We start from the raw sequence: 278778 nt of genomic DNA on the forward strand, positions 1-278778 counted from the left end.
AAAGAGAGAGCGAGCGAGCACGTGAGCAGGAGGAGGGGCAGAGGAAGAGAGAGAATCCCAAGCAGACTCCCTGCCAAGCGCGGAGCCCAACATCCCGGGGGGGGGGTACCTCTCACAACCCTAAGATTCGGACCTGAGCCAAAGTCCAGAGTCAGAGCCTTAACCACCACCACCCACCAGGCGCCCCCAAAGCTCTTTGAAAGAAAAACTTGGTACCCTTGGTATTCTTTAATTCTCTCAAACCTTTACCAATCTGGCTTTCATTCCCATCATTACTTTCTAAGTAAACTCTACACCACACATGGGGCTTGAACTCATGCCCCTGAGATCAAGAGTCCCACACTCCACTGACTGAGCCAGCCAGGCTCCTCTCCCTCGCTCCAAGAAAGACAAGGTCTTTCTAGCCACGCCTTCCTACTCAGTGGCCAAGAACTCAAGATAGTCCTTTTTAGGTATATCTGGGATAATGGTCCACTTCCAGGTTTTGCTAGACAATAGACCCAAAAATGACTTTGCAGGGGTATTTGCATCCAGGTCTCCCAGACTCTCTGGTCTGCGAGGAGGAGCCATTCCTAGACCGGGTAAGTGTGAGGCAGGGCCCAGGAACTTAGTTGGCCTCCTCACTCCACTGTAGTAAAATTCCAGAAAGAAAACAGGACATGATTAGGATTTCACTCAAGAATGTGTATTTATTGAAGAATCTGTAAGAAAAAAGGATGGACCCTCTGTAAAAAGAGGAGATGTCGCCTCCAAACAGCAGGGAGGAACGAGACCTGGGTGGCTTCCCAGAAGTCAGTGTTCCCGGCATGACTCCCCTTTCCGGGCAAGCCTAGAGTGTGTCACACTACGACTAGCAATTCCTATCCACCCCATCAGCCTCCCCTCCCCCACCCCACAACCCTGGATTCTCTCAGCCATTCACCATTGGCATTCCGAAGGCCCAGGAATAGATGCGCAAGGCTTGCCTCTTAACGGGGTCAAAATGGGTTTTGCTTTGGAAAATCCGAACGGGAATGTAAACTGGCTGAGCTCTTTCTAGTCCGACCAAAGATGATTGCATCCAACCCCTCTGAAGGGAAAGGGAGCAAAGAGTTTCCCTCCCGAATGTGCACACTTGGGGGGTGAATGGACTGTTATCACAGCCTGCTCTTTATTAGCTGGCAAATGGAAACAGAGTTAGGAGAATATGTAACAACCGTGTTAAAGAGTCACTGAGTTCTAAGGGCAGAGGGAGCTCTGAGGCTTCTGATTCCAACAAGTGCTCCTGCTAGCGACCCTCAAGTCCTGGGGACGGTCACTCCTCTCCGGCTGGGAGATTGTCCTCAATCCGCCTGATGAACCTCATCCGGATTTCTGTCACGCCGTCTCCTTTCAGGGTGTCTTGGACAAACTTGGCCTCCACGGCCATCTGGACCTGGGGGACAGTGAGAAAATGAAGGCGCAGCTGCTAGCCACAGCCTCTGGGGAGCCACAGGGGAGGGGGCCGTAACTGACTCATCCACAGCAGTCCAGCTGAGGGGGCTGGTTTCCCACAAGGATGAGATCACCGGTTCCACTGTTCCCTTGTAGAAAGCAGTGGCCCCAACCCGTAAAGACAGACTTAGCGAAGAACACCCACAAATGAGACTGTCACCAAATGAGCCAATCTGGGAATGGGTGCTCCCAGGCTTTGGGGCTGACAGCGCCACTCTCAGGGAGCATCAGCACCGCGTAGAGACACCCAACTTGGATCCTATGCTCGGTACCATCACATCTCGGGCAGCAGAGTGCTGAGATGAGCCAAAGCCCTTTCTTCTTTCTCTCATTCATGCAAACATTTTCTGAGCCCCCATTACATCTCCAGTGTCCCGGAAGGTAAGGAGCTGCACTCACCATCTCCAAGGCTCCCCGCAACACCCCACACAAGAGGTTAGAATAAATAAGGGATGAGTGGTTATCAGGAAGCTCCACAAAGTCCACCAAGGGGTTATTTTCCAAAATGAGGGAGAATTCGTCACCAGCTGGGCTCCAATTGGTGATGCTTGGAGTGATGCCCAAGTACATCTTGAACGCCACCTGTCAGAGGAACACAACAGCACCGTGGGGAAGAGCAATGGGGGCTGCACCCCAGGGAAGGGACGGGACTGGTGAAGGAGAGGTAAGTGACTCAGGAAAAAAACTGTGGCCTCTGCAAAACACTGGGGCTTTAGGTATTCAGGGCAATAAAGGAAAAGCATCTATGCACAATTCCACACCCCCTTCCTTCAAGGCCTCATACAATCAGGCAACCTCCTGTCCGCCTACACTTCTGACACGGGTGGCTTCCCGGAACCAGCATGTGAGAGGCCGCAGCCCACTGCCCTGTCTTCTGTCTGTGCTACCTTGAACCCTTCTTCATGAAAGCAAATACGGTCACTGCAACCGAATTACTCTGAAGACATCCTTCCCTCTATCCACTCTCCTACTTCCAAACCTTCACAAAGTGCTCTTCACTGCCAGCCCTCTCTAGGATTTGGGCCAGCATGCTCTACAACACAAAGAACCAACCTTTAGGTAACAGATGCCACAAAGCTAGAGGCGTAATACCATTTATTATTAATTTTACAAGATGTAAAGCTGATACTATCAATAGCAACCATTTACCACAAGCTCACTGCGTTAAGTGCATTTACCTGAATGCTCACGTCATTACTTCATTTACTCCTTACAACCATCCTGTGAGGTAGCTCTTATTTTCTTTTAACGTTGAGGTAAGTGGTAATTAAAAAGATTAAAATTTACTTACCCTTAACTAGTAAGTACTGGAGCCAGAATCTGAAGCCAAGTCTGAGTCCAAAGCCTATCTACCTCACACCCATGCTACTCTGCCACATCTTCACAGCCGAGGAGATGTGGCCTTCGCCTCAGTGGGGCTTTCATCCACATGGATGATCCCAACCACTCTTCCCTTTTCAAAACGCACACTATTCCCCTACCACCAGGAAGGCTTCTTTGGCCCAGATAGCTGCCTAAGCTGCCAGACTTTTGGAATAGTCCGAAATAGTCTCCATCTCTCTAAGGGAGATGGAGAGAGTGGTCAACAGTGCCTCCCGGTGACATCCTTCAGCAGAGCCAGGTGGCTCAGGATAATGACCTTGGCAATGACATCTGCAGTTTCCCGAAAGTCGTGGCACCTCCCAACATTTGACCGTGCCAAGAAATCTTCAATCAGTCGGACTCCAATGTTATAGCCCCTGGGAAGAAAATGAGAGAACAGACTCCATCATGGGGTATGAGAGTCTTACGTCTGAACGTAAGGCTGCGGGTGGTAAAGGAAAAATGGGGGATAATCCCAAAGCATCCCAATAAATGAGCTCTGTGGAAACTATGCCCAAAATGTTGGTTATGAGAGAGAACCCTAAAGGCCCTAAAGGCTCTAAAGGCCCATGTAGATTGCGTACTAGAGAGCCCCATTCTTGTCTCTCCTGCAGAGGAGCTTACTCACATTTTGTCCAGCTGTTTATTCACATCTTCATCATTTTCATAGTCCTTGCACAGCTGTGTGACCAGAGCCCCATAGGTCAGGGTGAAGAGCTCAGAGCTCTAAAAGAGATTCAAAAGGCAATCAGGCCCAAGAAGCACAAAAGAAAAAGTTTAGTGAGTCTAGGTCAGCCTCAGTGCAGTGTCAGGATTCAAAGTAAGGTCGTCTGTGTCTGGTGGGAAAGAGCAACGTCCCCTGTGGGGTGGCCAAAGAGTGTGCCCCGCCCCCAGGGTCAAGGTGGCAGGGCTTTAGCCATGCCCACTACAGAACGGGCTATAAAAGGCACTTCACACATGGGGCAGTCACTCTTCCAGCACATCAAGGTGGGTTTCTGCTAACCCAGGACCCCACCACAGTTGCCAAGCCTAAGCTCAGGTCGCCAGAACTGGAGGGGGCCAGGGGAAGCAGCAGAAATCCACCGGATACTATGAAACACAGACCGGAAGAAGACATTTACATATTAGCTTCTGTGCCTTAGACGGTGAGACCCATGGCTTCTCCACATCTAAGAATGTCTGCAGTGTGGGGCGCCTGGGTGGCTCAGTGGGTTAAGCCGCTGCCTTCGGCTCAGGTCATGATCTCGGGGTCCTGGGATCGAGTCCCGCATCGGGCTCTCTGCTCAACAGGGAGCCTGCTTCCTCCTCCTTCTCTCTCTGCCTGCCTCTCTGCCTACTTGTGATCTCTCTCTGTCAAATAAATAAATAAAATCTTTAAAAAAAAAAAAAAAGAATGTCTGCAGTGTCGGGGCCTAGAGTGCAGCTGCACTCCCAGTGCCCCCACCCAGGAACAGCAAAGGACCCATGGGCCTGGTCTGTGGGGAGGAAAGGAAGTCCCAGAGTCCATTGCACTGATAAGCCCCCTCCTAAGTCACCAGCACAAGGAAAAATAATGTTCCTCTTGACACAGAGTGAAAATGTTTCCAGGAAAGGGGTAACTCTGAGAGGAATCCAATCTTTTGTGTACCTGGAACATAATACTGATCTGGACTGGTTTCTATTACAACCACAGTTAAAATCACAGAAACCCTTTCTCGGATAAAGACTCCTGGCACCTACCCACCAAGAAACAGAAGTGTGGAAGGTGACAAGGTCAGTAATGCCAAGACTACAGAATGAAAGCAGGAGGTGGGGGAAAGGCACTAACAGAGCTAAACAAAGTATGAAACATGCTAACAGAACGTCTGGACCAATGGATTCACAGAGAAGCAATCACCCAGCCACTCCCTTCTGAATGGAAGCGCGTCAAACTCGGAGCACAGCACCTTTCTGTCCTCAGGTCTTCTGGGGAACAAAGTCCACGTCATGTTAAGGCCCAGGCTCTCAGCACATCAGGGCCACTCATCTCATCCTCATGGCCTGGTGGCAAGGTCACCGTAAGAACAGTGACGTGAGTGCCTTTTGCTTATACACTGCGTTCTATTTTTTATCACATCATTTTCCATCCCACAAGAATTCCGTAAAGCAGAACGGGAAGGAATTAATCTCATTTTAGAGATGAAGAAATGGAGACTCAGAATGATTAAGTGATCTGCCCAAGGACAAACAGCTATTGACAAAAGTAATTCTGGGAAACAAAAAAACAAGAGTTTCTAAGCCAATGTTCATTCTATCCACTGATCCCCACGAGTGCAATATTAATAACTCCCCACACCCCAAAACAGTAACAAAAACTTAGCCACACTAGGAAATCAAAGACAATCAGTTTCAGAATCAGGAAGCTTTTTGAACTCAACTAAAACAGCCAGATCAGGGTGTCTCTAAGAGACCATTTACCAAATATGGCAATTAAGGGAAGCTCTTAAGGAGGACAATGTTTTTTAGTAAAGTTAAGGGTTTGGCACTAGAATGGCTTGGACATGAATGGATGGAGACAATCCAGCAGTTACCAGTCCATAGAGTTGGCACCGCTGCATTAAATCAGGAGAGCTCTCTTTCCATTATTAATGAGCCCCTGGATGGAGACTCCTAACAGCCTCACCCCACCATGATGCCAAGTAACATCCATACCATGATGCTGTCAACTGCTTCTACATGCAGCAGCCCCCAGTTTACCAATAAGAAAATCCAAGGTTCTAGACAGATCTGTCCACAGTCACAGAATCAGTAAGCCTGGGATCTGGGAATGGGATTCCTGACCCAGGCTCTCCACACTCTCTCTTAATTTGTAAGGCTGTCTCCATCTCTGATTATGAACCAAGCCTAGTTGAAACAGTGCACAATTCAAATATGCAACTTGAAGGTGTTCATACTTTAAAAATATGAATGGGGCTGTGGTATAGAAAAAGTCATTCATTCAATGTTTACTATGTCAAGGGACTATCTAATAGGAGGGAGACAGATAATAAACAGATAATACACACACACAAACACACACAGAAAGAGAAGAGAAAAGGTGAGTGAGAGATCAGTTATTTTTTTAATATTTTATTTAATTTAGTTATTTTATTTTATATTTATTCTATTTATTTATTATTTTATTTTATATTTATATTATTTTATTTAGTTATTTGACAGAGAGAGAGATCACAAGAAGGCAGAGAGGCAGGCAGAGAGAGAGAGCCAAAGGCACCTTAACAACTGAGCCACCCAGGTGCCCCAAGAGGTTACTCTTGACCTGGGTTTTCAGTCCTGTGACCCTTGTAACAAACAGTTCTATGGGACCTTAAAGGTCAGCTAATTCAACTAATCCAATTTCTTCACTAAGCACAGTAACTACCTTATCCCTCCCAGAAGAAAACTTGAATCTCTTCTGCAACATTTCTACGTTTAGGTGCTTTAATTATGATTAATAAGAATGGCCATAAACATTTATAAAACCTCCAGAACGCTTTCAGAGTTTCTCATTGATCCTAATCATAACCATGAGAGGTTAGCAAAACAAACATTATTCATTCTCACTTTACAGGTGATAGGTTAAGTAACTGAGACTCAGTCCTCTTATAGCTGAGCACCATCCTGTAAAAAGTTATGCCGTCCACACCACCACTTAGTATCTTGAGTCAGTTCTTCCCCATCTGCACGATAGTGACAATATTATCTGCCCTTGAAAGTTACTGTGAGATCCCAGTGAGATAATGTTTGTAGAGCACCTGCTGCACAGCACCTACACAAGTAGCTATTGCTGGGGATGCCCGGGTAGCTCGGGGTTGGTTAAGTGTCTGCCTTCAGCTCAGGTCATGATCCCGGAGTCCAGGGATCAAGCCCAGCATCGCACAGCATCAGGCTCCCTGCTTGGCAGGGAGTCTGCTCCTCTCCGCCCCACTCATGCTCTCTGTCTCTGTCTCTAATATACTCTCTCAAATAAATAAAGAATCTTTTTAAAAAAATAGATATTGGGGGTGCCTGGGTGGCTCAGTGGGTTAAGCCTCTGCCTTCGGCTCAGGTCATCATCTCGGGGTCCTGGGATTGAGCCCCGCATCGGACTCTCTGCTCGGTGGGGAGCCTGCTTCCTCCCATTCTGCCTGTCTGCCTACTTGTCATATTTCTCTCTGTCAAATAAATAAAATCTTTTTTAAAAAGTAGATATTGTTTTATTTATTTAATTTATTTGAAAAAGAGACAGAGAGAGAAAGAGGGAGGGGCAGATGGAGAGGATCTTAAGCAGGCTCCAGCCTAGCCTGGAGCCCAAAGCTGGGCTGGATCTCACACCCTGAGATCATTACCTGAGCTGAAATCAAGTGTCACATGTTTAACTGATGGAGCCACCCAGGGGCCCATTTTTATTTTTAAACTAGTTTTCTGGGGCACCTGGGTGGCTCAGTCGTTAACCGTCTGCCTTTGTCTCAGGTCATGATCCCGGGATCCTGGGATTGAGTCCCACATCGGGCTTCCTTCTCTGTGGGGAGCTGCTTCTCCCTCTCCCACTCCCCCTGCTTGTGTTCCCTCCCTCTGTCAAATAAATAAACAAAATCTTCAAAAAAAAGAAAAACTAGTTTTCTGTGGTGTGGTATCTGAGAGTACCCTGAACTAAATTCAAGGACGGAGATTTAGAATCAATATAAAGAACCCGGTAACAACCAATAAGGCATACAGAAAGACTGGGTTTGTAGTCAGAAGACCTGGTTCTGAGTCTGGACTGCCACTTACTCATGGTGAGATTTTAGGTCAATCACTTCACTTTGCAAATCTCAATCTCCTGACACAAAAACGGTTAACAGTAAAATCTGTCATGCTGACTACAGGACTGTTGGGAGGATCTCATGAGATAATGTACTGAAATATGCTTTGCGGATCAACAAACCACAGGAGTGGTTTCATACTGAACAGCTGATCTGATCTCCAGGTACTCCCGGCACAACCTGAGCAGAGCAAGTTAAGCCAAGGCCTAGTTCAGGTGAGCTGTGGCACTGGAGGGTTTTCAAAAGTCTTTTCAGTTAGTGTCCCAGACACATAACAAATCTCCCTAAGGGGCTGATCTTTGGAGCTACTGCTCCTAGAGTCTCATTTACTATTTTTATCAACATAAGTGATTCAGTGTGACTGCCCCCAACAGCTGGGAGTGAAGGTCAATGACAGGACGGAGTTCACCCCTCTCTCTCACCCTTTGGCCTCCCCTTAGAGACTCTGGAGTGCTGCTGTCCAAGGAGTAATTCACCCGAGCACTGGCGAGCAGAGCCGCTGGGGTTGGGTTACTAGTAACGTGACACAAAATAAGGGAAGGTTTGATTGTCCAAGGAATTCAGGAACCAAACATGATACAGACACATAAAGGCTACATCTGCCCTAACTAAGATGCTTGCCGGCTGACTTTCACTGAGCGCCAAGTGCATTAAGTACACCACCACACTGCTGCCTTTTCATGCATCACCTCAGTGAATTCTCAGAACAACCCCATGACAGATATTATTACTACACTAACTTATTTTTAATTTTAATTTTTATTCATTTTTAAGATTTTATTTATTTATTCGACAGACAGAGATCACAAGTAGGCAGAGAGAGAGCCTGATGCGGGGCTCAATCCCAGGACCCTGGGATCACGACCTGAGCTGAAGGCAACGGCTTTAACCCACCGAGCCACCCAGGCGCCCCTCTAAGTTATTTTTTAAAGATGATGAAACTGATGCTTACGACAATGAGGAAACTTGCCCAAGGTCACACGTCAAGTAAGTGGTTAAGCTGGGACTCCACACCAGACAGTATTATGCCGCTGTGTTGTATACTTCCCTGCCTCATGGAATGTGCTCCTCAAGGTTACAGAATAGGACTGCATCTCTCACAGCACCCAGCACAGAGTTTGGGCTGTGGAAGAGTCTAGGGCTCAGGAAGAGTTTGCCAGATACATCGGTTATTTCTGTTCACACGGACTGAAAGCAGTGATCTAGTTCCTTGGCATATTAATCATTTAAGTCTTGGAAGGTTTAAGTGGGAACATAGCAATTAGCAGAAGGTACAGTCAACTGGGAAAGAGGGCTGATAGAGGGGGAGACTGCCTGGGAGAAGAAGAGCAAGTCAGAACCAGATGGCCACAAAGAGGATCATGTGACAAGCCCTAAGGAGCCGCCAGCAGTAAGTGAATGAGAGGCTGCACCAAACCTTCATGTCATTCATTCACTAAATATTGATTGCCTAGTGCCAAGCATCATTCTAGAAGCTAGGAATAGAGCAGTGAACAAAACAAATCCCTGCTCTGGTGGTTAAATTCTCATGGGGGGAGCTGAAAATAAACTATGTAATTCATAATGAAATAGCGCTATGAAGAAAAATGGAGTAGAGTAAGAGGACAGAAAACTAGTCAGGTAGTCAGGGAAGGCCTCTCAGAGGAGGTGACATTTGTGTAACTGTGAATGAAGTGGGGAGTAATTAGATGAGGATTAGGGTTACTCATTGAGGAAAGGAAGGTTTTTTTCTTTCTTTCCTTTTTTTTTGTTTTGTTTTTAAGTAGGCTCCATGCCTAACGTGGGCATGAACTCAAAACCCCTGAGAGTCCCATGGACCCTGAGATTAAGAGTCATAGGCTCTGTGGATGCTATACTGACTGAGCCAGCCAGGTGTCCCTGGAGGAAGGAAGTCCTAAACAGAGACACTAGGAGTTGCAAAATCCTTGAGATGGGAGTGTGCTACTGGCCCTTCCTAAACTACCGCACTCACCAAAGCTGAGTGAACACTGGAGGTTAAGGGTGGAACCTGGGGGTTCCTGTTTAAAATATTATTAAAGATTTCAAAAAGGATTTCAGGTTTAAAAAGGGGGGGGGGTGTGCCTGGGTGGCTCAGTGGGTTAAGCCTCTGCCTTCGGCTCAGGTCATGATCTCAGGGTCCCGGGATCAAGGCCCGCATCGGGCTCTTTGCTTGGAAGGGAGCCTGCTTCCCCCTCTCCCTCTGCCTGACTCTCTGCCTATTTGTGATCTCTCTCTGTCAAATAAATAAATAAAATCTTAAAAAAAAAGAAAGAAAGAAAGGATAAACTAAACAGGAAGACCTCTCATATCTGCTCATATGAAGGAGGAGGAAGCATTTACCATGCCCCATACATTGTACCCTGCTATCTCACTTAATCCTAAGTAGGCATTATTGTCCCCAGTTTACACATAAGGAAACTGAGGATCAATCAAGACAGGACTGTTTCCTAGCAAAATATACTTTTTTCTTTGAAATTCTTGGTATTTCCTCCAAAACAGGAATTCTCTTTTAAAGATTTTATTTTTAGGGTACCTGGGTGGCTCAGTTGGTTAAGTGACTGCCTTTGGCTCGGGTCATGAGCCTGGAGTCCTGGGATCCAGTCCTGCATCAGGCTCCCTGCTCAGCAGGGAGTCTGCTTTTCCCTCTGACCCTCTCCCCTCTCATGCTCTCTCTCTCTCAAGTAAACAAAAAAGACTTAAAAAAAAAAAAAAGATTTTATTTTTAAGTAATCTCTACACCCAATGTGGGGTTCATACTCACAACTCTGAGATCAAGAACTGCAAGTTCCTCACACTGAGCCAGCCTAGGTGCCCCCAAAACAGAAATGCTTAACCTGTTATCCACGGAGGAGCTTCAGGGAGCCCACAAATCCACCCAAAAAAGTAAACGTCTGTGTATATGTCTGTCAATTTATTATTTCTAGGAAGAAGATCCATAGGCATCAGCAGCTTCTCAAAAGGGGTCTGAGAGACAAAAAGGGTAAGTACTACTCTGAAGTACAAGGGCCTCCTACAGCCCATTTTGGGTGCTGTTCCTGTTGTTAAGAGGCCACGGTGTAAGGGATGTTTAATCACACCCCTCTAGAGCTGAGTGTCGGCAAAGGGCCCCTGATTGGCTGGCCCAACCTGCAACCTTGGATATTTAATTTCTAAATCTGAAAACAAATAGCATGGGCAATTCTGGAGGAGGGAGGAACATGGCATAGAAAAGAACACTTATCAAGAAGTCGTAACTTGAAGAAAAACGTCATCTACCTTACTTCCCAGTCCCAGCTGCCACCTGCAGCCAACCTTTATGAAACTACATGGTGTCCCACTCTTCCCAGGACAAGAAAGGAGCCGCCCCCACTCACCAGAGGGGCACCACTTAACTGCCTACTCGGGCCCACCTCTCACTCCTCCAAACAGAAAGTTCTTTCTGCTAAGACCAGTATCTGAGCGTCTCTTGCAATGCCCAGCATTGCTCTCACAGCGTGAGAGACGGGGGGCGGGGGGGGGGGGCAGCAGTCTGAAGTTTCGCAGTTAGAGAGCCATGTGTTCAAATCCTAACTCTTCCAAGCCGTAAATGTGGGCAAGTTATGTAAACTTAACTAAGCTGTAAAACTAAGATAACATTATCCACCTAAGAGAGTTACTTTGCAGATTAAAGGAGCTAAGGTAACGTACAGTGCTTGGCCCAGTGCCTAACACCCCGGAAGGGAGCGAACGACGGTGGTAGTAGTTACGGCTACTACCGCCGCCGTCGCGGGTCCTGCTCACGGCGCTCTCAGGACCCGGGGGAGGGGTCTCTGAGCGGCTCCAGCGGCCCTCCAACCTGCCCCAGGCCTGCGACGCCCGCGGCGAACTTCTCCCCTGCCCACCCACCGGCAGCCCCCACCTCCTTCCTTCCCGCAGAAGCACCCTACGCTCACGCGAGGAGCCCCTTTTCCAACTGCGCCCCCGCGCCGGGCCCCTTCCCCAGAACCCCTCCATTCCGCCCGCCCGCAGAGGTCACGCGCTCCGAGTTACCATTTTCTTGCTCTCGGTGCCACGGTTCGCCTGCCTAGACATGGTGCCGGCCGCCCTACCCCGCCTCGCCACAGACCCGCTTGGCCACCCCTCCTGACACCGCTCGACCCAGCCGCGGCCCCTCAGCCTTCGGGACTGACCGGCACCGACTCACCGCGCCTGCGCGACCTGCCACGGGGCACCACGGGACTCGTGGTCCGGCCGACGAGGATAATTCCCGCCCAATAAACGTCAGACTACAACACCCAACAGCCTCACTGGAAGCACCGCTGGACTACAACTCCCAGAGTGCTTCGCGCTCAGTTGTCTCTTAGAGCCTGGCTCCCCCACACAGGGCTGCATTCTGGCCACTGGGTGGCGTCCGGAGCTTGCGATAATCCTGTATCGTCCACGCGCTTCCCTCTCTTCCCACCCCCTCACCCTCACAGATGCTCCGCAAATTCCTCTCTCAACGGGTTGGTCTTGGAAAGTCCCACTTTCGAACTGACTTCTTCCGCTGTTGCTGCAATTCAGAGCCAGAAGCTCCCAGGATGTCCCAGAAAACTAGCTGTGGCTCATACAGAAATCTGGCTTCTTACTGCAAAAATATTTAATGACAACCTATGTGCCAAGCATTTCACTCACTAGTAGTTTTCTCTTCAAATTGTCATCTGTCCCCCAGACTCCAAAAGCAGCCAGTACCTGGATCCTACCACTGTGGCCTCATGATGGAATATCGAGTCTGTTGCTAAAATTCGGGTCACTTTGTCCCCCTCCCTTCCTAAGAACAACAACACTGCCTGGTCCCTGGAAAAGAAAGATCGCCAGAGTTGGTAACAGCCAGTCCTTGATTTTAAGTTCAGCTTTGCCATTTTAGGCAACTTGCTGGATCTCTCCCAGTTGTTGTGAAGATTGGTAAGACACAACAGCAGAGCGCTTGGGCACAAAGTAAGTGCATATTCCCTTTCTTCCAGCCACTCTCTCAAAACAGACCAACAAACAGGTCCCAGAAATGCCAGGGGAATGTGCTGGCCACACCCTCAGCTCATCACCAAGGGGGAAGTCTTACAGTCCCTGACCAACAGCTCTTTGGTTTCATCTCCAGTCATCCCCTCTGGCTGGTCAGTTGTGGGAAGGCTGGCTTGGGAGTCCCTAAGCACCCTCTCCTCCCTTAAGCCTAGTAGCTGGACTCTGTAGGCAGCTGCATTCTAGCCCCTAGCCTTCACCATGACAACCAGCCTGCCCAGCCATGAGCTGGCCAGCCTGGGGAAGATTGGGGGACCCAGGCTGCTCTGGCTAAAAGCCAGTTCCCAAGACTCCCCCAGTTTCTTCCTCAGGGTGCGGGACCAATGGCTATTATATCCTTCTCCCTGCGACACAGACATTCTGGGCCTCCCTAGATGCAGTGACCTTTGACTCTCCCCTTCTCAGTCAGCTCTTTGGCTGACAGTTCTGGGAAGGAACAGGAGGATCGGCTGTGAGAGGAGGAAGTCAGGGTCAGCTAGCACCCCCCCAGCCCCCCCACCCCCACCCAGGCCAGCATGGCCAGGCAAGGACCTCCTGCATTCCCAGGAGAGAGGACAGCTGAGGTGAAAGCTGCAGTTGGCTGGCCTGTCTGTCGGTCTGGGCTCCTCCCTGCCGGCTGCCCTTGGCTGCCCACAGAAACCTGAGTCACAGTCACGGCCAGCCGCCCGACCCCACCCAGCCTGCTGTCAGGCAGGGTGGTTCTGGAGAAGCTGAGGCGGAGTCTCTCCCTGCCTATCTTAGGACCTCTGAGATTCTTCCCCTGTCTCCCTCTGATTGTTCCTTTTGGAGTCTTTTTTGTTGGGACTCCTCCTTGCGTCACGAGCTGTGAATTAAGGATGGGGATGGGCTCCATTTCAAGCTGATTTATAGGGTCTCCTCCTTGCTCAGATGGGAACCTAAACCTTCTTAGACAGCTGCTCCAAGGATTCTCAGTTCCGCTGCCGTCATTCCCAAATCCCAGTCCCTCTCCACCACTGCTCAGAGTCAGCACATTTAGGAATGCTGGGCGCCTCCTTCCCACCCCCATTTCCTTCTCCCTAGAAAAAAATACAGCAGGGACAGCTTCCCATGCTTAGCAGGGGCTCGAAACAAAGACCCTCCCAGAAATCCAAAGCGTTGAGCCTATTTGATCCTGGATCTCAGTTTCTCCCCCCTCCAATCTGTCCCTGTTCCTTATTTGCAGCTGGTGTCACCCCAGCCCTTGAGGACATTCTCCACCCTCAGCCCCAGGGAGTGAGCCTGGAGGACTCCCCAGGAGAGCCATATGGGTTAGAGACCCATTTATCGCGCAGTGCCTTGGGGGTGGGGTAGGAGTGAGAGTCCGGTGACTGGTGTCTGTTCTCTCTGTGGGGCCCCCACTATGAGGCTCCTCCCACTTCCTACTTTGTGAGTGTGGAGGCAGCCTCCAGGGCCTTGCTCCTGATTCATATCTCCTATCTCTGGGTCGATCTCGCAGTGATTTCCTTCACCCCTCCATCAGGTTCATCCTGGACCCTGCCCCACCAACCCAAGGAGTCTGTGAATGCTCTTGCTCCTGCTCTCCCCCTAGAAGGATCAGAAAGGGGACATATTTCTGATCCCCATTCAGCCACCTGACCCATAGCACCAGCCCATCCTCGTGGTGGTGAGAGGAACAGCTCATTCATGCCTGTTTCCGAGGAGGAGGGGACTGCCCTAGGTGGTGGAGGAGGCACGGAGTTCCCTGCCCCTCACCAAAAGGGCGGGGCATCCTGTAGGGGCTTTCAGTCCCTGATGTTGCAAATGCCTCATTTGCTCCTTCTCTGGGATGTCTAATATTGCGGGGGGGGAGGCATATGAGGCTCCCAGACACCATCATCCAGCCCCAAACTCAGAGAGACACACACTCCAAGCCTTCTCAGTTGCTAGGGCATGGGATCTGCCAGGGATCCTGGTCAGTCTGGGGGTAAACGGAGTGGAACGGACTCCATCTCTCCATCTGTTTGCTTTGACTTAATCACGGGACCCTGGTGCTCTCTTAGCTTCCGCTTAGCCATCCTCCCAAGACTCACTTTGGACCCCTCAGCTGTACAGGAGGCCTGGGGCTGGCCAGGAGAACAGTCCGTCAAGTTGGCTAACTCCCAGATGTCTTGTCCCCACCACTAGCATCTTGTAAAAGGTCTCCTCCCACATTCTAGGGAAGAGGTCCTTTTGTGTTGGCACTGTTGATGTTTTGGGCCTAATGGTTGCTCTGAGAATCATATGGTGTTAAATGGCATCTCTGATGTCTAAGCACTGGATGCCGGTGATACCTCCACTTGGTTCTGACAACCCAAAGTGCCCCAAAACATTGCCAGAAGTCGTCTGTAGGGCAACATTGCCTCTGGTTGAGAACCACTGACATATGCTGATACCACACACTACCCCTTTGCAATGATTCCTCAAAGTCAATCCCAGATCGTTAGACACAATAATTTCCAGTTCTAAAGCTCTGCTTACCCCTCCCCTTGCAAAAAAACCTTCCACAGCTCCCCATGATCAATGTCATATAGATCATGATGCCAACTGGCATTCAAATCTTCCATGCAGACCATCCCTCACCTATCTTCTCATCTTTAGTTACCGTTTATTGCCCCCTCCACTATTGTTGAGGTCTAGCCAATGCAGGTATCTATCTCACTGTTCCCACCCAAGGTCTTCATCCCTGAAGTCATCTCAAGTTCACCAGGGCCGGGGGAGGGGGTTGGGTGGGGAGACGAACTACCGCAGAGGGCTCTCCCTTCTGTTGGGTTCTGTTCATGAACACTGAGTCTACTCACTGTCTGGCTCAGGGTAGACCTGTGTATATCTGAAAGATACAGGCCATGAGGCCTCTGACCTCACAAAGCACAGCTCTGGATGCCATCATCCACGGGGTCCCCTCACCTTGCAGGTGGGATGGCTGACCACGAAGATGGGGGGGTCTGCTCCTCCTCTTAATCTGCTTTTATCCTTAAAGCTCCATCATCATACCTACTATCATCATATTCATTTCGTGCTTCTTACTTAGATGCCAGGCTCTGTGCTAAGCACTTCATCAGCATTGCCTTATTTAACCTTGAATGCCCCTATGACACCTCATGGTGCTATCATTTTCCTGCTTTTCTAAGTAAGCAAACTGGGTTTCAGAAAAGTTAAGATACTAGCTTAAGGTCCATTTGCAGCCTTTCCATCATCATAATTTTCTAAAGATCTGGGGCCAGAGGTGGTGGCACTGTTCCCTCCCGGGGTGGGGTGGGGGGGCCCTTCCAAGAGAGTTCAGGCCCCCCAGCTACTCACTCCTCCTAGGACTGGCTGTTCCCAGGTTGCCTGAGACCCAGACCCTTTTGTTCCCCACCCTCCCCCTTGAAATGGCTGCTTTCTGGAACTGTTCAAAGAAGACGCTAGCAGTAAAGAGGGGCTAGCATCTCACTGTGCCTAATCTCTGGACAATGGAGAACCAGAGAACTGACCTTCTAGAGGTCAGGACAAAGGGCAGGGAGCGGGTGGCAGGGCCCAGCTGTGCCTCCTCTTTCCTCCCCTGTCAGTCCCTGCAGCACCATCATCGATCCACCTTCCCAGCAAGCTCCCCCCACCCCCTGCCCAGGCTGGCCAGACTTGGCTTGAGGCCCCACCTCTGCTGGCACTAACAAGGGAAATGGGGGGGTTTCACCTCAGAGAGCTGGGAAGCAGGACTATGGGGAGGGGAGTCAGAAGGGACCCCTTCCTGGGGAGAATTGGAGGGGTCCCCATGGGGGTGGGGGAGGTTCAGGGCCAGGACCACCCAGTTTGGAGCTGGGAGGGACCCAGCAGATTAGAGACCTGGGTAAAGCATTGGTGCAGGCCTGTAATTACCCCGGGGGAGCATGGAAGACACCAGCCGTAGGATGCTGGAGGAAGGGCAGCAACAAGGGGAGAGAAAGCAGAGAGCCCTTTTAGGGCTCTCCTTGGCACCCTCCTTCAGGTCTCCCGACATCTCCCCGGGCGGATTTGGTTTGAGGTGGGATTGGGAGATAATCTGGATTTGAAGCTACCGCCAAGGTTCCGGAGCCGGAGCCCCCAAGTTCCAGGGTGGGAGTGGAGGCTCCCAGACCCGCTTCCTTCTACTCCCCCCAGTCCAAGCGGCGGGTGAGTCACCAGAGCGCTCCCTACATAGTCTGCTGGCGCTATGGCGCGTACCAACGCGCGGCCGCAGGGGGAGGCGGCGGCACGGGCGTCCTCGGGGAACCACGGCGTCCCCTCGGTCGCGGTCGGAGGAGAGGCGTCCTGAGCTCAAGGGCCCGCTCTCCGGGGCGGAGGCGGGGCGGGGCGAGCGAGGCGGGCGCGCAGCGGCTCGGATCCCAGACGCTGGGGGGAAAGGTCCTCCCCGTGTCGCACTTGGTACGCGCCAGCGGGGAGGCCAGGCCCAGCCCGGGCGGTACAATAGGGTTGGGCCGCGGCCGGGACTGGGCCGGCGCCGGGCAGGGAGCGGGATCGCGGCCGCAGCTGAAAGACACTGGGCGGCCGGCGACTCCGAGCCTCGCAGGCCACCAGCCGAGGCAGCCCAGACCTTCTCCGGAGCGCCCCCGCCTCCGAGTCTTGCCCGCCGGGCAGGGCCGGGCGTGATGCGCCGCGGGACCCCTGTCCTGGCCGCTGGCCGCGGCCGCCGCCGCCGCTGAGACCCCAAGACCCCCGGTGACGCCGCAGCCATGGAGAGTGGCCCACATGCAGAGCCAGGTGCCGGCGCACCCCCAGGTATGCCGGGAGCCGCGCAGAGGCGAGATGGGGGGAGGTCGCGGGGCCTCGGGAAGGCCGAAGAGGAGGCCAACCCGCTGGGCGGGGACCCCTCCCCCGCCGCGCCCTCTGACCACTTGGAAGTTTAAAAATAAAGGCTGCCGCGGCGGCGGCTCGGGGACACCGACGCATCCTCTGACAGCTGCCCCCTCCCCCACTCCGGGCGCTAGGACTCCCTGGGCGGCGGGATCCTCGAGGACCCCGCTCCGGAGTTGTTGGGGTGACCCTTCCGCCCCGGCCCGTTGCTACTTCGGCTTCCCAGCCTGCATCCCCTTTCTGATCCACCCCGGCCCCGATGCTCCTCTTAAATCGAACTAGGGCGTCTGTCCCCCTCTTCATCTCGAGTGAGCAAGGGTGACCCCAGTCTGACTGTGTGTGTTGGGGGGTCCAGATTCTCAGGCCTAGAGTCCTGCATAGCGAAGCCTAGGCCCTGGGCGCCCCCCACGCCCAGGCCTTGGCCCAGACCTCGCCCCCACCCCATCTCTCCAGCTGCCGCGCAAAGGGCCTGTTGCTGCTGTGGGCCGGCCGGGAGTGGAGGGGAGGGCAGGGGGAGGTCTCTAGCGGCTGCTGCCAAGTAACCCGCCGGATAAAGACGAGGGGGAGGGGGAGGCGGCATTGTTTGGGGCGAGGGCGGGAGCTGGGGAGTGGGCCGCCTCCTCTGCAGCCTGGCCTACTCCGGAGCCCACCCAGCCGGATTTGGGGAGGAAAGGGACAGAAGGAAAGCTGCGTATCCTGCCATCCTCCTTCCTAGCCCCTCTAGGCCCGAGTCTCTCTTGAGAATGGGATGAAGGCTCAAGGCGGCACTCTCGGGACCTGCCACATCATTCCTCAGCCTGAAGCTTGAGATGCCTACCCCCGCCCCCCCTACACACACTCCAGGCCCTAGAAGACCATCAAAGCTACCTCCCCTCCCCTCACCCCACCAACCACCAGTGCCCAGGACTTCTGCAAATCCCATTCGGATCTGGGAGCAGCTGATGAGGGGGTGGGGACAGGTTTCTGGTTGGGCCTGGTGTTGGAGGGAGGGATCTCTCTTTCTCTTTCTTCCTGGAAGGGGAGGGAAGAGCGTGATTACTGAGGACCCAAGTTCTGTTCCCACTGACTCAGGGGGGAGGCGGCCCCAACCTCACACCTCCATAGAGTTCTAGAGCCTAATTCCTGCCACCTCCCTGACCCCTGGGGCGTGGGCCCAGCATGAAACAGTGTCTGTGGGTGCGGAGAGCCCAAGAGAAGGCGGAGCTGCTTGGCTGTGGGTGGGCTCCTCCCCATGCCAGCGTGGGCGCTTCCAGGGGGCCCCGTGGGTGTGGGAGCTGAGGGCCGCAGGTGGTGGGGGTGGTGGGGTTAGCTATCAGACTGTTGTGGTTGGGGTGGTTTGTAGACTGTGCTGGAACAGTGGCACTTGGGTCAGTCTTCGCTCTGCTGAGCCTGAGAGGGGACACCCAGGGAGTCCTCGACTGGGTCCATTTTATCTGCTTATTGGCCCTCTGCATCTGAGGGGTGCAGGCACTGGTGCATACATGGGGGCCTGAATGGGCATGATGACGGGGCCACAGAGGGGGGCCTGAGTGAGTGTCTGGTTGAGGTGTCTGGGGGACATGCTTGGCTGTACTGAGAGGCCTGAGGGGGTCTGCATACAGGGTCCTGGGTTGGGAAGACTTTTCTGTACATGCAGGCCTGGATGGAGTTACATGAGAACCTAGATCAGGCTGGTGGCAAATCCTCACACAGAAGGTGGAGGTGACAGGGGCCCCCTCCAAGCCGAGGGCTTCCAGGGAATAAAGGTGGTGCCCCTTTATTATGTTATGTGCCCTGTCGAGTCTGAGGCATACGGCTGAGACACGGAATGCCCATGGCACGGTCCCTGCCGTCCTTGAGTTCTGTCTACCCTCCCCTCCCCTGAGCATTTCCAGGAGGCAGCATGCAGTCCAGTCTGGGACAGGTGTGGACTGGGGCAAGTGACTTGCCTCCTCCATGCCCCTGGAAGAGGAGGTGGTGTTCCCAAACCTTTTGGGGCTAATGTGAGGGTTGGAGATGATGTACCCAAGGAGCCTAGCAGCAGACGCCCGCAGTACAGTGCTATTACCATTATTGTGGTTATGCTCATCAGAACCTGTGCCAACAGGGAGGTACGAAACACGGGGGAGGTGAGGACAGGGATGGGGAGCCAGTTTGCTTAAGAACGTAGACTCTGGAATCAAATATGACCTACTACTGTGTGACCTTAGGTATGTTGCTTAACCTGAGCCTTAAATGTTCCCATCTATAAAATGAAACTAATGTAGAAATTATCTTGTGGAGAGATGGGGATCTTTAAATTAGAGGAACACATGAAACACTTAGCCTAGGCCTGGGCGCATAGTTAGTGGTCAGTAAACTCTGTTTTTTTGTCATTATTGTTTTTTAATTCCTTTAGAGGAGGAGGTGTGATTCATTAGAATTTCAGGAGGTAAATATGGGACAGAGACCCAGGGGGAGGGGAGGGGAGACACCTGTGAACCAGGGTGGATCTGGGGAACTGAGGGGCCCCCCAGTGCTTGGGCGAGGGCGTGGGGGCTGGGGCAGTAGCAGAGAGCCCCTGGAGGTGAGTGCAGCTAGCCACCCAGAGCACACACCAATGACTGCCAGGTGCTGGCTCCGTGCTGGCTGTGCGGTGGCAGAGAAGTGACTCAGACAGTGTCACTACCCGCTGAGAGCTCCTGGCCCTATGAGGGAAGCAGATGCGCCCAGTGGAGGGAAACCTGACAGGAATACTGGTGATACGATGGTCAGTGGCCTTGTGGGAGGCTTCCCAGAGGAGAAGGCGTTTCGGGTGAACCTAAAAGGGCGACTAGAAGTTGGCAAGACTGGCACAATGGGTTGTGTCTCTAAGTGTGGCAGCAAGCCTAGCTGGTGCCTCCCACTGACAGCTTTGTGCCCCCTTGGGCCTGTGGGCCCAGTAATGAGCCTCTAATGAGCCCCTAATGTGCAGTCACGCATATGCAAATAAGGAGGAAGGGGCACGGGGCCACGCTCTCCCCCTTTCCCTCAGGATGGGCATCAGCTGCGGGTGGGGGGTTGGTGGGGAGAGCAAGCTGAACGCAGGGCCCTGACCAGAGTGATGGCCCTAGAGGGTGGCCAGGCGGGTTCTCAGGTCTAACTGAGGCTGGAAGTTAGGCCACAAGCAGCAGGGAGCCATGTCCCTGGGTCCTCACTGGGCCTTGGGACAAGTCAGGGAGCCAAAGAGCCAGGCCCAGATAATGCAGCTTTGTTGGCTGTGGTAGCCACTGCCTGGCACCCTGGGGCACAGCCCTCGGCGGTCCGCCACCTCTCAGCTGCAGCTCTGCCCTGAGGGGAGCGGAGAGCATGAGGCAGGGGGTAGGGAGCATGGAGTTGCTACCACCATCAGAGCTCCAGCCCCACTTATAAGAGGAGATATGGCCCCTCACCAGGGATAAGTCCATCTTATCTTCCACTCTTATTTCTTAAGGGCCTTCTTTGTGCCAGGCATAATGCTTAGCATATCATGTGCCCAGTCTCATTTGATTCTCAAAACAATCCCTGAGGTGAGGATCAGGGAGGGAAATCATTGGCCTAAAGTCACACAGCTAGGAACTGGCAGGGGCAGGATTTGAACCCAGGTTCATCTGATGCTAAAGCCTCTGCAGCAAACCTCTAGGATGACTTACCATGGCTGAGCCAGCGGGCGAGAGAGTCTGACCTGCTTCCCTGGCATGACTGATCTATAGGCATCTTGGTCTTAGGGACCCGTGATCCATTCTCTGGCAGGCAGAGGTAGAGCCAGCAGAGCCGAGTCCCCTGTGCATCTTGTCGGGTTGGAGTCTGAGGAAGTCAGACCAGAGGGAGGCCCTGGACCCAGGCGGTGGTCACAGTCCAGCCAGCAGGCCATTCTCAAGCCTCTGCCCTGAGCTGCTAGGCCCTAGCACAGACAGCCCTGCTGGGGCCGAGGGAGGGCCCACGGTGGGGCCTGGGCTACGGGATGGGGTCATTTCCTGCCGCCTAAAATAACAGGAAGTGGGTGCTCCTGATTGGAGGCTGGGAACAATGGCCGCCAACCAGGCCAGAGAGCTCCTTCAGATCTGCAGTCTCAGTGGAGATCCCGGCTTTATCTCCCCACCAGAGGCCCATGGCCTGGCCCTAGTGCCCTGCTCCTAAGTGCCTGTGGCCCAGGTTCTAAGGACTATTGAAGCAGGCTGCCCCCTCACTCCCTCCCTCCCAGTTCTGGCTCTGCTCTACTCAGGCTGACTGTAATGCTGCCCCCTAAGGGTTCCCTCTGTCCCAGCCCCATGATTAGGCATCTCTCAGAGTTAGTTCATCCTTCTGGGACCCGCCCCTACCCCATCCTCATCCTCCCAGCTCAGAGCTCTCCAGTCGGGGAAACCCTCAAAGAGGCTGCCCTCTTTGAGTAACAGAGTGAAGGTCCAGACTGTCAACGCTGCTTCAGGCCCCAAACCCCAGCTTTGCTACTCACCAGCTGTGTGATTTAAGCATGTGTCTTAAGCTCTCTGAATCTGTTTCCTCATTTGCCAAATGGGGTAATAATGTCTACCTTGTAAGGTTGTGGTGAGAATGATAGGGACTGATGTATTTAAAGTGTTGAGCTGGGTCTGACACAGCATTAGGTATTGCTGCTGTTAACTGGACTTCCCCTGGGCCCAGGTAAGGGGGCGTCCAGAAGGGACAGGGAGGACATGACCTGGACGAGGCTGGGCAAGTACCCTGGGGACACGATGTCTGCGTGCCGGGTGCATCTCTGAGGCTTCATCTGTGCCTTGGAGTGGGTACCTGGCTCTGGGTGTGGTGTGTGTGTGTGTGTAGAGTTCTAAATCCCGCTAAGTCTGATTCCTGTGTATGTAGGAGGCGGGGGGGGGAGGTGCGAGGGAGAAAAGAACGTGTCTTGTCTCTTGCCATTGTTCAGGCTCTGTCCACGTTGTCTGGGTGTCTTTCTCCCTCTGTGGTGGGTACTCTGTCTCTCTGCATGTTTTTGACCCTCCGTTGGACTCAACTATCTTCATTTGTCTGGCCCAGCGCTGCCATCCGAGGAGCTGTTGTGAGAACTGGAGGGCTCTGACTACCGGTGTCCCTCTCTGTCCTGTTTCCTCTCTCTGCCTTGTGCCTCTGCTCCCCATGCTCCCTGCCCAGGAGTGCTGTCTGTGCACCCCCTTCTGCTGGCTGTCCCCGGTGTTCCTTTGCTCTGTCCCCGGAGGATAGCCATGCACCCCCACCCCCTGCTCAGGTGTCTCACTTCCTGCCTCCTGGTGGCCAGCCTGGGCAGGAGCCTGCCTTTCCTGCATTCCTGCCCTCTGAGCTCAGTGCCTGCCTGCCCCACCTGCACCCTTCACCATCTTGGGGGAAACCTCCCTGAGGGAACCACCAAATCACTTCCTTCTTTAGGGAACAGGCAGGAGCTTCAAGGAGGGGTGATGTGATGCCTACCAGAAACAGTGTGACATAAGGGTTTTGTCATCAGATAGCCTTGGGTTCAAATCCTACCTCTGATGCTGACATGAGCAAATCACTTAATGTGTCTGCGTAAGTTTTCTCATCTGTGAAGCAGGGGCCATCCACAGAACTTTCCTTTTAGGGCTGTCATAAGAAAGAAATGAGATGAGGAAAAGTGCCTGGCATACAGTAGGCCTTCGATGAACCCTTCCAGGGTTTAGGAGCTGGCAGGGCACACTCAGGGCTCTGAACGAGCAGGACCTTTAGGATCAGGGAGGCTCGGCTTTAGAGCAGCTCGAGGTTTGACGATGTGCTGGCCAGGTGACCCCCTGCAGTCCCCCAATCCGTCCACGCATTTATCCATCTGTGCCTTCATTAAACAGACCCAGAACTCCTGCTCTGTGCCGGCAGGTCCTAGATAAACCCTGGGCTCTAAAAATGAGCAAGACCCAGTTTCTTCTCTCCATGAGCAGTCATGCTGGCAGAGACAGGGGCAGCAGGCAAACAGAAAAGCCAGACTCAGTTATCAGTGTTGTGAGAGGAATATTTGGCCCAACAGCACTTGTTGGAATGGGAGGAGGGAGGTGCCAGAGGAAGGGAGGAGATGGGGAGCGAGCCCCCTGAGACGTGTGACCGGCCCGCTGAGAGACTGCGTCCAGATCTTTCTGTGGACCCCAGGTATAGGCCCTCGTGGGGCTCTTGAGGAGATAAGACTCACTGACCCTATGATAAGCTTCTGCCACCTCTGCCCGGTGAATGCTTTTTGTGCCAAGAAATAAATACAAACTATCTGTCTCTTATCCAGTTCTTAACAAATACTTCTGGTAGATATCAGCTTCACAAAATAAAACTAGCCGTGGCTAAAACCTCACAATTTGACACACACCAAAAAGACAAGGCAGTCACCGAAGGATTACATTAGATGAGTGAAAATAGGAATAACCAGAAGTTCGTTTAACCATGCCGTTGGTAACTCACCACGTACTTAATTTGGTTTACTATTATTTGTTCTGGGTAACACTGTCCCAGTGGCATTTCATCAGTGTTGGCATGCCTCTGAGGGAAATATTTGTATTTTGGGTCAATCGTCTACCAGGTCAAAAGAAGAATTCTGGGGCGCCCGGGTGGCTCAGTAAGTCAAAGCTTCTGCCTTCGGCTCAGGTCACGATCTCAGGGTCCTGGGATCGAGCCCCGCATCGCGGGGGAGAGCCTGCTTCCCCATCTCTCTATGCCTGCCTCTTTGCCTACTTTAAAAAAAAAAAGAAGAAGAAGAAGAAGAAGAGTTCCAAATGTCCCGTTTACGTCTCGAGAAATCTTTCTCGTTGAGCTGCTGGAGTCAAACATTTATTATGATTTTTAGCTTCCACCTGAGTGCCGTAGTCCAGGAAGCTGCCCACATTCCCTTGAGACGGAGGGGTCGATGTGCTTCCCTTCAAGCGTCTGTCCCTTTGCAATAAGTTACCACGTGCATTTACTCTTTATTAGAGCAAAACTCTTCTTCTCTGTACACGGCTGTAGGCTGGGGTAGCGCTCGAGTACAGCACTTTATTCTCATTCAACAGCATCTCGTGACCGTCTCCATGTCCTTGGCACTGCGGTAGCTGCTGGTGATGTGGTGGTGAGCAAAGCAGACACAGCCCAGCTCTTGGAGGGCTTCCCCTCGGTCTAAGGGGAGGCTGACTATAACAAGAGTAACACACAAGAAAGTAGGAAATTGTAACAGTCACAGCGCTTCAAACAAGAGGCATGCGAAGCCATGACTATGTAGAATGAAGGAATTTATCCTGATCCGAGAGGCCAGGGAAGCCTTCCCTGAGTATATGATGTCCAAGTGTAGATCTGAAGCCCGAATGGGGGTTAACTAAGAGAAACGCAGAGAGAGCATGTGCAAAGGCCCTGTGGTAGGAGCAAGTATGAATGGTTATCAGAATTCAAAAGTCAGCGTGGCCGGAGTGCAGAAAGCAAGTGGGGAGCATGGAGAAGAGATTCAAGAGGTGCAGGAGATGGGGACAGGGACATCAGACTAAGCTAGACTTGTAGTTTGGGTTCAAGAGTTTTGTTTTTATCTCTAAAGCAATGAGAAGCCACTGAGAGGTTTCAAGTGTCAAGAGTACCATGATCAGATTTGCATTTGCAAACACTTAACTCAGACTGCTCCATGGAGAGCAGAGTGAGAATGGGTGTGGGGAGAGCAGTGGGGAGACTTTGTAGTCAGCCAGGTAGGAGAGATGCTGATGGCATCAGCCAAGGTGGAGTTCACTGATTTATTCATTCAGCAGCTAGTTGTGGAGTACCTATGTGCCCGCCTTAGAGACAGAACAGCTGACAAAACACACATATGTGTCCTGGTGGAGAGTATCTTCTAGAGGCAGGAGACAATGTTAAAATAGCGTCAATACTTACAGAGTAAAAGAGAATTGGAAAGAAAGCATACAGTTGGGAAGTGGGAGGGAGACTTCCATTGCAGTTTGTAATTTTAAATAGGGTTAAGGAGGGTGTAAATGACTTTGGAGTAATACCCCAAAGGAGGTGATTAGTGCCCCAGTCTGGAGGCAGAGAGTTCTCCGGCAGAGGGAACGGCAAGTACACAGGCCTGTGGTAGGAGCATGCCTGGAACAGTGGCTGGAAGAGATGGGGGGCCGGGTGGAGGGGAGGAGGAGATCAGGCCCAAGAGGTAATGGGCTGAAGAGGGGGCATCCTGAAGGTGGTCAGAGACCATTGTAAGGCCTTTGGTTTTTCCTTCCCAAGAGATGGGGCTTCTTCAGGGGAGTGATTTGATCTAACTTATTTTTAAGCAGAATCCCTCCACTGCTGTGTTTAGAAAAGATGAAAGGGGAACAGAAAATGGCAGCAGGGAGTCTTTTTTTTTTTTTTTTTTTTTTTAATTTCATTTTTTAAGTAACCTCTCCACCCAGCTTGGGCCTTGAACTTACAAACCCGAAATCAAGAGCACACTCCACCTCCACCAACTAAGCCAGCCAGGGCACCCCAGCAGGGAGTCTTCATAAGGGACAAGAGTGGTTGAACCAAGGTGACAGAAGTGGAGATGGCAAGAAGTGATTGGATTCAGAATATACTTTGCACATTGAGCCAAAAAGATTTACTGAGAGATTAGATGTGGGGTATGAGATAAGAAAAGATTCCAAAATGACTCTTAAGATTTTTTGGCCTGAGACACTGGGAGGATGGGGCTGCCACGGACTGAGATGGGGAAAAACTGGGGGAGAAGCAGGGTTCTGGGAGGAGGATCAGGAGCTCAGTTTGTCATGTTTTAAATCTGGGGTGTCTGCAAGACACTCAGGGGTGTTGAACAGGGAGTTGCATGAGCGAAACTGGAACGCAAGGGAGAGGTCTGGGCTGGAGATGCAAGCCTGGTTGTCATCAGCAGAGCAATGGTATTTAAAGCCATGAGTCTGGATGAGATCACCAAGGGAGTTCATGCAGACGGAAAAGGGATGAGGTCCTCCCCCAAGCCTGGGGCACCTGACACTAAGAGGTGAGGCAATTCAAGAAGGATCAGCGAAGAAGACTGAGAAGTCACAGCCAGCAAGGTAGAAGGCACGCCAGGAAAGTGTGTTGTCGTCACAGCCCAGTGTGGAAGTGTTCTAGGAGCATGGAGGGATCAACCGTGTCAAACGCAGCCCCTAGGTTAGCAAGACGAGGACCGAGAAACGGGTGCTGATTTAGCAATGTTCACTGGGGCCCTTGAGAAGAGTGGTGTCATGGAGCTGTGCTGGTGAAGGCTTGACCCAAATGGGCTCTTGTAGCAGAGGTCGGGAAAAGTGGCAGATTCCTCTGGGCAGGTGCTGCTTGCTGAGCCCCTGCCAGGTGCCACAGATGCTAACCGACTCACCACTGATGCCAGCAACTCAGGGAGGAAACTGAAGCTCACACAGGCTCAGGGCTTGCCCAAGGTCCCACAGCAGAGCTGGGGTTTCCCACCCAGGCTTGTTGGACTGGGGAGCCCAGGACCTTTCTTTCTACTCCACTGCATCTGACATGGGAACACAGGTCCCTCCAGGCCTCTCCCTCCCCCTCCTCCCAAGCCACACACAGCTAGCTGGGACCTACGGGGAGATTCCCTGTCTTTCCTGGTGGGTGGGATTTACCTAGGTGTAGACAAACATCCGCCTACCAGTTTTCCTTGCAACACCCGTAGCACGTACAGGTGCTAGGAGAATGACAGTAAACAGGCCTCACCCTCAGCCTTCAAGCTTAGTACGCATATACCTAAGCTTTTTGGCCCCAGACTAGTCCTGGGGTTCAAATCCTGCCTCTGCCACCTGCTAGTTCTATGACCCTGGGCAGATCACTTTGTGGGGTAAGCTTTGAGCATCTCATCTGTATAATGGGGATAAGAATCTCTACCTCTCAGAGCTCATAGGAGGATGCAGGATAGGGCTACAAAGGCCTAGCTCAACTCCTGGCATATAGTAAATGCTCACTAAACGATTGCTGCTAGTCAGATTGCCCACTGGAGTCGGAATGGAGTTTGCAGGCGTCTGGGAGGCAGGTTACTAGGGGCCAGGCAGCCTTCTGCAGCTGGTGTGGGGAAAGTGGGGTGGGCTGTCATGGAGCCTTGGGGCTGGCCATCTTGGATGGGCCCTTAGGGAGACTGGGCCTCAGCTGGGGCTCTTGCCTGGAGCCCAGGAAGCTGCAAGGGAAGGAATGAGGGAAAAACTGTGAGCCTCAGATTTCATTGCATAACACATATTACTTCATACTGCCTTAAACAGAGGCAGGAGGCTGTAACTAGTAAGAGCATGGGCTGGGTGACAGATGCTGGGTTCAAGTCCAGGCTCCTTCACTTACCAGCTGAGTGGCCCCAAATTTTACTTCTCTCTCCTGTTAAAAAGGTATTTATAGTGCCTCCTTCATAAGTGACTGTCAGTGAGGACTAAAACAAATAAGTGTAAAATGTTTTGAATATAGGAAGCTGAGAAATGAAGAAATCTATGACTGTTAAAGGTTATTGCTTTCACTAAAATCGCAGTTTGGTGGGATAGGTACTACCCCTATCCTGCAGCAGGAGCTGTGGCACAGGGAGGGTCTGTAACCAGCTCAAGGTCACATAGTTAATGGGGAAGCCAGAATTCACTTGCAAATAGTTTGCTTTCAGAGGCCACATTCAGCCACAGGACACCTGTCTCCCTGAAAAAGGTACCCAGAGTCCCAAACGTGACTGCTTGGGAGTGTCCTCTCCCTACATACCCGTTGTCACCTCCAGGGATCGGGGTCTGCCCCCTCCCAAGAGGGCCAGATTTCCCAGAGGAGAGGACTCTGGTGGAGGCATCCAGTAAAAGTGAAAAATGCTTCCATCGATTCAGCTTCTCTCGGACCCCAGCCCTGCCCCCTCAGCTGGGGTTCGGGGTCTAGGTCCCCCTCATTCCCCTCAGGGCTCAGTAGCAGCAGATGGCAGTGTGCTCAACACGCAGAGCTTTACAAGACCCACAGGGAAAGGGCAGGAGGTGGTATTGGCTCGTACATGAGTTCTCTTCTCTAGCTCAGGCTCATTATCCCCACTTTATAGATATGAAAACTGAGACTTTAAAAAGGGGGAGTGGCTTCACGAAGGTGACCTGCTGGGGAAGCATGCCCTCCAGTCCCTTCTTGGGGTGCTAAAATCAGAGCTGGGCCTGTCTTTCAACTCTCCAGAATATACATGTGCTCACCTGTGTCCCGATACACATCCCGACAGAGTCACGTGGCTTCCTTACTTGGCACTTTGCTATCTTTTACAGGCATCTTGAACTATTGTGGGTGTTTGGGAAAGGAAAAAAGATGACAAAGTGAAAGTAGCTGGCTGCCCGCCCCACGCGGGAGTGAGCAACACAGCATCCCACTTGTGCCCAGCACTGGCCCCCTCTGTGCCCCAGTCATTACCACTCCGGCCACTAATCAGGGCTACCGACTTTTTCTCTGTTTCTCCAATACACCCTGTTCCCTTCTGCCGCTCTGCGGATGCTCTTCTTTTAGCCAGCACCCTCTCCTCCTTGCTTTGTCAACTCCAGCTCATACTCTGGCTCTCAACTTGGTGGTTCCTTCTTCAGGAAGCCCCCCAAATGTCGGTTAACCATCTCTGCTGTGTTACCCTCAGACGTCATCATTATCCTGTGCTATAACTGTCTCGCTATTTGTCTACCTGCTAGAAGGTGGGCTCCACGGAGGCAGCGGCCATGGCTGTTTTCCTACCATGGTATGATTAGTATCTGGAACAGGGCCTGGCCCACAGAAGGAACTCGATAAGCATGTTGTGTGAATGAATGAATGTGAGTTGGACAAGGGACGGAGCCCTGTGCAGATCTGACGGCATGGGTGTGCTAACTGACTCTCTCTTCTCTCTTGTGTTGTCTTCCAGCAGTGGCAGCCAGGACCCCCCCAGAGCCAAGACCTTCTCCAGAAGGTGACCCCTCCCCGCCGCCGCCACCACCACCGATGTCAGCCCTGGTCCCCGATACACCCCCAGATACCCCTCCTGCCATGAAGAATGCCACTAGTTCTAAGCAGCTCCCACTGGAACCAGAGAGCCCCCCAGGGCCGGCTGGGCCTCGATCAGCCCCCCAGCAGGAAGAGTCCCCTTTCTCAGACGTGAAGATCAGAGGACCTACCCCACCAGCCACAGGCCCACGGGATGCCAGGCCTTCTCGAAGGAGCAGCCAGCCATCCCCGACAACGGTGCCAGCCTCTGACAGCCCTCCCACCAAGCAAGGTAGATCTGATGTCCCTTGTCCTGGGCCAGACTCCTTGGCTTAGGCTCCCAGCCCTGGATGATGCCACTGAAGGGAACCTCCTGGGCCCAGGAGGAGATGGGAAAAGGGACAGGGATGAGGCCTGGGGGAGGGCCCTGGAGGCTGTCTCCCCTTTTTGGGAGGAGCCTCTGACCTAAGTCTGTTCCCATTTCCTTGACTAAGATGTAAAGAAAGCAGGAGAGAGACACAAGCTGGCAAAGGAGCGGCGAGAAGAACGGGCCAAGTACCTGGGTGAGTGTTGGGGAAACGTCCTCATTCCCCGGACCCTCACTGTCAGTCTCTGATGGGCAGCATTAACACTTCTGAATGCTTAATTACGGCGCACTGTGCTAAGAGCAGTATGTACATTATCCCGTTTAATTCTCTCCACCCATTCTGGGGATGGGGGAAGCAGAGGCTCAGAGCGATGAAATTATTTTCCTAAGCCACACACAGCCAGTGGAATCTCTGCCATCCAGACCCACAGCCTCATCTCACCCTCTGTCCCGTGCTCTTAGTCACGCAGTACGTGAAAGTCTGTCCAGCAGGCTCCAAAGTCAGACAGGGCTCTGGCCCTAAAGAACTCATGTCTCCTTTAGCACAGAGAAACCACGAGCCCAATTGGGGAGAGAGAGAGAGACCTTCCATCAGGGAAATCCTCCTTCTGAGGCCTGAGCCCGTGTTCTGGAAGCCATTCAGCATGAGGCGGGGTCTGGGAGCAGAGGCACAATCCCTCCTGCCCCCCCCCCCGCCCCCACTGCCCTTAAACAGGCAGAAGAAAGACCCACCTGGGGCCAGGGCAACAGGGAAGGCCACTTCCTTGGCTGAGACCCATCACCCCCGCCCTGGGGCTCCTTCCCCACAGCGGCCAAGAAAGCAGTGTGGCTGGAGAAGGAGGAGAAGGCCAAGGCCTTGCGGGAGAAGCAGCTCCAGGAGCGCCGGCGGCGGCTGGAGGAGCAGAGGCTTAAAGCCGAGCAACGCCGAGCGGCCCTAGAGGAGCGGCAGCGGCAGAAGCTGGAGAAGAACAAGGTGCGTTCGAGCTCATCGCCGGCGAGGGCTGCGCCGGTCTGCGGACACGTGCACGCACGCACACGTGTGGACGCTGACTCAGTGTGAACACACATCTGTGTCGGCGCCTCCGTGCCATCTGTGCCCGCGTGGCAGTATTTGTATCCGTATCTGCGATTGTGTCCCTGAGTGTGCACGGGCTGGGGATCCTGCGGCAGCAGACACGATTGGTTCTGCGCGTACCTGGTGCAGGGTGGGGGCACTGTGTGCTGTCAGTGCAAGTGTTTCTGTGTCTGTCCCAGGGGTGCGTGTTTGTATGTATGCGGAGGTGTGTCTCTGTGTGTGCTGAGCTCCAGGCCATGAGGAGGAAAGGAAGGAAAAAGTGGTCTGGCCCCTGCAGGGGTGGGGGGTGGAGGCTTAGGCTAAAAGGAAAAGGTAGCCCCAAGGTCAGGACCCTCAGGATCAGGGGGACATGGCCCCACCTGGGAGCCCCAGGCAGGGAAAGTCCCACCCTGTCCTCAGAAAAACAGCTCATACATTCAGGAAATGACTCAAGAACAGTGAAAAGCTCCCCAAGAACAAGTTGGAAGGGATTTGTTACAAACGGGCTTCAATCATAGCAGGGATTCAGTAACCTCGGTTACCCACAATGAGTCAGGGACAACTTCTTGGGTGGGGAAGGCATTGTCACAGCAGAGAGCAGGGCCTTTCTGCCAGGTATGCTGAATGATACTGAGCCCAGACCTCTCCCTTCTCCCCTTGCCCCACCAGGAGCGCTATGAAGCAGCCATCCAGCGGTCAGTGAAGAAGACGTGGGCCGAAATCCGGCAGCAGCGCTGGTCCTGGGCAGGAGCCCTGCACCACAGCTCCCCAGGACGGAAGACCAGTGAGTGGGCTGGAGGGCCTTGGGAGAGGGGCGGGGGGGCCTGATGAGTGGGGCCAGGGAGCAGCTTCGTTGCCAGCAGCAGGCCCCTCTCTGCAGCAGCAGGTATGCCTTGCTTTGTGTAACTTGTGTCTTCTGGAATGGTCTTCTAAGCCAAACTGTCCCTTCCCAAGGACTTCTGGTATCAAGTCAGAGGTGAATTCTCTTCATTTGGTTTGCTCTTCAAACCTCTATCGTTTTAGATGAGCCTTCTCTGTTTCTGTTTTTACTATTAGTTGATGATACAGAAAAGAACACTTTAATGCCCCGCAGACGCTGGGTGTTTAAGAGAACTATCGCCCCCTTGTGAAACTGTCTTGGGAGGTAGATATGCGTCTCTGAGTTTTCTTCATGTAGGGCCATCAGGATTTGGGTCTGATTCTTGGCTGGCATGTATGTACCTTCGTGTTTGGATGTCTTTATGTAATGGCCAATTTAGTATTTCCAGCTGTGTTCCTTTTGGTGTATGTGCTCATGGATCTGTGGGTTGTGTGTCTTATATGCGTTCGTTTGCCTTGGTGTATCTATGGGGCTTTGTGTACCTCAGAGAGGACTCCCAAGTCAGACAGAATTGGGTGAGGACCCCAGCTCTGGCACTTGCAATGTAACATCTAACATCTCGATGTCAGTCTCTTCATCTGTAAAATGGGGATAACCATACTACTTGCCTCCGAGGTTGTAGGTAGATGTTTGGGAGGATCAAGTGAGGTAACATGTGTGTGGTGCCCAGCACAGTGCCTGGTACGTGGTAAGCATCCAAAAAACGTCAGCTGTTACAAATATCATGATTAAGTTGCTGCGATGTGTTTGTGCCTGTGTGCATCTGGGTCTGGCGCATTATCCGTCAGTGTTTGTGTTTCTGTGTCTGTGCATGTCTGCACACACACATGCATGTGGAAGTGTGCCTTTTACTCTCTATGCCCGTGCCTGCATGTCTTTGTCTTCGTGTGTCCCTAGGGATGTGTGGATTTGTGTGACCGTGACTGTGGGTTCTTCTGTTTAGGAATGTCTCTGCATTTGTCCTAGTACGTGGGTGTTGTAGCCATAGCGCCTTGGCAGGTCCGTGCCAGCAAGTGCCAACGCTGGGTGGCTGTGGGGGAGGGGTTGCAGCGCCCAGCCCCAGGGAATGGCTTCCTGGCCAGGAAGGCTGTAGTTTTTCTAGTTCTGCTCCATCCCCTTCCTCTGTTCCTTCTCCATCAGCTCCTCCAATCCAGGTTGTTTCTGGTCCCCTATCCTCCCCCTCCTCCCAGAGCCAAGTCTGCCTCCTCCTCCCCTTCCTAGCCTGCCCACTCCCCCCCACCCCCGCCCGCGGAGCATCTTGCATGGAAGGCCTCAGTGCCCCCACTGGCTCCTGTCCGGCCCGGCCCTAATGCCGTGTCTTTTCCCCTCCAGGTGGGAGCAGGTGCTCCGTGTCGGCAGTAAACCTGCCTAAACACGTGGACTCTATAATCAACAAGCGGCTCTCAAAGTCCTCTGCCACGCTCTGGAACTCCCCCAGTAGAAGTAAGAGAAGGCCCAGCCCCTCTACCTCCAGAGCCCCTTGTAGCCCCCATCAAGCCTCCTCCAGAGCTCGGCAAGAACCCCAGGTCCCAGGACCCCTCACATACGCCAGGTCTCCATCCCCACTCTACCCCACTCAATGTGCTGCACCCCCTCAGGGGAGCTGGTGGTGGCGTATGGGTCTGGACCCTGAGGACAGAGGTGTGCCCTGCAGGGGAGAAGAACAGAGACAAAGGGCAGTGTCCCAGCAGACAGAAAGCCTGGCTGGGGCCTCAACGGCAGGTGGAGGTGGGGGCAGGGTTGGGGTTGGGGGTAAGGGGTGGAGAGTGGGAATAGGCAGGCAGCCTCATCGCCAACCACAGCCAGCTGGCCTTGGCTAGCCTTAGGCAGGTGGCCTTGCCCCCCTGAGTACCAGACTAGCCTGGGTGCTGTGTGTGCAGAGGGGGCCCCTTATTCCGGCTCTACCCTGGGGGGCCCAAGCAACCCCACACCTCTCTGCCTTCAGAGCCCTAGCCGTGTGGCCTTAGCTGGCTCCAGAGTTGTGGCCAACCAACGTGGCAGGGCCTCTGTGTTCCCACCATGCCCTGGTGCTCACATGTGAAGGGGCCATGGTAGGAGTTATTTATAAGTTTCTCCAGCTTTTATTTGGTTGTTCTGTTGCCTAGCAACCAAATCAGCTGCTGTACCAACTCCACCTGACTGAGGCTTAAAAATAACCCAGCAGCTGAGGGGACAGAGCAGGGTGGCCCAGGCCAGCCAGGCCCCCTAGCAGCCTCCGTCTGGCATGGGACACCCCTCAGTTAGGCGCACAGGGACCCTCACTGTCCCCAGTCCATGAGGTCATGCCTCCCCAGGCCAGCCCTCTGGATGGCAGGAGGAGCAGGGCTCTGCGGTGGGATGGGAGTAGGCACGGTCTTTCACTTAGGGAAAATGGTAGAGGGGGCCCTCCAGCGGTGCAGGACTTTGCCCTGGGAAGCGTCTCCTTGCTCGGGTCTGCAGTGGAGGTCAGGCCCCACCGCAGACAAATGCGGCCCCACCTGACTGGGGTAAGGGTCCGGGGGGGAAGCCTCCCTGGGCTCCGCGTGGATGATACCCAGCAGTCCCCCTGTGCTTCTGCCTGCCTGCTGCGGCCCCCAGCGGTAACACGCTCCCGGCATTCTCCTCCTAGATCGCAGCCTGCAGCTGAGCCCATGGGAGAGCAGTATCGTGGACCGCCTGATGACACCCACCCTCTCCTTCCTGGCACGGAGTCGCAGTGCGGTCACGCTGCCCCGCAACGGCCGGGACCAGGGTAGGGGCAGCGGCCCTGGGAGAGCCTCCACGAGGGGCGGGACAGGGGCCAGCCCCGCTCGAGGGCCGCACCCCGACCGCACTCATCCCTCCGCAGCCGTGCCCGTGTGCCCGCGCTCGGCCTCTGCCAGCCCCCTGACGCCGCCGAGCAGCGCCCCCCGAAGCGCGCACCGCTGCGCCCCAGCTGGGGAGCGCGGGGAGCGCCGCAAGCCCAGCGCTGGGGGCAGCCCCGCCCAGGTCCGCCGCCGGCCAGAGGCCTCCCCGGTGAGTGGGCGCGCAGATGGGACAAGGAGCCTCGGCGCAGAAGCGCGGCGCCTGCAACCCCTGTTTCCCCTCTCCTTCCTCTTCCCCCGCAGGTGCAGAAAAAGGAGAAGAAGGACAAGGAGCGGGAAAATGAGAAGGAGAAGAGTGCCCTGGCCCGGGAGCGCAGCCTCAAGAAGCGCCAGTCACTGCCTGCCTCTCCGCGCCCGCGCCTGGCTTCAGGCCACGCCGAGCTCAGGTGGGTGTGCGCCGGCGGCTGGGGGGGGGGGCTGCGCACCGGGTCAGCCGGCTGTTAGCTCGCTCGTTCATCCATCCGTTCACAAATAGGCACCCATCCCTAGCATGAAAATGAAAGCTCCTTGAGGGCAGACTTTTGTTTGTTTTGCTTTGATGGCTCAAGTACCCTAGCACCTAGAACAGTGCCTGGGGTCTGGTAAGTACTCAGCAGGCACCTGCTGAATGAATGAACCAGACCTGCCAGGTACTGTTCTGGGCCCTGAGAACACCCCGGGGAGCCGAGCCAGGCCAAGGTTCTTGCTCTTATTTGCTCTACTGGTGAGCTGGACATTAATCAAAGACTCACACGTGAATATGTGATTACCAACTGGGCTATATGCTCTGAAAGGAAATCATCTGGTTGTGTGAGAGCCTGTAAGGGGGGAGTGCTGAGTTACCTGGGCCTGGGTGGAGAGGATGCTTCCCTGAGGGAATGACATGCTCAGACGGTTTGTATGGACACTGCACTCAAAGCCTAACTTTTCCTTTTCTCTCAGCCCCAAAGCCAAGGCCCGGCCATCCTCTCCCTCCACAACCTGGCCCAGGCCTGCCTCTCCCTGCCCCAGCCCAGGGCCAGGCCACGCTCTACCCCCAAAACCACCATCCCCTCGGGGCACTACTGCATCACCCAAGGGGCGGGTTCGGAGGAAGGATGAGGCAAAGGAGAGCCTCAGTGCGACAGGACCTGTGGACAAGAACCAGAGCAAGAGCAAGACCCGTGAGGAGAAGGAGCCAACAGCCCCAGCCTCACCAGCACCCTCGCCTGTGCCCTCCCCCACCCCAGCTCAGCCCCAGAAGGCGCAGCCCACAGCTGAGATGCCTGCAGGTGGGCAGGGCAAGAGAAATGACTTTGCCTGTGTGGGAGAGGTGGTCAGAGATATGAGCCTAGGGATGCCTGGGGAGACAGGAAGAAGAGGCTCCTACCCTCAGTAGGTCCAGGCGGGAAGCCCTTCGGGAGATGAGGACCACACAGCAGTCAGAGTCCCTGGCAGAAGTTGGGGGAGGAGGATCGCCCTGAGGTCCGGGAAGCTCGAGGTGCATGCAGCGGTGATGGATGTGTGTGCTGACTCCTGATCCCGGATCCCACCCCAGATGCTGCTGTCCTGACCCCACCCCCAGCTCCTGCTCCACCAACGACCCCTAGCAAACCCATGGCAGGCACCACAGACCGAGAAGAGGCCACCCGGCTCCTGGCTGAGAAGCGGCGCCAAGCACGGGAGCAGAGGGAGCGCGAGGAACAGGAGCGGAGGCTGCAAGCAGAAAGGGACAAGTGAGTGCACCCTTGGCAACTGAGGGGGCCTTTACGGAGGCTTCGGGAGAAGCGCAGGTTGGAGCCCGAGTTTCCTCTGTCCCCCAGGCGCATGCGAGAGGAGCAGCTGGCGCGGGAGGCCGAGGCTCGGGCCGAGAGGGAGGCGGAGGCTCGGAGGCGGGAGGAGCAGGAGGCCCGAGAGAAGGCGCAGGCGGAGCAGGAGGAGCAGGAGCGGCTGCAGAAGCAGGTGCACCTCCTCCCGTCGTCCCCCTCCGGGGGGGGCAGTGCGGGGCTGGGTGCAGGCGCCTCCTAGTGGCGAGCTGGGGACTGGCCCGGAGGGAAGGGGGGGAATCCAGCTGCTTAGAGCTCACGGGGGTCTTTGGTAGAAAGAAGAGGCCGAAGCTCGGTCCCGGGAAGAAGCGGAGAGGCAGCGTCTGGAGCGGGAAAAGCACTTCCAGCGGGAGGAGCAAGAGCGGCAAGAGCGCAAAAAGGTGTGCAGAGCAGGGCGGGGCTCATGTGGGCGGGGCCGTGCGGGCGTGCCGCGTACTGGGTGCTGGGTGTCCGCTGCAGTTATGGGGCTGGTGGAAGCTGCGGGAGCAGGCCCTGCCTTGGGCTTGTAAAGGTCGGGTCAAGAAGGAGTTGGGGTGAGTTCCAGGCCTGGAGAGGACTGGTAGGAGCTCGAAGGGCTGTGACATTCAGTACGGGGGTTGGCTGGTGGGAAGTTTAGAAGTAGGGCAGGACTTGGGCGTAACTGCTGTGCGGTCTCCAAACAGCGCCTGGAGGAGATCATGAAGAGGACTCGGAAGTCAGAAGCTGCTGAAACCAAGGTCAGGATTCCCCAAAGGCCCTGTTGGTAGTGGGGGTGCTGGGAGGGTGGGAGGGGGCGCTCAGGGTCTGGTTTGGGAGAGAGGAAGTCAGCGCTAGAACCGGGTGGGGCCAACTATCCCTTGAGTCTGACTGTTCTTCCAATTCAAAGCAGAAGCCGGACAGGAAGGAGGCACAAGCCAACAATTTCAGCCCAGGTAAAGGCCCTGTTCCCCCCATCTCTGTCCCCTTAGCCACCCCTCCTCAAACCTCCTCCTCTCTCCAGCCCCTGACTGATGGGCCTCCCTCTCCTATGACAGAGTCTGTGAAAGCCGGGGAGGCCAGGCCCTCAGGGCTGCAGAAGGAGGCAGTGCAGAAAGAGGAGCTGGCCCCCCAGGAGCCTCAGTGGAGGTACCAGCTACCAGTCCCAGGGGTGCTGGGGGGGGGTGCCTGGGTGGTCCTGGGGTGGAGTGCTGAGTGTTGGCCCTGCACCCACAGCCTGCCAAACAAGGAGTCGCCCGGGTCCCTGGTGAATGGCCTACAGCCTCTCCCTGCACACCAGGAGAATGGCTTCTCCCCTAAGGGACCCTCTGGGGACAAGAGTCTGGGCCGAACGCCAGAGGCACTCCTGCCCTTCGCAGAGGCAGAAGCCTTCCTCAAGAAAGCTGTGGTACAGCCCCCGCAGGTCACAGGTAGGGATCCCTGATTTCTGGACCCCCAACCTTCCCTCCCAGCAGCCTTCCCTAGACTCCCCAGCCCTGCCCTTTCTTCCAGCTCTGCCACAGGCCCCTGGCACACTCCACCCTGAAGACCCCCAGACATCTGGGTTTGGAGGTGTGGTTTTGCCTTGACTGTTTCCCCTCCTGCTTTTTTCCCCAGAAGTCCTTTAGGAGGTTGCCTTGGATCCAGGCGCAACTATGAGGGCTCCTTCACACATCCTCCAGGAGGTCTAGAAGAGAGAGAGACAGAACAAAGCCGGAAGTGGCCTGGGCCCCTGGGGGTGGGTCTCCTGTTATTTTTAATCTGCACCTTATAGACTGATGTCTCTTTGGCCAGATCCTGCCCCTCAGTGCATTCGTGTGCTCACACGCGCGGCCGCCCCCCTCCTGTACACACACATACACTCACAGCCTCTCTGGCCTCCTCCCTCGGGGAAGGGCTGCCTGTAGTATTTGCCTTGGTTCGGTGGGGTACAGTGGATGTGAATACTGTAAATACTTGTGCTCAGACTCCTCTGCGTGGAGGGGCGGGTGCAGGAGGCAGACCCTCCCAGGACTCCCCGGGGTGGTCTTCCTCTCTCTATTTAACTGTAACTGAGGGGGAACCCAGGTGAGTGGGTAGGGGGGCACCTTGGGCCACAGGATACTGTTTGCTTTAGGGGTACCCATGCCCCCTGCCCTCGCCTGGAATCAGTGTTATTGCATCTGATCAAACTTCTCCAGAAATAAAGTGAGAATAATTCTGCCAGTCCTGTCTATCCTTGGGGCTGGCGGAGGGTGGGAGCACGTGGCCTCCCGCAGTCTAAGAACTGAAGGAGCCAGGACCTCGCGCTATCTACCCCCACCCAGGACTAGTCCTAGATCTCCCGCCTGTGGTCTCCATCTTGTCATGAATGCATTCATTGAACAAATGTGGTAGCAGGCAGGGGGCTGCGTGCTAGGGATGCAGTAGTAGGAAAAGATGTAGCCTCCATTTTCACAGGGTCTACAGTCTAGCAGGTGAGTGTCCTAGACACTCAGTTGCTTACTCAACATCCATTCCCATTTACCCAAACGAATGATTTTGTTCAGGTGGCCGTCTTCCTCCTGGATCCCCTCCTACCCCCCACCTCTGTGCTTCAGCGGAGGTAGAGCCTAAGCCCAGGGGTGAATCATGATTGTAATGAGGCAAAAATGATGGTCCCCAACCCCTCATGAGTGACTGGTTCAGGTCCAGACGTGTGACCCAACTGGGGCCAGCAGATATAAAGAAAAGTCTCCTGGGCTTCTAGGAGAGGCATCCTCACTTTTGAAAAACAACAAAACAAAACAACAACAACAAAACGAGGCCCTCCCAGTGTCCCCCACCTCCTTGAGTTCGTACCCTGGGTAGTCCCTTTCCATATTGTACCAGGGTGGGGTTGAGTGACCACTAGAATACAGAAGAAGTGACGGTGTGTCACACAAGAGGTTAGGTCACAAAAGACACTGCAGCTTCTGTTTCTGTCACTCTCTCACTCTTGGACCTTATGTGGGGGAAGCAGCGGCTACATAGCAAATAGCCTGAGGGGCCTGCATGCTGAGGGACTGAAGCCCCCTGCCACCCCATGAATATGCTTGGGAACAGCTTCTGCAGCCTGGTATGGCCTTCAGATACCTTTAGCCCTGGCCAACCTGCTTGACAGTAGCCTCACGAGAGCTTCTCTGCCGGAACCAACTAGCTAAGCCACTCCTGGGTTACCAGCCCTCTGAAACTGTGAGATAATAAATATTGTTGTAGACAGCTAAGTTTCGTGACGATTCGTTAAGACAGCAATAGTTAACTAAGACCCATAACAAGGGGGAAAACTCTGCATGTGTGATAGGACGTCGACTGTGATGGCTGGAGCTGCTGCATCCATCCTGCTAACCAACCTGAGGATAAGGCCAATGTCAAGGGTGGCAGAGCAGGGAGATGGGGAGAACCTAGGTCCTTGAGAAGACCACTGAGTTAAACAAGCCTGAATCCAATCCTGCCACCAGACAACTTACTGTTTAAGCCAGTAGAGCTGGATTTTCTGTTTGATGTAACCAAAAGCTAACTCATGCAGGCACACAGACAATAAACAGATATGTACATGCATGTCTGATTCAAAGAAGGAAATGAACTGGATGAAAGGATGAGCGATACCAGGGAAACCTCCTCAGAGAAGGCGTGTTCTAAAGAGGCAGCATGTAAAGTAGACCCGAGGGCTGAGGAGGAGCCAGCCATGTGAGAAGGAACAGGGAGACAAGGTGCAGGTGGAGGGGTTGGTGTGTGGAAAGCCCTTGTGGAGTAGGAGCAGGAGCAGGGTCGCTGGGGAGGGCTGGGTGGCGTGGGAGAGATGAGCGGGGCCAAGTTTCAGGTGTTGCGACCAGGAGCCCCAAGGAGGAACTAATAGCTTCTTGGCCCTCTCCTTGGTGACATCTCCTTTTCATACCACCCCGAGCCCTCCGCTCAGGCCCCAGCTCCTATTCCCACCGAGGCAGAGATACCCAACATTTCCCTGGCAGCAATACCCTCTGAATATTCCTGCAAGCGAATCCTTTACTCATTCCTTTATCCATTCAGTATAGTGTGGAGCACCAGCAAAGCACCAGAGTGATACGATGGTAAGCAAGCAAGCAGACATGGCAGCTGCTGGTGGGGAAGGTGGGTATTAACTAAATCACCACGCAAATAAATACAAATGCAGGAAATGCAGTAACTGCTATGAAGAGCGAATATAGAGCATTAAAAACATCTAACAGAGGAACCTAAGTTAGGGGTATCCCTCAATAAATGGTGTTTCATCTGAGATCTGGCTGGTGAGCAGGTATTGACTGGGCAAAGTCAGGGATGTGGAGGAAGGAGAGAAAGGCACTTTCCAGATAAGGGGAAAAGCATGCGCAAAGGCCCTGCAGAGAAAGGAAGGCTCTGGAAGATTGTCAGCAGATCTGAAGGAATCTGTTCTTACTCACCACTACATACTCAGGCCTGGGACAATAGGCACTCAATATTTATTGAACTAAGGAAGGTCCGTTGAGGAGGTGGGGCTTGGCTTGAGGTGCGCCAGACAGTGCAAGTCCTTGTAAGGCTGTGTCAGGAGTTTGGATTTTATGCCAAGGGCCATGGGAAGCCGCTGAAGGCTGTGAAATGGGGTGGAAACGGTGACATGGTCAGACTGGCATTTTTATTAGACCACTCTTGCTCTTGGCTGGGAAACCGGTAGAGGCTTGATTGTAAACTGGAGACCAGGGAAGGAGTGATTGCTGGGGTCCAGATAGGAGATAGGCTTAGCCTCTGGAAATAGAGATGGGGAGAAAAGTGCAACATTCATTTGCTTATTTTTTCAAGAAACGTTGAGCCCCTAGTATGTGCGAGATACACGGGTGCTGGAGACTTCCAGTGAATAAGAAGTGACATGGTCCTTATCCCCATGGAACTTACAGTCTGGTAGAAAAAACAGGCATTATTTAAATAATACTGCAAATAGATCAACAATTGCAGCTATGACAAATATGTGAAGGAGAAGTATGTAGTGCTAGGAGTCAGTCATAAGAGATCTGACCTGGTCGGGGAGGTCCTGGAGGGTGTCCCTGAGAAAGCAATGCTGGAGCCTCAGTCTGAAGGAGTAGCAGTTAACAAGGCAGAAGGGCAGCATTCCAGGCAGAGGAAGAAACAGCATGTGCAAAGGCCCTGTGACAAACACGGCCCATGTAGTTGGAACAAAGACAGTGATAAAGCAGGTAGTGCCAGAGTTGTAGGAAGGACCAGGCCATGCGGCCCCTGTGGGCCATGCTAAGAGTTTAGTCTGTAGTGCAAGAGCACTAGGAAGCATGAGAAAGATTTCAGCAGGTGGGCAACATGATCAGATTAATTATTTGAGATTAGCAAGGCTACCACCTGGAGAAGGGATTGAGAGGAGAGGGGAAGAGACAGTAGGGAGTCGAGACAAGAACACCAACTCTGATGAGACAGGATGGGCAACTGGCCAGTGAGAGGTGGAAACCGGGACAGGAGAGGTGAAAAAATGGATTGGCCATGGGGAATAAAAAAGAAAAGTGTCAAGGATGATTCTAAGCTTTCCAGGTTAATAAGCAGATGGATACTGGTCTCTTCATTGAGAGAGGGAACTCAGGAAGAAAGCCACGTTTAGGGGGACAGATCACGAATTTGACCTGGCAGTGGGTGGATAACAATTTCGTTCTTTTTTTTTTTTTTTTTTTTAATTTTATTTATTTATTTGACAGAGAGAGAGAGATCACAAGTAGGCAGAGAGGCAGGCATGGTGGGCCGGGGAAGCAGGCTCTCTGCTGGGCAGAGACCCCCTATGCGGGGCTTGATCCCAGGACCCTGAGATCATGACCTGACCCGAAGGCAGAGGCTTCACCCACTGAGTCACCCAGGCACCCCTGGATAACCATTTCTTGTACAGGTCCACCTCTCAAGGAGATGGATCTGATCCCACCGGCTCGGTGGGAGGAGCTAGGAGGGCGGGAAGGAAGAGTGTTGGGGAAGTTCCCACGGGGAGCAGTGTACACCAGCCTGGGGTCTGGTCCTCTGACACCTCAGGGCTTTTCCTGGAAGTCCTGGGCCAGGGCGGAACCGACCCAGGCTGCTGGGAGGCTGGCCTCCTGGTCTTTTTCCTGGTTTCCTGGTTTAGGAGACTTAGGAATGTCCGGTCAGCTCTGGGCCCTGCGGGAGCCTGAGAATGAGGGGGCGGGGGCAGCGGCCCTCCGCCCTGGAGAGCCCTCCCTTTCTCCAACAGGGCCATAGAAGGCAGGGCCTGAAGGAGGCAACCAGTGCCCTTTCCTCCGCATCCCTCCCAGGAACCGCCAACGCTGCTGAACCCCGGCTCTCGCACAAAACTGCCCCCAACACACACCATTTCTTTCCCAGGGCTTCCCAGCTCCACGGCTCCGGTCCGGGAGGGCCTCCTTCAAAGGAGCAATCCTTTCACCCCCAGGCCCGGCCCTGGCCTCCCCAGGAACGGACATCGGGCGCCCCCTACCGGTGAAACGAGCACACGGGCAAGCTCGGTGAGGTCAGAGCTTCCCGGACAGGACTGGACGCAGGGCTGTGGGGGTGGGGGTGAGGGTCCTGGCGGAGAGGTCGGAAAGGGTGTGTGTCCAGGCCTGGCCAGTGAGTCCCTCTGTAGCCCTGAGCAATACCCCCAAGCTCTGGAAGCTCCAATTCCTCTCCTGCTCATTAGGGCTAGTGACATGGGTGAGACATTCCTTGCGGTGACAGGTGGAAAAAAAAGAGTTTTGTTAGCTGCAAGACCTCCTCTCCACCTTGAGGGCCCTTGACACCCTGGAGCAGCTCTACCTCACCTCCTGGGTGCTCCCAGCCCCCTCCTGAAAGCACTTAACTTCGAGACAGCCATGTTAGAGATATCTGATGCAGCCAGAATGCTGGGCACTCATGCATCCATGGGTTCCTGTCCTTACCTCCACCGGGCTCAGCCTAGAATTGGTGGCATGTAAGAGGTCAGGGACAGAATCAGGCACAGGGTCCTATGGGAATATAAAGGAGAAGTACTTGATCCAGACTCAAAGGGGGAGAGAATGTCAGGAGAAGCTTCTTGGGAAGGTCCTTTAAATTAAGGGTTGAGAAATTAAATGACTCCAAAGGGCGGCTCCTGGCATTCTGCTGTAGTCCACAGTTACCGGGAGGGAAATGGATGTCCGTATTGCTGGGAGTGGCCTACCAAGTGTGGGATGATGGTAGAGGCGTCTGCCCTACTCAGAAATGGGTAACGAAGATGCATTGCCTGTAGAGAATTTGAGAATCATAATAAAAACAGGGGTGCTTGGGTGGCTCAGTTGGTTAAGTATCTGACTCTTGGTTTCATCTCAGGTTATGATCTCAGAGTTGTGAGATCAAGCCCCTTGTGGAGCTCTGGGCTGGGCATGGGACCTGCTAAAGAGTCTCTGTCTCAAAACAACAACAACAACAACAACAAGCCTAAAACTTGGAGAGCTTTTTATTATTACCATCCACCAGCAATTTTATTTTTTTGTTTTTAAAGATTTTATTTCTTTATTTGACAGAGAGAGAGAGAGAGAGACAGCAAAAGAGAGAATACAAGCAGGGGGAGCAGGAGAGGCAGAAGCAGGCTTCCCGCCGAGCAGAGAGCCTGATGTGGGGCTCCATCCCAGGACCCTGAGACCATGACCTGAGCTGAAGACAGTCACTTAATGACTGAGCCACCCAGGCACCCCACCCATCGGCAATTTTAAACAATATCAGTTTAAAAACACTTCTTCTCCCCCGAAAAGGCTTCTCCCCCCCATAATATTTTATTAGCCTAAGTTCTAAATAGTTGCTACAGGGCGCCTAGCTGCCTCAGTAGGTAGAGCGTGCAACTCTTGATCTTGGGGTTGTGAGTTTGAGCCCCATGCTGGGTGTGGAGATTACTAAAAAAATAAAAATCTTTAGATAGTTGCTGTAGACACCATTGAGTTTTAGTAATATTTATATTAGCTTCCAATTACCACAAATTATTACTTACCTTTGAATAAACCTTGTGTTCTACATGGAAGTTAATTAGGAGAAATCTCACTTAAATAGTCGCCTCTTGACACACAGACGCACATATGTACATTCACTTTGAAATCACTCAAGCTTGCTTTGGGCTTGATTGGTGTTTCCAACTCTGTGACACTACATGTTCTGAGCTTACTAATTTTTTTAAAAAGATATTATTTATTTATTTGATAGAGAGAGAGAGAGAGAGAGAGAGAGAGCACAAGCAAGGGCAGCGGCAGAGGGAGAGGGAGAAGCAGGCTGAGCAGGGAGTCTGCTGTGGGGCTCAATCCCAAAACTTTGGGATCATGACCCGAGCTGAAGGAAGATGTTTAATGGCTGAGCCACCAGGGTGCCCCTATTTCTGAGTTTAAACAGTAGTTTCAGAATGAATGATGATAGTCATTGGAAGGGCAAAGAAACAGAACCTGTTACTTCAATTCTGTCATTCTATGTGATCACTTGTGCTAATAATTTATATTATTTAATTTATATATTAAAAGTTTAAAACAGTTTTTTAAGTAGGTTCCACACCCAACATGGGGCTTGAACTCAAAACCTTGAGATTTAAAGTTGTGTGCCGGGGTGCCTAGGTGGCTCAGTGGGTTAAGCCTCTAGCTTTGGCTCAGGTCATGATCTCAGGGGCCTTGGGATCGAGCCCCACATCAGGCTCTCTGCTTGGCAAGGAGCTTGCTTCCTTCCACCTCTCTCTGCCTGCCTCTCTGTCTACTTGTAATCCTTCTTTCTCCGTCAAATAAATAAATAAAATCTTAAAAAAAAAGAATGATTCTTTCTTTCTTTTTAAAAAAATATTTATTTATTTATTTATTTGAGAGCAAAAGAGACAGAGACACAGAGAGAGTACAAGCAGGGGGAGAGACAGAGGCAGAGGGAGAGGGAGAAGCAGACTCCCCTCTGAGCTGGGAGCTGGACATGGCACTTGATCCCAGGAACTGGAGATCATGACCTCAGCCGAAGGCAGATGCTTAACCATCTGAGCCACCCAGGTGCCCCCCAAATTTTATTGTTAAGTAATCTCTACACCCAACATGGGGCTTGAATTTACCACCCTGATATTAAGAGTTGCACGCTCCACTGACTGAACCAGCCAGGTGCCTCTAAACTTGTACATATATTATTAAAACTCAACAATAAATAGACTTTTGTGTTTAACAGTGGAAACTGTAAGGTATAATATTTTTGTTTGGAAAGTGCAAATTTAGGGGCACCTGGGCGGCTCAGTCAGTTAAGTGTCTGCCTTCAGCTCAGGTCATGATCTCCAGGTCATGGGATCCAACCCCACATGGGGCTCCCTGCTCTGGGGAGTCTGCTTCTTCTTCTCCCTCTGCCCCTCTCCCCATTCATGTTCTCACTCACTCTCTTTCAAATAAATAAAATCTTTTTTGAAAAGTACAGATTTATTCAAACATAAAATTTTTTGTCAAATTTAAATAATATTGGGTGCCTGGGTGGCTCAGTGGGTTAAGCCGCTGCCTTCGGCTCAGGTCATGATCTCAGAGTCCTGGGATCGAGTCCCGCATCGGGCTCTCTGCTCAGCAGGGAGCCTGCTTCCCTCTCTCTCTCTGCCTGCCTCTCTGTCTACTTGTGATTTCTCTCTGTCAAATAAATAAATAAAATCTTTTAAAAATTTTAAATAATATTGTAAAAGAGTTACCTTCTTTATTAATTTTTTTCAATCTTTAAAATGATTTTGGGGCGCCTGGGTGGCTCAGTGGGTTAAAGCCTCTGCCTTCGGCTCAGGTCATTATCCCGGGGTTCTGGGATTGAGCCCCGCGTCGGGCTCTCTGCTCCGCAGGGAACCTGCTTTCTCCCCTCTCTCTCTCTGCCTGCCTCTCTGCCTACTTGTGATTTCTCTCTCTCTGTCAAATAAATAAAATCTTAAAGTGATTTTATTTATTTATTTGAGAGAGAGAGTAGGAGCTTGTTGGAGGGGCAGAGGGAGAGGGGGAGAAGCAGATCCTTGAGCGGGGAGCCCCACATGGGACTGGATCCCAGGATCTGGAGATTATGAACTGAGCAGAAGGCAGACACTTAACTGACTGAGCCACCCAGGCCCCCCTCAGTTTTTTCATTGTAGTAAAGTTTACATAACAGAATGAACCATTTTTGTAAGTGCGGAGTTTTGTGGCATTCAATATGTTCCCATCACTGTGCAACCACCACTATTCATCTCTGGAATTGTTCATCTTCCTCAATGGAAATTTGATCTCACCCGCTTCCAGGGCTCAAGCTCCTGTTTCAGTGAGGGGCTGTATAGTGTGGTGAAGAGCATGGATCCTGGCTAGACTGCTGGGGGTCGGCCCCCCGCTCAGTCACTCAGTAGTTGTGTAACCTTGGTTATGGTAACTAACTCCTCTCCCGTGGTCTGTAAAATGGCGAGAGCAAAGACGCGTAGCTCACAGGGGTGCTGGGAGGAATCAATAAGGTAGTATATGTAGAGAGCTTAGAAAAATGTCTGATGCTTGGTCAGTGCTCAGTAAAGTCTCAATAAAGATGGAGTTTTTATTGCCATCTTTATGCCGATGGCTCCCAAATGTGGTCCTCCAGTCCAGACCTCTTTCCCTAGCTTGACAGCCGACGTATCTGTCTGCTGGACATCCTGGCTTGGATGCTCTGCAAGTACCACCGATTCAACGAGTTCCCAAGTGAACTCAGTCGGTTGCCTGGGTGGCTCAGTAGATTAAACATCTGACTGTGGATCTCAGCTCAGGTCTTGATTTCAGGGTCATGAGTTCAAGCCCTGTGTGGGGCTCCATGCTGGGCGTGGTACCTAATTAAAAAAAAAATAACAAAGTCGGAAACACCATCCTAGTGGGGCACCTGGGTGGCTCAGTCGTTAATTGTCTGCCTTCCGCTCAGGTCATGATCCCAGGCTCGGGGGATTGAGCCCCGCATCGGGCTCCCTGCTCTGTGGGAAGCCTGCTTCTCCCTCTCCCGCTCCCACTGCTTCTGTTCCCTCTCTCGCTGTGTGTCTATCTCTGTCAAATAAATAAATAGAATCTTAAAAAAAAAAAAAAAGAAGAAGAAGAAGAAAAAAGAAACACCATCCTAGAGAACATCGCCGGAATCTGATAGTCTTTGAAGCCAGAAGTTACCTCAGAAGTCACTCCTCACACTGCCTCACCTCTGCAATATCTCTGACTCTGTCCCCAATGCCCTCACATGAGCCCAGGCCATCCTGGAAAGAATAGCAAGGCTGTTCTTCCAATCTAGTCTCTGCCCAGCAGCCGCAAATTCACCCACACACTTCCCTCCTTAAATGCCTCCCAGGCCTCATCGCCCTCAGGATAAAATGCACACTGCGGCAGAGTGACTTCCTGGGGTGGCCATGTGGCCCTCCTGTTCTTTCCTCTCTCTGTTCCCATTACCTTGCATTTGTGATTCTTCTGAGTGTTTCAGAGCCTTTTTCCAAACCATTGCTTTGGATTGGGACACTCTCCCCTGCCCGGCCCTAGGGGCCCCCCTATCAAGGTTAGCGGGCGGCTATTCAACTCTTGAACACCATCTTTCCCAGATGGCCTCCTTTGACCCCAGAGGTCCGTACCTACCCTAGCACAAGAGAGGCTTTCTTTTAACTATTTGTCTATTAGAGGCTCTTCTGCCAGAACTTGAGTCACAGGAATATTTCAGTTCTGTCCTTCCTAGTCCCCAGTGCCTGGCACACAGTTGATGCTGTCTGTGTGCCGTGAATGTCCAACAGAGAGAAACATGAGCAAGAGCATGGAAGCCAGAACAGTCGGGGGAGTGAGAAATGGAGACTAATAGGCAGGTCATGTTTCTCTGGTGCAGTGTGAGACAGGCAGGAAGCTTGCCAAGAGTCCCGGAAGCTGGACAGGAATCAAGCACGGAGCGCCGTGTATCCTGACTGGCTAGGAAGTTTGTTCTTTCTCCTACAGCAGGGAAAAGCACGGAAGGGTTCTAAGTCCGAGGATAGCATGACTGGAGGTAACACACCAGCCACCCACAGGATGGAAGCAGGTGGACAAGACTGGAGGCAGGAAGACAGTTATGAGTCTGTGGCAGCAAGATGTCTCCAGAAGGAAACTGAGGAAGGGAACCAGATGGTCAAGGGACAGGGCTGGAAAAGATAGTTCACTGCATGTTCTTTGTACCTATGGAAAATTTGAAGCATGGGACTACACCAGTTGGTCAAAATATCATTTTACTTATTTTTTATTTTTTTTAATTAAAATATTTTATTTATTCATTTAAGACAGAGAGAGAGACAGCATGAGCAGGAAGAAAGGCAGAGGGAGAGGCAGGCTCCCCATTGAGCAGGGAGGCCCATGCAGGACTCAATCCCAGGACTCTGGGATCATGACCTGGGCTGAAGGCAGATGCTTAACCAACGGAGTCACCCAGGGGTCTCTTATTTTATTTTTTGAAAGATTTTATGTATTTATTTGAGAGGGAGAGAGACAGAGGCAGAGAAAGCACATATGTGAGCAGTGAGCGGGGGGAGGGAGAAGCAGACTCTCGGCCGAACAGGGATCCCAAATGTGGGTCTCGATCCCAGGACCCTGGGATCATGACCTGAGCTGAAGGCAGATGTTTAACCAAGTGAGCCACCCAGGTGCCCCAAAAATATCATTTTAAAGAGTGAACAAAATGAGTATGTTATAATAATCTAGGCAAATGGCACCTGGGTGGCTCAGTTGGTTAAGCATCTGACTCTTGATTTCAGTCCAGGTCATGAGTTCAAGCCCTGCACTGGTCTCTGTGCTGGGCCTGGTGCCTACTTAAAAAAAAAAAAAAAGAAGAAGAAGAAGAGGGAGAAAGAAAGAATCTAGGCAAGATATGATATCTCTAAGGTTTGATTTCTTTTGTATTGTAAACCAATGCTAATTCTTTAAAGAAAATGAGATGATATATAAAAGTAAAAATAATAAAAAATAGAATCCCCTGTAGTTTCTTCTATCGAAAAGTGAGCAGTGATAGAAACACTCCCTTTTTCCCCACCTAAAGTTGCTGGAAGATAATCTGGATGAAGGCTGGGGAGAGGCCCATCCCCTGGTGGGCTTGCTGAATTGAATAAATCAAAATACAGGATCCCTGTTAAAGTAGAATTTCAGATAAACAATGAATAATATTTCAGTATAAAAGTATGTTCTAGGGGTGCCTGGGTGGCTCAGTGGGTTAAAGCCTCTGCCTTCAGCTCAGGTCATGATCCCAGGCTACTGTGATCAAGCCCCGCATGGCATCAGGTTCTCTGCTTAGCAGGGAGCCTGCTTTCCCCTCTCTCTGCCTGCCTCTCTGCCTACTTGTGATCCCTTCTGTCAAATAAATAAATAAAAATCTTAAAAAAAATATATGTTCTAAATATGGCAAGAACATATATTTAAAAAGTCTTTGTGGTTTCTTGAAATTTAAATTTCACTAGGCATCCTGGATTTTGTGTGGCAACCTTAGACCCTGGTCTTTCTCCTCCCTCGGCCCATACTGCTGGTCCTTTCCCCAGTTTTTATTTATTTATTTATTTTTAAAAATTTTTATTATTTATTTTTTTTAAAGATTTTATTTATTTATTTGACAGAGAGAGATCACAAGTAGGCAGAGAGAGAGAGAGGAGGAAGCAGGCTCCCCGCTGAGCAGAGAGCCCGATGTGGGACTCGATCCCAGGACCCTGAGATCATGACCTGAGCGGAAGGCAGCGGCTTAACCCACTGAGCCACCCAGGTGCCCCACCCCCAGTTTTTATTTTAAATCCTCATTTGGATGATTTTTACTTAAAAGGCATTCAAATTTGTTTTTAAAATTGCCTCCAGACTTTTCTGCAGGGTCCCTGGCCTCACACAGTACCGACCCTTCAGGTCCACTGGCCCAGCACACAGTGGACTGGGCCCATGGGGTCACCAGGTGAAGTGAATGAAAGAACCAGCGCAAAGGTATGGAACCAGATGCCAGGCAGCTCTGGCCAGGCAGCAAGGGTTGGGTCCTGGGTCCTGGGTCCTGGTGATGGGCACTGGTAACTGAGACTGGATGCTGAGCACTGGGTTATAAGCACAGGGTATCATGTCTTGGCTCTGAGTGCTGGGTTCTGGGTCCTGAAAACTAGGACCAAGGAGGCGGCTAGGCAGGAATTCTTGGTCACTGAACAAAAGCTATCAGGCTCAGCAGCAGGCATGAGTCTGGTATCTCTCTCTGCTTAGGGTGGGGCTGGGGATGAGGAGCTGCCCAGCACCCAGCTGTTTTGTAACAGCTGTGGGACTAGGCTAGAGGGGAAGTTTAAGGAGCTGGGGGTGGGGTGGGAAGAAAAGGGGTTAGTGGACACAGTAAGGCCACTTGGGTAGTCTGACTTAGGTTCCAGGCTCTAGGGGTGAGAGCAAGCTGGTGCTCAAGGTATCTCAGAGACAGACAGTGAGACCCTAGGGGCAAGGGCAGAATGGGGGGTGGTGAGAGCGAGAACCTTCAGGCTCCCCATCTTTCTACACTCCCCCTTTGCCAGCCTCCTGGCCCAGCTCCCAGGCCAAGGCAGCTGGAGTGATTAGTGTGGGCCAAGGGAGTAGGAATGCCAGAGGCTTGTCTCATGTCTCGGAACACGAGGATCTGGCTGGAGCAGATGGCACAAGTGAGATGAGGAAGAGGGGCCATGAGATAAGTAGAGATAAACGGGGTGGACAGCAGAGACAGACCAGAGAAGCAGGCAAGATGGAGAGCGAGAGACTGAATGCCACATAGCGAAATGGATGGTGGTGGAGGGAGGCATCGGCAGTCTCCCAGCAAGCAGACCTTCTCCTTATCTCTTCCTAGACTCAGCCAGGTCTGAGTGTCTCCCCACTGGGGCCCCTAGCCCAAGGTTTCTTAGCCTCAGCCCTATTGATGTTTGGGGTGGGGTGATTCTTTGACGGGTCTTGGCAGGGGGGTGCTGTCCTGTGTCTTGTAGGATATTTACATGCTGCTAAACCCCTCTGCCTGCCAGAGGCCACTATACCCTTTCCCCTCAAGTCATGACAACAAAAAATATCTCTAGAGATTGCCAAATGTTCCCTGAGGAAGAGTTGAATCATTATATTGTAGACCTGAAACTAATATTACACTGTATGTTAACTAACTATAATTTGAGTAAAAACTGGGTAGCTCAGTTGTTTAAGTTCTGCCTTCAGCTCAGGTCATGATCCCAGGGTCCTGGGATCAAGCCCCGCATCAGGCTCCCTGCTCTGTGGGGAGCCTGCTTCTCTCTCTCCCACACCCTCTACTGTGTTCCCTCTCTTGCTGTGTCTCTTTCTGTCAAATAAATAAATAAAATCTTAAAAAAAAAACTTAGGAAAAAAAACAACAAAACAGGGCTGCTGGCTGGCTCAGTTGTTTAAGCAACGGACTCTTGATTTTAACTCAGTTTCTTATCTCAGTGAGTTCAAGCCCCGCGTTGGGCTCTATGCTGGGTGAACCTACTTAGAAGTTAAAAAATAATGTTTCCTGGGGAGGAATTGCCCTAACTGACAGTTTCCCTGCTCCCAAGTAGATCTCTGTATGCTTGCAACTATTGGTTTCCGGCTAATTCTGCCATCAGCCCTTGTGTCCCCTCCGGCCCCCAGCATGGCTTCAATTGCCTGCCTCAGGAGCCAGGGAAACTGGGAGGGTTGCTGAGACTAAAACAGCCTTGAAAAAAGTCCCTGCCCTCATGGCATTCCTGGTCCTTTCCCATCTGGAAGGCACCGCGGGTGTGCTTTAGGGTGCTGAGTGGGTGTGTGCTCTGTTTCTACAGGAGGAGTGAGAGATGAGCCCCCAGCTACATCGGACTAGGTATTTGTAGCAAGTACGCATGTCATCCACAATGCTCACATGTAAGACATGTCACATTTATTTATTTCTCTGTATCACACTGTCTGCTCCAAATCCCATCCCCACCCTTGTGGCAGGTAGGCTGGCTGGAATTTCGATCATAGGGGCGCCCTAGGTGGCTCAGTGGGTTAAAACCTCTGCTTTCAGCTCAGGTCATGATCCCAGAAGTCCTGAAATCGAGCCCTGCATCGGGCTCTCTGCTCAGCGAGGAGCCTGCTTCCTCCTCTCTCTCTGCCTCTCTCTCTGCCTACTTGTGATCTCCGTCTGTCAAATAAATAAATAAAATCTTAAAAAAAAAGAAATTCGATTATAGTCATATTTGGGGAATCCTCTACCCAGTGATGTGCTGGGAAATGTTTACAAAGGGTTGAGGGTGGGTGGTGCTAGGAAGAGACCTAATTTATAGCATTTGCCAATTGCGGTGGTATAAATCTTGCCCCACCTCCCACCCCCGCCACAGCCCACTGCAAACAGCCAGCGTGATGTCACTGGAGATGCTGCTGTGAAGACGTGCAGCTGTGCAGCATGAGGCCACGTTTCCATCATACAGATGGGAATAACCCCAGGGCACAGATGATAGCAGAACACGCTGAAGTGATTAGGAAGTGATGCGCTTCGAATGTTATTACCTTTTAATACAGTTTATTTAACTGCAAGTTTATATAATTTAATTTTTTATGATGTTCCCCACCCCTCCTAAGCACTATGTATGATTCCTGAGTGTGTGTCCGGTCCAGACCATTCAGGGGAGGACTCTAATTAGCAATTAACTTCGCTCTACCCTCATGAATCTGTCTGGCTTGGCCACAGTGGTCTTTTGCTGTGATTCCCAAGCCACCACACTCAGCTACATGCACACCCATCCCTTCCCCAGAGATGGGGCTCTGCAGGCCCATCGGAGGTCCTGGGAGACCTGAGTGGGAGTGTCACAAAGTTGCTATTACTCAAGGAAAGACAGCCGCGTCAGCAAAGACGCCCAGACCCTGCCTGGTTCCCTCTCTCAGGCTTGGGAAACCTCCTTCCACCTTCTCTAATGGGCCACTTCTGCCCCTCCCCAGCCTGGGAGCCCAGTGCTTGGGATAACCCAGATCCTGGCTCCTAGACCCTGGGCTTTGGTAAACAAAAGCCCTGGCTGAGGGATGTCTTATGGTGCTTGGCAACCTCTGCTTTAGGCCTGGCAACCCCAAAGCCTTTAACAGCCTGGGTCCCTACCCCCAGGCCAACAGGAGGAAACCTCTCCACAGCAAGGAGACCAAAATGCAAATGACAACCTCCACTGTGCTGGCAACAACCAGCTGAGGCCCCCAGCTAATCAAAGGGAGAGAATCCAGTTAGATTTCAAGAAAGACCTCTGAACCTGCCTAGGAGATTAAACACAGACACTGTGGGGGTAAGCAGTGTCCTCTCCAGGCTGCTCCAGCAACCACTCAAAGCTGACCTCGTCTTCCATGCTCATATAACATCCTCAGATAGCTCCCTATCAACTTAGGATGAAGTCATGTTAATAGCTGAGTGCCTGGACCCTGTAAAGTAGGAGTTGTCCTATTTGCAGATGAGAACACTGAGGCTCAGAGAGGTTGAGTCACTTACCTGAAGGCACACAGCTAAATGAGTAGTTGAGGCTGGAATATGAACTCAAGTCTGACTCCAAAGCCTGTGTTCTTTGCACTGTGTAACCCCCATCTCTCACCCGATCTGACCCTAATATACCTCTACAGTATCCCCCCGACCACAACTTCCACCATCTCCCCACACAGGGGCTGGGGAAGAGAACAAGCTTGAATTTATTGATAAATTGCCAAACAAAAATCTTGTGTTAGTTACTGGGGGCCAGACTGTAGAATATTTAATTAATTAATTTTAAAATGTTATTTATGTATTATTTGAGAAAGAGAGAGAGAAGGTGGTCAGGGGCAGAGGGAGAGACAGAATCTCAAGCAGACTCCTCAGTGAGTGTGGAGCCCGATGCTGGGCTCGATCTTACAACCCTGAGACCATGAGCTGAGCTGAAACCAAGAGTCAGATGCTCAACAGACTGAGCCTTTGAAGTGCTCCTATTTATTTATTTACTTATTCTTAACATTTTTATTTATTTTTATTTTTAATTTTTAAAAAAGATTTTATTTATTTATTTGACAGAGATCACAAATTGGCAGAGAGGCAGGCAGAGAGAAAGGAAGGGAAGCAGGCTTCCCACCAAGCAGAGAGCCCGATGTGGGGCTTGATCCCAGAACCCTGGGATCATGACCTGAGTCTAAGGCAGAGGCTTTAACCCACTAAGCCACCCAGGCGCCCCTATTTATTTATTTTTAAAGATTTTATTTATTTATTTGTCAGAGAAAGAGAGCACAAGCAGCAGAAGCAGCAGGCAGAGGGAGAAGCGGGCTCCCTGACGTGGGGCTCAATCCCAGGACCCTGGGTTCATGACTAGACCCAAAGGCAGACGTTTAATGGACTGAGCCACCCAGGCATCCCTAAAAATATTTATTTATTTATCTAAATAATCTCTACACCCAAAGTGGGGCTCAAGCTCACGACCCTGAGATCAAGAGCCGTGTGTTTGTCTGATTGTGCCCGTCAGGTCCCCAAAAACTATAGAATATTTTTGTTTTTTTTTTAATATTTTATTTATTTATTTGACAGAGATCACAAATAGGCAGAGAGGCTGGCAGAGAGAGAGGGGGAGAGAAGCAGGCTCCCTGCCGAGCAGAGAGCCTGATGTGGGTCTCGATCCCAGGACCCTGGAATCATGACCTGAGCCTAAGGCAGAAGCTTTAACCCACTGAGCCACCCAGTGCCCCAACCATAGAATGTTTTAAGGGTTAGTGTCACTGAATTTTTTCTAAGCAAGAATAAGATTTTCTCAACTTCGGCCCAGGATTATTCTTTGTTGTGAGGGGCTGTCCTGTCGGCAATAAGGTTCAGCAGCATCCCTGACATCTTCCTACGAGAGGTCTGTAGCACAAACCCCCACCCCCACCCTGGGTTGTGACAACAAAAAAGGTCTCCAGACATTGCTAGATGTTCTCTGGGGGAGAAAAATAGCTCCTAGGTGAGAACCACGGGGCTAGACAAAGATTAAAGCAGTTGTCTCAAAGAAGCAGGTCTTAGTAGTAAATAAAATGAGCCAGTGGGAATAAATTCCCCTTCCCCGCTCCATTCCCCCTGTTCTGAAGTAGCTCAGTGTTAATAGATCTGTGAGGTCGAGGCCTCAGGCCTGGGCTTGGGATGTAAGAGTAGGCAGGGGAAGTGGCTTCTGAGGCCTGAATTCCTGTCTGGAGCAAGGCCTGCAGTGATTCTCTGAGGAGGACTGACTCTGACTTTCCTGGGAATAACTGGCTTTGCCAGGATCCAGAGCCATCAAATCAGAGTCCAAGAGGGGTCAGTGCTGTTGCCTTTACTGCCACCCCAAAGGGGGATGCCCCAACTGCGAGAGAAACTTGCTTGGAGCCAAGGGTGGGAAAAGAGGGATGACTAATGGCTGGTGCCACATCCTACTTTTCCGCAGGACCTATTCTATGAGCCTCTTTTCCTTCTGTCAGCATCTGGTTTTGAGTACTCAGGCTCAACTGATCTGCCCACATGAGCGGACTGAGGAGAACTGAAGTGAAGCCCTGCCCTCTGGTTTTCCCAGAGGGGTGTGTGTAGATGTGAGGGGGTGTCCCCCAGAACAGTTCTTCCAAGACCCCTTGAGGGGGGCAGGGGGGAGGCGGGGAGCCCAAGTTTTTATTAGCCCGTTGGAACTTCTCTCAGTTTTAGCCATCCCATAAAATATTCCTTCTCCTCAGAAGCGATTGAGAAGGGGAATGGTGAGGAGGTAGAGATAGGAGTTCTCTGCGGTCTCTCCTAGGAGGGAGATTCGCAAAAGCTCTTCCCTTGAATGAACTTTCATGTCCGCATCTTCATACTTCTCTTGCAATGCCCCAGTTATCCTTCAAGAACCAGCTCAAGTGTCTCCTCTTTGCGAAGCTTTTCCTGCCCCTCTGAGGCTGTTGGTGAAACTGGAGACCCCTGGGGCAAGTATTTTACTGTGTCTCATCTGTATATTTTGTATCCTTTCCTATCTCATAAATGCGACAAGAATTCAATCAAGACCTGAGTCTATTTTATTTATATGGAGAAATTCTGCGGCAGTCTCTGTGCTAGGGGAGTACAGAGGAAACAGGACCCAATACACAGTTCAGATCAATGAGAAGAACGAGTGAATGGAAGCTGGTACCAAGGCTAGTGTCGGGTTTGAGAGTGATACTTATAAACCCTCCACCCTGTTCAGACTAATGGAGATGTGTTTACATAGGCCAGTTGAGGCAGTAGGATGGAGGGCCAAATCCGCTTTATTGCCAGTTGCTCATATTTGAACACAGCTCAAAAACTTCCCCTTCCATCTCTGGACCGTGGGAAGAACCTCCGAAGGGAGACTCCGGGTCAGCAGAACAGACCTACCTACCCAGTTCTTGGGCCAGCCATGAGAGTGGGATCAGAGAGGTGGATCTCCAGACCTGGCTCCAGAAATCTGACTTGAGTCCTGGCCCGTGTTCACCACATAAAGGAGAGAAGTAGCAGGGTCTGAAAAGGGAGGGGAGCTCAGGTTTTATTGTCCGTTGAAGCTCCTCTCCGTTTCAACCATCCCATAAAACATTGCTTTTCCTCAGAGGAAGAGCAAGCAATTGAGAAGGGGGATGGTGAGGGGGTAGAGTTAGGAGTTCCCTGTGGTCTCTCTTACAGGGGAGATTCGGGAAGACTCTACCATCTTGACCTAATCACCTCCCAAAGACCTCACTTCCAGATACTAGCACACTGGGTTTCAGCTCATGAATGGGCAGGCACATTCTCTCTGTAGCAGCGGGTCTGAAGGCTCCCACACCCAAATAGCGGAATCAGAACCTCTGGGAGGTGGGGCCTAGATTTGGAAATTAAAAACAGCAACAACAAAACAAAACAAAAGCCTTAGGTGGTTTAATGTCAAGTAGGTGTTGAATCTCTGCTTTATAGAAGTGTAAGCCTTGGAAACAGGGGGAATTCTCTGTTAGTGGTTCTCAAACTTATCTGCATGTTGGAATCAGATGTGGAAACTTCAAACTCATGATCCCTGTGTCTCACCTCCAAAGACTATGTTTACTTGTTCTGGGATGTGGTCTGGTTGTTGGAATTTTTAAAATATCCCGAGATGATTCCAATGTGCAGACAAGTTTGGGAACCACCAGACTAGATTATTCCCTGATGGTAGATGCTAGCCAATTGGCTTAAGACTAACCATCTGCTGAAGCTCGGCCACGAAGAGCTTCCTTTTGCTCTGTTAACAAGCAACTGTTACCCTGACCACCAAGTTTGGTTCAATTCTGCAAAGCAGAGATGGAGGGAAGGCACTTTGGTCGGTCTAAACAATAGCAAAGGTAACTGCTCCTCTGTTCCACAAGTGACAGTTCAAGCTTAGAGGGACACACACACTGGTGCTGGCCTCTTCTGCTTTACCCTCCCACCTTCCTTCCTGCTCTGAAAGCCTCTTGTGTACAAAAGATAGCTCCAGTAGCTCCTCTCGGCTAGTTGCGACTCCAACTTAGAACCCGACTCAAATAAATTCACTTAGTGGCTCAGGCATGGAAAAGTCTAGAGGTGCTAACTTCAGGCATGGCTGAATTCAAGGACTCAGCTGGTCCAGTCAGTTCCAACTGGAATATGTCTTTCTCAGCTCACGGCTCTGCTTTCCAACTGTGTTGGCTTCCTTTTCTCCAAAGAGTGGAGAAGATGACCATTCACCAGTCTGGCTGCTCCCTTCCTGGTCAGGCAATCCCAGAAAAAAGAGGGCTTTTTTCTCAGTGTTCCATCATAGGTCTCAGGCCGATGTTAATTTCCTCTGTGAGCCTGGTCTGAGCCACCTGCCAATCATTGTGGCCAAGGTAATGAAATGTGCTGATCAGCCAGAGTCGCCTGCTCATCCTGGAGCCAGAGTGGGGGTGGGAAGGCTTCTCAAAGGATTATCACAGTGCTATTCCCAGAGGAGGAGGAATGGAAGGATGCTGGACAGGTGTAGCAACAGATGGTCACTCTATTTGCTCCCGGGTTAGTGGAGGAATGAGGTGTATGGAAATCACAACAATGGAAGACAGAATCTGACAAATGCAGAGTAGGTGTTTGTATATTCCTGATGGCAGGGGACTCAGAACTGATGAGACAGGCTTTTGATAGCTGGGGCCATTGAGGAAGAAGGGCATGAACTGGTACAAGGAGGCCGGAAGCCCAGAGAATGGTCAAGACAAGCACACATGACTAGTACATTGTGTATGAAAGGTGAGGCCAGTGAGGACTTGGAGGCCAGGTGGTGGAAGACCTTGAGCTTGCCCTCCATCCCAATGGCAGTGGAGAGCCTTTGAAGGTAAAGGTAAAGCTGGAGAGACAGTAGGAGGTTAGAACACGTGGGGCCTTGTAGACCACCTCAAACATTTAGGGTTTGATCTTGAGAGCACTGAAGCCAGGGAACAGTATGACCAGAGCTGGGCTTCAGAGACACCAGAGCTGGGCTTGAGAGATAGCACTCTGACTGCCTTTTAGAGCAGGGCCTGGATGGAAAGAGCCAGGAGACAGGGAGGCTGAGGTAGAGCTCTTAATGATAACCAATACTTACTCTGGCCCAGGCACTGTTTTTGTTTTTAAGATTTATTTATTTATTTCAGAGGGGTGGGGGAGGGACAGAAAGAGAATCTCAAGCAGACTCCCTGCTCACAGCAAAGCCCAACGTGGGGCTTGATCCCATGTGCCTGAGATCATGATCTGAGCCAAAATCAGGAGTTGGATGTTCAACTCACTGAGCTACCCAGGTGAGTCGAGGCACTGTTCTAATCACTTCACAAATGTTAGGACGTGTCAAGGCCTGGAAATGGGTGATAGGAGATTCGAATGACGTTTTGGGGGCAGAATACACTGGACTTTGCTGCCATACAGAGAATGAGGTAGAAAGAGAAAGCCAGGATTCCTCTAAGATTTTTAACCTGAGTGATTGGAAGGATAGAGAAGCCCCTATAAGAAACAGAGAAATAGGGGCACCTGGGTGGCTCAGTGGGTTAAAGCCGCTGCCTTCGGCTCAGATCATGATCCCAGGGTCCTGGGATGGAGCCCCACATCGGGCTCTCTGTTCAGCAGGGAGCCTGCTTCTTCCTCTCTGCCTGCCTCTCTGCCTACTTGTGATCTCTGCCTGTCAAAGAAATAAATAAAATCTTTAAAAAAAAAAAAAGAAACAGAGAAATAAGTACTAATAAAAGTCCACAGACAGGGTGCCTGGTGGCTTAGTTGGTTAAGAGTCTGCCTTTAGATCCAGTCACGATCCCGGGGCCCTGTGGTTGAATCCTGTGTCCAGCTCCCTGCTCAGCGGGGAGCCTGCTTCTCCCTCCCTCTGCTCATGCTCTCTTCCCTCTCTCTCTCTCTCTCTCAAATAAATCTTGTTTTTTAAGATTTAAAAAAAAATTATTTATTTGACAGATAGAGATCACAAGCAGGCAGAGAGGCAGGCGGGGGCGGGGGGGAAGCAGGCTCTCCGCTGAGCAGAGAGCCCGACGTGGGGCTCGATCCCAAGACCCTGGGATCATGACCTGAGCCAAAGGCAGAGGCTTTAACCCACTGAGCCACCCAGGCGCCCCTCAAATAAATCTTTTTAAATTTTTATTAATTTATTTGTTTTTAAAGATTTTATTTATTTATTTGACAGAGATCACAAGTAGGCAGAGAAGCAGGCAGAAAGAAAGAGAGGGGGAACAAGGCTCCCAGCAGAAATCCCGAAGTGGAGCTGGATCCCAGGACCCTGAGATCATGACCCGAGCCAAAGGCAGAAGCTTTAACCCACTGAGCTACCCAGGCACCCCAAATAAATCTTTTTTCTTTTCTTTTAAAGATTTTATTTGTTTATTTGACAGACAGAGATCACAAATAGGCAGAAAGGCAGGCAGAGAGAGAGGAGGAAGCAGGCCTCCGGCTGAGCAGAGAGCCCGATGCGGGGCTCGATCCCAGGACCTGGGATCATGACCTGAGCCGAAGGCAGAGGCTTTAACCCACTGAGCCACCCAGGCGCCCCAAATCTTTTTTCAAATAAAGATTTTATCTATTTATTTGGCAGAGAGAGAGCACAAGCAGGGCAAGCCTCAGGCAGAGGGAGAAGCAGATTTCCTGCTGAGCAGGGAGTCCAATGAGGGTCTCAAGCCCAGGACCCTGGGATCCTGACCTGAGCTGAAGGCAGACGCTTAACCAACTGAACCACCAGGGGTCCCTAAATAAAATCTTAAAAAAAGAAAAAGAAAAGAAGAAGAAAAAGTCCACAGACATATACTGCTGCCAGTTCTTTGCCTAGACTGCGGCTGGGCTCTAGGAAGACAAAGAACAAGCTCATGGTTGCCTTCCAGGAGATGGTTCTCTGCAGGAGACCAGGCATGTAATGGATTCCAATATATTGTCACGAGTGTGGGCAGCCTTGTACAAGCAGAGTGGGAGGGAGTCAATAATAGTGCTTCCATCCACACAGCTGCTCAAGCTGGAACCTAAGGCTGGACTCCTCCCCCCCACCCCCCTCATCCAGTCAGTCATCAAGATCAGTAGATTTGCTCTCCTAAATCTCTTTTTTTTTTTTTTAAGATTTTATTTATTTATTTGAGAGAGAGACAGTGAGAAAGAGCATGAGCGAGGAGAAGGTCAGAGAGTGAAGCAGACTCCCCATGGAGCTGGGAGCCTGATGTGGGACTTGATCCCGGGACTCCAGGATCACGCCCTGAGCCGAAGGCAGTCGTCCAACCAACTGAGCCACCCAGGCGTCCCTCTCCTAAATCTCTTTTGAGCATCTTCTGCAGCTCTTGCTTTTTCTTCATCCCCACTGAAAACACATTAGATCAAGATATCGTGTCTTCTCGGGACGCCTGGGTGGCTCAGTTGGTTGGACGACTGCCTTCGGCTCAGGGCGTGATCCTGGAGTCCCGGGATCAAGTCCCACATCAGGCTCCCAGCTCCATGGGGAGTCTGCTTCGCTCTCTGGCCTTCTCCTCGCTCATGCTCTCTCTCACTGTCTCTCTCTCTCAAATAAATAAATAAAATATTAAAAAAAAAAAAAAGATATCGTGTCTTCTCATTGGAACTGCAGTATAACTTCCTAATTGGTCGCTCTACTCCATTCTGGTTTGCCCTAATCCATTCTCACACTGTGCCAGAATAATCCTTTACAAAAGGAAATAATTCCTCCCCTGCTTATAAATCTTTCAATGGCTTCCCATGGCTCTCAGAGTAAAATCCAATAACCTCCACCTGGACTATCAGACCCAGCAGATCTGGTTGGTTAGGACCTCATCAGGCTCACTGTGTTTTAGGAACTAAAGAGTCAATGGCAGGCCTAACATTATTTAGGATGTGCCAAGTTTCTTCAGGCCACAAGGCTTTCCCATGTGTTGTTCCTTCCGCCTGGAGTACATTTCCCTAGTTCTTGGCCTGGTTGACAATGAATTTATGCATCACTTCCTCAGTGAAGCCTCCTAGGTCAGAATCTTCAGATTCCATGTCAAGAGTGAACAAACTTTTTCAATAAAGGACAGATAGTAAATATTTTAGGTTTTGCAGATCACAAAATGTCACGGCTACTCAATTCTTTTTTTTAACGATTAGTTTATTTATTTACTTAATTTATTTGGGAGAGAGAGCCCGAGCTAGTGCATGAGTGTGTGTGGGGGCAAGAGACCCAAGGACAAGTAGACCACCTGCTGCTCAGGGAGCCCAATGAGGGGCTCCATCCCAGAACCCCCATATCAAAGCCTGAGCAGAAGTCAGATGCTCACCAACTGAGCTACCCATGTGCCCCACTTATTTATTTTAGAGAGAGAGAGAGAGCAAGAACACGCAGAGGCATAGCCACACATACATGCGTGCATGAGCCAGGGGAAGGGCAGAGGCAAAGGCAGCACACTCCCTGGCAAGCCCTATCTCACAACCTTCAGATCGTGACCTGAGCAAAAACCGCGAGTTGGGGCGGGGGTGGTGCCTGGGTGGCTCAGTCCATTGAGCATCCGCCTTCTGCTCAGGTCACCATCCCAGGGTCCTGGGATCAAGCCCTGTGTCAGGCTCCCTGCTCAGCAGGAGCCTGCTTCTTTCTCTCCTCCCTGCTTGTGCTCTCTCTTGCTATCTCTGTCACTATCTGTCTCTCTCTCCCAAATAAGTAAATAAAAATAAAATCTCAAAAAAAAAGAAAGAAAGAAAGAAACCACGAGTGGTACTCCTAACTGACTGAGCCACCCAGGCACCCAACCCACAGCTACTTAATTCTGTGTCATAGCAGCCCTAGAATGCTAAACTTTGAATTTCATATATAATTTTCACATGTCATGAAACAGTCTTCTTTTGATTTTTTCCCAACCATTTAAAAATATAAAAACAGTTCCTAGCTTCTGGCCATACAAAGCCAAGGAGGGCTAGGACTGGCTTGTAGGTTATAGTTTGCCAACTTCTGTTATCATAGCATCATAGCATGTAACACATATTTTCCTGTGTTGCAGTTACCACACTGGTAACTAATCATATATGTAATAGGGTTATTATTTTTTGTAATAGACTTAAAATTTTTTTTTTAAGATTTTATTTATTTATTTGACAGAGAGAGACACAGGGAGAGAAGGAACACAAGCAGGGGGAGTGGGAGAGGAAGAAGCAGGCTTCCCATTGAGCAGGGAGCTCCACACAGTGCTCGGTCCCAGGACCCTGGGATCATGACCTGAGTGGAAGGCAGACGCTTAACGCCTGAGCCACCCAGGTGCCCCCTCAGCAATAGATTTCTTAATGTTGTCTCTCCAGTGAGAAGTAAGCTCTGTGAAGGCATAGACCACATTTGTTTTGCTTATCATTTTCCTCCTGAGGTTCTAGCACAAGGCCTGGCCTTTAGTAAGTGCTCAATAAATCAATGTAGTGATAAGATTTTCTTGAGAGGAGCTCAAAGCTTAGTAGAGAATGCAGACATATAAACAATTAACTACAGAAGTAGGCAATGTTGTATTGGAGGTAAAAAGAGCTCAGATTTCTGCAGGATTAGTTTCAGATACCAGTGGAAAATCAGGGGATGGCAAATTCTAACCATCTGGAACGATCTGAGTTGATGTCAGGATGTTATTAAGGGAGTAAAATACACAGAAGAGATGGAGAAACTACCTGAGTATGCCGGATCACTCAAGGAGCGAGGTCATTCAAGGACAGAGGTCACTCAGGGATAGAGACTGAATGAGAGAGAGGGAGGAGGGTGCAACTGGGAGGAAGGTTTTGGGGCAGGCCAAGGGTGGAGGTGGGAAAGAGGTAATAAGAGATCCATCATAGAGTATTCCAGAAACCAGGAGGAATGACTATGTATTTTTGTTTCCCTGTAGTTTACTCCTGTGTTCCAAGTATTTTGCACTGGGCATGGCATATAGCACTCAGAAAATCTGTGAAAGGAAAATCAAGTTGAGAGGCAACCGCGGGAATCAGTTGGTTAAATGTCTCACTCTGGATCTCGGCTCAGCTCTTGATCTTAGGGTCATGAATTCAAGGCCCATGTTGTGGAGCCTATTAAAAAAAAAAAAGTTGAATCAGAACCTTTCAAGAAGCACATGCTGCTGAGGTCGGTAAGGGTGAGCGCTGATGTGACAGGGTCTGAGACTTGAGTTGAGACTTTTCTGGCAGAAGAGCAGATTTCTTCATTTCCTGACAAGTATTATTTCATACTCATTTTTTTCACTTTGCCCTGGGAATGCAGAAATCCACCAAAACCAATCTCTGTTCTCAAAGAGCTGGCAGTCTGGTGGGGAAGACAAACATATTTATAGAATAAGGTGCAAAGATACAGTGGGAGTGGATATAGGGGGAGCTAGTAAACTTGGAAGGCTTCATAGGAAACATTCGAGCTCTGTTGGAAGCTGGAGGTTCATTAGTGCACTAATTCCCGCGGAAAGCAGCTTGTGCAAAACCTTGATAAATGCAGTGGTTCTCGTACTTGCAGATGCGTAAGAATCACTGGAGAAGTGTTCATAATGCAGATTCCAAGCCTGTACTTCCTAGGAAACTTCTGGCTTAAGAGGTGAGTGGCATCCATTTTAACAAGCTCCACAGGACTATTAGAAAATCTTTTTTCTGTGCTCCTATCGTCCTGGGCGGGGGAAGCGGGGAGGTGGCGGGAGATGAGGCCGGTCAGAGCTTGACCCATCCGGCTTCTGGGTCTCCGAAAGAGGACACGCTATCACAATAAAAATAACTCCATTTTGAGTTGCGCTTTTAATTCGCTTTCATGTGATTTACTTTGTCGGACTCTCTCAATAACTCTATGGGATAGAAATTACCAGAGTCATACCACAGGGGAGGAAACCGAGACTCACAGAGGGGAGACGTTTTGCTCAAGGTCACAAAACGAGAGGTGGCAGGGCAGACACTGAAAGCCAGGGGCCCGGATTCTCAGCTCAGAGACCTTGCGACAACAGAAGAAGGCCGCCAGTGGGTGGGGCTCAGGCCCTCCCTCCAGGCTGGTTCCAAAATGGTGGGGGTAGTGGCGTCAGCAACGCCCCCGCCCCTTCCGTCCACCTCCCTCCTTCTTCCCCAGGCCACCCAGGCGGGGGGAGGGGATGGAACGGAGTAACCCACGTGACTGCCGACAACCTGGCGCGTGACGCAAAGCGGCGGGCCCAACGCTCGCCTTGCCTTGTGGAAAACGTAGTTTAGTCGACCATCAAGTGGGCAAGGAGAGACAGGCCTAGCACTACATTTCCCAGGAGTCAGCGGGCGACGCCGCCGCTGCCGCCGTCGGAGAGCGGGGACGCGGGGCGCGCTGTCGGGCGGGGGCGAGGTTCGGGCCGGTTGTGCCGTTGCGAGGTGCAGCTGCGATCGCCGCGGTGGGCCCAGGTGAGTGAGGGCCTCTAATGGGGATTAGGGCAGTTCCACCGGCTCTAGTTGTTTTGTCTTTTATTTTTCCTCCGCGGCGGCTGGGTCAGGGTCCCCGGCAGGTCCGGCACGGAGCCGCTCCCCCGCGCCTACCCCCAGGCCTTCTCTGAGCGGGCCCCGCTCTCTCCGGCTCCTCCCCCTCCCCGCCCTTCAGGGCTTCCCCTCGCTCCGGCCTAGCTTCCGACGCCCTGGGCCGCCTTTTTTCCCGAGCAGCTCCTACCCTTTTTTCCCCCCTTCCTGCATGCTTCGAGGAAGAGGCCTCCACCTTTCCCACTTCTCTTTTTAGTCGTAGGAACCCCATTATTTGGATTTCTCCCTTTCCCGGAACTCTTTTTGAGTGCTAACTCCCCCTCCCCCCGCCCCGTTCTCCATTGGCCTGGTTCTGTCCTCGTAGGGCGCATGTGGCTGGCACTCAGTAAATGTTAGTCCGTCTTTTCTGCCTTGCGGCCAGAGGAGGCATAGTCCAAATTTATCTGCTCCGGGAACATTTGTGCGCCCACTTTTATTTCAGTCTCGGGTTGGAGGTGAGGCCGACTTGCATTCCAGTGGTGATCGGCGTGTGTTCTGGTTGTAGGGGGCAGTTTCTTTTTGTTGTTGTTTTTTTGTTTGTTTTGTTTTTTGCTCCCCTTAGCACCTCAGCAACTTTTATCAGCTATTATTGTCTTTCAAAATCTTAAGGGTGGAGCATGGCGGCAGAAGCTGGGGAGTAGTGCTGGTGCCGAGAAGTTCGGAGCCATCAGTGGTCGTAGGGTGTTTACGGGGAGGTTGTTAATTGCATTGAAGGAGAAACCTCAGAATGTGGTAGAGCCTGGCGGCCGAGAGCCAGTGAAGAAGCTTCAGGTGGCAACATAAGAGATTCATCCTGGAGCCAGCCTGCCTAGGTTCAAATTTTGGCCCTGTTAGCTTTTGATTTTAGGTCCAGGGCCGTCGCTTCCAGGTTCCTCAGTTTCCTTATCTGCAAAATAGCGGTAAGTAACAGTGATAGACTGATTGTGAAGATTAAATGAGATTAAGTTGAATACCGCTTAGCTCATTTCCTGACAAGTATTAAACGACATCGTTATTACCATCATTACCATTATAGGATTTCTGGATGGTGGGCCCAGGGTGGAAAGGCAGGTGTCAACACCAGCGTTTTCCTTTCCTTTCTGATGGTCCTCCTTTTTTTTTTTTGTTTGTGGAAATATTGTGTGTTCGGTTATCTGAACAGCTTGATGTGTGTATCATTAAGTAGAAGCCTGTTGGCAACTGTTCCTGCCTTGAGCAACTTGTGGAGCAACTCGGGCTTAGTTTGCTCTTTGCTGGGAATTCCATTTTGTGAACTAGGGCACACACTTTAGCAGTATCAAAAAACAGGCTTACTCTGCATCCATTTAGGTTTGATTGTATCTTGTGAAAAGTGAATTGAAGTTTTCAGAAGAAGTTGTTTATCTATAAAACTTTTCTGTCGAATACAGGCTTATCACTTTGTTCTTTTAACTGTTTTGGCATCAGTGACGGGTCTTCGGTTTTGGAGACTGACATTTTTAGTCTGCAGATGTACCCATTTTAGTGGTGGTGGTGATAGTAATAATCGTAGTGACGGTAGGTCACATACAGGCACTTCTTGAATTTGGTTTAGGCAGTGAAACTGCAGGTTACAAAAAGCGTGTCCTGTTTCGTCCTGAGAAATTGGAAGGAGGAAGCTTGGAACACTGTTGAGATGAACCCCAGGTGGGGAGAGATGAGGCTGACCGAGAGAGCAGACCTACAGCTATTAGCTGTTTATTTAGAATGGATAGTCTCAACCACTGAGATTGTTGAGATGCTAGCCTGTTTATCTTGGGCACAATGACATCCTGAATTGAAGGCAATGTGGTTAATGCTGTTCTCTCAAATAATGAGATTTTAATAGATTGCTTCACATAGTTACTCTGTAAACATGGAAGATTGAGTCGTTCAGTATTTGGCTGATTGATTCAACACATAGTCCTTGAGAACATACCATCTACTGGCTCCCATGCCAAGCTCTGGGAGTACAGGGGGGTGTGAGACAGAAGGGGTTTTGCTGTTGGAGAGGTTCCAATGGAGTGGGGTAGGATAAAACTGGTAAGCAAATGACAGATTGAGAGAAGTGATGTGGGGATAGCAAGCAGGGACTCTAGTAGACACAAGGGAGATCTAAGTGTGGTTAGAGAAATTCTTTCGGGCACAAGTGAGGATACAGTTTTGTAGGAGAGAGCATTCCATGTGGAGGGAACAGCAAGCATCAAAACTTGAAGATGGGGAGAGTTCAGTGCTTTCAGCCGGAAAAGAGGCCCAAAGTAGCTGACACAGTGAGAAGAGTGGTTACAGAACAGATAGACAGGTAAGGTTGTTTGGGGAAGCGGTCAGAGTCTTCTGATTGATATTTTAAAATCACTTGTGCAGAGGTATGGAAGATCGGGGGGGATATAATTTAAGAGGCTGCTGTACTGGTTTAGGCCAGGCATGGTAGTTGCCTAAAGTAGAAGGTTGGAATGGAGATGTATTGGTGGGAAGAAGTGGGGGGTTTGGAGATAACATAGATTTAATATTCTTCAGAGCAGGCCATTCTTAATCTTTGGTCCATGGACTGTAGGGGCCCATGAGTCGTAAAAATTTTTGTGAGGGAGTGCATTTTCTCAAAGGTTTGATACCTTCCATCTTATTCATTAGTCTCAAAATTTAAGAACACTGCTCTAGAGCCTGTAATGCAGGTTTATAACCCATAAAAAAGTAGTTGCCCACAGCTTCTCAGCAGAGTTGAGTCTTGGGTATCCTTCTAAAAGATTGCTTTTCTTTGTCCTTTTCTCTTTCTTTCGTAACCTCTACACCCCACATAGGTCTCAAACTCGCAACCCCCAAATCAACAGTTTCCCTGAGAACTGAGCCTGCTAGGCACCCTTTCTTAGTCTTTGATGGGAACTTTTCTTTTTAATCGAGGTTAAATGCTGTGCCATTGGTCATCTTTTAGTTTCCTTTTGTCTGCAAGTTACGGGCTAATGCACATGCTGAGGAAGCTAAACATTTGTGAACTCAGTTTCATGAAAATACATTTCCTAATGTTTTCTTCCACTGGAAGAAAGTTCCTACAAATGGAGCACTTTAGTGTATGAAGAGCAAGAGCATTTCCTTTTTGCTTTCCTTCAGCAGTTAGGGATTTCAGATGTATATTCCTATTTTTGAGTATATTTTTACACAACAGTGTGTTATTGGAAACATAGGGTGTACGTTGTACCCCAGAGTTAGAAATGTACCACTGAAAGAACCATGTATTTTTCTTTTTACGGCAGAGGTTGAAAACTGAAGGCTTATGGACTAAACTCAATCTCTAGGTGTGTTTTGATTGGCTCACTCACACAGTCTTGTAAATTTGAATTTGTTTTCAACATTAAAAAATGAGGTTTTATGTAAAAATTTGAATTCAGGCTGCCTTTGAAAAATCAGTTATGGCAGCCTTGGACCTTCATAGCAGCCATCTTTGTAGTTGGGCATGTCCTCTCCAGTTTGTCAGAGACCTCCCTGCAGCCTGATATTTATCCCTGACATGCGGTGAAGTGTCACTTGATACTATTTTACACCTTATATTACTTGTCTCTCTGTAGGCACTTGAGTTTAGTCTCCCTGTTCTAGATACATGATACAGGTCTCTGATACTGCCACTTAAGTCTTTTTTTTTTTTTTTCTTAATGTTAATATCGCAGTTAAAAATTGTTTTATGTCTTGTTGCCTTAGTTTTTGCAGGCCAATGAGGGAGATAAGTCCAAAACATTGAATTACTTTGTTTCCAAACTCAGGAAACCCAAGGGCTTTTAGAAAGCCTGAAGGCATTGATCTGACCCCAACCCATGCCTTTTAGGTGGCATGGGTGTCCTCATTTTTGTTCTGCCTGATTTGGTTTTTATTTATTTTTATTTTTTAAAAGATTTTATTTATTTATTTGACGGAAAGATCACAAGCAGGCAGAGAGGCAGGCAGAGAGAGAGGAGGAAGCAGGCTCCCTGCTGAGCAGAGAGCCCGATGCTGGGCAGGCTCCATCCCAGGACCATGAGATCATGACCTGAGCTGAAGGCAGAGGATCTAACCCACTGCGCCACCCAGGCGCCCCTGATTTGGTTTTTAGCATTTGGAATGTGGTAACTGCATAGCTGGGCTTGTTTCAGAACATAGAAGGCCAAGCAAAGAGAAGTTGCTGAATGTCTAATTAGAAGACTTTTGGCACTTGTCTTTAGGCATGAGGACCATGTGTTTGTTTAATAGGCTTATATGAAGTCCATTGCTTTGCTTTCACTAATGCTGTAGCTTTTTTGTTTTTTGAGGGATAATAACTCTTTTTTTTTTTTTTTTTTGAGATTTTATGTATTTATTTGAGAGAAAGAGAGCAAGAGAGAGCACAGCAGGGAGGAGTGGGAGAAGCAGACTCCTGAGTAGGGAGCCTGATGAGGGGCCTCATCCCAGGACCCTGGGATCAGGACCTGAGTGGAAGGCAGACACTGAACAGACTGAACCACCCAGGCGCCCCAGTAACTCAGTTTTTTCCTTCTATTTTGATAATAAGGGCATTATAAATAAAGAATTGGTAGAGGACATCAAAAGAGACTGCTTTCTAACGTTAATCAGATTTCTTCACTACAGGGCTCCATTACATCCAGGCTTCCCAGAAGATGGTCCCAATGTGTCTAAAAGATGTGTCCCTACAGTCTTGATTAATAGCTTTGGCTAGCAGACTGTGGGCTATCAGAAAAACACGTTAAAAATGGAGGAGATTGAGGAAGTTGGTCAGATGCCAGAGGGGGGTTGCCCATTAGAAAAAATTGGGTGAATTTTTGAAGATAAATTCTTGTTTCACGGGCACCTGGGTGGCTCACTGGGTTAAGCCTCTGCCTTCAGCTCAGGTCATGATTGCAGGGTCCTGGGATGGAGCCCCACGTTGGGCTCTCTTCTCAGCAGGGAGCCTGCTTCCCCCTCCCTCTCTGCCTTCTGCTCTGCCTACTTGTGATGTGTCTCTGTCTAGTAAATGAATAAAATCTTTTTTTTTTTTAAGATTTTATTTATTTATTTGACAGAGAGAGATCACAAGTAGGCAGAGAGAGAGAGAGAGAGAGGAGGAAGCAGGTTCCCTGTTGAGCAGAGAGCCCGATGTGGGACTTGATCCCAGGACCCTGAGATATGACCTGAGCGGAAGGCAGCGGCTTAACCCACTGAGCCACCCAGGCGCCCTAAATGAATAAAATCTTTAAAAAAAAAAAAAAAAGAATAAATTCTTGTTTCAGATAAAATGAAGTGGTACTTTGTGTAGTCTTAAATTTTTTTTTTTTAAGATTCTATTTAATTGAGATCACGAGTGGGGGGAAGGGTGGAGGGAGAGGGAGAGGCAGACTCCCTGCTGAGCAGGGAGCCCAGCATGGGGCTCAGTCCCAGGGACCTGAGCCAAAGGCAGATGCCCAGCTGACTGAGCCACCCAGGCGCCTGTTGAACGAGGCCTTTCTTGACCACTCTATAGGGTATTCCTTTCATCACCTCGCCACCCCCCAGCACATTATTACTGTGGGACATTATTTTATTTTTAAGATTTTATTTATTTATTTATTAGGGCGAGAGTGCGTGCATGTGCTCCCAGAGGGAGGAGGAAAAGAAGGGGGACAAGCAGACTCTGCTGAGTGCAAAGTCTGACATGGGGCTCAACCTCACACATGACCCTGAGATCATGACCTGAGCTGAAATAAGAGTCAGAGGCTCAACTGACTGAGCCACCCAGGGGACCCCTGTGGGATGTTACTTTAATCCACTATGTCTTCACCTCTGTAGAGAGTAAAGCAGGGATTTGTTTGATTCACTGCTGAGTTCCCACAGCTAGAATGTTCTCTGTCACCTAGAAGGGGCTTATTAAATACTGAAAGAAGGGTCAATTAATATAGGAATACATATGCTGAATAAGGTTGGCTGTCTCTGGAAGTTCTCCCACTATCACATCCTGATTTACTCAGATTCTGTTAAGCTACCAGTTGAAAATGATTCGTATTGTGGTAGGTGAGGAGATTGCAAAGGGGCAGGCAGGAAGGTACTTTCTGGAATAATAGAAATATTCTATATATATATATTTTAAAGCCCAACCTGGGGCTTGAACTCAACGACCCTGGGATCAAGACCTGAGCTGAGATCAAGAGTCAAGACGCTTAACTGACTGAGCCACCCAGGTGCCATGAAATACTCCATATTTTGGTTGGAGTAGTGTTTCACAGTATATTTTGTCGAAACTGACCAAACTGTTCTAACAATGTGTACATCTTTTGTAAGTGAATTACTAAATTGATTTATAAAAATTGGTTTTCAAAACCCATTCTCTAAAGGCTGTTCTGTAAAACTGAAGTGACTGTCTAAGTAATTTGTGATGATGATTGGTTTTTCTAGAATTTTTACTAAGTTTAACCAAATATGGATTGGACAGGAGATTTTAAAATACTATTTTGGAGTGAAGAGGGTGCGTAAGGAGCTATTGAGGGAAGAGATTGAGCTGGCAGGACTCTGAGCAGCCCTCCCATTTCAGTCAGAGCAGTTCTGCATTGATAATTTTTTACTTAGGGGTTCTGCTTAACATTTCATTTTTATTTATTTAAAGGTTTATTTCTTTTCTTTTCTTTTTTTTTTTTTGATTTTATTTATTTATTTGACAGAGATCACAAATAGGCAGAGAGGCAGGCAGAGAGAGAGGAGAGAGGAGGAAGCAGGCTCCCTGCTGAGCAGAGGGCCCGAGGCGGGGCTAGATCCCAGGACTCTGGGATCATGACCTGAGCCGAAAGCAGAGGCTTTAACCCACTGAGCCACCCAGGCGCCCCTAAAGGTTTATTTCTTTAAAGAAATTCACGTATTTTTTTTTTAAGATTTTTTAAAAAATTATTTATTTATTTGACAGAGAGGGATCACAAGTAGGCAGAGAGGCAGGCAGAGAGAGAGGGGGAAGCAGGCTCCCTGCCGAGCAGAGAGCCTAGTATGGGGCTCGATCCCAGGACCCCGAGATCATGACCTGAGCTGAAGGCAGAGGCTTAACCCACTGAGTGACCCAGGTGCCCCTCACGTATTTTATTTTTAAGATTTTATTTATTTGTCAGAGACAGAGTGCACACGTGCTTGCACAAGCAGGGAGAGTGGGAGGCAGAGGAAGAAGTAGGCTCCTTGCCAAGCAGGGAACATGATATAGGACTCATCCCAGGACCCTGGGATCATGACCTGAATTGAAGGCAGTTGTTTAACTGCCTGAGCCACCTAGGTGTCCTGTTTTGTTTGTCTGTTTTTAAGATTTTATTAATTAGAGACATGAAGAGCACAGAGGGGGAATGAGAGTGAGAAGCAGACTCCCCAGCGAGCGGAGAGCCCGATGGGGGCCCTGTCCCAGGACCCTTGAGATCATGACCTGAGCCTTCCAGGTGCCCTCTCCCCTGTCATTTTATTTTAAGTAGGCTACATACGCATTGTGGGGCTTGAACTCCAGACCCTAAGATTAACAGTTGCTTGTTCAGCTGAGCTAGCCGGGCACCCTGAAATTTATTTTTAAAGTAATCTCTAGGGGCTCCTTGGTAGCTCATTTGGTTAAGCAACTGCATTTGGCTCAGGTCATGATCCCAGGGTTCTGGAATCAAGCCCTGCATCAGACTCTGCTCAACGGGGAGTCTGCTTCCCCCTCTGCCTCTGCCTGCTGCTCCCCCTGCTTGAGCTCTCTGTGTCTGTCAAATAAAAATCTTTTGGGGCGCCTGGGTGTCTCAGTGGGCTAAGCCTCTGCCTTTGGCTCTGGTCAGGATCTCAGAGTACAGAGATTGAGCCCTGCATTGGGTTCTCTGCTCAGTGGGGAGCCTGCTCCCCCCCCCCAACGCCCCCGCCTGCCTCTCTAAGATTTTTATTTATTTATTTATTTGGGGAGAAAGGACAGAAGGAGAGGAAGAGAGTCTCATGCAGACTCTGCACTGAGCATGGAGCCCATTGTGGGGGTCGATCTCATAACCCTGAGATCACAACCTGAGCTGAAACCCAATGGTCAGATGCCTAACTGAGCCAACCAGGTACCCCCAAAATAAAATCTTTTTTAAAAAAAGAGGTAATCTCTACACCAATGTGGGGCTCAAACTAACGAATGCAAGATCAAGAGTTAGATGCTCTACTGACTGAGCCAGCCAGGCACCCTAACATTTCTTTTTTCTTTTCTTTTCTTTTTTTTTTTAAGACTTTATTTGTCAGAGAGAGAACAAGCAGGGGGAGCAGCAGGCAGAGGGAGAAGCAAGCTCCCAGGTGACCAAGGAACCGGACGCATGACTTGATCCCAGAACTCTGGGATCATGACCTGAGCTGAAGGCAGATGCCCAACTGACTGAGCCATCCTGAATATCTTTTCTTGTAGAGAAGGAAGCTTAATTTTTTAAGACTTATCTATTTGAGAGGAAGAGAGCGCCTGCACACAGAGGGATAGAGGGAGAGAGAATCTTCAGCAGACTCCCCGGTGAGCATGGAACCTGAGGTGGGACTTGATCTCATGAGCCTAGCTAGTTAGCATCATGACCTGACTTGAAATCAAGAGTCAGAGACTTAACCACCTGAGCCACCCGGGCACCCCTACAGTTTTTTTAATGGAAAAATTTTTGATAGGGTTCATCCAGAGTGCCAACTTCCTGATAAAACCTGATAACCACTCTAATCATTACTGAGTTGTGTATTTGCATACATAAACCATGAATGTGAGTGAAAGATAACACTTGAGTTTCAAAGTTGTCAACTGAATTATTGCTGTGGTTATTTAGAAATTAAGATTTTATGTGATAGTCAAAAGTATACATAAACTGTAACAATGTGTTACTGCAGCTAGAATTTTGACCTTGCCCTTCTCAGCTCATCTTACTCTGGTAACTAATCTGAGACCTGCCAACAAGAAACAGGTTACTTTCTGAGGAGAGGATTTTAGGTTTCGTGTTGGGTATTAATTTTCACAGCAAAACTATAGGGATACAGGCTTTGTCTCCTAGGTTACTCATCCTTTATTCCTTTTGGTGAATAAGAACCCATCATTGTTCAAATATATAAATCCTGGATACCCCCCCTTTTTTTTTCTCCCTAAAAATCTTATTTATTTATTTGACAGAGGATAAGCAAGGGGAGCAGCAGGCAGAGGGAGGAGAATCAGGCTCCCCACTGAGCAGGGAGCCCAATGCAGGACTCAGTCCCAGGGCCCGGGGATCCTGACCTGAGCTGAAGGCAGGTGCTTAACCAGCTGAGCTACCCAGGCGCCCTGGTATACATATTGTCTCCTGTCATAAAGCAGTATGTGTGCAAAACTTAGCTTTTCCTGTAGTAACTCTTGAGTAATCTAGTATCCTGTTGAAAATACTACCTTTTCCTGTTGAGAGCACCTTACTCACTTAGGTGTTTGGGTGGTTCAGTTGGTTAAGTATCCCACTCTTTTTTTTTTTTTTTTTTTAAGATTTTATTTATTTATTGGACAGACAGAGATCACAAGTAGGCAGAGAGGCAGGCAGAGAGAGAAGGGGGGAAACAGGCTCCCTGCTGAGCAAAGAGCCTGATGAGGGGCTTGATCCCAGGACCCTGAGATCATGACCTGGGCCGAAGGCAGAGGCTTAACCCACTGAGCCACCCAGGAGCCCCAAGTGTCCCACTCCTAATTTGGCTCAGGTCATGATTTCATGATGATGGGATCCAGCCATGCATTGGGCTCCCCATGCACTGTGTGTGGAACCTACTTGGGGTTCTCTCTGTCTCCGTCTGCCCCCCCCCCCATGTGCTTTCTCTCGTGCTCATTCTCTTGTGCGCTCTCTCTGTCTCAGAAACAAACAAAAACATACTTTTTCTTGGGGTGCCTGGCTGGTTAGTCCGTAGAGCATGCAGCTCCTAATCTTGGGGTTGTGAGTTTGAACCCCATGTCAGGTGTGGAGATTACTTAAAATAAATAAAATCTTTTAAAAAACTGCACAACCTTTTTTTGACTACATTTCTTGTTATGTTAGATAGTATTTAGTGTTTTTTTTTTTCTTCTCATTGAGCAGTCAGCACCTGAACTGGATTTAATACAGAATAAGGCAAAATCCTAGGGATTTAGCCTGATCTCTGCTTTCCATTGTATAGATATTTGTGTATCAACTTAGTTTTTTGAAGATGATTCTGGAAACAGAATTACCTTTAAGGATTTGATTTTCTTTGTTGCTTGATGATTATGTAAGTACATTGCTGAGGGAAAGAGCCTCTCCCTTCCAACTTCGTGGATTTTTTTTTTTCTTTCCAAACTGCAACCTTTTAGAATATAATGTGCTTTGTGGTTTACATATATCAGTTCATTTACTTCTCCCTAATAGATTATAAGATTAGTGTAGCTACTTTTTAGAGATGGGCAAATCGGTCAAGGTTATGCTCAAGCCTGCACAAAACTGGAGTCAGGACGCTCATCCGGGTTAGTCTTGTGTTTGCAAGGCCCTTGCTCCTTACCACTCTGCCGGTGTTCAGCAGATAACATGGGCTTATCCTTCGATGTGGAGTTGTTTCTTTGATTTGACCCTAAGAACGTTGCTTTATGAGTCCTATTTCACTCTTTAAAAGTGTTCGCAAAAATCTAAATGTGTTTGACCAAGAAGTTTGTGAGGCACGCGGGAATGCTAGTACTCTTCTGTTGTCACTATCCTAGAGGATCTCTTTTCTCTGGAGACTGAGAAAGGGACTCTAAAGGGAGCACCACCACAACGTTCAGCATTGTATAAACCTTTTTTTCATGCTTGAAAAAACATGGAATATGAAGACATCAAAAAATACAAAGAATAGTACAAGTGGTAGTGATATATTTAAGAAATCAATTTAATAAATTTATGAACTAGAACTCCACTTCTACAGTTCTCTCTTCTAGGATTCTCTCAACCATGTGTTTGTTTTTAGTGTTTAACATACTTATGGTGTGGTGCCTGGGTGGCTCAGATGTCTGGCTCAGATGCCTTTGGCTCAGGTCAAGGTCCTGGGGTCCTGGGATGGAACCCTGTATGGGGCTCCCTGCTTGCTCAGTGGGGGACCTCCTCCTCCCTCTCCTCCTGCTCCCCCTGCTGTGCAAGATCTCTCACTCTGTCTGTTAAATGGATAAATTAAAAAAAAAAAACAGTTTGTAAAGGAACACGTGAATAAAATAACAAGGTACGGGTTTTTCTAGACTTCTCTTAACTATATATGCTTTCTGAGGCACCTGGGTGGCTCAGTGGGTTAATAAGCCTCTGCCTTTGGCTCAGGTCATGATCTCATAGTCCTGGGATCAAGCCCCACCTTGGGCTCTCTGCCCCCCACCCCCACCCCTGCTGGCTGCTCTGCCTACTTGTGATCTCTCTGTCAAATAAATAAATAAAATCTTAAGAAAAAAAATACATGCTTTCCTGTACAAAATGTGGTATCATTCTTTTGTGGTTTTAAGCTTCATATGTTTAGTATTGATTTATTTTGGTAACTTTCTGCACAGGCTTGTGTGTAGAATTCATTTATATGTGTTTTTCATTTTCATTGCTGTACAGTTTTTTTTTTTTTTAAGATTTTATTTATTTGACAGACAGAGATCACAAGCAGGCAGAGAGAGAGAGAGAGAAGGGGAAGCAGGCTCCCCACTGTGCAGAGAGCCGGATGCGGGGCTCAATCCCAGAACCCTGGGATCATGACCTGAGCCAAAGGCAGAGGCTTTAACCCACTGAGCCACCCAGGCGCCCCTGCTGTACAGTATTCACTGTATGAACATAACAATTTATCTGTTTTTCTGTTGCTTGGTGCCACCAAAAAAAAATTTTTTTTAAAGATTTTATTTATTTAAGAGTGGGAGAGAGAGCATGAGAGTGGGGAGGGTTAGAGGGAGAAGCAGATTTGCCTCTGAGCACGGAGTCCACTGTGGGACTCAATCCAAGAGGGGATTGCAACCTTAGCTGAAGGCAGAAGCTTAAGCTACTGAGCCACCCAGATGCCCCACTTTTAAAAAAAGATTTATTTGAGAGAGTACATGTACACCCCGTATGGGGTAGGGGCAGAGGGAGAGAATCTTTTAAGCAGACTCCCCGGTGAGTGTGGAGCCCCAGGTGAGGTTCCATCTCACGACCCATGAGATCATGACCTGAGCAGAAACCAAGAATTGAATGCTTAGCCAACTGAGCCACCCAAGTACTCTCAGAAATATTCTTGGTTTTATTTTCTGCTGACTTGTGAGAGTTTCTCTAGGGTTTTTGCCTAAAACTGCAATTGCTGGGTCATAGGATGTGTATCTGTCGCTCTTCTTTTGTTCTGTCTTCTTTCTTTCTCTCTTTTCTCCTCCCTCCCTCCCTTCCTTACTTCCTTTCTTCCTTCCTGTTTCTTTTCTGTTTCTTAAGTAGGCTCTACTCCCAGTGTGGGGCTTGATCCAGAGTCTCATGCTGACTCAGCCAGCCAGGTGCCCCAGGATATGCATATCTTTATTAAGACACTAGCACAGTATTTTCCCGAGAGATTATACCAGTTTATAGTCTCTCACAAACATTTCTGTCACTTAATGACATGATACTATTAGACTTGACAATTTTTGTCATTTTCTTTAAAAATTTTGAAATTTTAAATTTTTAAATTTTTTTAAAATTTTAAAGATTTTATTTATTTATTCATGAGAGACAGAGGGGCAGAGGGAGAAGTAGGCTCCCTGTGTGGGACGTGATCCCAGGACCCTTGGACCACGACCTGGGCCAAAGGCAGATGCTTAAACAACTGAGCAACACAGGCGCTCACAAGTTTTTTCATTCTTAGGAGTATGAAATATTTTATTGTAGTTTTAGATGGCATTTCTCTGATGGTGAAGATTAATCTTTTTTCTTTTTTAAATTTTAATTTTTTAATTTATTTTAAAGAGTTTATTTATTTTTTGCTGGGGGCTGGGGGAGAGGGAGCACAAGCAAGGGAGAGTGCCTGTCAGAGAGAGAAGCAGACTCCCTGTGGGTCTCAATCCCAGGGACCTGGGATCATGACCTGAGCCATAGGCAGATGCTTAACTGACTGAACGACCCAGGCACCCCTCATTTTGATTTTCTAAAACATATAGATATTTATCAATGTCTACTTTTATGGCTTATAACCAGAATATTTTGTTTGTAGTCCTTTTTCATAAGTTCATATAGATTCCTATATTTTCTTCTGTTTTAAAAGTTTCAGAGCTTCCGCATTGGGCTCTCTGTTCAGCGTGTGGGCAGTGGCCTTTATAATCCTTTGCCAGGGCTTAAATCTTCTAAACTTTATGCATGAGAAATTGGAAAAATATTTATGTATCTAAAACCTAATTTCCAAGAAATTAAAAGCAGGATTGCTAAATCAGGATGACATGAGTCATAAAACTCCATGTAAAAGGAGCAGTTTGATAGGGGCACCTGGGTGGCTCAGTTGGTTAAGTGTCCAGCTTAATTTTGGCTCAGGTCATGATGTCAGGATTGTGAAATCAAGCTCCGCCTCATACGTTGGGTTCGCCACTCAGTTGAGAATTTCCTTGAGATTCTCCCTCTTATGCCCCTCCCTTGCGTGCTGTCTCTCCAATAAAGTTTTTTTTAAAAAGTCAGCTTGACAGGGCGCCTGGGTGGCTCAGTTAAAACCTCTGCCTTCGGCTCAGGTCATGGCCCCAGGGTCCTGGGATTGAGTCCCGCATCGGGCTGTCTGCTTGGTGGGGAGCCTGCTTCCTTTTCTCTCTCTCTCTCTCTGTCTGCCTCTCTGCAAACTTGTAATCCTTGTCTGTCAAATAAATAAATAAAATCTTAAAAAAAAATCAGCTTGACAGATAATACAGTTCTCTTAGTGATTATACCATTGTTATAGTAATCTGTTTTCCTAGTTAAACTTAAGAATATAGGACTGATTCTGGTGAGCTGTTATATTACCTATAAATGCGATAGAATGAGATGCATTTTGTGAGGAACGTTCTGCTTAGGGGAATGGCTCAGTGCTCTTGGGAATTGGTATTTTGTGGGAAGAGGAGGCTTGTTGAGCTTCCCTAAATCGTGTTTACAAATTGCTGTTGGGTTAATATTGGCTACAAATTTATTTTCTAGAATTAGAACCAGAGAATATGGACATTTTGGGATAGATTTCCAAAATTGTTGATGGGATTCTTTCTAATATCAAGTTTAGTTGAAAATAAGTTAGTTTGGTGGTATTCTGAGAAGTAGTTATTGACTTTCATGTCAAACCTAGTTACTACTCCTGATTTGTAATTTAAAAAAGGAAAAACAAAAATCTCCAAAGGTGATTGTTTTTATGGAGTTTCCAGCATATGATCATATCCTCTTGTTTTTGATATTCTGTCATGAAGTTTGGTCTCTTTTCTGAAAATGAAAGCAGATGTGATTCATCTAAAAAGTTGGTTGTCTTGGTCTAATGCCCTGGTGTAAATGAGTTGTTAATTAAATTCTGTTTTGGATGAAATTTTTTTAATAAAGCTAAGCAGTTGCGGAAGATAGACTCTGAATGTACTATCTTCTTTTCCAACTCTTAAATTAATAGTTTTTTGTTTACTGAAATTTTCTTTCAAATAAACCTTTAGTGAATTAGATTTATTCTTATTCAGCATCCCCTATGGCTTCCAGTAGAGCACATTTTAGGATGGTTTAGGAATGTTTAAGACTGATTTCATCAGGCATATTAAAGAACTTTTTTCCTAGATGGCAAGTAATGGAAGAAAGGTGAGGAATCAGAGCCATCTGGATGAAGTGCCTTAAGGTTCTTTAAAAGGTAAACGATTAGCATGATGACATGAAAGAATTGGGACACTGATGGCCAAGGGCCTTTAAGGCTCTAGTTTTAGGTCACCTTTTGGGTAAAACCCTACTTTTTCTGTGCTCAGTTTCCCTTCTGTAAACCTATGGTTGTGCTAGATATGATCTCTAGGAATGCTTCCAGTTCTTGCTGCTGTGTGACTCTTACTTCCAGTACTGTTTGTCCAAAATGGATACTCTTCTGATAGTGTTTTTGCCTGTAAATTAGAGTGGATTGTGGGTTCTTTTTTTTTTTTCTTTAAAGATTATTTATTTATTTATTTGACAGAGATCACAAGTAGGCAGAGAGAGAGGAGGAAGCAGGCTCCCTGCTGAGCACAGAACCCCATGTGGGGCTCGATCCCAGGACCCTGGGACCATGACCTGAATCAGAGGGATCCCAGGACCCTGGGACCATGACCTGAATCAGAGGCAGAGGCTTTAACCCACTGAGCCGCCCAGGTTCCCCGGATTGTGGGTTCTCAGTCGCAGGGCTCTCTGCTCTTCCACAAAGTCTGCTGTTGACTGCCTTGAGGCTTACACACCCTGTACAGGGTCTCGTGGTAGCAAATTTTGTCTTTATTCTAGCACTTCAAGTCACAGTTATTTTTTCAAATAGTTTACTGAGATTTAGAAATAGATCCATAAATATGTAAGTGTGGGCCATCTGGAAGTTGTATTAATAACCAGGTTCTCAGCGTAATGATAAAAGAATAATGAGATAAACCCCTGTGTTGTATTGTAGCGATTTGGAAGGATACAGAGTTTCTGATTCATCTTTGTGCTTTCCATGGTGCCCAGGGAAGGAAATTAAGAATGATTTATTTATTGGTTTATTTATTTAAAATTGTTATTTTTAAGTAGTCTCTATACATTGTGAAGCTTGAACTCATAACCCTGAGATCAAGAGTTGCACCTTCCACCAACTAAGCCAGCCAGGTGGCCCAAGAATTATTTATTACTATTATTTGAATGCTTGCTATATTACTAGGAACTGTACTAAAATTTAGATTTTTCCTCATTTAAATATTATAGCAGCTTATGAGGTAGTGTTACTCCTCTAATTTATAGATCAGGAAACTGAGGCTTAAAAGGGGATGTTTTAAACTAATTTTTACATGACTCCAGGGCCTATAATATTTCTTGCTTCAGTATGCCGCCTAACAAAGACGTCATTCATAGTGTGCTCAGTGAGTGTTAACTGGGTGAAATACTTGTGAAATGTTTAAAAAAAAAAGTTTAAGTTCATTGTTTTTGATCTTTATGATAGTATTTTTTTTTTTAAGATTTTTATTTATTTATTTGACAGAGAGAGAGAGATCACAAGTAGGCAAGGAGGCAGGCAGAGAGAGGAGGAAGCAGGCTTTCTGTGGAGCAGAGAGCCTGATGTGGGGCTCGATCCCAGGACCCTGGGATCATGACCTGAGCCGAAGGCACAGACTTTAACCCACTGAGCCACCCAGGCGCCCCTATGATAGTATTTTTAGAAGAGACGGATTAGCTACGCCTGATAGGCCAACTGAATGTCTTAATAATAGGACATCCTCAAGGCCAGGTAACATGTGCTTGGGGGTTATGTTCCAAAATTTAAAAGTTAAATAAGGGAAGGGGACTGGAAGTTGGGTATAAGGAGGGTAGAAATTAGGAAGAGGACCGCTTTTCATTGTCACTCTTGTACCATTTGACATTTTTACTATGTATGTGCTCAAAAGAAAACTAGGTAAGCAGAATTAAACACTTTGCTCAGGCAAATAAAAGCTTAGGTAATATTTCAAGTTCCATGATTCTATGCATGTTTTTCCCTTTTATAAAACTATACATGTGCAACAACATGGATGAACATTGAAGACATGCTCGCTGATAGAGACTCTCTGTAAAAGACAAATCTTGTATTCCCCTTACATGAGATACCTAGAGCAGTTAAATTCATAGAGTAGAATGGTGGTTGTGGGTGGGGAGTTAATGTTTTATGGGTACACAGTTTTAGTGTGGGAAGGTGAAAAAGTTCTGGATGTGGATGGTGGTGATGATGGTAGAACAGTGTAACAGAACAGAACTGTACACGAAAAAATGGTTAAAAGAGTCCGTTTTGTTTATTTTTCTGTAGTAAATATATAGCCGATATTCATTTGTTTGGTTTGTTTGTCACTCAGCAGACATGTACCTAGACACTGGGGATACAAAAAGGAATTTGGTACTTGTCCTGGAAAAGCCATTTAATCTAGTAACATTACACTAACATGACACTACTATTAGTTTTCAAGGAGATAGAGCTTTAAGTTTTTAGGAAATCGTAGCTTGTAAAAGTTTTGCAATATGATAAAAAGATGAATTCTGGGAAAGCAACTGTTAGGATTTCCTGGCAGTCTTAACCACTGGTTGATCCAGAGGATTCTGATGTGAATGTTATTTTGCCCCAAGGTACTTGAGCATAGCCTGAAAGCACGATTTTTTTTTTTAAAGATTTTATTTATTTATTTGACAGAGAGAGATCACAAGCAGGCAGAGAGGCAGGCAGAGAGAGAGAGGAGGAAGCAGGCTCCCCGCTGAGCAGAGAGCCTGATGCGGGCCTCGATCCCAGGACTCTGAGATCATGACCGAGCCGAAGGCAGCGGCCCAACCCACTGAGCCACGCTAAAAAACTACCAATCTGGGTGGAAACTGTCAGGTGCACGGATGGCATATTGATCCTTCTCTGTCTCTTGTGAATTGAGAACCTAGGCACAGACTAGTGGTGTAATTTAAGTGGCAGACTCATCATCCTGGAATCAAGTTTAGGCTTGGGTTTATTGCCAGAGTGTAGGGCTTCTTTAAAGGGTTCTGAAGCTATACCAGTGTCTACCTCATATTCTGAGTCTACCATAGAGACAAATTCTGAATTCTCAGGAGAAAGATAGTCATTGTTTAATGACCGTGTGATTACCCATACTAGCTGGTGGAAGTCTTGTTTTTTAACTCTGATTTTTGACATTGGCCTGTACCAGTAAGTATTGTGTGAGGTACTTCACATACATATAACTCATTGTTTTAATAACAGCTCCTAGGTAGTGGGAATCAGTTCTACAGATGAGGAGACAGATAGTTGGATTTAATAAAGTAACTTACCACATGTTTCAGAAGTACTAGTTGGTGGTGCTGGGAATCAAAGGTAGTCCACCTTTAGAGCATATGTGGTTTTGTATTATATATTGGGCCAGTGCTTTGAAACTTGCTTTTGGGATGATTGATTACTAATTTTATTTGTCTAACTATCATTTGTTGGGTATAAGGATTAAAAAGTGACAGTTTCTACCATTTGAGATCCCCGCAGTTTTGAGAATTACTGCGCATTGAGGGTATATTCTTAAATGGCCATTTGCACTAAATGCCTTTGTTAAGCAAATAGCGTAGAACCAGCGTTTGCAGACTTTTTCTCTCTAGAGAAAGAAAACAAATATATAAATTTTTTAAATTTTTATCTTTTTAAATAATCTCTACACCCAATGTGGGGCTTGAACTCACTACCCTGAGAGTCATATATGGTCTACTGACTGAGGCGGCCAGGCTCCCCAAGAAAACAAGTATTTTATTGACAGAATTCAAAATGTAATAGTCGAATACAATTTTTGTAAGGCAGGTGTGTTACAGGAGTAGAATTCACTTTGGGAGATAACATTTCACATGGCTTTATCTATCAAAATGGATGGCAGATGTTTATCTGTTAATGCTGAAATCTTTAGTGAGGTTGCACATATGTCATCTTTGAAAATGTCTTTACACAGACAGGTATTGCCAAATAATCCATGAGCATATGATTTTTTTTGAGCATATGGTTTATTTGAGCACATTCATCACTTGGAAGGCATTTATAGAATTCTGTTAGATTCATTTCTTGATATTTGCCTTTTTGGGTACCATTACACTGCAGAGTAATCCTTTCCAATGGACGATTAGATGGAAGTTTTGTGGGGTTTTTTTTGTTTTGTTTTGTTTTTTTAAGATTTTAAGTAATCTCTACACCCAAAGCGGGGCTCAAACTCACAACTTCAAGATCAAGAGCCACACACTCACCTGACTGAGCCAGCCAGGAACTCCTAGATGAAAGCTTTTCACTTGCACATCTAGATGATTTTGAAAGATGGATATTTACTTTGCACTTTCATGAAGATTGGAAATAATGCTGGAACTGTAGTTTGAATGAAAAAGATAGGTCTTTCAAGGTTTTTTTTTTTTTTTTTAAGATTTTATTTATTTATTTGACGGAGATCACAAGTAGGCAGAGAGGCAGGCGGGGCGGGGGGAAGCAGGCTCTCTGCCGAGCAGAGAGCCCAATGCGGGGCTTGGGGCTCGATCCCAGGATTCTGAGATCATGACGTGAGCCGAAGGCAGAGACTTAACCCACTGAGCCACCCAGGCACCCCGGTCTTTCGAGGTTTTGTGTGAACAGAGATATTGTGTTAACTTTGATAGTACAGGAAGAGTGAATAAGGTAACTTTACATTACCTGAGGTTCAAACAGTGTTACTGTTGAAGTTAATTTGCTGTTATAATGTATTTCCCATAAAAATGCTATTTTTTTGCCTTATAATTTTTTACTGAATTCATTAAGAAACATTATCAAGTCTGCAACAAAAGCTATTTCCAAAGCCTTTCAGTATTCAATAATAATGTTTAAGGGTGGTTCTTCAGAAAAATTTTAGGTTAAAAAAAATCTCATCAATAAAATTTTGCTGCGAAGCCATTGAACTGCTGTTTGGTAATGCAAATCAGGATCCACCTTCTATTTCTGACAAAAAAAAAAAATCACAGAACTGACGATGGTTCATTCAGTCTACAAAAGTGAATTGACAGTGAATGCAGGTGACTTTTGACAGTACTGGCTCAGCCTGTGATTAGAAGTTTTGTGGAGTACCTGCTGATGAATGTACAGGGAATAACCATGTGCTTGAAACACCTTAACATTTTCACAAGCCCTGTAAATTTGTCCAGTTAAGCCCTTTCTTCTTTACATATTTTTTTACCACCATCATTGGTGCCACATCTTAGCAGATTCAAGTTCAGGTTGTATTAGTGTTCTCTCAGGTGTCTTTGAAGATTATCACCTGAAGTTGTTCTGTGTAGACTGTTCAGAAAGGCTAGTTCTTCAGTCATTTCAAACCCAGCATTGATTTCTGCAGTTAAACAGCTATGCAGTGTCTATAATATCTGTTGAACCAAGAGGCAAGGAACACCACGGAAAATCATTCTTCTCCCCTTTTAACAGATGTCCGGTTGTTGAGCAGTTTTAGATTTACAGAACATCTGAGAAAATAGTACAGAATGTTCATATGTATACCTCATGCCCATTTCCCTTGTTAACAAATTAGTATGGTATGTTGTTTGTAGCTAATGAGCCATTGTTGATGCATTGTTAACCAAAGTCCTTACTTTATGCACATTTTCTTAAATTTTTACCTGATAACCCCTTTTCTGTTCCAGGAGCCTATCTAGGATATCCTGGTATATTCTTTTGTAGTTATGTCTCCTTAGACTCCTCTTGGCTGTGACACCTTTTTAGACTTTTATTTTGGGTGACTTTGACAGTTTTGAGCAGTGTAGGTTAGACAGTTTGTAGAACGTCCCTCAGTTGGGATTTTTCTCATGGTTAGACTGGTGTTATGGATTTTAGTGAGAAAGACCACAGAAGTAAGGTATCATTTCCATCACATCATACCAAGGAATATGTGTTACCAACATGATTTATTGTTGATGTTAACTTTGATCACCTGGCTAGGTTTCTCTGCTGTAAATTATTTCCTCCCTTCCATACTTTACTTTTTGGAAGGAAATCACTAGGCTCATTCCATTCCACTTATGGAATGGAGAGCTGTGTTCCGCCTTCTGGAGGGTGGAATATATACATAAATTACTTGGAATTCTTTGGCATGGACATTTGGTCTCTTCTCATCCATTTATACAGTTATATCAGTATAGTCTCAGGGATATTTTATACTTTGAATTATCCATTACTTCATTTTGTATTTTGTTCAGGTTTTTTTTTTTTTTAAAGTTTGGCTCTTGAACACTCTTAGTTGGATAGGAGTGTTCTTTTGACATAATCCCTTCATTGTGGTGGCTTTTGTATGTTTGTTTGTTTGTTTGTTGCACTTTCTTCCTTTCTGGCATTACAAGATACTCCAGGCTTATCCAGTGTCTTGCTGGCGTCAGCCCTAGAGTTAGTCATTTCTCCAAGGAGCTTTGGTTTCTTTTATTGGAGAATATTATTAGAAATCCAGGTGTGGGTGCTAGATGTGCTTATTGGTACTGGAATGTTACTGCTTATAGGTCTTCTCATGTGACAAAGCAAGGAAATACGTGTGTGTACATATAGGAGCTATGTGTATAACAACATTTTATATATATGTAGAAATACTTGTAAATATTTCTGACGTATCTGTGTGTGTCCATTCGTATAAGTGAAACAGGAGCTTATACTGGTATCTCCACTTCTAATCCAGTACCACCTGGGTCATTCTAGCCTTTCCATCTGTCTTTGTGGCCTCCTACTCCCAACAGTGAGAAGTTTGCTTCTCACCATCTGCCATCCATTTATTTATAATTCCATACTTATTAATTCCAGTATACATATATAATGGTTTCAGAGTTGTTAACCCATACCCCCATGGGAAACAACTTTAACGTCTAGAATATATTGATGATGTGCAGTTCCTTTTGCTGTTTACCTTGTTCCACTCTTTTCCATAGTTACTTAGGTCAGCTCCTTTCCCCTCCACCTGCCTTTTTAAAATTTTTTAAAATTTTAAAAAAAAAGATTTTATTTATTTATTTGACAGACAGAGATCACAAGCAGGCAGAGAGGCAGGCAGAGAGAGAGAGAGGAGGAAGCAGGCTCCCTGCTGGGATCGTGACCTGAACCGAAGGCAGAGGCTTTAACCCACTGAGCCATCCAGGCGACCCTGCCTTTTTCTTTTTTTAAAGATCTGTTTATTTGAGAGAGAGCACCAGTGCATAAGAGGGAGGGGCAAAGGGAGAAGGAGGGAGAATCTCAAGCAGACTCCCTGCAGGGCTCAGATTCCTGATGCTGAAACCAAGAGACTGATGCATGTGCTTACCCGACTATGCCATTCAGGCTTCCCTGCTTTATTTTTTAATTGACTGCTGCTTTTGCTCCCATTCACATCAGCATTTCCAGTCAAAAGGCTAATAGGCTTGAACAGAATGATTTTCTCTGGACACATTTCTTGGCTGCTGCAAACATGATTTAATCAACTCACTGTAAATAAATGGCTTTCCCTGTTAAGCTAACAAATGAACCACTCAGAAACTTACTTTGGTTGTAGCTTCATTTTTACTTTTTTGTTTTTGTGAAGATCTTCTGTTGCAATGAGATACTCTGTTTTACATTTTCTTTTTCTAACGGAATGCTGTTAGATATGAATATTGTGATGAGTGCTTAATTTGGTGATGTCGACACACATCATATTCTTGGCAAAGTTATGGTGTTTTTTCTTCTTCTTCTTCTTCTTTTTTTTTTTTTAATTTTATTTTTAAGTAATCCCCACACTCAACATGGGTCTTGAACTCACAACCCAGAGATGAAGAGCCACATGCTCCACTGACTGAGCCAGCCAGGTGCTCCTTCTTCCCATTTTTTTTTTTTTTTTAAAGATTCTATTTATTTATTTGACTCAGAGAGAGAGAGATCACAAGTAGGCAAAGAGGCAGGCAGAGAGAGAGGGAGAAGCAGGCTCCCCACCAAGCAGAGAGCTTGATGCGGGGCTTGATCCCAGGACCCTGAGACCATGACCTGAGCCAAAGGCAGAGGCTTTAACCCACTGAACCACCCAGGTACTCCTGGTGTTTTTTCATAACAGAATTTTGCCATATAAATTATTAACAAAATAATCCACACTCTACACTGCCCCTTAAATGGGTAATGTTCAAAGTCCCCTTTTCTCTTGTTTTAACATATGGAGGCATACTGGTAATTTAAAACTAGTAATAAAATGGCAGAATGCATGGTACTTGAATGACTGAACTGTACCTGCATCCCCACAGTCTTTGGCAGCACAAGGTGGTGAGACCTTGTAGTCTCGTTTGCAGGTACTCCACTCTGCTGTTGTGTGAAAGCAGCTAGCTGTAAACCAAGGAACATGGCTGTATTCTAGTAAAAGTATTCATAGATGTTGAAGTTTGAATTTCATAGAATTCTCACACATCTTGAAATACTCTTGATTTTTTTCAACCATTTAAAAATGTAGAAACAATTCTTAGCTCCTGGGTGGTTAGAAAAAAAAAAAAAGGAAAAAATAGGCTGGGCTTGATTTGGCCTTTGTGCATCATTTGATGAGCCCTTGATGTAGAAGGCCCTATATTCGCCACCCATATGGGAAGTATCTTTTTCTCCAAAACCACTTGTAGTATTTTCACCAGACTTGGATTCTGTTTCGGTTCCTGCTGATGCCATGGAAGGGGCTTAGAACAAACTTTGCATGGTTTTCTGTGGTAAAACACTAAAAGTTTATTTGCCCAGCTGTCATAATCTCCTCAATCCCTAGTATTTTCCCCCCCCAGACAGGAAGTAGCTAAGGTTAAATTTTGTTCTTTTTTACTTTATTTTTTTAAGGTTTTATTTATTTATTAGAGACAGATCACAAGTAGGCAGAGAGGCAGGCAGAGAGAGAGAGAGGAGGAAGCAGGCTCCCTGCTGAGCAGACAGCCCAATGTGGGGCTCCATCCCAGGACTCTGAGACTCTGAGATCATGACCTGAGCTGAAGGCAGAGGCTTAACCCACTGAGCTACCCAGGCACCCTCAAATTTTGTTCTTTTTTAAAGATACCATTCAAGAGAGAAAAGAGAGAGTATGTGTGCTGGAAGAGGAGCAGAGGGAGAGGGGCAATCAGAATCCGTGCTGAGTGGAACCTGAGGCGGACTTGATCTCAGGACCCCTAAGATCATGACCTGAGCCCAAACAAAGAGTTGGATACTTAATGGACCGTGTCACCCAGGCACTCCTAAATTTTGTTCTGTGGCTATTTTGGTTTACTTAATTAGAAGATACTGCTCTTTTGTTCACTTTTATTGGTATCTTGCTATTAATGCTAGAGGAAATTAGTCTTACACAAGCAAGTTATGCTTGGTGGTTTTAGAGGACTAGCTTTAAACTTAGGTTCATAGGAATAGGCAGGGTCATCCTTGTGTTTTCTTCATGTTCTTTATCTCAGTAACTAAGATTACTGGGTGCCTGAGGTAAGATGAGGAAAAAATAATTCAAGTCTTTAACTTAAGGGGTACAAATATTATGGTCCTAGAATATTAGTATTTACCCTCTGTTTGGATTTAGGAACTAGGTTGTTAACTTAAGGTCTGGTAGTGTTTGGAACGTGGGAGTATTCTGAGGTGCATTCTGGTCTAAGCCACTCCTGTCCTTCACCTGGATTATTAGAGGCAATATCTATTAATTTCTTCTGACCTTGTCCCATTGAAACCTGTTCTGTACTCAGCAGCCAAAATGATCCTTTTAAAACATAATTCTGGTCGTATTACTCTTCTACTGAAAACTCTCCATTGGCTGCCCACATTACCCAGAAGAAAACCAAAGTCCTAAAATGGCTTGCAGGACCTGTATGTTCACCCATATCTCTGTACCCCCAACTTTTCCCTAGAATATAAGCTCTGGGGATGAAGAGATACTTAAATTGTCGACCTACCATTGCCTAGAATAGTGCCTGGCAAAGTGGTAAATACTTGATAATTTTTTTATTGAATAAGTGGACAATTAGGGAAATTGTGTAAAAGGGGAAAAGGTCTATTGTTGGCAGTGCCATGGTGTCCTTGTTAATAATCTGGCATTTGACCAAGGGAAAAGTAGCCTGTGAATGTCCAGGTGACACAGGCAGGACAACCTGGGGAGGGTGCATAAAGACGTGGCAGGGATGACTCAAGGCATTAGGTGTCTCCTTACTGTTACGGAGTAAATAAGGGCTAGATTCTCAGATTTGCTTCTTCACCCATTGCAACAGTGGAAGATTGAAGATTTGTTGGGGTGATAAAATTCTTGCTGATGTCTAAGAGGAGGTTAATTAATAGGAAAGAAACATGGTGGGGTAGTAAAATGGAAGGGTGTGTGTGTGTGTGTGTGTGTGTTTGCTAGCTATCTGGTTAGAATCTTAAGGGTGGGTGTACTAATAGAATAGCCCATTTTCTTTAATTCAGTGCATTGTAGAGTAAGCGGTTCTCAGTCCAGGAACAGTCACTTCGACTTCCCTCCAGCTGATTGCTGTGAGCCCCTGTTCCTCTGCAGTTAGAAACAAGGAAAAGCTTTGGCTGATGTAACCTAGGATATATTCTAAGAATAAGCATCATGAATATATGGAAAAGTATTTTGCAGGAAAGTTTTTGAAAGTGCTGTGTTACTATGAACTCCGTAAATGTAAACACTGTCCTTACTTTGGTGAAAGGGCTGATCGAATACTAATGTTATCTGAATAAAGTAGTCTTCGCCTGTTAGTTTTAAGAGTAAGTTTTTATTGCCTCTAACTAATATTAATTACCTGATTCCCTTTGGTATAGGTCAAGATTTTATTGCTTGGGTTTTCAGTTTACTCAGCAAACACATACCAGTGTTAGGTATATGTAGATTGTAGTCCTTTGAGGGAAACCGACATTAATGGATGTAATGAGATGAGTGTAAGGTGAGACATGTCCAGGATAACACGGAAAAGCAGTACAGAACTCAGCCTATGTGCACCAGGGACAGCTTGCTGGGGAACGAGACCCCTGTAAGAATGAGTAGGGGTTTGGTTGGTGGGAGGGGAGGAGGCGTTCTAGGCTCAGGGTTCACATGTAACAAGAGACCATAGCTTAAGCAAATACATTCCTTTCTTTTCCTGGCTAGGTAGGCAGAGTTCAGCTATGTGCAAACCACAGATTTTAGAGAAAGCTAGGGTGGTTGTCTTTAATTGAGTGAATGGTGAGTAAGTGGGGAAAAAAGTGATTAAGACTGCATCTTCAGATTATTTGAATCTTGGGTGTCTTCCTACTCTGTAACAATATGAATGAACAATAAAGCTTTAACAAGCTAGGAGGAGTAAGGACATTCATACTTGCTCATCTTGGAACTTTGTTTTCCCATTTGTTTTGGATAATACTATATATATAGCTTTGATGTATGGTCATGTTAGTAATGTTTAGAACTGAGAGTATTTAAGTAACTGGATCAGAAGGGTTATTTTGTGTTTTAAGGGATGAGGATGCGAAGTTGTTTTAACTTGCAGTGTGTTAAATTCAGTTCGGCATACCTCAGTTACATTTTTTTTATTTCAGATATCTTAATTCTTCTGAAGTAATTGTCCAGGTTAAATTACGGAGTTTGTGAATTAGTCTTGCATAATGCAGACCATAGCACCTGAAATATTGCCAGTGAGAGTATCAGGTTATAAGGGGAAGGTTTTAGCTTTCCGTTCTGCAGCCTTACTGTAGGTAGGGGGTTGGATGGATAAAAACCTGAGTGGGACCGAAGACCCTCAGACCAGTATGCTTTGAGAGAGAGAAGGTCCATTTGGAGTGAAGTTGAGGGTTAAAGTAGAGTTTTTGCTTAGAGATTTGAAGCATCTGTATTTCATGATACAGTCTGCAAGGGTTGGGAAGTTGTCTCATCACTGCTTGTTTCCTCTTGTTCCAGAATTGTATCCTGACTTTGTAAACTGGAGAAGCCAGTGACACTGCCAGTGTTGTTCTGTGGTAGTGTCTGTTCGGGATCCGGTGCAAGTTGAATCATTGTTCAGATAAGGTAAATGTATGGCGCTAAAAGGAACTAGTAATAACATTGGCGTATTAAACCAGCTTTATGTATTAAAGAGTTGTTCAGAAGATTCCTTAAGGGATGTTCTGCGTTGTTAAGCAGTGTTTATTTTTCAGCTTAATAAACTGAAACAGGATGATTAAAGTAGCTCTGCTCTCCTCTCTGATTCTAAGTTGTAGAATCAGCAGTTTCTATTTTACCTGAATAATACATGTTTATTCATTAGGAAGTATTAAAAAGATTATCCATAAACTATACATGTATAATCATTGTTAATATTTTGATGAATATTTATTTTCATATGTGTGTTACTTGGATATGTGTGTGTTTAAGCAAAATCGGGGTTGGATTTCCCTGTCTCACCTGGTTCTTGTTAGCATTCCCCGTTTGCATTTTTAAATGACTCGTGGCATTTAGTCATGGATGTGCCATGTAATTTCAAATTATCTAACTAGTTCCTTTTTGGTAGACATTTAGGCTCTTCTGCATTTTCCTTTGTCTGATAACTATGTGATAGACATGAATACATTTATGTATACATTTGATTTTCTCTCACAGTACATTTTCTTAAAAGCATCTTATATATTTATCGAATTTAATTTTACTTATTAATACACGTATAAAAAACCTTCTTGGTCCCTAGAAGCTGTTGTTTCTGCTTCTACTGTTATTTTTGCTATTGCTTCTACACAATAAGCTTATTTTGTTACTTACTGATTTTTCTGATTTTTTTTCTTTTTGTATTATCTGTAATTTCCCACCTTGGATGGTGGTGGTTTCTGGTAGAATTCCCTGACCACTTCACACATTCACATTTATTTTCACTCTGGTAATAATATAATTTTGCTTAGAGCACTATTCACTGTTGGAGGTGTATGACTGTATATAACTTACAGCAGAATCATTTCACATGCCATGGGTAATTTTCCTGTTTGCATAGCTTTTTATTTTCTCTGTTGTATTCTTTTTTTTTTTTTTTTTTTTTGCTCTGTTTTGCTTAATTTCTGCTTCTCATCAGTAATTAATCTTTAAAGTCTACCCAGAAATGTAAATATTCCTCAGTATTTTAAATATTTTAGCGATATTACAAGTTTTACCTTCCTGGAGATACCTTTCTTACCTGCTCCATTTTGGATGTTATCTAGGCAGCTGTCATGCTTGCTCTGTCAACATCATCATCCTCCTGACTTTTCCTGTATCTTTTGTGCTGGATCCTGTTAACTTTTTCCCATATCCTTTCCTTAATTCAGTCTCATTTTGGAAGAGCACCTTTTTCCATCAGCTTCCTGAGAAAAGGGTACACAAGAGGTGAATTGTTTAGATATGTATGTATTTACTGATAGTTTGGTTGGGTATAGAAGTCTAATTTTTTTAAAAAAAGATTTTGCTTGTTTATTTGACAGAGATCACAAGTAGGCAGAGAGACAGGCAGAGAGAGAGGGGGAAGCAGGCTCCCCGCTGAGCGGAGAACCCAATCGGGGCTCAATCCCAGGATCCTGGAATCATGCTTGAGCTGAAAGCAGAGGCTTTAAGCCACTGAGCCACCTAGGTGCCCCTAGAAGTCTAATTTGGACATAACTTTCCTTAGAAAATTTTGCAGATACTGCTCTATTGCTCTTTACCTTTCACTGTTTATGAGATACCAGTTATCTTTGACCTCTGCAACTTTAGAACTTCTCTTTCCCAGCATTCTGAAATTTTATTAAGATGTTCTTTATGTGGCTCTTTTCATCTAATGTCCTGGTCACTTAACTGAAATGAAACTTAATGTCCCTCAGTTCTGGGAAATTTTCTGGAATTATGTCCTTAATTTTTCTCTCCTTTATTGTCTCTACTCTTTTTTGTGGAATTGTTAATTGGATGTTGGATCTTTTGAACTGATCCTATAAATTTATCCTTTTTCTGCTCTTTCCATCTCTATTACTTTGTGGGAAATTTCTGTGATTGCATTTTGTAGCCTTTGTTGTTTTTTTCCACTTATGTTCATTTCATTTCATATTTATCAACTCTTTCTTTCCTTCTCCATTTATTCATTCATTAATTTTATTTTATTTATTGGGCACCTGGGTGGCTAACGGTTAAGTGTCTGCCTTCAGCTCAGGTCATGATCCCAGGGTCCTGGGATGGAGTCCCGCATTGGTTCTTTGCTCAGCGGGAGCCTGCTTCTCCCTGTGCCTGCTCTTCCCCAGCGCACATACACTGTCTCTCAAACAAATAAGTAAAGTCTTTTTAAAAAAAAAAAAAGAAAAGAAAAGATTTATTATTTGAGAGAGAAGAGAATACAGAGGGAAAGTGAGAGGGAGAAGCACACTCCCTAATGGACAGAGAGCCTGATGTGGGACTCACTTCCAGGACCCTGAGATCATGACCTGAGCCAAAAGCAGATGCCTAACCAACTGAGCCACCTAGGAGCCCCGTCAGCTTTTTCTTTTAAGTAATCTGCACTTAGCATGAGGCTTGAACTCGACTCCCAAGATCAAGAGCCCCATGCTCTACTAAACGAGCCAGTCAGGCAACCCCATCTTCATCAACATCTTTATTTGCTCCATTCTTCTTCTTCATACAACTCTAAATAGTCACAGTCCCTACAAGAATATAGTTACGCTTTTTTTTTTTTTTAAAGATTTTATTTATTTATTTAAAAGACAGAGATCACAAGTATGCAGAGAGGCAGGCAGAGAGAGAGGAAGGGGAGCAGGTTCCCTGCTGAGCAGAGTGCGGGGCTCTATCCCAGGACCCTGGGATCACGACCTGAGCTGAAGGCAGAGGCTTAACCCACTGAGCCACCCAGGCGCCCCATATAGTTACGCTTTTTATATGTATGCAGAATCTTGTGCCTTCTGTGGCTGCCAGGACAGGCTGGCAGTTGGTCTTAAATTTTCCTATGCGAGTCAGGGATTCCAGTTGCAGTAAATTACAAACTTCTTCCTTCCCACCTCTCATGAAGGCTTTTCAGTTTATTGACATGGATGATAAGATTTATTTATTTATGTTACTGTGATAAGAGCATTTAAGTTGATATCTGTCTTAACAAATTTTTTAGTGGATATTGTTGACTATAGTTAGAGCATTGTACAGCAGATCTCTAAAGCTTATCAGTCTTAGTTAACTGAAACTTGTTGCACTTGATTAGCAAATTCCCGTTTCCCCTTACTCCCAGCCCTATGGCAACCACCATTCACTCCTGATTCTATGAGATTGTTTATTTGAGATGCTTCATGTAAGTGGAATCATGCATTATTTTCCGTTTTGTGACTGGCTTATTTCACTTACTATCATGTCTCCCAGGTTCATTTAAAAAAAAAAAAGAAATCTTTTTTTTTTCTTTTAAGGCTGAATAGTAGTCTGTTGTGTGTGTACACCACATTTTCTTTATCCATTCTGTTGGTGGACATTTAGGTTCTTTCCACATATTGGCTTTTGTTAGCAGTGCTGAAGTGAGCATGGGAGTGCTAGTATCTCTTTGAGATCCAGATTTCACTCATTTTGGATAAATACCCAGAAGTGGAATTGCTGGATATGCATTCTATTTTTTTCAGGAGCTCCCTTTTGTTCTCTGAAGCAGAGAGATGAAATAGTATTATAGTATTTAAGATTGTGATAGTTTCCTCATGTGTAAAATGAGAGTAATAATAAATAGTATGTACCTCATAGCAGTGTTGTAACTTAAGCAAATGAATGTATGCAAAGCATTTGGGAGAAGTGCCTGCTATTACTTTATTATTATTACTTTCCTGTCCTTTTATGGTGGATGCAGTATCTTTTAACTCTGAGAAAACTGGTAAATAGGCTTACCTGGGCCTATCAGGTAAATACTAATATTTTCTTTTTCAGTGGCTTTTTCATATTTCTTTAATAAAGCAGGAATTTTATTTTTGTTTATGGTAAGAAGGAGGAATCTAACTTTTTGGGCCAGGTTGTACAGACTACTGATTCATCCTTTTATCTGGTGATTTGAAAAACCACCTTTGGGGGTGCCTAAGTGGCTTAGTTGGTTAAGTGTCTGACTCTTGGTTTCAGCTCAGGTGTCATGATCTCATTGGTTGTCAGGCTCCAGGCTCAGCAGGGCGCCTGCTTGAAGATTCTCTCTGCCCCTCCCCTCCAACATTCTCTTTCTCAAAGATTTTATTTATTTGAAAGAGAGAGAGGGACAGAGAGAGCACACAACCAGGGAAAGGGAAAGGCAGAGGAAGAAGCAGGGTCCCTGCTGAGCAGGGAGCCCAATGCGGGGCTTGATCCCAGGACCCCGATATCATGACCTGAGCCAAAGGCAGCTGTTTAACTGACTGAGCCACTAGGTATACCTTAAATAAAGAAATCTTTTTTTTTTTAATTTATTTGACAGACTGAGAGAAACAGAGCACACAAGCAGGGGGAGTAGCAGAGGGAGAGGGAAGCAGGCTCTCCACTGAGCAGGGAACGCCGTGTAGACCTCTATCCCAGGATCCTGGGATCATGATCTGAGCTGAAGGCAGAGGCTTAACTGACTGAGCCACCCAGGCGTCCCTAAATAAATAAATCTTGAAAAGAAAGAAAAGAAAAGCTACCTTGGTAAAGTGTGTCTTACAGGGTATGCTTTTTGGGGGGGGGGCGAGGTAATACTTCTTTTTTTTAAGATTTTATTTATTTGTTGGTCAAAGAGAAGGTGCGAGAGCAGGTATGTGTACGAACACAAGCAGAGGGAGGAGTGTGATTGGGACTTGATCCCAGATGTTTAACTGACTGAGGCATCCAGGTATCCCCGGGGTGGTGGGAGTGTATTCCTAAACTTTGTATTTTGTTCCATTTATTTCTCTAAGCTTGTACTAATACTCAGTGGTTTTAACTGTAGCCTTATTTCATCTTTTACTTAGTAATGCAAGCCTTTTTTCCTCTCCACCCTCAGTAAACTAAATATAATTACATCCATACTCCATATTTTCATCCATGGAGAAAGATTTCAGTTCTTCAGGAGACTTAAGTATTGGTAATTAGAAAATAAAAGACTAGAAGCATATGTACATAGGAAACCAGTTGCATAATTTTTTAAATAAGCATACTGGATTTTAACCACTTAAGATTCTTACCTTTGTCTTTTAAGGCTGCTTTTGATTTTTTTTGATATATTCAGTCAGTAGATGCTTGAGTCCTTGTTACTGTGCCTGCTCTATGTGCTTGGGTTACCAGCAGTGAGAAGACAGACAGGACTCGTGTCCTTGCGGAGCTTACTTTTCTAGTTTGGGGAGGCAGATAAGATAATTTCAGATTTTCCTAAGTGTTAGGAATGAAACAGGACTACCAGATAACTGAGGGCTGGGGGTGCAGTGAGGTTTCATTGGATAACACGTTATGGGAAGGCCTTTTCAAGTAGCTGAGAGTAGCAGGATGGGAAAGGATCTGGCCACGCCTGAGACTGCAGAAGAGTATATTTGGAGACAGTGCCAAGTGGAAAGGTGCTGAGACTCTAAATCCCCGCCTTCTTCTAGGAACAGAAAGAAGACCATTGTGGCTCCGAGAGAGTGGTTTGAGATCGTGTTGGACAAGTAGGTGAGGGCCACATCACTTCATATTTTGAAACTGTGGCAAGCCAGATCTTTCCTATATAAACCTGATGAGTTCAGTTTTGTTCCTTTATTAAGGAATACATATAAGATGTTCTAGGAGATAAATAGATCTGTTTCTTTTTATTTTATTTTATTAAATTAAAAAAAAAGATATTTTTATTTGTCAGAGAGATGGAGAGAAAGCACCCAAGCACTAGGAGTGGCAGGCAGAGGGAGAAGCAGGCTCTGCTCTGAGCAAGGAGCCTGATAGGGGACTCGATCCCAAGATCCTGGCATTATGACCCAAGCCTAAGGCAGACGCTTAACTGATTGAGCCACTCAGGTATCGCAGTAGATCTATTTCTCTAGGTGGTTTATATGCAGTTCCTGAGGAAAGCCCAGAGAGAGGAGCAGCATTGCTCACATATATCTGAACTAAGTTCTGGTTGGGTGTTTGGATCTAACTGGAGTTGGAGTAGTTGTGTTGTCTTTAAATGTAGGTAGCTTTGAATAGTGCCTTAATTTATTTTTTTAATAAATACTTTATTTGAGAGAGTGTGGGGGAAGAGGCAGTGGGTGAAGCAGACTCACTGCAGAGCAGGGAGCCTGATGCAGGACTCTATTCGAGGACCCCGGGATCATGACCTGAGCGGAAGGGAGTCACTTAAGTGACTAAGCCACCAAGGCGCTCCCTTAATACTTTTTAAATGGAAGCAGTGGGTTGGGCTCTTGGTTTCTTTTGTAGACTCAGGATAAAATCCAAAGTGATAGCAGATCTTGAAATCATTTTTGGTTTCTTATGTAGAGTTGTGTGTTTATTTAAGACATTTCTCTTTTTTTTCTCCCTCAGTATATCTGGTGAAGTGCAGATATAAATGGAAAGCCATCAGGTGGTTATATCAACAGGAAAATCTTAGTGGATAGAAACTATAAACTGTAAAAATAACAGATGAATTTAAAAGTGAGTAAGTAGAGGCGCCTGGCTGGCTCAAGTCAGTTGAGCATGCCGCTCTTGATCTCAGGGTTGTGAGTTTCAGTACCATGTTGGATGTAGAGATTACCTAAAAAAATTAATAAATAGGGGCACCTGGGTGGCTCAGTGGATTAAAGCCTCTGCCTTCGGCTCGGGTCGTGATCCCAGGGTCCTGGGATCGAGCCCCACATCAGGCTCTCTGCTCAGCGGGGAGCCTGCTTCCTCCTCTCTCTCTCTCTGCCTGCCTCTCTGCTTACTTGTGATCTCTGCCTGTCAAATAAATAAAATCTTTAAAAAAAATTAATAAATAAAATGTGCCTAGGGTGGCTCAGTGGGTTAAAGCCTTTGCCTTTGGCTCACGTCATGATCCCAGGGTCCTGGGATCGAGCCCCATGTCGGGCTCTCTGCTCAGTGGGGAGCCTGCTTCCCTTCCTCTCTCTCTGACTGCTTGTGATCTCTCTCTGTCAAATAAATAAATAAAATCTTAAAAAGGGGGGGGCAAATCATAATACTGGATCAGATTTAAAACTTGAGCATTCAAAAAGATGTAATCATTGTTGTCCTCTAGGACAGCACTGTGCAAGAGAAGTCCAGTCTGAACTGTACATAATTTTGGATTTTCTAGCAGCCACATTACAAAAGAAATCAAATGAAATTAATTTTAATGATATTTTTATGTAATATATCAAAAACATTCTCATTGCAACATGTAATTAATATAAAAAATAGTGAGTTTACATTTTGATTTTTGTAGTAAGTCTTTGAAATTCTTTATTTTTTATGTGTGGCTCATCTTGGTACAGACTAGTAACATTTCAGGTGCTTGGTAGCCATATGTTTATTGGACAGTGCAGTGTGAGGGCTTATGCATCTGAAGGAACAGAAAAATTAATAATTCAGTTATTGAGTGATACATTCCTATCTTCTAAATATAAAGCCTTGAAAGAATAACTTATAATGAAATAAACTTAAACACACACTTTTTCCTTCTAAACCTCTGTGTGATAGACTTGTTTAGAGAAGATGATTTGATCCTAGAAAGATCAATGTCTGTAAAAGATGTCAAACAACTTATTTCTCTTAATAGAGTTATAAAGTAGAATTCTGTGTAAACAGTGGTGTCTGTGAGTCAGGGGTTGGATGATAACTTCATGAAGAGAGACCACAGTCCTACTCCTTGGAATCCGCAAACAGTGTTCCGTGTTCCGAAGGCACAGAACCCTTCCAGGTTTCCTCAGTAAGAATCTTTGATAAATGGACTTCTTTGAAAGCTCTAAAGGTGATAGCAGTATGCACCACTGGTTCAGCCCAAGGTATTTGTAATAGTAATTTCATTTTAAAATGAGACAGTTAAGTGTCCGAGATGGCTGTTTAGTTTTTAAAGAGGTTTAGTACCATAATGAAAGCCGGAAGGAGGCCATAGATCATTAGTTTTGTGTGCGTGGGGGGGGGTTTAGACTGTTTATTTATTTAATTTATTTATTAGAGAGAGAGAGATCACAAATAGGCGGGGGGGGCAGTCTCCCCGCTGAGCAGAGAGACTGATGCAGGGCTCAATCCCTGGACACTGAGACCATGATCTGAGCTGAACACAGAGGTCTAACCCACTGAGCCACCCTGGTGCCCCAAGAGGCCATAGGTCATTAGTTAACATAGGCTGTACTGTCTTTAAGTTAGAAGAGCTGAGAGTTCCTCTAAAAAATAAAAAGATACTCCCTAGCGGTAACACATACTTTAAAACTGGCATTAAAATTGCTGTTACCCACCCTAGGGATAGAGGAGAACAGCCTCTGGGGTGAAGTGAAGATTATTGAAGCTGCTGACTGTGCTGTTCACTCTGTTTCTCTAATGATGAGATTGATTGCATAGATGATCTGTTAGCTTAGTAGACCCCCACTGAGTAAACTCTCAAGAGAAGATGCCACAAGTTGCCTACATTGGGGATACTGTGATGAACAAGTTCCAAATGAATGGCCTCTCAACTTGCTGTTGATGTTCCCTGCTAACACCTAGCAGCAAAGGGATTTGTTCTCCGAAGTGTGTGACTGTAGAATATGATCTTTTCGGATGCCTGGGCGGCTCAGTTGGCTGAGCGACTGCCTTCAGCTCAGGTCACGATCCCGGAGTCCTGGGATCGAGTCTTGAATAGGGCTCCCAGCTCCACAGGGAGTCTGCTTCTCCCTCGGACCTTCTCCCCTCTCATGCTCGCTCTCTCTCTCTTTCAAATAAATAAATACAATCTTTAAAAAAAGAATATGACCTTTTTTTGCTTCTGTATACCTCTCAGTGCAACACATGCTTTAGCTAATACAAGGTATAAAACACTGTATTCTGTGATTACTTACTACTAATAGCAAGAAAATAGAATTCAGTGAACTTTTGTTTGCTCTTAGAGAGGTTCCCTAGCATCTCCTTTTCACCATTCTGAGTTTGTAGCTAAACATAGCTTGTGGCAGGAACTTACCTGCTATATGCCAGGCAGTTTTTGTGCACTTTCTTTGTTCCCACAGTAGTTCTGTAACTGGTATGTCACTCTTGGAGGATTGGGAAAATAACTTACCCAGCTCATGAGTGCAAGAGCCAAGAACCTAGTTCTTTTTCAGTGCCAAAGCCCCTACTCACGGCAGAACCTGGTCCAGTATTATAAAGTGACTCTCAGGGGCCCCTGGTGGCTCAGTCAGTTAGGCGGTCCGCCTTCTGCTTGGGTCATGATCCTGGAGTCCCAGGATTGAGCTCTGCATGGGGCTTCCTGCACAGTGGGGAGTCTGCTTCTCCCTCTGCCCTTACCCCACTCGTGTTCTCTCTCTCTCTCTGAAACGAATAAGTAAAATCTTAAAAAAAAAAAAGATAAAAAGAAAAAGTGACTCTCGGGTGCTGTCCGCTTGAGACAGGGCATTTTATTTATTTATTTTTAAAGACCCCTTCCCCCCTTTCTTTTCATTTTTAAGCTCTACAACCAGTGTGGGGCTGAAACTCACCACCCTGAGGTGAAGAGTTGCATGTTCCACTGACTGAGCCAGCCAGGCACCCGGAGATGGGGCATTTTAGATTGATAATTCAGCATATTCCCTCACTTACAACCACCTTCATGCTCATCTTGAAGTAACCTTAGATTGTGGAGAACACTGAATGAAACCTGGATTCCAGTCCTAGCTTGGTTGCTGTGTGTCGCGGTTATTATGGCTCCCCTTGCCACTGAGCAGGACTTCCCAGCCGCCTGTCTTTTTTGGGCTTTATGACTGTGAAACATGGACACCACATCCCTCTGGCTTTTTGTTTGCTTATAATAAACTTATTCGTTGGAGACCTGGTTGACATACCACTGCAGGGATGGTCCTACATCCCCGTATTAGTTTGCTAGGGCTGCTGAGAGTACAGACTGGGTGCCTTCAGCAAGAGCAGTTTCTTGTCATACACATCTGGAGACTTGGAGTTAAAAAATCCACGTGTTGACGGGGTTGGTTCCTTGGCATATAGGTTGGTCTCTTCATACTGTCTTTCTTCCACATATCCCCATGTCCTCTCTTCATAAGGCTAACCTACATCTCTGTAGAGATCCTGTCTCCAAATGAGGTCACATTCTGCAGTACTTGGGGTTAGGACTTCAACATACAAATTTGGGAGTGAGGGGGAAAAAGTTCAACCCATAATAGTTCCTCTGTTCCCCAGGCCCAGTTTCCCGTTATCCACACCGTACATCAGTATGTGTACAGAATTAATGAACCAGTACTGATACGTTGTTGTTAACTAAAGCCTTATCTCTTGTTTCAGCACAGGAGAAAACTTCAAAGAGAGACTAGGAAAAGATCCCAAAGTAGTGACCTCCTTTCTGACTTGACTCTAGTGCATGTGCAAGAAAACTCCCAAAGTCACATTATGAACCTGAAGAGATAATGAAAGATACTTTTCTCTGTGTAATTACAACAGGACAGGGACCTTGTCTTTCTTGTTTGCTGCATCTAGCATAATTGTGCAGCATGGGAGATAGTGTTGAGTAAATCCGCATGGAATGAACAGGAGTACACCCCTGGTTCTTGCTGGACCATGGTATTTTTGGAGAATAGACTCCTACCACTCTTCCTAAAGGAACTGTAGGCATACCTACCTTTTATTGTACTTCACTCTGTTGAGCTTTGTAGGTACTGTGTTTTTTGGTTTTGTTTTGTTTTTACAAATGGAATGCTGTGGCATCCCTGCATCCCGCAAGTCTGTCGGTACGGTGCATGTTCACAGCCGTTTTGTCACTTCATGTCTCTGTGTCACAGTTTGGTGATTCTTGTAGTATTTAAAAATTGTTAAATTATATTTGTTATAGTGATCTATGATTAGGGATTACAACCTGCTGAAAGCTTAAATGATGGGTAGCACTTTTTAGCAATAAAATATTTTTTCATTAAAATAATGTATTTTTTTTAAGACATAGTGGTATTGCACACCTGATAGACTACAGTATAGTGTAAATGTAAGTTTTAAACCAAAAAATTCATTTGACTTACTTTATTGCTGTGGTTTGGAATCAAACCTGCAGTATTTCCAATGTGCGCGTCTATGTAGAGATTGTGAAACTTGCTTTAATGAGAGAGCAAAACTTTTTAAAACAGAAATGATTGTATATTTACTTTTCCATTAAGCATCTGTAATGCGCAGTGTCCTGTTTGTTTGTAAAGCCTGACTTACTGCCTATCCTGAAACCTTAGAAGTTGTATGTCCAGTATTACCCACATTTAACAAAAGAATAAACAAACCTGCAGAGATTATTACTTTTTTTTAAAGATTTTATTTATTCATTTGACAGACAGAAATCACAAGTAGTCAGAGAGGCAGGCAGAGAGAGGGGGAAGCAGGCTCCCTGCTGAGCAGAGAGCCCGATGCGGGGCTCGATCCCAGTACTCTGGGATCATGACCTGAGCCGAAGGCAGAGGCTTTAACCCACTGAGCCACCCAGGTGCCCTGAGGGAAAAATAGTTTGATTAAAAGAGTGAATAAAGGTGTTCCCCAGCAAAGATTTGTCATTGGGATCCTAATATTTTCTCTGATGTCAAAGCAGGCAAGTAAGCAAGCTTTATGGAACTCTGATTGCTGTGTGGAAATCAGCCTTGAAATAACTAGTGCCTTTCTGCCTCCTGTACTCTGTGTTTACTGAAAATACATACCACTGAATTTTTCCTACTTTTTCTAAGTATTCAGAAGTAGTATGGTTCTGGGGTGCCTGGCTGGCTCAGTTGATGGAGTATGTGACTCTTGATATCGGGGTGGTGAGTTCAGGCCCCACGTTGGGTGTGGAGCCTACTTTAAACATTTTCTTTTTTAATTTTTAAATGTTTTATTTTTATTTATTTGACAGAAACCTAGCAAGAGAAGGGAACACAAGCAGGGGGAGTGAGAGAGGGAGCAGGCTTCCTGCTGAACAGGGGTCCCGATGTGGGGCTCCATCCCAGAACCCTGGGATCATGACCTGAGCCACGCAGGCACCCCTCTTTTTAATTAAAACAAAAACAAAAACAAAACAAAAAAACCCAAAAAACGGAATTGTAATATGGTCCTATTCTTTTAAAAAGTGAAAGATGGAAGGAGTGGAGTTTGCCGTATCATTGGGACAAGAAATTAATTAAGTAATTGAAGAGCAAGAAGGAAATGTGACTTCTTGCTGACTCTGTGATGGAAGAAGCTAGAAGCAGTGTCCCAAATCCTGACAGGGGTCTGTAGCAGAGCCCTGACTTGTTCTGGGAATTCATCTTTACCAAGTGAGGTGCTTGCCTGAATTTGGTATGGGTGGCTTGTCCCAGATGCAAGTTGATATGGTTTGTTGTTTGAAGAGAGCACAAGAGTGAGGGGGATGGATAGAGGCAGAGGGAGAGAGAGATTCAGAAGCAGACTCCCCCACTGAGTGCAGAGCTCCATATTACAGTCATGATCTGCACTGAAATCAAGAGTCAGGTGCTGAACCGCCTGAGCCACCCTGGTGGCCCAAATGCTAAATTTTTAGTTATAGTCAGAAGGAAAGTGGCCAAGTCCCTGGTCAGCTAATAATGTATTTTCAGGCAGATTGGCTAGTTTTTTATAAAGGAATAGAATGTGATGAATGTGAAATGATTACTTCTAAGTAAGTTTCAGTACTGATTGGCTGGAGATGGAAGGATGATTATTTTCTTACAAGATTTTTATTTGAGGGGTGCATGGGTGACTCAGTTAAGCATCAGCCTTCAGCTCAGGTCATGATCCCAGAGTCCTGGGATTAAGTCCAGCATCGGGCTCCCTGCCCAGTGGGGAGTCTGCTTCCCTCTGCCCCTCTCATTGCTTGTGCTCTCTCTCAAATAAAATTTTTTGGGGGGGGTTTTTGTTTCTGGTTTTTGTTTTGTTTTGTTTTAGATTTTATTATTTTTTTATTTGACGGAGAGAAGCGAGAGGGAACATAAGCAGGGGGAGAGGGAGAGAGAGAAGCAGGCTTCCTGTTGAGCAGGGAGCCCAATGCATTCTCAATCCCACAGGATACTGGGATCATGACCTGGGCAGAAGGCAGATGCTTAATGACTGAGCCATCCAGGCACCACTCAAATAAAAAATATTTTTAAAAAAGGATTTTATTTGAGAGAGAGAGAGCAAGAGCTCGAGGGAGCATGAGTGGGGTGGAGGGGGGGGATGGGAAGGGTAGAGGGAGAGAGAGCTGAGCAGGGAGGCCCACATAGGGCTCAATCCCAGGACCCTGAGATCATAGCAGAAGGCATGAGAAGGCATGCCTTCCCTGAGAAGGCAGCTGCTTAACCAACTGAGCCACCCAGGAGCTCCAGGATGATTTTTTTTTTTAAACCAAAAGATTAAGCTGTTCTATTTAATTCCAGTTTTAGGACATGTCTGAAGTAAGGATGAGGAATGTCCTGCTAAGTTTGTGTAAATTTTTCAAGTTTTTTGGCAATGGTGGGCTGTTCAGATCCTCACTTTATTGATTAAAAAATGGCCACAAAGAGATAAAAACAATTGCCTTATATATAAGAGTTTCTGGGTTTATCCAGAGCAATTGGTTTTGGTAAATTTCTCTCATTTCTCTCACTTAAGATGCTTGCATATTTGCTTGGTGCCAGCTATTTATTTATTTATTTATTTGCAGCTTTTCATTGCTCCCAGTGTCCAAAAAAAAAAAGGATTAGGGCGCCTGGGTGGCTCAGTTGGTTAGGTAACTGCTTGGGTCATGGTCCTGGAATCCTAGGATCAAGTTCCTCATCAGGCTCCCAGTTCCACGGAGAGTCTACTTTTCTCTCTGACCGTCTCCCCTCTCATGCTCTCTCTCAGTGTCTCTTTCTCAAATAAATAAATAAAATCTTAAAAAAAAAAAAAAGAAAAGAAAAAGTTCCCTCCCTCTCCTGGGCATCTTGATATTTTGGGGGCAAGGAGGGAAGAAAACAGTTTGCAAATGGTCAAACAGGAGACTAGAGTTACAGTCCGTTGTTTATTAGCCGATGGCTGGTGCTTGGGCTTGAAAGGAGGGATGTCAAGAAGCTCTCCTGAGGTCGGCTGTGTTCCCTGCTGGATACACCGGTGGACTCTGTAACAGGTTATCAGGCGACTTTGGGAAATGAGCTTTGTTGGACTGAGCCCAAAGTGTCCAGAGTAAGTAATAATGCAATTAATTAGGAAAGGATTACCCCTTACCCTGGAATTTCCCTCAAGTTTGAAGTGACAGTAGAAAATCCCCCCTCTTTTCTTCTATTTTTGCTACACAGTTTGGTACGGATTTCCTGAGAGAATTTGGAGTTCCTGTTTGCCATCCAAAGAAATACTAGTGCTAGAAAAGAGAGACAGAGATGGACTTTTTGGAGGACTTGGAATTGAACTTTTGTTAAAAGCTGGCTTACTATTATTTCCCACATAGGCAATGTTCTTGATCTGGGGAGAAAAAAAGGTTGTATTACTACAAATAATCCACACATAATCCAGGCTTGCCATTCCTCAGTTGCTCTTCTTTTAAACTGCTATAGAGCTCACCCTCAGGGAAACTCCTTACTAAGAAAAATTATCCATGTGTCTGTGGAGAAATAATGAGTAATTTTTTTTTATGTAGTGAAAACAATACATGGATTTGGGTCTTTGTTTCTGCACTTAACCCTGAGACACACAGACTAAGGGCCAGATACTGTTTCAGGCCACAGAGAGGTCCCTGTGCTGCACTGTTCCTGTGAAGATTGCCAAGCTGGTTCCTCAGAATTCTCTTTCCAGCTCAACAACTGTTAGGAAGGACAGTTGGGAATTTGTTTTTTGTAAACAGGTCCGTTGTTAACATAAGTGAACTAAAGTATATGCTTTCATTAATAAAATTGTTACTTTGAGGGAAGTTGATAGTAAGGCTAACAAAAAGCACATTGGAGGGATGCCTAGGTGCATCCCTAGGTCAGCTGAGTGTCAGACTCTTGATTCTGGCTCAGGTCCTGATCTCAGGGTTGTGAGGTCTGGCTCTGTACTCAGCGGGGAGTCTACTTGAGATTCTCTTTTCCTTTGTCCCCACTGTCCCCTCACCACAGCTCAAATCAATAAGTAAATCAATTTTAAAAGATTTATTTATTTGAGACCGAGAGAGAGCAGCCCAAGCAGGGCAGAGAGGCGGAGGCAGAGGGAGAAGCAGGCTCCCCACTGAGCATGGAGCCAGATGCGGGGCTCAATCCCAGGACCCAGACCTGAGCTGAAGCCAGACATGGACTGAGTCACCCAGCGGCCCCAAAAAAACCACACCGGGGAACAAGTGACCATGTCATGTATTTCCCTAAATGCCAAACAGTTGACGTGAGCTCAAAATTTTTACAGAGGATTTTGGACTCTGTATTAGAAGGCTTTTAGCTTTTTGGGGTTGCTAATCAAATGTGTATTTGTTAATACGTATTTTATGCTCTCTCAAAGTGATTTTCTCAGCTGTTACAAGTTATTTACACTTCTAAAAACAGGTCGATGAAACAGCCCACCATGGGAATGGTATTTTAGACTTCTCATGTCCGGTAATTAGGAGGTAGTTTAGGGTTGCACTTTGGAATTGGCTTTAAATGTGTCTGAACTTAAGTCAGAGGGATTGTTATTTGCTGATAAATGATCTTCCTTGTGGACTTCTTTGCAGAGGATACATGGAGAAGCATGTGGAGGTGAGCAAATTGGGTCTCTTCATTACTTTTTTTTTTTTAAGTGATCTCTGTATCCATCATGGGGCTTGAACTCCTAGGCACCTCCCTTCCCCGAGATCAAGAGTGGCATGCTGTACTGACTGAGCCAGCCAGGTGCCCCTGGGTATATTTTTTAAAATTGAGATATAATTGACATACTAGATTCAGGTGTACAGTACAGTGATTTGGTATTTTTTGGGGGGGTTCTTAATACAGGGAATCTCTGGTTGTTGTATTTTATTATTGTTGTTGTTGTTGTTGTTTTTTATTTTAAGGGAAAAGATACAGGAAAATAGCTGCAGAGACTGGCTATATCCGCCCATACTAGTTAGGATTTTGACTATAAATAGAGCCAACCTGCAGAGGGTAGTTTTTGAAGCTGGGTGATGGGCACACTTGGGTTCTTTCAACTGTTTTTTTCTAGTTTTGTGTATGAATCAACACTTTCATAATAAATACATTTTAAAGTAATAGAACCCAGTTGGCTATAAGGCTGGCCTTGCTTAACCCTCTTTAAAGACATAAAAGAATAAAACAGTCCTGCTGTAATAAGGTTTCCCCAGATGGACTTTGAGTAATTATAATGCAGCTTTATTTATCTAGGATCATGGAAATGACTGTTATGGATATTTGAAGATATCTCAGAAGGAGATGGATAGATGTTTGATTCCACATTAAAGATAAGAGTCAACCCATTAACTCTGGAATGTCAACAACTTTGATTTTTTAGAATATGGGGGGAAGTCATCTGTAAAATGACCAGCTGAGAGAATTATATGTAAAGTAAGAAGCTGTCATCCTGTCTACCTCATTTCGTGTCTCTCTTTCTCCTGCCCTCTGCCTCTTCATACTTCCCTTCTTGCTCTGCAGAGGTCACCGCTGTTAACAGTTTGCTGCATGTGCTGATAGGTATGTCTTATGTGTACATCTGTACCTATGTATTACACATTTGTGAAGCACTTCTGCCAGAGTCCATAGAATTCGATATTTAAACTTTTAAGAATTTTAGTACTAAACTTCGGAATAGTTTTTGTTTTGTTTTGTTTTAAATTAAGCTCTTTGCCCAGTGTGGAGCTTGAACTCATGACCTCAAGATCAAGAGTTTTGTCCTCTACTGCCTGAACCAGCCAGGTACCCCCAGAATAATTTTGATTTTATAACCTAAGCAAGGCCAGGCCTTTTATTGTATCTTTAAATTATTCAAGCAGTAATTGCCATTCTCCCCACAGGCCCTTTCCCACTTTTAGGAAGGTGTTTAATGCACATTGTGATTATTCTCTATAAATTTTAGGGCCTCAGAATTGAAATTAGTATTGTACTTACTGATTTACTTAATTATTTAAGAGAGCCACATATTAGAGGGAATTATTAAATAAACCCATAAGTATACTAATTTCGGTTCTGAATTGAAATCAGAGACCACTTCATTGTCTTCCCCCACCCCACCCCCCCACCTTATTTCAGTTCCTTCGGGGATACAGGTGGGGTGTGAAGCCTCGACGAAGTGTTACCCTAGAGATACCCCCAGCTGCTCTTGATTCTGTTTCCCTCTTTCACTCAGGAGAGGGATAATCTCTAGAGGAAAGCATAAAATAGTAAACATGTTTAATATTTCACCTGAGCTCTTTTCTCCTACCCTGAACTTTCCAGAGGCACACAGCACAGATCAGGCCATTGCTTTGTCCACTATCTTTTTATGAATGCCGAATTTCTCTCTTGGTATTTCTGCTTCTGTCTTTTCTCTATCTTGGTCATTTTGTGTCTTGTTCACCAAGAATTTTCTGCTTCTTATCCTAGCTACTGCTGAAAGGATGGCTGCATTGACTGACTTGATGGTAGTGGAGTTTTACTCTAACATGTCACTAATAAGTGAAGTGTGAGTGTCTCTCCCTAACACTTGAGGTCTGTTTGGTCTTCTCTGTGTTGGTGTAAGACGTAGAATGGATAAGAGTGATCTCAACTTCCAGTTTAGCAGGCATGATTAGGGCTGTGGTATGGACTGAATTCTATTCTGGATTGTATTGTTAATATTTGATCAACTGGTCTTTTGTTACTCCTGCTGGTGTGGGTGGGGAGCTTGGAGAATGAAGAGCAAGTTTGAAAGGATCAGTTCATTTAGCAAATGTGAAGTGTTCGCTCTGTGGCTACGCACCGTGCAGAGTGCTGAAGATGCAGTGGATACCAGGATCTCTGGCCACTTCATTTTGTAGCCTCCTGGCTTGGGTTCAACTAATTCGGTTAGCGCTCTTAGGTTACCTTATGGTCATTGGGTGTAGTGCCATCTGATCTGGAAAAGTGTGCTGCTCTCTTGGCAGAGCAGAGACTTAGTTGTGGGCAAGGGACAGCCAGTGCAGGCCCATATGGAATCAGGTCTCAGGAGCTTTTCCGGTTTTTTCAGAGTTATGGTAGAGACCCATAAGCAGCTGAGGATAATTTTAAGATCTGTTTTAAAAGCAGGTGTTCTCTAGTAGCAGTTGAAAACCAGTTAATGGAATAAACCGTATAAATAGAATAAAGAACATGATCTCAGTGACACAATAAAAAACATTTGGAAAAAAAAAATCCCAACACACTTTCATAATTAAAATGTTCAACACACTAGGGATAGAAAGAGACCTCCTCAGTCTTATAGACCTCTGTGGAAAACCTGTAGCTTATCATCATACTTAAAGATGGATGGAAGCTCTACAGCAGAGAATCTTCCCAGAAGAGGGCTGGTGTTGAGCTGCCCCTTTCCAAGCAAGGACCATTTAAAAAATTCTAGGTGGTTATATTTGAGTTTCTTGTTAGTAGTCTCTTATTACATGAAGCCCTTTGTTCTCTACACCAGGCTGTAGTTTTCCTGTTCAGGCTCTCTCAAATGATCTATATATAACAGAAACATTGGTATTGTCTTTGGTAAAAGATCTCTTTTTGTACTGGAAGTTCTGAGGCCGGTTTCAAGCAGAATATGTTTCCATTTTTTGGAATGTTACAAGTTAGAGACGGGTGGGAGAAGAGAGCTAGTTGCTTTTGTTGAGCATTTCTGCTTTGCTGGTGGAAGAACCAAATTCTCAGAGATCATTATGCTTCAGAGATTTTTTTTTTTTTTTAACTAAACAGCTTCACAAGAGACTGATGGCTGAAATATGAAAATAGAATAGCTAACCTAGAAGGTGATGGTGAGTCACAATGTTGGAAAAGCGCGTGATTGAATTTTGGACCTATTTAGCTTTGGAACTTCGGGAGGCAAGTTACCTAACTCAGGTCCTTGTTTTCTCTTCTGTAAAACTGGTTCAGAACATAGTAGTTAAAGAGGTTTGGGTTTATAAAAATGAGGTAATTAAGGTTTGTAGCTCCTTATCTAGCGTATCTTGGTAAACTTGAGCAGTTGTTACTGGTAATCAAAGTGCCAGGGAATCATTTTTCTCTTCCTTTTTTAAAGATTTATATGTCAGATTGAGAGGGGGAGAGCACAAATATGGGGGAGGGGCAGAGAGAGAGGGAGAAGCATCCTTCCTGCCGAGCAGGGAGCGGGATGGGGGACTCCTTCCCAGTACCCTGGGATTATGGTTTGAGCAGAGGGCAGATGTTGAATCTGTTTTCAATAGGTAACATCCAGCAAGAAAGCCATTTTTTGCCTAAGGTGGTCTTCTCTGGTGGGCTGGTCCATTCAGAGAGTAAGTTAGACTGAGTTAGAAGGATGTTCTATGAATGTATTCTAGATAATGGAGTAGGCGGAGCTAGCTGCTCTCGCTGCCCCCTGCCCTCAGTAGGTCTACACCCAATGTAGGGCTTTAATTTAGAACCCTGACGGAAATCAAGACTCAACCATGGTCTGCTGACTTTGAGCCAGCCAGGTGCCCCAGGAACTGAATGTTCTTGAGTAGTGAGCCCTTCATATGAGTGTAGCTGAATGGCCCTTGTTGAGGAAATGATACATCCTAGCCCTTCAGAGGATAGTCCCAGTTTAAAATCCTTTTCGTCATTGTCAACCTAAATATCCTGTAAACTTCACCTTCCTAGAGACCAACATATTTTCATCCCAGCTTGTCTTAGCCAGAAGCAAAGCAGAAACTTTATTTCTTTCGGTGGGTTTAGTACAAAACTTCCAAAGAGAGAGGGGCCCCGAGAGGGTTGCCCAAGGCAGAAACTTTCACTGGGCTATTTGCTAACTTTCAGCTTTGAACTCTGGTCTCATACTTTAAGGTTTCTTACAGATGACTGTTAATGGGTCATAAAATCATAGCTTTCTCTTTCTTTGAACTTCAAGAAGATGGAAATTGTTGTGCTTCAGTTTCCTGTTTTCAATATTTATTCATGACTAAAACTTGTATATTTATAAGTGTATGTCATAGGTGTTCTATGCATTTCAGTATTCAGGGTATAATATGGTATTTACATTTTATTTTATCAAAGATTTTTTTTAAATATATATATATTTTTTAAGATTTTATTTTTTTATTTGACAGACAGAGATCACAAGTAGGCAGAGAGAGGAGGAAGCAGGCTCCCCGCTGAGCAGAGAGCCCGATGCGGGGCTCGATTCAGGACTTTGGGATCATGACCTGAGCCGAAGGCAGAGGCTTTAACCCACTGAGCCACCCAGGCGCCCCTTATCAAAGATTTTAATTTATTTTATTTGACAGAGGAGTTGGGGAAGAGAAGCAGGCTCCCCACAGGGAGACCTGTTATGGGCTTGATCCCAGAACCTTGGGATTATGACCTAAACTAAAGGCAGACCCCCAACTGACTGAGCCACCCAGATGCCCGGTATTTACATTTTAAACTAGGGACTTACCTAGAAGAATTTTAATAAGCCTTATGCTAATAAGATTCTTTTTTTTTTTTTTTTTAAGATTTTATTTATTCATTTGAGAGAGAGACAGTGAGAGAGCATGAGAGGCGAGAAGGTCAGAGGGAGAAGCAGACTCCCCATGGAGCTGGGAGCCTGATGCGGGACTCTGTCCCGGGACTCCGGTACCGTGACCTGAGCTGAAGGCAGCTGCTTAACCAACTGAGCCACCCAGGCGCCCTGCTCATAAGATTCTTGTACTTCCTTTTGGAGGACTGATTTTGGGGAAGATTTCTATTGGTGATTATTCTTACCTGTTTTTACCATTAGTTTTCTCTTACTTTGCACTTAGAGGGTGATATTTACTGATCCTGACCTGAAATTGTCTAGGTTTGGAGCTTACTTGGGTCCTCTAACCCAAATTAAACATTAAAATGAGTGTTCTTCCGGGGTGCCTGGGTGGCTCAGTGGATTGGGCCTCTGCCTTTGGCTCGGGTCATGATCTCAGGGTGCTGGGATTGAGCCCCACATCGGGCTCTCTGCTCAGAGAGCCTGCCTACTTGTGACCCCCGCCTACTTGTTATCTCTCTCTCTCTGTCAAATAAATAAATAAAAAAAAAAAAAAAAAAAAGAGTGCTCTTCCTTTGTAACACTCTTGCTTTCTTGAATTAAAACTTGGGTTTCCTGTCATGAGTGCTTGGAGGAAGAATAATGAAATGTATTCTAGTAATGAAAGCTTCATGATGTTAATACAGTTTAGTAACCTAGGAAAATAACACAGGCACCTCTGTATGCTTCACTGCTGCAAGGAAGCTGCTGGCGCTAGAAAAAGAGGCTGCTGTTGATCAGAATAGCAGCTCGTACTTTGGTCTCAAATTGGTTGTAATGTGTACGTTGAAATGAGAGTTCAACACGGTGTAAAATGTTGTCAATCTGCTCTCTTGGAGAAATAGAATATTCTGCGAGATAGTAAATTTGATACGGGAATGAGAAGAGAAAAAAAGTGTAGTCTGTTCAAGCAAAGCCCTCTCTGGACACGAAATTACAGTGGGGGAGCCCTTCAAGCAGTGTAGATGCAGATAGCCAGAGATCAGACTTCATCACAGGCGTGCGTTAGTCCCTCGGCCAACTCCATTTACCTGTCTGTCCGTGGGTTTTGAAAGTTTAAAGGGGGGCGCCTGGGAGGCTCAGTGGGTTAAGCCACTGCCTTCTGCTCAGGTCATGATCTCAGAGTCCTGGGATCGAGCCCCGCATCGGGCTCCCTGCTCAGCAGGGAGCCTGCTTCCTCCTCTCTCTCTGCCTACCTCTCTGCCTGCTTGTGATCTCCGTCTGTCAAATAAATAAATAAAATCTTTAAAAAAAAATAAAAAAAAAAGCTTTAAAGGACTTACTAGGAAGGCTTTGGGTCTGCTTGATGTTACCATTTTGTTTCAAGTCGTAGTATATTTGCCTTTAGTTTTTGTTTACTTAACTAGTAAGTCTTTTTTCTGTAAAGGTAAAGACTAAGAAGACTTTTAAAATATGAACCAAGTATTTATGGATTGAAGGGTAGTTGTGTGGTATATATATAGCTTGGTCATTTGGTGCTGCTAAGGTTGGAACCCCAACCTTAGTGTTTTGAGGTTATATTTGGCACTACTTAGTTTTAGGAACCCAAAGTCCTGACAAGTGTGACCTCTCAGGCTACCTGCAGGGTTCTGGCGATGGGATAAATACTCCCATAATGTTTATTCTGGTGAATTCAGCAGATACCTAACAATTACCAAGATAATGCTGGCATAATTACTAGGGACAATGAAAACAAAATCTGGGGTGAGAAGGGAAAAGGAATAATTTAATTCTTTCTTATTGTTGAGAGGTGTTTTTTTTTTTTTTAAAGATTTTATTTATTTATTTGACAGAGATCACAAGTAGGCAGAGAGGCAGGCAGAGAGGCAGGCAGAGAGAGGAAGGGAAGCAGGCTCCCCGCTGAGCAGAGAGCCTGATGCGGGGCTTGATCCCAGGACCCTGAGATCATGACCCGAGCCAAAGGCAGAGGCCTTAACCCACTGAGCCACCTAGGTGCCCCTCGTTGAGAGTTTTTGATTTAGAGAAGTTTGCTTTGGCTTTGTCTGCCAATATTCTTGTTTTGGGGTTGAAAAGTAAGATATATTTTAATGATATAAAAGCCATAATTATGTCTCTTAAGATCTTCATTTTAAATAAAATGCATCTGTTCTTCCAAGGCCCATTGATCTGCTTGGTAATTAGAGAAATGGTTCTGGTGGAGAAGGCTTGGGCTTTGAAAGAGCTGATGGCTCTGGGACCTGTGCTCTCAGGTGGCTCTGCAGGAACAGCTTAAAGGGAACCTTAACTCCAAGTGACAGGTTCGTATCTGAAGTGATTTCAAAAGGGTGTTTGAAATTCTTCTCTTGGGTTTTAAAGGAAAGGTTGGAGGAGAAAAGAATGAAAACAATAGTGTAAATACATACAGGGTATAGGAGGGGTCTTGCAGAAGGGTGTATGAGAAAAGACATCTGGGTTTAGTGACTTGAGACTCAGGCCAGTGTGTGCTTGGTATGGCTTTCCAGAAAGAAATTTTCAGGTGCAGTAATAGTCTATATTAGGCCACCTTTGTAGACTTAATCTTAAGCTCTGAGTATCCCAGTGAAGGAAGGCACAACGAGTTGACATTAGTAATGGGGATATGATACCACATTGTCTGAAGAGTGTTGGAGAGTTTGAGACTCGATCATACCAGGCCCCTGACTATAGGAGGTGAGGAATCAGGTCCTATATTTCTGCACCCTTAACATGCTGGGCACTTAATCATAACTGTTGATTGCTACTTGTTCAGTTGGTGGATTCTTTTATAATCTGGTGTAGGAGCATGACTACCTTACCTTAAGTGTGAGAAGGTTTTACCCAAATTGTGTTTGAGGGGACATGTTTTCCCCTGAGCCTGTGTTACACCATAGTCCTTCTGTAGGGACCTGACTTGTTTTATAATATTCTAAATGAAACAGCCTCTCTAGGAATGGGGGGCTTTGATGAAGAAGCAAAACTTCTTTTTGGGGAAATTCTGGTCTGAACAGAAATCAAATGCTTGGTACCCATAACGTGTGAAAAGGTGCCACATTGATTTGCACGGAGGTGTTTGTTTTTCTCACTTCCCAATATATTTGTAGGACGTGGACATGAAAGAAATGATAGAGGAAAAGGTATGTGTAATCACGGTGACATCTAAAAGTCTTCAAAAGAGAATTGAGAGTTGTTTTGAATGGATTTTACTTACTTGATCAAATGGCTTTACTTACGATTGTCCCCATCTTATACTAAGAAGTATATGTATGCTGGGGCGCCTACGTGGCTCAGCAGGTTAAAGCCTCTGCCTTCAGTTCGGGTCATGATCCCGGGATCCTGGGTTCGAGCTCCGCGTCGGGCTCTCTGCTCAGCGGGGAGCGTGTATCCCCCCTCTCTCTCTCTGCCTGTCTCTCTGCCTACTTGTGATCTCTGTCAAATAAATAAATAAAATCTTTGGGAAAAAAAAAAGTATATGTATGTATATCAAGAGAAAAAATTGGGGGCGCCTGGGTGGCTCAGTCGTTAGGCTTCTGCCTTTGGCTCAGGTTTTGATCCCAAGGTCCTGGGATCGAGCCCCACATCAGGCTCTCTGCTCAGCAGGAAGCCTGCTTCTCCCTCTTCCACACCCCCTGCTTGTGTTCCCTTTCTCACTGTGTCTGTCTCTGTCAAATAAATAAATAAGATCTTTAAAAAGAGAGAGGAAAAAACTTACTGTCTTTTGGACACTTCCTTTCCCTTTCTCTTCATGTAACTTGATCTTTGTTCATCTTTAGGTGACAGCTTAAATACCTCTTGACCATCTTATCTAAATAAGTCACAACTGTACTGTATACATTTAACATTATATCATCTTTGTCTTGTAGTACCTACCAGAATTTGTAATTACATTTTTGGTTGGTTGCATATTTGTTGTCTCTCAGCACCTCTAGACTATAAGCTCCATGAAGGCAAGGATCAAATCTGGTTTACATTTTTTTTTTTTTGAGCTTTTATATTTGAGTTTATTCTTCATTTAACTTTTAAAACACTACTGTAGTTGAATATTAAAACGAAAACAATAGCAAGTAGTGAGCTATGATTATAGTCCTTCACTCATTCACTACTGCACATAAAATGCCAGCAGTGTTATTCACTGGCCCCATTAAGAGGTCTGACACTGAACACCACCCCTGGGATGATGTTCATCATCCTCATATGCTTCCCCATTGTAATGGCACCGTCTTTCCTGATTTGGATCAAAGTCCACCAGTTCTACCTGGTCCATTTCATCAGTCTCTTCTACTTCCTTCCTCTCAGGTAGGAGTTTTTCCAGCAAAGAGAGTTTATCAGGAGACAGAAAGCCATTCTCAGGAAAATTTACCTTAAATTCAATGATGAGGCGACCCTTCTCATATGGCCTACGATAAATTGGCATGCCTTCATTTAGCACACACTTGATATCTCCATCTTGACAATTTGACCTGGATGAGAGGTGATGACAATGGTTCGGTTGTCAAGAGTAGATACTGGCTTTTGAAAACTGCACAGTGCTTCAACCAGCTGTATGTCCATACACATGAAAAGGTCTTCTCCTCGCCGAGTAAAAACAGCATGGTCCTTCTGATCTAAAACAATGATAATATCTCCTGGTTCCAGTGCTGGTTCTTGGTCTCCCTTACCATGGAATGTTATCTTCTGGCCATCTTTCATGCCTTTGTCAATATGAACTTCTAGAATCTTCTTCTCTTGAACTATCTTCCTTCCATTACAGCTTTTACATCTATCTTTAGGACTGATCCGTTCCCCATGGCCCTGGCACTCCATGCACACAGACTGAATTTGCTGAGCCATTCCAGGTCCTATCTGATGAATTCTTATTTGCATTCCAGTACCTCGGCAATTGGGACAACACTCAACTGCTTCTTTCTTACCACCTCGGCCTTCACATTTATCGCAAATCACATTCTTTTGCAGAGCTAGTTTTCTTGCACCATTATATAAATCTTCTAAGGTTACTGAGAGCTGATGTACATTTTTACCTCTCCTTTCTCTCTGCATTCTTCCTCCTCCTCCAAAAAACATATCAAAGATGTCCATGGGGGAGCCAAAACCACCACCAGCTCCACCTTCTTTAATTGCCTGTTCACCTCCTTTGTCATATAATTCCCTTTTCTTTGCATCAGAGAGTACTTCATAAGCTTGAGAAATCTGTTTAAACTTCTCTCCTTCATTTGGATTCTTATCAGGGTGGTACTTCAAAGCCAGTTTCCTGTAGGCCTTTTTCAGTTCTTCTTGGGTGGCATTGGGTTTGACCCCCAAAACATCATAATAAGTGGTTTCTTTCACCATTTTCTACAGCCGGTGAGAGGGCCGAGGCCGATGTGGGGGAGCGGGAAGGAGCGCGTTGCTGGGTGCAGCTTGGGTAGCCGCCGCTCCTCCGCGGCTCACCAAGCGTTCTGGAAAGTTCCCGTTTACATTTTTTTTTAAGGAGGGGTGAGGCAGAGGGAGAGACAGACTCTCAAGCAGGCTCCACACCCAGTCATGTCAGTCTCACAGTTCTGAGACCATGACCTGAGCTGAGTGACACTTAACTGACTCAGCCACCCAGGCACCCCAGATCCGCTTTAATTTTAATTTAAGTGTTTATCCACTAGCTAGCATCCTCTTGAATGAGTTAAATGATTCATTGATTTATTTCCAGCTGTGTTTTTGTATCATCCAAAGTTATTCCACTTCTCATGGTATAATGATGTTTTTAAAATTAGTTTCAGTTCACATTTAAAAAGTTCCAGGAGTGGGAGTGAAGGTGTATCACAGTACTGTGACTCTTAAGCATACTTATCAATTCTAATAAGTTTAATACATGTAGAAATGTTAAGTTTGGCTCTGCCTGTATTTAGGTAACAACATTTTCTTCTTAATGAAAGTTAGCTTGCTTGCTTTTATTTACTTACTTACTTACTTATTTATTTATTAAAAAGGGTTTTATTCATTTGAGGGGTACCTGGGTTCAGGTCAGGTCATGATTCTGGTGTTCTGGGATCGAGCCCCTCCCCTGCTCTCTGCTTGTGATCTCTCTCTCTCAAGTATAAATCAATAAAAATCTTTTTTAAAAAGATTATAGTTATTCATTTGAGAGAGCACAGACTTCCCACTGAGCAGGGAGCCCAATGCAGGGCTCGATCCCAGGACCTGGAGACCATGACCTGAGGTGAAGGCTGATGCTTAACTATCTGAGCTACCCAGGTGCCCTTGAAAATTAGCTTCTTAATTTTCTGATTTCTGGGGGTTGAAATGAGCATTTCCTTTGACACTAACTTGCCACTTCTTTCCCTGAACTTTTTCTTTTTAAAGTCTGTTATTGTCTACCTGTTGTGTGAATAATCCAAAAGGATTTTCATTTCTTGCCAAACTTAAAGATTGGGCAGAGATGGGGCGCCTGGGTGGCTCAGTGGGTTAAGCCGCTGCCTTCGGCTCAGGTCATGATCTCGGGGTCCTGGTATCGAGTCCCTCATCGGGCTCTCTGCTCAGCAGGGAGCCTGCTTCCTCCTCTCTCTCTCTGCCTGCCTCTCTGCCTACTTGTGATCCCTCTCTCTGTCAAATAAATAAATAAATTCTTTAAAAAAAAAAAAAAAGATTGGGCAGAAATGTTATGAGGCAAAGATAGCCCTAACCTTGTGACAGAAAAAAGACATTCAGCAGGACTGAACCCCAAAAAACCCAAAACATCCTGAAGGCCGACCAGAAAAACAAAATGCATTTTCTGTACTTAATTTCTGTAAATTGCTTGGTTACACCTCCACCTCCTATCCCTGAATAACTTAATCCTCTACCCTGGCTTTGCATAATGATGCCACTGCCAAAAAACAGCATCAGGTGGAAAGCCCTTTGACCTGTGAAGCACACAGCAGTTCAGTCCCTTTGGCAGGGTTTAGACTCTAGGTCTGGCAATGTCTTACTCACTACCCTTTGTCTCTGGCTTCCTAGCAGTTTCTCTGTCATTCTCTAAATCAGGTCTCTTTTTCATGGTTATGGTTATTTCCCCTATAACCTGGAGCACCCTAGAGAAGGACTGGGTGGCTACTTTTGATTGTGTGGCTAGGCAAACCTCTGAGGAGATGGCTTTTGAGCTGAGATCTGAATAACAAAATCCAAGAGGTAAGGGAGGGTGAAATGTTTGCTGATAATCATTTTCCCTTCCCAAGCCAGGACGTTGTCGTAAGAGACTCTTAAGCAAAGCAGTGAGGCAGGGATGTGTGATAGAATAAGCTCTGGAATTTTGGCCTGGTTTGGCTGTTAACTAGCTTTGTGGGTTTTGACAGAGCCCTTGTTCTTCCTGGTCTTTGATAGACACGTGCTGTAGCACTTCAACTTCTTGCTCCTTGGAAGATGCCCAGAGTTGTGGTAGGGTATACAGGAGGGTATGTGAATTGGCTTGATGTAGCGTACCTCGCAGACCAAACCTAGCAAACTTGTCAGGGCAGCTCTGAGGCTCGCTATTCATTCCTGCGGAGGAGGTAAAAAAAGAAAAAGGCAATTTTGTTTTTTCATAGGAAACCTGAAAGAAGGTTGATCCTTGGTGCTAAAGAAGAGGTAAAGGAAAGTGACAGCTCTTCACTTGATAAATTACCTTAGTACTGTGTTTATGGATTGATACTCTGTATTTTACAGGATGTAGTCCATGCCACTGTGGTATTAGAGTATTTGATGATACGTTTTGTTTAGAGATTTATTTATTTATTTATTTATTTGGAGAGAAGGGGGTGGGGGAGGGGCAGAGGGAAAGGGAGTCTCAAGCAGACTGTCCACTGAGCGCGGAGCCCAAGACCCTGAGATCATGACCTGAGCCGAAATCAAGAGTGGGATGCTTAACCCACTGAGCCATCCGGGTGCCTCATCCACATCGTTTTAGCCATGTGTTGATGGACACTTGGGTTATTTCCATATGTTAGCTGTTTTAAATTATACTTCAATAAACATAGAGGTGCCCAGGTCTTTTTGAATTAGTGTGTTCATATTCTTAGGGTAAATACCCAGTAGTGGAATTACTCAATCATATGCTAAGTTTATTTTTAATTTTTTTGAGCAACCTCCGTACTGTTTTCCACAGTGACTGCACCAGCTTGCATTCCCACCACAGCACACAAGGGCTCCTTTTTCTCCATATCCTCACCAACCCTTGTTGTTTCTAGCGTTTTTTATTTTACCCATTCTAACAGGTGTGAGGTGATAACTTACTGTGGTTTTTGATATGCATTTCCTGATGGTGAGTGATGTTGGGCATCTTTTCCTTTGTCTCTTGGCCATCTGTCTGTCTTTGGAGAAATATGTTCTGTTTTCTGCCCCCCCCCTTTTTTTTTTAAGATTTTATTTATTGATTTGACAGATCACAGGTAGGCAGACAGGCAGGCAGAGAGAAAGGAGGAAGCAGGCTCCCTGCTGAGCAGAGAGCCTGATGCGGGGCTCGATCCCAGGACCCTGGGATCATGACCCAAGCCAAAGGCAGAGGTTTTAACCCACTGAGCCCCCCAAGAGCCCCTCTTCTGCCCATTTTTTGATGGTTGTGTATGTTTGTGTGTGTGTGTGTGTGTGTTGTATGAGTTCTTTGTATATTTTGGATACTACTTATCACATATATTATTTGCAGATCTCATCTCCTATTCAGTAGGTTGTCTTTTTGTTTTATTAATTGTTTGCTTCACTGTGGAGAAGCTACTTATTTTGATGGAGTCCCAATAGCTTATTTTTGCTTTTGTTTCCCTCATTTCAGGAGGCCCATCTAGAACAACGTTGCTATAGCCAGTGTCAGAGAAATTACTACCTGTGCTCTTTTAGGATTTTTAGGGTTTGAGGTCTCACATTTAGGTCCTTTTAATCCATTTTGAGTTTATTTTTGTGTGTGGTATAAGAAGAAAGTCATCCAGTTTGATTCTTTTGCATGTAGCTATCAGTTTTCCCCAGTCCCATTTGTTGTTCGGTGACATTTTCTTCATCTTTTTCTTGGAATTAAATATTATGGATTTGTGTCATGACTTTAAGTCCCAGGGAGTAGAAAATGGTCAGATGTTGCCATATACTTAGTAACCAAGATCCCATTGCATAGGGTTTTCTTTCTTAAAATTGGGAAACCTGCCTCAGGTTTCAGTACTTTTAACAGTTGACTTAGTCTGAAAAATTTGTCTGCTTATTGACAAAAGACTGTATTTACCAAATCATTGGTAGCTCTCCTCACTGTTGTCATTGTTTCATTTTGTTCCCAAATCAGGGCTACAGGTCAGATTTTCCATTTGCTGCCGTGGCTTGGACTGTTTGGGACTGTACTGCTTAGAAATCCCTCCTTTAAAAAGAAAAATTGTTTTTTAAAGTAGGCTCCAGGCCCAACACGGTACTCAAACTCACAAACCCTGAGATCAAGTGTTGGGTGCTCTACCAACTGAGTCAGCCAGGTGCCCCTAAAAAAGTTTTCTTTTTAATTGACGTACAGTTAACATAGAAATCCCTCTTGGTAAAAGGGCAAAGTGTTTTTAATCAGTTGTTTTGTGTGTGTGTGTGTGTGTTTAATTGTTTCTAAGTGTCCAGAGAAGGTCAAGTTTGCAAAGGTCTTCCCTCATTTGTTTGAATCTGTTTTCTTATTTTAGGTGTAACTGAAAAGTTACCTCCTCTTCAGAGATGTCAAAAACAAACAAATCCAAGTCTGGATCTCGCTCTTCTCGCTCAAGATCTGCATCAAGATCTCGTTCTCGTTCATTTTCCAAGTCTCGGTCCCGAAGTCGATCTGTCTCTCGTTCAAGGAAACGCAGGCTGAGGTAAGGGGGATGTGATTGTGTATCAGGATAACCATTGCATCGATCATTGTGGGTGTCTGAAGAGCTTTTGCTGGATTCTTTCTGTGAGTTTCAGTTGGAGTGGGTTGGCTTAAGGCAGAGGGATAATGGGCTGTAAGATACTACAGGTTTCTTGAAACGCTGTGAATCCAAATCACCGTTGAGTGCCATGCTGTTTGCCTAATTCCTTTTCTCCTCTGCCAGCATGTACTATTTTTCATCTACTTTGGAAGAAAGAGCATTTTGTTTTTATCTGAGCTGCTTGCTTCAAATCTCTACACCTGATTTTTTTTTCCTGGAGGCTTTGGACCAAAGTTTATATGCATCATCGGCAAAGAAAAGATAGCTAAGAGGATTAATAGTATGACCGACATTGTGAGGAAAGCAACCTTATTAACTCTAACATAATTAAACCTTAAAACCTTAATGGGAATCGTTTGCATATACCCGATGTGCCAGTTACTAATAAGCAGTCTGTCTGGTAAACCACAACAAAGCTATCCAAAAGTCACTCTTGTAGACATCACTGTGCCTAAGTGTACAAAGAATTCTTTGTAATTTGTTGCCAGTATTCTTTAATTTAGCCAGTATTGACATCTTTAGGTGGATTTCCCTATTGCAGTTATGTCTTAGAATAGGATGCGAACCCTCCAACACCTTTCCTCTTTTCATGTGTTGGGAGTTGGGTTTTTTAGTCTTTAAAACTGTTTTAATTTTCTTTTATGAGTAGACAAGAACCTTTTAGTATATACAAGTTTCTACATGTGAATGTTGCTGTATTTAACTACCAAAGGGGGATAATGTGCACAGTTTTTGTTATTTTTATCAGAATTGCACCAGGCAGGGAGATAATTTCTTAGTCTCACCACCTGGGGGCCCCCCCACCCCTGCCATTCTTTATTTTGCGAGTATCTAGAGTTCTTTTGTTAAATGAACTGATTATGAAATTTAAAATAAACCATAGGAATAGTAGTTATTAAGCTGCATTCTTTATTCCTGTAATCATGTAGTATTCCTAAATATGTTTTAAAGAGATGGTTGGTGGGATTCTTTTTTTTTTCTTTCCTCCCAACAAGAACAAGTTAATTCTTCACTTGATCCTAGCCAAAAGTCCAAGAAGTGATGAGAACAAGTTGATTCTTAAACGGAATCTGTAAGAGACCTCCCTGAAAATTAATTTCAGACCAGAGGGTGAATAAAAAGTTGGCGGCCATAAATATTAATGATTCTGATAAGAAGGTAGAATATAATGAGTCTCTCCCTCAAACAAAAGAAACACTAGATTTTTTATTTTTAAAGATAACATTACACCTTGAGGGTAATGAGTCCTAGCCTTTCCTCTCCTCTTTGGTTTTTGGGCATACATTTTTATACCAAACTTAGTTCAAGCGTAGGCTAAATAGAGGTTGTTGCCCATTTGTGTGAGAACCCATATAAGTAAAATTCTATCCCACCTTTCACCTCTCCGGAAAAAGAAGAGGGAGCCCACTAAATACATTTATATCTACCTTAGGAAGTTGTTATCAAGATGGGGGATTGAGCAGTGGCTTTTCGTAACTCCTGCCTTGCACTTAGAGTCTTTAGATTTGGGCCATTTAAATTTCAGTTTATCTCAGTTGGTTCTGAAAGGTAACACTTTAAAACTTAATCGAGTGAATGGAAATCAAGTAACTGGCTCAAAAACAAGAGGCTAATACAACCAAAGCTGAGTGACAAAATTGAACTGACACAAACCAGCGTGAAAAATGCTAACAAGCTCTGAAGTATCTGTGATAACTGGGATTCTGGGCAGGTCTGTCTAGACAGATCTCTTCTTCCTCTACAGATTATTTGGCATGGTCATTGACTTGGCAAATGAGGGGAAAATATCTTGGGCAGTATGTGCGGGGGTAGGCCTAGAGCCACTTCATGTGCTGTCTTTTATACTGAGAAGATTGTTATCTTGAAGGAATTTCTCCACTAAAAAACATGTTTTTATACTCGATTCTAGTCTGACATCTCTGTTTTTTAGAAACAGATAAAATTGCCACTGGATGTTCAATTTTTATTTCTGGCGTATTTGTTCCATGATTTTTTTTTCTTTTATTTTCCCTCTCCTATAAGGAAAGTATACTATCCAGAGAGTTTGAGAAACCATGCCTTTAAATTAACTTAACTGCTGAGTTCTACAGAATTGGAGAAAATTGATTGTTTCCTTGTATTTCACAGACCGTATCCTTTTAAGTGACTTCTCGTAAATAACTTCATTTGCAATCTGCAGAGACTCATGTTCCTGCATCAGTGCAGTGACTGCGGGTTTTGGATGCAGTATGCCACAGGGCCCTCTAGTAGTTGGTGACAGAAGCAGCAGTAGCCTCTGAGGATGGGAACATGAATTAAACCCTCCTTAGTGCTGGTGGTGCATCACCTCTCTCGAGTATAGCCATTTAATCGGGTCATGTTCAGTTTCATAGCCTGCATCTGCCTCTTCCTTCTTTTCTTATATTGTTACTGTTTTCGAATGAAAAGTATGGAAGGTAAGTTTTTGCTTTTGTTTTTTAATTGTACTTTAATAGCAACCGTTGACAACCAATAATAGGATGCATTTTTGCCAGTCACTGTTGTTCTTGGGGTAGGTAAAGAACCTGAACACCATGGGTAATAAGGAGTGGAAGACCAATTCTACTTTATCTTCTTTAGATTAAATTAAATGTAAGTTTCTTTTTAAAAACACCATTGTTTAGTTAAGACCTGTCACATTTGCTAAATGGAGTTATTTATAAAACAGGCAAACAGAATGTATCTGTTCCTAGTTAGGTCTAATATGGAAAGTGCTGTTGATTAACCAAAGGGTTTTTATCCTACTATGTATGAAGAAAATATTTTTGGAAAGACTTCTCTAATAATTTTACATATTTTTATCTAACTGTTCAGGAGTAGTGGTTAGTATGAATGATCTGTGTCTCAGTTGACAAGGCACATCGGGTATACAAGGACCCCAGTGGATTTTTACACACAACAGATAACAGCTTTTGGCTTTTTGGTGGAAACGAAGTTCCCTAGCATTCGAAGCTCCCTAACATGCTCCCTAGCATTGACAAGCCTAGCATTCATAAGCATGAAATTTTTACAAAGTTAGGTCACTGTTGAATCCCCGTGGTTCTGGAAATGTGCCTTTGCTCTATTAGGGTTCCATACTGTTGAATGAAGAAGAACACAACACTAGGCTTTAGGTTGGCCCGAAAGAAATGTGGGTGGTGATGCGGGAAGAGGGCTGATTTTATAGTTTTCTTAGGTTAACTTGTGTGCTTGGGTGTCTTGTGATCAGATGGTGCCCTCTTGTGGCACCCAGGTAGGATCTTGTATTCAGCAACAGAAACTCAGACCTGAGTAGTGAGACCATATCCAGGTTCTCAGTTTAAAAAAAAAAAAAAAAAAAAAAACCCAAACCATTATTTATTTATTTTTTTTTGCTGATCTGATTTCAGTGAATTCTTTTAAGCTTTGGAAGTTGCATTCTCCAAGTTCCTATTTAAGTGTTCTTTGCTTGGGACTACATATTTACAATCCCAGATCCTAGTGGACTCCTAAGAAAATAACCCTGCACAGACAGAGAGGGCTGAATGGGATGAGGAGTAGAAGGTTGTACCAGTGGAGGGGCTGAAGGACCTGCACAGCCTGCCCCAGTCTGCAGACCCGAGCTTGTGTTCTTCCTGACTTCCGGCGATTTAGGGGACCTGTTAGAGCCACTGTGAAACTCAAAGCAACTTGTATACTTTAATTAAAATGGCTTTGTTTAGCTTACTACATTAAGAACATTTGATATCTATTTAAAATGTGCTATAGTAAAAAAAAAAGAAAAAATGAAACGTGCTGCGGTAGTAATGAAGCGGTCTCAGTGGATCATTGGTGAAAATGATTTTTATCTATATGTTTGCACTTAATGTGGATCAGCAGTGGAATTAAATATTTGTTTCTTTGAGAACAAAACTGAAAATAAAATACCTAAGAACAAGGTTTGAAACTGTACCTCTTTGTTGGCAGGTATTTCTTAAATAAAAGGGCTTGTGTCAAAAATTCAAATATTTCCCCCATCCCCCTTTTCAGTTCTAGGTCTCGTTCCAGATCATATTCTCCAGCTCATAACAGAGAGAGAAATCACCCAAGAGTGTATCAGAATCGGGATTTCCGAGGTCACAACAGAGGCTATAGAAGGCCCTATTATTTCCGTGGGCGCAACAGAGGCTTTTATCCGTGGGGCCAGTATAATCGAGGTGGCTATGGAAACTACCGCTCCAATTGGCAGAATTACCGGCAAGCATATAGTCCTCGTCGGGGCCGTTCCCGATCCCGGTCCCCAAAGAGAAGGTCCCCTTCACCAAGATCCAGGAGCCATTCTAGAAACTCCGATAAGTCTTCCTCTGACAGGTCAAGGCGCTCCTCATCCTCTCGTTCTTCCTCCAACCACAGCCGAGTGGAATCTTCCAAGCGCAAGTCCGCAAAGGAGAAAAAGTCCTCTTCCAAGGATAGCCGGCCATCTCAGGCTGCCGGGGATAACCAAGGAGACGAGGCCAAGGAACAGACGTTCTCTGGAGGCACCTCTCAAGATACAAAAGCATCTGACAGTTCGAAAGCATGGCCAGATGCCACCACATACAGTGCTGGTTCTGCATCACGGGCCTCTGCCGTTTCTGAGTTGAGCCCCCGGGAACGAAGCCCTGCTCTTAAAAGCCCACTCCAGTCGGTGGTGGTGAGGCGGCGCTCACCCCGTCCAAGCCCTGTGCCAAAACCCAGCCCTCCGCTTTCCAACACGTCCCAGATGGGCTCAACTCTGCAGAGTGGTGCTGGGTACCAGGCTGGGACACACCAAGGTCAATTCGATCATGGCTCTGGGTCCTTGAGTCCATCCAAAAAGAGCCCTGTGGGTAAGAGTCCACCGGCCACTGGCTCCACGTATGGCTCGTCTCAGAAGGAGGAGGCATCTGCTCCAGGAGGAGCAGCCTACACAAAGAGGCAAGTGTCTTGTTTCCCCTCCCCGGTGGTGTTCCTGCCTCCCCAGCTGGCAGCTTAATTGTAATGTGATCTCAGTTAGAGCTCTGATGAATGGTAATAAGGTAATCCCTGTTTCCTAAAACTTCGCTTTAGCAAACTTGAAAACACCACCCAAGGAAACCTTTAGCTTAACTCTAGCTTTCCTACCTTCCTGAATTTGTATTGCAGCATAAAGTTGTTTTAGACTGCTCTGCAATGATGTTTTCACATATAAAATTTGCCTTGGATTCTACCAATATAAGCCAGAGAACAGTAGAGATTTGTGGGTCAGCTATCAAAAAAAAAAAAAAAAAAAAAAACACAGTCTTTGCCAAAATGAATGCCCACTGGAGCTGTTAGACCCTGTAGGACCCACCATCTACTGTGATCGATGTGCATCAGCCCATCATGGTGAAGAGCTACACCTCGTACCCTCACACTCTCCAGTTGAGGAGACTGGGCAGAATGGGAAAGCCCAAGGCTTAGTCCAGGAAGCCCTTGTTTTAAAATCACAAGGTGGGTGTGTGTCCCAGTAGAAGCCGACCAGGCTGCGTGTTAGGAGAGGACGTGACCGTGCTTCTGTCTTTCTGCTCTGGGGGACATGGTGAGTTGGAACCTGAATCTTTGTTTGTGTGGTTGGATGGATTGGGATGGCAGAGACGTAACAGGGAAGTTGTATGGGGACTAGGTTGTCAAGAGGGACTTACTGGGCAGGTGGTTCCAACCCCTCCCCATTTCCTTATTAGCATATTCTTTGATGTCCTGCTGTCCTTTGATTCTTCTTTGCCATAGCAGTGCCACTATAACTTGATTAGACTTCCGTCGTTAATGGTACAGATGAGATGTTCAGCCCGTGTACTTTTCCAATCTTCAGTGACTCTGCTTTAAAGTGTAGGTGTGGTTCCCTGCCAGAACTGGGAGTCTCATTAGGAGACTCGGGCATGAGCTCTGCTTTTCCATAAGAACGAGTAGGATGGTTTCTTTCCCCTTCCCCCAATTAACTTGTATTTTGTTTTTATTTGTGTTCACAGTATATTTCATATTTAGATCTTCTAGGTGACTTGAAGCAAACATGAAGTCTCTTTTTGAGACTTGTATTTCCAAATGTGAGTTGTATAAAAGCAAAATCAGTCCAAGGTTGAACATTCTATGTTAACTTTGCTGAAAGCAGATTTTAAGTGACTGAGTGAAGGTTGGATAAGACCTTAATTTTTTTTTTCCTAGACCACTTACAGGTAAGTAGGTTTTTGTTTTTTAGTATCCTAAAAATTACTTTTGCTGTTTTCTTTTGGGTTGCTCTTGTAACACAACTCTATGGACTGTGTATTTTTCTCTTAAATGGCATCCAAGTTCATAGATCTGTGAAAGGCTGCTTTTCAGAAATTACTAGAAAGTAATCAAGTAGAAAGTCCTTTTGTAACACTGGAATCCACAAGACATGTTTGTTCAAAGAATCAAAAACACAAGACCAGATGGTGCTGTTTTAGATCAAGTTGCTTAAAGGGCCTCTTTTGTGTCTCCCTTGTGTTTTTATAAATAGGTACCTAGATGAGCAGAAGACAGAGAATGGAAAAGATAAGGAACAGAAACAAACAAATACCGATAAAGAGAAAATGAAAGAGAAAGGGAGCTTCTCTGACACGGGCTTGGGTGATGCGAAAATGAAATCTGATCCATTTGCTCCCAAAACTGATACCGACAAGTCTTTTCGGGGTAGCCAGTCTCCCAAAAGGTATAAGCTTCGAGATGACTTTGAGAAGAAGATGGCAGACTTCCATAAGGAAGACATGGATGATCAAGATAAGGACAAAGCTAAGGGAAGGAAGGAATCGGAGTTTGATGATGAACCCAAATTTATGTCGAAAGCCCTAGCAGGGGCAAACAAAAACCAGGAGGAGGAGAAGTCAGGCAAATGGGAGGGCCTGGTATATGCACCTCCAGGGAAGGAAAAGCAGAGGAAAACAGAGGAGCTGGAGGAGGAGTCTTTCTCAGAGAGATCCAAGAAGGAGGATCGGGGAGGGCCCAAGAGAACCGAAAGTGGGCACAGGGGGTTTGTGCCTGAAAAGAATTTCCGAGTGACCGCTTACAAAGCAGTCCAGGAGAAAAGCTCATCACCTCCCCCGAGAAAGACCTCTGAGAGCCGAGAGAAGCTAGGAGCCAAAGGAGACTTTTCCACAGGGAAGTCTTCCTTTTCCATTACTCGAGAGGCCCAGGTCAATGTCCGGATGGACTCTTTTGATGAGGACCTTGCAAGGTGAGATGTAGTCCTTGAACCTCAGGGCTTTAGTGGGCTAAGGGGCATCTCCTAACCCCTCTTCCTGAGGATGTTCTGGAACCAGGACAGGCCCCTCTTGTATTTCTCCTGCTGTCCAAGTTTCAGTGCTGATAATGTTCACCTGTTTCTGGAATTAACGTGTCACTGAGCGGTTGTGTGTTAGGGACCTTATCACAGGGGTGATAAAGCATCTTTTAGTGACTGGCTTTCTGGGTGTTGGGTCCCCCACCTCTTGACCTCTATCCATTACTCTACTTGCCATCATCCCATTTTTTTCCTTAAATGTGTTTAAGATGATTTTGCCTTGTGGAGCTGTCCAGAATCCATTTTTCCATTCCTAGCTAGGTTACTGAAGTCTGTTATTACACACCTCCATCACATAATGTAGCAGTTTTAAAGTTGGGGCAGGGGTGGGGGAGGGTTGCCTGGCCCAGCTTGAGCAGAGTAAGGAGGCCCAGGCTGACTGTGTTTTGTACCTGGGGCAAAAGCTGTACCCACCAGTGGGAAGTACACCTGAGCAGCATTCTGGCCCCATCCCACTTCACTGAGTGGTCCTGGCTGGCCAAGCTAGTTGATCTTTTAAAATACTCTTCTGTTTGTTGTGTGTGTTAAAAGCTCAGTGACTCCGAAAACAAGACTCACTGAGGTTCAGTACATCCCCCTGCCCATTTGTTCCTGTTAAGAGGACTCCCACTGAGAAAAGGGGAGAGAGATTTTGGATGCCCTTAACCTTCCTTTCCCTTCGTTATGGTCCCCTAAGGTTACTTTGAACTTTGGTGGGAAGCAAAAGGCAACTTTGTGGGTAAATTTTAAACTCTCGGGGAGAAAAGCATTGCTTTTCTAGGGTTTAAATGTTTGGACTTTCTGTATATCTTGTTACACTGGGCCTCCCTATGTTTCTTTCCAGACCCAGTGGCTTATTGGCTCAGGAACGCAAGCTTTGTCGGGATCTAGTCCATAGCAACAAAAAGGAACAGGAATTTCGTTCCATTTTCCAGCACATACAGTCAGCTCAGTCTCAGCGGAGCCCCTCTGAACTGTTTGCCCAGCACATAGTGACCATCGTTCACCATGTGAAAGGTGAGTGCACACTCCCAGCCTGCTGCGAGCGCCCTTTCTGCGGGCTTCATTTCCTCTGCTCCAAGCACAATGATGACCGGGTACGTAAGGGAGCCTTTCAGGCCTCTTTATCTCATCAAAAGCGCCTTTGAAGCTAGGGACTGGCTTGAAGGAAATTCCTTCCAAGGAGGAGTTTCCATTTTTTAATTACAGTGTTGAAGATTACGAAATGCTAGTAACCTGTGATTGTGAGAATAGGTAAAATCCTTCACATAAGGCTTGAAGAAGGGAGTGTGGCTTTTCCAGCACCTCTCTTTTTTCCTGTCTGTCAGATGGAAGCCTCTAGAGGTCTCTCAGAGACCTAGTGGTGTGAATTTCTTCTCTGCGTTATTCTGCCATGTCCTGGGCAAATTGAGGTGGGCAGGTTGGGGAGTGGTAAAGAGAAGTGATACAGCAGCTGGGGTGGGCCAGTTACAGGTTCTACCTGAAAATTTAACTCCGGGGGAGTTGGTGCCATGATTCATAGAGAAGTGAGCTCTGGGTTTCCTCATATCCACATCCTAAGACAGGGAGTGATAGTGGACATTCAGTAGCCAACATTGTATGGTGTGTGACCTGGGCATCTTTCCTTCCCCTTTTCAGTGTGTCTGTTACATGGATTTGACTACTTGAATCACATCTCTGTGGCTTCGGGTTCATTCAGAAGAGTTGAATATTTGGTCCGCCTTTGAGAGTGTAATGTGTTTTTCTTTGAATTCCCACAGAACATCACTTTGGGTCCTCAGGAATGACATTGCATGAGCGCTTTACTAAATACCTAAAGAGGGGAACTGAGCAGGAGGCAGCTAAAAACAAGAAAAGCCCAGAGATACACAGGTGAGGACTTAGGCCTTAAGCTGGAGGTGGCCATAAAAGCTTGCTCATCGAATGATAAACTCATCTTGTTCTTGTCAATGTTAGGTGGGTGCCTTAGCAGCGGAGTTTAGGGTGAACATTCTCCGGATGCTAGGTTAGCAGTGGGTGTTTGTAGTTTGAGTGGAAAGGGGATGCCTTGATGACTGCAGTTTTCCACTTTGGGCCTGAGGAAGGACTGGCCTTTTGATAGAGATGAATCCTTGTATTCTTGGGAACTGGCAGATGATAACCTGAGACCATGGTGAACTTGCTGCAGGTGGAGTAAATGTTAAGCTTTTTTTCCAGGACTGATATATGGAACACATTACATGGAACACATGTGTTCCATGTAGCAGTTCTTCTTTTAGAAGAATTTCCAGTGCATGGGAGAGCTTGGAGGATTATGTCAAAGGGTTTAAAAGCCCAGCAGGTTTGAAGACCATCACATTCAGTTGTGGGAGCATATTCAGCACATAGGGGCTTTGTCTAGAAGCAAACTTGGCTGTAGCTTTAATTTCTTACTAATCATCTCGGTTGTAGTAGGGAGGAGAACCATGTTTCTACAACAGTCCGGGGTCTTCGGGATGTGTGTATGTACCAGGCAGTTTTCTCACCTAGACTTTATCTCATAGGTAAATAATGGTCCATTATATTCTTATTCCCAAGACAAAAACTGCTCTTTGAGGTTAGCAGGGCATGGATAGTCTTGATGTGAACTTGAGATTATAGGCGTGGGTGTAGGTGAGTCTTTCTTCCTGGCTGTAACAGTACTAGGAGGGAATAAGAAGTTTCTTCAGTTTGAGTTTGACTGAGAAGTTGGTCTGTGTGTGTGTGTTTGTGTGTGTACGCGTGCGCTCATGTGCCTGTACACAGACACACCTATGGGACAGGATAAATATATAAGCAAAGAATATTAGTAATATATATTTGTAAGTTATGAGACATAATTTAAAGGAATGCCTAGGATTCTCTTGACCAACTGAGGAACTAAAATACTACCAATAATACATTCACATTATGGGAATTATTAAGCAGTTTTCCTATTTTCAATTTTTAGGAGGATAGACATTTCTCCCAGTACATTCAGAAAACATGGTTTGGCTCATGATGAAATGAAAAGTCCACGGGAACCTGGCTATAAGGTGAACTGTGCTTTGATCGTAATTCCAACAAAATGAGTGCGTTGGGCATGAACTTGACAGAAATGTGTTTGTTTAAATTACTCTCTACTTAAGTTTGTGTTTTTCTTTTAAGGATGGGCATAATTCTAAAAATGAACTACAAAGGGTTAATTTTTATTAAATGTATCAACAACCTTTGTGAAGTGGTTAGAATATGGTAAATGACCCCAAAGTCTATTGAGGTGAGCTTGAGAAAAAAAAGAGAGGAGTTTTGGAACAAGTGCCCATGATGAGAGAAGAAACTTTTTGTGATATTTTTCTGCTTGTAAGTATTATCAAATCAACTATATTACATGCACTATTTCCAACCATGATTTCAAAAAGACATGCATGTCAGAGGAGAGTGAAATATTCATATCTTAACATGGTAGTCTGTTTTAAACAGCTAGTCCAGTTTTTTTTTTTTTCCTAACATTGTACCATATTTATCATCTGTTGGTTACTATTACTTTAAAGCTAAACATTATTTTAGCCCAGCTACATTTGCAGTGATGTGCACGCAGAGTTAATGAAGAGGTTAAGGCTTGTATGCGATCTTTTACTATGAAATAATAGATTTGGGTTTTTTTTTTAAAGTCTCTTAGTATTTATTGACCTTCATTCACATATACAGTTGAAATTTAAAATTAAAGATGGCTCTTCCAGTGCTGCTGAAACCTTTTCCTAAAGATGCTCATCTTCAGGTCTTCCAAATGAATTTGTCTCGGTAGTCAAATGTGACGAGAGGCCCTCTGCACAGTCTCTCTTCTCTCCCCGCTCCCCCTCCTTTCTTTTTCTTCATGTTCTCACCAGCTTGGCACTGACCCTGTGAAATGCAAGGCTTTGAGACAGCAGAAGAGTGCTCGCCCTCTGGGCCTGCTCCATAGAGGTGCTGTGGGTATACAGCCTCAGGGAGCAGCATCTGCCCCTTTTCTGGGTCTTTGGAGGGCACAGAGGCCCCATTACCTCTAAAAAACGAACAGGATAGAAATAAACCTTCTTGAACTTCATTTCAACAAAAAGCTTAGTACTTCGTATGAGATATTTATATGGAGTGAACTGCCCATTCCTTCCTCTTAGAGAGGTTTTACTTCCCATGAGCCAAGTTCTAGTGCTTCATGTCCCTGAATCCGCCTGGCCCTCTGTGCTCTGAGTGTCCCAAGCTGTTGAACGCCCTGCCCTGGTTTGGGGCACGGAGCACTGCCACCACCGCTGAATCCACAGCACACATGCCCTGGGGAATTCGACTTAATAAAAGGAAGTCAGCAAAAAAAAAAAAAAAAAAAAAAAGGTACCTTCCTTTTTTGCTGCTGCCTTTTCCCTTTTAAAAATAAAATTGGACCTGGTATTGCCACTTTGTGGATTCTCCATTGTGGTTTTGCTATTCCCTCTCTAAAACAATTTCTCACTGTAACTGGGCATTTTGAAAGGCTGCTGAAGTGTCCCACAGTCTCTTGTTGGGCTCCATACTGAGAGCTAATTGCAAGGAGAGGGTAAACCCATGGTGGCTGCCACAGTGTAGGTAGGGAAGGATGACACGACACCAGCATTTACACTCTTGGTGGTGACTAGGCTGAGCCAGCCTAACCGGCCACCTTGTGAAGCTGATTTGGGCCTACTCAGTGTGTAGGCTAGCCAGAGTCATTACTGGGCCACAGAGAAAACAAACAAGGCAAGATCAATGTCTGGCATTTTCAGAAGGCAGTCGTCATCATTTTAGAGAACAGTTCGGGTTCTGTGAGGGACCCTCAGAAAGGGACTTCTGTGGGACATCCTATATGCCCTCCAAACTTGGGTGAGGAGCCTCACACTCCCAGTGCTTCCTCTGCACCACTTCATTGGAGTAGAAACCACAGTTTGTGGGGTGGTTGAGTTGTCAGCCCTGATTCCCAAAAACCTTAATTTTGATTTCTCTTACGGCAGGCTGAGGGAAAATACAAAGATGATCCTGTTGATCTCCGCCTTGATATTGAACGTCGTAAAAAACATAAGGAGAGAGATCTTAAACGAGGTAAATCAAGAGAATCAGTAGATTCCAGAGACTCAAGCCACTCAAGGGAAAGATCAGCTGAGAAAACAGAGAAAACTCATAAAGGATCAAAGAAGCAGAAGTACGTAAGCCCCTGTTCCTTCCTTCAGACTCTTGAGTGTGGGGTCTCTTGTCTGCTCCTTTTGGGCTGTATACCAGACCTTCTAGGCCAAAGAAGTTCAGGGTTAGGAATGATAGCAGTTCTTGTATATCATGGAACTGTGAAGTAAGGTCCCTGGCTGAAAACAGAATTTCTGCATTAAAGTAGGTGTGATCCTTGTCCAAAGAAGGCCTCCTGGGAGATGGACATTTAATTTGACTGTATGGACGGAGCAGAAAATGACTTGGGAATTCCTTCTGGGTTGTGTTAGGCATTTTCTTTGATATGTTCTTTTTCATCACAAATCTTCGTGGAGATGTACATTTTTGAAACAGTTCAAAGTTGTCAGCTGGTTTTGTCAAAGAAATAGAGTTAAACTAGATAGGACAAGATTGTTGATCTTAAATGCCTTTTCAGAACTAGTTTCGCAGACACCTCCAAGTGAGGTATTCCAAATACTCTTTAAACAAAGGTAGCATTGTTGAACGTCCTAGGGCAGCATCCATGCCAAGGTCCTGTCGTTTCTGTTTACATCTGTGAAAGTTCCATGCCTTTTCAATCATGTCTCATTAAACATGGAGGAGTTGAAGCCCTGCACTTTCCCATATGAAGCAACACCACTTTTGCTGTCTGTGAACATCGGCCGGCAAGCATTTTCATACCAATTGCTGATAACAATCCTTTGAAATAAGTTGGACACTTGGTGTGGTACCCGTTTTGCCCATTTTGAAAGATAAGCCAGGCTCATAATGATTGGTCTAAGAGGACAGATGCTTTGTCTAAGATGATCAGCTGGCATCAAAACCCAAGTGTTCTGTTCCACTTTGTCTCCCTCTCCGCTGTGTTACTTCTGCCCGGGGAGCCCTGGCAGCCTTTGGGGCTGCCTGTTGACGAGGGACTCAATCATCCTCGCGGAGAGTGGAGGTGGCTGTACAGCAGTCCTCAGCGCCGCTGCTGGTGGAGAAGCAGCAGGACCCCTCCAGCATTTCAGGGTTGGGTTTGGATTATTGATCCTGATTGCTTTCCCTGGAACACGTGTCTCTTCCTCTGACTTGCCTTGCAGTCTTTGAAACCCTAGTATTCTCTGAATGGGGCAAGAAGAAAGATGCTTACCCTCACGCTTACTCTCACTCTAAGTCACGCCTCATTTGACAAAACTGTTTGTCATAGGGTGAAGGACAGCTCACCCAAGGTCACACAAGTATGGAAGGTGGTGCTGGGACTCAAATCTGGGGCCTTTTGGAGTCTTATTTTTTAAAATCTCTTAAAATAGCCCTGACTTACAGGAGTCAAGACTTACACATCCTGTGACAATAACTTAGGCTTCTTATGAGTAAATGCTTGAAAGAGCAACTAGGGTTTAAATATTTAAGTTGTTGAGCTTCTTAAATGTTAGGGAGTGTGGTGGGAGAGGCAGAAGGATACTTTGCATAATGGAGGACAACAAGAGGTTCCTGGCATTTGGCCGGCTTCTCCCCTAAGTCGTCCTATAGTCTGGGTGGCTGGCCTTTCTGCCGCCTTACAGGCAGCCAGTGGGCTCCATCAGCACATGGCAGGGCTGGCACCGACCTCTGGTACATAGACAATGACTCACTGTAGTAAGCTCATTTGCCCTAGTCTATAATTGCTCTCTGATGAAGGGAAGGGCGGGAAGTCACTCTGGGAAGAGTTTTGCCAGATCCTGTGCTTACTAACTCACCCTGTTTGAGCTCAGTGAGAGGTGGCATGTGGAGTCGTCGTCTAATTAGAGCTAGCTTTGAGTCCACCTTCTGCTCAGCTTGGTCACCCTGAATCTCCGCTGCCTATAAAATGGGGAAATGCTCCTGAAGGGTCACGGTTGCCGTTGGCAGTCTGCCTGCTCGACCCTGTGTTGAAGCATGTGATTTGTTCAGTCTTAAGAACAGGCCCGTGAGGCAGCTTGCGTTTTTCCTGTGAGAAATGAAGGTAACATAAGGTGCGCAGTACATCAGGGCTCCTATGCAGTGTTGGCTTCCTTCTGCCTTCCTCATTCACGCATATGTATCACAGCGGGCCGTGTTCTCTTCCTCTTAACTGTGCATGTCCCATGCTCTTCACTGGCTAAGACACAGACACGTGACTCAGAATTGAGAGGAAACTCTAGGTGCCCTGGGTGGGTAGCTGGGGGCGAGTCTTGAGGTTATGCGTCTTCGGTGTCTTCATCACAGACATGTTTGTGATTCTCTGGTGAGGCCCCAGCTGAGGGCTGTCCCCCAGCGCCGACTGATTTAAATCCCCGGCTCTTCTGTTCTCATAGGAAGCACCGGAGAGCACGAGACCGGTCCAGGTCCTCCTCCTCTTCGTCCCAGTCATCCCATTCCTACAAAGCGGAGGAGTACACTGAAGAGACGGAGGAGAGGGAAGAGAGCACCACAGGCTTTGACAAGTCAAGACTAGGGACCAAAGACTTCGTGGGTCCAAGTGAAAGAGGCGGCAGAGCTCGAGGGACCTTCGTAAGATCCTTTCCCCTCTCCCTGCTCCCGCAGGTTCTGGTTATGTGATTATCAGGTTACTAGTTTTGTTACCCTTGCTACAGAACCCCAAGCTCTATGTCCCAGAATCTGTGGTGCCCCCCTCCCCACGCTTTTTGCTTCTAGTTATTTTTCTGTTCATAATCGTGCTTACCTAGAAAGCCTCTCAGGGCTTCTGGCCTCCAGATTTCCACATTTACCTTGACTGATACAGCATCAGTAGGGAGGAGGGCCTTGTGCCATCCAGTTCTCTACCTGGACTACAGACCTGAGCACAACGGCAGTGGCTAGAAGCCAGTTGATTGGCTGATTGACTAGAGGACCCCTGTCTGTCCTGTGCCAGAGAGGTATTTGAGCAGAAGGCAGGGAATGGTTTTTCTCCACTCCTGACGCAGCTCTTTGTTCCTTTTCTCCGTTTATGCCACAGCAGTTTCGAGCCAGAGGGAGAGGCTGGGGGAGAGGCACCTACTCCGGTAGCAACAACAGCAGCAGCAGCAACGATTTTCAAAAGAGAAACCGGGAGGAGGAGTGGGACCCCGAGTACACGCCCAAAAGCAAGAAGTATTACCTGGTATGTGTCTGGGATGACCAGGAAGGGCTGGGGGCCTCTGGCACACAGCATGGCTGACCCCGAGGCTTCATCGGTCTGTCCAGAGCATGATGAAAGGCATGTGCAGGAGTTCTTTGTACTTGGGGGATAGTGCACTGCTGGCTAGAGGCGTGTTCTCCCGCGAGGCGGGATCCGGGCCTCATCTGGGAGGCGTGTGGATTTCAGGATAAGCAAGAAGGGTGGCTCTGGGCTTTTGAGTTGTGAGCTGGTCTGATTGCTAGCCCACCCTCGGCCGTCCTCCAGCCTTTATCTAGGGACGGAGTCCGTACTCTTCCCCCAAGTCCGCAGTTCACGCTGTCCTTCCCGAGTACAAGATAGAAAAGACAGCTCAGGATCTCTTCGAGGAGAGGATCTGTCTCCAGAATGAGATGTCACTGGGGCGTCTCTCATCTGAGCTGTTGGTCATTCGTAGGCAGCAGGCACTTTGTGGGTCTCCCTCCATCCCTCCCTCACTTTGGGGCTCGTCTAGGCTGGATTACCTGGCCAGGGAGTAGGTTCTGTCAGCCCTGCTGTTTGAACAGCAGGCTCAGGTCCAAGCAGATGGGACTCGGGAGTGTTGTAACCAAGGTAAGCCTGCAGCTGAAGCTGCCTCGCCACAAGCAGGACCAGTGCAGGGCTGTACCAGCAGTGGCACAGGTTTACAGCCACCTTCCCTGTTCTGGGGAGGCCGGAAGCTGCCTGGAGACTTCTCAGGGACCCTTGGGCCTGCATCTAGGGGAACGTTGACTGGGCCAACTCCACAGGTGCTGGAGTGGCACTGCTCCAGGGGGAAAGTGAAAGCCATCTGAGTCCTTCTCCCTGTCCCCATTTGCTGCCTGAAGCAGCATTGTTGGCCTCCTGTGTTTAGGCTGTTGAACCAGCAGCCCTGGCGGGAAGCAGCTGACCCTCTCGCTGAGTTGATCCCTGGAGCCTAAGGGATGGTTTAGAGGTTTTGAAGCCACGGGGCTGATGAAACCAACAACTTGTAGTTTTCAGAGTGCTTTCTCCCTCATTCTGTCATTGGAGCCCTTCTCTCTCAGGTGATTATTAGGGGAGGATCGAGATGCAGGCTGGGGTTTTCCTGCTCTGCCACACAGTCTCTCTGCGTGAAATTACAGAGGCGAGAGAGAGATGGGAGGCTGGGTTCTGGGTCCTACCTTTGCCACTCACAGGTCTGAGACCATGACTGGGTCATTTTGCCCTTGGTCTCCCTGCCTGTTCTTGGCTGGGGTGGGCAAGAACTTGCGTGCCATCGAGCTCCCTGACATCCCAGACCAGACAGAATCTCATGTTTTGGTGTTTGCTTGGCTTTCTCAGACCTGTCCTTTGAGACCTGGAATATTAAAGAACATAAAGTCACCTTAAGTTCCTGGCAGAGTGGAGGGTGATGGTGATGGTAGGGAAGATGTGAGGGTTAAAGGAGATAATGCAGGTGAAGGTCTGTTGGGGCTCAGTGAAGATTTTTTCATCATCGTTGTAATGCCCAGTTACTGCCTCAGAATGCCTCAGACCTTGGTGGAGTATTCTCTTGGACCTGAATCAGCATTTTTGGAGTAGGGGAAGGGGAGGAGGACAGAAAAGCAACAAAAGGTGGGGTGAGGTAAAAGACTGGTATGAGAAAGTCACATTTGGGGGAGAAGAGGGTTCTGGCTACTCTTGTTTGCTCCGGGATTGATGGCAGTTTTCTTTTCTCTCAGCATGATGACCGTGAAGGTGAAGGCAGTGAGAAGTGGGTGAGCCGGGGCCGGGGCCGAGGAGCCTTCCCTCGGGGTCGAGGCCGGTTCATGTTCCGGAAGTCCAGCACCAGCCCCAAATGGGCCCACGACAAGTTTAGTGGGGAGGAAGGGGAGATTGAAGACGACGAGAGTGGGACAGAGAACCGAGAAGAGAAGGACAATTTACAGCCCACAACTGAGTAGGGGCCACTCTGTTGGGAGCCCCTGCCCAGGGGAGAGAGGGCGCTGGGAAGATGGCTGGTGAGGAGCAAAACAGAGGAGCCTGAAGATTGCAAAAATCCCACCCCTACCCCCCCACCAGCCAGCCACGCAGAATCCTACTACAGCCGAAAGCATCCCTGGCGCTGCGTCCCACTGGACAGAGGCGGCCGGCCGAGGAGCCTGGGGTCAGGCCCGGCTCTTGAGCAGAGCAGAACACAACACGTTGGGCTTTAGCTGTGTTTCTCATTTGTTGTTGGTGTGCGGGGTGGGGGCTGGGGTAGGGAGGGGAGAGCGATACTTGGATTTTGGTTTGTTCCCTATTAGAAACCGACAGTTTTGTTCTTACTTTCATTTGGAGCTAAGAGGACTAATTTGATGATTTTCAATCTCTTCTTTCTTATCCTGATTTTAAAAGCCCTTCTTCATCCCTTTTTTCTTTTTCTTTCCTTTTTTAGGCATATGTAGTAATAATAGCAGAAAGATTTAATTTGGGCAACTTTGATTCTTCAAAGAGAAAACAAAGCATGTGAATAAACATTGAAGTGTTCACCTCAGTTTGGGACCAAACTGCTTGGATCTTTGTAAAAATCGGTTTTGTATGTCGAGGAGGAGTTCAAGGCCTTTCTGACCACCTTGTGTTCCGCTTTTCTGCACAGCCATGTATTCCATGGTTGTTAACCACACCCCACGTGTCCCCCCACCCCAATATTTTCTGATTTTTTCTGGGCTGGGCATCCCATTCTCCACCAGCAGCTCCAGTATCCCAAACTTTGTAGTCCTGCTGATCCTCTCAGCAACAGGGGTGGAAACTGGTCGGCAGTTTCTGGTCTGTTTTCTAAGAAACTTCTGAATTCTATTATCTTTACAAATATAAGATGAGAAAATAATTTTTTCAATATTTTTTATTAATCTTTTTATAAAATGAAAAGAAACTCCTATGGTCGATTAAGGAAGGTGGTTATGGCTGGGTGGTTTGTGGGGGTTTTTTTCTTTTCCTTTTTTTTTTTTTAACCTTAAGCTTTAAGTTGAAACATTCTTGGATGTTTGGGGGGAAAAACATCCTCTTTAAATGGGTCCTTGTGCTTGCCTTCTGGGGAGGCGGTCCTGAGCAGGTGAATCATACGGCATTTATGCATATGTTATATGCGGACTGCACCCACCTCTTCTCCCCCCGCCCCCAACCTTTGCCTCTTGGGTTGTTGTGCTTCTTTCCCCCTTACTTTGCTACATTTCTATAGTTAAGTTGGTTTTACTTGAATGATTCATGTTTAGGGGAAAAAAATGAAAACACCCTTAAAATTTGTTTCAACTCCTCCTGCAAATAAAAAAATAAATGAAGAAGGCAGATGTAAATGGACTCTGGTCATTGTCACCCTTAGAGAGAGAGAGAGAGAGAGAGAGAGAGAGTGTGTGTGTGTGTGTGTGTGTGTGTGGTGGGGTGGGGGATATCTGCTGTAGCAGCTGCAGGGAACCTGAAAGAGCAACTCTCATGGCTGTCTCTGAGGCTGTTGCTCAGTTCCTTCATCAGTGCCATGCTCAGTCAGGGAGGAGACTGCCACCCTTTGCTGGCTAATAACTCATTGCCACCCTGGTGGTTTTTCATCCTGTACCTTGTACACCCTAAGAGAACCAGATTCTTGCACTGTGGTGTAATGGGCAAGGACTTTGGCTTCCAGAGTGGTGGGGCAGGGATCAAGGGTCGTGATTAACAGCCTCAGCCTTCTGAGCAGAAAGATGACCAGAAAGCCCAGTCAGGATGGGACTGGCACCAGATGGGCCCTCAACTTCAGGCCTTGCTGGCTCTGGCCTTGGCTATGAGCAGGAGCCTTGAAAGCTCCTAAACTTCCTTTTTTCTTGTCTTTTCCCAAGGAGAGTCTGGGTGTGTTTTATGAAAGCGAACAGCCTGGTCACACTCTGGGGTGGGGTTATGGGGAGAACATGCTTTCCAGGGAAAGCAGATATTTGGAATAGAACTCGGTGGTAGCTCTGTGCACACCAGAGCAGCTACCCAGTCCGCCCAGGGCCTGCCTCGGAGCCGCTGCCGCCTGCTGGGGGCCCCACCCTGGTATGTGCCTCTCCCACCTCTTCCCGTGCAGCTCACAGCTTGCCTGCGGGGAGAAGGTAGGCCAGAAAAGGCTTGGTGCCAACGGTGGGTGGGAGCCTCAGGGCCTACGGTTGCGAGAGGGAGGAGAGGCGGCTAGACTGGAATTGAAGTGACTGGGCCTGGAAGAGCAGGTGGGGGAGCTGCGGCCCCAGCACTGGCCAGAGACCCTGGAGTCTCCGTTCCAGGGTTGGGGGCCGAACCTGCTGAGCCAGGCCACCTCCTCTTCCACACCCACTCCAGCACCTGAGGCCGACCTATCCGACCTATCCGCTAGCGTCTCCGCCTCCTTCGCCTCACATCCTTGCAGCTCGTCCCACCTACCCTGGCCCAGTACTCGGCAGCCCACGGGACAGCACTGTACTCCCAGCCCGGCTCTGGAGCAAGTCCCGGAAGCTATGGGTATGTGCAGAGGGTTTGGGGGGGCGGAAAAGGCAAGAGAAGTCCACACCACCACCCCGCTCTCCCGCTGTCCTTTATGGGGAGTCCGGGACTCGCGCCTAAGCCCGGGTGCCCAGACACGTCCCTTCTGAGCTGAGCCCCTACCCCGTCTTTTGCCCCCAGAGGTGCTGGTCCTGGCCGGATACCGCGCGCAGAAAGAGGACGAACTGAGTCTGGCGCCTGGGGACGTGGTCCGGCAGGTGTCTGAGGGGCCCTCACGGGGCTGGCTGCGCGGAGAGCTGGGGGGTCGTTGTGGTCTCTTTCCCGAGCGCTTGGTGCAGGTGAGGCCAGGCCGCAGGTCGGGTGGATGAGGGTCTCAGTGCGTGCCCAGCCCCGGAGCTGAGAGCCGCCGCCCCACCCCGGTGTTCTTGCGTGCGTTTCCAGGCGATCCCGGAGTATCTGCGCGCCGCGGGGGAGGCGCCGAGCCCGCGCTGTGCACGCCGCCGAGGTGAGCTGAGCGCCAGGCCCAGTGGGCGGGCGGGCGGAACCTGCGCAGCTCAGGCAGCCCCAGCGGCGGCTCTGGGCGCGGCTCTGGGCGGGGCCGCTGGGGCACTCCGCGGTCTGTGATTGGTTCTTGGGTACAATGCTCCACCTTGGGGCGGGGCAGGGCGCTCATGCTCGGGTGCCCCCGGCCCGCCCCTCTCGCAGCTCAGGGGACTGGGGAGCGCGGCTCCAGCGGCCTCTCTTTCTCTCTCGTCTGACCCCAGGTCGCCCTGCCAAATCTCGGGGCCCCCAAAGATGGTGCAAGGTGAACTTCAACTACATCCCAGAGCAGGCAGACGAGCTGAAGCTGCAAGCTGGGGAGACTGTGGAAGTGATAAAGGAGGTGAGGGGACGAAGTGATGAGAGGCTTTGGGCGGAGTCCCTGGGTGAGAGATGTGTGAAGAGAGGGTGTGGGCGTTGGGGCTGCTGAGGGACACAGAAATGGGAAAGTGAGGGAGCAAGGGAGGAGGGAGCTTTGGGCAGAATCGGGGCAGAAACAAGGGTGGAAGAATTCTCGAGAGACCCTTGGGGCAGAACTAGATGGCCCTGCGTCCTCCTCCTCCCCAGATTGAGGACGGCTGGTGGCTGGGGAAGAAGAACGGGCAGCTGGGAGCCTTCCCATCCAACTTTGTGGAGTTGCTGGACAGTGGGCCCCCAAGTGAGACCTGCACACTGTGACCCCGTGAACCCTTGTGACCAGACTCTGCAGTCTCCATTGACCCTTCCAGTGGCCTGAGCCTGTGATCCACGCATCCTGACCCTGTGACCCCTTTGACTTCTCCCATGTTCTAAACTGAATTAGCACACCCCTCTAACCTCACTGTCCCCACCAGGCCTCGGGAACCCAGACATGCCTTCAGTCAGCCCTGGTACCCAGCGGCCTCCCAAGGTAAACAGGGTGTAGTGGGCACAGACGTCGCGAGTTCTTCTTAGAGGGGTGGAGGCTCAGCTTGTTCCTCGCTCCCCTTGCCCCCACTAGCTGAGCAGTCTGACCTATGACAGCCCTCCAGACTACCTGCGGACAGGTGAGCACCCAGCCCAAGGGTTCCTCCAAACCCTCTCCAAGCCTAGCTGACTTGGGGAAGGGGGAACCCAACCGAGCTGATGGGGGAGGGAGTGCCTGAATGATCTGGAGAGAGCAGTTGGCTTTAGTGGACTGACCACCCCCCTACAGTCTCCCGCCCTGAGATCTACAGGGTCCTATTCGATTACCAGCCTGAGGCCCCAGATGAGTTGGCGCTGCGGAGGGGGGACGAGGTGAAAGTACTGAGGAAGGTAGGAAAACACAGGGCAGGGGAGGTGGCCAGGAAGGGCACATTGAGAAGCCGTGGGACCTGGGAAGGCAGGAACTTGGGTTCCTGGCTCACCTCCCCATGGTATCTTGTTCTCCCAGACCACAGAGGATAAGGGCTGGTGGGAAGGAGAGTCTCAAGGCCGAAGAGGAGTTTTCCCTGACAACTTTGTGCTCCCCCCACCCCCAGTGAGTATGGGGGCAGGCATTCAAGTTGGGGTTCAGGAGGGCGGGCAGGCTGCCCTGGACAAAGTTGGGGGTGGTGGTGCTCAGTGGGCATTCAGGCTACCCCTAAATGACAGTGAATCTAGAAATGTGGGAACTCATCAGATTCTGATAACTTGGTTCTTCACAGGTTAAGAAGCTGACTCCACGGAAAATGGTGTCTCGGGAATCAGGTGGGTGCCCAGGAAGCCTGGGATTTGAGGGGGGAGGTGGTGGGATTTTGCTCTCTGGGACCCCACCAGTTTAGTTGCCCATAAACACCCACAGCTTCCCAGTGGTGCTGTATCATAGTCCCTTAGGAGCTACCTCTATGGGTTAAAGATCTGATAGGTATTTGTGTAGGAATGTGTCAGTTTGTGTGTGTGTGTATTTCTTTGTGTGTTTTGAGAATGTGGCTATCAACATGTTTAGATTTGTTTCACTTTATAAGGAAATAAGGTGATCAATGAGTCTGTGTTTTTGAGACTGTGTTGTGTGTTTGCACATCACATGAATGTGTCAGTTAATAGTTCTGTGGGGATGTTTTACTTCTCTTTTAATGGAATACTTCACACATGCAAAAAATGCACATAATGTGCTTTGAAACAATAATGGGGAAACAAAAAAAACCAATAATGAACACCCGTGAACATTCATGAGCTGTCATCAAACCCAAGAACTAGATTATTGTTAGTGGTTTGTGTGCTCCTTTTCCTTCCCATTCTACTCCCTACCCTCCCCGCAAAAGATAACCACGATTCTGAATTTTGTTTTTATAATTCCCTTGAATTTTTATTTTTTTATTTTATTATTTTTTTAAAAGATTTTATTTATTTATTTTTTGACAGAGAGAGATCACAAGTAGGCAGAGAGGCAGGCAGAGAGGGGGGGGGAAAGCAGGCTCCCTGCTGAGCAGAGAGCTTGATGTGGGGCTCGATCCCATGTCGCTGGGATCATGACCCGAGCCGAAAGCAGAGGCCTTAACCCACTGAGCCACCCAGGCGCCCCTAATTCCCTTGAATTTTTAAATTTACTTACCTATGTATGTGCCTAAATAATGCATCAATTAATTTTTGCTTATTTTTGAGCTTGATAAGAATGGTGTCATGTTTATAGTCTTCTGGGACTTGCTCTTTCCGATCAACATTATATTTCTAAGATCAATCCATGTCATATCTAGATGTAAGTTCATTAAAATTTTCACTGCTGTATAATATTCCTTGCAGGGAATTTACCACAGTTTATGTATGTTTCTGGTCTCCTCCTGATGTTAGGCATTTTCATTGTTTCTAGTTTTTGTCACAACAAGTACTGCTGCCATGAACAATTCTGTACCTGTGTTCTGGTGTGGAGGTACAATCATTTCTCTAGGATACAATACTAGGGATGCCATTTGAGATCGTAGGATTTGTGAATATTCAACTTGTATGAGATAAAGTCAGTTTGGCTTTCAGAGTGATTGTATACTTTAACGTTACACCATCAGTATATGAGAGCCTGTTATTCCAAATCCTCTTCAACACTTGGTTTTACCAGATTTTATTTCTTTTGTGTGTGAATCTAGGAGGTACAGAATAGCATCTCATTGTGACTCCATTTGCATTTCCCTGGTTATAATTGGTTGGGGTTCTTTATATATACTGAATACCAATCCTTTGCAGGTTACATGCCTTACAGATATTTTCTTTCATTGTGGCTTGTCATCTCTTTTTGTATCATGGTGTTCTGTGATGAATGGGAGTTCTTAATTTTAATGTAGACATATCAGTCTTTCATGGTTAGCAGGTTTTTTCTTGTCTAAGAAATTCTTCCTGCTCCAAGTTCAGAAAAGTCATTTACATTTTCTTTAAAACTTTTAAAGTGTTTCCTTTTGTTTTTAAGTGCCTTTATCTTTGTGGAATTGATTTTTTTTAAGATTTTATTTATTTATTTGACAGACAGAGATCACAAGTAGGCAGAGAGGCAGCCAGAGAGAGAAGGGAGGAAGCAGGCTCCCTGCTGAGCAGAGAGCCTGATGTGGGGCTCAATCCCAGGACCCTGAGATCATGACCTGAGCCGAAGGCAGAGGCTTTAACCCACTGAGCCACCCAGGCACCCCATGGAATTGAATTTTAATGAGTAACCCAGTTCTACTTTTTTCGATATGGGCGATAAATTGTTCCAGCACCCTGTATTACACTCTGCTTATAAATTTTACACAGCTTTCATAAGATTTATTTCTAGATGCCTCAGACTTTTTTGTTATGTCTGTTAAAAAATTAGATAAGGGCCCCTGGCTGGCTCCATTGGTGGAGCGTGCCACTCTTGATCTTAGGGTTTTGAGTTTGAGCCCCATGTTGGGTGTAAATATTACTTAAAAATAAAATCTTGGTGCGCCTGAGTGGCTCAGTTAAGCATCTGCCTTTGGCTCAGGTCATGATCCCCACATCCTGGAATAGAGCCCCAACCCCACATCTGGCTCTCTGCTCAGCGGGAAGCCTGCTTCTCCCTCTCACTCACCCTGCTTGTGTTCCCTCACCCACTGTGTCTCTCTGTGTCAAATAAATAAATAAAAATCTTTAAAAAAGTAAAATCTTAGGAGCACCTGGGCAGCAACGTCGGTTGAATGTCTGCCTTTGGCTCAGGTAATGATCTCAGGGTCCTTGGATCAAGCCCCACACAAGGCTCTGTGCTCTGCAGAGAGTCTCCTTTTCCCTCTCCCTCACCCCCACTCACGCTCTCTCTCAAATAGATAAATAAAATCCTTAAAATCTTAAAAAATATATAAATAAATAAATTATTAAACTTTATTTTAAAATATCCTTCTGTTTATTTCAAGAATATAGAAATGTATTGATTTTTGTATATTGATTTCATAGCCGGTCATGGTACTAAAAACTGATTATTTCTAATAATTTATCTGTACTTTAAAAAAAATTGTTTATTTAAGAGAAAGAGAGTAAGCAAGAGAGAACATGAATGGGGTGAGGGCCAGAGGGAGAAGCAGACTTCCCGCTGAGCAGGGAGACCAAGGTGGAGCGTGATCCCAGGACTCTGAGACCATGACCTGAGCCTAAGGAAGATGCTTAACCAACTAAGCCACCCAGGCAACTCCTCCCCTGTCTTTTTTTTAAGATTTATTTATTTATTTCATAGAGAGAGCACAAGTAGGAGGGGCAGAGGGAGAGGGAGAGAGAATCTCAAGCAGACTCCGTGCTGAGTGTGGAACCCATTGTGGGGCTCGATGTCAAGACCTGAGCTGAAATCAAGAGTCAGATTCAGATGCTTAACCAACTGCACCACCCAGGTGCCCCTATCTTGAGCTTCTTCTTCTTCTTTTTTTTTTTTTTAAAGCTTTTGTTTGTTTGTTTATTTATTTATTTGACAGAGAGAGAGACATAGTGAGAGAGAGAACACAAGCAGTGGGAGTGGGAGAGGGAAAAGCTGTCTTCCTGCTCAGCAGAGAGCAAGATGCAGGGCTGGGGCTCTATTCCAGGATGCTGGGATCATGACCTGAGCCAAAGGCAGATGTGTAACAACTGAGCCACCCAGGTCCCCCCTATCTCTAGCTTCTTAGTAAGTTTTCTATGAAGATAGTCATGTCATCTGTGACTAATGACAATTTTGCTCTGTCTTTTCCACTCCTTATGTCTTTTCATTTTATTTTCTCATTCTACTATAGTGGCTAGGGACTCAACACATGGATAGAAGTTGTCGTGTTAAACATCATTATCACGTTCCTGATTTTAAGTGGAATATTTCCAGCTTTTCTCCTTTAACAGTGAGACTTACTTAGAACCTTTTTTTTTCTTTTTATTTATTTATTTAAAGACTTTATTTATTTTTTTTGCCAGAGAGAGAAAGAGAGCATTCAAGTAGGAGGGAGCAGCAGGCAGAGGGAGAGGGAGAAGCAGACTCCCTGCTGAGTGGGGAGCCCAATGTGGGGCTCAATCCCAGGACCCCAGGATCATGACCTGAACTGAAGGCAGACCCTTAACTGACTGAGTCACCCAGGTGTCCCTAGATCTTTTCTTAGATACTTTTTTTTGTCAGATTAAGAAAGGGCCTTTCTATTTCTAGTTTATTTATGATTTTTATGAGTGTGTGCTGAATTTTTCCAAATTGTTTATGTGAATCTTTTGAAATGATTTCTCTGAGTTTTCTCCTTTAATCTGTCAATGTGATAAAAGACATTTGTAGAATTTTCTAATGTTAAGCCACCCTTGTATTCTTAGGATCAATTAAATTGGTTATGGTTTTATTATTTTTTCATATACTATTATCATATACTGTTATCTTTTCATAAACCTGTTTCTTAAGGTTTTGGCATTTATTTTTACTGCCCTCCTCTGATTATAAATATTATACTGGCCCCATAAATGAGTTAAGGGGTACACTTTTTTTTTTTAATTATCTGGTAGATCTTAAAAAGATGGGAATCATTACGGGGGCAGATGGCTTGTTCAGTCTGCCCCTGTAATGAACGAGTCTGCTTGTTCAGTACGGCTCTTGATCTCAGATTTGTGAGCTTGAGCCCCACACTAGGGATACAGTTTACTTGGGGGAAAACAAAAAAAAGATGGCATCATCATTCCTAGAGAGTTGATAAAACTTGCCTATAAATCCATCTGGTCCTTTCTTTTCGTTTTGTTTTGTTTTGTTTTGTTTTCCATTATGGGAAGATTTTAAACTACTTCCATTTCCTTTTTCTTTCTTTTTTTTTAAAATTTCTTTAATAGTTACAGGAAAGTTTGGCTGAAATTCTTTCTTTTTCTTCTTCTTTGTTTTGTTTTTTGTTTTGTTTGGCTTAAATCAACAGAAATTTAATCTCTCATCTTTCTGGGGGCTAGAAATCCAAAATCAAGATGTTGGCATAGCCATGCTTTCTATGAAGAGTCTAGGGGAAGCATCTCTCCTCGTCTCTCAGCTACTGGGAGTCGCTGGCTATCCTTGCCTTATAGGTCTATCTACCACTCTTCTCTGCCTGTCTTCACATTGTTGTCTTTACTGTGTGGGCGTGCAAATTTTCCTCTTCCAATAAGATCACCAGTCATTGGTTTAAGGCCCTGATAGAGTGTGTGACCTCCTCTTTTTTTTTTTTAATTGTTTATTTATTTGACAGAGAGACAGCAAGAGAACACAAGCAGGGGGACTGGGAGAGGGGGAAGCAGGCTTCCTGCGGAGTGGGGAGCCTGATATGGGGTTCCATCCCAGGATCCTGGAATTATGACCTGAGCCAAAGGCAGATGCTTAATGACTGAGCCACCCAGGCACTCCTCAGCTGTTGCAAAGACCCCTTTACAACTGCTGTTCAAACGGCTTTACCTTGGAACTCAGATGGGAGGGAATCTTGCATTTTAGGAGGCTTGCAGTGTTCTTTCTGTTTCCTGGTCCCTGGGTAACCATGGCTGACCAGAAATCTAGCTAAAAATTCTCAAATCAGTTTTATTTTCATTTTTGTTATTTTTAATTATTTTTTTATTTTTTATTTATTTTTAAAGATTTTATTTATTTATTTGACAGAGATCACAAGTAGGCAGAGAGGCAGGCAGAGAGAGGGGGAAGCAGGCTCCCAACGTAGACCTCAGACTCACCACCCCCAGATCTAGAGTCTCATGCTCCACTGATGACCCCCCCCCAGGCGCCCCGTGAAAACCCTTTCCTATTGCACCTTTTGTTTTCAAGCTTCATCTTGTTCTAGTATGTGTTGTACTTCATTCCCTTTCGTTGCCCAATAATATTCCGTTATGTGAATGTCTGAGATTTTACCCATCTGTTTGCCGGTGGACGTTGTGTCGTTTTTACTTGTGGGGGTAGGAACATTTGTGTACGAGTATTTGTGTTGGCTGTTTCCATTTCCCTTGGGTATATGCCTAAGAAAGGGATCTCTGGCTGCTAGGATAGCTCTGTGTCTAGCTTTGAGAAGAACTGTCACAGTTTTCCAAAATGCTTGTCCTGTTTTATATTCCCACCAGCAATGCATGACAGTTCTGCTTTTTCCACATCTTCACCAACATTTGTTACTCTCTCTTTTGTTCTAATCATCCTAGTCAGTGCGGGGTGGTATCTCGTTGTGGATCTGCTCTACCTTTCTCTGCCTGCTTCCATGTTGAACATCTTTTCCATAGGTTTATTCCCAATTTGTATATCTTTTGGAGAAATGTGTATTTGGGTCCTTTGCCTCTTTTTTCATCAGGTTCGTTGACTTTTGACTGTTGACTTCTAGAGTTTTTTAAATGTCTTGAGAAGTCCCTTATCGGGCATTGACTTTGCAAAGATTTTCCCCCATCCTGTTGTCTTTTCACTTTCTTACTGGTGTCCTTTAATGCACAAAGTTTTACATCTGAAGGAAGTCTTATGTCTGTATTTTCTCTTTGGTTGCTTGTGGTTTTGGTGACCTGTCTATGAAACCAGTTCCAAGTCCAAGGCTGCACCCTAAATCGAGTGACCTCCCTCCACCGTGGCAGCAAAGCTGCCAATGCTTGCAACCAGCCCCTTGCTGCAGAGCAGTGTCTACACAGACCAGGCTGGCGGGGGCGCGGCAGGGATAGGGGCAGGCGCCGGCAAGGGCGCCATCAAGCATAAAACGCTTCTCAGGTTATCATATGCCTTTGGTCCATTTCCAAAGCCTGGCAGTGGTGGCTTTGTCCAGCTTTCTAGTTGCCTTGCGAGGTGAGGATTTGTCTACCACATCATGCAGCAGTAGCCAAACCCCCTTTCATTAGGCATTCTTTCCACCACTGCTTTCAAATGTTCTGCTCCTTCTATCACTATGCTTCCAGCTTACTAATTCTCTCCCTGGCTTTTTGGCTGTTTTACCTGCTCTTTAGCCTATATTTGATTTATTTCAAGAATGCTGTTTTTCAGGACGCCTGGGTGGCTCAGTGGGTTAAACCTCTGCCTTTGGCTCAGATCAGGATCTTGAGGTCCTGGGATCAAGCCCCACATTGGGTTCTCTGCTCAGTGGGGAGCCTGCTTCCCCCTCTCTCTCTACCTGCCTCTGCCTACTTGTGATCTCTCTCTGTCAAATAAATAAATAAAATCTTTTTTAAAAAAGATTTAAAAAAAAAATGCTGTTTTTCATCACTAGTTGCTCAGTTTTCCTTCCCCGCCCCCAGACTTGCCTGTTTATTCCCGATGGTCCCTTTGTTGCCTGCCCTGTAGCACAGCTGTGCTCTCTGACAATTCTAGCATCTGCTGTGTGTCGTGTCTGCTGACTCCTATTGTCAGTGGCCTGCCTTTTCGTGTGTTTTGTGATCTTGGTGTGTGAGCTTAGGACTTGTTCGCAACCTAAGGGAGTTCCCGCCTGAGGGGGAAGCTTTCAACCTGAGGAGAAGCCTTCTTCCAGAGAGGTCTTGCTTCTACTTCTGCTGGGAGCCAAAGGGTACCAGTCACCAGAGACCAGAGATAACCAGAGCCCTCTGGAAGAAAGGGGAGGCACTGCAATGTCGCTACCAAGCTTGGGGCCTGTGGCGGGGGCTCAGGAGGTGCCCCCCACTCCCGGGTATCGGTTCCTCATTACAGGCCCAGGCTGTGGAGGCATAGTAGCGTGGCCCTCCTCCTACCTTTCTGGCCTCAGTTTCTCCCTTTTTGTGGACCTCCCCTGCTTCTTTGAGGTCCACCAGTGCCTCAAAAGTATATCCTCCAGGGGACAGAATTGCTTTCTAGTGGGAGGACCCTCCCAAGCTCCTCATCCACCAACGCATGAGAAACTGAAGTCAGAGTGAACGTTCACATGAGCTTTGACTCCATGCCCCATACTCTTCTAAGCAGCTCGCACGAGTGGGGTCCCTCCAACCTCACAGTAGCCCCCACCACCAGGTGGATACTGTCATTATCCACGTTGTACAGACGAGGATACCAGGGCCCCGATACCAGGGCACAGGGCGGCTAAGTGACACAGCTGGTCCTTGGACAGCTGGCGCAGAGTGGAGCGGGACGTCAGAGCCTGGTGTCCAGCTCTGGGGTCTACACTAGCACACTGTGCATCCCGTCAGGATTCGTGTGCATGTCTGCGTGTGAGACCGTATGTGTGACTAAACGTCAGCAGGTGTGCGTGCCTAGGCCGGAGCGGCTCCTTGGTGCCCACAGATGTGAAGGTCACCGCGTGTGACTGTTCACTCTGACCTTACCTTCTCAGCGCGGCCATCTCTGACCACCCCATTTAGAACTGACATTCCCCTGCTTGTTCTTCCTCAGTAACAGCCAGTAACTCTCTCACACACAATACTTTTGCTTATGTCTGCTCCCCCCGTGGAAGCCGAGCCCACTCTGACTGCTGTGGGAACACGCTTTAGGCAGGGGGAGTGCAGCCAGGGCCCATGTCAGAGGCTGCTGCCCTAGTCCAGGCCAAGGGGGTGATGCCTTGGGCTAGAGTGCTTAGTGGCACTCCGAGGGTTTAATTCAGGACCTATTTTGAATGTGGAGCGATCAGGATTTACTAGTGGTTTGGATGGTACAGCATAAGGGAGTGAGAGAGGTCAAGGGTGACTCATTTTGTTATCCGGGCGAACGGGTGAGTGTGGGAGGTGGGGAACAGTGGAAAAGAGTCAGATTTGGGGGTTGGGAAGTGAGAGCTCAGCTTTGGGTCTGTTAAGTGTGTGATGCCAGTTAGCTTCCCTGAGTGGGAAGGGAGAGGACACTGGGATAGGAATCGAGTTCAGAGGCTGTGGATGAAAATGTGGGAGTCATTGGCTTCCCGATGCTAATTAACTCCATAAAACTGGGTAGCTCTCTTAGGGAGTGAGTGAGATAGAGAAGACCAAGAAGTTCTAGGGTGGGAGGGTTGGATTGGGAAAGGCTATTGCTGTGGGCTAAGGAAAAGATAAAGTCTGTACCAGGGAGGCAGCCGTGGGCAGTGAGCAGGGAGCAGGTCATCGAAATGTATGGATAGAAGCGCCTGGCTGGCTCCGTCTGTAGAGTGTGCGACTCTTGATCTCGGAGTTGTGAGTTTGAGACACATGTTGGGCACAGAGATTACTTTAAAAAAAAAAAAAAGTATGGATAAAAAACTTGGCAGGATATGAAGCCATGTCCTCTCCACAGCCTTCCCTGACAACTGTCTTCTGCTAGGTGCCCCTTCGGGTTGCTCCCATGGTTCCTTATGTCCACGTGGCATGAGGGTGGTCGGCTTCCCCCGAGTTCTGAAAAGGCAGAATCAAATGTTCATCTCTTGTCCCTCGTCCCCTATGCAGAGGACAGGGCCAGCAACTGTTAGATGGATGGATAAGGGAGTGAATGAGTGCCACACCCCCTTCTCCTCTCCCAGCTCCTATAAAGGAACCAAAAAAGGTGACGCCCAAATCAGCCCTCCCTACAGTCAGGAAGCTGGTGACAGCCCCCCCTGGGCCCAGCAAAGCCAAGTAAGGAGCAGGGTTGGGGGGGTGCGGAAGGAGGAGAGTACAAAGGAAATGCTGCTCCCTTTGCCCACCTCCTGGTCTGGTGGGGATATGTTCCAGGCCTTCTTGGACACCCAGTGGAGACAGTCAGAAGCGTCCCTCCCGAGACTTGGGTAGGTCTCCTTGCCTCCCTCTGGTGGGAAGGAATAGGGGACTGGGTAGGCTGTGCTGAAGGACAGAGATGGGGAGAGACTTGGGGGTCAGAGGAGCCTGGACCCCTGAGGTTCTGCTCTCATAGGCTCCGGTGGCAGCTTCCTCAGCGGGGGTTCAGGCCACCCTGGTAGAAAGGGACCAAAAACCCAGGCTTCCCGGCAGCGCTCTGCAACCAGTCAGGTAAGAGGTCCTGAGACACCGGGACCACTGACAGAGTTCGGTTCCCATATCCCTGGGATATGTGAAGGGGGAAGGATCCCAGGCCAAGGGGAACCTGACTCAAACTGTAAAGGTACCCATCCCTCAACTGAGCCCTCACCCCCATCACCACAGGAGGAAGAGCAGAGCAGCCTAGCGAAGGCCTCTACTGTGAATAAAACCCCCACTCTGGACAAGACCCCCAGCCCAGAGAAGACTCTGTCTCCAGATAAGGCCCCCACTCCAGAGGAATCCCTGACTCCAGATAAGGTCCCCATCTCAGAGGGGTCCCTGACTCTAGAGTTCAAGGCCCCAGCCCTAGGGAACCCCACCCCACAGGAGGGCCTGACTCTAGACAAGGCCCCCAGCCCAGACAGCCTCATTTCTGTGGATGTGGCCCCTGCCCCAGAAGTCCCACCGGAGGATGAACTCCTTGGCCCAAAGATGGTCCCCCCTGGGGATGAGGTGTCCACCTTGGAAAAGGTCTTGACTCCTGAGCAGGTGCTCTCTGAAGAGGCCTCCACTAGAGACAACATTCAATTCCACCACTTCTCTCCGGAGCAAGCTCTGCCGAAGCTCACGTCTCCTGTGGCCAATGAGGCTCGATGCCAAGAGGTCCACATGCCAGAGAAGGCTGATCTCTGCATGATGACACACCCTCTTGATCAGAGCAACAGCTCCCCATTCCAGTCTAAGTCCAAGCCAGGGTCCATGCCTGCCCTTGAGAAGGCTACAACCCTCCTCCAGGAGGCACCTGGGAAGCATGAGGGTACCCCGGAAGAGGCAGCACTCCCCAAAGAGGAGGTGGTCCCCAAAGAGGTAGACCCTGCTCTAAAGAATCCTCATTCTATCAAGTCGACTCCAGACCCCCAAGAGACTCCCACCCCACTTTCCCTGGTTCCGCAAAATCTCACGGACAGCAAAAGTGACAGAGGCGATATAATGAGGCTACAGGACGAGATGGAATCTTTAAGGAGGTCGCTGGAGCGGATGGGGGTGCAGCTGGAGTAAGTGGGGAGGAGGAAGGAGCGGGGGCAGGGAGGGGGGCCCGTGGCTCTAAGCCTGCCCAGCCCACCCCTCCCCCTCGACCTCCTGTCCGCAGGAGGAAGCTGACGGACATCTGGGAGGAGCTGAAGAACGAGAAGGAGAAGCGCCGGCTGCTGGAGGTGGGTGGGTGCGGGTCGTAGGGGGCTGGAGGCTGGCCCTCCCCTGAAGGCCTGTCCTGACGCCCTCTCCCGACTAGGTGCAGATGAAGCAGGGGACTCGGGAGTCCCGGACCCTGGGCTCCATCCACGCGCAGACGCAGACGCACTGAGGGTGGGCCCGGCAGGGACCGCGGCGGGACCTGGGAGCAAGTCAGGCTCCGGCCACCCACGTCCTTGCACACGACTTTGAGAAACGCAAGAAAGTAAACCGCAGTGTACCCGCTCGCCGCGCCTGCCTGGTCCGTGCGGGGGCGGGGCCTGCCGGGCGCTCCCGGCCCACTGCATTCCTGACGGTCTCTCCCGGGCACATCTGGCCAACATGTGGCTCCCATTACCGATCCCAAGGCCTCCGCGCGGCTATTTTTATCCACCGGATGGCGGGGGCGGGTGGGGGGTGTCTCCTTCGGACGTCTACCCGGTGCTGGAGAAATGGCCGGCAGGAGGGGCCCAGGCGGGGTCGGGCTCTGCCCGCGGGCCCGGATTCTGGAATCCAGCTGTGCGCCAGAGGAGGTGGGCGGGCCTGCTCTCGAGCCGAGACCCCTCCCAGTTGGGCCCATAGTTCGCTCGGAAGAACTCGCTGGAACACATCTCTGCTCGGAGCCCCGCTCAGGCACACACGGTTAACACGGGCTAATAGTGCTTCAGCATCAAGGGCAGGGTCCCGGGGCCTGTGTGTGTGTGTGTGTGTGTGTGTGTGTTGTGATGCAGGATCCCAGGGGCAAAGTGCGCCCAGGCCTTTGCCCGGGAAGGAATGCATTTGTGAGGAAGGAATGCGAGTGATAACTTGTTCTGTGCGTGAGGCTGTGAGGTGGTGGAGGGAGTGTTTTTTTCAGTCTGTGAACTGAATGCAAGCATGTATGCTCAGGTGTTGGGTGGGTTGATGGAGGTGGTCAGCCTGATTAAAAGAGTCGAGTAGTGTCTCAGTCTGGGTCCCCCTGCATGGCAGCAGCCTGGAGGAGGTTGGGGACAGAAGTAAGAGAGGGAGACTGAGTCACTGAGAATGCCGATTTCATTGGTCACTTATCTCTTAACCGATCGCAGGAGAAGGGCTGGGGACCCTGTGCCCTGTCCTCCCCCGCGGGCTTTCTGGCAGGACTGGGGATCTCAGAAGGTAGGGATCCAGGTCCAATGGCACTGGGGGAGCCGTGTGGGCGGGGCCTCCCTAGCACCGTGGGCAGGGGCAGTCCCAATGTCCTGGGGCAGCTGTGAGTTCCTGCGCATGTCCAGTACGCAGAGCTCCTTGCAACGGGAATGGGGCCGGTCAGTAATAGTGCATGCGACCCAGAGTGCCTGTGGCCGTGGGGCTGGGCCCCAGCGTGCCAGTGCCCAGCAGGTCCGGCTGCCCAGTGCGCCAAATCTCCCTTAGGATCCGTTCCCGCTCCTCCAAGCGCTGCGCCCGCTCCAGCTCCTCTGCCGACGTGAAGACGTTTACGCTCAGCGGCCCGTCTGGCTCAGCCGTCAGCTCTGGGCCCTGCAGCGTGTCGTCGGGGCCCAGCCGCGTCACCGTGTCCTCCTCCTCGTCCTCGTCGTCCTCGGGTTCGAGGGTGCTGCTGCGGGGGTCCCGGCGCGGAGCAGGGGCCCGGGGCCGCGGGCGAGGAGCGCAGGAGATACTGATGACTAGTAGGCACAGCGTTAGCAGCAGGCCAAAGCAGACTCCCAGCACGAAGTAGAGGCCAAAGCTCTCGGGGTTAGCTGGGGGTCAGAAGGCAGAAGTCATGGAGGAGCCCTGCCTCCCTGGCGGGTGGGAGTTATTCCACTGCGGAAGGACTCCAGTTTCCGAAGTTTGGGGGTCAAGGGCCGTCCTCCTTATTTGAAAGACATTAGGTAGCCGCCATCGGTCAGTGAGGGATGGGGAGGATGGGGCTGGGAGGTGGGGAGGGAAGGGGAGTGGGGCCTCAGAGGGGCAGGGATGGGCCCATGCCCCCCGGGGCCCGCCCTCACCGCGGATGTGCGCGTAGGCCGCCAGGCTGTTGCTCAGCAACTCCATGTCCCTCCGTGGGGCATCCATGCTGCTCTGGGGGCGGAGGGGCAAGCCCCCCGTCAGCCTGCGGGGTCAGCAAGGTCAGATCCCAATCCCCAGACGGGAGCTGGTCCTGACCCCGCCTCCTCCGGGTAGCTCCCCTCGCTGGAAGAGCAGCCCCGGGGTCCAAACCGGAGACAGCAGCTCTCTAACTTTGTTACAGACCTGGGCCCTGCCTGGGAGATCCTTTCCCTGGACGCAGACGCCCCTCCAACTTGAGGGGTCAGGGAAGTGGGCCGCAGGAAGCTCCGCCCCCTTGTGGGGTCCCCAGATGACGCCCGGTTCCGCCGTCCCGGTAGTGGGATGGAGGAGCGAGACGCGAGTGCCTTTTCCACTCCCAGGGCGGGCTCCGGAGGCGAAGCCGCCTCCCTCTCCCCTCCAGCCCGCCCCGCCGGGACCCACCGGCCCAAAGGCCGGGGCTCACTCACCGTCAGCGCCCCGCTTCCCCGCTGCCGGCCCCGGCGCGTCCGGCGGCCGCATACACCCGAGACCCGGCCGCTCCCGCCCCGTCCGGTCCCAGCTTCCCCGCCTGCCCGGCTCGGCTCCCAGGCCGCGGCAGCGCGGGCCGGACACGGGCCGATGGACCAGCCGGCCGAAAGTTTCCTCCGAGGAAAGAGGAGGGGCGGGGCGGGGCGGGGCGGGGGGAGGCGGGGAGGAAAAGGGCCGGGAGAGGAAGGGGAGAGGAGCGAGCGACTGGGAGGAGGGGGAGCGAGGCCGGCGGGGCCGTCTGCTCTCCCACAGGAAACCGCTGGGGAGGCTGGTGGCAGGGTCCCGCCCCCAAGCTACTAATAACAAAAATAATGAAGTTTTGCCTATGTCTCTGTGTGTGTGTATGTATGTGCCCTTTGTAATATTCTTTCATTTAATTCTAACAATCCTATAAAGTGAGTATCATTGTCGCCACTTGGCAGGTAAGTAAACCAAGTCATGGAGATTGAATAACTTTACTAAAGGGTCAGTATTTGAACGGAGAGCTCTTGGCCCCTAGAGCCTGGGGCTCTTAACCTCTTCTCTACACCTTGCTCTTCCTCCCAGAAGGCCCTCCCGCCCAGGAAGACTGCCCCTCTTCTGCAGTCCTCCCCCAGATCGTGAGTTCACAACAGAGGGGGCTCCGGCTGGGAGAGCATGTCCAGCTGGCAGAGCTTCTGTCACACGGGGTTAATGAATGTTGGGCTGGTGCTTGGAGCTGGGAACAGGTCAGCCTTGCCCAACCCGCCTGGAGGTTCTGCTGGCTCTGTGCTCTTCTGCACCAGAGCCTGCCCAGGAGATGTATTTTGTCCTGGCTCAACTTGCGCCTGCCCTCGCTTGCGTTTCCACCTGGGCTCCGCTTGTGCGCGCCATGTGTTGTGTGATCCATGTGTGCGGCCTGGGTCTTCTTCCTGCTCAGACTCTCAGCACCCCCCCCCTTCTGGGCCCCCCTTCCTGTGCTGGGGCTTGGGTGAGGGGGAGGCCTGCTTGGCGGGAGCCTCAGAGAGGAGGAGGGAAGGAAGGGGGAGAGGAAATTGCAGACATAGCTGAAGGCGTGGCCTGAGGCCTGTGGGCTGGTGACCCCCCTGTCTGTCCAGGCTGGAGACCCCCCATCCCCAGTCCTGAGACTGGGTTCAAGCAGGGGGCAGATCTAGATGGAGAAAGGACATACCCGCTCCCACGGAGATGGGAAAGGACTCCTGGGTGTCTTTGTGACTTTTGAGTCTGTTTTGTGAGCGTGTGTGCAGGCATTTCTGCCTTTATTTGTATATTTGTGTGTGTCTTTCCTGTTTATCTGCTTGCGCAGTGGGGGGAGGCGGGTACCGCTGCGTGCAAACCCCTGCAGCTGCTGGAGAGCAAATGCTCCCTCCCGGGAATGGGGAGGACCTCCTGGGAATGGGGGTTCAGCGGGGAAACAGGACAGACACAAACCCCTGCCCTCATGGAGCTGGCTCCCGAGACAACCATTCCATGAAGAAGGTAGCCTCGGTGCTGCTGAGGCTTGGGGCGATGGAGCGCACCTGCAGGCTGCTCTTCCGGGCCGTGGGAGGGGACACCCGACTCCTGCCGCGTGGGGCTCAGGGCGAGAGCGGCGGCAGGAGTCACCAGGCCTCGAAGCCAGAGGGCCTTGGGTCGCCTCTCTCCCGGGTGCAGCGGAGGGGGCGTGGGGACCCCTCCGCGGGGGACCTCGGACGTTACTGTCCATGTGGCGGGGAACCTGAGAGTCTGGGGGGTTGGGAGTAGTGTAGCGTCACGGTTCCTGACAGAATTTAGAGAGACCCCGGTGCGGTCCCGGGGCAGCACAGGCAGCCGCGGGGCGGGCATGGGAGCCCGGAGAGCGGCTAGGGCTGCAGCTGCGCGGGCAGGCGGCGCCCAGGGCTGGGTCCCCGAAGTGCCGCTGTCCAGGTGAGGCAGGGTCACCTTTCGAGGCGGTGTCAACAATTCCCGCCTTGCCTGAGGCTGTGAGGGAAAGAGGACGTAGGACCACTGCTTGACGCTGGGCCGGAGCACCCGAGGGAAGCGTGTATGGGGGGTGGTCAGAGTTGGCTTGGAGATCAATTCGAGATGTGCCTGTGCGTTAGATACCGGGGGGAGGTGTCAGGCAGGGGACTCGGGGAGGAGTCCGGGCTGGACATGAGTTTGGGAGCCCTCGGCACAGAAGATGGATGGAACTCCCCGGGAGTGGGTGAGATCATCTGTGGGGCCGGGAGGGAGGAGAAGCCGCTGAAGCCCTAGCTCCGCTTGCGCAACCTTGAGGGTTCTCCTGGGGGAGGAGTCAGGAGATCGCGGGGGCGGGGTCAGGGTGGAGAAGGTGTGGGGAGACACCCTTGAGGTGGGAGGAAGAGCCGGCTGGGCAGCACACTGCGCAGACAGGTGGACTTGCGGCCAGAATCTAACCACTGGCCGTGGTATCAGTGGGTTTCCAAGGGCACATGGGTTCACTGGAGGCCTTCCGTCCATGGGAACGTTGGTGTGTGCTGCAGCTGTCCTTGGACTGACCTTGTGTCTTGAGAATGTTGGTCTGAGTCCCTAGGGTGCCCACCTGCGTCTTCCCGAGGGGCCAGGTGCACGCCTCTCTGCATTCATGAGAGCATACCAGGTTTTGGATCCGTTCGTGTTCAGCTATTGCCGTGCTATGTGGACCTCTGGGTATGGCTGAGCCGCTGACACAGGTGTCTGTGCCTTGGTGTGTGACTCAGCCCTGGTGAAGCCGGTGGCCATGCTGAGCAGAGTGGAGGTTGAGATGCTTCCTGGTCCCTTCAGGGACTGGGATGTACAGGGTACCCAGAGTGTTGCCTTCCTCTAGGGAGATGCATGGGGCCAAGCTAGGCTGGGTGGAAGGAATAGCAGCCTTGCCCTGGAGGGTTCTGAAGAAGCTGAGGGCTACTCCTGGAGGCCCTGGGGAATGTGTCTTTGGCCCAGGTGGGCCGTACCCACAGCCCTCATGCCCTCCTGACCACTTGCCTGTCTGCTTTTCTGCCTGCCTTGCTCTGCCCCGCCTGCCCTCCCTGCCTGCCAGCCAGTCTGTAGGTGTTCCCAGCCACCTGCTTTCCGGTTGTGCTGGCTGGCATCTCTGCACATCTGCCACTCGCTTGCCTGGCTTGCATCCCATCTCTCTACCTGCTGATTTCCTCCCTGTCTGCCAGCCTTTGACCTGCTGCCCATCCACCTGCCCACTGGCTGGCTGCCTCTCTGCTCTCCTGTCAGCCTGTGAGACTAGAGATTTGTCACTTCGGGAGGCACAGAGAGTGATCCTAGGATGAAACTCAGGAAAGACAGATCTTTTTTATTTTTAAAATTTTAAAAAATATATTTATTTATTTGACACAGAGAGAGAGAACACAAGCAGGGGAAGCAGCAGAGGGAGAGGGAGAAGGAGGCTCTCCGAGGAGCAGGGAGCCCAATGCAGGGCTTAATCCTAGGACCCTGGGATCACGACCTGAGCCGAAGGCAGAAGCTTAACCCATTGAGCCACCCAGGTGCCCCAAGACAGGTCTTTTTTAATGAAACAAGTTAAGACAGGTCTTTGATGGGAGTTCAGGGGGCTGAGGGATCCAGGGCCTCTGGGAGGGCTCTCAGTGGGGCTGGCATATTCAGGCCTAATGCAAAACCCTACTCAGCTCCCTTCCTCAGTGGTCAAGCTGGGGGTCTGTTCCTGACACTAGGGCCTCCCCACTGAGGGGTTCAGGGGCTGACTAGGTCTTAGATGGAGGGAAGAAGGCAACCCATTCATGGCCTCCTTGGACCTGCCCAGTCCTCTGAATACTCCTCAGCCCGGGGGACAGCTGCTGGGAAGAAGCCACAGTGAAATTTATAGAACAAACAATAAATGGATATTGAGTGCCCTCCTGGCACCTGGTACTTGGTTGGCTACGTGCTACATGCGCTTCACCTTCAGATCCTCCTAGTGACCCTGTGCAGTTTGTAACGGGACTAGGACTCCATCTAAGGCGGAGGGCAGCAAGGCTCCGGTGAAGCCTGAATGTGTGGTCACGTGGCTTTAAGGGGTGGGGCCTAGATTTGAACTTTAGAGCGTCTGCTCCCAACCAATCTTCCACTGGGCGGTTCTAGGTCATGGTTCCCCACCCAGTCAGACCCAAAGCTGCCTTTTCATGATGCTCTGTATGGATCCTCTAATGCTCCTGAAGTGAAATTAATGCTAATATACCCACCTCCACGTCTAATTAAAAATATAAAGAAAAGGTAATAGATACGGTCGAAGTGGTCACTCGCTTGGAACGTGACAGCTCCGAGTGCAGACTGGTGTTGGGACATTGCGGTCATGACCGTTTTGGAAATGGCGAGGAGCTCTTGGTAAAGTTCTGAAAGACACAGAGTACAGATTCCCTCCACTTCACACGGTGGTTGCATTTCCTGAAGGTTCCATGTACATTATGTGTCCACCAGCCCTTTGTGTTTATGTATAAAAGGGAGTTAGATTCTTGGCTCTGGTCACTGTAAACATGTTTTCACTCACCACGTCATGCAGGATGTAGAATCTGCCTTCCTTGTGGGGCTGTCTCTGGCTCCCACCCTCTGCCAGCGGCACCCTTATCATTCTGACGAACTCCCACATGGACATGCACAAAAGAAGCCTGCCCTCATCTGAGTAGGGAAGGCAGATAGAATCAATAATCAGACATATGGTAATCCTACAAGGCTGTGGTAAGCACAATGAAGAAACATAAAGTGGAAACCTTAAGGGGTTAGAGAACGCCAGGTGTTCACGGACAGCCTCTCTGAGGTGACATTTTGAGCAGAGGGAATTCAGGGAGGCAGCCATGCAAATAGCGAGGGGAAGAGCCTTCCAGAAGTAATAGCCCAGGCAATGGCCTTGAGGTGGAAGCCTGCTCAGCTCCCTTAGGATCAGCAAGGAGCCCAGTGGGCCTGGCACAGGAAGTGAGGAGGGGTGAGGGGCCCACAAGCTAGAGAGGAGGCCAGGTGCAGAGCCTGGTTTGTGGACCTTTCCAAGCCACAGACCGACCTCTGGAAGTTATCCCGCATGGGACAGAAGCCATCAGAGGTGTGTAAGCAGGAGAGGGACAAAGCCCGCCTTGTAACAGGCTCATTCTGGCTGCCCATGTGGCCCCTGGGCGTTTGTAGGGGAAGGTGGGAGTAGGGAGGCCAGGAAGCAAGAGTGGAGCGCTCAGGGTGGTCGCAGGGAGCTGTGGGAATTGTCAGATGCTGCCTGGCCGGGGACAGGGTCAGCAGTGGGTTGGACATGGGGCGGGAGGGAGCCGGGGGTGGGCAAGAAATCAGGACAAGCTTGGCTCTGAAGCCTGAATGACTGGGCCGAGACTCCATTTCCTCCCTTCCCCACTTGAGAGAGCTGGGCAGCTCCAGTGCGGCTTCTCTGAAACGGCTCTCCCTGGGGCCACTGGAGGCAGCTAAAACTGGCAGAAACGTCTCTGTTCCTGTTTGACTTCTCAGGAGCACGGGAGGCTGTTGATCCCCAAACCCCCCACCCCCACCTTTCTACTTTCCCCTCTGTAGCTTCTGGGGCTCAGGATAAAAACTGAAGAGCGATCTGACCCATTGAGGTCAAGAGACCAAGGGTTCTGGTGTGTGCCGCGTGCACAGCCCGTCCTAGGCGTAGACACGTGAGAAGGCCCGGCCGGGCCCCTGCCCTCGGATGGCAGCTTTCGTGTGGGTGACCGGTAAGGCTGACCCATGCATGTGCCCTGGAGTGGGCACAGAAGGGAGGCCGATCGGGTGGGAGGACTGGGAGGAGGCAGGCGTGGCGATGAGTCCCAGGCCCAGCAGCGGGTAGAGCCAGAGCGCTGGGAGCAAGGGCACCCAGGACAGCTCCGCAGATGACATATGGGTCAAAGTGTGTGTAGACATGGGAGTGACCAGGGAGGTGGGGGCCGCTCGGCCACTGGGTTGGGGTGGTGTGAAGGTCAGGGCAAGGCGCAGGGGTGGCGCTGAAAGCCGCAGAGCCCCAGGGCCACCTCACTCTTGCCGTGTGCACACTTGCCTGCTTAGGGGCTCCCGTGCATGGAGCTCTCTACTCCTTCTGTGACCTGCGGCCGTGTGTGGGCTCCCACTCCCATGAGTGGGTCTGTCAGGGTAGCGTGGGGTGCTGAGGGAGGGGCCGGCCTACCTTCATCTTCACTGCTCCAGCCAAAATGTCTAAATTTAGACAAAGGAAGGAAGGAAAGAAGAAAGGAAGGAAGGAAGCCCTTTGGCTTCCTATGGAGGGGAGTGAGGGTGGTGACCAGTGCAGGAAAAGGCCTGCCTGGCCCTTCTTACCCCAGCTGCCCTGAATGGGCGTGGGGCCACAGGGGCAGTCTCTGTCCGGCCAGGATCTTTGACCCCCAGAAGGGGGTTTGGCAGGGAGAGAAGACTGATGCTCCGCTGGCCAGCTGCAGCCGCTCTCGGACACCTCCTGCCTGCCCCTGGGGCACTCAGGGGGGCGGGGTGCACTAATGGGTCTTCAGGAGAATGACGGGTGGCTCTGTCCGCCCCCCACCCCCACCAAGGCAGTGGTGCTGGTTGGGCTGTGGGGTGGGGGGCTGCCAGAGGAGGTGGAGCCGAGAGCTGCAGGGAAACCTGCCCTGGCTGGCAGGGGCAGGAGAGACAGAGACACGGAGACACACAGAACAGCAGGCCACACTGGCTCCAGGTCAGGAAGTTTTATTGCTGACATGCAGGAAGAGTCCCCATGTAGTACAAAAATATGTCTTTATACAAACTTTTTTGTGACTTTTTCTGTTTTGTTTCTTTACAACAGGACCTCTCAGTGTGTGACACCCAGTGAGGCAGGCCCAACCTCCTCTCATCTGCTTTGCCACGAACGTAATCAGACTCAGGGGCTGACCTTGGAGGGCCCAGCCTGTCTGAAAAGGCTCTGCAGACCCCCGAGGGTATTGCTTTGAAAAGGAGGAGAAAGCCCACCCGTGGCAAGCAAGCCCAGAGGGTCCTGGCAGGCTGCTGGACAGGTACGCAGCCGAGACCCTCACGGGAGGACAGTCACAGGGGCTGGGAGCCCTAGGCCAGACTGCATTTCTACTCCCTTGGGAGACTTCTTTTTGAAATAAATATAGAAAAGAGGACATCCCCTGCCTCCACAGCACGGAACCCTGGCTCTTGGTGAATGGCCACCAACAGAGACAGAGTCTGGTGCTCAAGGGGACTAAGTGCTGGGCTCAGGCGGGCTCCCACAGACCCACTGAGGCAGAGGCATGAGGCGCCCAAGTGCTGGGATGGGGGCATGGGGAGGAGGGGGCATGGGCGGCCCTGCTACTGCTGGCAAGAGGTGGCCCCATTTTTTCCAGATGGGGAAACTGAGGCACAAGGAGGTTTGGGAACTTGCCCAAGTCACTCACAGTGAGTCAGCTTTTGGGGAGGGGGCAGCTCACACTCTGGGAAACAAGGTCACACAGGCCTCGGTCACCTCCCCACTGGGGAGCAAAAACAGGAAGGGCCTGAGGGCCCAGGGCTGCCTGGAGGGGAACACTCAGCCTTTCCAGGGGGGTCAGGGGGGAGAGGCCAGAGGAAGGGTCTTTGCTTGGCACCGGGCAAGGCCAAGTCCAGTGAGGGAGAGTGGGAGGGAAGGGCATTCTGGTGAGAACAGTGTTTCTGGCAAGACGGGCATCCACTTCAAAATCTCGGCTCAAAAAGGGCAGCAGGGCTGTTCTCAAGCCAGACAGGCCCCCCCAGTCCCTACAGCTCTCCCCACAAGCCCCACAGTCCCGATGAAGGGCTCTGGCCAGGGTCTGCTGGAGAGACCCACATCCAGTATGAGGCAAGAACAGGAGGGGAGATGCCCCCACCACTCTGTGAACACAGAGGGGTGTGGGGAGCAACAGGGCATGTGAGCAGGGCCCACCTGTGCACAGTTGGCCCAGCGTCCCCTCCTCACCCGACCACCAGGCACCCCTTCTGCGTCTGTGTCAGCATCACCTCGGTACCACGGTGTGGGGCGCAGAAAGAAACCAGGCTTAATGCGAGGGAACACAGCACCTCAGAGAAGCTACAGAGTGGGAGAAGGAGAACCAAGTCTAGAGAGGCCTCCCCATCACCAGAAACAGGAGGGACTGGTGGGCTGGAGATGGAGGGGCCGGCAAGAAGGGGCTTCTGAGCCTGGGGGCCAGGAGGGGGCCCATCTGTGGGCAGTGGACTCCCTGCCGTCCAGCCAGGTCGGTGGGGGCAGGGGTGGGGAGCGGCCACTGGCCGAGCCACCTAGAGATGGGAGAGAAGTGGGTTTCAGTACAAAAATAAATATATCTGAATTCTGCTTAAGATGAGGTGAAGTTTTCCAAAGCTTGGACTGAGGGGCCTGGGGTCAGAAGGGGAGGGACGGACACAGACTGGGAGGGGGACTGGGAGGGGTCCGGGGAGGGCCATGGGGGGTGGTGGGCGTTCATTCTGGGAGCCAGCAGCCGAGCTGGAGTTCAGCTTATCTGTCCTTGGGGGGTGGGGGGCAGCTGCCCTGGGCCAGTTGGCTGGGCTCCCTCCTCCTCCCTCTCACTCAGTCCGGAGACAGCATGGTTAAAGAGCCAGAGGTAGATTAAAACGTCATGATTAAAAGCAGATTAGTTATCTAGGCTTCTCAGATTAAAAAAACCAAACAAGCGATCATTCCCAAGGTAGCTTTGTGGTACGTCTGCTGAGCCCATGTGTGACCTGCGCTGTCCCTGCCCCATCCCCATCGCAGCCGGTGGGGGGAGAGTCCGGGCCGCGGGCTGGGGACCGGGAAGAGAGGGTGGGGGGGCGGTGCCCTGGCCAGGGGGCTACTTGCGCAGGTAGCGCTGTGCCAGGATGGCCGCGTCCAGGGGGTTCATGGGCTGCGCGTCGTGGCCCAGCCGCCGCACGGGGGGCACGCTGCCGAACTGCCGCTTGGGCCCCCAGCTCCGGGCCTCGTGTATGGAGCTCTTCTCCTCGGCCAGCAGCAGCTGCTGCCGCATGTAGTTCTCAAACTCGTACTGGGAGCACTCCTCTGTCACCTTCGCCTTGGGAGAGACAGACCCGAGGAGGCGGGGGCGGGAGGAGAGGGGAAGAGAGAGCGAGAGAGGGGGTGGGGTTGGAGAAGAGAGCAGGGAACCTGTGTCAGGTGACCTGGCTCCAGAGGCTGCCCTGGGTGTGGGGCAGCCCTCCTGCCAGCCTGGACCTTGCCTGCTGCCTGGCCTGGGGCGGCTCTAGCTGAAGCACAGGCCTGGGATCTGAGTGGATCCCACCCCACTGACCTTGGGGGAGGTTGCATGACCTTGGAAGCCTTGGCTTCCTGAACTGTGAAGAGGGGCAGTCATCTCCCCTCAGAGCTGCTCTCGACAGCCCTGGGGGTGGTGCAGCCCAGGCAGAGAGCAGCGCCCTGGAGTGGCAGGTCCCCGAGCTCATCATCACAGGGCGGATCAGGGCTCTGCACTCAGACTTAGGGTCTGAGCTGTGTGACTGGGAAAATCACACCTCTCTGAACCTCAGTCTCCTTTTGTGAACAGAGGAGAACACGGCCACACAGGCCTGTGGTGCAGAGGAACAGATGCACAGTGGGTGGCACCTAGGAAAGGGAGGTCTCAAGGGCGTGGAGGCTCTGACGAGGTCCCGAGGCGCCCCCTCCTGCTCCCACCTGCCCAATACTGGCTGTGGAACTCTGGGGCCAGGGGATGAGGGGCAGGGCCAGGGAGGGAAGGTCTCCTGGCACCAGACCCATGGCTCTGCTCTGTTCACCTAGCCTTGCCCTCCAGGGGGCACCCTAAGATCACCTGCCAGCTGCTGCCTGGGGCCCAAGTCAGCCCCCACCCCAGGCCCAGCACTTTCTCCAGTGTAGCGAGCAGGAAATGAGAGAAAACTGGGAGAAAATGAATCATCTGGAAAAGGAAGAGCAGAGAGGCTGAGAGAGACCCAGTGAGTCAGAGGTAGAGCAGTATGGCTGTGTAAAGGGCCAGGCCAGGGCAGAGGCCAGGGCAGGGCCAGGGCTCAGGCAGAAAGAGGAAGCTGAGAGAAGGCCAGGCTGGGCCCCTGCTTCCATGGCCCCACAGCCTAGGAGGCAAGGCACACCCCAGGCAGCTCTGACCTAGGGGGCCCTGCAGCCTGCTGGGAGCTGTCACCTCTGTTCCCCCCCACCTCTGCCGTCCCTAGACACTGGTCCCTTGGGACCAGGTGACGGCGGGTCTGACCACCTCAACTCACCTCCTGGGAGCTGTCTGCGTTGCTCATCTGGTCATCGATGTCAGGAACCACTTGCAAAGGCCCACTCAGCGACGACAGGGACTGCCTGCAGGAAGGCAGACGAGTTGGGCTGCCTCCCCAGGTCTGGCCCACGGGAGCCCCACAGCTTGGCTGGACTCAACAGACGGAGCTGGGTCCCAGCTCAACCCCCTCTTGACATGAATGACTCTGTCTCCCAAGCCTTGGCTTTCTTATCTGATCATGGGGACATTTCTACCTCACAGGCTGTGGTGGAAAATCAGTGACGTAATTAATGTCAATCCCAGAGGTGGCATCACCCCCGCACTCAGGGGATGCTCCACCCTGAGCTCTGGGAGCGCCCTGCCCCTCTCGCCCACGGGACAATCTGGAAATCAGACTCTGGCTGGCAAAGAAACGGGCCCACCCTCAGGCTGCTTGTCTGGGTGGGAGGGGCAGGGCCTCAGCCGGGCTCCTGCCCACTTACCACGATGCGATGATGGCACTGAGGGCCTCCAGGACGTCTACGGCAGCAAGGCGCTGCTGGGGGTCGAGGACCAGCAGCTTCCGGATGAGACACACGGTGTTCTCGGACACGCGCCCATCCCTGATGCAGGACAAGGAGAGGGCTCCGGTGGCGCAGGCTGGGCGGGCTCGCTCCAACCCACCGCTCCAGCCCAGGGAGTGCCACTTACTCAGGGATGGTGTACTCCGCGGCCTTGATCTTGCGGAAGAGCTCCTGGGGGATGCTGTCGTAGAAGGGGAACTGACCATACAGCATGGTGAAGAGCACCACGCCCAGGGCCCACATGTCGCTCGGCTTGCCCCGGTACGGCCGGCCTGTGGGGCACACAGACACAGGCACACTCAGCCCAGGCCCGGGGAAGGGCTAGGCCCTGGGCTTCCCTTGGCTTCCCAGCCACGTGCCTGACCCTACCCACAGGGCCCACCCCCGACCCCCACACTTTCAGGAGGACGCCCCATCTCGGAGTGACACCGAGGTGAAGGGACTATACTTGGCCTTGTGTAGGCCATGCCCCTGATTACCAGCCCTGCTCTGCCAGACAGCAAATTTGTGGGGGCTGGGCCTGGGACTACAGCCCCGGCAAGCAGCTCACGGAGCAGGTGGCCAGGAACGCGTGTGTCGAACACTGAGCTAACCGGCTCTGGGCCCGTTGAACACTCCTGCCCCAATCCCTAGCCCCTCACCCCAGAGCACTTGGCCCCGTCTGCGAGGATCCCCTCCCCTGTTTATTTCCTATCTTCCCCACGAGGAGCTAAGCTCTAATGCAGGCACCCCCCTGCCTGGCGCAGGGCCGAGCCCCAGGGCCCAGCACGGACTCCAGTATTTGCTAGAGGAGTGAGTATCTGTGATTGTGAACTCTCTGCGCTGTTTCCCTCCCTGCAGAACAGAAGGGAGGGAGCATTTAAGCAAGCGCCGAACACCACGCTGTGACAGCCCTGGAAGAGATACTTTCATTTCATTATGTCTCCACCAAACTCCAGGAATTAGGTATCTTCTCTTTTTCCAAAATGAGGCACAGGGATGTCACCTGTCCCACACCACATGGTTGACGGGGAAGCCCCGCTCCTCCCACTCTCCTCCCACTCTGACGGGCAGGCCGCCACCCACCATCTGTGCTTGAGATCCTCTGGTATGCCGGCCACGGCCTGGCCTCTTCCCGAAAACACAGGACAGCACGTCAAGCCTTTCGAAATCCCCCGCCTGCCCTGTCCCTGGGACGCAGGCTCAACAGAGCCCAGATCCCAGAATGGGACTCAGTGCCCCATGCACGTGGGAGAGCAGCTGCTGGGCACCAGGCAGTGCCTGGACAACTGGGACCCCTCCTATGGGTCCTGAAGCGTGGGTGGCGACAGATGCCTTTGGGGTAAGGGATCCTGGTTCTGGAGGGCTCTCCAGGCCCACTGAAAGTCAAGCAGCATAACCAGGTGCATGGAGATATCCTTATAGACCTCGGCCTGTGCCTCCAGAAGGCACCATGGGCCTCCCTAGCCTGTGAAATTTTACTTCGTCTGTGAAATGGGGCCGGGACGCTGACCTCACATGGCTGCTTGGGGAGTGAGCTGCTTTTTGCCCTGGCTGCTGCAGTAGGCGATTTTGTGGAGATGAGCCTCTGCTAAGCTTTCTCCAAGGCTGCGTCACCCTGGCTCTTTTCCAACCCCCAGTGCCAAAGAGCAGCGTGGGTGACTTTGTGCAGCTGACCCCAGGGTGACCCTGTTGCCCCGGACCCTGCCCTGCCACGTGGGGTCATCACCAGCGTCTGCTGGGCCACGACTCTTCGTGGCGGCAACTGTGGGCGGTTCCTGCCGAGATGCCCAGGACAGAACCAGGGGCCAAGGCGGCCTGGGCTCCCTCAGCTTGAGCCTCAGGACTTCTGCCCTGACCCGGATGGGAGCTGGAGAGGCTCTTCCAGCAGACAAGCCACCCCAGGAGCTCTGCCCGGGTAGACCTTTCCCTGAGCTTTGGCTTCTGAGGGGACAGAACTTCAAGGCTTCTTTTCCATAACGATAACCCAGCTAACGTTTACTATCCAGCCAGCAGGTTCAAGGCCTTCTTTAGCCCCACAGGACCTCAGGAAGCAGGGACTGCTATTACCTCTGCTTTATAGATGTGAAACTCGGGGCCCAGAGAAGTCAGTAACTTTTTCAGGGGGACACAGTTATTAACCAGACTATAAACTCTACGCGGGCAAGGTCAGGTTTGTCTTTCCACAGCTCCAGGCCGGATGCCCGAGGCTGTGCTTGGAGCACAGAGTGAACCAAGGGGCAGACCTCACCTCGAGCCTGCATGGCGGGACCTGTCATTATCATCCTGCGGCAACCTCTTCACCTTGTGGGGGAGGCGGGCAGCAGTGCATCCCGCTTGTAACCTGGGGGGGCAACTGGGGCTCAGAGAAGGGGGATGAAGGCCAGAATGAGACTTGCATTTCTACTCTACAGATCTAGGACTCTCTTGGAAGCAGTGGGTTCGCCTGTTTCATCCTCTAAGGCCGGCCTGAAGCTGGAGGAGCCAGAGCGGGGCCCACCTGGGGGCGCGCACAGCCACGGGTCTCACCTCGTGGGCCTGCACCGAGGCAGGAGCCTGGTGCAACGTCCTGGCTCTGTCACACAGAGGGATGCTTTGGGGAATCTCATGGAGGCTGTCGGGGCTGGGCCAGTCCCTGGGAAGTGGGGGGTGCAGCCCTGGTTCCTGGCTCCCTCTAGTAGAGGCCACGGGGACTCCAACCCAAACTTCAAGGTCCTGGGAGGTGGCAGCATGGCTGGGGAGAGACCCGGCCCTGGCGCAGAAGCATCCGCCAGGGGAGACCTCCAAGGTGTGGTCACACTCCCCCCAGTTACGGCAGCCTGTTCCTCGCATGCACGTGCTGCCTGGGAGAGGCGGGTCTGTCGCTGTGCAGAGGGGTGCAGGAGTGTGTGCCGGGGATGGTGGCCCCGAGGGCACCCTGAAACCTCCATGTGGAAGAGGTGGGAGCAGACGTGAAGCCCTCGATTCCTGAAGGATCAGGACAGAGAGACCCAATTTGGCAAAGGACATCGGGAAAGAAGAGAAAGAGTCCCAGGGAACATGGGCTTGGGCAGAAGGCTGGCCGGGGCACAAGCCTCAGTTCTCCCGTCTACTGTTCGCACGATAGAGGGACTTCGAAACTTTACCTCGCAGGGTAGCTGTGCAGTCTGGAGCAGGTGACGTGGTCATGCACTCCACACAGGGCTCGGCACTGAGCCATAGGATCAGTGGGTAATCAGGGTGTAACTGGCTTTTTTATTTCGTGTGCTGGCTGTTTCGGCCCCACTAGAAAGTCAGCTCAGTGTTCCTGGAAGCGGGGATGTCTGCGTGCCTGTTCACGGCTGTATCGGAAGTGTCTAAACAGGGCCTCCTACCTGGTAGGCCTGTGGTAAATTCAGGCCAGTGGGAGGGAGGGAGCGCTAGGCAAAGGAAGGAAGGAGGAAGGAAGGAGCTTATGAAGGAACAGCAGGAGGGAAGAAGTGTCCTTGTCAAGGTGGCAAAGCCAGTGAAGACCTGCTCAGGGCTTCCTCTCGCACTTGAAACAAGTGATGACGTTCTCCCCGGGGCTTCCCTCAGGCCTTGCTGGTCTGGCCGCTGCCCACCTCTCCGGCCTCACCTTGAACCAGGCTCCCGGTCTGAGCAGCAGCCACAGCTGGCTGTGCGGCCTTGGCCCAGTCACTCCCCATCCAGTCCTTATCTGTCTGGGCAATCACAGCTCAAAGGTCACTTCCTCAGGCAAGTCCTTCAAATGCCCATCGTTCACACTCACAAAAATAATCTCAGAGTCATTAACCCAGCACTGGGGTGAGGATCCCCATCTTCCTCTCCACATGACCCCATATTCTGTACACAGACGGACAGTCCTGGTCCGGACCACCGCCACAGCCCCAGCACCGAGGCCAGTGCTCCCCCTACCCCAGGACACGCTCTGCTGAAGGAAGGAGCCTCTGTGAAGCCCGGCGGGGCATCGACCTTGGGGCCCGCTGACTGGCACCACGCACATACCGCTGAGCACGTCTGGGCTGATGTAGGCAGGGCTCCCTCTCTGGTCCTTCAGCAGGTCTCCCTCGCTCACGAGATGCTTCCCAAGGCAGAAGTTGGTGATGGTTATCCGATGCGTCCTGGGAGCAGGGGGCAGAGAATGAACAATCGTTGTCTGTACCCATAGGCACCCAGCTACCCCCGCTCCTGCCCAGGGAGCAAAGGAATCATACCCACATCCTTTTTTGCTCCCCGGGCTCCGCTGCCTTCCCCCGTGGCTGCATGAACAGTGCCATCAAGGCGCTGACGCTGGCCATGCCCCCTTGCTTGCCACCTGCTCCGCTGTCCCCTCAGCACCTGGGCTCCGAGAACTGAGTGACTCTGACCCAGGGAGTGCTCCAGAGGGGCTCCCCAGCAACTGCCATCCGGGCTGAGCCTCGGGGCCAAGGCTTAGGACTCAGGATGACAAACAACCTCATAGAACATCAACATCTGGAATGACGAGATCTGGTTTGGCTCCCTCATTTACACAGAGTGAAAAGGAAGTTCAGCAGGGCTCTGAAGTCCATCTATGGGGGCCACTTTTGTCCCCCTCAGCCGATCCATATGGTCATCACCGTGGTCACTGTCAATCAGCATCCCAAATAGTACAAAAAACTGAATGCTCACAGAGACTTAACAGGTGCAGCCCGTGGCTTACGGGTCTGATGTGGACTGTTCACAGTCGCCCCTCACAAAAGCCTGGGAGAGAGGCTTCCTCCCTGCCCCAGTTTCCCAGGTGATGCAGTGAAGGTACAGAGAAACGAAGGAACTCACTCAGGGTCCTGCAGCTAGTGACCAGGACCAAAGTCAGGGTCTACCTGACCCCAGAGCCTGCGCTCTGGACGGACACCAACCGGTACTGTCAGGGGCACTGGCAGTGCCCAGCCCCCGAATTTCTCTTCAGTTCCAGCAAAGCTAACTCAGCCCTTGTCTTGTGTTTCAGACTCTCCTCTGACCTGGAAAACCACAGCCTCCCTCATCTGAGAGTCATGGGTGAGAGTGGCTTAGGGTTTGGATCCTTTAAGGAAGCTCACAGAGGCCCATGGAGGACCCGTTACTCCACACCTGGGCGGTGGGGGTGGGCAGGCCCCTCCAAGAGGCCCCGTCGGGGAGAGCCAGTGAGGCAGGGTGCCTCTCTACGCACAGAGGGCAGGGGTCACCCGCCCTGCTGCTTGTCAGCTGGCTGGGCAGAGAAGCAGGGGGATGGCAGGAAGGGCAGCCTGGTGAGCGGCCTCCCGCTGCCTCTCACTGGCTGAGCCTCCAGGGTGAAGAGGGGGTCGGTTCTCTGAGGTACAGGGTGTATGGGGCTGAGCGTGGAATTCCCCAGGAGCTGTGACCGACAGGCTCTGTGAGCCCTTAGCTCTCTCGGGGAATTCTGCTGGCAAAGGGCTTGGTACAAAACAAAGGTTAGTTTGTCCTCTGCATTCCAAATGGAAACCTCAACTCTCTCTCTGCATACAGGCCTGCCCTGTCAGATGCCACAGAAATCTGCCTGGTGGCCCCCAGGGCAGCTAGGGTCTGACGGTGCAGGCAGAGGGTCAGGCCAAGGAAACCATGTCAGAAGTGGATCGCTCCAGCTCTGAGCTGCCACGCCACAGCCCTGAATGTGGGACTGTGCATCCCCAAGGTCCACGGTCCATCCCCCACCTCAAATGGCTGCCATGGCTGGCGGTGTGTCTTGCACGGGTGCCCTGAGGCACGAGACACTGGGAGAGGACCGCTCAGGGCAGGGTCTGGGGGGGCTCAGGAGTTGGATTTCCAGGTCCCAGGCCCAGCTCCGCCATTCCCTGGCTGTGTGACCCGGAATTTGTTTTGTACCAAGCCCTATGCCAGCAGAATTCCCGGAGATAGCCAAGGGCTCGCAGAGGCTGTCGGTCACAGCTCCTGCGGAATTCCACAGCCTCATTTAATCTCTTATTAAATCTGTTTCCTCATCTGTCAAACGGAGTATATTAGCACCTAATTCCCAGGACTGTAAGGATGTGACAAGAAGACAACCCCGGGGAAGGCACCGAGCCGGGGGCCTGGCAACTAGGAACTAACTGCTAACGGGTTAGCCTTTCCTCCTCAGATGGTGGACACAGCTGGCTGGGCTGGTAATGGGAGAGCCCAGGAAAGACCCCATCTGAGGCAGCATGCGAGGGGAGCCATGCTGTGGCCATGGGCCCCGGAGCAAGCAGGCCAGCTGGACCCGAGCTGGGCTGGGGGGCTCTAGGACAGTGTGTGTGGCTGGGCGGCGGGCGGCAGGGTTGAGCTGGCCCACACTGCCGAGGATGCTGGAGGCTATCCCACAGGAAACCACATGGTCAGCCCCGAGACCTCCCGAAGCTTGGCCGTGCGCCCCTGCCCTGCCACTACCACCCAAGTTGGTGGGTGGTACCCAGCTCCCTGGGAGCCCCAGACCCCCCCCCCGGCTTATTCCGGCAGCAAGGGCAATGGGGTGAATGGAGGCAGTTCTGTGTCAGCAGGATCCGCTGGGCCTGAGTCACTCTTCAGTTATGGCCCTTTGGGCTGCCTGCGTTTTTCTCCTTTTCTAGGAACTTGGTGTGCAACTTGCTTACCCAAAAAGAAAGGAGGAAGGAGAAAGAACCCACGGCAGACCTCATATAACCCCAAAAGGGTATTTCAGGTTTCAACCCTTGCCTTTTCTCCCAAGCGGGGTGAACTCATGACAGCCGCCCCGCAAACACTTCTCCCTGCTTCCTCCCCTGGGGCCACTCAGTTCTGCGAGGGACAGAGGCGGCCTCCTGAGGACTCTGCAGCTGGAGTCAGGGCCCAGCCCAGCAGCCAGGCGGGGGCTGGATCTCCTCCAGGTCAGCCTTCTGACTCTGCCCAGGTGCGAGTGGGAAGGGAGGGGTGTGCCTGTAGACACCACGATGCAGGGTGTGGTGTTCGTACTTGGCCCCTTGGTGCTGGGCACCGCGGTACACTGCCCCCTCCCGGAGCACCATGAGTCAAGCGAGAGAGGTGGCCAGAATCGCCATCGGTCCCAAAACCCCAAAAAGGGCATCATCAGATGAGAGGCAACGCAGCCAAGACAAAGGGTCCGAGGAAGGCCCTGGGGCTCCTCAGTCTAAGGAAAACATACAGGGGCGCACACGCACATACAGACAAACAGACACACACACGGAGGAGCTGGTATAGCCCCATGACCTGTACTCAAGAGAGGCTGGGCTTCCCAACTACATTCCTGTGACATAAGTGGCTTGGTAAAGTTGGGGGGAGCAGAAGCTGGGAGCAGACCCTCCAAGGATGCACAGAGGCCTGGAACACTTCTGTGGCCGGCAGTGCAGGAGCCCACATGTGTGCTCCCATGGGCACCCCTGGGCCACAGAGAGCCAGTGCAGAGCTGCAGGGAAGGCCGCAGAGGACACGGGCTCTGCAGCCAGATGCACTTAGGTGGTCCAAAGATATGCCCCTCTGTGTGCGCAGCGAGCCTGCCGTCCAGAGCAGGATGGTACTAGGCCAGCGTCCCACAGAAGACCAGGACAGCGAGGCTGCGGAAGACCACATGCTCTCCAGGCTGGGGCCAGGGCCCCCCTGCACTCACCACGGGCACCCTCAGCAGCCACTCAACCCCCAGCAGGCCTCATCTCCTGGGGAAGGGAGCCACGGCCTGTCGAGTATGGGGTGCACTTATGCTGGGCCCAGTCCCGGGAGACAGTTCCACGCCTCAGGCCTGTCTCTGCAGGGAGGCTTAACCACCTGCACTTCCACAGGTGAGGAATCGGAAGCTCGGAGAACTGCCTGTTACCACAGCAGCCTCTCACTACACGGATCAGTCAACCAACCAAAACATGATCAAAAGAACTTCCATCGTCTCGCGGGGAATGCAGAGGCAGTGCTGGGCTGTGACCCAGGTGACCCCCAAGCTTCTCCAGCCCTGACTCGGCCCATCAGAGGTTCCAGCAGCCCTGGAACTTTGGCTCCCTTCCCTCCTCCCTGAGGAGCATGACAGGGTCAGGTTTTCATGGCTTCACTTTCTCTAGCTGGCCAATCTTTACTCATCCTTTAGGGAACTGACTCAGACGGCCAGAGTCTCTGCCCTCCCGGGGCCCCCAGCCAGTGCTCTCGGGTTGGTGGCCCATTGCACGGTGATGCCAGGAGACTGTGTGTCTGTGGCATCAAGGCTGGGTGGTGGCGGCAGAAGGGCGGTGACCTCCCCATGGCATTGGGGGTGGGGGAGATCTGGTCCACCCATGCCCTTCCCCGGGGGCCTATCTCCCTGCAGCTTTTCCTCCTGTGGCTGCTGTGGCTCCGGCCACTTCCCAGGGACAGCAGGCCCCCTCCTGAGTGGGTGACCAGGTGCTTGCCATTTGTGAGCCCCCTGATCCACTTCAATACCTGGAGGTGAGGGGGTGGCAAGGGTGAGAGGTTGAGCGAGGGCAGGAGAGGCAGCAGACCTGTCCCAGCCCTGTACTTCCACAATTGTGGTGGTGCCTGCCGGCAGTCCTGGATCCCTATGAGGCTGGATCCTCTCACCTGGACAGGAGGGTGACAGCTTGTGGCCCGGGCCTTGAGTGATCTCTTCCTGCCACTGATGGACCAAGGGTGCTAGTGTGAGCCGCCCAGACTCCTTCTAAGATCGAGGCACCTTTTCCCTGCTGCAGAGAGTGATGGCTTCTGACCGTTCGTAGCTGCATCCTTTTCCAGAAAGCCCCTGAGCCAAAGGAAGCTGCCCCAGCTATGGCTAGCCCACCTTGTCCTGGGCACAGGCTGTATTCTGAGGCTGGTCGCAGTGGGCATCCAGGGCCATGCGCCCCCCTGCCTCGGTTGGGACATCTGAAGGGCCTCCTGGCTCTCGAGTTTTCCAGGCTGAGGCCCCGCCGTGACTGTACCACAGCTCGACTTCTCCCTCTGTCCAATCCTGCCCTTTGCCCTGAGAGCTCTTCCTAGGAAACCTTCTGCCCACACACCTCAGAGTCTATTTCCTGGGAATCCGACCTACAACGAGGCCTCTTTTTGCTCATCTGTCATTCCTTCACTCGTTTCTCCATTTTTTACAGTCATTTACTGAGCACCCGCTAGACCCAACAAATGAATGGCCCAAGGAGGATCCCTGGAATCCTTCCCCGAGCTCCCTTTTTGTGGCTGGTGGCCTTTAAGACTCCCCTTCTTGGGGCGCCTGGGTGGTTCAGTGGGTTAAAGCCTCTGACTTCAGCTCAGGTCGTGATCCCGGGGTCCTGGGATCGAGCCCCGCATGGGACTCTCTGTTCAGGAGGGATCCTGTTTCCCCCTCCCTCTCTGCCTGCTTCTCTGCCTACTTACGATTTCTGTCAAATAATAAATAAAATCTTAAAAAAAACAAAATTTAGGGAAAAAAAAAACTCCCTTTCTTTTTTTCCTTTTTCTTTCTCTTTTTCTAAGTAGGCTCCATGCCCAGTGAGGAGCCGAATGTGCAACTTGAACTCACGACCCTGAGATCAAAACCTGAGCCGAGATTGAGTTGGACGCTCAACCGACAGAGCCACCCAGGTGCCCCTAAGGCTCCTTCCTTCGAAGCAAGCACCATATCCCCATGTGGCAAGAGGCAGAAGCGGGCATCCCATCCCATAGTCCCTGGGATTCCTGGGGGAAGTGGGCTGTTGTGGGTCAGAGACTGGGGGGCACTGGAGGGCACGGGTAGCTGCAGCATGTAGCCTGTGCCAGCCGCAAGGTCACATCCTGACGGAGAAGGATCTTACCTCTTATTGAGCACCATGTTCCCAAGCTTCAGGTCTCTGTGCACAATGTTTTTCTGGAAAAGCAACAGGCATGTGGCTTGGACCATGAAGGACGGAGGCAGGGTTGGGCCTGGCCTATAAGATGTGGGCTCTCCAGGAGTTTGAGGGGGGCAGGAAAAAGACCTAGGACACCTTTCTTTAGGCTCATGCCTTGATTTGTCAGCCAAGGACAGATCAGCACCGTTCTAAGGCCCCATCAACCCTGGGCAGGGATGGGGTAATACGTGAACCCAGGCAGTCTCTCTCCTGCTGGGGGCGGTTTCCCTGGCTTTCTCTGGGCAGCAGCCAAGGGGAAAACCACTCCTCACCACCTCCAGTAAACATCCTGCTGAGAAAAACGCTAACATCTGCCTGCACCTGTGGTCAGGGGGTGATCCCTCACAGCTCTGGGGACCGAGTAGCACAGGCAGAAGGTGTGTGCCTGGAAGAGGCCCAGGTTCTCCTCACTGTACCTTGGGGTACCTGACACCCCATCTCTAGGGAAAGCTCAGAGACAGATTATGGCTGCCCCAGGGGATCTCACTGTCGTCTCCTCTGCCAGGAGACTACAGGCTAGCCTCTCGACAGACACTGGGCTCTGCTGGGCTGCTGGGCAGTGCCTCCCCAGGTACACGGGCTGAGGCCTGCAGCCACGTACCTCACTGGCCACACAGGTCCTCTAGCCACCTTCCCTCCGGACATTCCAGCTGCAGAGCACGCCTGGGGGCTGGGGGTCGGGGAGGGGGGACGACCCAGAGCTGCTTCCACAGAGCAGAAGCAAGAAGGGTGGCCTTCTGTGGCAGTGGGGCCAGGAGGCTTCTCAGCTGCCCGGAACACAGGCCATGCCGGCTAGAGGAAGAGGCACCAGCGGTGGGGCGGGGGTGCGGGATTTGGGAGTGGTGGGGGTGCAGGGGCAGAGCCTCACCTGGTGCAGGGCTTCCACGACACGCACCACATCGTAAAAGATGACCACGGTCTCCCGCTCGCTGAGCCTCTTCTCCTTGATGACGTAGTGCTGCAGGTTGATGAGGTCGGCGGTCTTGTCGCTGAAGTCGTGTGCACAGAGGCAATCCAGGACGAGGCAGATGCGCTTCCTCATCTTCTTCACCACCCGGCTGGATTCCGTGTCCTCGACGACTTCACAGGTGCGGTCCTGGGAGGCAAGGGGGCAGACCAGGGCTTGGCTGTGGGCCCACAGGTCAAGGGCTGGGGCTCAGGGACCCTCCTCTGGAGCCAGAGACAGACACCAACGTGGGAGCCTGCACAAGTGGCACCCTGAGGCCTGGGTGGCCAGAACCGGGGCTGCCATTAAAGGCTCCATGCTCCGATCCCAGTGTAAGGGGTTCAGATCAGGGCTTAGCCTGTAGTGCCAAAGGGACCTCCAGGTCCAGGGTATAGGCAGCGGACCTGGGGCCCCAGGACATCCCCTCTGTGGCACTCCCAGAGGCTCCAGCTGTGACCAAGGTCAGAGACGGTGGAAGTGAGGTATTCCATGTGTCTGACACAACTGATTTCACGCGGAAGCCGGACTCCAGGCAGCCAAGGAATAGTGGGTAAGGTGGGGTTCAGGCCCCAGCTCCCGCTCCCTCCGGCTGTGGGCCAATCGGCAGTTTACCTCACTTCTCCAAGTCTTTGGTCAAAGGGAGCTGGCACCCTCCCTCACAGGTTGCTCAGGGAATCCGGCAGCCCGCACCAGTGCTCAGGAGGTGGGTCTGTACTGGTGCGTGGTGGTAAGTGCCAGGCCCATTTTCCTTGCCAAAAAGATGGTTTCTTTCCTTTTCTCTTTTCTTTTCCTTCCAAGCATTCTCTACAGCCAGCGTGGGGCTTGAGCTTGGAACCCTGAAACCGAGAGCTACACACTCTACCGATGAGCCAGCTTGGGGAAATGCTCCGTGTCAGCCTCGAAGACCGAAGCTGGCCTCTGGGGACCCCTGGGGACTGAGCAGCTCTGTCCCTCCTTCCGAGCGTGACCATGCCTCTCGTTCCCTCTTCCCCAGGGGCCCGCCGTGGCTGGCACACAGGTGACTCCGGACATGCTTCCCACCACCAGGTGTTATCATCCCAGAGGACACAAAGCAGGGCCAAGCTCTGGCAGCTGTCAGAGATGAAGCCCTGAAGACTCACGATCCCCCTCAGTTTGGTTTCACGTGGATGGGAAACAGGGATTTTCAGAGTTGCCTCTAACTGCACATGTAAGAATGAAGACTTTGGTAGGGTGCACGGGGCAGAGCGGCCCCTTCCCTTTATTTTATCCAAGAAGTCAAGCAGACGAGGAAGGAACCGCGGTGAGTGTGTACAGGGACAGCTTGGGCTGCATACACGCCTGCTCATCCTCCTGACCGCCTCACGAGGCAAGTGTCCATCACCACCTCCATTTTACAGATGAGGAACCCGAGGTGTAGGGACTGGAAGTGAGTTGCCCAAAGGTCAAACAACCAGATTCCAGGGCTGCAGGCCAAACCCTCCATGCCTCCCTGGCACTTCTCATGGAGAAGTGGTACATCACTTCTCGAGTACCAGGTCCATCTGGCCAGAGTGGCTCTGGCCAGCGCGTCCAGCCGAGGGCCCTGCAGCAGCTCTGCTGGGGGCCTGAGCAGGAGGCCTCCCAGGCATTCTGAAACTGGCCTTCTCATTTCTGGAGACACGATTTCGATTTGGCCCTGAGGAGAGCTCTTTCCAGGGTACAAGCTACTCACGAGTACCTTCCCTAAGGGACCCGGAACATCTGAGCACAGGCGCTCAGGGACACTCGCTCAACTAAGCTGCGATGCCTGGGCAGGCGAAAGGACTGAGTACCACAGCCAGCTGCGGGGTCCACAGGTGGCCCACAAGGCTCGGTCCTCCTCGTGCCCTGCCTTCCACCCCCAGCCTAGAAAATTCCTGGCACGGCACAATAGGAAAGAGCCCGTGTGTCTTTAAATGACTTCATGCTTTCCTCCCTTCTCGGAGAAGTGGCGCTCCAAAGAAAGGGGCATTCCCACTGGGCGCGAGCCTCACAGCAGGGGTGCAGGCCAGAGCCTGACCTCCAGCCCACCCCACCCGGGAAGTTCTGGCGCTCCCGGCACGCAGGGGTCCCAGGCGGTCATGTGGGCAAGCTGCTCCATGTACAGATGTGGCCCCAGCAGGGGGCAGCCCCAGAAGCCAGCCAGGGGTGGGAGGGGGGAGGGGGGACAGGCAGCCCCTCTGTCACTCACCTGGAAGAGCCCGTGGTGGTGAACCACGCCGTCCTGCGTGTGGAGGAGGGAAAGCAGAGAGTACTCGGTGTGCAACAGCATCTTGCCTTGCCTTTCCTCTTGGCTTTCTATTCCTTGGTCCCCCCTCTCCTCAAGGGTAAGGATCTTTAGGAAGGCACACACACAAAAAGACCAAAAACCCAAAAACAAACCTTACTTTACAAAGCAGAGTGACCGAGCAGGCGGCGCAGGGGGCTCACTGTTGGGCCCGCGGCACCTGCACGCGCGCTCCCACAGGCACGCACGATGTGCGAGGGCTTTCTCAGTGGGATGGTAGCGGGAGTCCTGCTCTGAGCGCGCTCCTGCCATCAGGCCTGCTCCGAGTGAGACGGCACGAGCCGGACCGCGTCCCGGGAAGAAACAGTGCTACTCTTGTTCACCAGTGGTGCGGGTGTGAAGGTGGGGAAGAGGGGGAGAGCCGGCTGGCAGGGCAGCCCCTGGGGCCCCAGCCTCCCCTGCCCCGGGCGCCTCACTCACCTTCAGCTGATAGAAGTCATCTGTGCCGTCTTTCCTCGCCAAACACTGCACAATGCTTGGCACTGGGGAGTTGCCCAGACGGGGACCTACGGCACAGAGAGCCTCTGGCTTACTCTTCAGAAGCCCTGTCTCTTGTGGCACCATGTGGCCTTTCTGCAGTTCACGGCCACTGAGCAACTGCCACCCTCCCCCAGCCCCCTGCCACCAGTCTCCTGGTGGAGAGTTCTCAGACTCCCCCAACAATGGAGCACGTGCGCATGTGCCTGAGGTACACCTGGCTTTTACAGGCCTGGCTCGCAAAAGGAGGGGTTCTCAACTGTGGGGGTGTGCAAGAACCTCCGAAGAGTGGGTGTTAAAAGCAGAGACCCCAGCAGCCACCCGGAGCCTCTGAATCAGCATCTCCAGGCTGAGGAACTACCACTTCGGAGAGTTTCCCAGGTCGTCTGGGGTGGCTGCCTGGCCCCTGTTGGAGCCCAGGTATGGGGCACTTCTGTACTCCTGCAGACACTGCTCACCGTCCCTTGCCGGCATCCTGACTGATACCTTTTTTTTTTTAAGATTTTATTTATTTAATAGAGATGGACACAGAGGGTGGGGAACACAAACGGGGGAGTGGGAGAGGAGAAGCAGGCTTCCCACTGATTAGAGAGCCAGATGTGGGGCTTGATCTGAGGACCCTGGGATCGTGACCTGAGCCGAAGGCAGACACTTAGGGACTGAGCCACCTAGGCGACCCACAGTGTCACTGCTCTAATATACAGTCGAAACTTCTCCCCGGGAGAGAACCCAAATATCACTTCCTCCTATGGAACCTTCCCTGTATACATTCCCTGTAACCCGTCCCACTCTTGCATTGTTTACTTACTTCAAGGCACTTACAAACTTACCTGTTTGTAATCTTGTGCATTGTTTACTCTGTTTCTTTTTCCAACTAGAATGTTAAGCTCTGTGAGGGCAGGAACCCACCTGCCCTGTTCACTGCTGCACCCCAGCACCCAGCCCAGGCCCAGCCCACGGCAGGTTCCAGAAACTAGTGCCCAGTGACTGGGGCTGGAACTGTCCTGCGCCCACAGCCTGAGACACCACCCCAAAGCAAAACCCACACCTAGTCTCTGGTGTCCTCAAGAGCCCACTTCACCCCTGCAACCCCGAGCACTGCAACTCCAATTTGTTGGGCCTCCAACATCATGCAGAAAGGCCCTGGTGCTCTTCTGGACCACTGGGCACACCCAATTCTGCAGGACTCTGTACAAATTTTACCAGAAACCTGGAGGACTATACCAGACACCTTGTGGAATGAACTGTGCCCTCCAAGAATGGTCGAGGAAGTGCCCTGGATGATGGGCCTTGGGTTCTGATGCAGCTTGTGTGGCTCCTGTGTGCGGCATGGGGTAGGGGGGTGAATGGGGTGCTCTGGGGGAAGAGACAGTCTAGCTCTCAGCTGGAGCTAATGGAAGGCTGGTGAGGCTACAACAAAAATGACAACCTGGGTACAGCTTGACCTGAGGCTCTATCCGATCTTCCACTGCACAAAGGGGCTGCGCTTAGAGCCGCAAGGCTAGGGCCCTGCACGTGCCCTGTGGTGGGTGTGGCACTCTGCCCTGCACAGCCCAGGGTGGGATTGCGTCTGTGCCTGCCCCCCCTCCCGCACCCCTGCCCCCGCACCCATACCCCTGGCCCACCCCATGGTCAGAGGCTTACCCAGGATGAACGGTCCAGCTCTCTTTGCATTATTTCCAGAAATGCCACCTCCAAGAGCCTTCGCCCTGGCTGACGTTTCCCCAGCTCCTCTGTCCGATGCTCTCCGCTTCATTCTCAGCTCTAGACAAGACAGAGAAGAGCCCTTCTCACTGAGCAAGTCAGCGAGTTTCCTCACGCGAACCCAGCCTGCGAGTCTCCGAGTTGAGGATGCGTCACACAGCTGCTGCTGCTGTTCCCGCTGCTGCCGCTGCCACCTCCTCCCCCTCCTGGAGGAGCATCGAAGGTTCCCGGTGACAAAGAACCACAGCTCCTTCCCTTGGCATTGATCAGGGGCTCAAGGTGGTTATCATTCCAGGCAGCAAAAACTGGCTATGGAGGCTGCCTCAAGGGGGCTGGTCAAATGCAGAGAGGAGGGCACTGGCTTTGTGCAGATGCCAACTGGGGTCCCCGAGAGACCACCCCAGAGACAAAGAGGAGAGATGGACCAGAAACAGCTGTTCCCAAAGTGAGGCCTTCCCCCCAAATTCCTGGAGCCAAGTGGCCTGAGGTGCTGAATCCTGGGTCCCCCCTATACCCCTTCTGGTCTGACCTCTGGGCATGGTGGGGAGGGGGTCTGGGGGACTCTCATGCCCACCACGTGTGAGGATGGTTGCCCTGGGGATCTCCTCTCTCAAACTCCCCTGACTCTCAGGTCCTCTCTGATGAAAAACACCCAAAACTGGGGCGCCTGGGTGGCTCAGTGGGTTAAAGTCTCTGCCTTTGGCTCAGGTCATGATCTCAGGGTCCTGGGATCAAGCCCCACATTGGGCTCTCTGCTCAGCAGGAAGCCTGCTTCCTCCTCTCTCTCTGTCTGCCTCTCTGCCTACTTGTGATCTCTGTCAAATAAATAAAATATTTAAAAAAAAAAAAAAAAAAAAACCACCCGAAGTTGTCAATGGCAGGGATCTACTTACTCTTTTTTGTCCTATTTTCAATTTTTTTTTTTTTTAAATTACTTTTAAGGAAAACATATATTGTGCATTTAAGGGCCAAGTGAAAGGATGCTGGTGGAGGTCATGATCTACCTGGAAATCCCTGTCTCCTCCAGGGTTAAGATGAAAGACGGACCCAGGAACCAGACTCTAGAGTACGACCTCTGGATGTGGATTAAATAAGACAAGAGAGTTAGTTGCTCCTTTCAGCTGCTGACAGTTAACAGTTCAGCGAGGCACTGTCCTGGACACGGGGCGAGGAGAGAGGGTAGAGAGGGCAGAGGCCACAGGGATGCCCAGGAGGGCCAGTTGCCCAGCCCTGAGGAGGGGCTCTTGGCCCTCAGGCAGCTCAGGGAAAACTTGCCTGCTCATACTGGATGAGCCGGGCAAACGGCAAGGTCATTCTACGCAGAGGGACCTGAGTGAGCAAACCCACATGGGTAAGAAATGGCACAGAAGCAACAAGCTCCAAGGACTTTGTGTTGCCACAGTACAGAGCATGAAGCAAGGGGTGAGAGGTGACCCAGAGGGAGGGACAAGGGCCAGATCTGGGGCACCTAATGGCCAAGTTAGGAGTGCAGCCTTTATCCTTCCGTGAAAGGCTTGGGGACACTGCACCCTAAACTTCCATAATTTTTTCTTCATACAGGATTTGCATTCCCTGCAGAAACATTAGAAAACACAGATATGCAAAAATAAGAAAACAAGGTACCCATAAGCTCAGCGTCCAGATGTAGTCACTGCTAACACTCGAGTGGACTTCCCTGTCTGCTCACGTGAGCACGCTTCTAGTTTCATTATTACCAACATTTGGACCACATTGTGGTACCACTTTGTAAGCTTCCTTTTCTCCCACCTAAAATACATGATGAAGGTGAATCTTACAGTAGGTGAAATATATCTCAGGAAAGCTGTAAAAAAAAAAAAATCGGTAACATCCCTACATGACAGTATCCTGCGGCATCACTTGAAATATCTACACAGTCTCTCTGGTAAGAACAGGGGCGCCTGGTTGGCTCAGTCAGTTAAGCGTCTGCCTTCAGCTCAGGTCATGATCCTGGGGTCCTGGGAGTCTGCTTTTCCCTCTGCTTGCTGCTCCCCCTGCTTGTGCCTGCACATGCACTCTCGCTCTCTCTCTCTCTCTCTGACAAATAAATAAATAAATAAATAAAATCTTTTTAAAAAAAAAGTTTAAATGCTTATGTAGGCTGTTATTCCTGGAAGGCCACCCCCTTTCTATTCTGAGACAGGTGCACAGTCGCTAGTTAGCTTAAGTCTTCATGTGCTGCCTTTCTTGCCCTTATTCTAGACCCCAGGAGACGGGACTCCGGCAAGGAAGTGGAAAGCAGGGGAGAGGGCCTGGCATACCTCTAGTCCAATCTACCAGGCCTGCCTCTCATCAAGCCCCAATTTGTTTGCAGAGCTGTGTCACTGAGGCACAGACCCACAATTTCACACTGAGAGTAAGCAGGATCATGTAACTCAGTAGGTCTTGACAGGCCCCAGATGGAGCAGAAGCCACAGTCAGGCTCGGCCATGTCTTCTGCCAAAGAGGCTTATGGCGGAAACAGATTCAAAGTCATTCACACAAAAGCAGGGAAGAATGAAACTGCTTCTAGAAAAGTCTTAAAAAGCTGGGCAATAATGTGTCTGGAGCAGCATTTCCACTTTTTGCCTAACTTCTATACACCCTTCTCAATTTAAGTATCACTTCCTCAGAGGGGCGTCTGGGTGGCTCAGTCATTAGGCTTCTGCCTTCAGCTCAGGTCATGATCCCAGCGTCCTGGGATCAAACCTCGCATGGGTTCCCTGCTCAGTGGGAAGCGGGCTTCTCCCTCTCCCTCTGCTTGTGTTCTCTCTCTCCCTGTGCTTCTCTCTGTCAAACAAACAAACAAACAAACCACCTCCTCAGAGAAGCCTTCGCTGGTATCTCCCCCATCACTGGGTCCCAGTTACTCTATCACGGAATTTCCATTCATAGCACTTTCCATCTCTTGTGATTAAGCATGTATTTGTGTGTTTATTTTTTTAAAGATTTTATTTATTTGTCAGAGAGAGAGAGAGCGAGAGCACGCACGTGCAGGAGAGCGAGCACAAGCAGGGAGAACAAGAGGCAGAAGCAGGATCCCTACTGGGCAAGGCACCTGATGTAGGGCTCGATCCCAGGACCCTGGGATCATGACCTGAGCCAAAGGCAGATGCTTAACCACTGCCAGGCATCCTTATGTGTGTGTTTATACGCTTACTGTCTTTCCCCACCACTAGACTAAAAATTCCACAAGGAAAAAAAAACTACGTGTGTGTATGAAACCACTGCACCCCCAACTCCTGGTCCCACAGATTCTCTGGGAATGGCTGGACGCCTCCCCCCTAGTTGGTGGTGATGGTTGTCACGGGGTCAGCAGCCCTGTGCGGGAGCTGCTCCTGCCCCAGGAATAAGCTGGCCTTGCTTCCATGCTACCCTCAGTCGCCATCTTCCCTGCAGCACGAAGCCCCCCTCTCTGGCTGGTTCCCTGGAGAGCACCACGGAGGCGCCACCGTATCTGCATCTGCGTAGACGCTGCCGGGACGCCTCCGCGCAGGCACGGTCTAGACAACAGTTTGTCGGGAGCAGCTGCCGCACAGACAATGAGGGGGCTCAGCCTGACCCCACCCACCCCACTCAGATTCAGCTCAAGCACATGGCTTGGGAACTGCTCCAAAATGCAGGCTGACAGAAGGATGGGAGCAGACGGGCAGGGAGAGGGAAAAGATGCTGGCAGGGGAAGCGAGAGCAAGGCTGTTTCCCTTCCTGAACATCCATTTCTGCCACCCAGGGCTGGCGGAGCAAAGGAAGCGGTATGAAGAGGAGGCCCAGAAAATAGGAAGCTGCCTCAGGCTCACTAGAGGGGTCAGCAAAGACAAACCTCCGAGTACGGACCCTCCTGTCTCCCATCCCCCTGCGGAGGTACAGGGAGGATGCGCCCCCCCCCAATCATCCTGATGGGTTCCCTTCCAGAGACACACCTGCAAATGGCCACTGATGGTCCCATGGGAGATGCTGCTTTAAGGGATCCCAGCTTCACAGTGAGATCTCTGAGGTAGAAGGTGTGGCTACCTTTGTCTAGAAGGACTTGGGGCCAGGCCCCTCCAGAGACACTGGTCTTTAGGCTGGAGTGAAGGGCCCGGGCCCAGTCTGGCTAAGGGACAGCCATTTGCCTGGGTGTTTCCTGGGCCTGCTGCTCAGCTCCCCAGGAACTCAGCTGTCCTGGCTTAGAAGTCTCTAGAGCTTTAAATCTGTCAACTTTAAAAGTGCTACCCTCCTAAGTTAGCACCAGTTCCCCCAGAACCTGCCCTCACTGGGAAGCAAAGTGAGGCAACAGTGCGGGGAGGGAGGAAGCCAGGAGACAGGCACTGAAAGAGAATCAGCCTGGCTTCCCCCATCTGCCACCTGTGTGCCTCAATCCTAAAAGATGAGGGCTCACTTGCTTGGCCCCGACTGGGGAGTGAGTCAAGGGCCTCAGTGCTGGAGGGCCAAAGCTCTATGACAGCCACCATGCCATGTCCAGAGGAGGAGGATGCCTGCTGTATCCTGTCAATTTGGGGTTAAGGTCACTGTACTCCAAAGGGGCTGGGTGATGGGAGCCCAACTCTCCCACAAGGCAATGAAGGCTGGGCCATTAGCGATACATAAGGTTTTAAGTCCGTGATGCAAAATCCAGGGATGCAGTGTGACAGTGTCCAGGACAGCCAGGCAGGGTAGGGCCAGGCTGGACCCTCTATGGCAGGATGTGGTTCAACGGGGTGGACATCCCATCAACCACAAAAGGAGGTGGGTTGCAAAGAGATCGTGCTGAGGGCCCCCCAGCTCAGCCTTTCTTCACTTCTACCCACTACAAAGCCACTGAAGCCCGGCCAGACCAAGGAGGGGACCATCACTCACACCCAGAAGTATCCCCTCCCACAATGAAGGTTCACAGACGCCCCAGGCAGCGACACGCACATGTGCACAGAGACGGAGCGAGCCCCCCGTCCCCCACAAGTATGAGGGCAGCGATGGAGCCCGCCCACTGCATGGAAAGTTCTGCACTCAACACTGCCTGGGCTTCCTGCTGCAACCTCTGGGTTCCTGGAGAGATGGGTGACCCTGCACACCAAACCAGTGAAGGCAGAGGGCAAGGTCAGTCTCTGCAAGGAGCGGGCAGCAGACCCTGGCCCAGTGCGTCATTTGCCATGGGTCTGGATGTATGATGACAATGGCAGCTGGTAGCCATAACATGTCAGGAGCCTCCCATGCCTGCCAGGAGCCAAAGGGCTGTGTCTACACTGCAGGGTCAGGCTGAGAGGACGATGTCAAGATCCAAGCAGTCCCTGCCAGCAGCCCCACCCCCACCCCCACGTCTTCTGGCTCTGCCAGAACAAACCAAACCAAACCAAACAAAAAGTCCTTGAGCTGTGCAGACCTCTCTCTTCTGGACTTCACCTCTGGCACTGTCTACTGAAGGCAGGGACCCTGCAGCTTTGTTTGGCTCACACAGTGCATAAAAGGGGGCACAGAGCTCCCACCCATCCTGGCCTCAATCCCATCGGCCGCACACGCGTTAAAGGTCTGGGTGTCTAGACCCACACCCCACCCCAGGAGGGAGGGAGCAGAGAGGACACTAAGGGAGCACAGTAACATGGTGAGAGCAATGGGTCTTGGGCTTCTTCACAGCACAACACGGACAGAACCATGTCTATGACATTCTGGGGTAAAAGAACACAGGACCCCCGCCGTCTTGTGCCTGGCCCAGTCACCCGCAGGCTGAAGGGATCCCATCTCCATCCACATAACCCACAGCGGCTGGGAACCTCTGAGTCAGAGCTAGCTTTCTGGGGTGAGTCAATCCTGGTTCAAACCCTAGCACCATCACTTAGCAGTGGTAAGATCTTGGACCAGTTACTTAGTTAGCATCTACAAAACACAGAGTACACCACCTACCCAAGGAGGTTGAGCTAAGGATTCAGTAAGACAACCCATGCAAAAGGTTCAGCAGAGGGGCACCTGGGCAGCTGTGGGTTAAGCCTCTGCCTTTGGCTCAGGTCATGATCTCAGGGTCCTGGGATGGAGCCCAGCATCAGACTCTCTGCTTAGCGGGGAGCCTGCTTCCCCCTCTCTCTCTGCCTGCCTCTCTGCCTACTTGTGATCTCTGTCAAATAAATAAATAAAATCTTAAAAAAGAAAAAGAGGTTCAGCATAGTATCTGCCTCTATACTGCAGCATTCAGTAGCATGCGCTGTCATTAGTTTAAACACCTAGCTCTGTATTTCTCCTGCCCAGAAGAGAAAGGGGTTGTTACTTAATAGGCACTGACTAGGGGGAGGGGATGGGTAGAGGCAGAAGAAAGAGGGTATCCAGAGGCAAGGCTTAAGAGACCCTGAACCTGCCACTGGGCTGCTGGCCGGGGGAAGTGGCGGTAGGGGCACTAGCCGAGCTCCGGAGGAGGGGAAGAGGTGCCGGGCAGAAGTGGGAGTGCAGAGGCCCACAGCAGCTCGTGCTCTTGCTCTGGGCAGTCATCAACCCAGGGCACAGTAAGGGACTGTCCTGGGGTCTGAATTAAGACCTAGTGCCTCTAGTCCAGGATGCGCATTTGTCAAAACGACTGAACTAGATAATTAAAGGATCTGTGAAACTGTGTGTATATATACCTCAATTTTTTAAACAAAGCAAGCTGTGACTCTTAACCAAGGGATCAAAGTTAGTATCACTAATAACAGAACTGACATCGTATTACTCCTGATACAACGTCAACTTACGGCTGTTATTTTGCCCCAAATGTATAGCCTGAATGTGATCACGAGATGAACCCAAACTGAGGGACATTCAACAAAAACATGCCGATAGGCTTCAAAAACACAATGACCGGGGCACCTGGGTGGCTCAGTGGGTTGAGCCTCTGCCTTCAGCTCAGGTCATGATCCCGGGGTCCTGGAATAGAGAGCCCCTTGTTGAGAGCTCCTGGTCGGTCTCCCTGCTCAGAGGGGGGGGGGTCTGCTTATCCCTCTACCCCTCCCCCTGCTCGTGCTCACAGACACACACACACACTCTCTCTCTCTCTCAAATAAATAAAATCCTCCCCCCCCCTTTTTTTTTTGGTGGGCAGTAAAGCAAGGTTTATTAGGTACAGCAAAGTGATAGTACAAAGCTTCCAAGGAGGGAGGAGACCCAAGGGAGTTGCCCTCTAATAAATAAAATCTTAAAAATAAATAAATAAAACAAAACACTGACTGTGGAGCCAGTCTAGCTTAACGGAGCCTAAAGACATAAGACAAGTAAATGCAGTGAGTGATCCGGGGGGGTGGGGGGCAGGCATAAAGGATATGGCTGGGCAACTGACAAAATCGAAATACGGACTGTGTGGATGTTAAGTTCCCTGAATTTGAAAAGTGCACTGTGGTTACATGGGAGAACGTCCTTCTTGGGTGAGAGTCGCTGAAGAGTTTGGGGGTGAAGGTCACGAGGCCTGCTACTGACTCTGAGGTCAGAGACAGGAGAAAGAGCGAGCTGCTGAAGCTGCTGAAGCTCCCAAAGCCCCGCAGGAATGTGCTGTCCAATTCACAGATTCAAAGGGACTCCTTGTGCGGACACAGTCCACAGTGGCAGGATGGGGGATCTCATCCTTGTTGGGCAGAGGCGGGCTGGCAGGAACCAGAGCTGCCGAGCTGCGTCTCAAATGCCCCCCGCCCACCTTCAGCCCCTGCAAACATGGTGTTACAAGGGAAGAAAGAGACCTTTGTGCCATCTCCAGGTCTGCCACCTGGTGGCATCTTTCTGCAGCACATCTTCAAAGGGTTCCTCCCAGCCTCAGGTGCAAGGCAAGCGGGACGCTGCTCTAGGTGGCCCATCAGGAAGGATGCAGGAAAGACTCCATAGAAGACCCACCTCAGCTACCTTTGTAACGGGGGCCTTGAGTAACAGATTCAAGCACCTTGCACTTTCTCCTCTGCTCTGGGACCTGGGCCTGCAGTGTTTCTGTCCATCTCCGCCGAGGGGGTCCTCTGATACCCTTCTGGTCTTCAGGAGGAAACCCCAACTCCTCAGTGAGCCTGGCCAGGGCCTGGCCAGAGGCTACCTGTCCAGCCTCACTGCCTTGGGAGGCCCCCTAAATCCAGCCACACCTAATGACTCACAATTCCCTGAGTGTGCTGTGTACACCCTTGCCCTGCCCTCCTCTCCCGGGTTGGCTCATCCTTTTCCCTCGGTCCTCACTGCAGCAAGTCCTTTCCTCCTCCAGCTGCCAGCACATCTGAGCATACCTCTGTCCCCTCCCACTGTCCTGTAACCACTGATTTATCTGACTCCCCCCACCACTGAGGGAGCAACTCCCATTCATTGCTGCTTCCCTGCACACTGTCCAGGGCCTGGCACACTGCTGAATGAGAAAACGGAGTGTAGATCTGTTTGTTATGAACCCAGAATGCATAAGAAGCCACAATGGGGAAGGGGACAGAGACCACCCAGCTGGAGGCTAGGGCTAGAGTGGGGCCCAGCAGTACGGACGGTTGGTCCACCCGCTCATGGCAGGAGACAGAATACAGGATCAGATCACAGCTAGAGGGAACTGGGCTGCAAGGGTGCCGGGAACCATCTGTCCAGGCAAAGTCCTATGTCAGAAATGCCTGGATGCCTGGGGCAGGGAGGGTGCCAGGCTGGCTGCTGGCCAGGTGGTGTGCTTAGCCGGTGTCTGTTGCCAGAGAGTGGCCCCCACTGAGGAGTGAATTCATTCATAGCATGCCTGAGGCTTGGGCCCAACCTCTCACTGGCAAAGGGACACACTAGCCCCCTTTCGGCTGAAGCCAGCAAAAAGATCTGCTCTCCCGCAGCGAGATGTGGGCGCACGTGAATGATGGCGTGGGCTGCCCCTAACACCAGTGATCGGTCCTCTGGGTCACTCTAGGCTCGCAGTGCAAAAGTCCTTCTACGGATCAGAAAGATTCCCAGCACTCTTGCTACCCCCAGAGAAGAGAACCTGGGGCTCAAGTCTGCATTTTATCTGACTACACCTGGAAAGAAACACCAAGGCTTGAGGTGAGCAGTGTGAAATCTGAGCAGATGACCCGACTAAGACATGTGGCTCTGCTTGGTAGACCAGACCCCTCCACACTCGAGGTCTGACAATTCCCTCGAAACTTCCCCAGGCTCCTTCCTGGATGGTGAATTTCAGACTCAGAGCCCACGTGGGAGGCCCACAGCCTCAATGAACTCTCAACAACAACTAACTTTTGCACACAGCTCTGTAGTTTACAAAGCACCTTCCAATACATGACTGTAACTGACTCATGCTCCCGCCCCGCACCACTACCACCAAACCCAGCATTGTCTAGAAAAAGAAATGGAGACTCAGAGATCCCGAGACCTGCCTAAAGTTACCGGACTGCTTGCTCAAAGAGGAGAGATGTGGACACAGGTTTTCCAGCTCTGAATCCCATATTCTTTCTTCCTCCACTGGTCCTTTCCCACCTGATGATGGCTGCGGGCCTAGGAGTGGCAAGCACAGAGAGGACAGTGCCCTCTGGGCTTCCTTATTAGCAACTGTTCTCCTGGAATTGGGGAGCTGCCAGCCAGAAAGCTGCAGGCAAGCAGGGAGAGAGGGGCTGAGCTTGTCCCTGGAGAAGGAGGTGTTTTGGGCCCCCAAGCAGGTCTCTCTGGAGAGAGGGACCAAGCTGAGCGTTACTGAGATATCCTTCTACCAGCCAACAAGTATGTGTCCCCCACCCCTTCACGACCCAACCACTCTGGGAGCCACCCCCACCGCATCCCAAAACTCACATGTAGATGTTTCTACCAATGCTCCCAACTTCTAACCTGCTCTCCAACCACAAAGTCAACTCAAGGAACCAAGAGGAATTCTTTGTGTTTCAAATTGTAGACCAGGGACCCAAATGCTAGTTGGGAGAGCAAGATGGATTTTGAGGTTAGGTAGATCTGGATTCAAATTCCAGCTTCTGTCACTCACTTGCTTTGTTTTCCTGAACTAATCACCTACCCTCTGTGAGAGAGGAGCCTAGAGACCCTGGCCAGTTTACCAGGCCCACAGGAGGCTGCCTGAGGCCTGATCTCTTCGCCTCCTGCTAGGTGGAGGGAAGGGGGGGGGCTCTGTTTGTCAGCTTTTCCTTTGAGTTTTAATGACAGCCACCCCGAAGTAGGCACGAACCCTCTCCCTGGGAGCCTGAAGGCTATAAGGAACCTCTCCAGGAACCCACTGGAAGCCATTTGCTTCCGAGCTCAGGATGGAGCTGGGGGGGATGGGAGGTGGATTAGTAATCCCTTGGCTTCAGCCAGGACTCCCTGATGACAAAGATTCATGCATGTGCTGTCATCTTCACTGTTCCAAAACAGTGTGATGATTTTGCTCATTTTTAAAATGCAGGCTATGTATAGCCCCAATTTGTCAAGAATCCGTAACATCACATCATTCCCTAACCGTTGTGCTTTAATGCCTCGGGGGTACCCAGTGAACTGGCTGCTTCTAAGGCAAGCCCGGCTCCCTCTCAGCTCCCTCTCGTGGCCCAGGGTGAACCCCACCCCCCTGCTCTCCAGCATGTGGGAGAGTACCTGCAGCGGCCAGAGAGGAAGTGACTCAGCCCAGTGGGAAGTGGGAGGGGCGGCCAGAGCGAGGGCCCTGTGCCCAGCCTGCTCCCCCTCAGCACATCCGCACCAGACCCATCCTCTGTGGCCACCTTTCCCCGGCAGGACTCCAGTGTGGCCAGCACAGGCAAGGGCCCAAAGACCCCCTGCTCACAGCAGGCCTAGTGTCCGCAGTTCGGCTCCCATGTCCTTTAGGAGGCCAGAGTCACATACATGGAGATTACATAATCAGAGATGTCCCTCTTGGTCCCACTGCCTCAAGGAAGTCCCCATTGGGCTCCTCTGTGGCCTCCATGGGGGCCGGGGGCAGAGAGTCTGGAGGCAAAAGGCTCCTGGGCAGAAGGATATGTTCCCGAGTGACTCTGGGAGAAAGGGCTCCAAGTCTGTGTACCCAGAGGTGGACCCGTGGGCCCCTTGGGCCCCTTGGGGGAAAAGACATAAGGAGGGGAGACCAGTCCCTGCAGACGGGGCAGAGGGCCTCACCGGCAGCCACTCTGAGAGCAGCTGTGCCAGTCCTGCCACCAGCTCGTCCCTCCCAAGGGCCTCCGGAAGCAGCTGATGTGACAACAAATAATCCGTCACTGTGTGTGGGTGTCGGAGGAGGAAGGGACAGACTTAGTAGCTCTTTCTGGGGCTGTGCTGCTCTGGTATCGCCCATCCAGAGAAGCCAGGCCTGGGAGACGTTCCTGGGGGCCCCCTGGTTCTGTAGGGGGGTCTTCTGCCTTGGGCAGTGAGGCCAGACCAGGTCACTGACAGCCCTCCCCTCTCCTGCCAGCCTGCCCTGCTACTAAGGGGACCCATTCGCAGCTCAAGCCATCAGTGACTGCCTTGTGCGGTGACTCAGCCAGGGAACCAGGCCTGCCACAGAGTCCCATGTGGAGTTTGGGTTCTTGCCGCCCACAATGGCCCAGATCACGCAAGGAGAAAAGAGCAAGTGACTGAAGAAAGGCTGGCTGAGTCTGCGAGCCACCTTCGTGTCCGCGGTGCAAGCTGAATCCGCTTCTCAGCCCGCCCCTGGCTCACCTAGAGGAGAGGGATGGTGCCTCCCCTGCACAGGGTTCCCTGAGGACTGTGTGGGGGAGGTGCCAGACAAATGTTCCGTTTCCTTCCTTCCACCCCAGATTTCCAGAGCAACAGACGGGGAAAGCCTGGGCCAGGCCCAGGTACAAGTGATTTTCAGTCTTTATACTGTTGTTGTTGCTGCTTTTGGTGGGGGTGGGGGGGGAGGTGGTGTGTGGGGCAGGAGAGGGCAGAATGTTAAGCAGGCTCCATGCCCAGCACAGAGCCAACCCAGGGCTCCATCTCATGACCCTGAGATCACACCCTGAGCCAAACTCAAGAGCTGGATGTTCAACTGACTGAGCCACCTGAGTGCCCCTCTCTTTATACTGTTTTTAACAGCAAAAATCACTATGCCATCATCCTGTAAGAGAGGCAATTTGGACTGGGGTCAGCAAACTGCCTTAACTGCTTCCATCAAAAATTAAATCCAATTAAATTTCACAACTTTCACAATGAATAATACAGTTCATGAATGCTGCTGGCTGTGGCAGCTCAGAGGGGCAGGATGGCCACAGGCTCCGGCAGGAGGGGCCATCGGAGTGCCCCTCAGTGAGCCATTCAGACGGCGGGCCTCTGTGAGATTCTCACCTGTTCTGAGTCACCGAGAGGCTAGCCAGGGCCAGTGCTGAGGTCCACGAGCTACCACTGACACTCCATGGTTCTCACAATGTGTTCTCACTCATTGTGTTCTCACAATGGCGAGAACATGCTCATTGCCTGTTTGTCTCTTGGGAGGGGGAGCTCCTATGAGCAAGGCCCACGCCTTGGCCACCTCAGAATCCCCTGCCCAGGCTTGGGAGGTGCGCAGAAAGTATGTGTTGAAACCACAGGCAACAAAGTAAAAAACAACAACAATAACAACAACAACAACAACAAAAAAGCACACCTCAGGCCCAGCCTTTCAGTTCTAGGGATTTATCCTATACATATACCCATGCAAGTTCACAAAGATAAATGTGCCCAATGAAGGTTCCTGTAGAACCATGTGTAGCTGCAAAAAAACACAAAAGATGAAACCACAAAAACCAAAATACGCATGCACACGGATATCCAGACAGGAAGCATTCTACACGTCCACCAAGAAAGGAATGGTTCAATACATTCCATTCCATTCTATGGAACCTATATGCAGCCTATAAGACTAAGTCCACACCTGCAGATAAAGATACCTATGGTATATTATGTTTTAAAAAAAAAAAAAACCCAGACAACAAACCAGTACTATTTGTATATGATATGATCCCATTTGCGTAAAGAAAAAAAGATTATACACACACTTGAATACGCACAGGAAATTTCTAGAAGAAACACAAAGTGGGTACCTCCAGGCAGGACGAGGGGCCCAAGGAGGGGAGAGAGAGTTTTATTTTATATTCTTCCATACTGCTTAACTATGTTACCATACACTATTATAACAATACATTTTTATAATCTAAAATTTTTTTAACCCATTAGAATTGTTAAGAGGAGTAACGGGCTCAAGGCAGGCCGGACCTCGGGGAAGGCACACTTGAGGGAGGACAGCATGAGCCACGGGTGGAAGCAGGAGTGTCCAGAATGCACCAGCCTGGGCGCCACTGCGAGGCCGCATCAGGAGGGTCGGGTGGAAGGGACAAAAGCACTCCTGGTACACTGAAGCTCCCTCAGGCAGCTTGCACACATGCACATAAGGTACTTCCCGCTTGCCAGCTAGTATCCATCCAGGCTGGGAGGACCACCAAAATGTTCAGACTGGAGACCCGGGAGCTGCCTCAGGACACCTCTTTTGGACCACTCCCAGACCCGCTAGCAAAGAGCTGACCCGGATCTCACCGGAGCTGGCCCTGCATCCTGGCTGCAGGCCAGGCACTAGGCTGAACCTGTGACAGACAGTAGCAGCTCGCGCGTAACCCTCATTACTACCTTAGGAGCAAGGAGCAAAGTGTCCATTTTACAGAGGAGGAGATGAGGCTGAAGACAGGCAGTGACTTGCTCAAGGTCACTCAAATGGTGAGTGGCAGAACTGGGTTTTGAAGCCAGGTCTGATCTGAGCCCAGGCCTTTAACTTGTAGGTGATACGGCGGCGAGTCTCCTTACCCACTCCCCACAGGCCAGGAGAGGAAGGGACCTACCTGCAGGAAGGAGCAGTTCCAATCTTCTGGCAAAGAAGGGACTGCTTCAACTTTGTCAAAGACCCTTCCTACAACTCCCTGATTCCAAGATTCCGTGTGGGCCGGACTCCCTGGGGCCAGGCTGAATGGCCTAGCGTGGGACCTAGAGTCACCCAAGTGTAGGCTGGAAGTCTGGCTCTGCTCCTACCAGCTGTGAAACAGTAGACCAGTTACTTAGCCCTTCTGGGCCTGGGGTTCTCCTCTATAAAACAGAGGCACCCCTCCTTCCTTAGATTCTGAGAAATATTTACTATGTACTGAGGAGTACTTAGCAAAGTGGTGGTAATCTCCCTTTTCTGGCTAGTTTCCTTCCTCTTCCTTCAGAAGGGACCGCGCTGGGAGAGCAGTCCGAAGAGAATGCATCCTGGGGAACTCCCGCCAAATGCAGCACCTCCAGGAACCCAAGCCGACTGCAGAAAGGAGCAGAATCGTTGTTCTCTAGAGCTGGCAGAAGCCAGAAACGGGGTTCCAAAAGCTCCACGGAATTTGGGGCTAGCCAGTCCTAAGGTCTCCCAAGGAAGCAAGCTTCTCTCTAGAAGTACCTGTTGTCCCCTCATCAAGCCTCAGACTAGCTCTGGCCCAAACCTAAAGACAAACGACAGGCACGCCAGCCCTCTTCTCGCCAGTTCCCACTACAGAGTCTGTGCCCCTTTGTCTTCCTCCCGGATGCTTGGGTCACAGACTCTTTAAAAGTTAAACATTTTCTGTCTCTTTTGCCAAGTAGGTGACAGTCTGTAAACATATTCAGAGGGGACAGCTTTGTTATGAATAACAAGAGCCCTTCTCAGTTTTCTCTGGGGCTTTCCAACAACTAGAGTTTCTTTTAAATCGTCAGGCCTGTGTATTACTGCGCTGTGTAAGCTCTGGGGAGCCTGAACTCACTCCCCAGGTAGACCGCCATGAATCAGAAGAGGATGACCACCATGTGGCTGTAGTCTCTTCAGGGGGAGGAGTCCTCAGTGCCCCCACAGGAAGGGGCACCTCAACTCCAAAGAATACCTTTGCTTGCTGGACCCAAATCAGGCTGCTCCAGTTTATGAAAAGGGAGCTTAGAAATTCTTTAAAAAATAATAATAATAATAAAAGGTACTGTTTGAAGCAGCAACCTCTCTTCTAGAATCCTGCAGATTCTGGCAGATCCCTAAGGTGTGCAAAATCATCTGATGGTCACTACAGCTCTGTCTGGAGAGCAAACGACAGAGAGAATCACCTAAGGTTATCAGCACAGAGCCTGCTGAATAAGTTAGACACACTCATAATGAAAACTGACCCAAGCACCCATGAGCCAGAATGGAACCACTGCTAAGGCAGTAAGTAACCTGGAGCAGGCATGGCCATCCCAGATCTTGATGACAGAGCCTGAGAGGATGTGCAACATGGCTGTGGGCCCTGGGTCACCTGCAAGTCCCCAGTCTCATCTGAGCAGGTGGAGGAGGAAGACGTGCTCTGATTTCAGGCCACTTTCTCTTCTACCTTCTTGACCCCACAAACCCAAGGACAAATCCTGTGAAAATCTCCCCAATACCAAAGGGCTTGTCTGAAACCCTGTCCCTTCCGCGCACCCTCGCCAATCACAATCAGATTCTGGTCTAGCTCTGCACTCCTGTTGAGCTCAGGGGAACAAGGGCATGGGGCAACTCCTTCTCACCTCTCTGGTGCTCTGAGTCCCAGTGGCCTCTGGCAGACCTCTCCTTCTAGAGAAGAGGGACGGAAGTCTGCTAATCCAGCCTAGGAAGTAAATCCAATTGCAAATTCTCTTTCCGGAGAAGATCTCCAGGGAGTACTGGGAAAGCCATCTCTCCCCTGAGGGTGCTGTCCAGGACCCCATCAGCTCAAGCAGCATGGAGAAGAGCTGCTCTGCGGGGCCATCCAAAGGCTGGAGAAATCACAGGAGTTCTGCACACTCAGCCAGCTGAGTTTCTGAAACGCTGTACAAGGTCACCTCCCTGGGCAAATCTGGGCAGAGGAAAGGTGAAGGGAGGGAAGCTGCCTTTCTCCCAGGCGCTGACTCAGGAACAACCAGAAGGAAGCTTGGCCTGAACTGGAAAGGGTGCCACAGACTTTGTAACTGATCCTCGCTGGTGAGATGCTCTCAGGTCTTACTGAATGGAGCTGGTGGGTTTCACCCGCCACTGTCTGTCAAGCCTCCCTATCTCTGTGCTATCATTCACTCTGTCACCCAAACCAGGAACCTTCTCATCACCTGCCACTGCTGCTCCTCCCTCAACCATCACTTCCAAACATTTCCAGAGTCTGACCAACTTCTCCCCAAAGGGCACCCGCCCTCTCCAACCCAACCACCTTGGCCTGATCCATGCCCTCACGAGCCCTTGCTCTGAGCCTTGGAGCAGACTCCTACAGGACTCCAGACTCGCTCTCTCCCCAGTCCACTCTCCCCCTGCAGCTAGACGGCTCTGGCTGGGGAAGATGTGGGTCTAACGGTGCTTCCCCACTTAAAACAAAGCATCCCACTGCAAGAGAATAAGAAGTTCAAGCATCTTGGACTGGTGCTGACCTCTCCCAACACATCCCAGAGCCCTGTGCCAGAGCCTCTGTGGTTTCTAAAGTCGCACCCACACCAGCACGCATCCCAGCCCGTGCCACGCTGCTCCCTTGCCCGGGGTGCCCTGTGAGCCCTCGGAAAACTCTCCTCACCCTTTGGGAGCCAGTTAAGTTCTAAGGGCTCTCCGACGTTCTCCCCAATCTCCTCCTTCTCCCCCAGTGGAACTGCTCCTTCCTCTTGGTTCCCACCACACGCCGCACAGACTGCTGTGAGACTTGCCAAACCATGCAACTGTTAATTGGTTAGGAGCCTGCCTCATCCCTGCTGGACCGAAAGTTCCTCCAGGCCAGGGACTGCCTCTCCATCCACCTTTCACCACATACGGGGGCTCACGCGTGTGCAACTGGGGCTCTGTATTTTAAGCCCCTCCACACATCAATGTGTGTGATGCTTCTTATGGAAACTAACTCAGATACCAGACCAGGGTCACTAAGAGGGACACACACAGAAGAAACTCTAGATACCTTTTTTCTCGCAAGTACTTTAAAACATGGTATTTTTTTTTTCCCTCAGCACTCCTTCTATTTTAAAAAAATTGGTTCTTTCAAAGAGCTGAGCTGAATCATCTGCAGGGCTCCCATACAGACTGGGTAAACTCCCCACAGATTTTCTTTTCAGAAGAATACAATAAAATCCTGTGATCTTGTGATCCCTCAGGACACTTCTGACAGCACCATGAGGCGCAGTTCAACTCTTTCTTGGAAGTTCTTTCCTCTGGTCTGTAATAACACTTACCAAGTGTTTCTCACTCCATGTGTGCTAAATGCTCAACCCACAACATCTTAATCCTCACAACAGCCCTCCTAGGGAGGGGCCTCGCTGTCCCCACTTTAAGGATGACAAAGCTGGGCATGGAGAGAAAAAGTTACCTCTAGTGACCAGCAGGGCTGGGACTGGAACTGGAACTCAGATCTGTCTTACTGCAGAGCCAAACAGGCTCCTTTTTTTTTTTTAAGATTTTATTTATTTAGGGGCGCCTGGGTGGCTCAGTGGGTTGAAGCCTCTGCCTTCGGCTTAGGTCATGATCTCAGGGTCCTGGGATCGAGCCCTGCATGGGGCTCTCTGCTCAGCAGGGAACCTGCTTCCCCTTCTCTCTCTGTCTGTCAAATAAATAAATAAAATCTTTGAAAAAAAAAAGATTTTATTTCTTTATTTGACAGAGAAAATGTATTTATTTGACACAGAGGAAGAGGGAACACAAGCAGCAGGAGAGGAAGAGGGAGAAGCAGGCTTCCCGCCCAGCAGAGAGCCCGATGCGGGACTCGATCCCAGGACCCCATGCTTCACGACCAAGCCACCCAGATGCCCCCTAAACAGGCTCTCAGTGACAACACTGTGCTGCCTTCCCAGGGCTAATGTAAAAGACACAGGGGAGCAAGGGCAGCACCCCCTATGACAGGCCTTCTGAGAGGGCAGCCTTACCTCCCCAGCTGCTCAAGTGACCTCCAACCCCAGGAAGAGAGGGGCATATGCACCAGGCACTTCTTTGCTGGGCGAAGCTCAGACCAAGGCAGGGAGCTTGACACCTGCCACCCGGTGTCTACAGTGCTTTCTCGGCAGAGAACCTCCATCCTGGCACCAACTCTCCCTAGTCAGGGGCCTGTAGTGGCCTCTTGAGAGGAATCTAGTCCTTTAGGCTCTCCCCTCCTCTGCTGGGAGGGGACTGCCTGACTCCAGGCAGATCATTCTAAAACACAGATCCAATCATGTCACTCCTCCACTTGAAAACCTTTTCACTGCCCTTGGCATAAAGTCCTAACCTGTTAACGTGGCATTTCCTTGTCAACCTACACTGCCTTACCTTGCACCATGCTGACTTTCATACCACCACATGGCACAATCTGAGGTTTCTGGAATAAACTATGCATATACTCAGGGACGCCTGGCTAGCTCCGTCAATGGAATGTATGACCCTTGATCTAGGGGTTCTGAGTTCCAGCCCCATACTGGGTGTAGAGATTACTTAAATGAATAAATTAATTAAAACTTTCAATTTAGGGGTGCCTGGGTGGGTCAGTTGTTAAGTGTCTGCCTTCCGCTAAGGTCATGGTCCTAGGGTTGGGCTCCCTGCTGGGCCGGAAGCCTGCTTCTCCTTCTCCCGCTCCCTCTGTTTGTGTTCCCTCTCTTGCTGTCTCTCTGTCAAATAAATAAAATCTTAAAAAAAAAAAAGACAAAATACCTTTCAATTTAAAACACAAACTATGTATGTACTTATCTCTAGGGAGAACACCTTATCCTTTCATGCTCACTGGCTAAGCCTTCCCATCCTTCTAGACACAACCCCACTGTCATCACTTCAGCCAAGGCTTCCCAGGACCCGCTCCCCCACCCAGGCTGGGCTCCCACAACCCTCTCTGCCTGCTGCTACTAGCCTTTTTACACCTTATTTCAACTATTTGTTTACAGGTTAACCTCCCTTAACCAGACCACCAGCTTCTTGAAATAAGTTATGAAGTATCATGTAACAGACATGGTTCTGTGTGTTTTACATGAGTTAACTTTTTTTTTTAAGATTTTATTTTTAAGTGATCTCTACACCCAATGTAGGGCTCGAACTTACAACTCTTGAGATCAAGAGTCACAAGCTCAGGGAACCTGGATGGCTCAGTCGACTAAGCATCTGCTTTTGGCTCAGGCCATGACCTCAGGGTTCTGCGATCAAGCCCCCCAATGGGGCTCCTGGATCAATGGGGAGTCTGCTTCTCCATCTCCCTCTCCCTGGACTGGGGTGCACGCCGGTTCTCTCTCTCTCTCTCTCAAATAAATAAATACAATCTTAAACAAACAAACAAACAAAAAAAGAGTTGAAAGCTCCACTGACTGAGCCGGCCAGGTGCCCCTACATGTGTTAACTTTTTAATCTTTACAACAACTCTATGTTTTCACCCCTGTTTTTAAAGATGAGGACAATGAGGCACAGAGAGGTTATACCACTCGCCTGCTGTCACACAGCTAGAAAGCTGCAGAGCCAGAATCTGAACTCAGGGAGTCTGACTCCAAAGCCCACTCTTCACCATTATACCAGAGGGTCCTTGCTTCTCCAGGCAAAGACACTGTTGTCATGTGGGGAATGAATGAATAAATGAGGGCTACCTCGGCAAACCACTGTCACAGCAGGCCCACAAGGAGTCCTGAAGCACCTCACAAGCACAGTTTCTCTGGCCATACAACTGCATATTCTGCTCTTCCTTATCTCATGCAAAGCTAAACCAAGAGGAAAATGTGCCCAGCCCAGGGTGACTACCTTCTTCCCCACTGCTCTCAAAACCAACCAAAGCCAACCGGTTTCTCCCGTGACTTAAAACAGAGCAAAGTCTATCCTGCCACCAAAGGCAGCTGTCATCTCTTCCTTCCGCCAACAAACGGGCATCAAACCTAGGGAGCGGGGGTTGGCAGAGAACGCAGCGTCGGAAATCCCAAAGCCCTTACCCACAGCCCGGAAGGTGTGGCCGAGTGGTGTGGGAATGGGCGGGCCTGACCTGGCACTGCAGGTGACACTGACCACAGCGGCGTGCTATCTCCCAGCAAAAGGCCGGCCAAACGCAGCCCTGGCAACCAGGTAACTCTGACCCGCACCTGAACGCCTCCTGCGATGCCCAAATTTCCTCAACTGCGACGGATGAGAACTCCTGGAGGAAGCCGTGGCTGGCCCGCCCTGGGGACTCCTTCTAACTTTCAAGTCCCTCTCGGGATCGGGGGGAAAGCATGGAGAGGCAGAGGGTGCCTCCTGGGGCTAGCTAAGTTCAAACGCCGGTGCCCTCACTACTGGCCGAATGACTCCGAGAAAGGCTGGCAGTGCCCACCTCCCGGAGCTCTGGCCGAACCGAGGCTCCCCGCTGCCGGCCGGTACCCCGCTCACAGCAGCCCCCGCCCCCGCCGCTCGGGAAGGGCAGACCCCAGCAGAGGAGGGGGCGTTCGCTGTTGCCATTTCTGTCGCACCCGAACGGCCTCGGGGTGTCACCCGGGTCCCACCGCCACGGCCGCTGAGGCCCGCCCCGCCAACCCGCACCGCCCCCGCCTGGCTCCCCGCTCCGGGACCCCCGCCCTCACCTTCCCCCGGTGCTCAGCGCTGCTCGCCCATAGTCCGTAGCCCGGAGCCGGGACTGCTCGGCGCTCCGTCCCGGGGGGCCGGGGCCGGGCCGGGAGCGTGGGAGCCGCTCACCGCCGCCTCCCAGCGCAGCCACCCGAGCCGCCACCGCCGCCGCCGCCTCCCTCCATGGCTGCGGCGCCGCCACCTGACAACGGAAGTGACGCACCGCCCCCTCCTCTCGGGCCAGAGCCGCAGACCCACCCCGAACCCCGAACCCCGCCCCTCTCCTGTGTCTGCAGCCCCGCGGCCTCGGGATTGGGGCGCCATCTTGAGGATGGGCGGAAGCCTTCAGGAGGGAGGCTGAAATCCGATAGAGGATTGGCTCAGGATGGGGTCTGGGCCGAAACCTGTAACAGGATTGGAGACTGCCTCACTACAGGGGCGGTACTTACCGCTTATCTACGTCTGCGGTGAGGCTGGGACGCGCACACCGCCCGCGTCCCGACTCGGCAGGACCTCGCGTGCACTACACTCGCCCTGCCAGGTTGGGAGAAGTCTCCCGCAGTTGGAAGATCGGCCAGTTGCACTGTATTTGTCAGAAAAATGGCTCTTCCTTGATCCCCATTTCTCGGTTTCTGTAGCTCTGTGCGCGGAGCTGCTGCAGTTGGACTCAATGAAATCACAAGAATTCCTGTCTCAGCCCTCACAGTTTATTTCATTCAGCGCCCCTCTCCTTTGAAACCCCGCTCCAACCTGAAGATCCCTGGAGCCTTGATCAGGGACGTTTACAGTGAAGAGGTCCTGTTAACAATTCCAACCATCTAACCTCTCAGTCCCTCCTGCTGCAGTTTCGGTCCCTTTCTCCTCCTCCTCCAGCAACCACGCCCTCCATGAATCAGCTTCTTGCACCAGCAGATGAGCCCTTTAAAGGGATTGCATCAGGCGGGTGACTCACGGAGGCCCTCTGAGAGCCTGGCTTCCCTCCTCTGGCATCCAGAAGCAGCTAGAAGGGCTCAGTAGCAGTGGCACCAACGACCGTGGCCCCAATCCTTTGTCTCGGAGGTGTGAGCCAGTGTGCTGGCCACATGTGACTGTCTAACTCCCGGGTGTCTTTCTGGCGGTTTCCTGCGTCACTCTGTATCCATGTGTGGGCATACATCTCCAAGCCTATGTGTGCTGCTGGGTTTTCCTAGAGGCGTGTGGCCAGGTGCTTCCCTGTATGTGTATTTGTGTCATCTCCACACAAGCAGTACCAGGACATGAGAGTCGGTGTGAGTCTGGCCTCCTCTGTGTCCATCTCTTTGTCTCTCGGAACACCTGGTGCCCACTGGGCTGACAGGACTAAGTGACAACAGTAATCAAAACAGCTCCCTGCTGTTGTGTCACATGCTGTGTTAAGCACTTTAGAGGCATCAGTGTTGGGAGTCTGTTTACAGAAGAAGCAGCAGCTAGAGCTCTGAGAGGGGGAGTAACCTCTCCCAAGACATACAGCTAATAACGACAGGGTTGTGATTTGAACCAAGTCTGGCAGATTCCAGAAAGACTAGATTTGAATCCTTGCTGCGTCTCTCACAAGCTGAGTGGCTCTGTGTGGGTTCCTTGACCTTACCATTCTGTTAGAGTAGGGATCACACTTCATGGGATCACTGAGAGGACTGGGTGAGGATGGAAACAGCTTCTCGCAGGACCTGGCCAGTAAAAGTGCTCAGGCTCACTTCAGTAAAGGTGGGGACTGAAAGTCAGACACAAAGGAGCCAGGCCACAGCCCCCAGCTTCTGTCTCTGACAAAGGGAAAAGCCTAGGAATTCCGGAAGCCCTGACTCTGCCAGGAATGAGTTTTGGGTTTTCCAGAGCTCTAATTATCAGCTAGATGAGTCACTTGGAGCTGACACCACCATCCCCAACCCCCAGAGACTTTCCGTTGCCTCACAATATAGCATTTTAACAAAAAAGAGGAGGAGGAAGAAAAAAGAAGGGAGAAGAGGTAATGAATAAAAATGAAAGGTGCCAGCCAGAGGAAATGAGAAATTGTCGTCAGGACACCAACATGAGGAGACTGGCTGCACCACTCACGCACTCACACACACACACTCACACACACACTCACTCACACACGCTCCTGCTGCCTGCTGGCTCTCCAACTTTGGGCACACCAGCAGACGGTACTGCCATAACAAAGTGACGCCTGTCACAACAGCGAAGATGCTTGCTTGATGAGGTATAGGCAGATCTGCCTGTCACAGAAGGAGAGGAAGAAACCTTCACCCCTGAGGAGCTTCCTCAGGCTTCTGTGACCCAGCACACCCTGCGTACTGCTGGCTTCTGGCTTCTTCTTATGGCCAAGACCCAAGCCCTGGGTATGGCAGAGTTTCCAGTGCCAGCCCCACACCCCAGTGGGGGCCACCACGGAGGTGAGCAGACACACGGCTTCTTTTTGCCATCGGTGTGATGTCAGGAGTGCTGGGAAGCAGAACGGTGCAGTAGTTAAGATCATGGAGCTGGAGTCCTACAGACTTGAGTTCAAATCCTCACTATGTTATTCCCTGGCTCTTTGATTGTGAGATCCTGAGCAAGTCACTTAACCTCTCTGGGCCTGGTGGCGCATGGGTAACATGAGGCTATTAAGATATACTTCCCGGTTGTTGTTGTGATGAAAGGAGATGATTTTTCCATCCCGTGAAGATTTATGGTGCGCCTGCTATGTACAGAGCACTGAGATGCTGGGGACCCTGGGAGACCAAAAAGACTATGGATCTGCCCTCCCACTGCCCCTGGCACAGGTCTGGGCCTGCAGTTGGAGTCAGCAAATTGTAGCTGTTTGTGACAACTATCTTGGCATTCAGCCATTAACTTCACCATGGGGCCTGGGCAGAGCCCTCCTCCTTCCCTTTCACTCTGAAGAACTGGGCCTCAGTTTCCTCAGCTATAAAATGACAGAGTTGGAATGGATCAGTGGTTCCTGATCCTCTTGCTGTCAAAGCTTCTGTCAGAATTTTCCCTCCACACAAGCCTCATATTCAGTAAGATTTTGTCTCTCGGGGTGCCTGGGTGGCTCAGTGGGTTAAAGCCTCTGCCTTCGGCTCAGGTCCTGATCCCAGGGTCCTGGGATCGAGCCCCGCATCGGGCTCTCTGCTCAGCAGGGAGCTTGCTTCCTCCTCTCTCTCTGCCTGCCTCTCTGCCTACTTGTGATCTCTGTCAAATAAATAAATAAATCATCTTTAAAAAAAGAAAAGATTTTGTCTCCCATACAACCTACATAAAGTCATTTCTTCCCTTTTATTGATTATAAGCCTCACTTTACAGATGCTGGGGCATGTGATTGGGGGAGCAAGCCAGGGTGCCCACACTCTATCTGTTTAATTTCAGCCCAAAACAGAGAGCACACCAGCTTGGTCACCCTTCACATACTATGTGCTGTTTCTCTGGGTCCTTTCTGGAACGTTGACAGGAGCTCAAGGGACCCCCTTTGCTCTGTGGCGGGGGGCCCTTCAGCTGGGGATGCCAGATTGGAACTCGGTGCTAGATGTTCTCCTTCACATCCCATCCAGCTGAGATCCAGGGGGTTGGGGGGGCAAGGGGCTCCATCACTTGGGTGGCCCCCAGGGAGATGTGAACTTCCGGCTGTATGTCCAGCCTGGCAGTCCCCTCCTCCAAATGACAGAGACCCCCTGCACTCTTCTCTCCAGGAGGGCAGGGCAAGATGGGGACCCACCAGGCCACCTGGGCAATCAGAATTTCTGGGGGCTCAGTCATCAACTGGGCCTCCCCATGTTGGTGTATACTCAGGCTTGAACAAAGGCCACAGCAGTGAGCAGCAAAACACCAAATCCAATAGGGCGATAACACTTGGAAAGATGTTTTTCATCTTTTCCTTGCTGTCCCTTCCTTCCCCTCTGCAGAGAGTTAGGTTACTCTGCCTTCGTGACTTCGGGAAACAAATGATACAACAGAATGCAGAGCTCATTTTTAGCTTCTGAATTCCAAAAGCTTAGCCTTCGGGGGGAGGAATGGAAAGAATTTCTGTGCACGTACAAATTTAGAAAACTGTGTAGCAAGGGGGATCTGGGAGACTGAGACTTGGTGGGGGTAGTGGGTTGGTCCCTGAGACTAGACCAGCTTCTCCTTAGCCTGGGGGCTGGAGGGTCAGCCGGGTGTCCAGGCCTGGGAAGCACCAAGATCCGAGCTCTTTTCCTGGGCGAGTGAGTGCCAGGCAGTAACAAAACCCTCCAAAGAAACAGCTGTGCGCTGCATTCGGGCAAACAGGGCCTAAATAAGCCAAGAGCCTAAGAATTTCCTGGGCCTAATATGGCCTGGGAAAAGTAGAATAAAAATCTGAATGCCAAGAGAGGTGTATGGGTTACTCCTGAAAGGGTCTGTGTGTCACGGAGGAGTGACTGGGTGGCAGCCTGAGTGGGCTGATCACAAAAGGCCAGAAGGAAATGAGGACATCTCAGCGATGCTAGTGTGATGGGATGAGCACCAGACCAGACCGCCTTTCCCACGATGGCCATCTTCAAGGGAAATGTGCTAGAATTCAACCCGTTCCAAGGAAAGGGAGAACTATGAACCAGCGGCATTGCGTTTCTGCTACTCTGGCTGAATGGGGTGAAGTAGGAGTTCTGCTGAGTTAGGAAAAATTCAAGTTCACTGGCACTGGAACCAGCTACACTCCTCACGCACAAGGCCTGGTATCATTTGCCCCAGTCCTGTCCCCTTCTCTAGCCTCACTTGTCTCTCTCCCCTCTGATGGTCACAGTGGTCCCTGTTACTGCCCCCCACCTCCTGGGTTCCCACAGCAGGATCTTTGCACTGGCAGTTTTTTCTGCCTTCCCTTGGTCTTTAAACAGCAGACTCCTTGGTTTACATTTCACTTCTTCAGGCTATACTTTCCAAAATAAAACCACCTCTGGGTTCTCTCTCAAGTACCTCGTTTATTTCCTTCATGACATCTGTAAGAATTTTTACTTTTTTAATTGTCAGTCTTCCCCTCTGAAATGTCAGCTTTCCAGGGGAAGGACCCTGTCCATCCTGACGTTCCTTCAGTAGCTGGCATTGTAAGCAGAGATAGCTTAGTGGAATGAATGATGGGTAGCCATTGGGGAAATCTGGCTCATTATGGCCTGATGAGCACTAGGCTCTCCTGGCCCCCAATACTTCTGGGGTCCCTGACAGCTTTTCCCAGTAATCCAGGACCAGATGCCAATCTATCCCTGGGGTTTGAAGACTTAGCTGTGGCTCTACCCCAAGGGTTCAGCAGGAATGTGTCTCAGCAGGTCTGTCTCCCCTCCTGCCCTATCCTTCCAGTGCCTCACATGGGGACGACAGTGGGCCTGCGGGGTCTGGCGCATGATGCTTCTGGAAGGAGGATGCGTGCTTCAGTCTCAGCAGTCTGAGCTAGCCTGCTAGCTTCCCTCCCCGGCCTGGAGGCTCTCCCTTGCTCTGCGGAGGCTGCGGAAGTCGCTGGCACACCATTTAATAGAACTGGACCTCTTGTTCATCTCCAGGCCAAATTCCCAGCATAAGTCCTCTTCACGTTTGGAAACGTCTGCAACGAAGGCTGCTCTGGGACTCCCCCCGCATTCGTCACTCCAGACGGGGTGGCCCTCCTCGCTTACTTCAAGCGCAGGGACATCTCTACAGTGAGGACCTCCCTTCTGTGCTTGCCTTCTGGTTTCTCAGAGCAGTGGTGTCGCTCCCCTTAACTGGGGCTGTCAGAGGGGCCCAAAACTTCTCAGAATCAGAGCCTGATTTCTTCCTGTTGGATAAGCTCCCACACTCGAGGGGAGGGCCCAGGATTACCTCAACCTCTCTACCTCAGGAAAGAGCAAGGAGACGAACAGCCTCTTCAACAGAAAATCTGACCAGAAAAGCCGCTTTTCATCAGGTCAAACTGAAGCACTCACCTACAATTCTCAAACTTTGCTGCTTAGTAGTATTGCCTGATAATTTTTTTTTTTTTAAGATTTTTATCTAAGACAGAGAGAGAAAGAGGGAGGAAAAGGAGGGAGCAGCAGAGGGAGAGGGAGAAGCAGATTCCCCTCTGAACAGGGAGCCTGATGAGGGACTTGATCCTAGGATCTTGGGATCATGACCTGAGCTGAAGGCAGAGGCTTAAAGACTGGACCACTCAGGTGCCTCTCACCTGAGAAACTTAAAAAGAATCCCAGTGTCCAGGCTACACCCCCACACCAATTAAATCTGAATAGCTAATGTGGTTCGAGGGATCCCAATGTGTTCCCAAGTTTAAGCCCACTGTCTACCACGTTGGACCCACACTGAGCCCAGCACACGTCAAGGAAAGCACGAGGCATGGACTTGTTTATATCCAAGTTTTATGAGAAAGCAAACACAACTGTGAGAAACCTGAACACTCAGGGTGGCTGAGTCTGAGTACGCTCCAAAACCTGCACCGGGAGAGGGCCAACGACGACTTGACAGATGCCCGCAATCCGTACATCAGATCCCGATGTAAATGATCAAGGCCACGGAGAGATAAGCGGAATCCCAGCGTGAGTCTGAAAGGCGGCTGTGACGGGGGTGTCTGTCCGAGCTACCCCGGTCTCTGGGTCGGCTCTGCTCTCTTTCTGGGCTCTAGGCAGGGAGGGGAGCAGGCGGGGTTGGCTCAGTAGAACTCTGGAGGAACCTGAATGGGGACAGGGGCTGGCCGAAGAGAAGGCTCATTTGTACTTTTTGGAGGGGAACTCCCGGCGGCCTTGGCCCTTGCTGCCGAAGTTGCGCACCCGGTGGATGACCTGCAGCTGCTGCTCGATGGTGGCCGTGATGTTCACGTCGTCAGGGATGTGGACGTAGCGGACGTTGCGGCCGGTCACGAAGAGGTCATCCAGCTCGACCTGATGTCCCCAGCGGTCTGTGTAGGTGACGTTGGCTAGGCGGATGTTCATGAAAGCATCGACATTGTCTATGCGGCCGCGGGCCACGCTCTCATCCCGCAGGTCCACGGTGGTCACCTGGCCCTGGAGGCCCTGCAGCAGGATGATGAGGCTGTTCTCGGAGATGGTCCGCTCCTTCACCGAGTGGCTCACCGCCATGCTTCCATGCCCAGAGCTGCTGGCTGTGGGAGCAGGAGCACACAGACGGGAGCTGTGGCAGGCTTGGGGGCTACAACTGTGAGCTCCCCTCCACCAGGCTCTGGCACAGATCTCTCCAAGTCAGCCTGGCCAGGCTCCCATCTCTGTGTCTGCGGAACACCCTTTGGGCCAGGTGATTGCACACGTCTCACACTTGCACACGTCTCACAGAACCCTTCCACTACCAGGCAAGCCAACAATTACTTCTACTCATCTTGTAAATAAAGAAAATATGAGCAAGAGATGGGACGTGACTTGCCCAAGGTCACACAGCTGATGCCTGGAGGTGCTGGGATTCAAATCTATCACTGCCTGACTCCTGATCCCACATTGCTGCACGTTCAATCACCTGGTGGTTTTTCCTGGCTGCCACCGCCCAAAAGGTCTGATTCATTCAGTCAGAGGTGGGGCCTAGGTATCCTGTTTTTAAAAAGTTCTACAAGTAATTCTGATGAGCGTCCAAGTTTGAGAAGAGCTGCTCTAAGGTGTAGTTTACAACCTTGCTACTCAAAGTGTGATCTGTGGACCAGCACTAGCAGCATCAACTAGGAGCTTGCTATGAATGCAGAATCCTGGGGGGCCTAGGCAGCTCAGCTGCTTAAGCGCTGCCATTGTCTCAGGTCAGGACCCAGGGTCTTGGGATCAAGTCTCACATCGGGCTCCTTGCTCAGAGCGGAGTCTGCTTCTTCCTCTCCCTCTGCCCCTCCTCTTGCTTGTGCTCTCTCGCTCTCTTTCTCTTAAATAAAAAATAATTAAAATCTTTAAAAAAAAAAAAGGAATGCAAAATCCCTGATCTCTCCCCAGACTGACTGAAAGAATCTGAACTTTACCATGATCCCTACATCAATCACTTGTAGTTCTCACATGTTGGTGTGTCTCGGAATCACCTGAGGACTCGTTAAACTGCAGAATGTTGGGCTCCCCTTTCAAACTTAGTAGGTCCAAGGTGGTGCCGAATAATGGTAATTTCTAACGTGTTCTCAGTTAACACTGATGTTGCTGGAACGGGGCCCATGCTCCCAGAATGACTGGTATACACCATGCAGCCACCATGGAAGTAGAAATTTTGGTAAAGTGGAAAACAACAACAACAAAAAACCCCCGATATGGCAGCATATAAAGCACACAGGTTTTGAAGGCAGAGAAAAGTAGGTTGGAATCCTCACTCCACCCACAAACCCTGTAAACCTAGGACAGTTAGTTACTTAATGTCTCTGAATCTGTTTCCACATCTATTAAACCAGAGGCTAAACGAGGCTAACCGAATCTCCCCACACGGAATGTCCTTTGCTTTCATCACGTCCTGATGCTGTATGAATGTAACTCTGTCTTATCTAGTCCCTCCTTTCAGACTCTCAGTGTAAGGTGGTGGAACTTTCCTCCCTGAGACCTCAACTCAACCCCGACCCCAGGCTGTGCAGAGCTGGCGTTAAGTGTGGCAACCCAGACCGCACTACCGACGGGGGCGTCCAGCCGGAGGAGTGTAAAGACCCCACCCAGGTTTCACCAGAATGCCACTCCGGCGACAGTAAGGACTGCCCGGGGTGGGGGTAAGGGTGGGGTTGGTGGTTGCCCGGCGGGGATGGGGGGGACGCCAAAGGGGCAGTCCCGGGCTCTAGGACGGGCTCTGCCACTTCCCAGGTGAGCGACCTCGGGCAAGCCGCTTAGCTTCTTCAAGCCTGTCAGCCCAGGGGGGAAATGGGGATGGTGACGACCCTTTACTCACGGAGCAGTGGGGGTGGGCGTGGGGAGATGGGCTCTATTCGGCAAATCGGGAAGGAAGCGCTACCCCGGCTCGCCGCCGCTCTCCGGAGTTCCGGGCGCCCCCGAGCTCCGCCCCAGGCTCCGGGACCCACAGCACCGGACTTCTTCCGCTTCCCGGCCCGCCTCGTCGCCCAAACTAGCGGGCGCCTCGCGTGGCCGCTTCCCTCCCGCGGCGGGACCGAGAAGCCACGGCAACAGCCGGGCCGCTCTGTCCACCCGGTGCATAGAGAGCTCGGCCGACGTATGCTTGCGCCACGGCGGACGCGCCCGGAACTACAACCCCCAGAATGCCTCGCGAGCGCGCTCGGGGCTCGGGCGTCTCTGGGCCTGCGTCTTGGGATGTCTTCGTCTCTGGAGCCATTCATTCATTCTTTTTTTTTTTAAAGATTTTATTTATTTATCAGAGAGAGAGAGAGAGAGAGAGCGAGCACAGGCAGACAGAATGGCAGGCAGAGGCAGAGGGAGAAGCAGGCTCCCTGCTGAGCAAGGAGTCCGATGTGGGACTCGATTCCACGACGCTGGGATCATGACCTGAGCCGAAGGCAGCTGCTTAACCAACTGAGCCACCCAGGCGTCCCAGCCATTCATTCTTTAAACAAATACTCATTGAGCCTGCTCCGTGCGTCAGGCCGCCTCCCAGGCTCTGGAACACACAGCGGTGATCAAGGAGATGATCAGCTCCCTGACCTGGCTATCCATAACTCTGCTTGGGGCGGGCTTCCGTACGAAAGCAAACAAGAAAATGATAAAAGTCCTTCAGAGAATTAAAATAGGGTGATGTGATAGTGACCGGGTGGCTTTTTATTGGATGATCAGGGATGTCCTGAGACGGTGACATCTGAGCTGAGATCAGTGACATAAAGCCAGTTTGTGAAAACTAGGAGAGGAGCACCACGATTAGAAGGAACTGTTTTTGCAAAGGACCTGGTGGAAATGTGCTGGCCAGTTTGGGAGAACTGAGAAGCCAGTAAGACAGGACAGTGGTATGCCAAGAGGTGGGAGAGGAAGCAAGAGCCAGAGCACTTATGGCTTTGTAAGCCAAGGTAAGGGCTTTGGATTTCTGGTTAGGAGTGCAGGCTCTGGAGGCAGTGCCTAGCTTCAAATCTGCTCCCTGCTAACTGACTGTCCACAAGTGAATCATCCTCTTTGTGCCCAGGTTTCCTCAGGTATTACTAGAAATGCAATGATAGGCTATGGGGAGGGGAGGCAGGGGGTGACGTGATCTGATTTACATTTTTCAAAGGTCCCTCTATAGCCATGGTAAGAGCTTCAATTTCCCTGTCAGAAAACAAACAAACAAACAAGGTAGTGTCTATCTCAGAGAATGGAACTTCATTCATACGTGAAAGCACCTGGCTCCATAGGAGTTAGGCTTGTTTCATTCCTTCACTCTCTTTGATTTCCAGCTCCCCCAGGAGGCTTCCCCTTTCCCCAAAGATCACAGTTCCTCTCTTCTCATTCTAAAAATAGAATCTGCCTTTGTCCTCCATACAAGCTACTCTTGTTTTCCCACCTTTTACACTTGAACTTCTTGAGGAGGCCTCTATACCTGTGGTTCTCCAAGTGTAGTCCTTTTCCCAACTTTGCAACCATTCTCCTCAGTTTTTTTTTTTTCTTCCCTCGCCCCCGCCCCGGGGCATTGTATCATTTGGTTTGTTTCTTCTCCATCTCTCTCCTTTTTTAAACCTCATTCTCGGGCACCTGGGTGGCTCAGTAGGTTGGGCCGCTGCCTTCGGCTCGGGTCATGATCTCAGGGTCCTGGGATCGAGTCCCGCATCGGGCTCTCTGCTCAGCAGGGAGCCTGCTTCCCTCTCTCTCTCTGCCTGCCTCTCTATCTACTTGTGATTTCTCTCTGTCAAATAAATAAATAAAATCTTTAAAAAACAAACAAAAAAAGGCCCACCTTATTCTCCTGCTGCCTAATATATGTGCTTTCTCTGGGGCTGTATTCCCAGCCTCCCTCTCTAATTGGTCACGTCTATACATGCTGCCTACTACTATGTCCTGAGTCTCTTGTCTAGCACACCAGCCCAGACTGCTCTGCAGAACTCCGTTTTCCAACTGTCTGACCGTTATTCCTACATGTCTTAGTAGTACTTGAAAGTCAGCATGTCTACAAGACGGATTTATGTCCTTCCCAAATTGGTTGTTGCCCTGAATTTTTCTACTTCTGTGGTTGCTACCACCATTTTTCAGCTACTCAAATTGGGCACCTAGAATAAGGAGGATAAGTTTGATCATTTCTTGATTCCCTGCCCCTATCAGTCACTGAGCCCTGCAAATTCTTGGAAGAAGGGTCTCCCACACTTTACTTGCCTTTTCATTTTGACTGCTGCCAACCCAGATGAGGCCTTCTTTCTCTCATTTGATTCATGATAAAAACCATCTTACTGGTCCACTCATGAATGGATTCAAAATACAGTTATGATCTCATAATTTACCTGCTAAGAAAACTTTTGATTCACAAGCAGAAAAGATTCCAGGGCTGACACTGATCTGATTCCAACTCATGTTCCAGCTGGATCTCTTTCAGGTTCTCTACTCAAGCCCTCCAAGCAGTGTTTCTTAAAGTGTGGTATGGGAGGGCTCCTGGGTGGCTCAGTGGGTTAAAGCCTCTGCCTTCGGCTCAGGTCATGATCCCAGCGTCCTGGGATCGAGCCCCGCATCGGGCTCTCTGCTCTGTGGGGAGCCTGCTTCCTCCTCTCTCTCTGCCTGCCTCTCTTCCTACTTGTGATCTCTGTCTGTCAAATAAATAAAATCTTAAAAAAAAAAAAGTGTGGTATGGGAACAAGTTGGTTTCATGGAAGGCTTTGTTTCACAGAATCAGAAGCGGAGCTCGGAAATCTTCACATCCAATAATGTGCACTAAAATTTGAGATCCGATGTCCTTCTCTCTAGGTAGACCTAGCCACTCAGCAACTCAGACAAGCCCTCCACTCCTGCCTCTGCCTTTGTTATCCTGCTGCATCTGCCTTAGATCCTCTCTTGTTTATCCTTGGCTGTTAAGTCCAATCTCTCCTTCAGAGCCTGGCTTAGTTGCTGTACCTTTCTGAAGCGATTACCCACCTTATAGTGATTACCCACTTTGGGAGCGATGTCTCTCCCCTAACCCCTGTAACATGTTGCTTGCTCTATGTATGTTTCTCATATGCAGATTCACCATATTTATTTATGTGAATCTTATTTTCTCCCCGGCTAGTCTCCTGGGTGCTGAGACAGAGAAGGCCTTAGGAGGCCCAAATGCTTCACACTACAAACCAGTTACAGGAGGAACACTGGTTATGAATGTGGTGAGGTGACAGGGATCTGAATAAAGATGGTGGCATGGGAGTGGAAAGAAGGGCTGAATGTTCAAGACTGAAACAAGTTAATCCGAGTCTTTGAAGGCTGATTAGATCTGGAGTGTAGGTGGGAAGAGGAGGAACCAATGACTAACAGAGTCCTTTTTTTTTAAGATTTATTTATTGGGGTGCCTGGGTTACTCGGTTAAGTGTCTTGCCTTCAGCTCAGGTCACGATCTCTGGGGTTCTGGGATCAAGCACCATGTCAGCCTCCCTGCTCAGCAGGGAGTCTGCTTCTCCTTCTGCCCCTTCCCTCTGCTTGTGCTTTCTCTTTCTCTCAAAGAAATGGATAAAAGATTTATTTATTTGAGGGACAGAGAGAGAGAGTGGACGTGTCTGGGGGAGGAGCAGAGGGAGAGGGAGAGAGAGAGAATCTCAAGCAGACTCCCTGTTGAGCATGGAGCCCAAGGCAGGGCTTGATCTCAGGACCCTGAGATCATGACCTGAGCCAAAATCAAGAGTTGGATGCTTAACTGACTGAGCCACCCACGCGCCCCTAAAGAAATTTTTTTTAAGTTTATTTATTTTTTTGGTAATCTCTATACCCAGTTTGGGGCTTGAACTCACAACCCCCAGGTCAAGAGTTGCATGCTCTTCTGACTGAGCCAGCCAGGAGTCCCTCAGTGATTTAAACTGTAACTCTGGTTATCTTGAGAGATGGTGGGATGACCCTGTAGGGGCTATCTCATTTTTTGGCTACTCAGCCAATTAAATTCCTTTCCTCACATTTGGAGGAAACTGACATTCTATGCATTTCTGTGGGAAGTGGGGTTCTGCTTCCTACTACAGATAATTTAAGGGCCAGAAATTGTCTCTGATCCTTGTTGGCTATGGCATGGGCTTGCGACCTAAGCCAGCAGGGACTGTTCAGGTTCTGTGTCCGTGCCTGTACCATCGTAGGCCTGTTGCTAAAGCTGCTGCTGGCACTGGAGTCCCCTGCCCTTCCTTGGCTCCTGGCCGTTCTCTCATGCTTCTCTGGTCTTCCTGAGAACTGTGAGTTGCCTAAAGCCCTTTAAATAGATTCCTTGTCTAGTTAAGCAGCCAGAATTGGTTTCAGTTTTTTGCAGCCAAACACCTAGCCTAGTGCTGGGTCCACTTGAATTGCCTTCATTTCAGGAGACTTGAATGTCTCTATTCCCTTTAGATGAACTGTTATGGTTTAGTTTCTTTTTCTTTTTCTTTTTTTTAAGATTATTTATTTATTTATTTATTTATTTATTTGACAGCCAGAGATCGCAAGTAGGCAGACAGGCAGGCAGAGAGACAGAGGAGGAAGCAGCTCCCTGCTGAGCAGAGAGCCTGATGTGGGGCACCATCCCAGGACCCTGGGATCATGACCTGAGCCGAAGGCAGAGGCTTTAACCCACTGAGCCACCCAGGCACCCCTCTGGTTTAGTTTCTAATTGTCAGAGGATCACAGAATCCCGAGAGGGCAATACCCAGGTCCCCTGCTCCAAGTCAGCACCTGGTGCCAAACCCCTCAACAGTCCCTTGCTCCCAGGCGTCTGATCCAGTGTTAGGATTTTTGGTAACTTCTACATTGTTTCTAGTTCCTTTCTATGGAAAACTATCCTATTCTGTATTACATTTAAAGATTTATTTATAGGGGTGCCTGGGTGGCTCAGTGGGTTAAAGCCTCTGCCTTCTGCTCAGGTCATGACCTCAGGGTCCTGGGATTGAGCCCCGCAAAGGCTCAGGGAGCCTGCTCCACTGCCCACCCACCCCGGCCCCGCCTCCCTCTCTGCCTGCTTGTGATCTCTACCTGTCAAATAAGTAAAATCTTCAAAAAAAAAATTATTAAAAAAATATAGATTTATTTATTTTAGAGAGAGACCGAGAGCACACGCTGGAGCTGGGGTAGGGGCAGAGGGAGAGAGGAAGCAGACTCCCTGCTGAGCATGGAGCCCCACTCAGGGCTCTCAGTGTCATGACCCTGAGATCCTGACCTGAGCCAAAACCAGGAGTCAGGCGCTCAACTGACTAAGCCACCCAGGCACCCCTCTATTATATTTAATTTTAGAAGTTTCTTCAGCCTTTTGAAAGCAAGGTAAATGTACCAAATAAGTAAAAATGACATCAGTGTTGGACACTGCGTTATGAAGTGGTGTAGAAGGTCTCAGGGAAAGTGAGCCTGCTGTGCAGGCCAGGAGGGGAGTCACAGAGATGTCCGGGTTAATAGTTGAAAATAACAGCCTTTTGGAAAGAAAGTGATGTCAACACTTTCGGGTGCTGCAGGGCACAGGAGAGCCTGTGGTCTGGGGGGCAGGGTGAGGGGGGAGAGGAGAGGAGAGTGAGGACTGGGGAGAGAAACAGGGAGTGAAATAGGGGCCATCTGGCAGTTGACAGAGCCATTTTTTTTTTTTAAGATTTTATTTATTTGAGAGAGAGAGAGAGAGAAAGCCAGGGGGGCAGGAGTGGAGGGAGAGGGAACAGCAACACCCTGCTGAGAGCGCAGATCACCCCAAGGGCTCAGTCCCAGGACCCCTGAATCAGGACTGGAGCTGAAGGCAGATGCTGAACCGACTGGGCCACCGACATGCTCCTGACCTGGCCATTTTGACAGACTTTTAAAAATGGCTACAGCAACATCTGTACCATGCAGAGCAATCTTCAGTCAGAAGGCACTGAGGGAGAAAGGGGAAGTGTGGTCCGAAAGTAGGATGTGAGCCACTGTGGCCAAAGGGCAGAGAGTTTTAGGAAGAAAATGGGAGTTTAGAAGGGCCACAAAGAGACTTCCAGAGGTCCAGGGGAGTGGGGAAGAGAGCAGGCCATTGCATCAGGCAGAGTCGGGGAAGTCAGGGCTGGAGGAGAAGGGAGAAGGATCTGTGTGGTGACAGGAGCTGGAGGAGGGGGCAGGGGAGGCAGCTGGGAAGCCCGAGTGCTGCTGAGTGAACAGCGGAACAAGGACCGCCAGGGAGAAGCCGAGGCCCAAGGGGTGGGTGGGAGCAGCTTGGCTGGGAGTTCAACCTCAGCAGCCCTTCAGATGCTGTCTGACGTGCAGAAAGAAGGCTGGGTGTGACTGAGGGAAGGAAGGGTACAGATAAAAGATATGCTGAAGTGGGGAGGAGAGATGAAGGAAAGCACAGGAAGAAGTTGTAACTGAAGCTGGGAGGCCTTTAGGACATCCAGAAACCCGTGTCAAAGGTCCTTGGCTGACACCATGACTTCCCCTTGAAAATGCCCAATAAGGCCCCAACATTTCAAAAGGAAGTGAGAGATTTTTATAAAGACAGAGGAGGGCAGTTGATCTGAGCAGATGGGCAGATGTGCGCATCTGGGGTTAGGTGTCCCGGGCCTGCCCCCAGCTCAGTGGAGCGGCTTCACCATGACCAGTGCAACGGGGGGTTTCATGTAGTTTGGAAACTGACAGAGAGGGTAATGTTATTTTTGTCAGCAGAGTCACCACTGGCCAAAAACAAGTAGTGTGTGTGTGTGTGTGTGTGTGTGTGTGTGTGTGTCTAGTGGGGGAAGTGTTAAATAATTCGGAGGAATTTCTGTTGACCCTTGGAGTGCATTTTGACATTCTCATTTGAAAAGGGTGAGTTGAAAAGGCTGAGAATTTACTTCACACTAAGTCACAAAGTTCTGAGGGGAAGATCCAACTGGGATGGGGTTTCCTTAATCCAACCCCTGGTAAACACTTCCCTTAACTCCCTCTCCTGCCAGCTGTCCAGGAATTTGGCAGCTGAAGAGGAGTTACCCAGGGCATAATACAAAGGGAGTGAAGGTCAAGTAAAGGTTGTATTAGTTTTCAGATTTTAATTTGGGTCTTTATGATTAGATACTCTGGTAAATAAATTTTTTAAAGTTTGCATTTCTCTTTTTGTGGTTTCCCACAGCTTAAGTTGGCTTCTGTCCTGGATACAAATCCGTGATTCAGGTGCAAGCGGACAAAGGACTGTGACCCTGTTTACACCTGAGGATCTCTGGGATCTGGTAGCCATGCTGGGTGGAAGAAGTGGGTTCACCTTTAAGAATGGCTAGAGGGGTGCCTGGGTGGCTCAGTGGGTTAAGCCGCTGTCTTCGGCGCAGGTCATGATCCCAGGGTCCTGGGATCGAGCCCCGCATCCGGCTCTCTGCTCAGCAGGGAGCCTTCTTCCTCCTCTCTCTCTGCCTGCCTCTCTGCCTACTTGTGATCCATCTGTCAAATAAATAAATAAAAATCTTTAAAAAAAAATGGCTAGCTACATGGGGTGCCTGGGTGGCTCAGTCAGTTGGGCGTCTGCCTTCCGCTCAGGTCATGATCCTAGAGTCCTGGGTTTAAGCCCCATATTGGACTCCCTGCTCAGCGAGGAGCCTCTTTCTCCCTCTCCCGCTTCCCCTGCTTCTGCTCTTTCTCTCTGTCAAGTAAATAAATAGAATCTTTAAAAAAAAATAAAGGAATTGCTAGATACATATGTGGACTAGATGGGGGGGCTTTAGTCTTCAAACTGAGAGCTAAATACACCCTTCCCCCTTTTCTTTCTCCCCTTCACTCTCACTTTTTACACCTTTCTTCCAGGAACCATCAAAGAACTTTCATTCAGAAGACTTTTCTAGGGGCACCTGGGTGGCTCAATGGGTTAAGGCCTCTGCCTTCTGCTCGGGTCATGATCTCAGGGTCCTGGGATGGAGCCCTGAGTTGGGCTCTCTGCTCAGCGGGGAGCCTGCTTCCCTTCCTCTCTCTCTGCCTGACTCTCTGCCTATTTGTGATCTCTGTCAAATTAATAAAATCTTTAAAAAAAAAAAAAGACTTTTCTAGAACATTGCCGTCCATAATCTAGGGCATGCCAACACTATATGTACAGGAATGGAAGAGTATGAAACTCAGCTGAGAAGAGGGTAGTCCCAGGAGAGCTCAGAGAGAGCAGACCTGCCCCCAGTGGAGTTGGGTAGAAGTCCCAGTTCTCAGCTCCCACCTGGGGCAGGGCCTAGCGATCTGTGCACTCAACACTGTATCTGGGCAAGCCAGCTTTATGCCAGTAAACGAGTTCTCGGTTCTAAGGGAACCGAGGCTTAGTGAGAATGACTGCCCAAGAGGCCATGGTGAATTTGGGGCAGGGCTGGGGCCAGAGCCCAGTGTCCTGACTCTGACGATGGCACACCTTCCCCCGAAGTGCACTGGGCACTGTGGTGGGACACCCTTGTACCCAGGGGCTAGTTTCAAACGAACACTGATGCGGTTAGTACCCAGTCAGTACCCAGTTCACGTTTGTGCCAGAGCAATCCCTGGCTTCCATTTTCTTTGCGTCCTCCTGCCTCCTTTCTTTGATTGCCCTCAATCACCATGCAGGTAAACTTGTTTTTCTCAATATCTATGCAAGTCTAGAGACATGAAAGCCAGAGGTTGCCTCATCACAAGGCTGCCCTACCAGAGATCTGTATCTTGTTTATTTACTGAGGGAACAGACACGTTTGAAATCATCCGCATGGCTCTGGGAGAGGTAAAGGGAGGAGGCTGCTTCTCGGCAGCTGGTGGCCCACCTCCAAGGACCTAGGACAGGCTCAGAGCAGGCGGTGGTCTGGGTTTGTAGCTCAGAACAGGATAGACCCTTTCCCTTCCTCTGTCACCATTTCAGGCCATGCCAACTGGTGGCCAGATTGCTTAAAAGAGACTAAGACAGGGGCGCCTGGGTGGCTCAGTGGGTTAAAGCCTCTGCCTTCGGCTCGGGTCATGATCCCGGGATCCTGGGATGGAGCCCCACATCAGGCTCTCTGCTCAGCAGGGAGTCTGCTTCCCCGTCTCTCTCTGCCTGCCTCTCTGCCTACTTGTGGTCTGTCAAATAAATAAATAAAAATCTTAAAAAAAAAAAAAAAGAGACTAAGACAGAGGGTACTTTGTAAACTGTAACAAGCAGCTTACACCGCGATCTGCTTCTCCTCCCCAGACCACCTTCCGTGGTCTTCTGCAGGTAAGAAGTGAAGCTTGCCATCCGGAGGAAGCAACACAAGTTCATTTGGTGATTTTTCTTTCTGTATGCAATTGCTATGCCTTAGGCACGCTAAGGGCAGCTTCCCTGGCCCTCTTGTTCCAGAACTATGTCTGCCTCCACTCTTGCCACAGTGTCAGCAGTCCGAGTGGTCCTGGTGGTTGGCTCCATCTCCAGCAGTGACCAGCTCAGCTCCGTTTCTCTCTTGCCTTCTGCCATTCTGGATATTCCCTCCCTGGGACTCAGTGGACCTTGACCTCTAGATGTTGGCTGGCCCTGAGTCTGCCAGTTACTCAGTCCAGGATGAACATACGGTGGAGGGCTAATGCTTCTTCCTGAAGCAATTAGGGCAGCCCTGGCCTGAGAGATTTTACATGGATCTTAATTAGACTTGGCCTCCTGCCAGGGGAAGTAACTCATCTGGTCTTGGGAAGGGAAAGTGGCACAGCATGCGTGCCTCCCACATATCCTATCCACTTAAGGCTCTGCCCCGCCACTGAGGGCGAAGTGGAGATGGATGTCATGGTGCGTCATGCTGGGGGGAGGCCGGTTCTTTAGAAGACAAGAACACTTGAGTGGCAGAGTAAGACTCTGGGGGGGAAAGGGTACACATCAAGCAAACCGTTTCCTTGGGATGCACTGCCACATGGGATAAGCCCACAGCACACAAAGGTAGCAAGAGAACAACAGATACCCGCCTGCTCCACATGGGGCCCAGCTGCGTGTCCCCTGTTGTGGCCTGGCTTACTGGGCCTCTGAGGTTACAATTTCCAGGGTGCCGGGCAGAGGAGGACTGGCTAAACTGGGCCTCAACTGCCTTTCCCACCTGTTGCCAACTCCCAAGGCCGAGTGCATCCCGGGAAGCTCTGAAGTTTCGAGAGGGCTCGCAGATGGGCATCTGTGGGCTGTGGGTGTCCACTGCAAAGCTACGATGGAAAGCAGCAATAGGCGTGCCCCTTCAGTGACTCTGGCGCCTGAACCTATGGCCTAGGATGCTTTGGACAGTTGCCATAAGGCAGAAGAAAATGGAAAACGTCCAGTTTAAAAGGCAGAATCTATTTTGTTGAAAACATGTGTATGTGTGTGCCTTGCAGACACAGTACTCCTTGAGGGAGGCTTGTATAGTTCGTTACAACACAGACAGGGATGGGAGGTAACTGCGTACTTGGTCGAAAACGAGCAGCATCATTCTGCTCCCTGGGGCCTCCGCGGGGTGCCACAGGGGGCGGGGTGGGGGTGCCAGGCCAGCGCAGCTAGAACCCGTCCATCATGGCCAGCAGATCGTCCCCCTTGCTGGCACTCTGCTTCGGCTGCTCCGTGACCTCAAACTCCCCCATGATGCGAGCCAGCTCCTTGTTCCTTTGCTGGTCCTGTTGGAGAAGTGAGAGGGCAAGGCCGAGAAGGGGGTGCGTCAGCACGGCTGCTTCTCTGAGCAGATGGTGTTGAAATTTGCCCCGCCATTGTGATGTGTGTCAGGATAGGGACTCTGGGTACATGCTGCTGGGGGACGGAGGGAGGGCCTGGGATATTCAAGGTTAGCCGGAGATGAGGATGGGACTGACCCCTGGCTTGTGTAATCACTGGCACCCACCTGAGTAGCTTGTATATTGATAACCTCGTAGGATAACTCTTCTGGCCTGGTGAGCGCAGCTTGTCTGCAGGAGGTGGTAGAGAAGTGGGTCAAAGGTTAGAGTTTTCTCCTTGCCAGCGTGGCACACTGGCATCTGATCATTTGGCAGCCTGTTTTTTTTTTTTTTTTTTTTTGCCTCACCTTCTGCCGCTTCCCTTCAGCTTTCTGCCCTTTCCCCAGCAGTGCAGCCTATGCTCCAGAAAGTCAGGTCCTTATCTGTCTCTGTGCCTTTGCATGTACTGATCTGGGCTGAGAATGTTTTTCCCCCTTCCTCTGCTTGGCAAACTCCAAGACCAAGCCCGAATGCCAGCTCCCTCCATCTGCCCGTGCAGAGTCAATCACTGTGTCCTCCATTAGCACATTTATGATACGACACTGAACTAACTCATGTCTGGTACATTCTCTTCCTACCCTGTGAGCTTCTGAGGACAGGCTCTAGGTCTTACGCTCCCTTCTTTGTGTCCCTGGCACTTAACCATAGTACCTGTCACACGGAAATGTACAAAAGTTAGTTCAATGGGTACGGAACTAGAATCGCCCGGTTCTATATTGGGGTATGAGGAGGATCACGTGAGATAATGGTGCAAAAGTGTTCTATAAACTGTAAATCTCTGTGTAAATATGGGTGGGTTACTATCCTTATTGGTTTTGGGGGAGACTACCTTATCCCAAAGATATCATGCTCTGACTCTCCTCTGGTTTCTTAACAGATTTTTCTTACTATGATTATCTTCACTTCCAATATTTCTTGTTCAGCTACGCTTTATTAAGTAAAACCTTAGAACTATTTCTTGAAAAAATCCAGAAGGTTCAGACTATTTAATACTGGTGGATTCTTCTTTAAGTAGGTGATTGAATTTGCTGGGTTTTCATCTGTGACCTTTACATCTATGTTTATAAGTAATACTGGTTTATAATAGCCATTTTTTGGTTCTTATCACACTCAGGATTTTTAGATATGCCTTGGAAGAAACAGGTTTAAAACATACTCCTCCTCTTCATCCGTGGTGAAGAGATTCAACCGGAATCCTGGCTCAGGGCCACTGGGTTTCTTAATCTCCATCCCTCCCATCAGCCTGGCCAAGAAATTCAGCTCTTCTTTAGCAAGAGGGTTTGGAGCAATGATTTCCTGCAGAAACAATTTATGATTTTTAGCCACATGAAGGTGATCACATTTCCTGCTGAGACCCAGATACCCACGGCAGTATTACAGAACCAGGCAAAACAGTAACTGTTTCAATTGTCCTGGGAAGAACTGTGTCCAAATAAATTATAGAAAACAGGCTTAACCCAAACAAACAATCCACATCAGAAGCAGAAGGACTTTCAGCAAGGCAGCAAACCAGAGATTCTCACACTTTCAAGATGAGTGGAGGGCCCCAGGCATCCCCGTTCTCCTCAGACGACCTTCCTAGGAGAAGAACATTGCTTCCTCTTCCGTCAGTCTAGTTCCCTGGGCATTTACCAGGAGCCTCAGCCAATGCCCCGGGGCCAAGGGCACTCCTTTCATAGGAGCTACCACACTGCCCTCAGGTGGTCACTATGGTGAACACACACCCCGGACCCATTCCCTCCTGCTGTCTGGCCCTGCTCAACCCTCACCCCTCCTTCCAAGCCTGCTCTGCTCCTCTAACCCAGCTGCTCCCTGCTCTGCCTCCTCTGCTGTCCTTTTTTTTTTTTTTTGGTCACTCTGCCGCCATTTATCCAAAGTAGAGTTCTCTCCGTTCTTCCTCACTGGAGATAAACCCCTCTGCATCTTGCCTAAATGGCAAAGTCCAAATTGCTTAAGCCTCTTTCCAGTCGGGCCCCAGGGTCCTGGTCTAGGTGAGTCTCTGGCCACCTCCCTCAGTTGCATCTAGCCAAGCTGGAGAGATGCTGCTTCCCCGCTTCCCCCAAATACCGCTCTGCTCTTTTGTCCCTTGGTGCCTGACACCTTGGTCTGCCTGCCCATTTCTCCTTCTAAGTCACCTTTGCATCCCCGGGTTCCCAGCCCACAGAAGTTGTTCAATAAATGTTTGCCAAAGAGCTGGGTATTTCCTGACCTGTCCTAGAGTTAGCTAGTAGCTACTTCTGCGAGATTTTATAAAGATGGAATTCAGAGAATCCAAAATCCCACTTGAACTTCGCTGCCGCGGCATTATATAGGGTAGCCCTGCATTATGGAGGCTTGCTGCGATGATCAGGAGACGTGGGAGCACGGACTCAGCATCCGCAGACCCAGGGGCTTGGGTACAAATGCTATTTCACCCGGCCTGGTGTGTGGTTCTTGCTTAATTATGGTGGCTGAGCCGAGCCTAAAATTACCTAATTAGTCAGATCACTGGAAGTCTTCATGAGAAACTACAATTAAAAACCTTTGTACTTGTAAGGCCAAACTGAGAAGATTGCAAACAATGAGAGTGAAGGAAATGCTGGCTAGCTTTGAAGTCTAGCGTTTCCACTCTTCTCCCCGTCCAGATTTTTATGTCGAGAAATAAGCTCTGAAGTGAAGAAGGAAGGCAGCAGCTCACCTGTGTCCGGGAAGCTAAGTTTTTGGATGCTCCAGACATGTGGGTTTCCACGGGCCGGTTCATACTGTACCTGGTATCAACAGAAAACTGTGAAAACATCGTCCAGCCCTTTCACACCCACTTCCTTCTAACTCATAAATGTAGTACGTAACTTTCATTTTGAGACATTAAAGGCATCCAGAGGGGCGTCTGGGTGGCTCGGTTGTTAGGTATCTGCCTTCGGATCAGGTATGATCCCAAGGTCCTAGGATCGAGCCCCGCATCGAGCTCCCTGCTCTGCAGGAAGCCTGCTTCTCCCTCTCCTACTCCCCCTGCTTATGTTCCCTCTCTCCCTGTGTCTCTCTGTCAAATGAATGGATAAAATCTTAAAAAAAAAGGGGGGGGTGGGAGGTTGGGGTACCAGGTGGTGGGTATTATAGAGGGCACGGCTTGCATGGAGCACTGGGTGTGGTGAAAAAATAATGAATACTGTTTTTCTGAAAATAAATAAATTGGAAAAAAAAAAAGTATCCGGAAATGTGCTGGGAGTACAGAATATAACGAAGTGGGTGTCAGCCACTCAGATTTCACACTTTCCCAAAGAAAAATACCCGCGAAGCTGCGTGGAAATGGCTCTTCTGGGAAAGGGATGTATACTACTGCAGAGCACGGGAACACTATGTGACGGTCTCGCCTTTCTGACCTCCCCTGGGACACGGGTTTGGGTTAGTTCTCTTCCATGGCCATTTACTATCATTTATCTCTTCAGCCTCATGAGCTGCCTTATGTTTGGAAATGTCAGGCGCTCTTTGAAAATGTCAGTGCTCTGCATGCATTGTATCTGAGGGGAAACGATTTGTCAGTAGGGATTTTCATAGCGGAAGTCAAGTTGCTTTTTTAAGTGAAGTGACCTCCCTTGGACATGAACTCATTCAGGGAGGGAGAACTTGCTTACATATTAGTTCCCAGTTTCAGGACGCGGTCTCCATAAAGTTCAAAAGAACCTTCTTTTGGTGCGGTGACATAGTGTCCACCATGCTTGAATTCTACCTTCTTTGCTTCTTTGCCTTTGTCGGTGAATATTCTACAATACAAATATGACATGATGGAATGTTCTCCAAGCTTGGGGAGTCCTGGAGGCTTCTTTATTCTTGGTACTATGGGACAAAAAGGAATTCATGCACTCCTTCAAGATAAAGATGTTGGCTGAAGCAATAACAGTGGTAATACAGTAATAATAATATTTACCAAGCGCACGTTATGTGCTGGGTGCTGTGTGAGCACTTCAGAGCATTACTATCTTATCCACACTCACAGCAACCATTTAACAGATGAGGAAGTGAATCCTGAAGAACTGGGTGGTTGGCCTCAAGTGTCCGCTGGGCGGCACAGCGGGGCATGAGAACCTGACCTTCTAACTGCCACGCTTTACTGAAGGAAGCGGGGGACGGAGCAGGGCAGCACTCTCTGTGGCGGCCCACATGTTGGTTTCCTGGCACCCCATACATTGGTCTGACAATTACAGTTGAGAATTCACCTGATGAGTCCAGGAACTTCAGTTCCCCAGGGAACAGGTCCAGACACCGGCAACACAAAGCGACCATTAGAATTCTGCACTTTGTCCTTTAGAAATATGGATACCTGGGGAAACAAATACACTTGTCATTTTTCTTGGTATGTTTTCCTAGACACAAGAACTCTGAGGAAGGGAAGTATATAATGGCTTGGGGATGTTACCTAGGGAGTTTATAACAATGAGAGGGAAAGTGGGGTGCCTGGGTGGCTAGGTGGGTTGAGTCTCTGCCTTTGGCTCAGGTCATGATCTCAGGGTCCTGGGATCGAGCCCTGCATCAGGCTCTCTGCTCGGCAGGGAGGCTGCTTCCCCCCACATCTCTGTCTGCCTCTCTGCCTACTTGTGATCTCTCTGTCAAGTGAATGAATAAAATCTTAAAAACAAAACAACAACAATGAGAGGGAAAGACTCAGCATAATCAGCCCTGAAGAGTTACGGTGTTGTACAAACAGATCTTTTGAAGTGTGTAGCAAGGCTTCCAGGTGTCCTGTATTACCCCATTTTAGAGATGAGGAAGCTGAGGCTCCCCGAGTGAGGGGACTTGCCCAAAGAGAACAGTAAGAGGGCTACGATTCAAAACGAAATCCAGGGGCGCCTGGGTGGCTCAGTGGGTTAAGCTGCTGCCTTCGGCTCAGGTCATGATCTCAGGGTCCTGGGATCGAGTCCCGCATCGGGCTCTCTGCTCAGCAGGGAGCCTGCCTCCCTCTCTCTCTCTGCCTGCCTCTCCATCTACTTGTGATCTCTCTCTGCCAAATAAATAAATAAAATCTTAAAAAAAACAAAACAAAACAAAGTCCACACCCATTCCTCAGTTCCCTCCTGAACTTCCCATACAGCTCTGAGGCAGGAGCCATCAGAACCTCCATTTTAGGGATGTGGAATTGGCAGCTCAGACAGAGGTTGACACACTTCCTCGAGGATCCCCCAGCTCATAAGGGGCAGAGCTGAGGATTCAACCCTGGTGTTTCTGACTCTGGAACCCAATCTTCTGGCCAAGTGCTGGACTGGTGGGGCTGGAGCACGTGGGTCCGGTTGGCATTAGTGCCTGAAGGTTTTCTGTGTGACTGAAAACACCACATTATACTAATTTCTACTTCCTGGTATGTGTGCCTTTTTAAATTTTTTTAAGTAATCGCTATATCTATATCCAACATGGGTCTTCAAGCTCAAAACCTGGAGATCAAGAGTCGCATGCTCTACCGACTGAGCCAGCCGGGTGCACCCTGGTTTGCACACTTTGTGTTGACGTCAGGGTCACATAAAATCCCACAAAGGCTGTAGTAGTTAATCAGTTTATTGGATCTTAGCTTCCTCATCTGTAAAAGGAGATAAATTTGAAGACCCCTTCAAACTCTAAAATGCTACAAGATTATATTCAAAATATCCTCAAAAGTAAGCATCTGTTGCATGCGAACAAGTAATGTGAAGTGGCTGGCTCTGGGTTTTGGGTAGGTTACACAACCTCTCTGTGCATTGGTTTTCTCTTTGCTATATTAGGGGTCATAATTCTATTATTTTTCAATAATTATAATTCTATTATTATTCAATTATTATAATTCAAATATTATTCAGTTCTATTCAATGGGCAAGTGCTACCAGCTAAATCAGATAATGAAAAGGCAGTTATCACAGAGTCTGATGTACAGTAGGTGCTCCAAGCATGGTAGCTAATATGCTCAGTATTACAGTCTAATTGGACATAGGACCCGAGCATAAAATGGGGAAAAGGGAGAGAATAAAGCAGGAGATGCTGGGTAGCATATGCTTACTTAAGTAGCCCACTAAGGAGAATGACCACAGGCATGGGGGTGGGTAGGCTGACTGTGGGTTTGGAAGTGGGCCTAGAGGAAGGTGGGTGTGAAGACATTTTAGAAGCAGAGATGGGAGGGCACAGGGCATGTTTTTTGGGGGGGAATGTGTAAACTGGTTTGATTGGAGGGTTTGGCTGGATGACTGTTGAGGAATTTTTAAACCTTGAGATTCTGTGACCAAGGGATGTGAATACGAGCATGGAGAAAGAAATTTTGGAGGAGTGGGAATGTATAAGTATGTGCTAGACTTTCTGTGAACCTGACTGCAGCAATGTTGACTATGTCACAGCAGGTCTGAAATGTACACGCTTCCGTCCAGTGTGTAGCTGTGTTCGACCCAACAACCTGCCCTTGGCTGGATGGGACTGATGGGTCTGTCCGCTTGCCCAGCCCCTCTGCTGGCCCAGTGTAACTGTCCCCTGTCCTCCTCCGCTCACTCTACGCTTTTGTCCCCCAGCTGATCCCATCTATTCCCAGTGCTCACCTCTGTGCTGATGGCTCCCAGATCTTGAGCTGCCACTTAGCTTTCTTCTCTGGGCACTGGATGCCTCTATCTCATTGCCCATTACATGTGCCCACCTACAGCTTCCATGGGATGCACCTCAAATTCACCCTGCTCGGAACAGGATCATCAATTGTTTTCCCAAACCTGATCCTCCTCTGGTGTTCCCAATCGACGTGGATGACACCGCCTGGGCACCACACCAGCAATCTGCACTCCCCTGCCCCCGCCTTCCCATGTCTATTTGGTCATCAAGCCGTGCCTCTCCAGTGATCACACCTTGTATCTGGGCCCTCTCCTCCACCCTGTCTCTAAGGCAGACCTTTGTCACCTCTGGCTTGGCTGTTGCAGATGCCTCCTACCTAGCTGGGCTCCCTGCCTCCCCCTCACCTGGCTGGGATCCCTCTCCAATCGGCTGCTGAAGAGACTCTTCTAAACTTCTATCTGACCTTGTCCCTCTCCTGCTTCAGTGGCCCTCTACTGCCTGCCAGATAATGTCCCATTGGCCCTTGTTCTTCTCTGTAGCCACGTTCTTCCTTGAATCCTATGTTCCAGCCACACCCAAACGCCTGCAGCCTTCTGCTCCCCCACCACCCCCCACCCCCTGCACCACCAAATACGCCAGGCCGATCTGAGCCTCATGCCTGTATTGAGATGATGTCCTCCACCAAGGGTGTCCAGTTAACCCCTCCCTGTATTTCCCATGGGCCTGTGAAAATATCTTTTAAAAAAAAAAGATATGTATTTTTAAAAAAAGATATTTTTAAAAAAAGATACCAGATCCTCTATGAAGACTTTTCATTTTCTTTTTTAAAAAATTTATTTAAGTAATCTCTGTACCGAATGTGGGGCTTGAACTCACAATGCAGAGATCAAGAGTCACACACTCCACCGACTGAGCCAGCCAGGCGCCCTGACTTTTGATTCTCTTTAGTAGAACTTACCACCCTCTCCTTTGTGATCTCTCTCTTTATATTCTTCTGTTTTAAAATCAAACATCTGGGGGCACCTGGGTGGCTCAGTCAGTTAAGCGGCTGCCTTCAGCTCAGGTCATGATCCCGGGGTCCTGGGATCGAGCTCTGTATTGGGCTGCCTGCTCAGCGGGGAGCCTGCTTCCCCTTCTCTCCATGCCTGCTGCTCTGCCTACTTGTGTTCTCTCTCTCTGTGTATCAAATAAATAAATAAAAATAAATAAATAAAATAAAATGTCTGTAAGGTGCTTGTCCCTTTTCCCCTTCTCTAATGAGTTCCTGAGGGTAGGAAGCACATGTTTCCTACCGAAAGAGGAAACGCAGGTTGCAGAGCTGTGGGGCCTGAGTGCTGGCTGAGGCGTGTCCCTGAGTGTTCGCGTTCCCCAGGGTGGCGGCAGGGCTCTGGTGGCCAGGAGGATGGTGAGCCAGGGATGTGAATGCTCCGGGAATGCGGGGGAGCAGCTTGGCAACTTCAGCAGTGAGTGAAGAGTGCGGGGCTTTGCACGGTGTTGGGGTTGCTGGTCTGGCCTCCCTAGAGGAGGGCCGCACTGCTGAGGGCAGGAGAACCATGGTGGGAAAGTGGGGGTGGGGGGGAGAGGTGGCAGAATGCGACCCTGCTTCTCACACCCTACCTACCCATGGATGAGGGAGAAGGAGCAGCCTCCACAAGGGGCCAGAAGATTTCAAAGGCCATCTCTGTGCTGTAGGCTGATAATCCCTCCTCTGGGCTCTCCATCTGCATATTCAGTTGCTCACTTGACATTGCTACTCGGATGCCTAATCGGTAAATCAAACTTAGATAGAATTAATTAATTTGTCTACTCAAATATGCTTTCCTCAGTCCTTCCCTCTCTTGGTGGCATGAGGCAGCAGCAGCTGCTCAAGCCAGAAACATGGCAGTCATCCTTCATTCTTCTTTTCCTTCCTCCCCACGTTCAACTTCTCAGTAAGTCTCACTGCTCTTGCCTGGAAGGGATACCCCAGAGGTGCCTGAAATGTTTTCTCTACTCTTAGAACAGACGCCTCCCTAGGGCATAAAGCCAAGCCAGTCTGGTTATGGCTGATGTCTGGTCCGATTAGTTAGGGCCCCTCTGCGCACTACACCTGTGATGGCACACCCCTCCTTGCCTAGACGGGTTTCACTCACGCTGGTTTCCTCTCTAAGGAACATATCATGCTTTTTCCATCTCAGGGCCTTTGAACGTGCTGTCCCTTCCATTTAGATGTGCTTCCCTGAGATTTTTGTTGTTACATTCTCAACTAAAATGTCTGTCCTAAGAAAGGCTGCCCTTGGCTAACTTTGACTCGCTCATCTAAGGATGCACGGTCACTTAACAGGAGCTACTAGTCAAGTATGGCTATTAAAATTAAGATAATGAGGGACACCTGGGTGGCTCAGATGGTTGAGCATCTGCCTTCAGCTCAGGTCATGATTGCAGGGTCCTGGAATTGAGTCCTGAAGTGGGTTCCCTGCTCAGCGGGGAATCTGCTTCTCCCTCTGCCCCTCCGCCCGCTTGTGTGGGCCCGGTCTCTGACAAATAAATAAATAAAAGCTTTAAAGAAATTAGGCTAAATAAAAAATTTATTTTCTCAGTCACACTAGCCATATCGCAAGTGCTCGATAGCCGCATGAGGCTGGTGGCTGTCATACTGGACAGCACAGATCTAGAACCTCCATCGTGACAGACGTGCTATTGGATAGCACTGGTCTCACGCGACATCACACCCTGTTGCCCTTTATAACTTTCCCTTATCTTGCCATCTTCCTAAGGTTATCAGAACAAGAACCTGACTTCCTTATCCTGCCTGCCTCTTCCTACTAGCGCAGAACCCCGTTAGGCAGGGCCTCGGTCCTGTTCATTTTCGTTCTCTAACACTGAAAACAGTGCGCTCCATAAACATGCGTTAGGCCGACGAGTGTTACAGGGTGAGCTATTTCCGAGGGGAGTGGATCACGGAGGGGAGGGATAGGGAACATTCTATGAAGAGGCGAAGACGGAATGCTGTTTTCTAATGACTGAAACCACGGGGAGCACCCGAGGGAAGGAAGCATGAGTGGGAATGAGAGGACAGGAGAGAGTGGCTGAGCTGAGGAGGCTGCCCTTTTGGAGGCAACTCCGGAAGAGCTCTGGAGGGCCGAGGGGGTCGGGGATGGGGATGGTTGTAAAGAACGGCTCAGGAGTCCACGCGGAAGTGGACTGCGGTTCCACAGGAAGTGGCACTGGCCAGCCCCGAGCGCAGGTCAGGCCCTCGAGCACAGTCAGACTACTTCTCGTTGTTTCTCCATACCACAGAAAGCTCTGGATTTCAGGATGAGGCGTTTTGTATTCGCTTTGGTTAAACAGTGAGCAAGGGGGTATTAGATCAGACCTGTGTTTTCTTAATTTAGTCAGTAAGTTTCACAAACAAATCTAAAGACTATCAGGGCTGTTTTGAAAACAGAAAATCCTCACCGGCAATCACAAATTGTGGCTGAACAGAAATACCATGCAAGACCAGACTCGGAAGGCCGGCCGAGCGTCACGGAGCAGTGGCTGAATACTGTCAGGAGACGTGATTCCTGTTTTTCTTCATGAACATTCTGATGTTTCATTGCTTGCCTATTTAGCAAATAAAGCTTAATGTATTTTGTAGTTTCATATACTTTACTGATTTTGTTATAAGCTTATTATTAGGAGTGTCTTTTTATTATAATGAGTTTTTTTCTTGTCAAAACTGCAAAATCAATTAGCAATAATCGCGCCTCGGATAAACCTCATTGGCTACGATACTGCCACTGCGCAAAGCTAAAACTGCAAAATCAATACGGCTCACTTCACCATAATCCATAAAACAATGTCCAAATAGGGCCCGTTTAGATAAGAATCTGATGCAAAGCTTTCAATATCTTAAAGTAATACAAGACGTAATGTTATTTGTACTTTCATATTTTTTATTTTAATCAATGACTATTAGAGATCTTAATTTATATTGGTGTTATTATTCCTCGAGCCATAGCAAATAAAATTATTCATGAGGGTTAAACATAAAATTGGCCTCCGAGTTGGAACCTATTTGTCTTCCCTGGTCCATGGAAGGGAAATAGTGATCAGGCACTAAGGACATCCTATTGCTTCTCTTTTTTTGAATTTTATTGTGTGAATACGTTACACCTACACAAGTACAAGATTCCAAAGGTTCAAAGGGTATACAGTGGAACATAAGTCTCTGTCCTATTCCCACCCTCCATGCAGTTCTCCACAACCAGGAGGTAACCACTGGGACCAGTTTCTGGAAGGAAGCACTCTGTACTGTACACATATGAGCAAATACACACGTATTACACACACTGCTTCAGCTGTGTGCTTGCAGTCAGGCATCATCAGATGAAGAAGGTAACACTCAAGAGAGGTGATCTGCCCAAGGTCACGGAGCTGTGTTGGAGCTGGGATTTAGACGCAAGGATGCCTGACTCCAGAGCCTCGGCTCCTTTTGCCTTATTACCCATCCTTCCCTCAGCCGTGTGTTAAGTTACGGAGAGGATCAAAGTCCTATCCAAGAGAGACAGGCCCCACATTCAAAAGCTCCACAATGTGTTTTTAAAAGGTGTAGAGCTGTCCTGAGTAGGCCTGACAGGGTCAGGAGGCAGGGTCAGAAGGCAGCGTCAGTTGGGAGGAACAGCCAACAAGCAGAGGGGGCCCTGAGCCAGGCTGGGGGCAGCAGGAAGGGAAAGGAGGATGTATAACCTGAAAAGGCAGCCTTGGGAGGCCTTTAGAGGAGGGTCAGAGAAGGGGAATCAAAGGCGATGCTCTGCTTTAGAGCTGACTGAGTGAAGAAGTGGTGGGGCCCTCAACAGAAACTGGGAAGTTGGAAGTGGGGCAGGACTGGAATTTTGGAGACGAGTTTTGCTGCAGACCTTGTGCTGTAGTGGGTGGAGACGTGGGTCTAGGTGGCAGAGCTGGAGCAAGGGGAAGGTGTAGGTGAGACTCCAAAGTCTTAGGTGAAGGTGAAGGAAAGGGAGGAAGAAGGAGTAAGGGGCATAGAGCCGGGAGGGGAAAGGCAAGGCCAGGACGGTCTGGTGTCAGGAGAGTCCTGGTAAGGTGGGTTTCATGGGGTGGGACAGCAGCCTCCTGACAGCATTAGATACTGGAGAGGTTAAGGATGCGAATGGTTTGAGAAAAGGCTTTATTATTAAGATCGGACTGGTAGCCTTGAAAACACATTTCCTCCGGAGAAGAGAATAAATCATATTTTCAAGGAACTGGGAAGGAATGGCAGTATCACTGCCTTCCTTGGTGGACTGAAAAACTGCTGAGATTTCTTATCAGGAAGTTTGTCATTATGGAGCCAAACACAGAGGAATCACTAATGGGCAACCTCAGCCCTCTTCCGCCTGATCACTCGGCACCCTGTCTCCCTCGGGTGGCGGTAGCACGGGGTTCCCGGGTCGCCCAGTCACTCACCCGGATGTGCAGGTCCTGGAAGAAGATGAGGAGCGTCTGCCGAATCAGCTGGAACTCCCCGTCTGAGAGTCCTCCGTATCTCTGCCGGAGGCAAAGCAGAGAGACACTTCACTTCCAGAAGTGAGATGAGAAGTACAGACAGGCAGCGCTAGGCAGGCACTTGGGGGCGGGGGCAAGAGAAGCTGGCAGGGGGCTCGGCTGCTGGGGTGAGCATGGTAGACCAAGAGTCCACGAGGCTGACCCCATCAGGCATCGCCTGTGCAGGGGGGAATTTCACCTTTCCTGTTCCCCAAAGATCTGGAGGGACCCTTCCCCAACATTTAGCAGAATGTCCACGGCCAACAGCCTTTTAGAAAAGTCAGGAGGACATGGCCATGCTCTGTGTCGTTGCTTTCCCGACGTGGAAGGAGACAGAGAGAGGCCTCAGATGGGAGTGCCTATTATGTGACCCAAATGGATACGTGCAGAATTTTGGAATTTTTCGGGAGAGTGGCAGGCTTTGCCACCCCTCATCCTGTTCTGTCTGTCATAGAATCTGGCTGTTTTTTAACAAGGGAAAGAGAACAAGAACGGGGCTGAGATGAGGAACAGGCGACCCGCTTACGTCAGTCAGCTGCTGGAATGTCTCCTCCACCTGCTGCAGGATGGCTGGGGAGTCTTGGATGAAACCCTTGATGGCGTCTAAATGATTGAAAGTGACCAGCAACACATCCTTGGGGCGGGGACACAGCAGTACTTGGTATTTGAAAGCCATAGTCATCAGGTCATAGAGCTGAACAAAACACACAGAAATAGACATCAGCTCTGTCACACACGCGTTCAGGCAGCATTTACGGAAAACCCGTTCTGGGCGTCTCCTGGGGCTCAGGCGACCACGTCGGTGATCATTCAGACGGAGAGTGGAAAGGGGATGGTGAATTATGAAGCCAGGATGACAGGTATAAACCAGGGCACTCTCGGGAAAAACGGGATTTCTGGTCAGCTTATGCGTGCCACTGATGGAACACGTTAGGAACAGCATCGGCAGCCGCGGGGCCCTGGACTGCGTCCTGGCCTCAGAGAGAGTAAGTTAAAAACCCAGGCCTCTGCTGCCACAGCTGATGTGCTGTGGATGGCCCTGGCCTCGTCCCTTTGCTTCTCTAAGCCTGACTTTTCTCTTCTGTAAAAAAATATTCCCCCGGGCGCCTGGGTGTCTCAGTCGGTTAAGCAGCCAACTCTTGATTTCACCTCAGGTCATGATCTCACGGTTGTGAAATCGACACCCACATTGGGCTCCACGCTCAGTGTGGAGTCTGCTGGAGACTTCTCTCTCTCCTTCTCCCTCCCCTACTTCGAGCTTGCTCTCTTTCTCTCTCTCAACTAAGTAAATATGTAAGTAAATACAATCTTAAAAAATACTCCCTAATTTCCTGTTGTTGTTAAATAGCTGAGAGGAGTCAAGGACAGAGTAGGTGCGCAAGTGGCAAGTGTGAAGTCTGACAACCGTGTAAGAGCAACTGTAAGTGATGAACAACACCTAATGAGATATCAACAAGCTCCACGTGTGGTCTGACCGTCCACTGATGATCAGAGGTGAGACACTGGTGAGGACCAATGTAGTCAAGATAGGTTTTGTGGAAGCAGAAGGCTGAGTCATAGGCTCACACTGACTGAGGGAGGGGAGAGGCATTCCTGGCGAGGGGAACAGTGTGCAGGGGGGCCTAGAGGCAGCAACAAATGTGCCATTTTCCTGGGAGAAACAGCGAGGAGAACAGCCTGATTAGAGAGGGCAGTTCATGTTGGGGTCAGTAGGAAACACAGTTGGATAAGTATGGTAAGGTTAGAATACTAAAGGTTTTAGAAAGACAGGCAAAATAATTTAGACTAGACATGGTGGGGATTAGGGGAGCTACTGAAGTTCTCCGAGCTGTCACGATGGAAGTGGTAATTAAGCTAGATTAGGGGGTCCGGCAATGATGAGACGGGATGGAAGGGAGACTGGAGGTGGGGAGATTAGCTAGTAGCTGGCTCCTGATAGGTGTGTAATAACATCTAGGGACTATAAGAATGAAAAAAACTTTGCTGGAATAATCCAGACATAAGGCCTAGAATAAAGATGGCGGGCATGGAAAAAACCATGATTCTTCGAAGGAACTGGCTAAGTAGGTTTGGGGCGGAAAAGGACGGCTGTCCGAAACAATCACAGTGTTTTCTACCTGGTGCCTGGGAGAAGGCTGACGCGGACAGTGGCAGGGCAGTCTGGGGGTTGGGGGGGGGGAGGAACCAGTCTGGGAGAGAAGCTATGAGCACGACCAATGCAGGAGAGAGACTAATTACACCCACGGAGTGTAGTGCTGGGCACACCCACATACATCACCTTGTTTCGTCCCATTCACTCTTCACATGGGACTCTATGACGAAGATGTTAGCCCCAGTTTAAAAATGGAGAGACTTGCTTGATTTCACATAGCTGGTAATAAGTGGCAGGGTGAGCTTTGAACTCAGGACGTTCAGATCCTAGCGCTTGCTAGAATTTTCTACATGATCTCATTTCTCCAACATGCAGCTAAACATTTAATTTAGAAAGCTGAATAGCCGGGAATACCCTGGGGCGTGTGTGGCGGGAATGTAGAATACTGAAGATACAGACATTCTGTTGTCATTATCACACGTTAAGCCCCTGTGGTGGATAGGATACCATGGGAGGAATAAAGGATAAAACAAGGTAGAAGATAAAGAAATGAAAATTCAGAGTTATTCAGTAAATTGAGTCTACAGCTAGCAACTGGTAAGGCTAAGACTTGAATCCAGGTTTTTGATTCCAAATTCTGTGTCCTTTCTCCATGGAAACCTAAACCTTCTTAAAGGCAGAAGGAGAAGAGCAAGCAGTGCAGGGATGATTAACATTGACTGAACATCTATTATGTGCCAGGCCTACGTGTGTTATGTTTTCTCACTTACCCCTCCTGAAACTGATGAAAAAGCCATTATTATCCCCGTTTTATAGATGAGAAAATGGAGGCTCAAGGAGATAAAGTAACTTTCCAGAAGTAAGTGAGAGGAGGTAAGGGCACAGTTAAAGGGAGATGACTCTCTGAGGTTAGCTTGGCAGGAAGTTTTATATAAAGCTTGAAACTCACTCAGTCCTCAGGATTTACATAAATTCACATAATGGAGGAGTTAAAAAATGAATTCTTTAAAAATTGTTATTATTGGGGCGCCTGGGTGGCTCAGTGGGTTGAGCCGCTGCCTTCGGCTCAGGTCATGATCTCAGGGTCCTGGGATCGAGTCCCTCATCGGGCTCTCTGCTCAGCAGGGAGCCTGCTTCCTCCTCTCTCTCTGCTTGCCTCTCTGCCTACTTGTGACCTCTCTCTGTCAAATAAATAAAATCTTAAAAAAAAAAAAAAAGAAAAAAAATTGTTATTATTGGGCGTCAGGGTGGCTCAGTGGGTTAAGCCTCTGCCTATAGCTCAGGTTATGGTCTCAGGGTCCTGGGATCGAGTCCTGCATTGGGCTCTCTGCTCAGCGGGAAGCCTGCTTCCCACCCCCTGCCTGCCTCTCTGTCTACTTGTGATTTCTCTGCCAAATGAATAAATAAAATCTTTAAAAAATAGTTATTATTATTGTTACTATTAAAAGTAACTGAAGTTCATATTTGATTCAGATTTCATTAGTTTTCCCCTAATGTCCTATTTCTGTTCCAGGACTCCAGTTACATTTAGTCATCAGGTCTCCTTAAGCCTTTCTTGGTTGTGACACTTTCTCTAACTGTTTTTGCTTTTGGTGGCCTTGAGAGTTTTAAGTACTGGCCAGGTACTTATAACATGAACTCCAAATGTTATCTGTTTGATTTTATTTATTTGACAGAGATAGAGAGAGAGAGAGTGCACGCACAAGCAGGGGTAGCAGCAGAGGAAGAGGGAGAAGTAGGCTTGCCGCTGAGCACGACACCCCATGCAGGGCTCAATCCCAGGACCCTGGGATCGTGACCTGAGCTCAAGGCAGCTGCTTAATGGACTGAGCCACCCAGGCACCCCACCTGTCTGATGTTTTTCTCACAATCAGAATGGAGTGTAGGTTTTTGGGAGGAAGAACATAGAGGTAGAGTGCTATCCTCATCACACTGCATCAGGGTACACAAGACCAACATCACTTATCACCATTGACCTTGTTGTGTTTGTCATTTTCCTACTGTAAGTCAGCTATTCTCTGCCCTTTCCATACTGCCCCTTTGGAAGGAAGTCATTGAGTATAGCCCCCATACAGGGAGGGGGGATATCTATATTCTGAATTTTTGAATATTTTTGAATAGAAGATTTGTCTATTCTCTGCCATTATTTATTTGGAATTATTATTTAAAAAAAAATCAGAGCGGGACGCCTGGGTGGCGCAGTTGGTTAAACGACTGCCTCCGGCTCAGGGCGTGATCCTGGAGTCCCGGGATCGAGTCCCACATCAGGCTCCCAGCTCCATGGGGAGTCTGCTTCGCTCTCTGACCTTCTCCTCGCTCGTGCTCTCTCTCACTGTCTCTCTCTCTCTCAAATAAATTTAAAAAAAAAAAAATCTTAAAAAAAAAAAAAAAATCAGAGTGCCCCAATAATTTGTTTCCCAAAGAAACAAATATGTTCAGGGGCACCTGGATGGCTCAGTCAGTTGAGCATCTGCCTTTGGCTTGGGTCATGATCCTGGGGTCCTGGGACTGAGCCCTGCATCGGGCTCCTTGCTCAGTGAGGAGCCTGTTTCTCCCTCTCCCTCTGCCTGTCACTCCCCTTGCTAGTGCTCACTCTCTGTCAAATAAATGAAAGAAATTTTTAAAAAAAATTTATTTATTTGACACAGAGAGAGAGAGATCACAAGCAGGCAGAGAGGCAGACAGAGAGAGAGGAAGGGAAGCAGGCTCCCTGCTGAGCAGAGAGCCCGATGCAGGGCTCAATCCCAGGACCCCGGGATCATGACCTGAGCTGAAGGCAGAGGCTTAACCCACTGAGGCACCCAGGCACCCCTAAATGAAAGAAATCTTAAAAAAAGAAACAGATATGTTCATGTTCCTTTTTTTTTTTTAAAAGATTTTATCCATTCTGGGGCGCCTGGGTGGCTCAGTGGGTTAAAGCCTCTGCCTTCGGCTCAGTCATGATCCCAGAGTCCTGGGATCGAGCCCCACATCAGGCTCTCTGCTCGGCGGTGAGCCTGCTTCCTCCTCTCTCTCTCTGCCTACTTGTGGTCTCTGTCTGTCAAATAAATAAATTAAAAAAAAAAAAGGTTTTATCCATTCATTTGAGAGAGAGAGTGTGAGAGAGCACGAGCCCCTCGTGGGAGGGAGAAGCAGACTCCCTGCAGAGCAGGAAGCCTGACACGAGGCTTGATCCCAGGACCCCAGGATCATGACCCAAGCCAAAGGCTGGACACCCAACCAACTGAGCCACCCAGGCGCCCCAATATGCTCACGTGCTAAGTAAAGATTAAGCAGTTTTGATTTGGCTTTACAAATGCCTCGTTTCCTCATCACAGAGCTGACGTTTATTAAGAATGAAGCAGAATTAAAGTTTTTAGGGATAGGCACTTGCATTGTGTTGAGGAGTGTGTTCTTAAATATGGGTCTGAACGCCAGCTCCCTCTTTGGGTGGGTGGAATGACACGATCATCAGAGGGGTTGGGATGGATGACTTGAGGTCCTTTCTAACTCTGGAACTCAATACCAACAACTGATATTTACACATAGCTTTTCTTGGCAAGGCACCACAGCTTATCTCCTCTCATTAGACCCAGTCTGTGCTCATGCACCAAAGACACAAGAAATGCAACCAACAGGACAGAGGCAGCGGTCTGCTCACCTTATCCATGCTGGCCTGGTTCAGTCTCATAATGGAGGCATGAGCCAGGCGGTCATAGACAGTCCTCAGGGCCTTCTTGGAGTAGAGCTCTTGGGGTTTGAATAACTCTTCCATAAACTTCCGATTGAACATGGTTGAGATGATGTCATTCAGAACTGTAGAGACAAGAGAGAAAACAGCTGAGCAAGGTACCAGAGGCAGATTTATTCAGGAAATGCTGTCTGTGTATGAATGGAATGCAGGAGCTGGGTCTATGCAGAGTAGGGATGCTGATGTGCTGGTGAGATCTGCTCCCTCGGGAGAAACCATCAAGGCGTCCCAGTAGAAAGCAGGGTCCAGAGTGCTTTATGAGACTGTCTCCGAGCAAACAGAAATGTGACAACGTACGAATGTGTTGTGCTTCAGTGGTTACAAACCACTGTTATACGTATGTTTTCTCACTTGATGATAAGGGAGATGTTTCTTTAAAAAGGAGTCCTATGAACATTTTAGATTAGATCTCCTCCTTAAAATGAGAAACAGCAGTGCTCTTTTTTCAGTTTGTTTAGCTAATCTATAACTTTTTTTAAAAAAAGATTTTATTTATTTACTTGACAGAGACAGTGAGAGAAGGAACACAAGCAGGGGGAGTGGGAGAGGAGAAGCAGGCTTCCGGTTGAGCAGGAAGCCTGACACAGGGCTTGATCCCAGGACCCTGGGATCATGACCAGAGCCCAAGGCAGACGTTTAATGACTGAGCCACCCAGGCGCCCCACTAATTTATAATGTTTTTACTTAAAATTAAATTTTAATTAAAATTAAATTAAATTAAAATTTAATTAAAATTAAATTTTAATTAAAATGGGACCAATAATGGTAATTGACACTTTTTAAAGAACAAGCATTTTATGAAAATAGACGAATCTACCCACTGGTTAGAGATGAAAACATTTCTAATGCTTCTACAAAACATATACTTAGATTAGCACCATTTTAGAACACCTTAATTTCTACATTTAGTCTATAATATTGATATTACACTGTGGTGATGTGTCTTATATTGTTGTTCAAATGGAAAATTTCCATCTGGTGATAATAAAATCCTAAGGGATGTGCAAACCAAAGTGTCTATAATTCTAGTTTTTCATTCACTCATTCATTTCAATATTTTGTGCTACTCAAATATTATTAGCTGAAGGCCAGGAAAACCCTCTGGTATAAGAAATAGGAACAGGTATGCATGAACACAGATCTTTTTTTTTTTTTTTAAGATTTTATTTATTTGACAGAGAGAGACACAGCAAGAGAGGGAACACAAGCAGAGGGAGTGGGAAAGGGAGAAGCAGGATTCCCAGCTGAGTTGGGAGCCTGATGAGGGGCTGGATCCCAAGACCTAGGATCATGACCTGAGCCGAAGGCAGACGCTTAACAGCTGAGCCACCCAGGTGCCCCTGAACACAGATTATTCTTTTTTTTTTTTTTAAGATTTAATTTATTTATTTGGCAGATGGAGATCAGAAGTAGGCAGAGAGACAGGCAGAGAGAGGAGGGGAAGCAGGTTCCCTGCTGAGCAGAGAGCCCCATGAGGCGCTCAATTCCAGGATCCTGAGATCATGATCTGAGCCGAAGGCAGGGGCTTTAACCCACTGAGCCACCCAGGCACCCTGGAACACAGATTATTCATTAATTAAGCCAGATATATCCTGACCTCAGGGAGACAGTATATGGATGCTGAATACTGTGAATATACATTCATAGTAATTAAAACTTGAAAGAAAACTGATGACTTACAATAATTTTACAAAATCAATTATTAAACATGAGTGATTATCACTGAAGGATACAAATGCCCCTTTCTCTTGCCAAATGTTGTACCAGGTGATTGGTTGTGACCATGTATTTTAGAGACAGGGGCAAGGTAGCTCATTCAGGTCATGGTTTCAGGCACCCTTTCCAGCTTTAAGTAACTGACAGAAGTACCCTGGGGGCCATGCCAGCATCGGGGAGCCTGGCTAGCCCAGTTTGTAGACCATGCGACTCTTGATCATGGGGTTGTGTTTGAGCCCCATTTTGGGTGTAGAGATTACTTTAAAAAAAATCGTGGGGTGCCTGGGTGGCTCAGTTGGTTAAACATTTGACTCTTGATCTCAGCTCAGGTTTTGATCTCAGGGTAGTGAGTTCAATTTCCATGTTGGGCTCCTCGCTGGGTATGGAGCCTACTTACAAAAAAAAAAAAAATCCAGCTTTAAAAAAGGGATCGTAAAGAGCAATTTGCGGGGAAGGGGGAGCTGAGGGCTGGTTGCATTTAACTCTTACATGGAAGGGCTAGAGAGAGGAGGGAAGGGATCTCCCATATTTTGACAAAAAAGAACTAAATGACCGACTCCTTTCAGATGTGTTGAACTCACACTTGACCTTGAACTTTACTTGAGGCTCTACCCTCTTTGTGAGGAAGAACCAAATCCAATACCAACACAGGGTATCTCTCACATCTGACAATGTGAACCCGTCGCAGCTTGCCCTTAATGTGCACTAACATTTCCTCAGTGTGGACAGCTTGGAGACTTAGGAACTTTTCTGGGTTTCTTCATGAATAGTCTTTCGGCTTAGAACTAAGCAAGCAGGGACCTGCAAGAAACTGGGTTTTCTAGCTTTCTCTTAGCATAGCCTGTATCAAGAGCAGAATTTAGAAGCAAATAGGTACACATGAAAAGCCACATGTGAGGCCTTGAGAGACAGAATTTGAAGAACTTTCCATGGATTTATGTAGGGCAAACAGGTGTGCCCAAGAGGAAGAATTCCAACTGAAGGATCACATCAGCTGATTCTGTCGATGCTTTCAGTTGCTGCCATTTGCCTGGGTGCTGAGCCATTTCTCTAGGATCTTTGAGTTCCTAGCAGCATCTGTGAAAATAGCTAAGACCCAACTATATCAGTTCTAAAAGAAAGAAAATTGCGGGGGGATTGTTAGTCACTCTGGCAAAGTAAAAAGCAAAAGGATGAGAATCGGCTATACATCATTATGGCTCCTTGCACACTAGCAACCAGAAAGTCTTCCTGTTTTTCAGAGTATAGCACACGCTGTCCCTGGGGGCCGAGCAGTGGATACAAATGACCCCACAGAGGACATGGCAGTTTGATGATAGGACCCTGGTACCCAGAACTCCCACCTCCAGAATTTAAGTCTTTGGAAAGAATATGGGGGCACAAATCGGCAAGTTTATACCTCACACTCTGCTTTCCCTAGCACTTGGTTGACGTGGGCCTAAATCCGTACCAGACATGAGATAAACACCAGCACCCAAAGTGGAACTGGCCGCTATCCCTGCCCTAGAGAAGCAGCCCACGTTGTATTTAAGTTAAACCTGAGAAATGGGTTTAAGCAGACCTGTCAGTCAGTCTTGGTGATAGTTTTTGGCACTTGCATGAGCTTTGCATAAGTTCATGAGGCAGGAATGCACTAGAAGCCAGGTTTTGGGGTGGGGGGAGACTAAGGGCAGGGAAGGAAGTAATTTTTCACAGGTGCATCAAAAGTGTTAGCAACTGAGTTCTTAACAGATCAGGTTGCTTGTCCCAGGTTCTGATTAGGAAGTCTTTTTCTGCTCATTATTTTGCAATGCCTAAGTTAAAATAAATTCCAATGATTCAATCATGTACACTAACGGCCTTCCTAATCCACACCTCTTGCTTGAAATTCCACCCTGTGTCAAGAGGTGGGCCAAAAATTACTCATAGGAAATGGTAAGACAATAAAAGTATATCAAGCACTTCAGTTAGGTTTTTCTTTGACCCTGGCCTGTTGAAATAATTCTCTTGATGAAAGCAACCGAGTTCTTACCAACCACCTGTGCTATACATTTGTTTATTAGGAACATGCAATTTGGAACCGAGGGTAAAAGGGAGAAGCTACTACTTCTGGATGGTTACCATTTTTGAATCCTTACTATGTTCCAGGCACAGGGCTTAGAACTTTCCATGCATTCTCTCTTTTAAGCCCCAAGACAACTCTGAATTATTCTCCTTACTCTATCAAGGAGGAACATTGAATCTTCGAGAGGTTCAAGTCCAAGGTCACACAGCTGGTGGTGGAAGTGAAACTGGGATGGCGTGTTTGGTTTTAATGCTCATTCTCTTAGATACTACATGCGCCATCTCCTCAACATACTTGGTATGCTGAGAGCACTGAGACTCAACAGGACGATGGCTGATGACATGCATCAGCTGCACCCAGATGTCTAGTGATGGAAGGTCCCTGCGACATTTAAGGCGGAGAAAGGCTAAGGTTTTATTCTGAGGAACCGGCAAGTTTTTCTGGTTTGCCGCTAGTCGTGGCCGAAGGGGAAACTGAAGATTTGACACAAGGCCATAGCGCATGCGCGTCCGGCAGCCGCGCAGCCACCTGCTTCCATTTTCCTCCGTCTCCTCTGTGCGGAGGAGAACAGCTCAGGGAGGAGCCCTGGCGTCGAAGCATAGTTCTTTAGCTGTGCGATACTGTCACAGAATTGTTTTAAGGACTACCAAGTAGGACAGCCGACCCGGAAGTGTAGCTGATGGCCTGCAGAACTTGGAACAGATGAGACAAATACCTCCGGTGCCATATGGTCCTTTGGCCAAGTTGTGCTTGGTTTTCATTCTACATGCTATGCTGTATTTATTTAAGTGAGAGATTCCAATGTACAACCAGTCTCTTGGCTAAAGAGAAACTCATGCCTGTGTTTTTCCTTAGACATATTTAGAGTGGTCGCCCAGTCAGCCCAGTGATGAAGGACCCAGTGAGCCTGTGGATGCAGACTGAACGCATGCAGCCCAGAGATAGCATACCTCGTTTTCTGTCCACCTCTGTCCATTCATCTACATGAAGCATATAAAAAGAAAACACCGTTCATGAAGCAAGAACATTCTTTTCAAGGAGGCTTTAAAAATACCAATTCCAATGATCTGGTCAATGAAACTTCATTTTGCATGTTTGCATTAATGTCTAATGTAAATACTCTCTGCCTTCCAGTTGAAACTTTGAAAAGGTTGATGGGTAAGTTAACAAGTTCCAAAAAAGCCCCGGAGAGGGGCCTCGTGGGAGAGGAAACCCAGCACTAGCTCCCCTGGGGTTTATCTTGAAAGGCGAGAAGTCATTTTCTCTAATGCTATGAGAATACACATCATTCAAAACAAGGCTTTGCAAAGGCGCCTGGGTGGCACAGTCAGTGGAGCATCTGAGGCAGGAGAACCGGGGCGGTGGTGCCTCAAGGGGTTCACAACTCTAAGGGACCTTGGCTCCCTGCTGTTGACAAAGTGGAGCCTGCTGGGGAAAGCATGCCCGGGGTTCCCGCACTCTTGCGGACAATGACGCTCAGCTCCAGCAGAGGTCGCTGGAGTGCCACGCGCTCCCCGCCCCGGTCCTCCCGAGGATCCAAGGGAATTTGATAAAGCATGTCCCGCTCTTTGTTATTTTTCCAGATGACTTGCTTATGCCAATTTCACTTTAGTTGTATTTTGAGTGGGAGGAAGGCCCAAGGCTATCCAGACCTGCCTGCTGAATTGGAGCTAGAGAAAGAAAAATAGAACTTCGCCACCATTTGGTTGCTCAGTCCTTCACTGTGATCTGCTCACATTGGAAAAATCATTTACTGGCTGTGTGTCTCAGCAGCCCCTCTGTAAAATGAGGGATGTAAACAAAATGTAATAGGGTCTTATTGATGAGGATTTGTGAGAGGACTGGCGTGAGGCCAAGGCGGCTTTTATTATTCTTGCTATTGCTTAAAACGGGGACAACATTCAAATGCAACACTCCGAAGTTGCCCCATGGCGAGAGCACTTCCTTTCTGTTGAATGCTAAACTGAGGCTCCGCCCGTGGTGAAAAACTGCAGCATCTACATTGGCCTTGTGGGAGCCGCAGGGCCTCCAGGAGACCAATTAGTTGTGTAAGAGAATGAAAACACCTAGAAGAAATATGATTTCCATTCACAGCATCAGCGGGGACTCATTGACCGTGGCTGGTGTTTTATGGGCCTCTGTGTACCAGCAACTGTCACGGCAGCTCCTGTGGCTACACCAGCTCTCACTGGTGGGATAGAGGGGGTGATTCTCAGCTTTCTGAATCCTGCACCCTCCACCCTGTTTTCTGGCTGTCGTCTATGAGTCCCCATGAGCCAGTTACTTTCTGTCATTTCTTTCATAAAATCAGTGGGTCCATTGGACAATTTTTTCAGAGCTCCCCCTTTCTTCCTGATCTCCCATCCCCCCAACCCCAAGGATTCTGATACAGTCCCCCTACGTATGGAACTGTAGTGTAGCAGTTAAGGACATACAGGCTAAGAGTATGAGTTCTGGAGCCTGATGACCTGGGTTCAAATTCTTTATTCTTCCTCTTACTGACTATGTAACCCCAGGCAAATTAACTTTATTTTCCCCATCTGGCTGTGTGTCAACCTTTGAAAAGGTTGATGGGTAAGTTAACAAGTTCCAAAAAAGCCCCGGAGAGGGGCCTCGTGGGAGAGGAAACCCAGCACTAGCTCCCCTGGGGTTTATCTTGAAAGGCGAGAAGTGGACATAGTATAACCTACATGATGGTACAGTTGTGGGGATTAAGGTCTTCGGAGAAGTCACCTAAACTGTGGAAGGAAGGGATGTGTGAATGTGAATTACTAAAGAGCTGAAACTCCTTAAAGCTGTATTTAGCAAACTCAGAAGAACTATAGCTCCTGAAGACAAAGGAAACCAGTCCCTTCATATTCACAGAGTCTTGCCCAGACCGCCTCTTGAAAGCCAACACCTGCTACTCATTGTGTTAAACATGTTGAATACATGATCTCATTCAGTTCTCACAAATTTGCTGTGAGTATGTGTGATGCCTGTTTTATGGAAAAAGAAACAGGCTTATAGAGGTAACTCTCCAAGGTCATACATCTAGTTAAAGGGCAAAGCTGGAATTGGAACCCAATTGTATGGCTGCAGAGAGTATGCTCTTAATTGCTAATTTATACCATTTTTTCAAGATGCAGACCGCCAGTGCAAGGACGACCTGTCAGCTCACTGGTGCCATTAGCCTGAATGCAATCACAGAACATATGTGCCAAGGAAAACAGAACCCTCTTGAGGAAGAAATGGCAACATCATATAAAACAGCCAATTTAGATCATCAGTTCAACAAACATTGACTGAATACCAATTTATTCTGGTCTAGGAGCTATGCTAGGTGCTGGAGTACAAAGACGAAGAAGATAATCACGTGGGGGGAGACACCCACAGACCATTTCAGTATAACTTGGTCAGTGAGTGGTAAGATAGGGAGAGGCATGCATGGGGTGCGATGGGAGTATTCTCAGACCCTTGCCTGGTGTGGGGAGGCTTCCTGAAGGAACTGATTCTCGAATAATGCAGTATGGAAGAGGAACCATTTAGCATAGACATGGGAGCTTTGGGATAGAATGGGGATTATTAGCACAGAAATGTGAATGAATATGTTTTAAATGTAGGCCTCCAAGCAGTTTGGTATTATTAAGATACAAAGTAGGAGGCAGGCAGTGGTGGAAAGTGGGACTACAGAGGTGGAGACAGATCAGGTCAGCAGGGACCCAGAAATGTCCTGCCATAGACCTGGTCTTCATCCAAACATCAGTGAAAGCTGACAAAGGGTTTTAAGTAGCAGGGCGTATGGACAGATTTGCATTTGAGAAAGCTCATGGGCAGCATGTGCAGAATGAATGGAGCGGGTATGCGATAGGGAGTTCTTTTTATCTCATTGTGCATGGACTTGGACTCAATCACACAGACACAGTAGTGAGTGTCTGAATATGTATGCTTAACATCTGAATCTGTACATTTAACATCAGTTGAGCATAGGGATTGCTGGAGAGAATAAATTTTTAATCTAGGGTCATGTCGGTTACCTTTACACCAACTTATCTTTCTCTACCTTGAATTATATATTTCTTCTGCACTTAATCCCAGGAAACTTGGTGAAAGCAGTTGTTGGTTGAGAAGGGAGGAAAAGAAGAAGAAAATGGTGGCAGAGAGTTCTGGGGGGCATTTCTCTGGAGATTAGATGTGGTGTATATGGATGACAGATTTTGCATTTTAGAAAGTCTCATATAATTATTTCCAGAACTTACTTCTCTTCCAATTATTGTGAAGGGAATAACCCAACTTTCTTATGTTTTCTTTTATATCCATTATTTCAGAATCCCACCTTTCTAGAAATAGCTTCTGAAATTAGCAAGACTGGCCTCAGCTCAAGGAGGATAGCATACAGAGGAAAGGAGAATCAGCACCTGTTGGGGTACGGGGTGTGGGGGGAAGAGGATGCTTGGACTAGCAGGGTGTTTCCCAGGTGATGGGCGCTGGGTCTCCTATATTTGGGAGGGACTGGTTGTCAAGAGAGACAGGGAAATCACTTCTCCAGTTTGAGGGGATGAGGAAATGGGGTGTGTGTGTGTGTGTGTGTCAGGTCCCTTAATAATAGACCCTAGCGCGGGTATTAAATCCTTCTGCTGTGAAAATATTTTTGGGGAATTTGACTCCTGAGGGGCCCTGAGCGGATGATCTGTGGCTACAGGAGCGCGGAGTGCGGGGGTGTTGGCCAGTCTGCAGGGGGGCCTGGCTGTGGAAGTCCGGCTGTGCGCGCGCGGCGGCGGCGGCCACGAGGGGACCGGGCTGCGGGGCGTGGGGCTGGCTGTGCGGGCCGGGCGCTTCTCACCTTTGCGGGCCTTGTCTGCCGGGATGTTCTGGGCCCGCAGCCGCTGGTCCAGGATGTAAAGCATCTCCCCGCCCAAGTTCAAGAAGAGCAGCGGTAGAGTCCGCAGCGACATGGTGCCAGATGCGGGCGGAGGAGGCGAAGGGCCAGGGGGCTGGGTAGTCGGCGGCCTGGATGCCCGGCCTTTGGGTCTGGTCTTCTGGTTGCCAGGGCAACGCGGCGGCTGGCAGAGGACGCCAATCAGAGGACCGTTTGTTGGAAGGCGCCCGAGGCGGACGCTGATTGGGCGGGCGGCAGCGGCCTCCGAGGTAGGTTGCGTCCTCGGCTCTTCGGTTATTTTCCCTACAGCGCGGGCGGTGGGGAGCGGCCGTGGCTTAGTTCGTTCTCCCGACCCGCGTTCCTCCGCCAGATAACGAGGAAGGCCAGAGCAGAACTTCCGAGCGGCCTCAGGGTGGCCGGACCTGGAGTGGGATGGTGGCTGAGCCCCTTCCTAGCCCTGCGACTTTGAGCAGGTGTTTGAGGGCGGCCTTCCCCCGCATGGAACGTGGAGGCGCGAGCCACGTGGGTGCAGACGGGAATCCAGGAGATACGCAAAGTGCCATGAAGGCACTGAGTGAAGTGATAACGGACTTTTCTTTTGAACGCGGGAAGGGCCGGACGTCCTTGAGTTTTGAGTGTCCTTCCTAAAAGCTACTTGGGGTGAAGCAAGCCAGGCCTGGTCTTGTCTGTCCTGCTCCGGGAGGACGCGTGCTGAGGCTTCTCCGAAGTCTCTTTCACGTTGTTGAGCACGCCTCCCACCTGCTTCTCTACTTTGAGGGCGTCGACCCTGTACTTCACCCGCACCTTGAGCTCCAGCATCACTCTTATCATCTGCTGTACATTTTTACTTTGATGAGCAACCATTGCTGTAAATTTCAGTATTTCTAAAACCCACGAAATATCTTTTCCCCCCAGCCGTGAAATCTGAGCATTGGCTTCCAACTTTGTTTCCCTGGGTACTGTTCGTTACCAGTCACTACTTCTGCATTTTCCTTTAAGATCGTTCTCACATTTATCTCTTCATTTCTTTTACTGCCTGCGTTAGTATGTTCCTCCATGTTACTGGTCCTTTCTCTCCACCCCCAGCACTGGCTGCTAGGCTAAATTCCAGCAGTTGCCATTGTCAATATGAGGCTTTTCTTCAAGGGCTCCCAGCTGTTTGCCAGATCACAGTTTAAATGCCTCAACATGGCAATCAAGACTCTCCACTCAGACTCCCAACTATCTTTCTATTTATTATTATTTCTTCATGTAGGCTCCATGTTCAGTGTGGAATGTGAACTCACACTCCTGAGCTCAAGAGCTGAATGCTTAGCAGACGGAGCCAATAAGGTGCTCCTCCAACTAACTTTCTAGAGACTTCTGCACTCCCTCATTGCTCTCTAATCCAGCTGAACTCATCTACCTCATCAGCTTTGTCCCCTCAATGAAACATTACCCCCTCCTCCTAACCACACCTATCTCCACAGTTTTGCTCTGACATTTGCTAATCTTATCGTTCCTACACCTCCTCTGGCCCCCTTTCCTTCCCAGCCAAGTTTTTAAATTTTTTTTATTTTTTATTTTTTAAAGGATTTTTATTTATTTATTTGATAGAGAGAGATCACAAGTAGGCAGAGAGGCAGGCAGAGAGAGAGGGGGAAGCAGGCTCCCCGCTGAGCAGAGAGCCCGATGTGGGGCTCGATCCCAGGACCCTGAGATCATGACGTGAGCCGAAGGCAGAGGCTTAAACCACTGAGCCACCCAGGCGCCCCCCCCCAGCCAAGTTTTTGAGTAGTCTACAGTCACAGCCTGTATTTCCTTAACATCTTCACTCCCTAACTCACCACAGCTAGGATTCAGCTCTCTCCATCCCACTCAAACTGCTTTACCATGGAGACTTGCTCCTCCTTAGCTAACATCTCAGCATTAGCTGCTATACAGTAGTTGAAAGCTGATGGTTCAAGGCTTTGATTTGATTTTCTCTGGTCTCCCCATTTTCAACAGGGACAAGAACTAGGATAGGAATGTATCAAGCAATTTAGCATCACTATCTTAAACTTGGCCTTCATGCATTAACCTGCCTGATTGCTAAAGGCATTTTAGTATGCTATAGTACCAAATCCTCCCATGGTGACTCAAGTCATTTTTTTGCCCTAGCTAGTGTGGTATAATGAGCAGAACACAGGCTTGGAGTGAAGACAGATTTGGCCTGGATTCCTAGGCCCGTTTCTTTTCTTTTCTTTTTTTTTTTTTAAGATTTCATTCATTTATTTCACAGAGATCACAAGCAGGCAGAGAGAGAAGGGAAACAGGCTCCCTGCTAAGCAGAGAGCCCGATGTGGGGCTCGATCCCTGGTCCCTGGAATCATGACCCGAGCCGAAGGCAGACGCCCAACCCACTGAGCCACCCAGGCGCCCCCTAGGCCTGTTTCTAACCAGCTGTGTGAACTTGGACAAGTTACCTAACCTCTGAGCCTGAGTGCTCACATGGTGAAATGAAGATAATCATGCCAATATGGGGTGGATGGGTGAGGAAGGTGGCTCTCAGGAGATGAGATATTGTGCCTAAGGCAGCACTTACGATGCCTTTCCTGTAGGGCCTGTTCCAGGGTGCCCCTTTTCTCACCTTCTCTACTGGTCCCCCTAAATGATGGCACCTGCTCCCCCCACCGCCCCAGCCATAGGCTCTCCATGCAGCTGTGTCTACTTAAAGTCCTGCCCCTTAAAGGGCCTTCCCCACTGTTCCTGGAGGTGACATCTGAACATCAAGTTTACAGTTCTGAGCCTCTCATCTCACTTCTGATTCTGTACGAAACCAGGCTCTATTCTATCCTCACTTCACTCACCACTCCCCCTGGGGCTCTCAGCTGCTCCTGAGTCCCTCTATGTCCCAAGAGCATCCTTACCATCCTGACACGGCCCTTTCTTTGCTTACACTCCCTCCCTGGGCAATTTTACTCACACCCATGGCTTCAATCACCATCTAAACCTAACCCCTAAACCTGTCTCTACCTCAGGTCTTGCTGCAGTCCTGGATCTAAGTTTCCTACCATTCTTTGGATGTCCCTTTAACACACCTTCCCCCATTTTGGCTTTCCTTCTCAGAATGAAGCCCAAAGTTTTCTCCCCACTGTTGTGGACTGAATGTTTGTATACCTCCCCAAATTCATATTATCAAAGCTCTAAGCCCCAACATTATGGTATTTGGTGGTGGAGTGTTTAGGAGGTAACGAATTAGATGAGGTCATGAAGGTAGGGTCCTCACAATGTGGTTAGTGCCCTTGTAAAAGGAAAATATCTTTTTTTCCCCTCCCCTTGCGTGTGAGGACATAGAAAGCGACATTCTGCAAGCCAGGAAGATTCCTCACCAGAAACCAAATTGACCAGCACCTAGGTCTTGGACTTCCTAGCTTCCAGAACTTTAAGGAAGTTTCTGTTGTTTAAGCCAGTTTACGGTTCTTATTGGCAGCCTGAGCAGACTAATAAACCCAGAAAACTCTCTATTATCTGGTGTCTGCTCTTGCCTCTGACCTCTCTTCCTACTCCTCTCTTTGTTCAGTTTTACACGCACGGTCTTCCTTGAGTTCTTCGGACAGGCCAATCATACTCAGACATCAAGGCCTTGACATTTCACTTGGTGTGAATCCGTGAGTTTTGCAGGAAAAGGGGTATCCATAACTCCCAGAATTTATAAAGAATGTTTTGCATTTGCACTTTCTTAGGGATAGGACTTGTAGCTTCTAGCAGATTCTCAATTTGAGCACCAGTACCCTGACCCCAAAACAATAAATTGCTCTGAGTGTCTCCCCCTCCCATCTACCCTTCACAGTGCTGTTGCTTAACCATCTAAAACAGACTTGGTGCTGTCATTACTCCTTCAGTTTTAAACCATAACTGTCTCCCCACTCCCTAGAGGGTAGCCAGTACATCAAGCCTCTCACCGCCCAGGTTCAGCTTACTGGTCAAGCTTCATTTCCCATTCCCAGTGCTCCTTGAACACGGCACACACCTGCTGACTTCCTTGCCTTTGCACTTGCAGTGCCTTCTGCCTGGATGCCTTCCCACCCCGTTTTTACCTGGTGAACTTGAACTCATCCTTTGGGGCCCAGTCCCAAAGGCAGCTCCTACAGCTGGCCTCACCCAGCAGCCAGCCGGCCACACTTCCTTGGTGTGACTGGGTGCTCAGTCTCACCTCCTTGGGAACATCACCTGGACCGCAGGGAGCTGTTTATGTGAGTGTGTGTGAGGTGTGTTGTGAGAATGTGTCCTCTGGTGTGTGAGGGCAGATGCCCTGCCTCCGACAAGCTGAATGGAAGAACGAATTCCTCCTCCTCCTCAGGCTACACAGAGCAGTACCACCTTCTCTCCTATTATCCTTTAAGGCAGAAAGACATAACTCTATAATAAAGTTTATTGGTTTTCTTTCACTGGCTCTGGTTCAGGTTTGGAAGGACTCTCTGGGTTCTTCTGGCCTTGTTTCCGGGCTGCTGCTGCTTTAGCTTTTAAGGCCCTTTTCTGCTTCTTGAGCTTTTGGGTCTCTTGGAAGACCTGGGGATGAAAGGGAGCAGAAGAAACTGTAATCCCATGTAAAACCTCAGGCATAGAGCAGGTGGGATGGGCACAGACCTCCCTGGGTGGGCACGCCAGACTTCCTCCATGGGAATGATGGCCTGTGAGCCTCCTTGGGGACTGGGGGCCAGTTCCATGCCTCATGCAGGAACAGACAACCCTCCCTGCTGCTCTCTCCACCACCGTCCCACAGTGGGGCCAACCAAAGCAACAATTCTGACTTGTACCCGAATGCACAGGGCCTTCTTGGCTGCCAAGCGTCGGTGGGGTTTCCGGTTGTACAGAGGAGGGAGGGTGTACTCTATCCCCAGTTCCTTGCATGTCTTCTCAAATACACTGTAGTTGGTCTTACGGAGGGTTTTGAGCATCTTTTTCCTCTGGTCGATGCTCATCAGCAGATAGCGCTTGTGGGTTTTGTCCTGTGAGAGAGGTGGCACATTACCTTTAGTATTCTATAAGTGAGTGGTGTGCCACTTTACGGTAACAAAGGACGGTCATCTCATCATCTCACTGAATCCTCCTGACAATCTGATGCAAATATTAGTGTAATTCTGTGGGAGGTATTGTCACTGTTATTCCCATTTTATAGATGGGGAAAAAGAAAGGCTCAAAGATGTCACCTGATTCATAGAATGTCCTAGATCTGTACAGGGCAGGGACCTTCTGTGAAGTCAGGTCTTGAATCTGCATCTACAGGTTTCACTCCAAATCTCATGCTCTTTCCCCTACACTCCCTGCTCAGCCTCCCCAGACTTTGGCCAACTGTCAGCTGGGGTGGGTAGGCCATCTTGGATTCCTCGATGAGGGACCTCTGCAGTGGGGCTGCTGTCCCACACTCCAAATGAACAAAAATCTCATCTCCAAAGAGCAGGCTCAGGCGGCTCCATGGACCACCGAGTGCCACCCCTGCACGGTGCTGGGACGTCTGGATTTACAAAGGTGCATTTGTTAAAAAAAAACCTGCAGTTGCCCAATTACAGCAGCACCGTGCCCAGTGCTGTGCTGGGGTATGGCATCGTGGTTAAGAGTACGGGCCCTGCGAGGATGCAGAGAAAGAGGAACCCTCCTCCACTGCTGGTGGGAATGCAAGCTGGTGCAGCTACCCTGGAAAACAGCATGGAGGTTCCTCAAAAAGTTCAAAATAGAGCTACCCTACGACACAGCAATCGCACTACTGGGTATTTACCCTAAAGATGCAAACGTAGTGATCCGAAGGGGCACATGCACCCAAATGTTTATAGCAGCAATGTCCACAGTAGCCAAACTATGGAAAAAGCCTAAATGTCCATCAACAGATGAATAGATAAAGAAGATGAAGTATTTATATATAATGGAAAACTATGCAAAAACCATCAAAAACCTGAAATCTTGCCATTTGCAATGACGTGGATGGAACTAGAGGGTATTATGCTGAGTGAAATAAGTCAAGTCAATCAGAAAAAGACAATTATCATATGATCTGCCTGATATGAGGAATTTGAGAGGCAAGGCAGAGGGTCGTGGGGGGATAGGGAAGGAAAAAAATGAAACAAAATGGGATTGGGAGGGAGACAAACCTCAGGAAACAAACTGAGGGTTGCTGGGGGGTGGGGGCTAGGGAGAGGGTAGCTGGATGATGGACACTGGGGAGGGAATGTGCTATGGTGAGTGCTATGAATTGTGTAAGCGTGATGATTCAGACTTGTACCCCTGAAGCAAATAATACCTTATATGTTAATTAAAAATAAAAAAAGGAATGGGCCCTGGAGCAAGACCACCTATTTCAAGTCCTAGCACATCATTTCCCAGTGCTGTGCCTTGAGGATAAGTCAATCACCTCATGCCTGTATCATTCCTCTGTAAAATGGAAGAGGAGGATAGTTACAAGAGTTAAATGAGCTGAGGCACGGGAAGTCCTCAGCACAGGCCTAGTACTTCACATGACCATGCTGGCGCTTTATTATTTATGTAGTTCTTGCAATCCTGTCAGCAGGTACTGTTATGATCCCCACTTTACTTACGAACAGGAAAACTGAGGCTTGGGTCCATAAAGTAACTTCCCCAAAGTCACACGTCTGGTCAGTGGAAATAACAAAGCTGAGAATTTGAACCGAGTCCAAGAATATTCAAAAAATATTTACTGAGCACCCACCATGTGCCAGACATTGCGGCCGTGTCCTGAAGTTGGTTTTCTGGACCATGGGTGACACTCACTGAAGCACTGTAAGGCTCCCATTTCCCACTGGAGGCAGGAGGGAAATGTCTGGCCTACTGGACCTGAGGGTCGGGCACCCTGGTGCTCTAGCCACTCGGTTTCTCCAGCTGCTTCCCTGCACCCAGAGCCCATGACCTCTCAGACTCTGCTGGTCTTAGCCATGAGCGATAACCAAGGCTTACCTTTCGGTGTTTCTGCATGTGCTCTTCATAATTGCGGATCTTGACAGTCAGGGCAACAACTGAAACCACAAACCACAGAGGCTGAGAGCTGGCACAGAGGAAGGAAGGGCCAGGGCCTGGGTTATGTTTTAAGACCTCTCGGAGTAACAATCCCCAATGCTCTGGTGCAGCTCTCCACAATTCCCAAAGCACTCTGAATGTCAAGTGCTCAGAAGACTTTGGATTATCTTCCTTTCAGAAAGCTAAAGCCTAAAGAAGGAATGTTCCTTAATCTTTTAAAGGTGTCCTCCCCAGACCATAGCAAATAGCATTCTTAATAGCAAAACTTCAGAGCACTCCTGTCAAATTCAGGAATTAGCCTATGATACATGCTCTCATTCTTAATGATTCACCACTGCGCTGGCTGTCCTAGCCAATGCAGGAAGATCAGGTTCCAGAACCGACAAGGGTCCACTCCTTGCCTCTCCTCTTCCAGCTGCCACCCTTAGCTCTGTTTTCACTGATGAGTTTTCAGAATTATCAGCTCCCACTCCTCTCCTAAAGCCCCACAATATCTGTCCTTGGGCAGCCTCTTGTTTGATTCCTTCCTGAACTACAAAGATGGGGGCAAAGGCAGAAGCAGAAGGTGGCCCCAAGGAGACGCTCTCACTACAGCAGGCCCTTCCGTAAACACAATGAGTTTTGGGAGCATTGTAGGGTGAGGTGGAACCTGGGCCCTGACCACCTGGTCCTTCGTACCACCTTAGCAGCAGGGTAGAGAGAGACCCAGACAAGGTCTGGTTCCTGAGACTTGCCTAAGCTCACAAGAGAGGTGTGAGGAGGGACCTGGGAGCTGACTCCTGCGTCCTGGTGGACAGTTTTCATTGTCCTGGGTCCTTCTTGTCTCTTGCTTCATCAGGCCACGTCTAATACCTGGTGCCCTTGTAGAGAAGGGACCTGGATCGAGTGCTAGCTAGCAGACTCCCCTGCACTCCCTCTCCCCAAGGACCCCCTGACCAACTTCGAGCCTCCAGGGAGCTGGTGTCCTCAGGGTTTGCCACGACCTTGTTCATCAGTTGCTGTTGCTTGATTTTTAGCTTCTCCTTCTGTTGAAGATAGAGACAGAGAATCTGTGAGATCTGCCCTCTCCTAAGAAATAGCCAAATACCTCAAAGGCCCTGGGTGCAGTCATGGAAATGAGGCCATAAAGCTTTGCACGTGGCTTCACTCTGTTCATCAGGACATGGCCTTTGTCAGCACATGGCTATCGACGTCTGGATAAGCCCAAGGCCAATGGCAGGTGACACAGCTTGTTAGAGGAGAGTGCTCAAACTGTGCTCATTCATTCAGGCATTAGATCATTCCTGAGTATCTACTCAGTTGGGTGTTGGGGGCTAGGGATAAGTGGTTTGTTGGGGGCTGGGGGCTAGGGATACAGTGAGAGAACAAGAGCATCCCTGCCCTGGAGAGGCCTGTTCTGGGGGATGGACAAGTGGACCTGGAATTACAGTGGGATAAATGCTGTTTTAACTCAGTTTTTTTTTTTTTTTTTTTTAAGATTTTATTTATTTATTTGACAGAGAGAAATCACAAGTAGATGGAGAGGCAGGCAGAGAGAGAGGGAAGCAGGCTCCCTGCTGAGCAGAGAGCCCGATGTGGGACTTGATCCCAGGACCCTGAGATCATGACCTGAGCTGAAGGGAGTGGCTTAACCCACTGAGCCACCCAGGTGCCCAATGCTGTTTTAAGTTGAGAGGCACGGGATGGAGGTGTTACCACGGTAAGAGGGAGTCCCAGAGAAGAGGACTGGGAGAGGCTGAGGTCTGGCACACGTCACTCACCTGGTTTGCCATTTCTAAAGACAAGAGTCTTCTCACGACGTCGTCAAACCTGTGGGGAAAAGCACAGCAATGAGAGACAGGTGTGGGGGAGAGGGGAAAAGGGAATCAATGTTGTTTCTGTTTTCATTTGAAAAGCAAGAATGATTGAAAATTTCTTTTATAACAAAAGTGTCTCTGTGGAAGTGGAGAGCCCTTTCTCAGGGATTCAAAGTCAGCAGGAATCTGATCTGCTGTGCTGAGAATATGGAATGATGTGATAACTGCACAAAATTGGGGCTCTTAGCTGGAGTGTTCCAAGGTCCTCACAGGGAGGGCAAAGGGAGGATTTTTATTTCAGCTGGAATATGGGTCAGTCTGTCTTGAGACATTTTGATTCTATAATCATTGTTTTTTTCCTCCTGTCACACGGTATAGCAGAAGGGACTGGCCAGCTCTGGCTGTATAGGGCAGGGGCTGGGCAGAAGGATCCGGGCTTTGGTGTCTTTCAGCCCTGCATGCCAGGAGCTCTGTGATATTGGGCAGACATTACTAATCCATAAAATGGGGACACTAATTCTTTTCTCACAGGGCTTTTGTGAGTTTCAAGAGATGAGAGATCTCACAAAGACCCATGAGGCATGTTGCCTCCTTCTATCTGAACCACAGTAGGAAAAAAGGCAAGCAGTTAAGCTCCATGAACTCCATTCTGACCCTGCTGCCCCTCAGCAAGCCTGGGCTTCAGTAGTTCTCGCCAGATTCTACCATCAAGCTTCAGATACAGCGGGCCAGGCCTCGAAACCACGGTCTTCCCTCTTTCCTCCCCAATCCTCTTACAGCCCCCTGCCTCATAAAAGAGATTTCTTTCTGCTTACTTCTCAATTCCAGGAATGTTCTGGTAGTCTTTGAGCAGCGTGGAAGGGGGTGGGTCATCTTCTTGGAGGGGCTGGACTGTCAAGTGTGGGGAGAGAAAACACCCAGAGTCAACTCTCACTGCCCATGCTCCCTGTCCTGGTTTTTCTCACCAACTCTGTCACAGACACCCAGGGCCTCAAGCAAGGCACTAGAGATCTCTGGGCTCAGCCTCTCCTTTGCAAACCCTACAGGCAACTGTCTTGATATTGCATACTGGGAGTGGATCACCTTTCCTAAGGTCCCATACTGTGTTTTTCCCTCTCACACCACTTTAGATTCGCCACTAGGATGGGTCGTTTTGTGGACGACTCTTCAAATCCCCTGGTCCGGTCCATGGGCTCATGGAAAACTGACACTCAACCAGCACTTGCTGGCTGACAGCATGAATGAAATAAGGGCATTGAGGAGGGAACCCAAGCTTTAGGGCATAGTAAGCACCAAACAAAGACCACATATAGGAAACCCTCAGCCTTCGTGTGTATCATATTCCCTGGGAGGTGAGGGAGAGGCACGAGGGAGATCAACTGGTCCTCTCCAGCCCAACCCCGCTCTGCCACTATGCAAATCACAGCAATAAATGCTAATATATACATGTTTTGCACCCAGTGTGAAAAACACTCTCTTCGTGTTAGCACTGAATCCTAACAACGATTCTTTTAAATAGATACTTTTACAATCGTTTCAGAATGAGACTCAGAGAAAGAGGAAGTAACTTTCCCAATATCATTTACCGAGGAAAAGAGATCTTCCCACTGTGCAGACGGCCTTGGAATGGGAAACCAAGGCCTCCACCACAGAAGGGCAGACACAAAGCGTCTACCTCTATACTCTACGTAGGCCTGGGTGGTGCCAGCACGCTTTCCCTCGGGCTAGCCCATTCTCACTCAAAGCCGGTCCGCAAGCTCCAGCTCCTACCCTCCCCCGACCTCTCTCCCCACCCCAGAAAGGCTTCAGGCTACAGCCTGGAGGCAAGGCGGACGTGGGGGTCTTCTGCTCAGGACCTCTGGCCAACGCGTCTGCCCACTCCATCAAGTGGTTTTAACTAGCCACCTCCGTCCCTTTGGCCACCCGGCGCCCCTCCAGGAAGTGCCTCTCTGCCGAAGTCCCACCCGAGAGCTCCTACCTGGTTTCCGCGCGGCATATCCGCGAACGGCCTGGAGGATGACACCTACGCAGAAGAGAGAGGGCTGAGGCCCAGCTCCTTAACTAGTCCAGCCTCCATTCCTTTCTGTGCTCTCCGTATTACCCCTCCTGCATGGTCTTTGCGTCTCGGCGCCTTATCGCCGCCCCATTTCGTCCGCACCCCGCTGCCCCACGCCTCTCTCACCTCGTCTCACTTATTCCCCGCCCACCGGCCTTTTCCCCTCATCCTGCCGCTGCTCTTCTCCCGTATCCTCTACCTCCGTCTAACCCCACTTCCCTCATTGCATTGCCCCTCTTCTCAGCGCCTCACCTCGAGTACAGGGAAGGGTCCACTGGCGGGAGGGCGGCCGGGCACACGCTCCGTCTGGCAGCCCAAGGACTGGGGCCTGGGCCACTGCCTGGGTCCGAAGTGACCTCAGAGCCCTCCACGCCGTCCTCAGCATCGTGACTTGTGACACCGCGGGGCCGGCGCCACGGCCACTGTCCCTTTCGCGGCACGGACGGGGTTACATGGGCGCCGCCATGCTGCCTCAGGCTCGACCAATGGAGCGCAGTTGCGAGACTGGAGCAGATGAGGACCGAGAGAATGGATTAGAAAGGCAAGACTTGGGGTGTGGCAGGGTTGGGTCCAGGGGAGGGGTCTGGTTGGCAGCGCCGCAGGGCTGGAGCCTGGGTGGTTGCGGGCCTGTTTAGTGGTGTGCGGCGATGTATAAATTCTAAGATGCCGTTTTTTCTTTGGGCATGCATCCCGCCCTTAATCCCACTCTATGTTCCTTTTGGAGGTTTTCTTAGGGCCTGCCTGTCTTCTTCCCCAACCTAGTTTTTCTGCCTCCTCTCCCACCACGTTCCAGGATGAGGCCCCGCAAGAGGTACTGGGATCATTCAGCCTCCTGTGGGGCAGCCTTGTAACCCTCGTGATGAAGGTCGCTGATTTTGGAATGGAACAGCCCTGGGCTGATTGAAGCTCAGCTGTTTACTCACTGTGATCTTGTGGGCAAACCACCCCACCTTTGTGGGCCATGGTGTACTCATTCACCAAAGTGGAATGGTATCTACTCTTTAGGTTGCTGGAGTATTAACTGAGGCAGCTGTGTGCAAGGGCTCTGCTTGCAATATAGGAGGCATTCAGTAAGTATTTGATGTGATAATATTTGTGAAATGAGGGGTGTAAAGACAACTACAAATTAAAAGCAGGAAAAATAAATTTTTAATGAAATAAAAATAACACTTTAATTCTCCCTTGGTGCAAAAAAGGAAAAAGCTCTCCTCCCCCTTATTTTTCGTAAGCACTGACTTTTGAAGAGTTGTAATTGTGAATTCTTTCTCTATCCTTTTGAGACCATGTACATCTTTCCAAAAACTGAATAAGCCTCTTGCCAATTTTACAGCGCAGGAATGTTCTTCTCAGGGATCTAGGCATCATCTCTTGAAATGCAATCGTTAAGGAAGACAGTGCCTCTGTCTCCCGGTTTCTGCCGGGCTCCAAGTTGCCAACCTGCCTCTTCTCATAAAGATACAAGAAATTTTGTTTTCTCTGGGGTAAAGGCAATTAGCAAACATGGGTGGCTACCGCATTTACCAGGTGAATTTAGGATGAACTCTGTGTGACAGATGGTGCCATGCATCTGTATCCACTTGGCTATATACAAGGGTAAGATTTCTTTCTGTCTTTTCAAGCTCTTTATAGGATTGCTGGTGATGCAGATCACGTTCTGGTTTAACGTTCATTCAGTATTAAAACTGATTTTGTCCTCTTTTACCCTCATGGAGTGGTTTTGTAGGTTGGCAGGAGATTTTGTGGTTTTTATTATTTTATTTTTTAAGCAATCTCTATACCCAACATGGGACATGAGCTCACAACCCTGAGACTGAGAGTAGCCCGCTCCATCCACTGAGCCGGCCAGGCGCCTCCGCAGATTTTGTTTTTAATTATAGCTACTCCAACAGGGCTTAGTCTTTTCTGAGATCTATTACCCATGTCCCACAGCCCTTTGGGACTCCCTTCAACCCTGGCCACTGTGCCCTAATGTCTTCAAGTCTCTACCACTAGAATGGGAGCCCTTCGTGGGTGGACTGAACCAAATCATTTTTGAGTCCCTGCTTCTAGCTCAGGGCCTCCATGCTAGTAAGTGCTGGTGGAATGAATGAGCGAAGGAAGGAGTACACAAATGAATACTTCTGATAAGTACCCCCATCACTGCTAGGCCCTTAAAAGAAAAGGAACAGAGGCACAGGCACACTCGAGAGTTTCTCAGAATCAAACCAAACCAAACCATGAACCAGTTTAAGAGACTGAAATTATAGGAAATAAGCACAAGAGGTTAGTGGGCAGGGTTGGACAAAACATTCCCTGGCCACTAAAGTGAGAGGCCCAGTGGGGTCTGGGGAGATAGAGGAAGGGTGCTGAGGACCAGAGACAGAGAGATCCTGGTAGCCTTTCTGCCCTTCTGGAGCTACGTGGTTTTTTTCATGATGGACTTACTGACACTCTCCTCTCCTCTGGACGGTCCAGGCCTTTCAAGAGGCAGGCCCAGGTGGGGGCCCCAGGGAACGCTAGACGCCCCCCAGCCCCTCTACCCCATGGACCTGGAGCCCTTGCAGGAGGGGGAAGTCAAGCAGTGGGCCAAAGACACAGTCATCCTCCTGGTTGGGGACGAGGGGCTCTGGGGTACCCAGGGGGGTGGTCTGGAACCAGAGGTTCTCATAAAACTTGGGGCTGGGACTAAGGCTCCCTAAGAGGGGCTGAGTAGAGTCACAGCGGAGGTAATGCCCTGGACCTGGGCCTGTGGGGCTGCCCAGCACCTTCCCGTAAAGGACCTGGTCACTGGTGATAGACGGGGGCCGGGGCTGGTTGGAAGGTGCTCTTGGGTCCCCTTGGAGCACATAGGCCTGGACCAGGGTGGGGAGGCCACAGGTCCCTGAGCTGTCATTGGACTCCCTGGGCCCTGGCTTCTTTTCTTCTTCTTCTAGCACCGTGATCTTGGTGATGGGTGTCATGCCGGGGTCCCGAAGGCTGGGCAGCTGGAAGGTCTCCTGGACACAAGGACATGGGGTGAGGGCATGAATTGTCTCAGGTGTTCATCCCAACCGCCACCCCTTCCTTTGCTGGGACATCTGTGGAACTATTCCTTCTGCTGGAGCCCAAAGGATGACACTTGTAGAACTGCTCATACTTTCCTGACACATGCTGTGTGCTTCAGACTTAGCTTGGTGAATGTCCCCAGCGATTTTGGGTGACATACATCTCATCTCACAGTGACATGGCCCAGGCTTTGTAATGGGTGGAGCTGGGATTCTAACTCAGATCTGCTTTCCTCCAGAGGGAGGGGACCTTGCTGGGAAGGGATGGGAAGGCCTGAGTCCTCACCCTCGGAGGAGTATCTTTCACTTTGAGCCTGGACCAACACCAGCACCCCCCCCCACCCCATTTCCCTCTCCTTCTGGGGTTCTCACCTCCACCATGATGGTCGGCACCCAGGAGCCCAGGCTGCTGTGGGCCGGGTCTGGGACACTTGGCCAGAGGGGATTCTTCCTGCTGCAGAAGAGGGCAGGTGAGGGCTGGGTCAGGCATGCCCTCGCATCTTTCCCTTCTTTTTCCAACCCCTTTCCCAGCAGCTGAAGGCCCCTTGGGCAGAGAAGAGTTGGTGCAGGGTGTAATCCAGACATGGGCCCTGAGGCCTGTGAAGGCCTTCGAAGAGGGGCTTGGACTGGCCCACTCCCGCCTGAAGTTCCCTGTGGGCAGGGGTAGCTTGGTGTCAGGTCTCTTGAAAGGACTCACCTGGGTCTGCAGCAGAACCGGGCGGCCCCACAGAGGCAGATGAACAAGAGGAGGAAGCCAAACAGGCCCAGGAGGACATGCAGCTCAGACTCCTCTGGGGTGAGGGGAAAGCCAGAGGTGGTTAGAGTGCATGTGAGTAAGGCTGGGCCTCTTCCCTCTGACTGAGCTCTGAAGGCAGGATTGGGCCTCCTCCCTCAGTCTGAGCCTCCTGGGCAGGGCTGGGTCTCTTCCCTCAGATGAGTGGATCCAGGCAAGTTCTCAAAATGAAAGCTCTATTGGATGAGGAACCTTCCCAATAGCCTTGTCTAGCGGGCCCCCTTCTCCCCTTACCTAGGGCCAATGTCATCAGGGTAAGGCTTGTACTGTTGGCGGCCCCGGCCTTGTTGGTAGCCATGAGGTGGACATGGTACAAGCTGGCAGGCTCCAAGCCGTGGAGGACCAAGCCATGGGAGGAGGCATTCAGGACAGTGGCTGGGAGTAGAAGAGAATGGTCAGCCTGGGCCCAGATGCTGAGACTCCCTCCAAGGCTGCCTAGTGCACCTCCCCGCCCCCCAGGCCTCCTGGGGCTGTGGGGTGCTAAGGATAGACTCACAGAAGGACTGGTCTTGAGCATTGGTCCAGAAGATGGTGTAGTGGGTAAGGGGGCTCTTCCCCAGCTCGGGGGCCTGGGGCACCCACTCCAGCTGGGCCCAGGTCTTGCCAATGTGCTTTAGATGCAGCTCTGGGGCGCGGGAGGGGGCTGCCGGAAGAGAGAGGTGCAGGGGCTGACAGGAAGCAGGGCAGAGTGGAGAGCCCAGCGGGACATCTTGGGGCTCCCCAGACCCCAGAACTGAGACACACTGTGGTGGGGAGTAGAAAAGGAGAGTCCAAGGGGACTTGTGCCTTAAGCCTCATGTTGCCACGACCTTTGACTGAATTCCATCCACTGCTAATAAGTGGCTGATTCCAGATTGCTAATAAGTGGCTGATTCCAGATTTGAACTTGATTCTCTTTGACTCCAAAGCCTTGCCAATTGCTTTCTGCCAGGCTTGACTTTGCTGGGCTCCTTATCTGATTTCTACCGCTCGCTCTCTGACTTTATTCCAGGCCCTCTGTCTAACTTCTGCCACACATGACGCTTGATTTCTGTCAGAGCAATGGGTCGATTTTTGCCAGACTTGCTTCCCAAATTCTGCTGAACCCACTCCCTAATTTCTGTCGCTCCACCACCTGACTTCTGTCCCGTTGCAGGTGTCCAGTGTAAGACAGGGGTCATCTTGGGGTTGGAAAAGAGCCTCTTCTGGGCCAGAGGTGGGGGAGGAAGGAAATGTTCCCTCGTTGTCCTGATTGCTGGGGCCTCAGACAGGCACTGAGAGGAGAGGATTCTGGGAGGGACCAGGTGGCCGACGTACCCATCTCTTGGGAGTAGGCATAGATGTGTTGGGAGGGTCCCACGGTGTCTTGGTAGAGAGCGGTCACAGTGATCTCGTAGAGCTGAAAGGGCCTGATGTTCTCTGTAGAGAGAAGATGGGGCAGGCCCCCTGGTGAGGGAAGCTAACCTCAGCGCTTCAGCTGGGGACAACCCAGGCCTCATGCTGCAGAGCTATCCTCTTCTACCTCTTCTTCAGATCATTTGATGGGGTGAGAGCAGAAAAGTGGGAAAGCTAGGAAGGGGTGGTGTCAGGACTGTGAAAAGAGAGGGTCCAGTTAGACTGGGAGAACGTCCTGATTCTGGGGATAAGAGATGACAGGAAAGAGTCTAGAAAGACTGGGGAGTCCGCTTCTCAGTGGTTCAGGCCACCCCTTGCTAACTGTCAGACTAGCACTGCCTCCCTGCTTCCCAGGTGCGCCCCCCCCCCAGTCCCGCCTCCCCCTGCACCTCACCCTGCAGCAGCGTCCCAGAAATGCTTCCGTTATGCTCCATCTTCCAGCTCTTACTGCTGCCGCTGGGGCTGGGGGGACCCAGGCCCCACTCAATCACATAACCCCGAGGCTGAGGGCTGGGCCACTCCCAGCCCACCCAGAGGCTGTGGGGATCTCGAGCCTCGATGTGGAGTCTGGCCAGGGGCGGGCCTGGAGACAGAGTAGGAGTTGAGAGAACAAAGCATGAAAAATGCAGGTCCCAGAGCCAGGAGCTTGGGTTCTGGTCCTGGCTTTGTTACTTACAGACTGGCTGACCGAGGGTCCCTCAAGCTCAGGACCTCACTTAGCTCATCTGCAAGGGCTCTGTGCAGATCCCAAGAGCTGCCGCATAGGATGAGCCTAGCACAGTGCCCCGTGCAGAGGAGGGCCTGACCGTGATCAAGGCTAACACTGTGTAGTTCACAGTATATGTCGCTAGGGTCTTTGGTCCATGTTAATTTCCTGAGCCCCCGAGAGTCCTGTGAGGGAGCTGCCGCCCTGGCCCCATTTGATCAAGGAGACAGTTGAGACAGGTTCAGGAACTTGTCTAAGGTCACACGGCTAATGAGATGGAATAGTCCCTCTTGTTATCGCCAGTCTCACCCGGTGAGGACCCATGTGCGGGGGATCCTGGGGGTGGTGGTGTTGGCTGACCCTCGAGAATGAGCAATTAACTCGGGGACCGTGTTCCAGCTGGAAAAGTGTAGGGCTTTCTTCCCATCTTCCTTGGCAGCATGGGCTCCGTGTGTGTGCACACGGGAGTGTGAGTCTGTAAGCATCCGCGTGTGTGAGTGTGGAGTGAATGTGTGTGCGGTGCGTGCGTGTGTGTGTGTGTGTAACCACCAGCAGCCCAGCTTGGTTCTGGCTCGTGATGACAAGAGTGGCGAACACACACTGAGCAGTAACTTGGTGTCAGGCACACATCTGAACGCCTGTAGCCTTGTAACGACGCTTTAAGGTCGACACTGTATCGTCCCCCTTTGCTAGGTGAGTAAACAGAGGCCAGGGAGCTGGGGTCCCTTGCCCCGGTCACGCTGTTAGCTAGTGACAGGACTAGATGTGAACCCAGGCAGTCTGGCTTCCGAATTGATATGCTTAACCACCATGCTCTACCAGCTGCCAGCCGCCTTACCTGTGCTCTCCAGGAAGACCACTGGGCTGGGATGAGAGGTCCCGGCTGTGTTATAGGCCACAAGGACCACTGCCTGGACTTCCGAGGGCAAGTGGAAGGTGCAGCTTAGCTCCGTGGTGTTGCAGAGTGGGGGGACTGCCTCAGTCTGGTTCGGAGCTCTCACCAGGTAGCCTTGGATCTGCCCGCTGTATTTGTCCAAGGGCATTGGCTGCAACGGGCACAGGAAGAAGATAAGGGGGCTGCACAGCTCATCTTGAGTCGGGGGGAGGCTTCTAGATGGGGTGGATGGATCTTAGGAACTGAGCCCCACAGGCCGGGAGCCAGCCTTCTTCCCTCCCTTCCTTCTACCCCTGTTCACCCTATGCCAGGTCCTTGGAGGGAGAAAAGGAAGAAGCACGTTGGCACTGAACTATTCCCTGAACCAACCCTTTGCCACAGGTGAGTCCTACATTCTAGTCTCTCCAGAAGGGCACTACCCAGCTTCCTAGGCACACACAAATCACATACAAATGCATCCAAGGCTCCTGGACAGGTTGGAGTCCAGGGCCCCAGCCCACAGGGATGTGTCTGGGTTGGAAGAAGTCTCAGGGGTGGAGGGATGTCAGGATGGGTCACCTTCCAGAACAGCTGCACGGCCACCGTCCTGGGGTCCAATGGCCTCTGCCGCCACCATGTGTCCAGTCTGACGATGGGGGCTGTGGAAAGAGCCGGAGGGTCAGGGAGGGCCCTCGGGGCTGGACTTGGCCCTGATACCTGCCCCTGGCTCCTCTCCACCCACTGCTTACCCCGTTGCGCAGTGGTCAGCGTCAGGCTAGGGCTCCAGTCGCTCCATTGGCCAGGCAGGGGCCAGCGGGTGCAGCGCATCTGCAGGACGTAGGCTGTGGATGGGAGGAGCCCGCAGAGCTCATACTGGAGGGTCTGGGAGAGCAGGGGGCCCACCTGGTGGGGTGGCCATGGCTCTGAGCCTGGATCCTGTGCCGTTCAGGGCCAGCTCAGCCGCCCTCCCCTCAGCCAGCCCCAGGCCCTCCAGGCTGCCCTTCACCTCACCAGGACCCAGCTGTCTTCTCCAAGCTGTGGCTGGTGGCGCAGCTCACATTTCTGTTCTATGTACAGGCTCGGCTTCCATGGCTCCCAGCTTAACAGAAGGCAGTCTGGCTGGGGTGGGGCCACCTCAGGGCTGGGGGCCAGGGCCCACAGTGTCGGGGGTTCCAACTTAACTGCAAGGAGAGGGGATTGTCAGAAACATTCCCTGCCCCATCCTGTAGGGGATCTCCTGTACTCCTGCTTTTCTCTTGGCCTGTTATTCCATTTTCGGCTCTGGGTCTCCATCCCTGGGGTCTCTGTCAGTCTGTCTTTCTTTTCTCTGTCTCTCTGAGTCTCTTCATCTCCATGCCATCACAATTTCTGCAGGTCTGAGTCTGTATATGTGTCTGTCTCCCCCTAGGTCTCTGTTTCATCCTCTTGCCCCAGGGCCTTTGTACTTGTTCCCTCTGCCTGGAGATTTTCCCCTTCAGACATCCAGTGGCCTGCTCTCTCATTTCCTTCAAGGATCTTCTCAGATGTCACCTTCTCAGTGAGGCTGCCCCTGGCTATCTAACTGGGAGAGCAGTTGTCCCCCACCCCCAGCTTTCCCTACCCCTTTCCCTGTTTTAACTTCCCTGTCACCCTTCTTGTCACCTGACATTCCATTTTATTTAGTTTGTCCCCTAGGATGTCATGTTCCAAGGGCAGGAGCTTCAATATTTCATTCAGTGCCCTATCTCCAGCACCAAGAGCAATGCCTAGTAATCTGTGGGCAACTCAAGAAACTTGCTGAAAGAATTATAGAACGTGTCTCCTTGCCTCTGTCCTTCTGCGTCTCCATAGCTCCGTCCCCACCTGCATTCCATTTTGTTCCTGTCTCTTGCCTGCCTCTATCTCTAGGTCTCCCAGTGTCTCCTGGTCTGTGTCTGGGTCTGTGATTTCCTCTCTGTGCCTCTCTGGGTTGGCCCATCGTTATTTATTTATTTTTAAAAAGATTTTATCCATTTATTTTACAGAGATCACAAGTAGTCAGAGAGGCAGGCAGAGAGAGAGAGAGAGGGGGAAGCAGGCTCCCCGCCGAGCAGAGAGCCCGACTTGGGGCTCAATCCCAGGACCCTGAGATCACGACCCGAGCTGAAGGCAGAGGCTCAACCACTGAGCCACCCAGGTGCCCCTCTGGGTTGGCTCATCGTGGGGGCGTCTCCCCTCCGCCAGACCCAGCGTCACCTACCGACATCCATGGGAACGAGGCACAGCTGTGGGGACTTGCTGGTTCCTAAGGCGTTCTTGGCCTCCACCCAGATGCCCATGTTCTGGTACAACAGGAGGTCTCTTCGTGGGATGGAGCAGTGGTTCTGCCCATCGTTAGGCAAGCAGTTGAGGATAGAGTCCTCTTGTGTCTGACAGTTTCCCCGGCTCCTGCCAAGAGGCCAGGCTTGGGTGTCTAGCAGAAAAAGGAAGCGAGGCTCCCTGCTCCCTCCTATGTTTGCTTCTGGCTCCCCCATCCCGCAGTCCCTCCCATGCCCCACCCTAGGACGCAGAAGAACGGAGCTAGCATAGAGACCCTTACTTACTTGAAGCTCTTGAGGGTGAAGTGGGTGGACAGGTGGGTGTCGGGTCCTGGCTCCCACTGACAGATGAGGCTGTTGGTTGTGAGGTTCATGAGGCAGGACAGGTCATGGGGAGCGGCAGGAGGGTCTGCACATAGGGCAGGGAGAGTCAGGGCTTTGGGTAGGACCATTCAGAAAGCTGCGATTTTGAACCAGTCAGCTTTGTTTTCTTGGTCTGGGTTGTTCCCTCTGGAGTCACCCTGTCTTGTTGCTCGTCTCCCTATCAAGTGACCCAGGAGGGGCAGCCCCGGGGAAAGTGAAATGCAGACCCGGACAGGGGCAGGTGCCACAGAGCCTCCCACCTCCTCGGCTCTGCCCCCTTGGACAGGGATGGTGCAGACCTGGCTTTTCATCCTGGTTTTGCCATTTGTTAGCTGTTGCGATCTGGAAGTCACTTAACTGCCCCGTGCCTCAGTTTCTTCATCTGTGAAATGGGAGTGATGGCAATATGCATACCCCTCGGGGTTTGGGGGACTGAATGACTATTTACACAGTGCTCAGGGCCATGCCTGGCATGTGGTAGGTACTATGTAAGTGTTAGATATACTATTAGTGACTGTATTTTTTTTTAAGATTTTATGTATTTATTTGTCAGAGAGAGAACAGGAGGCAGAGGAAAAGCAGACTCCCACTGAGCAGGGAGCCAGACATGGGACTCGATCCCAGGACTCTGAGATCATGACCTGAGCCAAAGGCAGACGCTTAACTGACTGAGCCACCCAGGTGCCCATACTATGAGTGACTCTTAAGAAAGAAACTGGTCAGAGCGGCTGCGTGGCTTACTCGTTAGCCGTCTGCCCTTGGCTCAGGTCATGATCTCAGGGTCCTGAGATTGAGCCCTGCATTGGGCTCCTTGCTGGGCGGGAAGCCTGCTTCTTCCTCTCCTACTCCCCCTGCTTGTGTTCCCTCTCTCGCTGTCTGTCAAATAAATAAATAAATAAAATCTTTTCAAAAAAAGAAAAAGAAAAAAAAAACTGGTCTTAGTGGTTTTCTTATGCATTGGCTTGGCAGAAAGTCCTCACTTCTCGGTTTGAGTAGGAGGCTGAGACTGCCATGGGGAGAAACTAGGAGCAGGCTGAGCTGGTCAGGTGTCCTCTCTGGGCACACTGTCCAGTGGCTGAGTGTCTGGGCTTACTTGCCAGCCACTGGGAGTAGTGGTGCCCTCTGACTTTGGAGCCGTACTGCCTGATAGAAATCTCAGCTCTATCCTTAGTTTGTGACCTTCACCAAATCACATATACACCCTGAGCCTCAGTTTCCTCATCTACAAAATGGGCCTGGGGGCCGGGCGGGTGGGTGGCCTCGGGCACTTACAGCCTGCCTGCACCTCAGCCTGGTCCAGGATCTGCAGGCTGGTGCCCCAGCGCACGCAGCAGGAGAGAAGGACCCGGGGGCTGCTGAGGCGGGGCACCGTGATGGTGGATTCCTGCCTTCCATCTGCCAGACGTTGCTGCCTCTTTCCAGGTTGAAGCTCTGTTCCCAGTTTCCACAGAATCTGTGACTCGGGGTCCAGGTGGCTGCAGTTCGGGCTGATGACGCAGGAGGCTGTGATGGGATCCCCCAGGTGGACAGTGGGGGTGGGGATGCTGATGCGCCCACATTCCTCTAGGCCTGGGGGAGGGGAGAATGGGCCATGAGTCACTCCTCTGCCATTCAGAGCTAAGTTATAAACCTAGGCCTTTGTATTCCTAGACTCAAGGTCCTTACCTCCTTGCCTCACCCCCTGAGATACAGGGGCTGGAATGGGGTGAATGCCTGTGGGGATGGAGAGGGGCTTTCCGGGGTGAGAGAGAGCTAGGATGTGTCAGGGTCTATCAGCTGGCTTTTTGAGAAAACCAGATACTGATTGGTAATCTGGGCTGCTTTCTCTGGTGTAAATATTCCCACCAAGATTGCTTTTCAAGCTACCAGTGCGACATCACTGAATGTGAACTTGGGGAGGAAATGTGCACACTTAGGTCTCATAAGCCAGCACTAGCACACCGCCAAGCAGACACCAGGCCCCTCTGCAGCACCCTCCCCAGAGGTGGTGAAAGCATTGGTTGGAATGATAAGAACCCCACGGCCACAGCTCTCAGAATTCAAATCTTGATTGTGTTACCCCATCTGGACCACAGCCCTCCAACACTTCAGTGGTGTGGTGGGAAAGATCACGGCTGGGTTTAGAGCCTGGCTGTATTGCTTATTAATTACATGACCCTGGCAGGTTACTGAGGCTTTCCATGCCTTGATTTTTCTCATCTGTACAATGGGGATGAAAAATAGTTTCCACCCATGTTGCTCACCTGATTAACATTGAGCATCTTGGGGGAACCAGACCAGACCTGGATCAACCAGACCAGGTCAGGTGCCCTGAACTTTCACAAAGCTCTTATTCTCCTTCATAATTATGGAGTCATGTGATTCATTGCTTGCCTGTCTCCCCAGTTAGACTAGAGGTTCTGTGAGGCCAGAGACCTTGGCTGTTGGTCTTATTACTATATTCCCAGAGCTTAGCACAGAGTAGGCCCTTGGTGAATATTTATTGTATAAACAAATAAAGATCCGCTGTACTTTGCCCACCGTGCCTTCTTTCCTCTGTCATGTGTTCTGGGGTCTGTTTTGCTGAGGAGGATGCTGAAGTCCTAGGAATTTGCCCAGGATTACAGAGCAAGTTCATGACTTTCAGTATGGGGCTCCTATCACTTCACCAACTCAGAATTTCAGACTGGAAGGAATCTTGCAAAACTGTTTACTCCAGAACTCCACCTAACATTGCATCCTCTTTAGCAGGGCTAGGATAGCCCCCGTTTTGTATGGTCTGACAACTAAGAATGGGTTTTCCATTTTTCCATTTTTAAATCCATTAAAAATGGGTTTTCCATTTTCCATTTCCAAATTTTAAAATTTCCACTTTTCTTCCATTTTAAAGGGTAAAAACAAAGCAGAAAACAGATAAGAACATGCAGCAGACACTATATGCGGCCAGCAAAGCCTAAATATGACTTTCAGACAATGTTTGCTGACCTTTGCTATGCACCATCCCTGTCAATCCTGGCCTCAGCTTGCATACCCCCACAGATGGGAAGCTCTCCACCTCTCAAGACAGTTTCCCTAGTTTAGAGAGCTCTGCCTGGGTTTCCTTATTCTGGGAATAAGCCTCCTTGTGCCTTCCACTCCTATTCCTTTGCTGCCCGTGAAGGCTGGAGAGGACCCAGAGTTTCCTTCTGACAAACTTGGCAGAGATTTGTGGACAAGACCTGGGTCCCCTGGCCTTTTCCAGGCTGACCAGCTCAGACTTTCTTGCCATTCCGCATGGGTGGAGGTTTGCCTATAGAGGTTCATGGGTGGAGGCCAGGCTACCCCACATTCTTGGCCCAGCCTTGATTGTCTGGGAACCCCAGGAGCAGTGTGGCCCGTGCAGGCCAATGAATTCCTCTTCTACCTGCTATACCTCTCTCCCTGTGACTCTCCTCTCCGGAGCCATTGCACCCGATCCCCAGCCATACTCACTTCTGGGGAGCAGCAGGACAATCAGGGCAGCCACGGTCATGCTCCAGGTTCCTAGCCCTGCCATAGCGCCAGTTTGGTGTTCACCTGGAGGCAGAGGGGGATGGGGAAGGTCATGGGCTCTGGAGTCAGAGCTGAGCTTAACCCTTGCTCTGCCACAGTGTGGCTTTGGCCAGGGGATTTGACCTCTCTGAGCCTCAGTTTCTTTGTCTGCAAAATGGAATAAACAACAGCCTATATTGCATAGGACTTTGGGAAGAAGACACAAAATGATGCAAGGCACATAGGTAATGACTTTGTAAGTGACAGCCACTGTTGTTATTATATTTGCCTTCCAGGAGAAAACAGGGACAGGAGCATCAAGGAACAGCATTCTTCCCCTTTCCCTTTTATCTTGGCCAGGCTTGCATGCAGGTAGTTTATTTTGGAAAGACCCCAGGAACAGACGGAGGGGTTGGGGAGAACAAAACAGGTAAGGAGGGAAAGCCAACACAAGGGTGCGTCATGGAATTGGGGTCATCTCTACGGGTGAGGGGGGCTCCATCCTACTGGGACCTTCCAAGGAGCTGTGTAGGCTATGCCTCAGGACCATCCACTCAAGAGACAATGTATCCCTTGAACAGGAGAGAGGATGGGAACATTTACCTACTGACTTCCATCTCTCATCGGTCAGAGGATGTTCTTTGGGCTATTGACTTTCTGGCCCATCCATGTTACACACGCATGAGTACAAGGCAGGTTCTCTTGGATGAGCCATGCCAGAAGGGTCAGAGACGCTCCCTGGCATGGATTAGCCGAGGCAAGGGGCTGTCAGTTTACACCTGTGGGAAGCTGGCCTCCATGGACGGTACAAGGGGTCCAACACATGCCCAGTTCTGGGCACAGACCTCTGGAGGTTTTCTGGGGCCAGGTGTTCCAGAAACTATGCAAAAGGTATTCTACCACTGGGGTGGGCTTCTAGCCTGACCTCCATCATGCTCCCTTAGGGGTCTTGGGACCAGGACCTGCTTCCCCAGCACCAGGTGGCACTCTTGGCAGCAGGCCAGTGGAAATCACTGACTAGCCTGCGTGTGTATCCAGGAATGCATTCGTGTAGGTGGTGTCCCAGCAGATCCCCTGTGCTCAGAGATGGGAAATCTCCCCCTTTTCTGCCCCTCTCAGACAGGAGTGTGAGTATAAGCTGCCCAGGATACCCAAGGCTGTTCCTTCTCACAGGGGCCTTACCCCAACCCCGGAGCTATTCATATACATTTCCATATCAGGATGCCAGAGGACTGCTAGCCCATAAGTCACTTTTTTTGCAAATCAGGAAAAAAGTGCCACTACCTCTAGACAGATGTAGCCTCACGCTAAGACCTGGCAACTGAAGAATAGGCTGGATTTCAGCTTCTACTTGGTCCTCAGCTGGGCAGCTTTGTGCAGTGAGAAACCCACACAACTGTTCAGAGCATCCCTGTCTACCAATCAGTGGTTGGCAACTTTCTTACCAGAGCATGGCAGTTTGATTAACCCCCATGCACACTTGTTGGGGGGAAGATTTAGCCTTGTAGGCCTAGTCTTTGGGATGCTGGTTTCCATTTCCATGTGCTTTTGATCATGTCGCAGCCCTGCTACCCTTGCAGGGGTCAGCATCACGCCTAGTGTGTGCCCAGCAAGGTACTACTTCATCCCTCTCCTCTGGCTCCTGTCCAGAATGGGCAACCAAACCTCACGCTCAGAGGCCCCAGCCTCCTCCCCTGGGCTGCCGAGTGTTGGCATGTTGGCTTTGGTCCCTGGTCCCCTGAAGCAGCCCGGGGTGCCCTCCACCCCCATTGAGTGTGATCGGGGATCTGTTGGAGCATGGTCTCACTCTCTGGGGGCCAGTACGTGGAGAACGTGGGAGCCCAGCTCTGAGCCAGACCACTTGCTCTAAACCCCAGCTCTGGGACTTACCGGCTTCGTGACTATGGAGAAGTTACTTCACCTTTCTGAACCTTGGTTTCCCCATCTGTAAATGAGGGGGAACATTAGCACGCACTTCTCAGGATTGTAGTGAGGAGGCACCGAGATGGGCTGGGAAGAAAGCGCACTCAGTGACCGTAATTTGTTTTCACGCGACGTGAAGTGGGACACCGTGTCGTGAAGTGGGACACCGTGTCGTGGAATCCAGCATGGGGCCTCTTCTCCCCCTCGCAGGCCGTGTGGTCACAGCCTCTTAGGACTGCCGCCTGGCTTTCATCCGTGTCACGCAGCATGGCTTCAAAGCCCCGTTTCTGGGTCCCCTACTTGCAGCACCCCCTCCCTGAGGGGCCCTCAGTCTCCCCTTGGCTTAGGCTTCGGTCCTCTCTGATCAGTCCCAGTGGAACCCTCTGCCTCCTTGAGGCACTGCCATCACCCACCTCTTCCTGCCCTCCTCTCCTTTCCCTGCACTCAGCCTTTTCCCCCTGCTCCCCCTGCCCCAGCTCGCACCCTCTCCGCCCTGTTGTATCTCCTCTCCTTAAGGGAGATTCTTCCAGTGGGAGGAGGAGGCTGGGACTGAACCGAGGGAGAGGCCCTCCCCGATGCCTTGCTGAGAAGGAGGGAGGCAGAGCTGCAGAAGGTGTAAGAATGTGAAACAGGCATGCAGGCAGTGAGGCCTGGGCAGGACAGGTGCAGAGAGACAGGGCCCGGGAGGACAAGGACGCTGACCCAGAGACCCAGGTGCTCAAGGCCAAGAAGCAAGAGGTCCCCGAGCGAGTTGAAGATTAGAGAGAGGGAAATGTGAGACAGGGAAAGGCAGAGAAAGACTTCGAGACACAGGGACAGACGGAGATCCAGAGCCCAGATAGTCCAGATAGGGGCTGGGGAGGCAAGACAGAAACAGGGGAGAGAGAGGGACAGGCTGAGACACAGGGTCTGAGACAGGAATGTGGAGAAGGATGGTGATCACGCCCTTCCCTGAGCACAGCTCTGTGTTCCTAGAGAGGTATTCAGAGGTTCGTGACTTCCCCAATGCCCCCCCCCCCCAAAAAAAGTGGGGGCAGCCCTGGCAAAAGAGACTCCGTGTGCGGGGGCTCCTGGTTCCCAAGGACCAACGCTAAAGACAGGAGCCCTGGTCCCAGGCCTGTGCATGGGCACTTGGCCGAGGTGGGGGGAGTGGACCCAGACTCAAGGGTCCTTTCCAGCCCAAGGTACAGCCCTCCCAGCGGATTCCCCTACTCACGCTGGAGCCTGCAGCGGGAACCCGCCCGGCCTCCCTGGTCTCCGCGCTCCTCTGGAGGGCAAGTTCCTGAAAACAGCCGCAGTCCGGCTCCTCTCCCCAGCCCTGTCGTTAATGGCTCAGTCTCTGACAGGCCCAGGGGCTGCCGATTGCAACACCTGCCCAGCCTCCTTCCCTCCCTTGTGCTGTCAGACAGTCACTGAAGCACAGGGCAGCCCCTTCCTCCCAGGAAGGAGCCTGGGAGGGAAGCCGGTGAGGCCAGGCAGCCTTCCTGCCTCGGGGGTCTCAAAGGGGCCGGAGAGTGTGGCAACCGCATCCCTCTCCCCTGCCTCCGGATTTCCTGACCTCAAAGCTTTGGGGCTGGCCGGGGCCCAGCCGTCAAGCCGCCTGGGTGCCATTCCTGCGCCCCTATCCCTGAGGGAGCATCAGTGGGAGACAGACCTTGGCTTGAAGGCTCGCTCTGCCCTAAGCCTCTTTTTGGCTCTAGCCTTGGGGCCCTAATCCTCACAGTACTCAAGAGACAGCCTCCAGGTTATGGGAAATTTTGGATCTGACTCCCTGTGGCCTTCTTGACTGCCTGTTTTCCACCATTGACTGGCAATGGGGAAATGGGGACTCTGGAAACAAGACGGGGGGACCTCAGGGAAGGCTCAGGGTCTTCATATGTGACCTTGAAATTGGTTTACTCACGATGATTCTGCTACCCTGAATATTTTTGGATTGGGTGTAGTGGGCTAAATTATGTGTCTTTCATTGTTTGTATCCATGATTTCCCTGGAACTGGTTATAAAGACTTATTGAAAAATTTATTTATTTGATAGAGAGAGAGAGAGAGAGCAAGCACAGGCAGGGGGAGTGGCAGAGGCAGAGGGAGAAGCAGCCTCCCCTCTGAGCAGGGAACCTGACATGGGGCACGATCCCAGGACTCCTGGATTAGGACCTGAGCCGAAGGCAGGTGCTTAACCAATTGAACCACCCAGGCGCCCTTCAGAACTGCTTATAAATAATTTTCTGTGCATTTTTCTGAAGAGGGTTCAGACTGTTCATAGTTCATTGGATTTATGGCCCTGTAAGGTTAGGTACCAACTGACCAGCAGAGCATCCATAACGTATAATCCTTTTTGGAAAAAGGGCTTCTGAGTCTTATGTGAGGGGCAGACATGGGCTGTAGGGGAGGGTCCAAAAGGAAATATCCACCTGTCTGTGGCAACCTCCCCAAGATGTCCTATAGGGCCCCGCCTGCTCAGCAAATCCTGTCAACTCTTCTTTCAAAATATAAGCAGAATTTTGGGGAGACAGGTGTTCCTGTTATAGTTCAACTTGCCTCTATGTTTCAATATTTTCATGATACAAAGTTGGAAAATATAACTACCACTTAAACCAATACTAGTCAGGATTAAACGACCCTAACCTCTTACTTAGATTGTTGCAATAATCTCCTACTTCCATTTATCCTGTCCCCCACCAATTTTCTATTGTACCTTCAGCAGCCGGTATGATACTGACCCAAAAAAAGTCAGTTCCTGTCAAGTCACTTTATGTCATCCTCTGTCCCAAGCCCCCAGTGGTTCTCATCTCACTCAGAGTCAAGTTCAAGGTCCTTTTGATGATCTACAAGGTCCCACTCAACATGGGGGGGGGGCACTCTCCTATTATTCTCTCCCTTGCTGCTCTGCTCCAGCTATGCTGTTTTTCTTGTTGTTTCTTAAATTTGCTAGGCTCCCTCCTGCCTCAGGGCCTTTGCACTTGCTGTTTCTCTTGCCTGGACCCCCCCCCCCCAATAATGACATGGGTCCACTCTCTCTCCTTCTTCAGGTCTTTGCTCAAACATCAACTTCTCATTGAGTCTTTCTTTGATTACCCTTTAAAAAGATTGCACCCCCTACTCCGTAGCCCTCTTTTTTCCCATATCCCTTTTCACCATCTGTCATTGGCTTTCCCCACCCCCCACCTCCCACTAGAATGGAAGTTCCACGAGGGCGAGGGTTTTAGTCTGTTTTGGTCAAAGCTTTCTCTCCACTGCCTACAACACTGCCTGTCACCTAGTGAGCCTCAGTGCACACTGGATGAATGAGTAAAGTGGAGAATGAATGACTCAATGGATGAATCTTCTCTGCACCTTGCCAGACCTGTCCTCAGTCCTTGTGGGCCTCATCTTGGTCAAGTATATCACCATCCCCACTTCCTCGTCACCCAACGGAGGGCCCAGGAGTCCTTCCTCACACCCCCTTCTCCACACTCCCATCTCCGGCCAGTCCCTAATGAAGGAGAATGGGCCTTTGGTTCATCATTCAGAAAAACATGTTCCCAGAGCAGATGCTGGAATATAATGGTGACCCAAAGCAGTTTTCATTCCTGCCTTTGTGGAACTCTTTGTCTTGTCCACAATTCTGAAATTCATCTCTCCCCACCTTTGTCGGGTCTCGCAACCCTCACTGGGGCTCCCGTGGACTCCCTGCTCTGGGTTCTCTCCCTCTGCCCTCTGTCAGCTCCTGGCAGAGTGAGCTTTCCTACATGCAGGGATGGCTGACCATGTTGGTCCCCATTCTTCAGAGACCCTATGGCACATCCTAATTCCTTCACAG

At 49.6% G+C, this 278778-nt stretch overlaps 10 protein-coding genes and 2 pseudogenes across 24 annotated transcripts; 3 read left to right on the forward strand and 9 right to left on the reverse strand.

The window, feature by feature from the left end:
- Positions 1-663: 663 nt before the first annotated feature.
- On the reverse strand, positions 664-11787 carry TRAPPC3 (trafficking protein particle complex subunit 3). Its single transcript, XM_044237797.1, has 5 exons — positions 11625-11787; positions 3464-3561; positions 3113-3212; positions 1873-2055; positions 664-1414 (listed from the first exon to the last, which is right to left on the reverse strand). Exons 1-5 carry the CDS (start codon positions 11664-11666, stop codon positions 1295-1297), a joined length of 543 nt encoding a protein of 180 aa, XP_044093732.1. The 5' UTR covers positions 11667-11787; the 3' UTR covers positions 664-1294.
- Positions 11788-17069: 5282 nt separating this feature from the next.
- Positions 17070-38322, forward strand: MAP7D1 (MAP7 domain containing 1). 7 transcript variants are annotated; one of them, XM_044237804.1, is made up of 18 exons: positions 17070-17339; positions 29176-29526; positions 29729-29797; positions 30411-30574; positions 31325-31439; positions 32868-32978; positions 34144-34266; positions 34363-34529; positions 34622-34764; positions 35300-35628; positions 35922-36072; positions 36160-36298; positions 36438-36542; positions 36825-36878; positions 37028-37073; positions 37176-37266; positions 37354-37547; positions 37735-38322. In XM_044237804.1, exons 1-18 carry the CDS (start codon positions 17294-17296, stop codon positions 37743-37745), a joined length of 2409 nt encoding a protein of 802 aa, XP_044093739.1. In that variant the 5' UTR covers positions 17070-17293; the 3' UTR covers positions 37746-38322. The 7 variants fall into 7 exon arrangements, with proteins under 7 accessions (XP_044093739.1, XP_044093733.1, XP_044093738.1 ...); XM_044237800.1 differs by having other exon boundaries at positions 17071-17339; positions 35895-36072; XM_044237802.1 differs by having other exon boundaries at positions 17071-17339; positions 35895-36072; positions 37031-37073.
- A 26339-nt stretch (positions 38323-64661) lies between these two features.
- Positions 64662-140521, forward strand: THRAP3 (thyroid hormone receptor associated protein 3). 2 transcript variants are annotated; one of them, XM_044237806.1, is made up of 12 exons: positions 64662-64761; positions 91232-91339; positions 121441-121608; positions 125713-126618; positions 128177-128890; positions 129819-129991; positions 130735-130846; positions 131922-132006; positions 133948-134135; positions 136429-136624; positions 137070-137213; positions 138929-140521. In XM_044237806.1, exons 3-12 carry the CDS (start codon positions 121472-121474, stop codon positions 139148-139150), a joined length of 2877 nt encoding a protein of 958 aa, XP_044093741.1. In that variant the 5' UTR covers positions 64662-64761; positions 91232-91339; positions 121441-121471; the 3' UTR covers positions 139151-140521. The 2 variants fall into 2 exon arrangements, with proteins under 2 accessions (XP_044093741.1, XP_044093742.1); XM_044237807.1 differs by having other exon boundaries at positions 137073-137213.
- On the reverse strand, positions 115811-117230 carry LOC122899753 (annotated as a pseudogene).
- A 1090-nt stretch (positions 140522-141611) lies between the features above and the next one.
- Positions 141612-154846, forward strand: SH3D21 (SH3 domain containing 21). Of its 3 annotated transcripts, XM_044237808.1 has the most exons (16): positions 141612-141671; positions 141834-141991; positions 142095-142158; positions 142418-142536; positions 142761-142851; positions 143027-143082; positions 143173-143218; positions 143368-143468; positions 143587-143673; positions 143840-143882; positions 152936-153029; positions 153126-153178; positions 153304-153398; positions 153552-154423; positions 154519-154582; positions 154660-154846. In XM_044237808.1, exons 1-16 carry the CDS (start codon positions 141668-141670, stop codon positions 154729-154731), a joined length of 2019 nt encoding a protein of 672 aa, XP_044093743.1. In that variant the 5' UTR covers positions 141612-141667; the 3' UTR covers positions 154732-154846. The 3 variants fall into 3 exon arrangements, with proteins under 3 accessions (XP_044093743.1, XP_044093744.1, XP_044093745.1); XM_044237809.1 differs by lacking the exons at positions 143173-143218; positions 143368-143468; XM_044237810.1 differs by lacking the exons at positions 141612-141671; positions 141834-141991; positions 142761-142851 and having other exon boundaries at positions 142128-142158.
- Positions 154847-155612: 766 nt separating this feature from the next.
- EVA1B (eva-1 homolog B) lies at positions 155613-157196 on the reverse strand. Its single transcript, XM_044236366.1, has 3 exons — positions 157070-157196; positions 156563-156666; positions 155613-156313 (listed from the first exon to the last, which is right to left on the reverse strand). Exons 2-3 carry the CDS (start codon positions 156627-156629, stop codon positions 155883-155885), a joined length of 498 nt encoding a protein of 165 aa, XP_044092301.1. The 5' UTR covers positions 156630-156666; positions 157070-157196; the 3' UTR covers positions 155613-155882.
- A 6533-nt stretch (positions 157197-163729) lies between these two features.
- Positions 163730-204113, reverse strand: STK40 (serine/threonine kinase 40). 3 transcript variants are annotated; one of them, XM_044237812.1, is made up of 11 exons: positions 203735-204113; positions 182900-183019; positions 181199-181284; positions 180683-180826; positions 178414-178641; positions 177471-177523; positions 171769-171884; positions 167933-168077; positions 167725-167844; positions 167241-167325; positions 163730-166063 (listed from the first exon to the last, which is right to left on the reverse strand). In XM_044237812.1, the coding sequence occupies exons 2-11, from the start codon at positions 183009-183011 to the stop codon at positions 165845-165847; spliced, it is 1308 nt and encodes a 435-aa protein (XP_044093747.1). In that variant the 5' UTR covers positions 183012-183019; positions 203735-204113; the 3' UTR covers positions 163730-165844. The 3 variants fall into 3 exon arrangements, with proteins under 3 accessions (XP_044093747.1, XP_044093746.1, XP_044093748.1); XM_044237811.1 differs by lacking the exon at positions 203735-204113 and adding an exon at positions 203303-203435; XM_044237813.1 differs by lacking the exon at positions 203735-204113 and adding an exon at positions 183964-184034.
- A 5484-nt stretch (positions 204114-209597) lies between these two features.
- Positions 209598-212380, reverse strand: LSM10 (LSM10, U7 small nuclear RNA associated). Its single transcript, XM_044237815.1, has 2 exons — positions 212097-212380; positions 209598-210354 (listed from the first exon to the last, which is right to left on the reverse strand). The coding sequence occupies exon 2, from the start codon at positions 210329-210331 to the stop codon at positions 209960-209962; it is 372 nt and encodes a 123-aa protein (XP_044093750.1). The 5' UTR covers positions 210332-210354; positions 212097-212380; the 3' UTR covers positions 209598-209959.
- Positions 212381-222424: 10044 nt separating this feature from the next.
- OSCP1 (organic solute carrier partner 1) lies at positions 222425-249483 on the reverse strand. 2 transcript variants are annotated; one of them, XM_044237817.1, is made up of 11 exons: positions 249285-249483; positions 245413-245442; positions 240613-240767; positions 235407-235574; positions 234803-234883; positions 227041-227144; positions 226459-226587; positions 225525-225594; positions 224004-224143; positions 222976-223039; positions 222425-222754 (listed from the first exon to the last, which is right to left on the reverse strand). In XM_044237817.1, exons 1-11 carry the CDS (start codon positions 249394-249396, stop codon positions 222638-222640), a joined length of 1170 nt encoding a protein of 389 aa, XP_044093752.1. In that variant the 5' UTR covers positions 249397-249483; the 3' UTR covers positions 222425-222637. The 2 variants fall into 2 exon arrangements, with proteins under 2 accessions (XP_044093752.1, XP_044093751.1); XM_044237816.1 differs by lacking the exon at positions 245413-245442.
- LOC122901447 lies at positions 232984-233148 on the reverse strand (annotated as a pseudogene).
- A 4216-nt stretch (positions 249484-253699) lies between the features above and the next one.
- On the reverse strand, positions 253700-260652 carry MRPS15 (mitochondrial ribosomal protein S15). Of its 2 annotated transcripts, XM_044237818.1 has the most exons (8): positions 260412-260652; positions 260082-260126; positions 258919-258994; positions 258068-258116; positions 257248-257332; positions 256248-256306; positions 254099-254290; positions 253700-253850 (listed from the first exon to the last, which is right to left on the reverse strand). In XM_044237818.1, the coding sequence occupies exons 1-8, from the start codon at positions 260542-260544 to the stop codon at positions 253713-253715; spliced, it is 777 nt and encodes a 258-aa protein (XP_044093753.1). In that variant the 5' UTR covers positions 260545-260652; the 3' UTR covers positions 253700-253712. The 2 variants fall into 2 exon arrangements, with proteins under 2 accessions (XP_044093753.1, XP_044093754.1); XM_044237819.1 differs by lacking the exon at positions 260082-260126.
- A 622-nt stretch (positions 260653-261274) lies between these two features.
- Positions 261275-276303, reverse strand: CSF3R (colony stimulating factor 3 receptor). 2 transcript variants are annotated; one of them, XM_044236368.1, is made up of 17 exons: positions 276197-276303; positions 274948-275002; positions 273019-273102; positions 270841-271137; positions 269491-269614; positions 269148-269335; positions 267941-268110; positions 267679-267832; positions 267509-267588; positions 266894-267101; positions 265744-265932; positions 265272-265373; positions 264472-264618; positions 264210-264350; positions 263880-263973; positions 263555-263633; positions 261275-263134 (listed from the first exon to the last, which is right to left on the reverse strand). In XM_044236368.1, exons 3-17 carry the CDS (start codon positions 273080-273082, stop codon positions 262655-262657), a joined length of 2517 nt encoding a protein of 838 aa, XP_044092303.1. In that variant the 5' UTR covers positions 273083-273102; positions 274948-275002; positions 276197-276303; the 3' UTR covers positions 261275-262654. The 2 variants fall into 2 exon arrangements, with proteins under 2 accessions (XP_044092303.1, XP_044092302.1); XM_044236367.1 differs by having other exon boundaries at positions 263555-263636.
- Positions 276304-278778: the final 2475 nt, after the last annotated feature.

Source organism: Neovison vison, chromosome 2, assembly GCF_020171115.1.
Source record: "Neovison vison isolate M4711 chromosome 2, ASM_NN_V1, whole genome shotgun sequence".
Taxonomy (NCBI): Eukaryota; Metazoa; Chordata; class Mammalia; order Carnivora; family Mustelidae; genus Neogale; species Neogale vison.

What these genes read in the sequence shown, in the direction of transcription:
- TRAPPC3 (XM_044237797.1), bottom strand. Translation starts at nt 11,666, where the DNA reads ATGTCTAGGCAGGCGAACCGTGGCACCGAGAGCAAGAAAATG. An exon ending in GCACCGAGAGCAAGAAAATG is followed by an intron (nt 3,562 to 11,624) that starts GTAACTCGGAGC and finishes AATCTCTTTTAG; the next exon opens with AGCTCTGAGCTCTTCACCCT. An exon ending in AATAAACAGCTGGACAAAAT is followed by an intron (nt 3,213 to 3,463) that starts GTGAGTAAGCTC and finishes TTTTCTTCCCAG; the next exon opens with GGGCTATAACATTGGAGTCC.
- MAP7D1 (XM_044237798.1), top strand. Translation starts at nt 17,294, where the DNA reads ATGGAGAGTGGCCCACATGCAGAGCCAGGTGCCGGCGCACCCCCAG. An exon ending in AGAACGGGCCAAGTACCTGG is followed by an intron (nt 29,798 to 30,410) that starts GTGAGTGTTGGG and finishes CCTTCCCCACAG; the next exon opens with CGGCCAAGAAAGCAGTGTGG. An exon ending in CACAGCTGAGATGCCTGCAG is followed by an intron (nt 35,629 to 35,894) that starts GTGGGCAGGGCA and finishes ATCCCACCCCAG; the next exon opens with ATGCTGCTGTCCTGACCCCA.
- THRAP3 (XM_044237806.1), top strand. Translation starts at nt 121,472, where the DNA reads ATGTCAAAAACAAACAAATCCAAGTCTGGATCTCGCTCTTCTCGCTCA. An exon ending in TCAAGGAAACGCAGGCTGAG is followed by an intron (nt 121,609 to 125,712) that starts GTAAGGGGGATG and finishes CCCCCTTTTCAG; the next exon opens with TTCTAGGTCTCGTTCCAGAT. An exon ending in AAAGCAAGAAGTATTACCTG is followed by an intron (nt 137,214 to 138,928) that starts GTATGTGTCTGG and finishes CTTTTCTCTCAG; the next exon opens with CATGATGACCGTGAAGGTGA.
- SH3D21 (XM_044237808.1), top strand. An exon ending in GCTGGACAGTGGGCCCCCAA is followed by an intron (nt 142,852 to 143,026) that starts GTGAGACCTGCA and finishes TGTCCCCACCAG; the next exon opens with GCCTCGGGAACCCAGACATG. An exon ending in GCGTCCCTCCCGAGACTTGG is followed by an intron (nt 153,179 to 153,303) that starts GTAGGTCTCCTT and finishes CTGCTCTCATAG; the next exon opens with GCTCCGGTGGCAGCTTCCTC.
- EVA1B (XM_044236366.1), bottom strand. Translation starts at nt 156,629, where the DNA reads ATGGATGCCCCACGGAGGGACATGGAGTTGCTGAGCAACAGCCTGGCG. An exon ending in GGCCTACGCGCACATCCGCG is followed by an intron (nt 156,314 to 156,562) that starts GTGAGGGCGGGC and finishes TCTGACCCCCAG; the next exon opens with CTAACCCCGAGAGCTTTGGC.
- STK40 (XM_044237812.1), bottom strand. Translation starts at nt 183,011, where the DNA reads ATGAAGCGGAGAGCATCGGACAGAGGAGCTGGGGAAACGTCAGCCAGG. An exon ending in AGCTGGACCGTTCATCCTGG is followed by an intron (nt 181,285 to 182,899) that starts GTAAGCCTCTGA and finishes TCTGTGCCGTAG; the next exon opens with GTCCCCGTCTGGGCAACTCC. An exon ending in CAGCCCAGACGTGCTCAGCG is followed by an intron (nt 168,078 to 171,768) that starts GTATGTGCGTGG and finishes TGTGCCCCACAG; the next exon opens with GCCGGCCGTACCGGGGCAAG.
- LSM10 (XM_044237815.1), bottom strand. Translation starts at nt 210,331, where the DNA reads ATGGCGGTGAGCCACTCGGTGAAGGAGCGGACCATCTCCGAGAACAGC.
- OSCP1 (XM_044237817.1), bottom strand. Translation starts at nt 249,396, where the DNA reads ATGTCGCTGCGGACTCTACCGCTGCTCTTCTTGAACTTGGGCGGGGAG. An exon ending in TCCAGGACCTGCACATCCGG is followed by an intron (nt 227,145 to 234,802) that starts GTGAGTGACTGG and finishes TTGTTTCCCCAG; the next exon opens with GTATCCATATTTCTAAAGGA. An exon ending in CTGAAACTGGGAACTAATAT is followed by an intron (nt 225,595 to 226,458) that starts GTAAGCAAGTTC and finishes TGTTGATACCAG; the next exon opens with GTACAGTATGAACCGGCCCG.
- MRPS15 (XM_044237818.1), bottom strand. Translation starts at nt 260,544, where the DNA reads ATGCTGAGGACGGCGTGGAGGGCTCTGAGGTCACTTCGGACCCAGGCA. An exon ending in CTTTAGAAATGGCAAACCAG is followed by an intron (nt 257,333 to 258,067) that starts GTGAGTGACGTG and finishes TATCTTCAACAG; the next exon opens with AAGGAGAAGCTAAAAATCAA. An exon ending in ACATGCAGAAACACCGAAAG is followed by an intron (nt 254,291 to 256,247) that starts GTAAGCCTTGGT and finishes CCTCTCTCACAG; the next exon opens with GACAAAACCCACAAGCGCTA.
- CSF3R (XM_044236367.1), bottom strand. Translation starts at nt 273,082, where the DNA reads ATGGCAGGGCTAGGAACCTGGAGCATGACCGTGGCTGCCCTGATTGTC. An exon ending in CCGTGCAGCTGTTCTGGAAG is followed by an intron (nt 267,102 to 267,508) that starts GTGACCCATCCT and finishes TGCCCGTTGCAG; the next exon opens with CCAATGCCCTTGGACAAATA. An exon ending in TGCCTACTCCCAAGAGATGG is followed by an intron (nt 264,619 to 265,271) that starts GTACGTCGGCCA and finishes CTCTTCCGGCAG; the next exon opens with CCCCCTCCCGCGCCCCAGAG.